Source organism: Leucopleurus acutus (genome assembly GCF_964270905.1).
Source record: "Leucopleurus acutus genome assembly, chromosome: 6".
NCBI classification, from domain to species: domain Eukaryota; kingdom Metazoa; phylum Chordata; class Mammalia; order Artiodactyla; family Delphinidae; genus Leucopleurus; species Leucopleurus acutus.
The window spans coordinates 60499334-60718631 of NC_139149.1; the positions used below are offsets into that span (position 1 = coordinate 60499334).

The 219298-nt window shown below is 39.3% G+C and overlaps 5 protein-coding genes and 1 pseudogene across 10 annotated transcripts; 2 read left to right on the forward strand and 4 right to left on the reverse strand.

Moving 5' to 3' along the window:
• Nucleotides 1–2770: 2770 nt before the first annotated feature.
• Nucleotides 2771–5219, forward strand: SP9 (Sp9 transcription factor; the record flags this gene model as incomplete). The annotated part of the gene is made up of 2 exons (XM_082841044.1): nucleotides 2771–2791; nucleotides 3795–5219. The coding sequence occupies 2 exons, from the start codon at nucleotides 2771–2773 to the stop codon at nucleotides 5217–5219; spliced, it is 1446 nt and encodes a 481-aa protein (XP_082697170.1).
• Nucleotides 5220–15263: 10044 nt separating this feature from the next.
• On the reverse strand, nucleotides 15264–55490 carry CIRSR (corepressor of RBPJ and splicing regulator). The gene is made up of 10 exons (XM_082841553.1): nucleotides 55364–55490; nucleotides 50948–51042; nucleotides 45796–45869; nucleotides 44987–44997; nucleotides 44835–44899; nucleotides 44411–44459; nucleotides 39308–39425; nucleotides 18810–18916; nucleotides 17665–17750; nucleotides 15264–16451 (listed from the first exon to the last, which is right to left on the reverse strand). The coding sequence occupies exons 1-10, from the start codon at nucleotides 55433–55435 to the stop codon at nucleotides 15785–15787; spliced, it is 1344 nt and encodes a 447-aa protein (XP_082697679.1). The 5' UTR covers nucleotides 55436–55490; the 3' UTR covers nucleotides 15264–15784.
• Nucleotides 55491–55560: 70 nt separating this feature from the next.
• On the forward strand, nucleotides 55561–92620 carry SCRN3 (secernin 3). 3 transcript variants are annotated; one of them, XM_082841288.1, is made up of 8 exons: nucleotides 55561–55629; nucleotides 57488–57656; nucleotides 59706–59887; nucleotides 60468–60667; nucleotides 63331–63543; nucleotides 84905–85067; nucleotides 86565–86739; nucleotides 90120–92620. In XM_082841288.1, exons 2-8 carry the CDS (start codon nucleotides 57498–57500, stop codon nucleotides 90288–90290), a joined length of 1263 nt encoding a protein of 420 aa, XP_082697414.1. In that variant the 5' UTR covers nucleotides 55561–55629; nucleotides 57488–57497; the 3' UTR covers nucleotides 90291–92620. The 3 variants fall into 3 exon arrangements, with proteins under 3 accessions (XP_082697414.1, XP_082697415.1, XP_082697413.1); XM_082841287.1 differs by lacking the exon at nucleotides 55561–55629 and having other exon boundaries at nucleotides 57420–57656; XM_082841289.1 differs by lacking the exons at nucleotides 55561–55629; nucleotides 86565–86739 and having other exon boundaries at nucleotides 57417–57656; nucleotides 90120–90251.
• A 10272-nt stretch (nucleotides 92621–102892) lies between these two features.
• GPR155 (G protein-coupled receptor 155) lies at nucleotides 102893–145946 on the reverse strand. Of its 3 annotated transcripts, none has more exons than XM_082841327.1 (16): nucleotides 145805–145946; nucleotides 140677–141173; nucleotides 132326–132725; nucleotides 130140–130305; nucleotides 129085–129240; nucleotides 127643–127726; nucleotides 126597–126714; nucleotides 123198–123282; nucleotides 122993–123083; nucleotides 121495–121705; nucleotides 117180–117284; nucleotides 114428–114564; nucleotides 112600–112695; nucleotides 109997–110061; nucleotides 108677–108814; nucleotides 102893–104804 (listed from the first exon to the last, which is right to left on the reverse strand). In XM_082841327.1, exons 2-16 carry the CDS (start codon nucleotides 141140–141142, stop codon nucleotides 104510–104512), a joined length of 2613 nt encoding a protein of 870 aa, XP_082697453.1. In that variant the 5' UTR covers nucleotides 141143–141173; nucleotides 145805–145946; the 3' UTR covers nucleotides 102893–104509. The 3 variants fall into 3 exon arrangements, with proteins under 3 accessions (XP_082697453.1, XP_082697455.1, XP_082697454.1); XM_082841329.1 differs by having other exon boundaries at nucleotides 104780–104857; XM_082841328.1 differs by lacking the exon at nucleotides 102893–104804 and adding an exon at nucleotides 107463–107571.
• A 47180-nt stretch (nucleotides 145947–193126) lies between these two features.
• On the reverse strand, nucleotides 193127–194013 carry LOC309962934 (MAD2L1-binding protein-like; the record flags this gene model as incomplete). The annotated part of the gene is made up of 1 exon (XM_082841045.1): nucleotides 193127–194013. One exon carries the CDS (start codon nucleotides 194011–194013, stop codon nucleotides 193192–193194), a length of 822 nt encoding a protein of 273 aa, XP_082697171.1. The 3' UTR covers nucleotides 193127–193191.
• A 15603-nt stretch (nucleotides 194014–209616) lies between these two features.
• On the reverse strand, nucleotides 209617–210428 carry LOC309962900 (MARCKS-related protein-like; annotated as a pseudogene). Its single transcript has one exon. The product of its transcript is annotated as an MARCKS-related protein-like (transcript).
• Between the last annotated feature and the right edge of the window lie 8870 nt (nucleotides 210429–219298).

Genomic DNA, 219298 nt, shown 5'->3' on the forward strand with positions numbered 1-219298 from the left:
ACACACACACACACACACACACACACACACACACACACAACTGGACTTCTTCTGAAAGATTTCCATGGGGGCCCCACTTTAGAGTTGAAGTGCCCGGAGCGTCTGCCTGCGATCGTTTGGAAGATTTCCTAACTTTTATTGTGATCCGGTGATGTGTATCTAAAGGAATATCCGAGTGCCCACGTAGAGAGTCTGACAGCTGGAACTACACTGAAAACGGAGGGAGGGGGAGGGGGAGGGGAAAGGAGGAAGAAGAGGAGGAGAAGAGACAGGCAACCAAGGCGCCGGGAGCCCGAGGTGCCAGCGTGAATTGTTTTAAATGGTTGACTTGAAAATGTCACGAGTGCTAAATGGCTTTTCGGATTGTCTTATTTATTACTTTGTCAGGTTTCCTTAAGGAGAGCGTGTGTTGGGGGTGAGGGAGGATGTGGATGGGGGAAACCTCCGCGCTCCTCCTCGGGGCTGCACTGGGTGAGTCGGCAACGCCTGGCTGCCACTTAACAATCCCTCTATTAGTAAATCGACGCGAAGACTCCACGCGAAGCCGAGCACCAGTCTGACCTTCCAGGGCAGAAGTCACCTGTTGGGAAGGGCTCCCGGGTCCCACTGCCGGGCTTTCTGGTTCTTCCGAGCTGCTTGGACTCCCCCTCACCCCTCCACCCCGAGTGTCCCGGGGGCTTTTCACACCTTTCCCCCCCGCTTCCCCCGCCGATTGCTACCACAACCCCCCAGGGCACAGAGTTTCATTATAGCCGCGCCGGTCTTCTCACTCTCTCCCCTTTCTCTGTCATACGTGCCTCGGTGCTTTCGCCACCTTAGATCAAAGTGCGGGGGGAGGCATTTTGAGCAAAGATATTCTAACGACTAGCAAAGAAAGCAACCCAGATAGCCTTCTCCACCTACGGAGTGCTCCGGGATACACGCAGGCTCCATCTCAGGGCCGAGAGAAGAGCCACGGTGGTCGCACTCTTGTGCCAAGAGATATTGCAAAAGAAGGAAGAAAACGCTGGGGGCATAGTTCCATGTCCTCCTCACATGCTCCCCCTCCTCAACAACTCGCCTTTTGCACCCAAGCATCTGAGGTTCGTGGTTTAAAATGTCTTTGAAAGCAGGTTGTGGGCTTTCAGGAGAATGTGGTACATTAAAACCAGTACCCAGGTCTGTCGAGGGCACTGGTATTTCTGGTTCAAAAGCTGCTCCTGGCTGCCCTGAAGAAGAAAGAGAAAGGGAGACCCAGAAAGAAGAAAAACAGCTCAGCGGGTGCCGAGGGGCTCCAGGACGCTCAGTTGTCCGTCTGAGGACGTGTCTCCTCACACCGACAGGATCCGGAGAGGACTTCAGGATGCTTCCAGACTGCAAAATGTGGAGGCGCCCACGTGTGGCCTCGTCCCAGGCACTCGTGGACAGAGGTCCGGGAGAGAAGCTCCCTGAGCACGTCCACGAAAGCAGGGCTAGGGGCGAGCCCACTTCTCAACTCGGCGCCCTTGCCCTGCAAAGCAGCCTCTAGGCCTAGGCGGTCTGGAGTGGGAGTGGGCTGGAGCTGGGGCAAGAAAACTCGCTTCCAGGCTGAAACGTGACATGCAAATTTTCACCGGGTTAAACAAACAGCCTAGCAAGCTTCAGCTTCAGCGGGGGTGGCTATGGGGGCGGACGCGGCTCGCGCGGGTCTGTGTTTCCAAAGTCGTTACATTGTGAAAATAAGCAGCTTCGTGCAGCGTGTTGTATGGGCTGATGCCTCCCACCCCCACGCCAGCCCCCAGCGAAACCCGGCAGACAGCACGTCCCACTGTTTAGTCATATTTGACAACTGGGTTAGCCTGGTATCTAGGCGCTGGCGAAACGGTACAAAGGGTGCCCTTAATTACCACTAGAAGCTTCTGGTGTGAGTGGCACTTGTATTACCCCCCGGGTCAGAGGCCAGAGCGACAATTAGGAAGTCACTTAGGCCGCTAAGGGAAATGGCGGGATGCGGGAGGCTCCAGGCCCTCCCAGCAAGTCTGTGGGTGTAGACCTGGACGGAGAGGCCTATTTCTCTCCTCTCGGAGGAGCTGTCCCTTCGCCCCCTTCTCTTCAATGTGACTCTGAGAGTAAAACTGAATCCAGTGGGAATAAGGAACTAGGTAGATAAATGACAATGATAAAATCGCAAGCGAGAATGATGGATTCCAGCTGAAGTTGTGCTCCGCGGGCGAGAGCCTGGACACACAAAGTGAGCGTTGACATTTCCGTCTCCACTTGGGTCTTGCTGGTGCGGCCTCAGCCTCGGGCCCCCTCCCCTCCTGCCTCCTTTCCCACAAGTGGAGAGTCGAGGACTGTCAGTCTTAACTTGAATCATCTCGGGGAGGTTCGGGGGGCTTGTGGCTCGGTCTCAACGATAGTTAAACCTGGCTTGGGGTGTGTGTGTAAATTTTTAATTGCGCTGTAATTTCTTCAATCTCTAGCCCGCGATCCCCCCTTCCCCCCCCCCCCCCGCCAGCCGCGGTGACTGGCACGCGCCAGGAGCCCGGGCTCGGGCCCCTCGGCGCGTCTGATTGGCTGCGGGGCAGCTCCAGTCTGCTCTGCCTGCGCCCTCATTGGGTGAGAGGCGCCGCCAGCGGCACTTCAAAGCGGGTGCTCCTAGCACTTAGGCTGAGTTTAGCCGGCGGGAGCCCGGAGTCCGCTCGGCGCGAGCGCGGGGACACGGGAGCCGTGCGGTACCCGAACAGTTCTCCCGAGCAGCCGCCAGGTTCAGCCCCGCTCCCGGCCCCGCCGCGCCGCCCAGGGACCTGCTATGGCCACGTCTATACTTGGGGTAAGTCGGAAGTGCGGCATTTGCTTGTTTTAACTGGAGTAATTTTTCGTTATGGCTTCTCCGGGTCCGCGGCTCTGGAGAAACTGTTGCTGCCCGACTGCAGCCTCAGCTTCTTTTAGCACTTTCCACATTTCCAGGACTGATTCTTCCCAAGTTATTGGAACCCAGGAGGTGTCTTTGTAAGAAAATGATTTGTTAAGCAAGTCCTTTTAATATTCGGTTTTAGAGGTTTCTTTTCTGCCCCTCGTGATTTATACCCCATCCCCCCTTGCTTCGGGGATTGTTGCAATTACGCGACATTGGTGTTTCCAGAAAACAGCGTTAATTGTTTTGCAGTCCATGTAGTCACGTTAACAAACATTTACACTTTTGCGGATCCCCAGTTCGTCTGTGACTCTGAAATCCATCGCGGGGGTCGCTTCTACTCGGACTTCTTCTTTTCGTAATTGTGTGTATATGTGTGTGTGTGTGTGTGTGTGTGTAAACATTTAAAATGTTTTCTGTTAAAAAGTCAAGTCCTAGCCACCCTTGGGAAGAGTGCCCCAAGTTTCCCCCACCCCCGGGTCGCTATTTCGGCCGCCTCTGCCCTCACCTGGCGTTTGTTGTCGATGTGTTTACCTCCGTGCTTCACCCCGAAGGGCGATTTGGGGGCTTCTGTGAGAGGAGCGAGCTTATGGCGAACGGAAGGCGAGTGACTCGAGTCCGGTTTGGGGCAGGGTTTGCAGCGACTGAGGCGGGGAGAACCGAGACAGCTTTGATTTGTAGTCCCACTGAAGAACAAATTTCCAGCGCCGGGACCCTCGCCCTTGTGATCGCCTCTGCCCCGCGCGGGGTGCGGCGCATCCTCGGCGAGCGTGCGGGGAGGAGGCGCGAGCCGGGGAGCCACGACCCCCCGGGACCAGCCGCGGGAGGACGAGGCTGCTCACGGGTGCACTCTGTGTCTTCCTCCCACTTGTTCCTGCCCTCCTACTCCTTGCTCCCTCCCCCACCCCACCCACTCTAGGAAGAGCCGCGCTTCGGAACGACCCCGTTGGCCATGCTGGCGGCGACCTGCAACAAGATCGGCAACACGAGCCCGCTGACGACGCTGCCGGAGTCGAGCGCTTTCGCCAAGGGCGGCTTCCATCCCTGGAAGCGATCCTCGTCCAGCTGCAACCTCGGCTCCAGCCTCTCGGGCTTCGCCGTGGCCACCGGCGGCCGCGGCTCAGGCGGCCTGGCGGGTGGCTCTGGCGCAGCCAACAGCGCCTTCTGCTTGGCCTCCACGTCCCCCACGTCGTCCGCTTTCAGCAGCGACTACGGCGGCCTCTTCTCCAACTCGGCGGCGGCCGCGGCGGCGGCGGCCGGGGTGTCCCCGCAAGAGGCGGGTGGCCAGTCGGCCTTCATCTCCAAGGTGCACACGACGGCGGCCGACGGCCTGTACCCGCGCGTGGGCATGGCGCACCCGTACGAGTCGTGGTACAAGTCAGGCTTCCACTCAACGCTGGCGGCGGGCGAGGTGACCAACGGCGCGGCGTCGTCGTGGTGGGACGTGCACAGCAGCCCAGGCTCGTGGCTGGAGGTGCAGAACCCCGCTGGGGGACTCCAGAGCTCGCTGCACTCGGGCGCCCCCCAGGCCTCGCTGCACTCGCAGCTCGGCACCTACAATCCCGACTTCAGCTCGCTCACGCACTCGGCCTTCAGCTCCACGGGCCTCGGCTCCTCGGCCGCCGCCGCCTCGCACTTGCTCTCCACCAGCCAGCACCTGCTGGCCCAGGACGGCTTCAAGCCGGTGCTGCCCTCCTACTCGGACTCCAGCGCCGCCGTGGCGGCCGCCGCAGCCAGCGCCATGATCTCGGGCGCCGCGGCCGCCGCCGCCGGGGGGAGCTCGGCGCGCTCGGCCCGCCGCTACTCCGGCCGCGCCACCTGCGACTGCCCCAATTGCCAGGAGGCGGAGCGGCTGGGCCCGGCCGGGGCGAGTCTGCGGCGCAAGGGCCTGCACAGCTGCCACATCCCGGGCTGCGGCAAGGTGTACGGCAAGACGTCGCACCTGAAGGCGCACCTGCGCTGGCACACGGGCGAGCGGCCCTTCGTGTGCAACTGGCTCTTCTGCGGCAAGCGCTTCACGCGCTCGGACGAGCTGCAGCGGCACCTGCGGACTCACACGGGCGAGAAGCGCTTCGCCTGTCCGGTGTGCAATAAGCGCTTCATGCGCAGCGACCACCTGAGCAAACACATTAAGACGCACAACGGGGGCGGCGGGGGCAAAAAGGGCAGCGACAGTGACACGGACGCCAGCAACCTGGAGACGCCCCGCTCCGAGTCCCCCGACCTCATCCTGCACGACTCCGGCGTCAGTGCCGCCCGGGCGGCGGCGGCGGCGGCTGCAGCGGCGGCGGCGGCGGCCTCGGCAGGAGGCAAGGAAGCCGCGTCTGGCCCCAACGACTCTTAGAGGCCGGGCGAGAGGCGCGAGCGAGCGAGTAGAGACAGCGCGAGCGAGCGAGAGGTTCGGAGGGCGAGCGGGGTATGGACGGGCGGGAGCTCCACGGCCGCCCCCGGGCCGGCGCGAGGTAGAGCGGCATCCGGCTCGGGGGCCGCCGCTTGCCGGCCACGCTAGGAGCTCCCCTCTGCTGCCCGAGCCCAGACGAGAATCAAACGCGTGGTCCAGGAACAAAAGCGAAGCATCTTTCGACACAACACTTTAAAAAGCTGCACGCACAGACACACACACACACCGGAGACCTACAACCACAAGCACGCACACTCGAGCGCGCGCACACACACTTACCACTCGCACAAACTTCTCGAGCGAAGAGCAATACACAGAAACGCTCCCTCCTCCCCCACCGCCCACCCCCTTCCACCACCCTTCTCTGTCCTTTTTTCCAAAAGCAAGTCACCACCCTGCAAAGGACTGTCAGAACATTTGAAAACAAACGGGACCTATAAAAACAGACCCTTTGCGTGGATTATATTATATATAAAATGCTCCAAGTCCTGCTTGATATCTACTTACAATAAGACTTTTTTTTCTTATAAAAGGAAGCATCAAAAAAGGCCGAAGGTGAGAAATTAAACTGGAAGTCTAGTGACAGTTTCTCTGTATTTCATAACATCTGTATAAATAGGGTTCAAAAGGTTGTGTTCTCTTTTATTTTCTTGTAAATGTTCATTCGAATAGAGTTTTTTTGGTGAATTCCTGAAATTCAGGGAGTTTTTTTTTTTTAATTTTCTGATGCACTTTGTGAAAGTCAGTATATATGTAAAAGATATTTAAAATGTTGAGTTATCATTTCACTCACAAACACGTAAGTTAAGGTCATCTAAAGAAATTAAATGCGTTTATCTGTATGAAGAAAATCTTGACATCATATTTTCACTTTGGTATTATTAAAGGACTCTGAACAATACACTTTCTTTTTTTTTTTTTGATCCTGTTACCCCCTCAATAACCTTTAAGTGGGCCGACTTTTTTTTGTTGGGGAAAAAATCCCTTAATGTTAGTTTTAGGTGATGTAAGGTTTATGTGAGTTATAAAAGCGATACGTTTTTGAGAAGTGAGAATTATTTATTTGTATATATACAAATTATTTATTTGTATATTAACAGCGTAAATTAAATTAGGTTATAAGAAGGTGTAGTTGTATTACTAAACGAGAGACCTCTCAAAAGGTGACATTTTAAAACTCTGGAGCCCCTTCAAAAAAGCAAAGGTCCTTGGCAGCTTTAACTGGGGAGGTGCCTACCCCTCCCGGAGGGGTCTGACGAAACTCCAGTGGGTTTGTTTGTAAAGCGGTCTTAAAACAATCTTTGAAAGGAAAAAGCTTTTTAAAAGAAGTCGTAGCTCCCAAGACCCTCTACGTTGGGAGGTGACTCAGGGGAATAAATCGCTAGAGTCAATACCCCGGAAAAGACATTTCATGCCTAAATGAAAATCTTGTTAAATGTTATTAATTTTGACTTAGAGCACACAGCAGCCCCCTGTGCCTTGTATTCCCTTATTAGGGATTCATGTCTTATCAAATATCTAATTAATCTCCTAGACATCATTTGTTCTGGCCAACTTTATCTCAGCTGGTCCACGGGGAAAACTCCAAATATTCTCCGTGACAAAGCTCCCTTGAAGATCTTTTTAATTGTCTAAATTAACTGCACCAAATTTGCATGTCAAACGGTAAAGGGCAACCTGAGATAAAATGTAAACGTTTTAAAAGCCCCCAAACTAAGCACTTGATTTGATAACTAGGCTTTTTAATGTTATGGAAGACAACTGCTCCTTTCCTTTTCAAAGACGGCTGATCTATGCAAATAGTGAATTGGAAATGCCTAGGTCCCCGCGCCGTCAAATGGCCCTCGCAGGTTATTTGAATATCAGTGGCGCTGCTTCTGAAAAGGTTCAAGGATGCTCTCTGACTTCTTTGTGATTACTCAGTGCGGCGTCTTATTCTGAAGAAAAAAAACTCAGGAATAATTAAAGGCTGGGATCAGGCCTGGGAACACATTTGGGACAGGAATCTCATTTAGACAGTCTCTTTCAAAATAAGGCACAGTTAAATTGACCAGAAGGCAATTATTGAAATGAAAATTATTTTCACTCTCTTTGTCTTCTGACCACCAACTTAACAGCCCCAGTTTAAAAAAGAGGGAGAAGAGAGGGAGAGACGAAAAGAAAATTGGTAAATGAGATAATTTCCCAATTCGAAAAAATGTTAGTTTAGAAAATAAAGTACATATTTACAGAATAAAAATATTTCTAAAAAGCTCCCCACACAATAGGAAATGCAAGTAAAGTCAGCCGCAGTGGGGGGGAATTTTTTTTATTATTATGACTGCCTTGGGAACTTGAATGAATGTTTTTATTTTTATGGGGGAAAAATAAATTGTTGTTATTAATAGTCAACAAAATTTTTCTCGCAAACTGCAGTGAAAAGCCAATTAGCAAAGTAGCGATAAAACGTACAGCGAAGGTCCCCAGAGGGGCGTTTGCAGCGTGGCGCTGGGTGGCTTCTTCCCGCTCCTCCTTCTTGCTGTCCCCGCAGCCTCGGCTGCCCCTCTCTTCCTCGAGTGTTTCTTTTCTTTGGCCATTTTCGCTCCCCGCTCAAACAGTTTATCACCGGGCGCCCCAGCCCACACTCCTCGCGCCTCTGGTCCAGGTCTGGCCTGGAGCAGCTGGCCAGGGGGACGTTCACCCTGGGGGCTCGAGGCCGAGGTGCTGGAGGCCGGGAGGGTGCCCGGCGTGTTTGGGGGCTGAGGGCGGGCGGCGCGGAGGTGAGGGTGTGGTGGGGTCTCCCGAGGAATGAGGGCGCCCGGGCGTCTGTCCCAGGCAGCTTTGTTTCTCGTGGATAATAAAAGCAGATCAAAGGGCCTGGCCGTGCAGGTCCCGCTCGCCGCGCGGCTCCCTCCGCAGCCCAGTGATCAAGGCCTCTGCGCGCTGCCTCTGCCCCGCGGGTCAGCCGACGTCCATCACCGCGGCTCCCGGGAACGGCGGGCGGCGGCCGGGCCCGAGCGTCCAGTCGGGGGGTGGGCAGAGCTCGTGGAACCTGCACGCGGAGGGAGCGGGCCCCTGCCCCCAGCCGAAACCAGCAGGCAAGGCAGACCCCCGCGCTCCTACCCAACCCCCAGCCCCAGGGGGCTCTGGGGGGCGCGGGTATACCTTGTCTTGAGCGGGCAGCCACCCGCTGCGGCCGAGCAAATTGGAGAGAGCGTGCGTGGGAGGAGAGTCCACGAACCCGGGAAGAGTTCGGTCTCCACTCGAGGTGGAGCCGCGTCTCCCCTGGGCCACCTGGGGGCTACGGGGCCCGGGCCAATCTGGCTCCTGGGCCCGGGAGAAACGGGAGGCCGCGGCCAGGGGTCGGGGCGCAGACGGGGGCTGCTGCTCGGAGGCCGGTGTGGGGCGAGGGGCGCAGACAGGGGTCCTGAGTCCGCTCAGGCCCGGGTGAGGGGAAATGCGATTTCGTTTCAGCCGGTTTCTCCAAGCGTTTCCTGTGCTGTAGTTTCCTGCGTAGTAGAGGAACGAAGACCAAGTTTTCCTCGGCTCTTCGCCTAGCCAGCGCCGATCCACACCCTCCCCCGGCGATTTCCTTTTCTGGCTTTACATTTTCCCCCGCGGAGTGAATTGGATCCTACCTGATGAAGGGGGGAAAAAAGAAAGAAAAAAGAAAGAAAGATTTTTCTTTCCTCAAGGAGGGAAAACAACATTAGTTTGACACGGTTAGATGGTGCACCTGAGCGGCTTGTCTGGACATTCCGTCAAATCGTTATAAGTCGTGTAAAATTGAATTTCTTTTTATTCAGATGGAAACTTTATTTGTTTTAACTCTAATCTTATTTGCATCTATTATCTGTATTCACCAAGGCTCTCTCCCACTACAAAAATGCAGATGAAGTAAATCTTACATAAATCCCGCCCATTTGTGTAATTGGTATACTAAGTGTTTATTTTAAGTGAGAATAATTTAGCTACAAATTTTCTTAAGGAATAACATTCTTAACACATTAAAAAAACTGAAAACTCTGATTTGCTTTTATGTTTGACAGTCGCTCTTGATTCCCTTAAGAGGAGCTTGGCGAGTGCGGCTCGCTGGCGCCATCTAGAGCTCCGGGGCGGGAAGGCCGCGCTGTCCGCCCTTGCTCGCCGCTTCGAGCGCGGGGAGTCGGCGTTTGCCGCGAGCTGCAGCAACCCAGCGAATCGAGCAAAGAAAAGCGAGTTTTTGTGCTTTGTGGGGGACAAGCCCCGCTACTGGGCGGCACTGCTTAGTAATGGCCGGTATTAAATGCTCCCAGACAAAGGAAGTCTTTTCTGGAACTTGCTAACTGAAAATCCAAACGAAACAATATAACGCCCTGCTTGGCCCTAGTCTTAGAATTGGCGCATTTAGCATTTCCTTCAAGGCAACTTTAGGGTCTTCCAACTTGGAGGTGAGCACGCTGGGCGCTGTTGGCGGCGACGTGAACCCCGGCATGGGGACCCGGCCGTGGCTGCAGCGCCCCTGCGCTCTTCCCCCAACTACCCGGATCTGAAGGCTCCCGGTCGGCGGGACCCACGTGGGTTATCTGGGACCGACCGAACCAAACTGATTAAACCAGGCAAGCAGACCGTCCCAGGTCCCCAGGCCCCCCCTGTGAAGGGGAGGAAGCGAGGGACCCGCAGTTTTCTCCGGCCTGGACCCGGGGATGGCCGAAGCAGCCTCCTGCCTCGCCTCTGTCCTCCAGGCGCCGTCCCGCCCGAGTCGGGTGCTGGGGGCTGCTGGGCAGGCCGGGGCCCTGCGGGGAGCGCAGGGCCCCCTAGGGCTGCCAGAAGTCCCGAAACCCCTGACCCCAGACGCTTGCGAAGGGTCCGCACTCCCTGCTGGCGCAAACTGACCCCTTTGGCCCCCACATTTTCCCTTTGAAACCCAAATCTAAAATCGGGTAACACTTGGGGGCGTTGATCAATTTTCTCTCCACTCTGCCTCGCCCTCCTCCCGCCGCCCCTTTCCCTCCTCTTCCTAGTCCACTACCCAACCCCGCGTCTTCAGACGTCGTGCAGTGGCTTCTTCCCCTCCTTTCTTGTCCCCCACCCTCCCCGCACATTTATTGTATTTTAATCTTGAAAGCTACATCTCCAAATCCCGCGCCAGAGGCCGCAGAGGCGCCGGAGCCCGCAGCAGCTAGAGCCGGCCCAGGCGCTGGGGCGCCGGGCTCCCCGATCTCGCGCCAGGGAAACGCCGTGCATTTCCGGGAACTCGCAGCCACCTTTGCAGCCGGTAACTCGGTTGGGTTTGTATTTGCTGTTTTAATACAAACCCCGCCGCACTGCCTGTTTCAAAAAGATGTGCTAATTACTACTTGGATAGCAGGGCGCAAAGTCCTTGTCCATTTCCCAGTACAAAGTAGGTTGCTAGAAAATTTGAAATTGCCTTTCAGCCTAAAGCTGCCTTACCTGAATGTCATAATTACAGTAATTATGTACATCCAAATTACATGCTAATTAAATTAGAATCAAATCGTTCTAAATCGAAATCAAATGAGGTAGTGAAGAATTAATCAATGACAACATAAATAGAGAGCTTCCTTCAGAGATATTTATTGTAACGATCCAAGGAGGGATTTGATCTGAAAAAGTCACCTGTTTATTTACTTTCAAATTAGTAATCAGTTATTATCCCTTCTCCATAATTTTAACCGTTCGGGGTTATTTACCCCCACCCTTTCCAGATGCTGGAGTTTATAGAAATATGTATGAGGTAAATACATACAGACATGCCTACCCTATATGTTATTGATATAAATATATACAGTGTGTTTGCAACTCCAGTTAAGGGGAAGGTTTCAGTAGGTCCGTGGAAACATGTTCCGTCAGGGCCTGTTCTCAAGGACCCGGGAAAGAAAAACAAGGTTTAAGATTTTCCAAGACCCTTGCACTCATACCAGGGATTTTGCGTTGTTTTGCAAACATCTAACCGTTTCAGGGTGATTCATTTATAAAAGAAATGCAAAGTGATGTGTTGTCCCCCCCGACCCCCTCCTCGGCAACCCCGATTTGTTTTCTGCTTGCAGATTGCTGGCGAGAGTCAACATTTTCACTTTTGCCCCAGGAGCGAGAGATTAGCAGCGGCGCCCTAAAGCGCCCTCTTCACCTGTGGAGCCCGAGAGACGAGAGAAATTCGCTCGCTTTCCTAACTAGTGAAGGCAAGTCCGCCCTCTGACCTGCGTAGGCGAAAGGCGCTGGAGGCCGGGAGAGCTTAGGCTGGAACTGGCAGGCGAGGGCGCGTGGCGGCCCGGGAGTGCTGGTCCCCAGGGCGCAGCTCCCGTGGTCCGCAGCCTGGAATTTCTTCTGAGTGGGCCACTGGCAGGGTCGGGGGGGGGGGACGGAGACCCTTGCCGTGAGCTAGCCCGCATCCTTTCCCGTTACACTTTGTCGGTGGGGAGTCCAGCGGCCTCCTCGTATGGGAGGCGCCTATTCTAGGAGGGAGACGCTCCCCCTAATTCTCAGGCTTTCATCTGGGCTTGAGGTATGTTCAGAAGGTTGCCAGGCACCCGTCTAGAAGGAAAGCACCACCGTACGCAGGGGTGGAGGCGCCTGTGGGGATGGGAAGGGGCACGCCAGCCCGGGACTCACTCCAGCCCCCTTCCGGCCTCCGGTCTAAGGCGAGGTCCTTGGAAGCCTCGGTCCGGTCAGCACCCAAACCGCTGGACCTCCACTTCTGACCGCCCCGTCGGGAGGACCTTCGAACCGAAAGGACTGGGTTTTTTCCGTGCCTACGAGTCGCGGAAAGGCGACTCACGGGCAATGTGGGCCAGAGTGTGCGTTTTCCATGACAAGCCGTTCCTATGTTTCACCCCACACCTCGCTTCATTATTACTGTTACATTCTGAGGGTGATGTTAAGTGTGGCGTGAAGGGAGGAGAAAGGGGGAAGGGCATGAGGATCTGCTTCCTTTTCTGTCAGCAGGAACGGGGTTTGAGGAGCTTCATCAGCTCTCAGTTGCCATGGCATTTCCCAAAACTTGAGAGTTCCCTCGGTCTTATTTGTTCCTCACAACTTTAAAAAAGCATTTCTCCTTTTGGATCCGAAAAACCCGCTCCCAAGGTCTGCAGCTATTGCATACCTTTAGCTCTTTTCAAGAAGTGGTAACTATCAAGGTTTTCTTTTCAGAAAACCGAAATAAGACTTTTTAATACCCCTCAGCTACTGAAGCTAAAATGCAGCCTTCTCCCTGATCTTAAACACAGGGTGTGTAGGACGCGGCCTTGTTGAGCGGCCTCCACCTGCGTCTTGGCCGAGTGGTCGTTAGGTAAGGAGAGTGAAATGGCTCAGGTGGATTTGAAATCTTTGAGATTCAATGCTAAAACACAGTAAATATTTGATTGAAACTGGGAAACGCCGAGCTCCCAACAGCGTGGACGGATGTGATTCACTATCAGCAAGCCATCTCATGGAAGAACAAGGAAGGTCTCTCCAAGCCTTTCAGATAAAAAGCTTTCTTCAGATTAAAACCGTATGATACAAAGTAAGATCTCCATTTCCTACTGCAAGGTAAGCAGACCTGCCGCTGTGCTGCAGCAACCTCTGCCTATTTTGGCACATTTATTAGATGAAATTACGACTAACTTACCACATAGACGTTCAGATAAACAAGTCCTAACCTAGTAACCTGATCGTGCCTGACCATTTGTAAATCGACAGCACCTCCTACAGGAATTAATTTGCTAGTGTTAAATTATGTTAAATGTTAGGCCAGGGAAAAGGGGAGGAGGGGACCCCAATAATGTCTCCCAAGTTGGCCAGTGCAGTGCCAGGCCACTGAACAAATGTCACTAGGCACACCCAGATTTCTTTAAAAGAATTTCTCTATTAAGGGTAAGAAGAAGGACATATCACCAGACTTTTCCTGTGGTTTTTCTAAAAAAAAGTCACTCACTGTTGGGGACTCTTGTTCTTGAATCATATTCATTAAACTTGGAGGATTCTTTTTTGGCGTTAGTACTTAGGGGAACCTCTACACATACAACTAGATCTTTTTTATTATGAGGTTTATCTCTTTGGTTTTTACCTTGTATTTCAAAAGCAAAAGTATAATTAGATGCTTAATATTTTATTTTAAAAATCACTTTCAATTCCTTTTACCCTTATCATTAGAGTGTGCAGAACAAGTCAGGTGAGCCTCTTTAAAGCTATTTATTACCATGTTATGATTGTACGTGAAAATGCCTCCCTTCAGTCTTTAAGTTTGCCAAGTTGGAATGCTAGCCCCTTGGGGCTGTCTAGCATCCTTTAGTGACCGAGTCTGAAAGCCAAACAGCAAACCAACATTTCCTATAATTACATGGGAATTTTTCTCACCATTGGATAGATAAGAATGTTGGGGCTATTGGTACTTTATAGTTTCTCAATCTTAACGGTGAAGGATAAGTAAACCAGAGATTTGAAAAATTCTTGCAGCCACTTATAAAGTTAAAAGGGGACCACACTTTTGTGGAAGTCAAAGTGTTAAGAAATGATAATGTATATAATTCACTTTAATCACAGGATGCTTTTCAACATTTCTCTTCATGAACACTGGTTCAGAAATCCTTTAAGGCAGTAAATATTGCATAGGTTTTGACATTATAAAAATTATAAAGTCTAAAAAGGCATAAGATAGAAAATAATCAGTGCAACACTGATGAACTCAAGGTGTAAATTAGCGGTCTTTATCAATCTCAAATGCATGCTTTTTTTAAATGAAGAGGGAAAGGGATCTTTGAGGTGCACTGTAAGTTATTGAAGAGTACCGTAGAATGAATTCAAGTTCTCCCCTCCCAACTCTCTTAAAAATATAAATAATCAAACGGTTGCTTATGCCTTTAGTTAGCTGCTTGCAAATCAGAGGACATCTCTGTGTGTGCATATACAAGACAAAGATACATATACCAGACTACACAGAGAGGTTTTACTTAATTCTTCTTTCAAACTTCTTTCCTATAAAATTTATGAAATTAGGACTTCCATTCTCAAAACCATCCAAACTAATCAATATTTGTATTGTATTAAGTAAGAGGTGTTTTTAAAATGTGGAACCCTGATAACAATACTTGTGTCCATGATGGTTAGTATATATTTTTTGGAATTGCATGTTACTTGTAATTTGAAATGATTTTTTTCTATAGTTTTCCTTCACCATATGCTTTGAAACACAAGGGGAACCTTGTAGCTAAATTTAAACATACCTTATATACCTATACTTATGAAATATATCTAAACAGTTTACACTGGTTCATTTGTGACGTTATGTAAATGCTTCCCCTTTAGAAGTAAAATCTGTAATAGCTGAATGTCAGTAGTAGAAGGGCCATCAGTCCTAGGTAGAATAATGGTCCCTTAATGACATAGCAATCCCAATACCTGGAACCTGTGAAGATGTTAGGTTACATGGCACAGGGCAATTAAGGTTGCAGATAGAATTAAGGTTGCTGATCAGTTGACTTTGAAATAGGGAGATTCTCCTGGTGGGCCCAATGTAATCACAAGGGTCCCAAAGAGTGGAAAACAATGCAGAATGTGAAAGTGTCAGAGTGATTAGATGTGAGAACTTGACTTTGTTAGCTTTGAAGATGGAAGAAGGGGCCAGGAGCCAAGGAGTGCAGGTGGCCTCTAGAAGCTGCAATGAGCAAACAGATTTTCCATAGAGCCTCCAGAATCAAACCTGCTGACACCCTGATTTTAGCCCAGCGAGACCCATTTCAGATTTCTGATCTCCAGAACTGTATTCGCGTTAAGACTGAGGTTATTTGTTATGGCAGCATAGAAAATACATCATCCAAATGTAAATAGCTTCTGACCCTAGAGCAAAACTGAAGGGAATTTAAAGTCTTAAAGAAATACTGACCAATCCATTACTTAATTCATAGCAGTGAATTTCTACAATGATTACACTTGGCTTCAAGTAAATTCAAATCTTAAGAGTAATAAATTTGAATTAAAAAAAATAAACTGTACCCATTCAATGTACTGTCATTCTTTTAATGATGTTTCAGAACAAAGAAAATATCACGCAGTTACATGGGGTTTTTGTTTTAGTATAGGGCACAAGAAACATTAATGAACAGAATTTTTTTTTTTTTTTTTTGCGGTACGCGGGCCTCTCACTGCTGCGGCCTCTCCCGTTGCGGAGCACAGGCTCCGGACGCGCAGGCCCAGCGGCCATGGCTCACGGGCCCAGCCGCTCCACGGCACGTGGGATCCTCCCGGACCGGGGCACGAACCCGCGTCCCCTGCATCAGCAGGCGGACTCCCAACCACTGCACCACCAGGGAAGCCCAACAGAAAATATTTTTACAGCCCCAAAATAGATCACTTACAAATATTTGCCAAGTTCATTCTTATGGGATTCATGTAGTTTTGTACCTGATATAAGAGTTTACAGAGATGAAAAATTAAAATAGAGTTTTATTAGAAAGACAATAGTACATAATTTAGCCCTTACTAAAGGTATTCAAGAAGAAAGTGGAGATATTTTTATTTCCAGGTAATTGTCACATACAAGTCTCTATTCTCTACTTCTCCATTCTCTTTGTTTGCATCACTCTAGTGTGCCTGTCTCCTGATAATGCTCTGCGCATTTTCCCTCCTCTGTATCTATCTGTGCCATGGCTTCTGGTGTCATTTCTTCTGTCCCACTCTTCACTGGGACTTGGCCGTGGCCGTCTTCTTATTTCTCCTGGCTTGTAACCACCATGACTTCTGCTTCGGCTTCTCCTACTCCTCTCATCCCTGCTCTGGCTCCTGCTGCCTCTCTCATTTCTTCCAGATCCTCTCTCCTCTGGACTCTGGTTATGGCTTCTGGGCTTTCTGTCAGAATCAGAATGCCTCCATTTGCTCTTCTCCCCAGAACTCTCTTGTTTTAAAAACCTAGGCTTTTCCTTGTTACTGTGACTGCTAGAACGTTCTTCATCAAGTTTTCTCTTCTTAGACTTGTCCGTCTCTTCAGAACCACTGTTGTAATTCCCTGAACGCTTGTTTTTCTTTCTTTTCTTCTTCTGTATTTTTTTTTCTTTGTTGTCACTCTCACTGCTGCTTTCTGAAGTGCCACCAGAGGAGGAAGAGGAAGAGGAGGAGGATTTGTTTTTATGTTTTTTGTGTTTACTTCTGCTCTTCTGAAGCTTTTTCTTTTTTCTATCTTTTCTCTTTTTCTTTTTTTTCTTCTCAAGTCGATCCAATTTCCTGTTATTGGGAAAAAACAGTGACAGGCTATGTAAAAACAGTCCTTTCACCGACAAATATAAAATTTTGAATAGACAATATAGTTTCTTAGAAGCTATTAAAAGTGGTATTCAAATACAAATACATTCTTTACTTTTATTAAATGACAAATCATTTTCTTCCCTGTAAATTATTCAAGTCACATATATTATAAGTTTAAATTAAAAAATGCATTAACTGTCTCAGTATACTTTCCTCAATAGTAATAACTATTAAAAAAATTCTTACTGAATCAGAATTTGTAATTATATAGTACCCTAAATAAATGGTCATCCTGGCATAAAGAAAAGTTTGTAACATTAGCTGGACCAACTGCAAACTGAATATAAAGCTCTAATCAGATGAAACATTAATTTTATGTACTATTTTAAATATGGAAATACCCATTAACATTACACTATCAAATTTCAAGGGCATTTTCTCCAGAAAGTCTGAATAAGTATAATACATTTTACATTTTTTTAATATTCTATTTTAGTTACATAAAATTAAATAATCACATATTAGTTTTCAACAATTGTTTAGACTTATAAATAAATAATTAGCACAATTCTATTATGGCATTCTGAATTTCTAAAGAGTATTTCACATTCTCAGAAGAGTAACTTGTTTATATGATATGTTTGAGTTACTCTGAAATAAAAATGTCTTCACTGGATTCTGTCCAGCCATTCTCAAAACTCCACATATTGAAACATCATGAGCTCCCTCTGTTGGACTCAGCAGACATTTCTTGGATTCTTTAATCCAGAGGTAGTCTCTTTAACACGATTCATATTGACTTTAAATTTAAGCATTTTTTGGCATTCCTCATAAAATTGTACAAAATGTAAGAAGAGTAATACATGGCCCACAATTTTCTAAGAACAAACCATATGCAAAGATATATACAAATCTATGAAAACTAAAACCTACAAATAAATCTATTTACAAATTAAAGGTTCTGAAAAGTGCAGTGACTTTGCGGTATAAACTGAGTATATAATCTTACACTCATTTTCATATTACTGAAAGAAAGATAAAATTGTACTACTATAGCTGAAGAATAAATCAATAAATGAATGTGATACACGGTTTAAGTACCTTAAACTTAGGATCAGAGTTGAATATGACACTAAGATGAAACATAAGAAAAAATGTAGTTGAATTCATTAAACAGACACTTTTTAATCACCTGAGAAGTTTCTGTTTTTGTTTGGTTGTTAGTGACTTTAAAAATTCGACTTCTGGATCTTCTTCACCCTCACTTGCAACATATTCCTAAGTCAACAAAGACATCATTAATTTGCTAGATTATAAGACAAGTTAGTTATCAGAAAGGAAAGGAAACATTTACAAATAAGAAATTTTATATTAGGGACACACTGTAAATGAGTATGACATTTTGGATTGGAAAGTGGAATTAAAAAATTTTTGTAGTCTACCTGCCAAGGAGGATCATAATGCCCTAAGAGGTTAAGATGACTGCTTTGCCACCATTAACAACCTTTATCAGGAGAGGACGACAGAGAAGCAAAGACAAAATGTTTATAGCATGGCTTCTACTCTCTCAATTTTCTTTTTAATTTAATGGAACATAAAAACCAGGAAGATCATGAACTTTAGGAGAAGGTCAAAACATCCACAATTTTCGCCTTTACAAGTTCAACAGTACATTATCAAGTATATTAAACAGTACAAATACATGATATATACGTTATACGTACAATCCCTAGCAATGTTTGAGAAGGAATGTGACTCTTTCAGAGCAGTACAAGTTTATGCCAGTGGGAGTCTGGGTTTTAGTCTCAGCTCTGTCTCTAAAAAGCCACATGATCTCAGGGAAATCACTTAACTTCTGAGGGCTCCAGTTTCCTCATTAAATGAAATAAATGGTTTGTATTAGAACATCTGCATTTAACCCTTTAAGCACAACCATTTTCTGGATCTATGTACACTTTAATCGAGTAACTGTTTAAAATATTTTCCATATTTTTTAGGGGTTTGCTTTTATACACTTCTTCCCATTGGTTCTGTTTAATGTCACTTCATGGGTAAGTTAGCAGGAAGGAAAAAGTAACAACCGTATCACCAGATCAGTTAGATAGTTTATCCATATAAACCCAGAGGAGCAGGTTCGTTTATTAAAATATAGGTTTAAAAACATTTCTCATTTAGGTTAAAATAATAAGCAAAATCGAAATACGTTTTAGGCATTTTCTTTGCTCTACCTTGCCTTCCTATGGATATATACATATTGGAAAACATTAAGTAGCAATTCACAAGCAATCACATTTAGATTTATAGACATTTTCAGCTTACTGATAAAAAGATCATTACCTGTGATGGATCATTTGCGGTCAAGTTTCTCCCCAGTACGTTTCGTTTCAATGCAAACCCACTATTTCTCATCTCCGCTATTAGCTCTGAGGGGTGCATCGATGGTCCTGTTCACAAAAATCACAGTTTGAATGTATCATTTATAACTCTCTACCTTTTTCGGACTCCACAGTAGGAATGCAGCTGAAGCTTTGTTAAGTAAAATCACAGCTAAATCAACTCAATAATCTTCTGCTGAGCAAATAATCAGATATGATTTTCTAAAACAGCAGTCTGGAGATTCAGAATAGAAAATAATTGCATTTTTCTTACGTGCTAGGGGATTCTCTTATGTAACTTTGTCATATTGAAAAAGATACACTTAAGTGTTATCTGCTTGGCAGTTTTTAGTATAAAATCAAAGCAAAATGATAAAAGACTGCAATTAAACTTTTAATAGTTATTCTCTCAGTAAGAATTCAATTTGAAAGGAGATACTTACACATATGCTATCAGTAACAATCAAGTACTTTAGTTAATCTTGCATATATACATTTTCAGAGTTTGAAACTTCTAGTCATTAGTTTGGGGTTGGTGACAAGCAATTTTAGGCTAGCTATAGGTGTGTATGTGTTATATTTTCTACAAGCTGTTGTTTCCACTTTTACAAAATCCCCAAACTTTTTGAAAAGTGAGCTTGTTTTTGGTCACATAATATGCTCTAAAGACAAATAATATGGACTAAACATAGATATAATTAAAAATAAAAAATTTTAAACATCTGCACCCTTCCCTCAAACATTATTATGTTTACATAAGGTAGGAAAGATTCTTTCCTCCTTCTTTTGTATATTCCAGTTTCATTTTTTTTCCCCTGCAAGTAGCAAATAATGACAACATTTCATGGAAGCTTTTTCGTTTCTGGCCTAAATCATTACACTGGCTTAAAAGAACTGTACTGGGCAATGTATCTGGAATACAGGTAAGAATACGACAGTTCCTGCCAACAAGGAACTCATAAGGGAGGGTGGGGGATAGAGAAATATTCAGAAACTGATACTCTAGTTTGTTGATTAAATACGTCATCTAATTTCTTTACCTTTTCCCTGATTTATTGGTCTTTTACTACTTATTTTGCATGCTCACTTACATGTTACCATAAAAAAACAAAAGGCAATAGGCAATATAATTCAAATCTGTTCTCTTGCCAATAGCATCTTTGGTAAAAAGTTTGGTCAGACAAGTTCAGGTGTAGGTTAGTAACTTTTATTGGACTCTGGGCTTTACCATTCTACTCATATTACTAAAAACAATTGAAAGTTGGCTATAGGTATTAGGGAGATAATTAGAAAAAACTGCCTATTACTGGTGTATGGGAAGTATTAATAATGGGATGCTTTAATTTACTGCAGGAAAAAGCCTTATTTAATTGAAAACAAAACAAAAACATCATAAATCACCATCTTTATTTCATTGATATTAATATTTCATTTTAAAACAACACTGGATTTTTGGTTTGTTTTTTCTTTTATACAATTAATTAATTTCCTGTGGATTACTTTAATGACTTCTAGAAAAATTCAATTTGGTTGATAATACTGATAATAATATGTTAAGTAAAAAACTGAATTTTATAAATTCACTTATTTTATTTATTTTTGGCTGCAAAAATATTTTTGCTGCACGTGGGCTTTCTCTAGTTGTGGCAAGCGGAGGCTACTCTTCGTTGTGGTGCACGGGCTTCTCATTGCGGTGGCTTCTCATTGCGGTGGGCTCTAGGCGTGCGGGCTTCAGTAGTTGTGGCACGCAGACTCAGTAGTTGTGGCTCGCAGGCTCTAGAGTGCAGGCTCAGTAGTTGTGGCACACGGGCTTCGTCACTCCACAGCATATGGGATCTTCCTGGACCAGGGATCAAACCTGTGTCCCCTGAACTGGCAAGCGGATTCTTAACCACTGCGCCACCAGGGAAGTCCCAAAAATTGAACTTTAAATATTAGTATGGAGTGCCTCTAAATGGCATTGAAGTGCTAATATAATTAATAGCTTTAAATTAATTATAGAGTGTTTCACTTTGGTGGCTTCTCAAACTTCACATGTAGGAACCTAATTTTATAAAGTAGAAAATGTCTTTCTTGAAGTGTCAAAACTACATTTCCTTGTCAACAACTTTTTTAGATGTTCAATGAATTCAGAAAGCAAACATGCTAAGAATTAGGATAAAAACCACTCCAGTAAAGGGCTAAAGAGCTTGGCCATTATGATGAAAGGGTACTGATTTCATCAGTTTTCATCAAAAGATGGGTAATTTTAATAAAATGCTTTAGAAAACATACTTTAAAATTTTTCATTACAGTACTTCCAACTACTTCAAGAAAATGATCTCTCTTTCCCCAGGCTGACAGAGATTATTCAGACTATAAAACAAACATTACTCTTCCATCATTTATATTTCTCCAAAATCTCAACTGAAATTTTGTAGTACATATGCTTAGCATATACTTCCACACTGTAAGACTCTAAACAATGTTTAGTGAAGTACCTAACAAATAGTAACTATTATTTTTGTCAGTAGCTATAAAACTTTTGTGATTATTATATATTTTTCACAAAAAATGCTCTTAATAGTAACATTTTTCAAAATCCAGTCTTATTCACTTCTTTTTGTACTTAAACTTTCTCCTTCTATCATCAAAACTTCTAGAAAGATATGACAAGTCAGGTTTAATTAATATATATTCAGCAAGGTATCTTTATACTTTCATGTTACTGTGGTAGTGGCTATGTAGAGTTAACCTGACAGAAATGACTCCAGCTCTCTGAGAACTCAAAATTTAATTGATATAATATCAATAGATTATATAGGTATGTTGAAGACAGATTTTACAATATGTTCAAATGCAAAATGACTACTTTTTTTGGATGCCTTTATAATTTAAATTACAGATGGAGCTGGGGTTCAGGAAGGTTTGGTTTGCTCTTAAATTTGCTATGGCAGAATGATTCTAGAGAACTCAGAAAAAGGGCATTTGTTTTAAAATGTAGATTTGTGAAGGCTCCTTTCTAGATCACTTCAGTCAGGCTGGGTTAAGCCTCCACAGCTTGAAAACCAGTGTTCCAACTTAGAAAAGTTGGTCCACTGAAGAAACTGTTTTTCAACATTCATTAATTTTGCAAACTTTCTTTGCTGTGATGTGGGTAAGCACCAAAATACTAACTGTGACTATGGTATTCAGTTCTATGCCCTGATTAGACCCAGACTATTTTCTACTAGAAAAACAACATGAAGTCAATGTCACAGAAAAAATAAATTCTCAGAAGGCAAATTATGTCGTACAAAATTATGTTTGTAAAGGGTTTAATCTATTCATTAAGAGCATTCATTTTTATAGAACGAAGCAACAGAAGGTAAAAAATGTTCTGTAGTAAGATAGGTATTTTATCAGAGAATAATATAGGAGTCAAAAGTGCTGGCCGTGAGAAAGGCCCTGTCGCCGACTTCCCAATTAGAGGACAGCAGTCCCACGTGAATCCCACAAATGGCACAGGAGGGAGACTAATGCTGAAGGAAGAGATATTCCTGTGTCTCACTGTTAGCCTGGGCCCATCTGCTCTTCCCAAGGACAGAGCTATCTTCCTTCCAAAGTTCACTGTTCCTTTCAAATGAAGCATCACCTTCTACAGTTTTATGGTATTCAGTGGGAAAAAGGACACTGAGTTACAGGTTAAGTATGGCTGTATTAGAAATACTTTCCCCTCCTTCCCCCAAATTTAATACACTAATTTAATTTATAGGATGCTACTGCTTCCTGAGACTAAAATTCTATTCCTAGAGTGAATATCATTTTGTTTGTGATGACAGTGGTGACTAATTATTTTCCTTCTCATTCTGTGTGTGTATGTTAACTTGATACAATGAAAAAATCTCAAACCTAGGGAGAATAAAGAGTTCTATATATTCATTACACAGCTTCAACAATTATCAATGTTTTGCCATCCTTGTTTTATTTATTACCTCCAGGGTTTTTTGTTTCTTTTTTGATAGAGTATTTTAAATAAAATTTCAGACATCACTTTGGTATATAAATCACTAATATGGGCTATTTCTTAAAAATAAAGCCCTAACACCTTTGTTACACTTATTAATACTGACAGTTATAAAATCCAGTCAACATTCAGATTTCCCCAATTATCTCAAAAAAAATTTTTTTTACAGTTAGCTTGTTCACATTAGGATCCAAACAAGTTCCACACATTGCATTTGGTTTATGTATCTCTTAAGTCTCTCTCTCCCTCTCTACTTTTGAGGTACAAATGACACATATCTTAAATCTCTTTTAATCTAAAAAAAGGTAGCCACTTTTCCTCCACTGCCCCCTTATTGCTATTCATTTGTTGAAGAAACTGGGTCATTTGTACTGTAGAATCTCCCCCATTCTGGGTAGTGATGTCATTTAATATGTTCTTCTGGCCCTTGTATTTACTGTAAATGAGCAGTTAGATCTAGAGGCTTATTATTACATTATTTTGGTATTTTATAACACATACTTTAGGGGAATAATGGAAAGTTTTCTAAAGTTTGGATTCAGGAAAATGAGACCTGAAAAGAAACACATTTTTGCTAATGAACTAGACTAAGGAAAAAAGGCTGAGACTTCAACCTGGTATGTTCTTGCTTTCATCATGTATTTATTGTAGTCACAGTAACAGTGATACAACCTTAAAAATGCGTGGGTTTGAAAATAAACCCCCAAACACATCACAAATGAATTATGATTCTTATTTCCATGAAAAGTATGACATTTATTTCTTCCTTCTTTCTTACAGTTAAACTGACTATATATTGTGAAAAAGCCACTCCCTGTCACTAAATGTAAAACGGACACTTAGAAACACTAGTAATAGTACACGATCAAGAGGGAGAATTATCACAGTTATCTTACATTTGTATTTGAATCCTAATATTACCTAACCTTTTTGCTTTAAAGAAAGCTTATAGAAAGTTACCTTAAAAAAAGACTGAAAAGGGGGCACAGCATGCAGCACAAGTCCCAGGGAAAAAGTGAACAAAGCTATTAATAAAGTGTGTGGGTGATTTTTATTTATATAGATGAGAATGTTTTATGTATGATTTTCTAAAGGTTATGCAAGAACCAATTGTACTGAATTGTAATAAAACTGCTCCATACTGAGAATTTTCCTGACACGTTGCCAGTTCATCTTAGTGGAGGGTGGAAACAATAAGGTTTCTTATTGCCCTTATCCTGAGTTCATACTGAAGAAAGCTAATTTGATCTCTATTAAGACATACAATGTAAAAGAAAAATTAAACATTTCATTTTTGTCTGTGTGTCTGGAAAATACACAAAGGCAGGGAAAGATGAAACTGCCCTTATTGTATGCTAGTGAAAAACACTTTATAAAAAACAACCTTGCCTTACAGAATCAATAATGTTAAAGATATTTGAGGTATATCTGATTATGTCTTCACACTTATATTTTCAACTTAATTTACATGCAGGTATTTTACTGATGATACAACTATCACTAAATACTAAAGTGAATAAAGATAATAAAGTGAATTCATAGTCCTAGAGGACTAAGAAAAATCATTTGTGTTGTGATGAACATTAAGTATTAGAAGTCAGCGCTATGTTCTAAAGAAGTTATGAGAATATGAACGCTCTTGAAAAGTTGTGCATCCATGAACCTCAAAAACAGTATGTTGAGTCAAAGAAGTCAGACACAGAAGAACACATACTGTATGATTCCATTTATATGAACTTCATGAACAGGTAAAAGTAATATATGGGATTAGAAATGAGAGTAGTAGTTGTAGGTGGAGGATGCCAACTGGAAGGGGATAGAAGGGTATTTACCAGGGTGACAGCAATGCTCTATGCTCTGTATTTGTCAGAAACATTGGTTACATGGGTGCATACATTTGTCAAACTCAATCTACACTTAAGACCAGTGCATTTTACTTAAAAATAAATTAAATCAGTCAACAGTAATTACTGAATGACTGAGCTACTATAGACTCTCACTACATTTCTATACTAGATCTCTCTCAAACTATGGAGAGAGCCCTGCATAGGGAATTTCAACTTATTCTTCCCTAGTATATAACGTAGAAAGTGATTTTACAAATCAGTATGTATTATTGAGGGCTTATTATTTTATCTCACTAGGTACTTGAAAATAAAGAATGGAGAACTTGGTTTTTGCCTTCAAGCTTATAATCTTTTTTGGGAAAATTAGTTAATATAAAAGAATAGGAAAAATATAAATTGTAAATTTGTGTTATAAGATATATTCAGAGAATAAGATGATAAACAGTGATGTTTAGTATAGTTAGCAAAGCCTAACTCTTCAGCCACTCACTAAACTATTATTTAGTAAGCATGTGCATTGTGGAAAGCATTGGGAATACAAAGATAAATAAGATACATTACATATTTCAGAAAAGCAATACTTTCTAGGAAAGAACTAGAAACTAAGTTTGACTTTCAAACTCATAGGATTTAGAGAAAGGTAAAAAATATGGCATTATAAATGAGTGGAACATGACGAAGGTTCATGTTAACTTAAGTTTGATTTGGGTAGAATTAATATTTACTAGGTAGACTACATTTCATTCATTCTCCTTTACCCAGGTAATCAGTAGTTAATTTCCTTTACTTGAAGTTGGCAGACCTTGAGTAGATGGAATGATATTAACAGGAAGAGTCATGTAAAAGAGAGTTATGATTGGGATCTGAGAATCATAATACCCCTTTGAGATTAGGGGAGGTGTAGCCTCCACTAGCCCCACATATGCCTTTAACACAGAGCAGAGCCATTTACTGACAGAACAGGATTGCAATTAATTTGTTAATGTCAATGGAATTTCAAGGCATAGCCACTCTAACAACACATTTAATCACTGAATTGTAATAGTGCTTATAAATAGTTCAAAATGAGTAACCATCTGTAGTCACTTAAAATAGCCAAAATTTAAAGTACTAATCAAGAACATCAATTTGACCTTTGAAACACTAGGAATTGACAAGTTTTACTGAATAATCTCTTTAATAGGTCAATATTTCTTTTTAGATAATTAGTTTTCTCATGCATTTAAAAACATGTATGTTCCCGACTTATCAAATTTTTTTTAAACTTATTTTATGTTTTTTTTTAATTTAATTTTTATTTTTGGCTGCATTAGGTCTTCGTTGCTGTGCGCGGGCTTTCTCTGGTTGCAGCGAGTGGGCCTCTCACTGCGGTGGCGTCTCTTGTTGCAGAGCACAGGCTCTACGCATGCGGGCTTCAGTAGTTGCAGCACGCGGGCTCTAGAGCGCGGGCTCAGTAGTTGTGGCGCACAGGCTTAGTTGCTCTGCGGCATGTGGGATCTTCCCGGACCAGGGCTCAAACCCACGTCCCCTGCACTGGCAAGCAGATTCTTATCCACTGCATCACTGGGGGAGTCCCTAAAACTTTTTATTTTATATTGGAGTATAGCCGATTAACAATGCTGTGATAGTTTCAGGTACACCACAGAGCGACTCAGCCATACACATACATGTATCCATTCCCCCCCAAACTCCCCTCCCATCCAGGTTGTCACATAACAGTAAGCAGAGTTCCCTGTGCTATAACAGTAGGTCCTGGTTGGTTATGCGTTTTAAATACAGCAGTGTGTACGTGTCAATCCCAAACTCCCTAACTATCCCTTCCCTCCACCCTTCCTCCCTGGTAACCATATGTTTGTTCTCTCCCTTCCTCCCTTGTAACCATATGTTTGTTCTCTAAGTCTGTAAGTCTGTTTCTGTTTTGTAAATAAGTTCATTTGTATTTCTTTTTAGTTTCTGTGTATAAGCGATATCATATGACATTTCTCTTTCTCTGACTTACTTCACTCAGTATGACAATCTCTAGGTCCATCTATGTTGCTGCAAATGGCATTATTTCATTATTTTTTATGGCTGAGTAACTACTGACAAGGGCTTAATTTTCAAAATATACAAAGAGCTCATACATCTCAATAACAAAAAATCACACAACTACATATTAAAGGAGAGGAGAAGTGGTGCCTGCCTAACTTTCCTTTTTATTTTGAGGTCGATCCTTTATTAGTTTTAATATCCACCTATTTGAAGAGTTTAGCTTTAAAGGGATTCTGGTAACACAAATACTTTTTCTGCAGTAGAATTATGTTGAAGGATTTAAAAAAAATTCTGCCATCAGATGTAGGGCTATCTCAGTAGCTATCCTGGGAGGATTCAACTTCTTCAAGGAGTTACATAAAAGAACTCCGTAACAGATAAGGGCAGGATGTGCCAGAAGGGCAACTGAGTTTATCATCTTTCTTTCTAAACAAAGTCCCTCCAGCATGCTCCTAGGTGTCCTTCTAGTACAAGCTTATGATCAGACAATTATTTTGTTAAATTTCCCAAACATATTCTCAAGCAACAAAAATTCCTCCAACATGATAGGTTGATGGAAAGATGGAGGAGCAGCATGTGGGAGCACTACTGCAGGAAACTGCTATTAGTACTACAGCTTAGTGTAATATTCTTCAACAAAAATTAAATCAAGACTTAGGGGAAATAAGGCAAGGAAAAGAGCACTGATATGTAAACAAATGTTTGCAACAAGTATAAAATAATACTTTCCTCAATTTAAGCTATTATTAATTTTCATATTGTTTAAATGCACTAAAATCTTTGGCGTACACAAGACTGGTTAGAGAAACCTGAAACATTAAGTACCAATCATTTTAGCTGTCAGTGGTGTATGGCTGGATCTCATACTTAAGCGTTATAAAGAAAAAGAGATTTTGTATATGTCAAGAATATCCAGTGATACCATTTTGCATTTAAAATTTACTTTGATTAAAAACGTGAAATTTACCATATTATCATATAGAGTCAGTTCCAAATATTCTTAAAATTAAGTTTAAAAAAATGGCAGGGGGCTTCCCTGGTGGCGCAGTGGTTGAGAGTCCGCCTGCCGATGCAGGGGACATGGGTTCGTGCCCCGGTCCGGGAAGATCCCACATGCCGCGGAGCGGCTGGGCCCGTGAGCCATGGCCGCTGAGCCTGCGTGTCCGGAGCCTGTGCTCTGCGACGGGAGAGGCCACAACAGTGAGAGGCCTGTGTACTGCCCCCCCCCAAAAAATGGCAGGGACTTCCCTGGTGGCACAGTAGTTAAGAATCCTCCTGCCAATGCAGGGGACACAAGTTTGTGCCCTGGTCTGGGAAGATCCCACGTGCTACAGAGCAACTAAGCCCATGCACCACAACTACTGAGCCCGTGCTCTAGAGCCCGTGAGCCACAACTACTGAGCCCATGTGCCACAACTACTGAAGCCTGTGCGCCTAGAGCCCATGATCTGCAACGAGAAGCCAACACAATTAGAAGCTCGCATACTGCAACAAAGAGTAGCCCCTGCTCGCCGCAACTACAGAAAGTCCATGCACAGCAACAAAGACCCAACGCAACCAAAAATAAATAATAAATAAATAAATTTTAAAAATCATTTAAAAAAATGGCAAAGTAACTTTAAATATATAGCAACTTAAACCTAAAAAAACAAAAGTCAAATAATTAGTACAATATGAATCTTATGTTAACAAATTTCGAATCAATGTTTCTTCACTTTTATGTTGCTTTTACAACTTTTAGGCTTCAGTCCAATATATGAAGAGCCTGAAATTCCTCCCATTCTCACAACAAGAAAAAAGCTGAAAAAAGTGAACATCAATAAATCTTATAGATCTATCGGAGAATTGAGATCACAGAGCAAATCACTGCCCCCAAATGGGAGAGACAGGTGATACAGAGACTCAGTTTACCGAGACCAGAAACCAACAGAGCCAGCAACTGGTAGAAATACTTAAAGCATAACTGACTATTCTTGGATACTGAGCAAGGACTAGCTTGAGAGATGAAAACTCCTGGGGGCTCAACCTTAAAGGGGCCCCAACACTTCTGTGAGTTTTACTTCCAGAAGCCCCACTAGGTTCTCACTGTGAACATCAAATAACAATCCCCTTGTACTTCCAACAGTGGGAAGGGAAAAGTAATCATCTTGAAATACGCCCAGAGCATTTTGTTGTCCTGAACAAATGCTTACCCTCAAAGGAAGCTATTTCACCAGAGCCTAACCTATGTGGGTGAAGAAAAAAGGCTGAGAAGTGGGGGAAAAAAAGCTGAGAAACACATGTGAAGGTTACAGCCCAGGGGCAGAAGCTCACTAAAAAACTGAAACCTAGTCATAGGATTATAGAATGCTTCCCCTCCCCTCATATCTTACCACTACAACAGTAGGGCTCCTGTAAAATAACATAAGATTACAACTGAAGCCAGGCTCAGCCTCTATTAACAGATTCTGTAGGGAAACCCAAAGATAACAGAGGAGACCAAAACAATGACACCAGAGGATGTTTATCCTCTAAAATCTACAGCTATAGCAAAGAGTAAATACAACTTAACTCCTAGCCAGATAAACATAAAACCTCACACTAAAGGCCTATTTATCTCAGTTCTGTCTACCTGATACACCATGTCTGGCTTTCAACAAAAAATTACAAGTATGATAAGAGGCAAAAACCACAGTCTGGAAAGACAAAGCAAGCATCAGAATCAAGCTCAGCTATAATGAAGATTCTGGAATTATCATATTGGGAATCTAAAATAACTAAGATTCATATGCTAAGCTCTAATGGAAAAAGTGGACAACATGCAAAACAGATAGGTACTGTAAGCAGAGAAATGGAAACTCTGAGAAAGAATCTAATGGAAATGACAGAAATAAAAAACACTAATAGAAATGAAGAATGCTTTTGATGAGGTCATCAGTAGACTAGGCATAACTGAGGAAAGAATCAGTAAGCTTTAAGATAGGTCAATAGAAACTTCTCAAACTGAACAGAAAATTAAAAAAAAAAAAAGAGAACCCAGAATATCCAAAAACTGTAGGACAATTACAAAAGGTGTAACATATGTACAACAGAAATACCAGAAGGGAAAGAGAGAAGACAGAAAAGAACAGAAAAAAATATTTGAAATAATAATGGCTGAGATTTCTCAAGACTAATGATAGACACCAAACCACAAATCCAGGAAGCTCAGAGAACATGGAGCAGGATAAATACCAAAAATCTGTACCTGTATATGATATTCAAACTGCAGAAAATCAAAGATGAAGAGAAAATCTTGAAAGATGTCAGAGGGGGAAAAAAAACCTTACCAAGAGAGGAACAAGGATAAGAATCATGAGACTTCTCTTAAGAAACCATGCAAGCAAGAGGAGAGTGGAGTGAAATATTTAAAGGTTGAAAGGAAAAACCTACCAACATAGAAATTATCCAGTATCCAGTAAAATTATCCTTCAAAAGTGAAGAAGAAATACTTTCTCAGGCAAACAAAAATTGAGGAACATGTTACTAGTAGACCTGCCTTTCAAGAAATATTAAAAAGAAGTTATTCAGAAAGAAGGAAATGACATAGATCAGAAACTTAGATCTACATAAAGAAAGAGCATTTGAGAAGAAATAAAAGATACAATATTTTATGTTTTTTATTCTTAACTGATCTAACAGATAACATATTATTCAAAATAATAACAGCAAGAATAAACTGGATGCATTATAACTTATGGATAAATGAAATGTATGACAGTAATGTTATAAGAGACAGGAGAAAGGAACTGTGTTATATAACAGATATTGGTTTACTCTGTTATAAGGAACTGGCACTACTCATGAAGTGGTACAGTGTTATTTGTAAGTGGACTTAGATTAGCTGTAAATGTATACTGCAAATTCTAGGGCAACAACTAACATTTTTAAAAAATTAAGCATAATTGATATGCTAAGAGAGGAGAGAAAATGGAATCACATAAAATACTCAATTAAAACCAGAGAAAGCAGAGAGTGGAAGACAAAAACAAAGAACAAGGGGGCTTCCCTGGTGGCGCAGTGGTTGAGAGTCCGCCTGCTGATGCGGGGGACACGGGTTCGTGCCCCGGTCCGGGAAGATCCCACATGCCATGGAGCAGCCGGGCTTGTGAGCCGTGGCCGCTGGGCCTGTGCGTCCGGAGCCTGTGTTCTGTGGCGGGAGACGCTGTGGCAGTGAGAGCCCCGCATACCGCAAAAAAAAAACAAAGAACAAGGGCAACAAATAGAAAACAATTATAAATATGGCAGATTTTAATCCAATTATGTCAATAATAGATAAAAAAGATCTGACTCTGTTGTCTACAGAAACCCAAGTTAAATATAAAGACACAGAGAGAGAGATTAAAGGAAAGATACGGAGAAAGATATACCATGCTAACACTAATAAAATAAAGCTGGAGTATTACATTATTTTCAGATAAAGCAGATTTCAGACCAAGGAAATTTATCAAGGATAAAGAAAGACAATTACATAATGAAAAAGGGGCTCATTCTCCAAGACATAACAATCCCAAATGTATATGCACCTAACAACAGAGCATTAAAATATGTGAGGCCAAAACTAACAGAAGTGTTTTTAGAAAGAGACAAATCCCCAACTACAGTTGGAGACTTCAGTGCTCCTCTCTCAGAAATGGACAGATCCAGCAGGCAGAAAATCAGCAGGATATAGTTGAACAGCACCATCTATCAACCTGATCTAGTTGTTATTTATTGAGTACTTCAGCTAACAACAGCAGAATACACGTACTTAAGCTCATATGGCAGCAGTCCCCAACCTTTCTGGCACCAGGGACCGGTTGCATGGAAGACAATTTTAACACGGACGGGGGGTGGGGGGTGGGATGGTATGGTTCAGGCGGTAATGCGAGTGATGGGGAGCAATGGGGAGCGGCAGATGAAGCTTCGCTTGTTCACCCACCACTCACCTCCTGCCGTGTGGCCCAGTTCCTAACAGGCTGCGGACCAGTACTGGTCCACGGCCCAGGGGTTGGGGACCCCTGTCATATGGAACAGTCACCAAGACCACATGCTGAGCCATAACCTTAGCATATACCTTAATACTAAAAGAATAGAAATCATACAAAGAATGCTCTCAGACCAAAATGGAATTAAACTAGAAACGAATAACAGAATGATAGCCAGAAAATCCCCAAATATTTGGAGATTAAATAAACACACTCCTAAATAACACTCAGATAGAAGAAGTCTCAAGAGAAACTTAATATTTTGAACTAAATGAAAATGAAAATACAACTGTTGTATAATAAAGAACTCTGTCCCCAATTCGTGGAAGGGAGCCTCTAAATATCAGTTTTCTTGAGTGATAGGAGTGTCTTTGTTATTCATGGTGAGCTCCTAGATAGGTTTTGCCAAGGAGATGACTCAGGATGGGGCTGGCCACACCAGAAAGGCTAACCATGTGATTAAAGAGTTGGAGCTTTGAGCCACATATCAGCCTGACCTCTGGGGGAAGGGAGAGGGACGAGAGATTGAGTTCAACCACATGGCCAATTATTCAATGAATCATGCCCATGTAATTAAACCCTAATAAAAACTCTGGACAGCCTGGATGAGTTTCCCTCATTAACAATACTCTGTGCATATTGGTGTACGTCAATAGGTAAGGAAGATGACATGTCCAGACCCGTGGAGAGAGGACACTGAAGCTATGTGTTTGGGGTAGGGAGAGGCAAGGAAATTTTGTGTTAAAGTGTGAAATTTTTCATTGCCTAGGACTGGGGGAGACTGGGGACTGGGGATAACTGAGAGGCGTGGCGTTTCATTTTGAGGAAATGAAAATGTTCTAAAATTGACTGTGGTAATGGACGTACAACTCTGTGAATATACAAATTCAAAGCCATTGAATTGCATACTTCAAATGGATGAACTGTATTGTATGTAAATTATAACTCAATAAAGCTATTAAAAACACTTGCTCAAGGAAATGAAAAGACAAGCCACAGACTTGGAGAAAATATCTGCAGAAGACATATCTGATAAAGGACTGATACCACAAATATATAAAGAATTCTTAAAACTCAACAATAAGAAAGCAAATAGCCCAGTTTAAAAAAATGGGCCAAAGGCCTAACAGATACCTCTCCAAGAAGATATACAGATGGCAAATAAGCATATGAATAGATGTGCTGCATAACATGTCATCAGGGAAATGAAAAATAGAACAATGAGATACCACTACATACCTACCAGAATGACCAAAATTCCTAACACGGACAATGCCAAATGCAGGTGAGGCTGTGGAGCTACAGGAACTCTCATTCATTGTTGGTGGGAACGTAAAATGGTGCAACTACCTTGGATCAATTTGGCAGTTTCTTATAAAACTAAATATACTCTTACCACATGATCCAGCAATCACATTCCAAAAACCTGCACATAGATGTTTATAGCAGCTTTATTCGTAACTGCCAAAACATGGAAGCAACCAAGATGTCCTTCAGCAGGTGAATGGATCAATAAACTGGTACGTCCAGACAATGTGCTATTATTCAGCACTAAAAACAAATACACTATCAAGCCATGAAGAGACATGGAGGAACCTTAAATGCATATTACTAAGTGAAAGAAGCCAATCTGAAAAGGGCACATACTATAGATTCCAACCTTCAGGAAAAGGTGAAACTATGGAGACAGTAAAAAGATCAGTGGTTGTTAGGGGTTAGAGGGGAGCGGGGGATGGATACTCCAAGCACAGATGATTTTTTAGGGCAGTGAAACTACTCTGTATGATACTATAATGGTGGATACATGCCATTATACATTTGTCCAAACCCATGGAATGTACAACACCAAGGGTGAGCCCTAAGGTAAACTGTGGACTTTGGGTGATAATGATGTGTCAATGTAGGTTCATCAACTATAACAAATGTACCACTCTGATGGGGGATGCTGATAATGGGGGAGGCTATGTATTTGTGGAGGCAGGTGGTATATGGGAACTCTCTGTGCTTTTCTCTCAATTTTGCTATGAACCTAAAACTGCTCTTAAAAAAAAGTCTTTTAAGAAAAAACACAAATAAGACTGAAACAAAACAAACAAAAAGATTAAGTAGTAGACATACAGATATCTGTGACCATTAAATCTACTAAAGCCAAACAAAACAAAACAAAACAAAAACACCCACTTGCCTTGTTGAAAACCCCCACTGTGGATTTAAAAAATGATGTTTAATTTCAATATACATTAAAAACATGAGTAAGTAACAGAAGGTAAGAGGCAATGATAAGAGTAAGGGCTGGGCTTCCCTGGTGGTGCAGTGGTTGAGAATCTGCCTGCCAATGCAGGGGACACGGGTTCGAGCCCTGGTCTGGGAGGATCCCACATGCCACGGAGCAGCTAAGCCTGTGCACCACAACTGCTGAGCCTGCGCCCTGGAACCTGCGAGCCACAACTAGAGCCCGTGTGCTGCAACTACTGAAGCCCACGCGCCTAGAGCCCGTGCTTCGCAGTGGAAGAGGCCACCACAATGAGAAGCCTGCACACCACAACAAAGAGTAGCCCCCACTCACCGCAACTGGAGAAGGCCCATGCACAGCGGTGAGGACCCAACGCAGCCAAGGATAAATGAATAAATTTATTTGAAAAAAACAAAAACAAAAAACAATAACCTAATCTTAACCTTAAGAAGCAAACTAAAACCAAAGCAAAAAGAAAGAAAGGAATAATAGATATTGGGGTGAAAATTTATGAAATAGAGAATAAAATACAATAGAGAACATCAACAACAACAACAAAGAGTAAGGGCTACAGAGTATAAACAAAAGGCTGGTGGGTCAGGCATTTAGTTATGTTGTAATATAAAAATATTTTATAAAAATTCAGTCACCACTGAAGCTTATAAGTTTTATATATAATTTTGATATATCTAGAGTGGACAAAAACTTATAAAGTTAAGATGATCTTATCAGTAGAAAAGATATTCTAAACCAGCTTAGCCAAAAGAAGCATTTTGATTGCCTAATTTAACTTTGTAAAGGAGAAGTAAATCTTATAGCTGGTCTCTGTAAACCTCACAGCTGGAATGTTCTAACAGCACCTTGCAGTTTCCAGTGATCAAAGTAAGTTACTTTATGTACTAAACTAAGAATTTCATAATAGAAATAATGTAACAGCAGGGGGTGCAGTTATCATGAAATAATTACACTCCTGGGAGATTACAGGCACAAGGCTGTACCCCAGGGGTGTGATTATCCCATGATAACCGTATCCACTGAAATTGCCTTATTGCAAAAATAATCTCTATTCACTGGTGAGACATTATTCAATAGGTGATTTTTTTAAATGAAAAGTTTTTAGCTTGAATCAGCAAGTGGATTAGGAAATTGGCCAGTTTATTATTCATTGCATTCAAATTTTGAATATAACATCATTATTTGCTTTCCTATTTGATACAGTAGAGTATTTTTGATTTGGTTTTGAGAAACCTTTAGGAGTTTCTAATAATGTTAGTTAAGTGGTATCACTAAATTCAGGTCAAACTTTAGAAGGTATTAAGTGAGCAAAACCATTTAAAATAATTTATTTCTATGTATAAGTTTTAATTCCTCTAATATTCCTTTTAAAACTATAAATGTATAACCACTGTTAATATTTTAGTGTATCTCCTTCCAGGCATTTTTATTTTTCTAAAAGTATCTCTCTATATGTCTACCTAAACATATAAAGAGAAACATGAATGGAATCCATGTAATTACCTTGTTTTATAATGTTTATTTGACCAAATGTTGTAAACAACATCCATTCATTAAGAAATCTTCCTGTCATTTTTAATGGCTGCATAGTATAGTATTCCCCTGTGGCAATATCCCATAATTATTCACTTACATCCTTTTATTAGATATTTAGGTTCTCTACCTGTCTTACTATTATACACAATGCTTTACGACAAAAATCTTGGGATGTATCGATGATTATTTCTGTAGGATAAATTTATGACTGTGTAATATTAGTAAAACATAATTTAAACAAAAAAACAAGGTCCTGTTTCCCAAATCTTCTGTTGTTCTTACATACAGCTGAAGCTGATGGTTCTCAATGCTGACAGTGCATCAGAAATAGATCAGTAACCTTCATCATCTTATGTGGTATCACAGATGGTGAAAGTTACTGATCTATTTTTACCATAATCTTATCATAGAGTTCAGTGCTTTGAGGTATTCTTAGAAAAGTAAGACACAGGATTTAAGAAATTTAAAATGCTGCTTCTTAATTTTTTTTTCTTTACTTGATATATCCTGGTATACCCTCATGTGTCAATAGCTTGTCAATATAGATCAATAGCTTGATTCATATATCTATATCTAATGGCTATATGGTATTCCATTTTGGCTATATTGGTATTCCAATTAATTCCGTAATTAATTTATTTTAAAAATTAGAAAAAATTTTTTGGCCACGCTGCGCATCATGCAGGATCTTAGTTCCCTAACCAGGGATTAAACCTGTGCCCCCTGCAGTGGAAGCATGGAGTCTTAACCACTGGACCGCCAAGGAAGTCCCCATAATTAATTTTTTAAAAATACACCAATAGGGCTTCCCTGGTGGCACAGTGGCTAAGAATCCGCCTGCCAATGCAGGGGACACAGGTTCAGTCCCTGGTCCAGGAAGATCCCACATGCCATAGAGCAACTAAGCCCATGAGCCACAACTACTGAGCCTGTGCTCTAGAGCCCGCGAGCCACAACTACTGAAGCCCACGCACCTAGAGCCCGTGCTCTGCACCAAGAGAAGCCACTGCAATGAGAAGCCTGCACACTGCAACAAAGAGTAGCCCCCGCTTGCCACAACTAGAGAAAGCCCGTGCGCAGCAACGAAGACCCAATGCAGCCAAAAATAAATAAATAAAATAAACTTATATATGTAGAAAAATACATCAATAAAGTGTATGTGCCCGGTGCTATTCTAAGCACTACACGTGTATTAACTCATTTAGTTCTCTTAACAACCTTATGAGGTAGGTACTAGTATAATACCTATTTTACAGACACTGCAAACTGAGGCACAGAGCAGTTAGGCAGCTTGCTTAAACTCACATGGCTACTAAGTAGAGAGCAGGGGTTCCAAATCAGGCATCTACGTACCTCCACACCTCCAGAGTCTGAACTTACGGTTCCTTCTGTGTGGGAGCTTGTTCCTTTTGCCTGAGATACCAAATGCTCTTCTCCCAGATCCTGCATGGTTGCATTTTTCTGTCTTCTAGGTCTCAGCCTAACATCACTTCCTCAGAGGGGCCCTTCCTGACCACCTCATCTAGTTATTCCCCATTTAGTTCTTATCACAGTGTCCAATGTAATTTTAATCACAGAATTTATAAATACCTAGTACTTTCTTATTTATTAGTTTATTTTATGTCATTCCCAATAGAATGAAAGTAAGAACCTCTTCTGTCTTGCTACTGTGTTCCGAGAGCCTAGAAAAATGGCTGGCACAGAGTAAGCACTCCATACGTGTTGTTGAATAAATGAGTGAGTTTATTTTACCAACACCTTATTGACAGACATTTAGGGTTATTTCTAATCTTTACTACTATTAACCTTTGAGCATCTACCTTATCACTTTCTTACTATAAATTCCTGAACATTGAATTTCCAGTAAAACGATATGCATGTTCTTAAGGCTTTTGATACATATCATCAAATAACTCTTCAGAAAGGCTGCTGCAATTTATCAATAGTGGATTAAAATGTTCATTTTATCATACTTGCTCCAACACTGTATGTGTTTTTCTTTTAAACCTTTAGCGCTCGTTCTTTTTGTTGCTGTTAGTAGACTTTCTAATACAGATTCAAGAGAAAGCAGGTCTGTTAGTTACTAAATAAAGGGCTATCCTAGTCTATGTATAGTCTACATCCTAGTCTCCTAGTATCCTGGAGTCTATCCTACTCATTCTCTCCAAGCAGAATCAAAGTAAGACAAGGCTGAGGAACAAAGACGGCAACTGCCACTGCCTGCCCCTAGCCAACACAGGGGTCATGTAGCTGGAAGAACACCACAAGGATGGAGAAAGAATGAAGAAAGATGCAACCCCTTCCAGCAAACAGAATATACCTTTCAAACATAACAACAGATCCCTGTGACTACCAAAATAAGTGGTCAGAGATATTTGCGCCAGTGGGTTCTTCATCCTACTTTGCCCTCATTTTCTTTGGGGCTTTATTTCTTTGGGAGCTTCTCTCCCATCTTTCATCAGCTGAGTGAGGGCACGGGAGAGGGAGCATAGTATGTGGGTTTTAAGAGTACCTGCACTTAGGCATCAACAGGATGTTCTTTTGTCAGAGATTGCCAGACCAAGGTCTGTATGGCTATTTTCTCACTACTGAGCAGTTTTCCCTTTACCTAAGATGTTGGTTTTTAAACTTTTCTAAAGAGCAATAAGGATTTTAAAAAAATCAGTTGCAATATTGTGTCTGTACTTCCTCTAGCCATCCTGACACTCGTAACACCATTAATGAGACAGTGTCAAACCTGATAATGGATCAAATTCCTAAACTCCTAATATGAGAACTGGCATCTTGAATCCTACAGCCTGCATCTGGCTTGCTGGAAGAAGCCCAATGTCTAGCTATAGAAGAGGGCTGAAGGTCATATGCTGATTGAGGGTGAACCCTGGGCTCAGAAGTGGCAGTGGAAGCCTCAGGGAGCCTAAAGAGGTGCATCACAGGCCTAGATTAGCTGAGAGGTTGGGGCTTCACGCCCAGAACGTTTGCTTCAATGCAGCAGCTCTGCCTTCATATGTTCTATACACTGGGATTACGTGTAGGATTTATTTTAAAAAATTAAAAAAAGGTTCTATAGCTGCTTAAAAAATTCTGAAAATCTCAAGTTATATTATCATCCTTATTTTAAAATGAAGAACTGAAACTCATAAAGGTGAAATGACTTAAGGTTACAGGGTTAAGCAGGTTATTGCTATTATGATTCACTATGAGTTACTGTTGGATTAGTGTGGCTGTCTCAACAACATACTAACAAGGCACTGATAAATGTAACTTAAAAGTTCTCAGTTTTAGTATCTTTTTATAAAAAGAACCCAAATGATCCAAACCAAATTAGACCAATTTTTCTTAAGTAGACAATAACATGCAGGAAGGTAAATAACTTTCAAGTAGAAATTAATTTTAATATATCTAACATCTTTTAAAACTCAATTTGATTTTATCTCGGAAACAAAAAATACAATTGTTGAGGCTTTTGTCCAGCCCAGTTCTACAACTCGGAAGGACATGAATATGAGAAATAGCCATTTCATCCTTCTATTTTTAGGTTACCAACCTGATAAACTATGTTTAACACATCTGTTACTTTTCAAATCAATTTCACAGGGCCCTTGGCTAAAAAAATTAAATTCTAATATACAGCATTTCAAATTCAAAACATATGATCAGAGTTTCCTGTTGACCACCACATTTTGGGAATATAACCTAACCCCCAAAAACCAAACCAAACCAAATCAAACCAATACCCAGAGAGACAAAAAAAAAAAAGTTATTTTAGCTTCCCTTGTTTGCCCTCTTATAAATTCTAAAACAAACAAATAAATTATGTCTAGTGCCTACCTGAGCCATCAGTGGGAACTGAACTTGCATTAATTCCAGAAAGACCAAACAAAGGACATTCTCGATCTGTATTGACATGACCCCATTTGTGACATTTAATGCACCTCACATTTCGAACCTGAGAAATAGTAAACGTTAATTATTTTGGTTACTAAAATACTAATAATCTAACCCATGTTCAACTCCCCGCTCCTTAGCAGAGTTTAAGTTAAATTAGTCTTGTTTTTAAAAGATCTCCAGGGAAAGAGACTCTACAACTATATTTGGTAATGTAATTCAAACACTAAAATCTTTTATCATAAATTATGCCTAAAAGCTAAGCTGAATCCTATTTCTTTTTTCTAAAAATATTTATTTACTTATTTGGCTGCATCATGTTTTAGTTGCAGCACATAGGATCTCCCTTGCGGCATGCAGGATCTTTCATTGCGGTGTGTAGGCCCTTCTTTGCAGCACGCTGGCTTCTCTCCAGTTGTGGCGTACGGGCTCAGCAGTTGCGGCATGTGGGCTCTCTAGTTGTGGCACGCGGGCTCTAGAGTGCACGGGCTTACTTGCCCAGCAGCATGTGGGATCTTAGTTCCCCAACCAGGGATCGAACCCCTGTCCCCTGCATTGGAAGGTGGATTCTTTTTTTTTTAACATCTTTACTGGAGTATAATTGCTTTACAATGTTGTGTTAGTTTCTGCTGTATAACAAAGTGAATCAGCAATATGTATACATATATCCCCATATGCCCTCCCTCTTGCATCTCCCTCCCACCGTCCCTATCCCACCCCTCTAGGTGATCACAAAGCACTGAGCTGACATCCCTGTGCTATGTAGCTGCTTCCCACTAGCTATCTATTTTACATTTGGTAGTGTATATATGTCCATGCCACTCTCTCACTTCGTCCCAGTTTACCCTTCCTCCTCCCCATGTCCTCAAGTCAATTCTCTACGTCTGCGTCTTTACTCCAGTCCTGCCCCAGATTCACCAGAACCATTTTTTTTTTTAGATTCCATATATACGTGTTAGCATACGGTATCTGTTTTTCTCTTTCCGCCTTACTTCACTCTGTATGACATACTCTAGGTCCATCCGCCTCACTACAAATAACTCAATTTCGTTTCTTTTTATGGCTGAGTAATATTCCATTGTATATATGTGCCGCATCTTCTTTATCCATTCATCTGTCGATGGACACTTAGGTTGTTTCCATGTCCTGGCTATTGTAAATAGTGCCACCATGAACACTGTGGCACATGGCTCTTTTTAAATTATGGTTTTCTCAGGGTATATGCCCAGTAATGGGATTGCTGGGTCATATGGTAGTTCTAATTTTAGTTAAGGAACCTCCACACTGTTCTTCACAGTGACTGTTATTAATTTACATTCCCACCAACAGTGCAAGAGGGTTCCCTTTTCTCCACACCCTCTCCAGCATTTGTTGTTTGTAGGTTTTCTGATGATGCCCATTCTAACTGGTGTGAGGTGATACCTCATTGTAGTTTTGATTTGCATTTCTCTAATAATTACTGATGTTGAGCAGCTTTTCATGGGCTTCTTGGCCATCTATATGTCTTCTTTGGAGAAATGTCTATTTAGGTCTTCTGCCCATTTTTGGATTGGGTTGTTGGTTTTTTTTGATATTGAGCTGCATGAGCTGCTTGTATATTTTGGAGATTAATCCTTTGTCAGTTGCTTCATTTGCAAATATTTTCTCCCACTCTGAGGGTTGTCTTTTCATCTTGTTTATGGTTTCCTTTGCTGTGCAAAAGTTTGTTTCATTAGGTCCCATTTGTTTATTTTTGTTTTTATTTCCATTTCTCTAGAAGGTGGGTCAAAAAGGATCTTGCTGTGATTTATGTCATAGAGTGTTCTATGTTTTCCTCTACGAGCTTTATAGTGTCTAGCCTTACATTTAGGTCTTTAATCCATTTTGAGCTTATTTTTGTGTATGGTGTTAGGAAGTGTTTTTTTTTTTCTTTTTTAAACATCTTTATTGCAGTATAATTGCTTTACAATGGTGTGTTACTTTCTGCTTTATAACAAAGTGAATCAGTTATACATATACATATGTCCCCATATCTCTTCCCTCTGGCGTCTCCCTCCCTCCCACCCTCCCTATCTCAGCCCTCTAGGTGATCATAAACCACCGAGCTGATCTCCCTGTGCTATGTGGCTGCTTCCTACGAGCTATCTATTTTACGTTTGGTAGTGTATATATGTCCACACCACTCTCTCACTTTGTCCCAGCTTACCCTTCCCCCTCCCAGTATCCTCAAGTCCATTCTCTAGTAGGTCTGCATCTTTATTCCCGCTTACCCCTAGGTTCTTCGTGACATTTTTTTTTTTTTTAGATTCCATATACACGTGTTAACATACGGTATTTGTCTTTCTCTTTCTGACTTACTTCACTCTGTATGACAGACTCTAGGTCTATCCACCTCATTAAAAATAGTTCAATTTCGTTTCTTTTTATGGCTGAGTAATATCCATTGTATATATGTGCCACACCTTCTTTATCCATTTATCTGATGATGGACACTTAGGTTGTTTCCATCTCCGGGCTATTGTACATAGAGCTGCAATAAACATTTTGGTACATGACTCTTTTTGAATTATGGTTTTCTCAGGGTATATGCCCAGTAGTGGGATTGCTGGGTCATATGGTAGTTCTATTTGTAGTTTTTTAAGGAACCTCCATACTTTTCTCCATAGTGGCTGTACCAATTCACATTCCCACCAGCAGTGCAAGAGTGTTTCCTTTTCTCCACACCCTCTCCAGCATTTATTGTTTGTAGATTTTTTGATGATGGCCATTCTGACTGGTGTGAGATGATATCTCATTGTAGTTTTGATTTGCATTTCTCTAATGATTAATGATGTTGAGCATTCTTTCATGTGTTTGTTGGCAATCTAAATATCTTCTTTGGAGAAATGTCTGTTTAGGTCTTCTGCCCATTTTTGGATTGGGTTGTTGGTTTTTCTGATACTGAGCTGCATGACCTGCTTGTAAAGTTTGGAGATTAATCTTTTGTCAGTTGCTTCATTTGCAAATATTTTCTCCCATTCTGAGGGTTATCTTCTCATCTTGTTTATGGTTTCCTTTGCTGTGCAAAAGCTTTTAAGTTTCATTAGGTCCCATTTATTTTTGTTTTTATTTCCATTTCTCTTGGAGGTGGGTCAAAAAGGATCTTGCTGTGATTTATGTCATAGAGTGTCCTGCCTATGTTTTCTTCTAAGAGTTTTATAGTGTCTGGCCTTACATTTAGGTTTTTAATCCATTTCGAGCTTATTTTTGTGTATGGTGTTAGGAAGTGTTCTAATTTCATTCTTTTACATGGAGCAGTCCAGTTTTCCCAGCACCACTTATTGAAGAGGCTGTCTTTTCTCCACTGTATGTTCTTGCCTCCTTTACCAAAGATAAGGTGACTATAGGTGCATGGGTTTATCTCTGGGCTTTCTATCCTGTTCCATTGATCGATATTTCTGTTTTTGTGCCAGTAGCATACTGTCTTGATTACTGTAGCTTTGTCACATAGTCTGAAGTCAGGAAGCCTGATTCCTCCAGCTCCATTTTTCTTTCTCAAGATTGCTTTGGCTATTTGGGGTCTTTTTGTTTCCATACAAATTGTGAAATTTTTTGTTCTATTTCTGTGAAAAACGCCATTGGTAGTTTGATAGGGATTGTACTGAATCTGTAGATTGCTTTGGGTAGTAGATTCATTTTCACAATGTTGATTCTTCCAATCCAAGAACATAGTATATCTGTCCATCTGTTTGTATCATCTTTAATTTCTTTCATCAGTGTCTTATAGTTTTATGCATACAGGTCTTTTGTCTCCTTAGGTAGGTTTATTCCTAGGTATTTTATTCTTTTTATTGCAATGGTAAATGGGAGTGTTCCCTTAATTACTCTTTAAGATTTTTCATCATTAGTGTATAGGAATGCAAGAGATTTCTGTGCATTAATTTTGTATCCTGCTACTTTACCAAATTCATTGATTAGCTCTAGTAGTTTTCTGGTAGCATCTTTAGGATTCTCTATGTATAGTATCATGTCATCTGCAAACAGTGACAGTTTTATTTCTTCTTTTCCGATTTGGATTCCTTTTATTTCTTTTTCTTCTCTGATTTCTTGGCTAAAACTTCCAAAGCTATGTTGAATAACAGTGGTGAGAGTGGGCAACCTTGTCTTGTTCCTGATCTTAGTGGAAATGGTTTCAGTTTTTCACCATTGAGAACAATGTTGGCTGTGGGTTTGTCATATATGGCCTTTATTATGTTGAGGTAGGTTCCCTCTATGCCTACTTTGTAGAGAGTTTTTATCATAAATTGGTGTTAAATTTTGTCTAAAGCTTCTTCTGCATCTATTGAGATTATCATATAGGTTTTATCCTTCAATTTGTTAATATGGTGTATCACACTGATTGATTTGCGTATATTGAAGAATCCTTGCGTGGAAGGCGGATTCTTAACCACTGGACCACCAGGGAAGTCCCTCCTATTTCTTTTTGTGTGTTACTTTGTGGAAATAAAACACTGTCATCCAAAAAGAAATGGTAAAATACCAAAAAAGAATGATTTCATGGCTTAATGTTAAATCCTCTCATTTAAAAAAATTAATCTTTGAGGTTTCAATTTCCTAAACCAGGGGCTGGCATACTTTTTCTGTAAAGGGCCAGATAGCAAATATTATAGGGTTTATGGGCCAAAGGTCTCTGTTGCAACTACTCAGCTCTGCCAATAGAGCAGTAATATATAAATGAATAAGTAAGGCAGTGTTCAAAAAAAATGTTATTTATAACAAGGACCTGGCCCTCTGATGATAGTTTGTTCTGGTTCCAGACAGTTTTATATATTTTTTTGACCTTGAGCTAATTCTCCAAATTCCTTGAAAACCACAGAGACCATTATCATTATAACCCTTACTACAAAACTTTGAATCCTATCTTTTATCAGTTTAGTATATTTAGTATTTTCTCTCCTAGTCCTTCTATTATCTGATACAAATAGAAACCACAGAGCCCCTTTTCAGCTTAAATACCTTTTGGACAACAGTATAAAGAAGTGTTTATAAAAAAAACTTATTCTTACAGTATAAATATGTGTCACTTGCCTGAATACCAAAGGGCTGATCTCTGATGTTCATGTCATCTTTGGCATATCTATTAAGGAGAGAAAATGTACAAACTCAATATTAAGAACAATTTAATAATTAAACTAAAAATAGTTTTATAGTTCTGAGTAAATTATGAAATGTACGACTTCAATAAATAAATAGAACAATAAAATCTATTTAGTATTTGCAAACACCACTTCATTATTAAGTATCCAGTCTGATGATCTGTGATTTAAAAAAATGAAAAAAATAAAAATAGAACTAAAGACTATAATCAACCAAATGAGTTGCATAAGACAAATCATTAAAAATAACTTTTCACATTAGTTGCTTTCTCTAATGAATAAAAAGGCAACATAAGATGGGATATTATCTAAATTTAATGATACACATTTTATCTTAAAAGAAAACCAGCTCTTACTTTTCTCGTGGGGCCCCTTTTTGCCATTCAAATTTGTATTCAGTCTCTCCTTCGGTTTCTTCTTTCTAAAAACATTCATTAAAGTCTTTCAATTTTTCCATAAAATTACAATCTATTGCAAATAAATCCAAACATAGAAAACAGTACTTTACCTCTTTGTTTTCTTGATTGCATATCAAAAACATGGGAGGAAAAAAAGGTAGGTCAAGTTAAAAACTTCAACATAAAAGTCTGCTATCATATACGACACTATGATATCACGGTATTTAATTGTAACTTGTAAGAATGTATTAGTTTGACTTTTTTTCTTTCATAAGATAAAATTCAAATCACTGAAGGATAAAAAACAGTGAATAAGAAATAGTGTTTAATAAGCACATTTATTTCTAGTCTTTAAACTTTTATATTTTTCATTGACAGTGAATATTATGCTTTGTATTTACAAGTATACTCAGTAAGAAGGACTAAATACACAAATTATAAAAGAATAAATGTAATTCTGGTGATGTTGAGATTATTTTCCTCCCCAAAGGACAAGTCATGAAATTATTACTAGATTAGACAAATATTTTTAGTATTTATTCTACTGTATTTTTTTTTTTTTTTTGGCACTACACGGGCCTCTGACTGTTGTGGCCTCTCCCGTTACGGAGCACAGGCTCTGGATGCACAGGCTCAGCGGCCACGGCTCAGGGGCCTAGCCGTTCCGTGGCATGTGGGATCTTCCCGGACCGGGGCACGAACCAGTGTCCCCTGCATCGGCAGGCGGACTCTCAAACACTATGCCACCAGGGAAGCCCTATTCTACTGTATTGATTGCAGTATTTTAAAAAATTATTTTACAAAAATAATAGCAATTTTAAAAGATGAAGAGCAACTTCTAAACAATGTCTGTCATAACAGTTCTCAATCTTTACTTGCAAACACATCAAAGACTTAAAAAAAGGAAATGACCACGTACCTTTTTTAGCCCCTGGTGGAGCCTCATACATGAAATTAAGGCCATTCTTTACACGTTCATCTCCCATAAGCAATCTAAATAAAACAAGACATAAAGTTAGCAGTTTTTTGTAGGAGGAAAATATTACAGAAAAACTGTCCCTCCATACCCCTAAATCCTAAGGGAATTAGGATAAACTATTTTTATTAGAGATAAAGTTCCAGAAGTTTACTCCACTGATTAGATGACATCTGAAATATCTGACTGGAAATTCCAACAGTGCTGCCTCTTTAGTAACTAGTTGTAAATTCTGAGACTTCCTCATTACCTGAGAGATCCCGGCACTCCCAACTGAAATGAGGGAAAAAATGCCATGCTTCCCCTCACATGCTTTTCTGAAACTTTGAAATGCTGTGGAAATAGGGACAACTTTGAAATCCTATACGCCAACACAAATTTGGAATTAAGTTAAATAGTGCCAACATTTTTCATTAATTGTGAGGAATCAAACAGTTCTAGAAAAATGAGTCTCTCTGGAATTTCTTTAGGAAGGCAAATCCAATTAATTCTTAAAAGAGTCAAAGGCAATAAGAGAATCAAATTCTTTAGCGAGGCCAATGAAGAGAGAATAAAGATAATCTACAACAGGTTAATTACTATGATGGACTGCTGCATCTTAAAAATCATTTTCTTTCTTTTTTTTTAATAAATTTATTTTGTTTATTTATTTTGGCTGCATTGGGTCTTCGCTGCTGCGTGCGGGCTTTCTCCAGTTGCAGTGAGTGGGGGCTACTCTTCGTTGCGGTGCGCAGGCTTCTCGCTGCTGTGGCTTCTCTTGTTGAGGAGCACGGGCTCTAGGCACGTGGGCTTCAGCAGTTGTGGCTCACGGGCTCTAGAGTGCAGGCTCAGTAGTTGTGGTGCACGGGCTTAGTTGCTCTGTGGCATGTGGGACCTTCCTAGACCAGGGCTCGAAACCATGTCCCCTGCATTGGCAGGTGGATTCTTAACCACTGCGCCACCAGGGAAGCCCCTCATTTTCTTTTTTATCATTTCTGTTTTAACACCAAAAGTTCCCTGTTTGGGTTCTGTTTAGAGAGATATGCTGTGCTTTTTAGAAAAAAAAGCTCTGCTACAAATTGAATCAACAGTCAAGTTAAAGCTTTAATTCATAAGATCCAAGTAAAGTACTGATTATAAAGAAGAAGGCTAAAGAGTGAACAGAATTTCCTCTTATTTGGAAAAGGCTATCACAAAGGATAGCCTACATGATTATAGTTCCTCACTTCTTATTCCCACTGGTGTTTACAAAGAATTGTAAAAGAAGAAGAGGGCAAAAGGATGACAGGATCTACCTCTATACAGTTGGATATTATTCAGCGATAAAAGGGAATGAACTACTGACACATGCTACAACATGGATGAACTTCAAAAACAGTGAAAAAAATGTTTTTAAAAATACATTTAAAATTTTTTAATTTTAAAATTTTAAATAATTATATTAAATGAAAGAAGCCAATCGCAAAAGACCACATATTGTATGATCCCATTTATATGACATTTCCAGAATAGGTGAATATATAGAGACAAATAAATTAGTGGTTACTTAGAGCTGAGAGGTATTAGGGGGCACAGGGTCTGGAAATGGGGAGTGACTGCTAATGGGTACAAGATTTCTTTTTCGGATGATGAAAATGTTCTGAAATGAATTATGGTGATGGCTCCAAATTCTATAAATACACTTAAAACCAACATATACTTTAAAGTATATAAATTATATTTTATATTAAATTAACACCATTTAAAAAAATGGACCACGTGAAAAGCTCAACATCACTAGTTATTAGGGAAATGTAAATTAAAACCATGAGATATCATGTTGTAGTCATTAGGATGCCTATTATCAAAAGAAAAAAAAAGAAGGAAAATAACAAATGTTGGCAAGGATGTAGAAAAACTGCATTGCTGGTGGGAATGTAAAATGGTACAGTCCCTATGGAAAACTGTTGCGTGGTTCTTCAACAGCCAAACACAGAATTACCAGATGATCCAGCAATTCTACTCCTAGGTAATACCCAAAGGAACTGAAAATAGGGAGCTGAACAATATGTGTATGCCAATGTTTATAGCAACATTATTCAAAACAGCCAAATGGTAGAAGCAATTCAAGTGTCCACTGATGGATGAATGGGTAGACCAACTGTGGTATACACATACAATGGAATGTTATTTGGCCATAAAAAGGAATGAGCTGTGATACATGCTACAATATGGATGAATCTTGAACATGTTATACTAAGTGAAGTACGCCAGACACAAAAGGACAAATACTGTGTAATTCCACTTATATGGTATACCTAGAATAGGCAAATTCATAGAGACAGAAAGAAGAATAGTGTTTACCAGGGGCTGGAGGGAGGGGGAATGGAGTTATTGTTTAATGGGTATAGAGTTTCTATTTGGGGTAATGAAAAAAATTTTGGAAATAGACAGTGGTAATGGTACCAACACTGTGAATGTAATTAACGCCACTGAACTGCACACTTAAAAATGGCAAATTTTGTTTTATATATTCCCACCCCTGAAAAAGCATTTCATTTATATTGAAACAAAAATAACAAAATCAAAACTGGAATATCAATTTCATTTTGTGCAAAACTCAACAGGTATACAAAATAAAAGGAAAAGCTATGATATTGGCATTTCTGTTTTAACTTCAACTAAAAACCTGTACAGATTCTTTTTTTTTTTTTTGCTGTTGACTCTAAGCTGAGTGAAATGTACAGATTTTTGGGCATCCTTTTATTTGTCCAGTCAGAATAATAAATGTGATTGTCATCTTTAAAAAAATGTACATAGGGATCAATATCCACAAACATTAAGAAACATCTAGGACAGTTAAAAACTTAAAAGGGAAAAAAACAGAGTACTAAGGAACAGAACTGGCTATCAAGGACAATACTTTTGAATGAGAAAAAAAAGAAAAATGTAGCAAATCACTCCAAATACTCATAAATTTGCTTTTATATACTCATAAATTCAAACAAACAAACCTAAAAGCAATGAACACACCTAGTGTCCAGATCCTGGTATGTAAATATCTTTCTTCAGTAAAAAGAACCAATAAAACTGCTCCAATGCTGGAGCAGGGAAAAATAAAAGACAAATTTTTGATGATCCTGTAGTGCCAGGAAGAACTTTTTTTTTTTTTTTTAAAAAGGATGGGGCATGTTAAATGGACATAGGAGTCAAGCTGACAGAGCAGGCAAAGGCCAACTGGAACAATTTGAGCAAAAAAATAAATAAGAGTATTAGATTATAACCGATTAAATAAACATCTGAGTCCAGGCTGATAGGAATAAATGATTAAATAAATAAGTGAGGGAAAAGGAAAAAATCCTCTTTCCAGAAGAATTCAAATTAAACAATGTATAGGGACTGAAATAGAAAATCACTATTAGAATACCACAGTAATAACTGATGCAGGCAAGATCTATCAATGAATACTGACATCAGTGGGCAAAGTTAAGGATATGTGCATAGCTTCAAATATTTCCACCTCCACTATCTCTTCATTGGTGTAACTCAACTATATTGGCTGTCTCCTGAACATCCTCTCCATCTTCCCACCGTGATCATCTTTAATAAGCTTTTACTATATGTTAATCACAGTCTCTCAACGGTAGTGCTACTGACATTTTGGACTTGATCATTCTTTGAGTGCACTGTAGGCTGTTTTACAGCATCCCTAGAATCTACCCACTAGGTGCTGTTATCACCCAACCCCTGAGTTGTGACAATCAAAAAATGTGTCCAGGGACTTCCCTGGAGGTCCAGTAATTAAGAATACGCCTTCCAAAGCAGGGGACACAGGTTCTATCCCTGGTCAGGGAACTAAGATCCCACATGCCACAGGGCAACTAAACCTGTGTGCTCTAAACCCCGCGCGCCACAACTAGAGAGCTGGCGAGCTGCAACTACTGAGTCTGCATGCTCTAGAGCCCACACGCCGGAACAAAAGATTCCACATGCTACAGTGAAGATCCTGCATGCCACAACTAAGACCTGATGTGGCCAAAATAAATATTTTTTTTTAATTAAAAAAAAATGTGTCCAAACATTGCCACATGTCTCCTAGGGGCAATAATGGCCCTCAGTTGAGAACCAAAGATCTAAATCCTTACCATTCTTCACAGTTCAGCTTAAATGTCACCTCTTTTATGAAGTCTTGTTATACCAAATGGAATTATTTTCTTATGCTAGCATGCCACAGTTTTTATAAAGTGTGTTTTCAATCAGTTATTACCTTCAGCCTTGAACTGTATGTATGTACATATCCCTTATTAAATTTTCTTGGGGGTAGAGAGAAACTATGCATCACAATTTTATAGGCCACTACAATACCATTTGTTGTCATACATGAAGTAGGCACTCAATAAAAGTTAATAAGATTAAATAAATTAGTGAGAAAAGTACTTAATTAAACTAAACATTTTATTTCTTTAATTTTGCTCTTGATATACTATATTTTAAAGAGAGTATTTAGTAATAGTTTAGTATTACTTCACTTAAGTTCCATGTTTTGATGAAATATACGACTGAGTGGAAGAGAAAATATGACCTATCTAACTAAAGCACCACTATTCATTTGCTTGATTAACCAAGAGAAATCAGCTTCAGTGTCAGACCTGCAAATACAAACATAAATGACAATAGCTAAAGGGCAGGTACTGTACCGTAGTAAACCAATGAAGAACTCTAGCTCTGATCCTGCCATTAACAGAACAATGACATGCAGGTCAAGTAGAGACACTTCAATTTACTTCTTGAAGCTGTCCTGTGCACCTTTTCATTTCACTGTATGTTGAGGAAATATCTTTGTAAGAGGCCTCAGTAGTTCAAGTATAGACATTTATTTTTCTTCTAAGTTTTGTATAAGTTGGGACTTCTCTATAAACTGTATGTGGAGTCACATCAATCAATATTTTATGTGAATTATGGGTAAGGTTGGAAAAAGTGCCCATCTATCAATATAAGAGTAAAGACAGTTCACAGGGAATACAATCCTATCATTGGGGCATTCAATTCAATAAAGCTAATTTAATATATGATTCAGTAAAGGATATTCTCATGCAATTGACTATTCTAAAAACACCAGCATAGTGGAATTTCTTACCTATTATCATATGATTCTTGTTCTTTAAGATATTGTTGCATTAATTCTTCTTGTTTCTTCTTATCATATGATATTTTCTGTTCTGCCATCCATACCTAAATTAGTAAAGTACAAAACTTAAGTAGGAAGTTTGCTCTCTTTTATAATAAAATATAAAATGCTATTGTATATAGTTTACAACATCATCTATTTTGGTCATAATGTCATTATCACAAAACAACAGTTGAAAATCTGGTTTGTGCTTTTATATAAGTCCTTAAATATAATCATTCAAAACAGCTAAACTTTCAGGCAAAAATGTCAAACTTGATAACCACGCTGAGCACTTGGGGTACAAATGCTTCTTGCATTCAATCCCTCTGTTGTTGTTTCAGAGATGAGAACAACCATCTCTCTACATGGAATATGTCTAGTCCAAAAAACATACAGGGCACAACCAGTAAGGTTAAATGGTGCCCATGGATGCCAGTGGGTGTCACTGACACCCCAAGAGAGGAGAAATGGAAGACAAATAGGAGAAAAAAAGGAAAGGAGATGAAAGGTAGTTGTAGAAAAAAGGGAAGAGACAAGAGAGGAATCAAAGAGATGCATCTGACGTCCTGCAGTTGCTCAAGGGCACCACCACCACAGGCTGAATGTGTCCCTGTGTGAAATTCTCAGAATCGTAGAAGTGGTGACGGTAAAAAGCCCACACAACTTATGCAGGATATTTAATCATGTTACTTCCAGGTTTAAAAGGTATCAGTGACTTCCCACCTCCTATAAAGTAAAGGACAAAATGTTTGATAACCATTCAACATAAACAGCAAGGCAAAACTTTCTCTCCCAACAAGCTAAGTTTTAGAAGGTAAATTCAAGGAAAAATATTTACACTGATAAAATTATAATTATTAAATGTAGGTGGGGGCAGGTAAGTGCGGGGAGAAGGATGGGGGACAAGACTGCCATTATTCAATTTTAGATGCAAAACAGTAGTTATCAGTATTTAATAGTGCTCAGATAGGAAGCTTCTATGGGCACCACAATCTGAGATTAATATGGAGATAAAAGCAAAAATAGCAATGAAAAGAGAACCCTTCAGGGACAGATATGCCAGAAATTTCTTTTGGTATAAGTTTCTGAAAGTTTCTTCCACTGCCTTCATAACATAATATACATGCCATAACCAACATAACATTACCAATGTAATGTTATAGTAGAAGAAAAGTCTACACTTGGGATGGGCAGTAAAAGGCACATGTTTGGAATTTTCACTGTAGCTCAAAATGCAAACAGTTGCAATAGAAAAATGCAAGGTGTCATTGCCTGGTCAAATAATACATTAATAATAACATTCTAATGATTAACATATTCTAACAATAACTACCATTTATTTAAAGCTTTAGATTTTACAAAGTTATTTTACTAGTCTCAATTGCTCAAGAGCTTAAATACATGAATATTTATGATGAACTAGAATAAAAAGTAGTAAAACATATTCTTGCTTACAAAATGCTCAGAATCTGCTAATAGAAAATCATACTAACTTTTCTGTATGTTTAAGATATTTCATAATAAAAAAGACAGGAATTGTGTAAATAAACAGTAACAATATTTGGGCCTGGGCTGAGGGCAGGGGAGGGGGGTATATGGTGACTGTGTTTTTCATAACTTATGTTTTTATATGGTTGCATTTACGCCAATAAATCCTCAGCTGGGAAAAAAAATAGTAACAATAAAAATTGATATTTGGAACAGAGTATGTTCAACATGAAGAAATAGAACAAGACAGTGTTCTAGGGGGCAAGGAAGAAGGCTGGTATAATGGAATGCTTTATAGCCAAGTTTTGGTTTTTAGAAGTTCTTTATTTTTTAAATGAAGTAACTATATTCACAGGTAGCCAATATTATTCCTGTTTTGTATATCTTTCCAAAGATGTTCACATGGACATACACATAATATACATAATATAATATACACACATGCATTTTTGGTCACTCTTTTCATAAATGGTAACATATACAGCATATATATACAATATGCTGTACACAGAGAATATGTATAAAATAAAATTCTATACCATGAAGATCATTCCCAGATCAGTAAACAAAATGCTTTCTTGTTTCCTGGGGGATGGGGTGCTGAAGAATATCATTCTTTTGTGGGGCTACACCACCATTCATTTAACCAATCTCCTGCTGTACTGATGGGCATTAAGAAATTTCCAATCTTTTACTATTACAAACTCAGCTGCAATAAATAACCCTGTTACACAAGTAGCTTCATACATGTTAAACAGGATTTTGAAGCGGATCAAAATTTTGCCAAGGGAAAAACAGGGTAAGATATTACCAGCAGAGGGAACAACTCAGACAAAGATCCAGAAGTGTAAAACAGGAATTAAGTAGCTTGATTTTACCGGAGTATAAAATCTATGGTGGGAGAATAGCAGTAAGGCATGAAGAAGGAAAAATAAACTGGAGCCTGGTTACCTGGACTTAATCCTGTAGTATTTTAATAAGGAGCTAGAAGAAATCAGAGTTGTGCTCTAAAATGACTACTCTATGGAAACACCCAAATATTCATCAAATGATGGATAAATAAAATGTGCTATATCCATATAATGGAATTATTCAGCAATAAAAAGGAATGTAATACTGATACATTCTACAACATGAACTCTGAAACATTATGCTAAGTGAAAGAAGGCAGTCACAAAAAAATAACATATTGCATGATTCCATTTATATGAAATGTCGAGAATAGGCAAATCCACAGAAACAGAAAGCAGATTAGTGGTTGGCTAGGGCTGGGGAGGGGGAAGGATTAAGGACAAATGGGGAGTGACTGTTAATAGATATGGGTTTGGGGGGGCGTGATGAAAATCTTTTAGAACTTTTGTGGTGATGATAAAATTCATAAATATACTGAAAACTACTGAATTGTACACTTTAAATGGGTGATTGTATGGTATGTGAATTATACCTCAATAAAACTGCTAAATAAAAAAATAATTATTCTGATGGCTAGATGGGTAGAGAATGGATTTGAGAGGGGTCAAGACTGGCAGCAGAAAAACCAGTTAGGAAATATAACTGTCTAGGTGAAAGATGATGAGGGTCTAAGCTAAGATACAGGCAGTAGTGACAAGGAGGAGAGATGGATTCAACAGATATCTGAGAGGTAAGACCAATAGAATTTATTAGCTGACAAGATAAAGGAGTGATGGGAAAGGACGAATCCTGAGTCTCTGGTCTGGGTGACTGGATGAAGGGTTGTGTTACTACCTGTATTTCCTACTGATATGAGAACAGGAAGTATAAAAAGAAGAGCAGATTTAGGATAAAAGGTAAGTTCCATTTCAAATATGCTGAGTTTGAGATGCCTGTAGGATATCAAGATTAAACTGTCTAGTATATAGCTGTCTTCAGGTGCCTCCAGCTAAGGGGAAAGATCTCGCACTGTAGATTTGAGAGTCAGGAGTAAATAAGGGGCGGTTAAAACTATAAAATTGGCTGTGATTGTTTGGGAAAGCATACAGAGTAAGCAAGACATGGGCCAGGGATGAAACTCTTGTTACCACCTGTATTTTAGGAGCAGGCTAAGGATAAGGGTGTGTGTAGGGGCAATTAACATTTTATTGAGCACTCACTCTATGTGTTGGGCAGAGTGCTAGGTGGTGGTACTTATTTCAAAGTCTTTATCTACACCATCTTATTTAGTCCTCATAAAAATTTTCACAAGTCAAGGCAACTGATACTAATTATTCTTAACTTATAGATTAGGACACTGAGGATCAGGGACATTAAATATTTTGTGTAAGGTCTCAGGGCTAAAAGTGACTGTGCTGGAAAAACAGAATCTAGGTCTGGTTTCAATGCTCATACTCCTCCTACCTCACCATTCTGCTTTCCACTACTATAATACTCAACTCAGTTTTTCTGTACTGGACATAGTAGACCTGTAAGTGGTTATTTAAAAAGCCAAAGTTCAATGAGGCCACCAGACAGACGGTACATGATCAAGTGGGATAAAAAGAGTAAGCAAGGTGTGGCTTTATTTCCCTTTTAAGATCTATCTTAAATAGACAGGGAGTCTTCTTTGTACAGGACAGCAGAGCTCAGAAGCCATGATCTCTGGGATTTGAAAAGTCAACATCAGAATCTGCTGCGGGAAGTTATGAGGAAGCCGGTTATCGGTCTTCATATCTTAAAGATTTACATTCTAGCTGACAAAACCGAAAGAGCACACAGAGCCGCCCGTCTCCTGGCTGATGTACAACAGAATAAACGAGGGCCAGCGGAGAAGGGACGAGAACGCCAGGGCTTTAGGCATGGAGAAGAGGCGACTGTCCCAGGGATCCCAGAGACTCCACCACTCTCACCTCCAGGAACCCCTGGGAACCCAGGCGCCAAGGGCCTGCTCCCCGTACTCACTTTCTTGATGTTGGATTTGGAGGCAGGATGAAAGTCCTTCTTGCACATGAAATTGGCGAAGGATTTTCCCATTTTGGCGCCTGAGCTGGGGAAGGCAGCCGCTAGAGCTGAGAGCAGCGTAAACAAACTCGGCTGCCTAACCGGAACTGCGCCTCCCGTGGCAGAGGGAACTTCCGGGGTCAAAAGGGACAGCTTCCGGCAATTAGCGCCTGCGGTGCTCCCTCTTCGCCCCTTCCTCCTTTCACTTTGGGCCCCTCGGAGGCCAGGTGAGGGGCGTGCACGGGGGTGGGGCGAGCATAGTAGTTGTTGGAAGCGGGAAGTCGGGAACTGCGGCGCGACGGCGCCGAGGGGCTCCTGGGAGCGGCTGCTGGGAGGGTCTCCTGGGGGGGGGGGGCTGCAGGGAGGGGCTCCTGGGAGGGGTCCGGGCCGCGGCGCGGGCTGCAGTTTGGGTGCAGCCAGTTTGGGTGAGGAGTGCGGGCTGGGTGGCGGCTTTTCTGCAAGGAGGTGCTTGAAGTCCGAGCCCTTTACTCTGTGAACTCCATTTCGAGTTGCATAAACTTTTCTAAACCAACTTTTTCCATCTGTGTTACTAAAGTAGTAATTCTTGCCCTAACTGTAGCACGTTTGTGAGGATCAAACGATGTGATGTTTCTGAAACCGCTTGGTGAACTAAAACACATAAAGTAGAATGTCAACTCCAAAGGAGCGAGGACTCTATTTTGTTACCAGTACGGTGCCTGGTGCAGAAAGATATTTATGAACATTTGTTAAATGACGAATACATTTTAGGAGTTAGTAAAGGCTCTCAAGGCTTCCCCTCCTAAATGGACTAGGTGTCTAACTAGGTGGCATGTTTCCTTAGCTTTCCTTATTACCGCAGTTAGCTTAGATCACCTAGTGAAGCTTGATGGCTCTTCACGGTTTTGAGTGGACGTGGCTGTAGGGGATCCACCAACCAAATCCTCTCGCGGGAGGGGGTGAGCGTGATGTCAAGAATAAGCCTTTTGTAAGAAATTGACTCTTCTGATGAATAATAATAAGAGCTTTAAGTGGTATGTTCTAAGAACTGAAAAACGGTTTACACACTGTCTTATTAAATTCTCCTAACAGCCCCCAAGATATTTACCGATGAGGCAGGAGACTTAGAGATTAAATAGCCTGCCAAAGTTAGGTAGTGGTGGAATTAGTTTTGGAACACAAATAGAAGGCGATCTAGGATATAAAGGTTGAAATTCACACGGAAAAGAACAGAAGCAATGGTGACCGCTCTGTTTCCATCATTGAGGAAAATAGAAAAACCCTTAGGTGTTTCAGGCTGAAGTTGTTTCTTTCTTACTTGAGTCATTTTGTTTTCTTTTGAATGAATCATTTATTACATTTAAATCTGAAACTAAAACAATGTGCCATTCTGGAAGCAAACAAATTCAACTAAATTGAGGATTTAAGATTTTCCAAATTACAAATGAAGACATGATCTTGATATTAAATTATACAATCAGGATTCACAAGTTGAATGTGAACGTCTTCCTGGAAATAACAACAATTTGGAATTTTATTGACATGTGTTTGTATTTGTCTGATTCAGTGAGTCTGTTTCAAAATTTCAGTCTTATTAGTATTGTAACCAGTTCAAAAGAGACCCCGTCTTCCCATCTTTGAGGAAACACTGGGTATATAATACTGTGACTTTTCCATAAGTGCCAGTGATGAGAATACAAAGATTAATAAGACATACTCTCAGCTCTCAAGGATCTCACTGTCCACTAAGAAGACATATATATACAAATATAGTCTTTAAAACAGTAGAGCTAGGTACAGGTGTTCCCAAATATGGAAATAGTGAAAGGAGATTCAAGGAAGACTTCAGGAGAGAAAGAGCTTAGAGACTAAATTTGACCTATAGACTAGAAGAAGGTACTTGTCATTCCTATTTTCTTACTAAATCTTGTAGTACTAGATTCATTCCCAAGTCATTTTCTTACTGATACGAAATTTGAAACTTTAATGAATATCCTATGTTAGATATGGCAGTAATATCCCCTGGTCATCAAGTAAAACTCTTTGTTTTGTATATACTAAAAATGCTTTTCTCTTTTTATTTTGAATCTTCCATATGATTTTTAGTTTTAAAAAAATGGAACCTTGTTCCTGTGACACTTTTGTGGCACTACCTCCAGCAACAGTTAATAACAGGATTATTTTTGGAAAAAATTCAGATAGACCCTGTGATGAAGTACAGGAGGTAGTTTATTTTCCTGCTGCAGTTCATGACAATCTGAAGGAACATCTTAAGGTAGGTGAAATGCATGTTTTGTTAGCAATATTTTTCTTTAAAAATATCATAAACAGGTTTTTAAAAATCATTAGCCATTTGGCAGAGGCTATAGAAGTTAAAAATTTAAATTTGAAAAATAATTTGAATTAGAACTAGACTTCTGGTCTTTAATTTCAATGATTTTGAGGAAGCTGAAATAACAATAATAAGAATTGTTAATTCTTTGATCAGATATTTGAATGCTTACCATATGCAAGCACATCGAATAGGGCAAAGCCTGCTGTCAAGACTAGTTCTGTCTTCCAGGAGCTTAGAGTCTAGTAGAGGAATAGGATGTGTATGTAACTAACTGCATTGTAAAAAAGGATGGTTTAAATGCTAAATTTAAGTAAGGGCAACAAGTTGTGACATCAGTGGAGAAGCAAGTAATTCAGACTAGGAATTAAGGAAGGCTTCACCAGGAGTTGGGGTTTCAGCTGGAGTTTGATGGGCAAAAAGGATTCTGATTGGTGTAGAATAGGAAAAATCATTCCAGACTCTGGAAGTAACAGTTTTATCTTCGAAAAAGGTTTTTGGATCCAGTGGTAACACTATCAACACTATACACTTTATGCAGTCACTTGATAGTATACAGGTCAATTAAAGGACCCTTTAAATTTTTTATTTAAAAAATCCATTTAGCATGGAACTTAAAGTAAAAATTTCATACTATGCTTTTATTCCTAAGTTATATAGTTTTTAGATTCCATTTTATTGATATTCTAATACAAAAATATATTAAATATTAGACATTTTATGTATACAGTTGTTTCTCCACATCCGTGGGGGATTGGTTCCAGGAGCCCCTAGGATATCAAAATCCTTTGATGCTTAAGTCCCTTATATAAAATAGCATATAAATGCATATAACCTATGCACATCCTCCCATAAACTTTAAATTATCTCTAGATTATTTATAGTACAATGTGAATGGTATGTAAATAGTTGTAAATACAATGTAAATGCTGTCTAAATAGTTGCCAGCAAATGTCAAATTCAAGTTTTGCTTTTTGGAACTTTCTGGAATGTTTTTTCTTTTCCTGAATAGTTTCAATCTGTGTTTGGTTGAATCTGTGGATGTGGAACCTGTGTGTGTGGAGGGCTGACTTTACTAGGCCAGTTTTTTTCTTTTGCTGAGATTATTTATTCATCTTGGGTCCATTTCTTTTTTTTATTATTTTTTATTTATTTGGTTGCACCAGGTCTTAGTTGCGGTAGGTAGGCTCCTTAGTTGCAGCTCATCAGCTCCTTAGTTGAGGCACGTGGGCGCCTTAGTTGTGGCGTGTGAACTCTTAGTTGCGGCATGCATGTGGGATCTAGTTCCCTGACCAGGGATCAAACCCAGGCCCCCTGCACTGGGAGCATGGAGTCTTATACACTGCGCCACCAGGAAAGTCCCTTGGATCCATTTGTATTTTATCTCTTCATATTTAAGTCTCACCTATCCTCTAAGCCAGTGGTTCTTATTCTTTTCACCGCTGTGGATATACTCGGTGATTCCCACATGTGACATGGGCATCTATATATTTAAGGGCTACCATATGGAACTTACATCACCAATCAAGAAACACTGGACATTGAGTTTGAGATCTGTTTCCTTACACTTCAACTCAGATACATCTTTCTCTACAAAATGTTTCAAGATTCCACAGCTAGAAACTATCCCTTTCCTGAGCTTCCATTAGCACCCCATCTTCACTTTTCTTCATAGTCTTTATACTTTATATTTCATTGTATCTTAGGTAATGTAGAAGTCTTAGTTTCTTGACAGCAAGATCTGCATCTGATTCATCTTTGAAACCAATATATCTCTTAGCAGTGTTTTATCGTAGGAGATGCTTAGCAAATATCTGAATGAATAAATGCTCTAGGGACAATGTTTTAAGTGTAATGCCTCTATTATTGAAATTTTCAATTTAGTTATAATCTCTTTCATAATCGTCATGTCTTCTGATGGATTTTAAGATTCTAGACTTTGATAACTTTTCTTTTTTGGTTTTATTGTTATTGTTATGACTTTCTCTACAGTGTACTTACATAGAAATTGATCAAGTTCCTGAAACATATGCTATTGTCCTTAGTCGCCCAGCTTGGTTATGGGGGGCAGAAATGGGAGCCAATGAGCATGGAGTTTGCATTGGGAATGAAGCTGTATGGGGAAGAGAAGAAGTTTGTGATGAAGAGGCACTACTGGGCATGGACCTTGTCAGGTTATTTTTTTGTTATATTTTTGCACTGTAGAACTTGTCTAAATTTAAAATTTGTTGTTAACTCTTAACATGTTTTTATCTTCCCTTTTTTTTCATTTTTTGGACTTTGATACTTTAGTTTGTGTTAAAAATGCTTCAGAATACAGGCATTCAATTTCAAGACTCTCAAATATCATTAATTAGGAGAAGGGAAGGAGTTGAAAATTATGATTCATTGGAAGTACCTAACTTACTTTGTCAGACTGTAACTAATTCTCACAGTCACCTTGTGGGGTATTATTATTATTATCCTAATTTTACAGATGAGATACTTAAGGTTCAGAGATAAAGTGATTTGCCATTAAACTACCAAGTTGGAATTTAAACGATGATCTTTTTGACTCCAGATCTTTGTTTTCATGATTCCAAACTGACTTCACTACTTCACAAGGAATAGTTTAGAAGTTGGATTTCAGTGTATCTGTTAACTTGAAAGGATTTTTACTTGGAATATAAACACAAAATCTCATGTGCATGAAATTATTTAAGAAACATAATGGAAATTTATTTTAATCTGAGAACTTTAATGTTTTTATTTTAGACTTGGTCTGGAAAGAGCTGATACAGCTGAAAAAGCCCTCAATGTCATTGTTGATTTATTAGAAAAGTATGGCCAGGGTGGAAATTGTTCAGAGGGCAAGATGGTATTTAGCTATCACAACAGTTTCCTGATAGCTGATAGGAATGAGGCCTGGGTTCTGGAGACTGCAGGGAAGTACTGGGCAGCAGAAAAAGTACAAGGTATGGACAACTTTTCATGATTTAATTTGTTTTACAATTAATAAAAAACCTCTTAGTTGCATTTAATTGTTTTTCAAGATTTATACTCCAGTGCAATGAAGTCGAAAACTGAAGGGGAAATGAAAAAATTTGAAAGAACATACATTGAAAGAGCACTATAAAGGGCTTTCTTGAAAAAGAGGAAAAGGTGGTGTTATCTCTTTTTAATATATATGATATTAATTTCATATAACCTGTATACATTTTCTGTGCAGTAGCTCTTGGCTGTTTTATTGTACTTTTTCACTTTTTTTAAACCCCTCCCCTTTTTCACTTTTTTATGAAGTGAAACCATTTCTTTACCATTTTTTCCTGTTTTAACTTTGGGCTGAACTCCAAAATTTTATCATGTGTGGATATGGAGGTGAGGACAGGGTAGTGTTATTGGGGATTGGTGACTGTGGGTTTAGTCGTTAGAAAGAATATATTGATACAATAGTAAAGTATAAAAATTTGATGTCATTGAGTAAATAACACAGTTGATTGTTTTAGAATGCTTTGCTTTTTTTCCCCTTGATTTCTTTGTAACCATATATTCCTCTCATTTTTCAAGTGAGGAGATCCAGAGATATGAAGTGATTTACTCAAGGCAGTGAATGAGAGACTTAGAATTTAAATCTTTCTATCCTGACTCTCAGTTCAGTATTCTTTCACTAGAGTACAACCTTGTGCTTAAGCATGATCATGTACTTCTTGTGTAATTACCTCCTGCATGTCATAGTTTTACAGGGGGGATAAGATACACATGTGAAAATATTAAATGGCAAGTGAATAACACACACACACATATGCAATGAACCTTTAGAGAAAGGAAAAGTCATCGTGAGCTGGAGAAATTTGGGAAGTCTTCATGAAGATAGCCTTGAGCTTTGGAGGATTTGGATGTTATTTTTCAAAACAGGTCATTGACAGTTGTTTTGATGGACATTTTATTTTATATTTTGCATGTATGTTTATTAATACACAAAACTGAATTTAGACTCTTTTTATTATTGTGATAATTGGCCTGATTATACCATTAATTACTTTTTATTTTGTCAAGTGTGCTACATCCAAGAGAAAAACAAATTCTGTTGAAAAAGATAGCCCCACCGAGCCATCCAAAACAAACACCTTCACTGAGTCTGATTATCCAATTGTAGATTAACTTTGCCAACTTGTTTCTCTTCCTATTACTAAATTAGCCCAAGAACTAAGTAGTTTAACTATAGGGAATTATCTGCTCATGGAAAATTCCTCTTCTCTTTGATTCTATCATGACTTAAGTCTATTTTTGTAGTGAGAATATCCCAAGTATGATTTCATTAGAGTAATTAAATTGATTTCTACTTGGCAGACTATCATTCTAAATCTGTTTTAAAATGTTATTAATTTTCATTTATCATGATCTACTTCATTTATTCTGATCTGTTTAGAACAGACTTTTATTGTTTCTTCTGTTTTGTATTTTAGTTGAAAATTTTGTTATAACTTAGTGCCATGATATTTTTAGAAGCCTTATATTTCTGTTCTAAACTTACTTATGACTATTTTTTAAACAGTAATTCATATAAAAGACTAATATCTAGAATATATAAAGAACTGTCAAAACTCAACAGTAAAAAGACAAATGACACGAAGAGACATTTCCCCTAAAAGGATATACAGATGTCACAAAAGCACATGAAATGATGTTCACCGTCATTAGCCATTAGGGAAATGCAAACTAAAACCACAATGAGATACCACTCTACCTCTATCAGAATGGCTAAAAATTTTTTAATGACATTCCCAAATGCTAGTGAGAATCTGTAGGATGGTACATTGCTAATAAGAATGTACAGTCACTCTGGAAAACAGTTTGGCAGTTAAAAAAAACCTTAATATGCAACTATTATACAGTGTAGCAATTGCAATCTTATGCATTTATCCCAGAGAAATAAAACTTAAATGCACACAAAAACCTGTACATGAATTTTTAGAGCAGCTTTTCCCATGATACCAAAAACTGGAAACAACCTAGCTGTCCTTTAACTTGTGAATGTTTAAACAAACCATAGAATGTCTATAACATGGAATACTAGTCAGCAATAAAAAGGAATGAATTGTTGATACATACAATAACCTGGAATAATCTTTAGGGAATTAAACTGAGTAAAAAAAGCCTGAAGATTGTATATTGTATGATTCCATTTATATGATTTTCTTGAAATGACAGTTATAGAAATGGATAACAGATGGTTGCCGGGGTTAATGAAGGGGTGGGCATGGGAGATAAGTGGGTGTGGCTATAAAAGGGCAACACGAGTGATCCTTGTGATATTCTGTACCTTGACAGTATAAATACCAGTATTTTGCTTGTGATATTATGCAAGATGTTACCATTTGGGGAGATGGTGTAAAGGTGCATAGCTCTCTCTTTAATTGTTACAACTACATGTGAATCCATAATTACCTCAAAATAAAAAGTTTAATTTTAAAAAGTAATTTATTTATTTGAGTATGTAATAAATAGATGCACATGGTACAACATTTAGAAGCCTATATTTACATTGAAATAATGATTAAAGATCATAATGTACAGAGATAGATATATTACATTAAATATGACTTTTCTTCTCCCTTCCTCTCTTCTTTGAAAATAGAGGGAGTTCGTAATATTTCTAATCAGCTTTCTATAACAACCAAGATTGATCGGGAACACCCAGACATGAGAAGCTATGCTAAGCAGAAAGGTTGGTGGGATGGTAAAAAGGAGTTTGATTTTGCTGCAACATACTCTTATCTTGACACAACCAAGATGATGACTTCTCCAGGCAGATACTGTGAAGGCTACAAACTTCTGAATAAACATAAAGGTAATTTTAAATAATATTAGAATGAAAATGGTATTTTGTGTAAATATAATGTGGGTATAATAAAGTTTGTTTTTTGAAAAAATATTCTAAGTAAGATATAGTTTTATTAAAACTGAAAACGGGGAATTCCCTGGTGGTCCAGTGGTTGGGACTCCGTGCTTCCACTACAGGGGGCACAGGTTCGATTCTTGGTCGGTGAACTAGGATCCCACAGGCCGTGTGGCACAGCCAAAGGGAAAAAAAAAGAAAAAAAAACTGAAAACATTGTGATACTGTAAGCTGTTTTTTTTTGTGGTACGCGGGCCTCTCACTGTTGTGGCCTCTCCCGTTGCGGAGCACAGGCTCCGGACGCGCAGGCTCAGCGGCCATGGCTCACAGGCCTAGCCGCTCCATGGCATGTGGGATCTTCCCAGATCGGGGCACGAACCTGCGTCCCCTGCATCGGCAGGCGGACTCTCAACCACTGCGCCACCAGGGAAGCCCCTGTAAGCTGTTTTTTGAGATGAGTGAAGTGCTATATAATTGTGAGATGGTAATAATTCTTTCTGAAAGACAAGTTCAGATTTGCTATCCTCAAACCCTTTTTTCAGTTCTTAGTAATATTCTTAAAGCCAAATTTGGATTACTTTTCTTCTCAGAGTTCATTGGAACATGGAGATGGTTTTCTTTGACTATTGCTGCTGCTTCTTTCATTTATCTTTTGATAGTACCCTTATTGGTTATTTTCTAATTTCAAAAGTTATATCTATAACTTGTCAAGAAGACAAACTGAGCAGATATAAGAATTCTCCCTTTCCACTCTTAAACTCTAGAAATGTTGAATAACATATTTAAACATTAACGACATATATAGATAGGTTTAAAGACAAGAAGAGGAAATCACTAGGTACCAAAAATGAAGAGAGAACCCATAGTGTCAGCAAGATTTGAGGTGTCTCTTCTCCATACAGTCCTCCTTCTCTCTGTGTCAAAGGGGAGATTGTGGACCACATATCATTCTTAGAGGCTAGTTTTAACATCCATGAGAATGTAGGTGCCTAGCTGAAAGACCTATTTGGGGAGCAGGAAATGGACTAGTTACTAAGATTAGTACTCTGCTCCATGCCCAGAGTCCCAGCCTGGAATTGAGCTGTCTGCTGTCCCAGGCTCTGGGTCAGTACATTCTCTTGTGAGTGACTGAACTCTGAGCAACATGTATTTTGTAGACTCAGCTAAGGCTACCTGTGCTGTGTTGAGAAACAAAGTGGTTTGTAACCTGCGAACCACAGGTATGCAGAATTCCAGCATACCTGTGTCTCTATGAATATATGACAAATATTCAGATTTTACTCAAATTTCCCATCCAGATGAGAAATCTGCTATAATGAATCTTCATGTAACTGCTATTAAAAACATGGACATGCGGGCTTCCCTGGTGGCGCAGTGGTTGAGAGTCTGCCTGCCGATGCAGGGGACACGGGTTCATGCCCCGGTCCGGGAAGATCCCACATGCCGCGGAGTGGCTGGGGGCCCGTGAGCCATGACTGCTGAGCCTGCGCGTCCGGAGCCTGTGCTCCACAACGGGAGAGGCAACAGTGAGAGGCCCGCATACTGCAAAAAAAAATCCTGATGCTACACCACATACCAGATCAAGTAAAAGCATGGACATTCAGATAAAAGGATGTAGTTTCTACATTTATTATGGATAGTTTCTATTATTATGTCCTCAAGTTCATTGATCTTTTCTTCTGCATTATCTAATATGCTGTTAATCTCAGTAATATTTTCATTTCAGTTATTATATTTTTCATCTCTACATGTTCTAGTTGGTTGTTTTTGTATATCTCTCATTTCTCTATTCATTACCTTCATGTTTTTCTTTAAATCCTTGAGCATATTTAGCAGACAGCTGTTTTATAATAGTTGTTTTAACATCCTTGTCTTCTAACTCCATTATCTCTGTAATTTCTGAGTCTGTTTCTGTTGATTTGATTTTCTTCTGGTTTTGGGTCACATTTTCCTGCTTATTTGTATGTTTAATAATTTTTGATTAGATGATGGACATTGCAGATTTTAATCATTGAGTTCTGGATTTTGTTTTATTCCTTTAATGAGTGTTGGACTTTGTTTTATCAGTTAATTTCATTATTTAGGGAACAGTTTCATCTCTTTTAGGCCTATTTGCTTTTCTAGGGTAGCTCTAGACTTGCTATTATACCAGGGCTAGTTTAGTCCCACTAAAGGCATGTGATCCTTCTGGGATCTCTGCTGAATGCCTTGTGTATTAAATGAGATCTTGTTACTCCAGCTAGTGGGAACTCAAAAGATTCCCAGCCCTGTGTTAGCTTTATGGATTTTTTTAAAAACTCATAGTTTCCAATAATTGCTCTTTCCTTATAATTTGTTCTTTGTTTGGTCTTGTGGAGTTTCACCCTATGTGTGTGTGCAAATTGGTATTCAGCCAGAGGCTCAATGGACCCTCTGTACAGGTTGCTAGAAAGTTTTTGAGAGGTAGCTCATTCCTCTTTGGTGCTCTGCTTTGCAAATTCTACCACCCTGACCTCCCTGAACTTCCACCTCTGTTTCTTCAACTTAGAGTGATCTTTGGGCTATGTCTGGGTCCCCCTCCCTGCACTGTTGTCTGAAAATTGCCTCCAACAACACTGAGCTCCTGGAGTCAACACAATGGTAGGGCTTACCTTATTTGTTTCCTTTCTCTCAGGGATCATAATCCTACATTACCTGTTGTCCAATATCCAAAAACAGTTTTATATATTTTGTCCAGTTTTCTGTTTGTCTACAGTAGGAGGGTAATTCTAGACCCTACTGTTCCTTCATGGTTGGAAGCAGAAGTTCTATTTACATTATACTGAGTGTTTTTTGCAGTATAGAAGAGAAATGCAATTCATATCCAGTAAGATATGTTATTATTTTGAACTGCACACAAGCACAATTATTGGGCATTCATTGAGAGTTAAATAAATAGATGATTAGTGTTTACACACTTCCCATTATGCAGAAGTTCTTGGTTGATTGTTACATAGGTTTTACAAGTATTTAGTAATATTTGGGGAAATTGATTGAGTTTTTAAATGTGGGCTAAGAATACATTATTATTTCTTCCATTTAAAATAATGGGTTGTAGGCTCTTGCTATTCAGTGTTTATAACAGTTTAGATTCAGGTAAGGAGGCTGTATGTATTTTATTAACCACCCATATGGAAGCCTTCATTATCCATGGTCTGCCAGGACTCTCCCAGAAATTCCCTTTGAAGATGATTTCACAGGAAAAAAATTATAAACACATGAGCAAATACAGTACTAAAAGCGAAACAATTCATAGACCCAACAAATACGGGAAATTCACACCCAAGAACAAATTAGCTGATTTAAAGTTAGCTAATGATTAAAACTATCAAAGGTATTTGTTAATATTAAGGAATTATTATTTTAAAATTCAGATGTGGTCATTGTATTTTAGCTATATTTATAAAAAAATTCCTTTTGTATAGATAAGTACTGAAATATCATGGATGAGATGATGTGACTGGTATTTTCTTCAAAATAATTTGATGGGAGGGATTTGATAACTGTTGAAACAGTAATGAATATTTGAGGATTCATTATATAATTTTTCTGAACTTTTATATATTTGAAATTTTTTGTAATAAAAAATAAAGTTAAAATGTTCGAAGATATAAAGGAAGGAATAAAATCCATAAAGCAAGAGTAGGAGATTATGAAAAATAAACAGATAAATTTGCAAACTCTAAAATGTGCAGAAATTCTAAAAATGAAAATTATAGTCACTGAAACAAAACCAAAATTGAACGTTGTAACAAATGTTCAAAGTTAAGCATTTGGAAAATGCAGGTAAACAAAGAGGAACAAAAATTACTCATAATAAGTACTCAGCACTCACTTAACATTTAAATATTTTTAATTGCAAAAGTAAAATGTATCATTGCTAGCAGATATTCTTTGTAGCCATATTTCCCTGTATACATATACAGCTTATTTTTAAAAATAAAAATAGGTCAATACTGAATATATTCTACTTTAGTCCACTTTTTAGTTGATGTTATATTTGGAATATCATTCCACATCTTTAGTTATCATTCATTTGAAATGTTTTAAAATTTCCCTCGTGATTTCTGACTTGTGGATTATTTAGAAGTGTGTTAACAAATTTCCAAATATTTGGGCATTTCCTAGATATCTTATTGTTGTTGATTTCTAATTTAATTCCACTGAACTCAGAGAACATACTCTATATGACTTCAGTCCTTTAAAATTTACTGAGACTTATTTTATGGCCTGGCATATGATCTATTTTGGTGTACAAAATATGCACCTTGCACTTGTTAGGTATAGAGTTTTATAAATATCAATTAGGTCAGTTAGGTCAAGATGGTTACTGTGATCATGTACATCTTTAATGATTTTTTTTTCTTGTTGTATATATTACTAAGAGAGGAGTGTGAAAATCTCCAATTATGTTTATGGAATTGTCTGTTTCTCCCTTTAATTCTGTCAGTTTTTGCTTAATATATATTAAACGTCTGTTATTAGGTACATACACATTTATAATTGTTTTGTCTTTCTGGTGAATTGGCCCTTTTTTTTTTTTTTTTTTTGTGGTACGCGGACCTCTCACTGTTGTGGCCTCTCCCGTTGCGGAGCACAGGCTCTGGACGTGCAGGCTCAGCGGCCATGGCTCACGGGCCTAGCCGCTCTGTGGCATGTGGGATCTTCCCGGACCAGGGCACAAACCCGCGTCCCCTGCATCGGCAGGCAGACTCTCAACCACTGCGCCACCAGGGAAGCCCAGGCCCTTTTCTTCATGAAATATTATTTCTCACTGTTAATACTGTCTGTCTTGAAGTCAACTTTAGCCCAGTTTTCTGTTTACTGTTTTTTTTGTTTTGTTTGGCGGTACGCGGGCCTCTCACTGTTGTGGCCTCTCCCGTTGCGGAGCACAGGCTCCGGATGCGCAGGCTCAGCAGCCATGGCTCACGGGCCCAGCCGCTCCGTGGCATGTGGGACCTTCCCGGACCAGGGCACAAACCCGTGTCCCGTGCATCGGCAGGCGGACTCTCAACCACTGCGCCAACAGGGAAGCCCCTGTTTACTGCTTATATGACATATACTCACCTATCCATTTGCTTTCAAACTATCTGTATCTTTATATTTAAAGCACATTTCTTGTTAAAAAAAATGCGGTTTAATCTTTTTTTTTAAACCATTCTGATAAGTTTTGCCTTTTAATTAGAAACTATAGTTCATTAACATTTAATGTAGGCTGGTTCAGGTTCCAGATAAGATGCTGTAAGTAAACTCTATTCTATCTCTTTTTCTGAATATAAACAAAAGCCTGGAAATATTGTATGGAACAGTTATCTGAGGGCCTTTAAATGTAAAAAGGAACAGGCAATAGGAGAAAGAAACCAGAACCCAAAGTATGAATTCATCCAGCAGTGAGTTTCATGGTTTTTTTCCTTCCATATCACCTGGCCTGGTTTCAAACAGTATGATTGCTGGAACTATGCACTGGGTGTGGACAGAAAGTGGGCCCAAAATGTCATAACATAATGTTATAATCTAAATGATACAATCCAAAATTACCCAATATATGAAAACCAGGAAAATCTCAACAACTTGGAAGGGAAAAGACAATAGATACCAACCACAAGATGATCTAGATGTTGGGATTATCAAATGAAGACTTTATTCAGTTATTTTTTTGATTGAAGTATAGTTGATTTACAATGTTGTGTTAATTTCTGCTGTACAGCAAAGTGATTCAGTTAAACGTATATATATCTCAATATATATATATTCTTTTTAATATTCTTTTCCATTATGGGTTATCATAGGATATTGAATATAGTTCTCTGTGCTACATAGTAGGACCTAGTTGTTTATCCATTCTATGTTTAATAGCTTACATCTGCTAACCCCAACCTGCTATTCCATCTCTCCCCCAACCTTCTCCCCCTTGACAACCACAAGTCTGTTCTCTATGTCCATGAGTCTGTTTCTGTTTTGTAGATAGGTTCATTTGTGCCATTCAAATGAAGACTTTAAAGCAGCTATTTTAAGTGTGAACACTCCCAATATGAATGGGAAAGTAGAGCATCTCAGCAGAGAAGTAGAAGCTATAACAATGAACTGAATGGAAATTTTATAATTGAAAAACACAGTAACCAAAGTAAAAAATTCCTCTGATGGGCTCAATAGCAGAATGGATATGACAGAGGAAAGTGTCAGTGAATTTGAAGATAGATCAGTAGAAATTATCTAATATGAACACAGAGAGAAAAAAATTGAAACAAAGAAACAGAACAGAGCCTTAGGGACTGTGGGATAATATCTAAACATCTAGAGTCATTAGAGTCTCAGAAGGAGAGAAGAGTGTGATGCAGAAAAGTTTTTAAATAAATAATGGTTGAAAACTTCTCAAAATGGCAAAAGACTTAAATTTACAGATTCAGGAAAGTTAGCAAACCTCAAACAAGATAAATGAAAAGAAATCCATGCCTAAATGCACAAACTGCTGAAAACCAAAGACAAAAAGCCTTAAAAGCAGCTAAAGAAAAGTAACACATTATATATAGGTAAAAAATGATTCCTGTGTGTTTTTCATTATAAGCCATAGATGCCTAAAGGCAGTGAAACAACATTTTTAAAGCTCTGAAAGAAAAGAATTCTGTATCTAGACAAAATATTCTTCAGGAATGAAGGTGAAATAAAAACATCCTGACATGTGGGAAAAGTAAGAGACTTTGTTGCCAGTATTCCTGCTATAAAAGAAATGCTAAAGGAATTTTTTTAGATAGAAGGGAAGTGATAGCACAGTGAAACATGGAACTTCAGAGATGAAGGAAGAGCCACAGAAATGGTAAATATTGGGGTAAATATAATACCATGTTTCTCCTCCTAAGACCTTAATAATATGTCTAACAGTTATAAGCCAAAATTACATTTCCTATAATACACATGATAATCACAGTATAAAGAGGGGAGTACATATGGTGTTAAGGTTTGTACATTGTACTTAAAGCTGTAAAATATTGATTCTAGTAAACAGATAATTGAATTTTGTATATTATAGCCTTAGAGCAACTATTTAAAAAGCTGTGTAATAAGATACAGTAAAAAAAAACCCCAACACATGAATTAAAATGGAATACTAAGAAAATATTCAAAAAGAAGGCAGGAAAGGGGAAATGGAAGAATAAAAATAGAAGCATCGAACATAAAACAATATAATGTAGATCTAAAGTTCAACATATCTATAATTACATTAATTGTTAAGTGGTCTAAACATACCAATTAAAAGATGAAGTGTCAGACTGAAGTTAAAAAAACAAACCATGACTCAGCTATATGCTGTGTATGAGTGACTCACTTTAAGTAGACGAAGAGTAGAAGAATGGGAGAAGTTATAGCATGTAAACACTGATCAAAAGACAGCTGGGTTGGCTATATAAATATTAGATGAAGTAGACTTTCGAGCAAGGTACATTACCAGGGAGAGACATATCACATAATCAAAAAGGGTCATTTCAGGGTTATTATTTTCTCCATGGTAAATGTATATGAACCTAACAACAAATCTTCAAAGTATATGAAGTAAGAACTAACAGAACTGAAAGGAGAAGTAGACAGTTCCACAATTATAGGTGGAGACTGCAATGCTTCTCTCTCAGTAATGGGAAGAACCAGTGGACAGAAAATCAGCAAGGATATGAAAGAATTGAACAGTATATCAACCACTGGATCTAACTGATGTTTATAGAATTCTCCACCCAACAACAGTGGAATGCACATTCTTTTCAAGTGCACATGGAACATACACTAAGTTGACCATATCCTGGATCATAAAACAAATCTTAAAAAGAGACATAACAAAGTCCAGTCTTTGACAATAATAAAATTATGTTTGAAATCAGTTACATAAGGATATCTGGAAAATCCCTAATACTTGGAAATCACACAACACACTTTATTATTTTTTTATTTTTATTTTTTGCGGTACGCGGGCCTCTCATTGCCGTGGCCTCTCCCACCGCCGAGCACAGGCTCTGGACGCGCAGGCCCAGCGGCCATGGCCCACGGGCCCAGCCGCTCCGCGGCACGTGGGATCCTCCCGGACCGGGGCATGAACCCGCGTCCACTGCATCGGCAGGCAGACCCTCAACCACTGCGCCACCAGGGAAGCCCACACTTTATTTTTTTTTTAATTAATTTATTTTTTTTGGATGCATTGGGTCTTCGTTGCTGCGCACGGGCTTTCTCTAGTTGCGGCGAGCGGGGTCTACTCTTGGTTGCGGTGCACGGGCTTCTCATTGAGGTGGCTTCTCTTGTTGTGGAGCACGGGCTCTAGGCGCGCGGGCTTCAGTAGTTGTGGCTCGCAGGCTCTAGAGCACAGGCTCAGTAGTTGTGGCGCACAGGCTTAGTTGCTCCGCGGCATGTGGGATCTTCCCAGACCAGGGCTCGAACCCGTGTCCCCTGCATTGGCAGGCAGATTCTTAACCACTGCACCACCAGGGAAGTCCACACAACACACTTTAAATGTATGGGTCAAAAAAGAAGTCTCCAGGGAAATTAGAAAATATTTTGAGTGGAATGAAATGAAAATCAATATACCAAAATTTATAGCATGCAGCAAAAGTAGTGTTTACAAGAAAATTTAAAGCATTAAGTGCTTATATTAGAGAATAAGAAAGGTCTCAAATCAACAATGTAAACTTTCACCTTAATAAACTAAAGAAAAAAAAATCCCAAGGAAAGAAAAGAAAGAAATAATAAAGTGCAGAAATCAATAAAATTGAAAACAACAGAACAGTGGAGAAAATGGATCAAACTAAAAGCTGGTTCTTTGAAAAGATTAATAAATTGAAACACTCAGCTCCACGAAGAAAAAAAAAAAAGGAAGAAAACACAAGTTACATGTCAGGAAAACAGATATTATTATAGACCCCATAGACATTAGGAGGATAATAGGGAAACGCTATAAACAGCTCTAAGTGTGTTCAGTAACTTAGAGGAAATGAACCAATTCCTTGAAAGCCACCAATCACCAAAACTCACCTAGAAAGAAATATCAATAACTTTTGATTTAGCAATTGAATTGGTTGTGTTCTGTCTGCAAAGTCTGTCTCCTGGTCAGCAGCTCAAATTCCAGTTTCGTTCTTTTATCTTTAGCTGAGCTGCTATCATTCTCCCCCACATATGCTGATTCATGAAACAGATGGAGATTTGGGCACAGTTTTTTTTTTTTTACAAAGAATTTGGGGGTTCCTCTCTATAACTCTCTCCTTTCTGCGATTCTCCCTTCACCTTCTAGTACCGGTAGTTGGCCTCTGGTTCTTCAGGCCAGAAAGACCAAGGTTTTCTATAACTACCTGTGCCACATTGCACAGCATTGACCGTGGCCTTCCCTCAGGCTAAAGCCGTAACAAAAATGGGAAATTTATTCTGTGCTTCATCCCATCTTCCAAGTGTCATCTCTCCTCCAGAATTTTCCTGCTTTTGCTCACAGTAAAGAGCCTTAGTGTATTTTGTCCCAAGTTTATAGTTATCTGAGGGAGGGTTAGTATGATGGAAGCTTACTCAGCCTAAATGAAAGCAGAACTCCTTCCCATGTCATTTAATATTCTATGACATTCTTTTACTTATAAAAATAAATATATTCACATGATTCAAAATTCAGAGGTATACAAGAGTATACAGGGAAGCCTCTCCCTTCTAACATGCCCCTGTTCAGTCCTTTTTCCTACAGGCATTTCCTTGTATATGCCTTCAGAGATGATGTATGCTTAATGAAACAAATATGTATAGATATTATTCTCCTTTTTATAGAAATGGTAGCATGCCATACACACTCTTCTGCACATAAGTTTTCTCTAGTTACCAATGTATAATGTAGATCATTCTATTTTAATATATATAGAACTTTCTCATTTTTAACAGATGCATGGTATTCTATTATTTTGGTATATTATTTATTTCCATGTGGTTGTATTTTATCATTATATAGTAAAGATTGATTGTATGAATCATACTTTAATTAACAAATTCTCTGTTATTTAGTTTGTTTTTAGTTTTCTACCACTTAAAATTATACAATATGCTTATAGCTTCTTTATTTTCACATCCATGTTTATTTTCCTAGAATAATTTCCTACAAGTAGAATGTGGGGTCAAAGCATGTGCATGTTTTAAGGCTTTTGAAACTCATTGCCAAAATGACCACCAGAAAAGTTGCATCAATTTAAATTTCCACCAGTAATATTTGAGTGCCCATTTTCTAATATATTTACCAATATAGGATATTGTTTTTATGCCATCTTGTTAAATTTTTAGGCAAAATTGGCATGTTATTACTTTAAAATATATTTCTCCTATTAGTGAGGTTAACCATATTCTTATGTTAATTTATAATTTTTAAATAACTTTCCTGTTCTTAATATATGTTTTCCCCATTTTTATATTTGGTTACTACTAACTCTTAAAAAATTACTAGTAATGTACCTTTGTCTATTCACCTCCAAATAATTCCAGAAAAATAACTTTTATTTAGAAGATTGTTGGGTGGCAGATAAATGCTAAAAGGGTCTTTCCACTAATAAAAATCTGTGACTGATTTATCTTCCTTCACTTGAAGGATAAAATGGTTCTATAAATCAATCAGAAAGCAACTACTCAGAGATAGATAAGTCAGTGATTGATACTTGCTTCTCAGGTATTCATTAAACAAATTAATTATATGTATAGCAGAAAAAAGTTTGTGACAGAATGTTTTTAGAATGCCTTAACATCATTGTTTTCAAAGTATTTAATATCTTATATTTTAATTTCCAGAAGAATGTCATCATTTGAAAAGTTTCCTATAAAGTTTCTTAATATTAGTTTGCCATTTTATAAGTAGGTTGTTTAAACTATCTTTTTTCATATATATACATATGTAGAAAATGCTAAAATATGTTATTCTAAGGATTTTGATTTTAGGCTTACCGTTGTTGTAAAAGTAGAGACAGAGTACTGGTTGCAGCAACACCTACTCCTATTTATTAAAAAAGTGTATCAGGGCTTCCCTGGTGGTGCAGTGGTTGAGAGTCTGCCTGCCGATGCAGGGGACCTGGGTTCGTGCCCTGGTCCGGGAGGATCCCACATGCCGCGGAGCGGCTGGGCCCGTGGGCCATGGCCGCTGAGCCTGCGCGTCGGGAGCCTGTGCTCCGCAGCGGGAGAGGCCACAGCAGTGAGAGGCCCGCGTACCACAAAAAAAAAAAAAAAAAAAAAAAGTGTATCAAAGGCTAGACACTGTGCTAAGTGATTACATTATTTTCTTTAAGCAACCATGTGAAGCAGGTATTATCTTCATTTTACAAAAGAGGAAGTTGTGTTTGTGCTCTTCATTTGTCTCCTGTATGAAACTGAAAAAAAATGGACTCTCATTTGTCCTTATATTCCTCTCAGCACCTAGTTCAGTGTCTTGCACTAGTGTGTGTGTGCTTAATAAGTTTCTTTTTTTTGTTAAATTAACAAAGGATTATTAGTTGAATTGAATTAAATTGTAATTTGCAGGTAGTTTAACAAAGATCATTGTTGTATCCTTTTTTTCTGGCAATAAACCTAAAGGCTTAAGACATAAAATTAGCAGGTATTCTTAAAAAATGAAGAATAACAACACATAATTAAGGCAGAGAGGAAAATGTCAAGAATCATAAGGTTTAGGGTGATCGAACGAAAGGAAGAAAAAATAGGTAGAAATAATTATAAATTAATTAGCCACTGTATCATAATAATTAATTCTGTTATATTTAACTACAAAATAACTGAATTATAGATTTGAAATGCATAAAATATTATAGTAATAGATGCATCTGACATGAAACTTATTTTTCCCCTAAGTATGAAGTATAGTTCATCCCACTTTCTGTGCTTTGCCAAAAGAATAAATGTCTTTCCAGTACTTTTATAGAAAATTGTCTACTAGTACATTACGGCTAATTCTTCCTATGAGTCTTCTAGATGGAAGAGCCTACCTCTGTTCTTTACAACTATTCCTACCTGATAGCTATTAACTGTGCTGCATGTATATCCAAATTGTATCTATATTCACTCTTGTATTTTAAATAACTAGTTTAAATTGCAGTGAAATTGTACCCTGTGTTTTGCATTCATTGTAGTGAACCCTGCCATTGCAGTCTGAGTACTTATTCAGTGCTTACAAGTGGATTACATATAGTTATCCTACTCAAGTGATCATGTAAATCCTTCTTTCATTTTGAGAATTGTAGGTTTTGACTACAGAAAACATTTTCATAATACCTGTGTTACTGCAGTGTTATGGTTCTGACACTGTTTTTGTTAAAACTTGCCATTTACAGGAATTTATGTTTGAATCATTCTAAAATCTCACTAGGTGCAGCAGCTATGTGTGTGATAGATAGATGTGGATGGCTTTTGCTTTATTGTTTAGTTTTAATATTAAGGGTTGTTTTCAGGTGTATCCTTTTTTTTTCTTCCTGCGTTTTTTCAAAACTAACAAAGATATTGCTCCTGTAACAAGTTATCTATACATTATTTTTCTTGAATTTGAAGTCATAGCTATATTATGTAGAAAGTGAAAATTTGCTATTAACATAAAACGGAAGTTTGCGTGATTAACTGAGGGTGGAACATTAGACTGTTTTATATGGAAATCAATTTTATTTTAATTTGAAATGTCACAAAAATCACAATTTGGGTGCAGACTTGATGTAAGCTTTTGTTCTTTTAATTATTCCCATATATCATGGGGATGGGGGGAAATTCTTGCTCTTCATGCTTTCTTTGTCTTTGTGAGTAATTTTATTTTTTATTCCTTTGCTGTCATTCCTTCCTCCTTTGCTGTCATTTTATTCCTTTGTAGGGTTTGGGGAGAGAGGAAAAACATACCTGTGGTCAACCAACTATGTTAAATGAGAGTTATTTGTTTCTTTAGAACTAATTTTAATGAAGTAATTAAACATTTCCATACAAAGTATCTGAAAATATCTTATCCGCTGACAGGAACTATATGTTTTGTGTTATTTTTTTAAACTGTACTTGTTACAGTATGGGTCTACCACATTCATTACTGGTATTCAGAAATTGATACTACTTGAGGGTAAAAAGAGACTGATGTATTTAATAAATGGGAGGCATAAAATTGGAGTGGTTAAAAGCACAAAGCTGGACATTTGCTTCTGGTTAACAGGGAGTAGCTAGTATGAGACTAACCTCTCCCCAAGAATAACTAAAAGCTGGGAAAATAAAACCCACTGCTTGAAGGCATGGTGAACACCCAAAACAGTTAGGATATGAGGGGCCTAGATCCAGGAGCTTGGGAAAAGACTATGTGCACTCTGAGAAGAGTCTGACCTTCTATGTCACAATTTCTCCTTAAAGCAGTTGCTGACTTCTAAGCCGTGCATATGTAGGATGAGACTCTGTAGGATGAGTAGTTACCAAGAGCTTAAAACGTTAAGTAGAGATTTTGGCAGTCTCACAAGGCCTTAGGGACAAAAATTGGATTGATGAACAACCAAGAAGAAGGGGCCTGGGAAATACCCCAGGCTTTCAGTTAAAACCCCAGAAAGGCTACACTTTAGGAATAAGAACAAACAGAATAGACCAGTCTCAGCTGGATCAATAGGTAATCTACCTATATTACATCTGTTTGCCAGAAGAAAATTAAATACTCTGTGGAGGAAAATATCATGCAGTGCCTCTACAGATTTTAATCTATAGTGTCCAACATTCAATAAAAAATTATCAGACATGCCAAGAAATAGGACCAAGTGATTGAAAATCAAGAGAAAGCAGACAGTAGAAACTGACCCACTGGTTATCCCCAAATTAGTTTTATCAGATATAGACTTTAAAAGTAATATGTTTTATATGTTCAAGAAAATTAGACAAAAAAATGGAGAATTTCATCAGAGAACTGAAATCTATAAAAGAGAACCAAATGGAAATAATAGAACTGTAAATTTCTAATAACAGAAATTAAGAATTCAATAGATTAGGGGCTTCCCTGGTGGCGCAGTGGTTGAGAGTCTGCCTGCTGATGCAGGGGACGTGGGTTCGTGCCCCGGTCCGGGAAGATCCCACATGCCACAGAGCGGCTAGGCCTGTGAGCCATGGCTGCTGAGCCTGCGCGTCCGGAGCCTGTGCTCCGCAACAGGAGAGGCCACAACAGTGAGAGGCCCGCGTACTGCAAAAAAAAAAAAAAAAAGAATTCAATAGATTAGTTTAACAACAGATTAGACATAGCAGAAGAAAAAAATTAGTGAACTGGAAGATCAGTAGAAAGTTCCCTGATTGAAACAGAGGTGAGAGTTTGGAAAATATCGACAAGAGTGTGAGAGCCATATAGGACTCACTGAAAAGGTCTCATATATATGTAGTTGGAGTCCCAGCAGGAAAGGAGAGAGAGAATATGGAGGGGCAAAAGCAAGATTTGAAGAGATACTGGCCAAGAATTTTTCCAAACTAATAAAAGTCATCAAGCCACAGCTTCAAGAAGCTCTGCAAATCCCAAGAATAAATAAAAGGAAACCACACCTGGGCACATCGTAGTGAGATTGCTAAAGGGGGAAAATAAACAGAAAATCTTAAATGCAGTCAGAGAGAAAATATATATTATCTTCAAAGGAACAACTATAAGACTGACAGGTAACTTTTCAAAAGAGAAAGAATCTGGAAGACTATAAAATGACATCTGTAAAGTGATGGAGAAAGATAATAACTACCAATTTAGAATTCTATACCCACTGAAAATATCCTCCGAAAGTAAAGTTGAAATAAAATTGAGAAAATTTGTCACTAGCCAACTGGCATTAAAAGGAATACTAAGGGCCATTCTTCAGGCAGGAAAAATGATCTTTGATAGAGGCAAGGTAAGCAGGAGTGAATGAAGAGCAACAGAAACAGTAAATACGTGCGTGAAACTAAATGAATATTGTGTGTTTAAAATAATAATAATTTTATGACCAATGGCCATAGCTGCAGTGCTCAAATTCTGTTGTGCATTGAATTCATGTAGTACCAAGGCTGCCTTCCCACAGGCTGCTCCTGGCCAATGACTGAAAGCAGCAGGGAGACTAAGGTAGGCCCATTCCTGGGGTCATTGGACTCCTCTGATGGCCGACTCTGGGTCAAAGACTCCCTAAGGGCCTTGCAAAGCTTTCCTTAGGTGGCGTTGCAGTCTAGGTCACTTTCACCCAATCTTTCTTCCCTCTCTAGTAAAGCCAGGCTCGGACTTCTGTTGCAGTCCAACTTCCTCCCCATTTTCTCTCATAGGCATTTTCCCTCATAAAATCCTTGTACATTTAATCTCATGTTGTGGCATCTGCTTCTCAGAGGACCCAGATGAACACAGCAGAATTAATGTATGAGAATAGCACTAAAAACAGGAGGCAATAATTGGAGTTAAAGTGTTACAAGGTCCTTGCGTTAACTAAGTGGTGAAGAACTAATTTAAGGCAGACTGTAATAAGTCAAGAGAAACTAATAAAATAATAAAAGAATATATAAGTAATAAGCTAACGGGGAGAAATAGAATAATAAATACTTGTTAAATTCAAAAGAGGGCAAGAAAGGATAAAAAGGGAAAAACAATAGCTGGCATAAATAGAAAAGTAATAATAAAATGGTTGATTCTGTCCCCTGTGGAATTGCTCTTATATGGTTTCTAGCATTGATGTCATGCTTTTAGAATGGCCATTTCACTGTACCAGAAATGGTTATCTACATCTTATATTTATAGTTTTATTTTTAAAATTTATAATTCTTCTGAAATTATACTAAAATAAAATATGAATTAGGATTACTGTTTTTTCCCTCACTTCTCAAATGATTACCCAGTGATCTCAACACCACATTTTAAATGAATTATCTTTTCTGTTGATTTGAAATGCCAACCAACTTTATCAAATATTAAATTCCTAAGTAAACCCAAGTGTAAATTAGATTACTGTATTTGTCCAGTTTCATTTAGAACCGTGTAAGTATACATAATAAGTGCTCAATACTTGCTTTATGAGCCAAAGGACGATATGAATGAATTTACAGGGGTTTTTTTTTAATGTGGTAAGACAAATACTTCCTCATTATTCTGCTTTTTCAGAATTTTCCTGACAATCCTTGACTGTTCATTTTTCAAGGTTAATTTTACAATCATTTTTCCAGCTTCTCCCCAAAGAATCTTTTTGAGGTTTGATTGGATTTGAATTAAAACTATAGATTATTTTAGGGGAGAATTCACATCTAATAATATTGCCTTCCTAGTCAAGAACAAGATATAGTTGTCCATTTATTGAATTTTTCTTTTCTGTTCTAAGTAGACTTTTGTAATTTTATTTGTCTAGGTTTTCCATATTGACATTTTTTGTTGTTGTTAAAGAAATCTTTTATAAACACTTGCTCTGTGCTAGGCATGGGGCCACATAGTGGCAGACATGATACAGTCTATGACCTTCTGGAACATAGTAACTGGTGGAGGGGAGGACACAAATGGTATTGTTCACTATTTGGTTGTTTCCCTTTTACCACTGTAAATCATGTGAACATCTTATTTATTAAGTTTGTCTGCATTTCAAAATTACTTCTTTAGAATAGATTCTATAAGTGAAGTTGGACCTACAAAATTTGCAGTTTCAACCTAAATGAGAAAACAGTGTCTCTAGTTCTCTTCTATAGAGCCTAAACAAATTGTTTCTTAATAAGAACTTCTTTTCAAAATTTCAGATTGTTTTAATTACTTTTTTGTATGTTGATCTTGTATTCTGTGACTTTGTTAAATGAATTTACTGGTTCTAGGAGGTTTGTTTTTTGGGGTTTTTTTTTTTGGTTAGACTCCTTGGGATTTTTATGTATAGACTATCATGCCACCTGCAAATAGGGACAGTTTAGTTCTTCCTTTCCAATCTGTATGCTTTTTATTTCCTTTCCTTGCCTTATTGTGCTGGCTAGGACTTCAAGTGTTATACTGAATAAGAATGGTGAGCGCAGACATCCTTGCCTTGTTCCCAGTCTTAGGGGGAAAGCATTTAGTCATTTACCATTAAGTATAGTATTAGCTGTAGCTTTTTGTAGCTGTACTTTGTCAACTTAATCAAGTTAAGGTAGTTTTCCACTATTCCTTGTTTGCTGAGAGTTTTTATCATGAATAGATACTGAGGTTTGTCATATGCGTTTTCTGTGTCAGTTGATATGATTCTCTTTTTTCTTTAGCCTGTTGATATGATAGATTACATTGATTTTCTAATATTGAACAAGCCTTGTATCCTGGGAATAAACCCAGCTTGGTCATGGTATATAATTCTTTTTATATATTGTTGGGTTCTCTTTGCTAATATTTTGTTGAGGGTTTTTGCATCTGTATTCATGAGAGATATTGGTCTGTGTTGGTTTGTTTGTACTGTCTTTGTTTGGTTTTGGTATAAGGGTAATATTTGCCCCATTAAATGAGTCAGGACGTGTTCCCTCCTTTTTTATTTTCTGGAAGAGGTTGTGTAGATTTGGAGTTAATTCTTCCTCAAATGTTTGGTAGAATTCTCCAGTGAAACATCTGGGCCTGGAGATTTCTGGAAGTTTTAAAGTCAATTTCTTTAAGAGATATAGGGCTAGTCAAATTATTTCATATTGAGTGAGTTTTAGTAATATGTGCTTTTCAAATAATTGGTCCATTTCTTCTAAGTTGTTAATTTATGGGTATAGAGTTGTTCATAGTATTCCTTTATCATGCTTTTAATGTCTGCAGGGTCTGTCATGATACCCCTGTTTCATTTCTGATATTGGTAATTTTGTAATTTGTGTTTTCTCTTTTTCTGTCAGTCTAGCTAGAGGTTTGTCAATTTTATTGATCTTTTCAAAGAACCACTTTTTGTTTCATTGACTTTTCTGCTTTCAATTTCATTGATTTCTGCTTTTATCTGTATTATTTCTTCCTTCTGCTTGCCTTGAGCTTATTTTGCTCTTCTTTTTCTAGTTTATTAAAGTGGTAGCTTAGATTACTGATTTCCACTTGACTTTTAAGTTTTTTTCTGGATATTTAATATTTTTTTACTGGTAATATGAATGGAATATTTTTCTATTATGTTTGTTAATTGGTTGGTTTTTTTTTTTAACATCTTTATTGGAGTATAATTGCTTTACAATGGTATGTTAGTTTCAGCTTCACAACAAAATGAATCAGTTATTTATATACATATGTTCCCATATCCCTTCCCGCTTGCGTCTCCCTCCCTCCCACCCTCCCTATCCCAATTGGTTGGTTTTGATCTATAAGAAAGCTGTTGAGTGTTTTTACTTATTTAATGGGACACTTCATTGATAGTCTATTTTTTTCATAGTTTTAAAATCTATTCTCTTTGGTTTTTCAGGTAAGTAATTATATGTTAGTGATCCTATTTTAATTTTCTTGTCGAATTATACTTTGGGGAATATAAACTTTGTACAAGCATGAAAAATTAGGAGGTCATATAAGAAAATTGGGGAGATGTAGATACTTTAAAAAAATGACCTCATTTTAGTCATATAGCAGCTGGCTAATGAAGCAAAGATTGCAGCAAGTTGTGATGGATGGTAGGAGGGATGTCCATTTTATCTGAATTTTCAGTCTGATGCCCCAAAGTTACAGGGGTTGCATAAGGAAGCAAAGGTAGTCTTAAACATAAAGATTATCACTGATGAACCATCTATTTATAAAATTAGTCCTCATTCAAATATCTTTCCCAATTTAACACTATCCTTCCTCTTCTTTGCATCAATATTTTTGTTAATGTCTCTTAATGATTATTAACACAATACAAATAAATTACAAACTGAAAGTCTTACAAAAGATGCAAGATTTCCAGAAGCCCATGAAATTAACATTAGATACTGATTAGGTCACATACAAAGCCATTGGCAAATAAAAAATGAACAGAGAGTTAGACCTATTGACAACTGAAGAAAAACTGAGAGCAGTAACACAACAAAGTGCTTCAAAAGAAAATGATTTGAATGTTAAATAATTAAGAATAGATAACTAATAACAACCTGCTGTATACACAGGGATCTCGACTCAATACTCTGTAATGGCTTACATGGGAAAAGAATCTAAAAAAAAAAAAAAAGTAGGTATATGTATAACTGATTCACTTTGCTGTACACCTGAAACTAACACAACATTGTAAATCAACTATACTCCAAAAAAATTTTTAAAAAGGAAAAAAATAAAATTATTATACAATAAAAAAAGAATTAAGAGAGGGACTTGAGAAACTTGATGAAGTCCTCATATATTTTTGCAATCATTATCTGTATGATCATTCTGCAATAGTCAAAGTCGAATTCTCTTACCATTTTGTTGTAAAAATTACACTTGTTTCATTCTTTGTTCTAAGAATTAGCATATTAAAATTTTAACCTAAATTTTGTTAACTATAAGCTTATGTAAACTTATTTTTGTATTTTAATTTCATTTTAAAGATCCAGTCAATCCTTTTCCTCCACTACATAGCATGAAGTTTTGATTCTTATTTTAAATATGTTGCTTTAAGTGGCTATTTTCTGGTACCAATTTTCTTCTGATAATGAGAATTTCTTGCATTTATTCAAAGAAAAATTTTCAGACCTGTTCTGAAACTCTTCAGGAGAAATCTTTTTTTAAAAAAAAATTATTTATTTATTATTTATTTATTTATTTAGGCTGCAGCAGGTCCTAGTTGTGGCATGTGGGATCTTTTGTTTTTAGTTGCAGCATGTGGACTCTTAGTTGTGGCATGCATGTGGGATCTAGTTGCCCAACCAGGGATCGAACCTGGGCCCCCTGCATTGGGAGCGTGGAGTCTTAGCAGGGAAGTCCCAGGAGAAATCCTTTTTGAATTGTTAACTGTGGTTACCTTAATTGAAATTGGATCAGGGGACTTTCATTTCTTTATATTCACAGAGCTGTATATCCATGTCTAAATCTATCAATATCTGTCTTTCTGTCTGTCTGTGTCTATCTATCTATCCATTGCCTAGGACAGTGCCTGGCATTTAATAGGTGTTCAATAAATATTTGTTGAGTGAATGAGAACTAAACAGAGAAAATCTCATTCTTGTCTTGAGAGAATTTGTAATCTAATGGCAGAGATATGACCAATACAGACAAAAGATCAGGAATTTATAATCTGATGGCAGAGATAGGATCAAGATAAAAAAAGATAGGACCAATAACAGACAAAAGACAGATGGAGAGAAAAAGTTTATTTAAGTTAAGCTTAGTAGTAAGTTTTAATTTGAAGGAGTCCTAATGTGATTCAGGGAGAATTGAGTCATAAATTTTGGAGAAGAGAATTATTATCATGTGAGAAGAAGATATTTTGGCTACTTTTGGAGGACTGCATTGTGGAAGGGTAAGATTATTCATCTTGTCATGAGATAGATCCTAAATCACATCTTTGACTATGGATATATATAGAAAGAAACAGAGCTGTCTGAGGGCATGATTGGCTTTTAAAATTTTTTGGTGGAAATGCCTTCCAAATATGGGATTCTGAGGTTCTCTGTAACCATGGACATGTTGTGTTTGCTAAAGAGATAGATTTTCTTCTATTTTTCTCAAAAAAATCTCCTTAAAATATCAAACTTTACCTATGAAAGCAGAAAACAGAATATAATGCCATTTATTTTCATTACACATGATGGACATTTAAATTTTTAAAGTAGTCCAGTGGAACTATGTACATACAAATTTGTACATACAAATTTGTACATACAAATTTCATTGTACATACAAATTTGTACATACAAATTTCATTAGCCAATAATGTCTTTTGCCTCCTTCATTCCCACTCAGATTACAGTTCACACTTTCATACAAGAGTATTAATGTCAGGCATAGCAATTATATTACAGGAAAAATAATTTGTTATTTTGTAAAGAACATCTGGTATAATATTGGAAACTAAGCACAATATTCTCTTAATATTTGGTTCCCAGAATGGATAGACTCAGATAATAGTTATTATTGTCATTAGTTAATTGTTAACTACATACCTCTTGAAAATTTTTGGAAGGGCAGTGAGATTGAGTGTATTTTGCATTATTGATTTCATCTTCTTAGGAAATAACAGATTTAACCTGTTATAATGTTTTGAGATTTTGTATATTTTATATTAGAAAAAAATCTTCCTTGGGACTGTGCAGTGAGTCTAACAGTTATGGTACAAGATTTGCTTATAGTCAGTCTTACTTAATTTATACCTAGACCAGTGTCTCATATTATGTATTATCAATAGAGAAAGCAGTTCATAATTGCAGGATGCCAACCTGCAAATGCATATGTATTTGATCGTCTTAAAATTCATTTCCCTAGGAAACATAACCTTTGAAACAATGATGGAAATTCTCCGAGATAAACCAAGTGGCATTAATATGGAGGGAGAATTCCTGACCACTGCAAGCATGGTTTCTGTTTTATCTCAAGACTCCAACGTTCCTTGCATCCACTTCCTTACAGGGACTCCTGATCCTGAGAGGTAAAGTCACAAAATACTATAAACCAGGCAGGGGGTCAGGGGTAGGGTAGAGTCATTAGTTTGGTGATGATTTTGTCAGGCTAAATTTTTATTGCACAAATACCACAATAATTTTTTAATGCATTTTCTTTTTTTTTTAAATTAATTAATTATTGGCTGCGTTGGGTCTTCATTGCTGCACGTAGGCTTTCTCTGGTTGCAGTGAGCGGGGGTTACTCTTCATTGCGGTGCGCGGGCTTCTCGCTGCGGTGGCTTCTCTTGTTGCGGAGCTTGGGCTCTAGGTTTCAGTAGTTGCAGCACATGGGCTCAGTAGTGCTGGCTCTAGAACGCGGGATTAGTTGCTCCGTGGCATGTGAGATCTTTCCAGACGAGGGCTCGAACCCCTGTATCCTGCATTGGCAGGCAGATTCTTAACCACTGCGCCGCCAGAGAAGTCTTTTAAATGCATTTTCTATTCAGGTTTTAGTCTGCCATTTTCCTATGTGTATCATTGCCATAACTATTCTCATTCATATGGGACGAAAATGTTTATAGTTTCTGGTACGCAGTTATCCCTACTCCCTCTTTCCCTAACTATATTTAAAATTGTCAAGAAAAACAAGTAGATTGGGGCTTCCCTGATGGCGCAGTGGTTGAGAGTCCACCTGCCGATGCAGGGGACGGGGGTTCGTGCCCCAGTCTGGGAAGATCCCACATGCCGCGGAGCGGCTGGGCCCGTGAGCCACGGCTGCTGAGCCTGCCCGTCCGGAGCCTGTGCTCCGCAACGGGGAGAGGCCACAACAGTGAGAGGCCCACGTACCAAAAAGAAAAAAAAAAAAAAAAAAGTAGATTGGTTTTCTAATGCAGATTTCAGTATTAAATATTAGATGATGAGTAAGAGTTAAAAGGTTAAATGATCTAGAAAATACATACATGTAAAACAAAATATCAATAGTTAAAGTTATATCTTAAGTAGGATATATACAGACTACCTTGATTTAAATCATTGGTGTCTCATAAAACTTAATGCACATTACATTTAGAAGTGATCTTATATTCACTACCTCTTAGTATTATAATCTTTCATATTATTAAAGATATCTTCCAGAAAAAGGAATAAAACTTGTGAATCCCTTATTAACACTGCTGCTTATTTTCATCCCAAATCCTAATGCTCAATCTGTTACATTGAGGATTGTTCTTACCCTCCAACTGTGGAATTTGCAGTAGAAAATGATGAACTATAATTTTACTTGACACTGTTTATATGCCAGGCCCTTTGTTAGGTTCGTGGGAATATAAGGCTAAATAAAGGATGATCCCTTGCCCCAAAAGGAGATCCCAGTGTACCAGGGAAGACAGGCATGGGTATAAGTAGTATGACGGGAACAATTAGTATGTTATAAATTAGTAGAAATTAAAGGGAATCTTAGAAGATTTAGAATAATGCTGAATATTTTTTTTTCAGCTGAATATTTTTATATCCCCAGATACCAAACTTAATACTTTTTCTTCTAGATCTGTTTTTAAGCCTTTCATATTTATACCAAATATTTCACAACTATTGGACACCAGTTCGCCCACATTTGAAGATTCGGTTAAAAAGAAGCCACAGTTTAACATTAAGCCTGACAGAAGACACCTACTCTACCAAAAACATCAACAGGCCTTGGAAATACTAGATAATAAGGAGGTATGATTAGATTATATTCTCTGTTTTATCATTAAGAATAACTTAAAATATGATTCAATCCATATTTTGAACTTTGAAATTTCAGCTTTCTTTCCTTTATATAAAAATAGGTTTAAAAATAGTTTAGATGCTTAGACTATAATAGAGCTATATTATTTTTGAACTTTGGTTAAAAAAATGGTTAAGAATATGTTGCGAATTTAGAGAAATTTAGTATATTAAACATAATAACAATAGCTAACATTTGTTGAACACTTATTATACACCAAGCACCATGGTACTGTTACATGGGATATTTCATTTAATCTTCACAACCACTTTATCAGGTAGGCACTATTTTTTTTTTAATAAATTTATTTATTTTATTTATTTATTTTTGGCTGCGCTGGTTGTTCATTGCTGCGTGCGGGCTTTCTCTAGTTGTGGTGAGCGGGGGCTACTCTTCGTTGCAGTGCGTGGGCTTCTCATTTCAGTGGCTTCTCTTGTTGTGGAGCACAGGCTCTAGGCATGTGGGCTTCAGTAGTCGTGGCACGTGGGCTCAGTAGTTGCAGCTCCCGGGCTCTAGAGGGCAGGCTCAGTAGTTGTGGTGCACGGGCTTAGTTGCTCCGTGGCATGTGGGATCTTTCTGGACCAGGGCTCGAACTCGTGTCCCCTGCATTGGCAGGCAGATTCTTAAACACTGTGCCACCAGGGAAGTCCCAGGTAGGTACTATTATCGTTTCCATTTTACTTATAAGAAATCTGAGACTTGGAGAGTTTAAGTAGCTTTTTTAGTGTATCTCACACCAAAAATTACAAAACTTCTAGAGGGGAGTTAACCTGGTCTCTAAAATAATGTTCTTAATCATATACCCTCAGATTAATTTTAATTGAAAGTGACGTGACACCCCATAGACTTAAAATAATAATTATTATAATGAGTTGAAGTTTTAATAAAAGATAAATGCTTATTATTTTTAAATGTAAGCATAATAAAAGATTAAACACATCACCCACAATCTCATCTCTAGAAACAAGTAGATATATAATTTGGGGGGACAGATAGATTGATGGGTAGACAAATAATTTTATAATGTTCATACCTCTTCAGCCTTCCTGCCCTCTTCTGTCTCTGCCCCAGAGATTAAAAAAATAGATTAGAAGGAAATGGAAGGGCTACCTAAAGGCCTTTCTCAGAACTCTCAACTTATTCCTTGCAATGAAGGAAAAGATTGGTCATCTTATACCTTTTCTCACCTGCTTCTACCAGCTTCGCTTCTGATTTTTATTGCCTATAATAACTTTTACTTTGTGAAGGTATATACACTTACATTCTTTCTACATTAAATGAATTAGATGAATTTTCCTCCCCGGCAATTATTTACTTATTTCCTTTTTCTGTAGTATGTTTACATAGTTGCCATGCTTTTCTCTCTCCCACCCCCCCGGCCCACCCCTGTGCTTATGCTTAAAGCAGAGAGCTCTGTACAGATCCTCTATTTGCTATAGATTCTTGACACTACTGCTTTTTTCTGAGACCAGTTTGTTTTACTTCTGACCTACAGTGTAAACACCTTTTTGTAGCCTAGTGGCATGGAGTGAGAGGCAAGTGTTTTGTTCTAGGAGCCTATTAAGTGCACCGGGCCAGAAGTGTCATTCCCTCCATGGGCTTGGCCCATCCTCCAGACTCAGGACAGTGCTGTGAAAAATGATGAGCCCCTGGTTCTTCTTGCCTTTGCTCAAGTTCTTCAGTGATATGTTTCATGAATGTCTGCTCTGGAGGGACTTCCCCTCCTTTCTGAGCAGCCTCTGCACTGCTCTCATTGCTCATGATAGTTCTCAAGAGTTGTTAGCTCCCTTTTCCCCTTAAATACTGCTTCTGGGAGGTGGGTTTTGTAGACTTATTACTAAATGCCCGTTAAACTAAATTAAATTGCTGATTGACATTTTTCTAAGTAATAATGAAATAAAATTTAAAAGCAGTTACTATTTTAGGCTGTATTTAATAGGTATTAAATGTTGATTGACAACATGAAGTAGTGGAAAGACAATGGGATTTGAGGGAAGAAGTGTCAAAGACCTGGGTTCTAGTCCTGGCTCTGTAAATAACTACTTTTATGTTTTAGGGAGAGTCAGTCCTACTGGTAGTTTAGTTAACATTTCTTGATTACTAATGAGGTTGAAAATTTCATATGTTTATTGGCCTTTGTGTTTCCTCTTAAATGACTTGCCTATTATTTTCCTTAGTCTGTTTTTCAATTGATTCTTGGTTGTTTTTGTCTTTTGACTTAAAGAGGCAAAAATATGTGAATAACTTTGTTGTGTAGCAAATTTTTAATCTCAGTTTGTTTATTTAACTTCTTTTGTCAGACAAGTTTAAAATTTAATCAGTTGCATTTGTTAGTCTTTTCCTTTAAGGCATCTTGATTTCATGCTTCAAAAGGGCTGCCTCACCTCAAAATAAATATAACTTCTGTATTTTCTTTCAAATACATATATGCGTATTTGAAAAAAAATTAGTTCTTTATCTGGAATTTATTTTTATGGGTGTTATGAAGTAGGGTTCTAACTTCGTTTTCCAAAGAGATGACCAATTATTCTAATACCATTTATTGATAAAATACATTTTTTGCACTGATACGAAGCGCAGTGTTTCTTCAGAAAAAATTGCATACAATTTCATACTGAAGTATAGGTCAAAGTTAAGAATCCTTGTTTTGTGGAGTTCTGCCCCATTATGGTTCAAATTTTAAAAATTATGCTCACTTTCTAGTAACTCTCTTCTTATACACTTTTTCTGTCAGTACCTACCCTCTAACTGATGATGGTAATTCATTAATAACTTAAAAATTGCTCCTTTCTAAAAGAATCATGACCTTTCCCCCCCTTGTTGATACAAGGAGGAATCATAGAGAAAATGACTTTTCTTTTAGTTGCTCTTTCCCTTGAACGTCACTGTTCTATTTCCTTTGTTTAATCTGATAATGCTGGTTTTAAATGTAGAAGATCCAAATTCATGAAAATATTTCAGCTTCAGTTTTCAGCAACCTTCCCCATCCACAATTAATATCAAATTTTCAACTGACCTGTTATTTGTCTTTTAAGTTTCTTGCTTATAGACTAATACTACATAATTGTTATTGTATTTTCTACTAAAAATAACTATAGTTTGTGGTTAATAGATTAACTGAATCTAGAACAATGATTTTTCCCAAAGAATTTCATTCTTTCTTTATCTAAAGAATAGGAGAAGGGGAACCGAACCAGAAGTTGAAACCAGAATGAACAAACCTTGTCTGTAGAGGTGGTTTGGAATTTTGTTAGACTCGTGTGTGTGCATGTGTGCTCATGCACACATGTGTATCTGTGTATTTATTTATTTTTATTTTTTAATTGTTCAGGAAAAAGCCAAAACAATGTTGGACAACATGAGCAAACTGGAGAAGGAACTATTCAAAGAGATGGAATCAATCCTTCAAAACAAGCATCTTGATGTGGATAAAATTGTTAATCTTTTTCCTCAGTGTACAAAAGATGAAATTAGAATTTATAAGCCAAATATTAGTTCTTAGTGATCGCATAAATGGTCAGCAATCTTCCTCAAAATTAGAATCTGTTACCTTGGTAAATAATATAAATTAAGTTTGAGCAGATATGATTATTCTTTAATAGCATTCAGGTGATAGCTTGGCTATTAAAACTACATGTAGCCTTGATGAAATATTGAGAAAGAAAATAACATTGGAATTGGACACATATATCATGGATAGCCAGGTATCACTTTAGGTACCGACTTGTATTTTTTTTTCTAGCCACAATACCTTTTTAAAAATCACAGTAACTAAATATCCAATTCTGCATAAAGCATGAAACATTAAAATAATGTATACATTTATTATAATTATATATTGTCCTCAATTTTCTGTTACAACAGAAAGCAGATTTTTCTTTAGTAATGGAAAATATTGTCTCAACTAATAAGTTTTTTGTGCTTTAGGCAAGTATTAGCCAGCTCTAGCAAAATTTTCTAGATTTACACATTGTCTTATTCCAGTCTTTTAATTATGCAAATGTTTTATTAAACTCAGACTTGCTCTTTGTCAAGACTTAGCTGACCAGTGAGCTTTTAGCTCTAATTGTCTAGCATTTTGTCGCCCATACCCCTTAACAGACTTTTATGTTAATATTTTTAGAAGAGCTTTCCTGGGAGATTAGGAAATGGAATAAGCCAAGACCTTAGGAGATATTATTTTGGTGTCTCAAATCTCTCTCATCTTTTACTTCTGTTCATTCAGTGAAAACAGGAACAGGAATGAGACAGTGGTGATGAAATAGAAATATTAGCATATTATGAACATTAAGAACGTTATAATATATATTATGAACATTATATATGAATAATAATACCTGTCCAAAGATTATAAAACTCTGTTAAAGGGCTTCCCTGGTGGCGCAGTAGTTGAGAGTCCGCCTGCCGATGCAAGGGACACGGGTTCATGCCCCGGTCCGGGAAGATCCCACATGCTGCGGAGCGGCTAGGCCCGTGAGTCATGGTCGCTGAGCCTGCGCGTCCGGAGCCTGGGCTCCGCAACGGGAGAGGCCACAGCAGTGAGGGGCCCCCGTACCGCAAAAAACAAACAAAAAAAACTCTGTTAAAGTTACACAGGGATTACCAAGTAAGACTCAAAGTTGGAAATATAAACAAAAGAAAAATCCAACTCAAAATAACACTATGTTTTTATTGGTTTCTAGGAATTTCCATTTTAGGTGTTTGATTGCATTATGATATTTATTGGTCACTATCACTGCAATTAGGATTATTACTAAAATAATGGATCATTATATTTAAAGAGTCCTCAGAAATTATTTTTTAAATTCTCTCATAAAAATCATAATCTGCCTGATGGCTCTTGTCTAATGCAGGGCTGCCATTACAAAAGAAAACTGTATCAAATGCTCAGTTAATTCTGGTTTGCCTTACATATAATTCAGTCATAGGTTCTTCCTAAATCATGAAGCCCCTTGGGCAACCCCCAAATGCCCCCCTCTCTTTTTTAATATGTGAGGAAACTAAGGGTAAGCAGTTCATTGATTTATTCAGGCACAGAAACGTGCCTCTCTCTAGGGCCCGCATGTTTTCACTTTCTCCTTTGACACCATGCTAGACCAAACTAGTACCAGGCTCTCACCTGGACCACTGCAGTTAAGTTCTTCTGCACTGATTTTTGCTCTTTATCTTCATCCACATGGGTCACTGCAGCTAGAGTGATCTATTAAAATTTTAAATATGTTCATGAATTTCCCTCCTAAAACTTTTTTAAAAAAATAGACTTTATTTTTAGAGCAGTTTTATGCTTAAAGCAAAATTGAGAAGAAAGTACAGAGTTCCCACGTACCCCTGTTCCTCTATCCTCCCCTCCACCATCAACATCCCCCACCAGAGTGGTACATTTGTCATAACTGATGAACCTACACTGACACATCATTATCACCCAAAATCCAGAGTCTACATTAGGTTTCACTCATTGTACATTCTATGGGTTTGGATAAATGTATAATGACGTGTATCTACAATTATAGTATCATACAGAACAGTTTTACTGCTCTGACTATCCTTTGTGCTCCACCTATTCATCTCTCCCTTCCCCTAACCCCTGGCAATCATCTTTTTACTGTCTCCACAGTTTTGGCTTTTCCAGAATATTGTATAGGTGGAATCATACAGTATGTAGCCTCCTTTTCAGATTGGCTCCTTAACTTAGTAATATGCATTTAAGTTTCCTCTATGTCTTTTCATGGCTTGATAACTCATTTCTTTTTAGTGATGAATAATATTCCACTGTCTGGATACCCTGGCTGCTGATATCCACTACTGAAGGACATCTGGTTGCTTCTGTGTTTTGGCAATTATGAATAAAGCTGCTATAAATATCCATGTGCAGGTTTTTGTGTAGACATGGTTTGAACTCATTTGGGTAAATACCCAGGAACATGAGTGTTGGATGGTGTGGGAAGGGTATGTTTAGTTTTATAAGAAACTGCCAAACTGTCTTCTAAAGTGACTACCGTACCATTTTGCTTTCCTACCAGCAGTCAATGAGAGTTCCTATTGTTCCACATCCTCGCCAACATTTGTTGTTGTCAGTGTTCTGGATTTGGGCCATTCTAATAGGTATGTAGTAGTATCTCATTGTTTTAATTTGCATTTCCCTAATGACATGATGCAAAGCACCTCTTAATATGCTTATTTGCCATCTATATTATCTTCTTTGGTGAGGAATCTGTTCAGATCTTCTCCTCATTTTAAAAAATCAAGTTGTTAATTTTCCTATTGTGTCTAAAACTGTAAAGAGTCAATGAGATAAGTCCCAATCCTTAACAACTATCAACAAGATCCTGCCAATCTCCCCCATCTATATCTTATTATGCTTTTTTTTTTTTTTTTTTTGCGGTATGCGGGCCTCTCACTGTTGTGGCCTCTCCCGTTGCGGAGCACAGGCTCCGGACGCGCAGGCTCAGCGGCCATGGCTCACGGACCCAGCCACTCCACAGCATGTGGGATCTTCCTGGACCGGGCACGAACCCGCGTTTCCTGCATCGGCAGGCGGACTCTCAACCACTGCTCCACCAGGGGAGCCCTATACTTTGTTTTTTTAAAGTTTCTATTCTGCTCTTTCAGTTCCTTGAATGTGCCCAGTTCCTTCATCATGACTGTACCCTCTGCTTGCACCATTCATTTCATGTGCTTTTAATATAAGTAGTTCTTTCCATCCTTTAGAGTTTTGCTGAAACATGACTTCCTCAGGGAAAATTTCCCCACTCAAGATCAAGCCTCTTGATACATACTCTGAGAGCCACATGTGATCCTGATCACAAGTGTAATTAAATGTTTAACATCTGTCTCTCACAGCAGAAGAAGCTTTATGAGGATAAGAACCATATTTTTTCCCACTGTTGTGTGCTTAATGTTCAACATTATGTCTGGCACAAGCTAGATGCTCAATAAACATTTAAATTAACATTCAAGGACTGATGGAGAGAATTTACACAGTCCTCTTCTGGGCTTGTAAAGTTGAGAAAATTAGCTAGACAATCTATCCGTACAACTTGATAGCCTTTTATAAGGCTGAGGTCAACCTATTCCCTTTTTCCATATTCAAAATAGGAATAATAACTCCCCAGATAAAGATAAGGATTATTATATTTATAAACAGCCAATTAATTTATAAAACATTTTGGGAGACTTTCACTCTATAAATCCAATATGGTATTGGGCTTTGGTACTTCAGTGAGTAATTAATACCTTGTGGTATATTTTAGAAAATTTAAGGTTTTCTTAAATTTCATGTGTTTCTTAAGAGTAAAAAACATAGTAGCTGGGGGGACCTTCAAGATGGTGGAGGAGTAAGATGTGGAGATCACCTTCCTCCCCACAAATACAGCAGAAATACATCTACATGTGGAACAACTGCTACAGAACACCTACTGAACGCTGGCAGAAGACCTCAGACTTCCCAAAAGGCAAGAAACTACCCACGTACCTGGGTAGGGCAAAAGAAAAAAGAAAAGACAGAGACAAAAGAATGGGGACGGGACCTGCACCTCTGGGAGGGAGCTGTGAAGGAGGAAAAGTTTCCATACACTAGGAAGCCCCTTCACTGGTGGAGACTGGGGGTGGGGGTGGGGGTGGAAGCTTCGGAGCCATGGAGGAGAGTGCAGCAACAGGGGTGCAGAGGGCAAAGCGGAGAGATTCCCGCACAGAGGATCGGTGCTGACCAGCACTCATGAGCCTGAGAGGCTTGTCTGCTCACCCGCCGGGGCGGGTGGGGGCTGGGAGCTGATGTTCCAGCTTCGGAGGTCGGATCCCAGAGAGAGGACTGGAGTTGGCTGCGTGAACACAGCCTTAAGAGGGCTAGTGCGCCACAGCTAGCTGGGAGGGAGTCGGGGAAAAAGTCTGGAACTGCCTAAGAGGCAAGAGACCATTGTTTCGTGGTGCGCGAGGAAAGGGGATTCAGAGCACCACCTAAACGAGCTCCAGAGACTGGCGCGAGCTGCGGCTATCAGCGTGGACATCAGAGACGGACATGAAATGCTAAGGCTGCTGCTGCAGCTACCAAGAAGCCTGTGTGCAAGCACAGGTCACTATCCACACCTACCCTCCCGGGAGCCTGTGAAGCCCGCCACTGCCAGGGTCCCGTGATCCAGGGACAACTTCCCCAGGAGAACAGTGTGCCTCAGGCTGTTGCAACGTCATGCCGGCCTCTGCCGCTGCAGGCTCGCCCCGCATTCCGTACCCCTCCCTCCCCCTGGCCTTAGTGAGCCAGAGCCCCCTAATCAGCTGCTACTTTAACCCTGTCCTGTCTGGGTGGGAACAGATGCCCTCAGGCGACCTACATGCAGCGGCAGGGCCAAATCCAAAGCTGAACCCCAGGAGCTGTGCAAACAAAGAAGAGGAAGGGAAATCTCTCCCCACAGCCTCAGGAGCAGTGGATTAAATCTCCCCAATCAACTTGATGTACCCTGCATCTGTGGAATACCTGAATAGACAACGAATCATCCCAAAATTGAGGAGGTGGACTTTGGGAGCAACTGAAGACTTGAGGTTTGGTTTCTGCATCTAATTTATTTCTGGTTTTATGTTTATCTTAGTTTAGTATTTACCTTATTATCATTGGTAGATTTATTGATTTGGATACTCTCTTCCTTTTTAAAAAAATATATATATTTTTCCTTTTTCTCTTTTTGTGAGTGTGTATGTGTATGCTTTTTTGTGTGATTTTGTTTGTATACCTTTGCTTTTACCATTTGTGCTAGAGTTCTGTCCTTTTTTTTTTTGATATAGTTTTTAGCACTTTATCATTAGTGGATTTGTTTTTAGGTTTGCTTGCTCTCTTTATTACTTTTTAATTTTAATACTTTTTTATTTTAATAACTTGATTTTTATTTTACTTTTTTCCTTCTTTCTCTCTCTCTCTCTCTCTCTCTCTCTTTCTTTTTTCTCCCTTTTCTTCTGAGCTGTGTGGCTGACAGGGTTTTGGTGCTCCAGCCAGGTGTCAGGCCTGAGCCTCTGAGTTGGGAGAGAGACCTCCTGGCTCCAAGTAATATCAAACGGCGAAAGCTCTCCCAGAGATCTCCATCTCAACACTAAGACCCAGCTCCACTCAATGACCAGCCAAACAACTAGCAAGACAGGAACACAACCCCACTCATTAGCAGAGAGGCTGCCTAAAACCATAATAAGGTCACAGATACCCCCAAACACACCACCGGATGTGGTCCTGCCCACGAGAAAGACAAGTCCAGCCTCATCCACCACAACACAGGCACCAGTCCCCTCCACCAGAGAGCCTACACAACCCACTGAACCAACCTTACCCACTGGGGGCAGACACCAAAAACAATGGGAACTATGAACCTGCAGCCTGCGAAAAGGAGACCCCAAACACAGTAAGTTAAGCAAAATGAGAAGACAGAAGTACACAGCAGATGAAGGAGCAAGGTAAAAACCCACCAGACCAAACAAATGAAGAGGAGATAGGCAGTCTACCTGAAAAAGAATTCAGAGTAATGACAGTAAAGATGATCCAAAATCTTGGAAATAGAATGGAGAAAATATGAGAAACGTTTAACAAGGACCTAGAAGAATTAAGAGCAAACAAACAATGAACAACACAATAAATGAAATTAAAAATTCTCTAGAACGGGCTTCCCTGGTGGCACAGTGGTTGGCAGTCCACCTGCCGATGCAGGGGACGCGGGTTCGTGCCCTGGTCCGGGAGGATCCCGCGTGCAGTGGAGCAGCTGGGCCTGTGAGCTGTGGCCGCTGAGGCTGCGTGTCCAGAGCCTGTGCTCTGCAACGGGAAAAGCCACAGCGGTGAGAGGCCCGCGTACCGCAAAAAAAAAAAAAAAAAAAATTGTCTAGAAGGAAGCAGTAGCAGAATCACTGAGGCAGAATAACGGATAAGTGACCTAGAAGATAAAATAGTGGAAATAGCTCCCACAGAGCACAATAAAGAAAAAAGAATGAAAAGAATAGAGGACAGTCTCAGAGACCTCTGGGACAACATTAAATGCACCAACATTCAAATTGTAGGGGTCCCAGAAGAAGAAGCGAAAAAAAAAGGGACTGAGAAAATATTTGAGATTATAATTGAAAACTTCCCTAATATAGGGAAGGAAATAGTCAATCAACTCCAGGAAGTGCAGAGAGTCCCACATAGGATAAATCCAAGGAGAAACACACCAAGACACATATTAAACTATCAAAAATTAAATACAAGAAAAAATATTAAAAGCAATAAGGGAAAAGCAACAAATAACATACAAGGGAATCCCCATAAGGTTAACAACTGATGGTTCAGCAGAAACTCTGCAAGCCAGAAGAGAGTGGCAGGACATATTGAAAGTGATGAAAGGGAAAAACCTACAACCAAGATTACTCTGCCTAGCAAGAATGTCATTCAGATTTGACGGAGAAATTAAAACCTTTACAGACAAACAAAAGCTAAGGGAATTCAGCACCACCAACCAGCTTTACAACAAATGCTAAAGGAACTTCTTTAGGCAGGAAACACAAGAGAAGGAAAAGACCTACAATAACAAAACCAAAACAATTAAGAAAATGGTAATAGGAACATATATGTCAATAATTACCTTAAATGTAAATGGATTAAATGCTCCAACCAAAAGCATAGACTGGCTGAATGGATACAAAAACAAGACGTGTATATATGCTGTCTACAAGTGACCCACTTCAGACTTAGGGACACATACAGACTGAAAGTGAGGGGATGGAAAAAGATATTCCATGCAAATGGAAATCAAAAGAAAGCTGGAGTAGCAATTCTCGTATCAGACAAATTAGACTTTAAAATAAAGACTATTACAAGAGACAAAGAAGGACACTACATAATAATCAAAGGATGAATCCAAGAAGAAGATATAACAATTGTAAATATTTATGCACCCAACATAGGAGCACCTCAGTACCTAAGGCAAATGCTAACAGCCATAAAAGGGAAAACTGACAGTAACACAATCATAGTAGGGGACTTTAACAACCCACTTTCACCAATGGACAGATCATCCAAAATGAAAATAAATAAGGAAACAGAAGCTTTAAATGATACATTAAACAAAATGGACATAACATATTTACAGGACATTCCATCCAAAAACAACAGAATACACTTCCTTTTCAAGTGCTCATGGAACATTCTCCAGGACAGATAATATCTTGGGTCACAAATCAAGCCTTGGTAAATTTAAGAAAATTGAAATTGTATCAAGCATCTTTTCCAACCACAGTGCTATGAGACTGGATGTCAATTACAGGAAAAAAATCTGTAAAAAATACAAACACATGCAGGCTAAACAATACAGTACGAAATAACCAAGAGATCAATGAAGAAATCAAAGAGGAAATCAAAAAATACCTAGAAACAAATCACAATGAAAACATGAAAACCCAAAACCTGTGGGGTGCAGCAAAAGCAGTTCTAAGAAGGAAGTTTATAGCAATACAGCCCTACCTCAAGAAACAAGAAACACCTCAAGTAAACAACCTAACCTTACACCTAGAGCAATTAGAGAAAGAAGAACAAAAAACCCCCAAAGTTAGCAGAAGGAAAGAAATCATAAAGATTAGATCAGAAATAAAAAGAAATGAAGGAAACGATAGCAAAGATCAATAAAACTAAAAGCTGGTTCTTTCAGAAGATAAACAAAATTGATAAACCATTAGCCAGACTCATCAAGAAAAAAAGGGAGAAGACTCAATAGAATTAGAAATGAAAAAGGAGTAACAACTGACAGTGCAGAAATACAAAGGATCATGAGAGATTACTACAAGCAACCATATGACAATAAAATGGATAACCTGGAAGAAATGGACAAATTCTTAGAAAAGCACAACCTTCCAAGACTGAACCAGGAAGATACAGAAAATATAAACAGACAGATCACAAGCACTATTGAAACTGTGATTAAACATCTTCCAACAAACAAAAGCCCAGGACCAGATGGCTTCACAGGTGAATTCTATCAAACATTTAGAGAAGAGATAACACCTATCCTCCTCAAACTCTTCCAAAATATAGCAGAGGGAGGAACACTCCCAAACTCATTCTATGAGGCCACAATCACCCTGATACCAACACCAGACAAAGATGTCACAAAAAAAGAAAACTACAGGCCAATATCACTGATGAACATAGATGCAAAAATACTCAACAACTAGCAAAGAGAATCCAACAGCACATTAAAAGGATCATACACCATGATCAAGTGGGGTTTATCCCAGGGATGCAAGGATTCTTCAGTATAATGCAAATCGATTAATATGTGTGATATACCATATTAGCAAATTGAAGGAGAAAAACCATATGATAATCTCAACAGATGCAGAAAAAGCTTTTGACAAAATTCAACACTGATTTATGATAAAAACCCTCCAGAAAGTAGGCATAGAGGGAACTAAACTCAACATAATAAAGGCCGTATATGACAAAACCACAGCCAACATTGTTCTCAATGGTGAAAAACTGAAACCATTTCCTCTAAGATCAGGAACAAGACAAGGTTGCCCACTCCCACCACTATTGTTCAACATAGTTTTGGAAGTTTTAGCCACAGCAATCAGAGAATAAAAAGAAATAAAAGGAATCCAAATCGGAAAAGAAGGAGTGAAACTGTCACTGTTTGCAGATGACATGATCTATACATAGAGAATCCTAAAGACGCTACCAGAAAACTACTAGAGCTAATCAGTGAATTTGGTAAAGTAGCAAGATACAAAATTAATGTACAGAAATCTCTTGCATTCCTATACATTAATGATGAAAAATCTTAAAGAGAAATTAAGGAAACACTCCCATTTACCATTGCAACAAAAAGAATAAAATACCTAGGAATAAACCTACCTAAGGAGACAAAAGACCTGTATGCAGAAGACTATAAGACACTGATGAAAGAAATTAAAGATGATACAAAAAGATGGAGAGATATACCATGTTCTTGGATTGTTAGAATCAACACTGTGAAAATGACTATAATACCCAATGTAATCTACAGATTCAATGCAATTCCTATCAAATTACCAATGGCATTTTTCACAGAACTAGAACAAAAAATTGCACAATTTGTATGGAAACACAAAAGACCCCGAATAGCCAAAGCAATCTTGAGAAAGAAAAATGGAACTGGAGGAATCAGGCTCCCACACTTCAGACTATACTACAAAGCTACAGTAATCAAGACAGTATGGTACTGGCACAAAAACAGAAATATAGATCAATGGAGCAGGATAGAAAGCCCAGAGATAAACCCATGCACATATGGTCACCTTATCTTTGATAAAATTGGCAAGAATATACAATGAAGAAAAGACAGCCTCTTCAATAAGTTGTGCTGGGAAAACTGGACAGCTACATGTAAAAGAATGAAATTAGAACACTTCCTAACACCATACACAAAAAGAAACTCAAAATGGATTCAAGACCTAAATGTAAGGCCAGACAATACGGAACTCTTAGAGGAAAACATAGGCAGGACACTCTATGACATAAATCACAGCAAGATCCTTTTTGACCCACCTCCTAGAGAAATGGAAATAGAAACAAAAATAAACAAACGGGACCTGATGAAACTTAAAAGCTTTTGCACAGCAAAGGAAACCATAAACAAGACGAAAAGACAACCCTCAGAATGGGAGAAAATATTTGCAAATGAAGCAACTGACAATGGATTAATCTCCAAAATTTACAAGCAGCTAATGCAGCTCAATATCAAAAAAACAAACAACCCAATCCAAAAATGGGCAGGACATCTAAATAGACATTTCTCTAAAGAAGATATACAGATTGCCAACCAACACATGAAAGGATACTCAACAACACTAATCATTAGAGAAATGCAAATCAAAACTACAATGAGTTATCACCTCACACTAGTCAGAATGGCCATCATCGAAAAATCTACAAACAATAAATGCTGGAGAGGGTGTGGAGAAAAGGGAACCCTCCTGCACTGTTGGTGGGAATGTAAATTGATACAGCCACTATGGAGAAGAGTATGGAGGTTCCTTAAAAAACTAAAAATAGAACTACCATACGATCCAGCAACCCCACTACTGGGCACATACCCTGAGAAAACCATAATTCTAAAAGAGTCATGTACCACAATGTTCATTGCAGCTCTATTTACAATAGCCAGGACATGGAAGCAACCTAAGTGCCCATTGACAGATGAATGGATAAAGAAGATGTGGCACATATATACAATGGAATATTACTCAGCCATAAAAAGAAACAAAATTGAGTTATTTGTAGTGAAGTGGATGGACCTAGAGACTGTCATACAGAGTGAAATAAGTAAGAAAGAGAAAAAAAAAATATATATATATAAATACTGTATGCTAACACATATATATGGAATCTAAAAAAAAAAAAAGTTCTGAAGAACCTAGGAGGAGGAGAGGAATAAAGACGCAGATGTAGAGAATGGACTTGACACGGGGAGAGGGAAGGGTAAGCTGGGATGAAGTGAGAGAGTGGCATGGACATATATACATTACCAAATGTAAAATAGATAGCTAGTGGGAAGGAGCTGCATAGCACAGAGAGTTCAGCTCGGTGCTTTGTGTCCACTTAGAAGGGTGGGATAGGGAGGGTGGGAGGGAGATGCAAGAGGGAGGAGATATGGGGATATATGTATATGTACAGCTGATTCACTTTGTTGTAAAGCAGAAACTAACACACCATTGTAGAGCAATTATACTCCAATAAAGATGTTAAAAGAAATAATAACAGTTGATAAAAGAGTAACAGGAAAAGAGAGGTTTAGTCATAAAATGAGGTTAGCTAATATTTAATAAGCTCATGATTCCCTAAGGTGTGCCAGGCTCTTTATGAAAGTTATTAGATTTAGGGCTTCCCTGGTGGCGCAGTGGTTGAGAGTCCACCTGCCGACGCAGGGGACATGGGTTCGTGCCCCGGTCCGGGAAGATCCCCATGCCGTGGAGTGGCTGGGCCCGTGAGCCATGGCCACTGAGCCTGTGCGTCCGGAGCCTGTGCTCCGCAATGGGAGAGGCCACAACAGTGAGAGGCCCACGTACCGCAAAAAAAAAAAAAAAAGAAAGTTATTAGATTTAATAAAGGTGTTAAAACTATGGAAAAAAAATATAGTAGCTGAAATTTAAGGTTTTTTTTTAGTCAATCCTTAGATGATGTGGTTTATTATTTACCATTACATAATAAACCAAGGGAATAATCTAATAAACTGAGTATTTTAAAGAAAGCTAATTTGATCTTTGATGACAACATCCATTTACATATTAATTTTCAATAAAAAAATTTGCCCTAGAAATAATTTTGCAGTCTAGAATTTTGGAAATCTAGTTCCTATTTGTAAAATTTGCTGCCAAATAGGTTCAACAGGGTTAGTGTTTTCTCTTTTTAATTGATTTTAGGCTTTTATCATAACAACTGTAGAAATTTATCATCCCATCTTTTCCTGAAAAATGGTGGTAACATTTCTCATCTGAACTGTTTCCAACCATAACTCATTACTTCATTACCTAGTTTAGTGATCTAAAGTAATTTAATATTTTACATGATATGAGGTATGATGGGGCAAAAACCAAGCTGTATTCTACTGCATAGCAAATGTAACATAATAGTTTTACATTATTTTTTGCTTTTAGAAGCTGACTGATCATTAATCGTTATTCCTAAAATGCCAAGCACAGTTTACCTTATTCTAAAAATACTGAAATTTAAATACAAGTTAGGCATGGAATTACTCATTGAGAACAAAGAAAAAGAACAATTGACCATGCTGAAGACTGGTATAAAAGGGGTAGATTTTAATCAAAACAGTATTGGATAATTTTCTCATCTGTGACCCTGCATATTAAAAATTATGAAATATGTGAGGACTCTAATGTCATATTGACTCATGAATAAAATGTGTTTACTGAGTGCATAATTGCGCAAGGCCTTGTGCACAGATCCCATAGGGTCATGAAGAATAGAACAATCTCAGGAGACCCATTTAAGGAAACATTGAAAACGTATAGAAAAGATCTCTCTGATGGCTTCTGCATTATTCAGATTACTCAAAGAAAAGACGTTGGCACTGCAAGTTAAAATAGATATTTTATTGAGAAACTTGCTTTGTCAGTGAGTGAGTAAAAGTTACAAATATTTTTATTTAATAAAATTAGCTTATCCTTAATTCTAAAAACATCTCTTAAAAGCTTTCATTATCTGAAACTGCAGATCATTCTGAGTCAGGGTTTTCTTTTAGTGTCTTCCATGGAAAAAGATGCTGCCAATTCCTGTCATGCAAATAACAGAACATGTGTAGTATGACTTGTTCACAAGCAAAACAAATTCCCCACTTGAGTCTGAGTTTCTTGCATGCATATGAATTAATATCTTTATTGCTGTAACTATAAAATTCTCTTGGTACAGCAATGAGGCTTTATGCTTACTCCTGAGGATTCTAAGAGTTATAATAATGTGGTCATATATATTTTTTTAAGTTATGTAGCAGACAGTTCTGCTGAAAAACCCCATTCCCCAGTTATAACTTAAAATTGGTATAGGTTAATACTACACACTAATGTGTAATTTACTTGTTAAGTACACTAGGCTTCCATGCAGGTTTTTTTTTTTTAATTACATTTTTGTTGCATTAAAAGGGCAATGATTTAACCCTATAAATTATTTTCTAAATGGTTTTTACATATAAGACACTAAAAGTATGAGACAAATAAATATTTGAAACGGTTTTAAATAAGTTAAACCAGTACTAACAGCTAATAATTAAGTAGAGGGCAACATTTAGTAATTTTAAAATTTATAAATTTTTATACATGGACACTTAAAAAAACTAAATTGTAAATGTAAAAATAGGATGTTAGGCATAGAATTTTAAAATCTTGGCTTGAATTACATAGTTTTTTCTTCTCTTTAACTGCAGGGAATAAGGTAATAGGTAATAAGGTAATCTCTGTCCTTCTGCCCAGAGATGCTTTGTGCAAACACCAGAAATGATATATCACACAGCAATAATTTTGCTGATAAATTTAAATGGATCTGCTCAAATTATTACTTTTAGTACAAAAGCTAAAGGTTAGACTATACTTCTGTTGATGAATTTTAGAGATAATAATATTTATGGAGGTTCTTATTTCCCTCCTAATGGCACAGATTAGTACGTTGGATAGAAAAGCAAGAGGAGATGAAGCACTTGTTTTTTAAAAAAGTGCTTCTAGTTTTTAATGAGTACTCTTTTTCAAGGGAATGGAAAAATAGAATAAGAAGGCCTCTCATAAGAATCAATGAAATCTTTTTTAGTGCTATCAATACGTGCAAACTGGTGCTATCAATACGTGCAAACTGGTCATAATTTAAGGTCCATATCCTCCCAACAGCTGCCAAATTTGGCAATTTGAAAGAATAGTAAATTGGATATTGATTTTGAAATTACAGCACGCAACTGCAGGGAACAATGTTTTAAAATATTGGCATAGTTTATAGTAATTATTATATTCATTATCAGAACTTTAAATTTGTTTCTCTTTTTTCTAAGTCAATTTCCTGTGTGTTTTACATACACATGAAATCACAGAATATTAGCACGGGGGGTGGGAACATGTCTTGTCAAATTTTACAGAAGAGGCAACTGAGGCTCAGAGAGGTTGTGATTTGCCCAAGGTCCCCTAACTAATAAGTAACAGATCTGGGGCTAGAATATGACTCCATGTGGGCTTGTCTCCATTTATAACTTAGGTCTTAAGGGATGGGGATGAATGCTCAATTTCTTTGTATCTTTGTATCTGTTGGGGAATGTTTGCATTAATAGCAGGAGGACTCTGTTCAGGACTCTTTTGAAGAAATCTGTAAAACAAGTACTCATCCCGAAATTCATAATTGTTGGTGATATGTTGGATGACTCCCCCTTGCACCAGTTTATCTCCGTATATCACAGCTTCACCACGGTCGGAGGCAAGGCCAACTTCAATTAGCCAGCTCACCAGGTCACAGCCACAGAAGGTCCCGACAGAAGTCTTTGCACCACACCTGTATGTCAAAGGAATGATTCACCCATATGTTCTGTAAATCTGGTATCAGCACTGCATGATGGAGGACAAGCAAGGAAAAATAGAAGGAGACGGGGAAAGACAGCATGACAGTTAAAAGGTGGCAGGGATGAAACTATTCTGAATGTAAAGGGTTTATTAAATTACCTGAACCTAGAAAGACCCACCAGAGAAAAACAAAATAGGCCAATAATGCTTGTGAAAACAGAAACACTTAAAACAAATGACTTAGATAATGTAAGTGCATCAACAAATAAATATTCTTTATAGAGTAGATGGTCTTTTATGGTCAGATGCATTCTATAGATAGCAATTATATATTTTATAAGTTATACTCAGTTAAAATAAATAATTTAATTGTCTCAGGAGCATTAAATAATATTTTTGCAAGCTCTTAAGAAGTGACAATTTTTATTAAATTACTGAAATCAAACTTTTTATTTTCTGCTTATCACAATACCTTTCTTCATGCCCTGAGCAAGATAATCTTACTGATATGTTAGGAATTTGCTCCATTAAGAAGCAGGCAGGGCTTCCCTGGTGGCACAGTGGTTAAGAATCTGCCTGACAATGCAGGGGACATGGGTTCCAGCCCTGGTCCAGGAAGATCCCACATGCCGCGGAGCACCTAAGCCCATGAGCCACAACTACTGAGCCTGTGCTCTAGAGCCCATGAGCCACAACTACTGAAGCTGCATGCCACAGCTACTGAAGCCCGTGCACCTAGAGCCCGTGCTCCACAACAAGAGGAGCCACCGCAGTGAGAAGCCTGAACACTGCAACGAAGAGTAGCCCCTGCTCGCCGCAACTAGAGAAAACCCACGCTCAACAACGAAGACCCAACGCAGCCAAAAATAAAAAAAATAAAAAAAGAATGAATATTAAAAAAAAAGAAGCAGGCAAAGGGTAAGTGAGATCTGTCTTGCTATAAATCTAAGATTTGTTTTTCATAGTTGTTGACTATATTCCCCACACTGTACATTTCACCCCTGTGATTCATCTATTTTACAACTGGAAGTCTGTACCTCTTAATCTCCATCACCTATTTCTTTCTTCCCCCCAACCTCCTCCCCTCTGGCAACCACTTGTTTGTTCTCTGTATCTATGACTCTGTTTCTGTTTTGTTATGTCTGTTCATTTGTTTTGTTTTTTTAGATTCCACATATAAGCGAAATCATACAGTGTTTGTCATTCTCTGTCTGACTTATTTCACTTAGTATATTGCCCTCTAGGTCCATCCACCTTGTCGCAGATGGCAGGATTTCATTCTTTTTTTGTGGCTGGGTGATATTCCCTTCTATATATATACCCCATCTTCTTTATCCATTCATCTACTGAGGGACACTTAGGTTTCTTCTATATGTTGCCTATTGTAAATAATACTGCAATGAACAAAGGGGAGCACATATCTTTTCTAATCAGTGTTTTTTATTTTCTTTGGGTCAATACTCAGCAGTGGAATTGCTGGATCATATGGTACTATTTTTAATATTTTGAGGAATTTCCATAAGATTCCTCAGATTTTTTTTTTTTTTTTTTTTTTTTGGGCATGCTGCATGGCTTGTGGGATCTTAGTTCCCAGACCAGGGATTAAACCCACACCCCCTGCACTGGAAGTACGGAGACTTTTTTTTTAAAATAAATGTATTTATTTTACTTATTTATTTTTGACTGCGTTGCGTCTTCGTTGCTGCAGGCGGGCTTTCTCTAGTTGCGGCGAGTGGGGGCTACTCTTCATTGTGGTGCGCGGGCCTCTCATTGCAGGGGCTTCTCTTGTTGCGGAGCACAGGCTCTGGGCACGTGGGCTTCAGTAGTTGTGGCGTGTGGGCTCAGTAGTTGTGGCTCGCGGGCTCTAGAGTGCAGGCTCAGTAGTTGTGTCACGTGGGCTTAGTTGCTCTGTGGCATGTGGGATCTTCCCGGACCAGGGCTCAAATACGTGTCCCCTGCATTGGCAGGTGGATTCTTAACCATTGCGCCACCAGGGAAGCCCCAGTGCGGAGTCTTAATCACTGGACTGCCAGGGAAATCCCAGATTCCTCAGATTTAAAAAGTTTTTGATAATAAATCTGCTTCTTAATTATTTAAAATTTGTCTTCCTAATGCAAATGTGAGGGTGCCTCAGGTATGAATAAAAAGACAAGGGAAAAAGAAATGTAAAAAAACAAATTAAGTAGATTCTGTTCATTTTTATACAAGTATGCAATAGATAACATGAATCTGTCCACAAGCATTAGTTAAGCTGCAAAACCTAAAGTGCTTGATAATAGGAAACAGTGGATGAATATCAAGATGAAATGAGAAATAGGTGACAAAAATTTTAAAGCATTTAACCACAAATGAATGTACATTAGCGTTTCATATAAAAATTAGAAAAGAGGTTAATATACATGAAAAAATTTCTCAAGTACACAAAATCACAATATTGTAATATCAGTATTTTACTTAGTAATAGGATATCTTAATTTATGCTTTGCAACTACAAACATCACTTTAAACAAAAGCCTGAATGTTACACCCGGAGCCTGAGCCTTTTTCCTCCTCATTGATTTTAAATTTATAGCCCTACACCTTCTAATCCAGATACCAAGTGATTAATATTTGCTTCCTGATGACTGATCAGGCAGCTACAACCACAGCCCACGGAGTTGTGCCGAGTGGCAGAGGATTAGCCACTATGCAGGATGCAGAGCAGTCCCATCACCAGCCTGTGCCCATTTGCCATCTGGGATGGAGGCAGCCTGACAGCCCTGCAAATGGCAAAGGGCTATGCCAGTCGGCAATCACAGTGGGCCTGGTGGAGGTAACACAGAGTTCCTTTTTTTAAATTTTAAAAAGCAATTTTAAATAGTTGAAACTATCCATAGATGGTACTTTGAAATAATTGTGTTTGGGCCTTTAAGGGTGGGAAACTAATATTTTTTCATAGCTTACCATTTCCAGAAACTGGGCTAGGCGCATCATATAGATTTTGTTATCTAATGCAAACAACCCCAAGAGCCAGGTATTTTAAAGAAGAGGAAAACTAAGGTTTAGAGACTTAAACTTGCCCAATGTCACAGAGCTAATAAGTGGCAGATCCAGTAATTGAGTTCTAGTATTAGTCCCCACCCAGTGAGTCCCCTTTCCACGAGCTATACCAGGATACCTCAGTTATAATGAAATATAGTGGCATAATATTTGTACATATTCTGAATGGTAATTTTCATAAATTTTCAATTTTTCAGTTATAGACATAAAAGTATTCTTAATATCATGTTTTGGTTTTTTCTCTTTTTTTGACAACCAAAAATATTGGCACTAAAACATTTGTTTATTCTTTTCCTGCTGTATACTCCATACAGGATTAGAAGAATAAATATGCTGTCACAGACTGAAGATTAGGACTTGAGGTGAAAAATAAGCAGCAGAATTAATTAAGAGATAGAAATTTCATTTCATTTTCTTAACAATATCATTAGTAATATGAAATAGCATATGACTAGCATACTCCTAGGAGATGGGGAATATAAAATCACTTCTAAATACAATGTATCTCAAAGGTTTTTGAGAGGTACTAATGGCCAACATGAAGTGAATGTTCATATTCTGCTACATTTTGGTTCATTCTAAAGTTTTCATGTTTTACATGGAAATCAGAAGTTATATGGCATTTAAAAATGTAAAGATCAAAGTGTTATGGCTCCTAAATATGCTGTTTCTTAAACTATAAACTGACCCATAGCTATTTTAACTTTTATGTGTATATGTGTTATTGAAAATAACAATAATAAAGTTAGTCACAAGCACATTACTTAGCTGATTACAAGCCAAAATTAATCATCTAAAATATAATTATCTAGAACCTGTACTTACCTTCTTTCCTTCACAATGTTTTGGATACAGAGGTCACGGTGATAATGGATAAACTGTTGACAGGTCATTTTTATTTCCTCAGGAACAGAAGAATCCCTATTTTCTGCTGTTTCTTTATTGTTCCATAGGAATTCAAGTCTAAAAACCAAAATTTAAGGATGCAATTTTTAAGGAAAGAAAAGCCCTGAGAGAGAGCCCCTTCTTGCTTATCACCCCATCAACATGGCTGTTCCAAAACTGTCACTCACCACAGCTGTCATCTACAACACCCAGACATCCTTAGTCTCTGAAGCAGAAACATATTTAACCTGCATTTGGTGGCTGGGGTGGGGGACTTGAACATTTTATAAACCCTCCAGACATGCTGGACACATTTCAGTAACTACCAAAAAATGAAGTTTCTCATTCTACATTCTACTGTTTTAAAACGCAAAAAATAACATATAGAGATCAAGTATATTATTTAATCATTTTCCAATTTTGGTACCAGAGAGACAAATAGCGGGACCTGGAGTACAAAACAATTCTGTTTTGCCAGCCCAGACAATAGATCTGTTGACTCTTTTAACCAATCAACATTATGAAGCTAATAACTAAGTGCAGTGACTTTCCTATTGTGCTTTTCTTCTTTTATGAAAGGACTGTGACCCTAGCAACTATATTTTAGTTGCTAAATGCCCAGGGACCATTTACTGGGCACTTTTTATATAGGCAATAGGATAAATTCCACTAGCACTTCTAGTTTCTACTAATTTTGACTTTGAAAACAAATGAGGAAGTACGGATTCACCCCTCTACCTCCACCACTTCCTCCCACCCCCAAGGTGAAGTGTTCTCATTTCATTATTTTTCATAAAGAAATTCCTGATCTGAATTCAAAGAAACTCTTCACCAAGTTAATTTTAAAAAATTGAAATTTTGAAAGAAGAAAACTTGAGTTTTCTATAAATTGTCGGTTTGACAGAAAGAGAAATCCTGTTGTCAAACAAGAAAGACAACCAAATATAGACCTTTGGGGGCACATCACCTACTATTTCCATTTCTAAATACATTTTCAAGTTTCATTTTACTTTATGTAGTTAATGGCATAGATAGAAGTCAGTGTCCATCAATTCTTGTTAAAATACAAATTAAAATGTTGGATTAATGACAGCTCTTCTGTCATTTTCTCTGCAATTATTTACAACAAATATGTGAATCAGCAGATAACCTTTCTGTGGTTTCCTAGTAGTTTCTAAAGGTTTAAAAATATAAGTATCTTAATAGAATGGCTTTGTCATCACCTTTACAGTTACAGCTTTATTTCAAAACTAAAAGTACCTTCTTTTGAAGGGTAGGATGATTAAATGTTTGTCCAATCCAAAGATGCCAAAGGAAATAAATCCCTATGGAAGAAAAAAAAGTTATATTTTATGAGTTCTAAAATAAATTTTAAGACAGAGAAATGATGGAAGCCAAAATATTAGTGCTTGGGGAAGTAAACCTCTAGTGATTAGAGCAACATTTTAAATAGAACACACAGGCAGTACCTCTAAAGTTCAGTGCCTGATGGCAGGTACAGTCAATCTCTGTATCCACAGATTCCATATCCATGGATTTAACCTACCGTGGATTGAAAATATTTGGGAAAAAAATTCCAGAAAGTTCCAAAAAGCAAAACTTGAATTTGCCGCATACTGGCAAGTGTTTACCTAGCAATTAAGGTGATGTAACTAACCTAGAGATGATTTAAAATATACAGGAGGACATGCATAGGTCATATGCAAATACTGTGCCATTTTATATGAAGGACTTGAGCATCCATGGATTTTAGTACCTGAGGGGTGTCCTGGAACCAGTCCCCCTCAGATACTGAGGGATGATTGTATGGTCCTTGGCTACCTCTTCCCAATCATCTTTCCTACTAATTATGACGGGTGAAAAAAGTGAGTGCTGAACAACCACACTGGCAAGCTAGCTTACTGGAGAAAAATGAAAACATTTAAGGGCTATATGACTTTTTTCCCCTTTCTAAAAAGAAAATAAAATATCTCCCATTATGCTTAAGTACTTCTTTATTATTTTTCTGTTAAAACTTCAGAAACTATAGAATTAACAAGCGCTATAGGTTCTGATTATAATGAAGTAACTGAAAAAAATTTATGTGAAATGAAATTGGCTAGTGTTTAGGGAAAGGGTTTGAAGAATTTGGGAGTGATGAGGCAAACTAGCACCAGATATTAGCCACGTATCAGGACAATCAGGACTGCCTTGGGGAGATGGGAGGCTGGGAACTGCCATCTGTCAGGCACAGTGGGGTAAGGATTTTAGAGCAGGTTGGTGTGGGTGGGATGGAAAATGCAATGACATGAAGGACCTACCTGTCTTCACCTCAAATTATAAACCACCTAAAGGGAATGATCTTACTACCACAACTCCCCAAGAGAAAAATGGAATGGGAGCAGGTTTTGTATCTGTCTCCCTCCTTTGAAGCACTTCAGCCATAAGCTGTGGGGACAATATTTCAAATGCAACATTCCTGGCATTAGTTTGCGGAGCTTTGTCCGTCCCAGTCCTGGGATGGCTCAGCTTGGAGTGGGCTTTCTGAATGCAAAATGCTGAGTAAGACTAAGATTTTCAACCTAGTATTTTATAGTTCTTGGGTACAAAATCAAATCTTGGACAGTATCACAGAGTGAGGTGGGCATCAAGTAGCCCTGGGATGCCCGTGTCTGTCTATAATAAACTGATAGGTCACTTGTCTGTCTAAATATAGCCATTTTTGCTCCCATAATAAAGGCAAAGCAAACTGGAAATATTTCAAGAAATTAACGTTAGGGAAAAACTTGCAAGAGCGTCTACTTATAAATGTTAACTAACTCATATGGCCAATTATTTCAGGTTTAATAGGCAAGCGTAATGATTTCAAGTACTGTAGTTTTTTCAACCTGATAATTAATCTTGGGACTAATATTCTTTAATTAAAAAGTAAGGGATGTGGTTAAGACTTCGCCTTCCAATGTAGGGAGTGCAGGCTTGATCCCTGGTCGGGGAGCTAGGATCCCACATGCCTTGTGGCCAAGGGACCAAGACATGGAACAGAAGCAATATTGTAACAAATTCAATAAAGACTTAAAAAAAAGTGGTGCACATCCAAAAAAAAAAATCTTAAAAAAAAAAAAGTAAGGGACTGAAGACAATTAAATTTTTACATCAAAATATTTTCCCAATATCTAAAATATTATTTACCCTTAAATATCCATTTTAATAGTGACATAAACAAAGACAACAGCACCTATCATATTAGTTCTTCATGGAATTTTAATTTCTAATTTTTAAACTGGGGGTGACAAGTCTACTTTGCAGATATTCTTGTGATGTTTAAGTGAAATAATTAATGTAAAGAGCTTAAAAATGTTTGGCATATAGTAAACTCTCAAGGAATGGTATCTACTATCCCTGGTCAAATTTTATTTATATACCACATGATTTTTTTTAAAGGATTTAAGTACCTGTAGTTCAAGAAACATCAAAATGTAAATGAAATGATGTGCATTAAAATAAGTTGCTAAACTAAAGGCTCAGAGAAGTTAAGTCATTTTGCCAAAGTAACTTCTTAAGGCCACAGCAAAGTTTAAAAAGAACTTGGAACATCTTGTCCCTGCTAAATTATCATTCTTTATCTCAAAACCAAAGCAAAAAACTATTTGGTATTTCTGATTGAAACACTCAGTGTGCATTCTGATGACTTTAACCAATATAATAATTCATCTCTACTAGGAGATAGGCAGCAGCTGTCAGCTGTCACGCATACCAGCAGCTGGCAAACAAACTAAACCCTTTTGATTTAAAAGAAAACAACAACATCCGTACCATCCCCCCACCCCCACCATCAAACCATCCAGGACAACAAAAACCCCTCAAAGTTCTCAGTAAATAAATACCTGGCCAAAGTTAAACACAGCACAGAAAAACTGTAACTCAACATATAGTCTCCCAGGCTCTTGGTTGAATAGCCACCATAAACAACTGGAAAGATTCTGTAAAGGAAGGAGAAAATAGTACTTTAAAATGAAGCAAGCTAATCATTTCTCTCTATCCAGAACATAGTACAATAACTTATGTACTTAACAATTAGGAAGAAAAGAACTAAAGGGAAAAACACCAAGAGAATATAGAGGCTTTGTCTTTCAAACAAGAGGTTTCAACCTCTCTTCTTGACAGATGTCATTCAAGCAGCATCTATTCTGATCAGATTTGAAGCAAGAAGACATGAGCCATAATACAGAAGCTTACATAATACATCAGGACTTCGACTAGCCGAAGACAGGTCTGATTTTAAAATTAGTTTTACACAGTGAAAACAATCACATCACCGAGCAGCAGTTCTTGGCTGCATTTCTTACTTCTTGATTTTTGTTCTTAAACAGCAGTTAAAATGGTGCTGGCTGATATGATTCTATGTAATGAGCATCCCAGTTTGGAAAGGGTAAGGGGGTTTCTTCATGGGTTATATGGTCCATCTCCCATCGCTAGGCAAGTTACACTTGAACTATCACAAAGAAGTATACAATAACTGGTAATTCACTAAAGAGGACATAGAACTAATTTTAAAAAACCCTTTAGTAGGGCTTCCCTGGTGGCGCAGTGGTTGAGAGTCCGCCTGCCATGCAGGGGACCCAGGTTCGTGCCCCGGTCCAGGAAGATCCCACATGCCGCGGAGCGGCTGGGCCCGTGAGCCATGGCTGCTGAGCCTGCGCGTCCGGAGCCTGTGCTCCGCAACGGGAGAGGCCGCAACAGTGAGAGGCCCGCGTACAGAAAAAAAAAAAAAAAAAAACCTTTAGTAATCAAAGAAATGCATTTAAAAAATGAAGTGCTATATTTCACTTATAAAATTATCAAATAAAAAATTTATAATATTCAATGTTGGTGAGAGTACTTTACAAACCTATACTACTTCTTTGGAAAACAACTTAGTAGAATGCATCCAAAGGCACAAAAATATTTATATTCTTTGATCCAGGTTTCCCAACTTTGAGAATCTATCATAAGGAAATATATTTCACGGAGATGTTTATTAGAGCATTCTGAAAAACTAGGAACGATCCATAGATCCATAAGGAAGTGGTTGAGTGAATTATAATGCTTCTCCTCTATGGTTTATTGAGGAGCCATTTAAAGTAACGGTTATGAACACTTTGCAGCAATATGAAAATGCTTGACATAAGTCACAAAGCAAGACATAAATCTGAATGTATTATTAGAACCATGAAAAATGTATTGAAAAAGAGAAGGCAGTAGTATGATGGATATTTTTCCTCTTTTCTCTATTTTGTAAGTATCCATTGTATGAAGTGGTTATGTTATTTTCATAATATAAAATTATTTCTAAAAGTTTATTTATCTGAGGACTATCTTCTGAGAGACCATGTAGTCATTTATCCACAGAAGTCAGTCAAGGAATATGTTAGGAGTAAGTGGTCCTGTACACATCATGGAGATGCCTGGTTTTACCCCAAATTCTAGGTTCAAGGCATAGGATGAGTAAGTATTCTAAGCAAAATAAGCCATTGAAGCACTTAGGCAACAGAGTAATGTGAATTATTCATTCTTCCCCCCCCCCCATAAACATTTAGCTCAAGATTAGGATTCAGATGGTTGAACTGCCACCCCCCTGTGAAGGAGCAACTAAGTTTCTCCAGATGCCTGAAAAAAACCTTTGCCAAACATTTAAAGAAATGGCCCCAAAACAAAATCAGAAGAAACATTTACAGCAAACAGGCCAATGATGAGAAGTAAACACAAAAACACATGTCGAGTCAGTTGCTGGTCTCCACTCTGTAGATACTGCTCCTCTTCCTGGGCTAATATGCAGCTCTGGGAGTTACAGCGACTCACACAATGTTCATCTATAAAACAGTAAGTACAATAATTTGTAATCAGAGCTTTTTATCTGAATGCATTTTAAATTCATAATGACTTCCTAAACAAACCACCACATATGCACATTCAGCTCAGAATCAGTATTTTATTTTAGTTGAAATCCAAGGAAGTCTCCTTCATGTTGTTTTAGGAGAGTTCTACTTGTAGAATGTTTTTATCCCCCCAAAATACAAGTAGTACGCAATAGTTCTCTTCTACATTATTTAACAATGTAACACACACACACACACACACACACACACACACACTTTTTTAAGGCTAAATTAATAACTCAAGTTTCACCTGTGATAAATTTACACCTTGGGGTAATTTTGTAGAAATGTAAAAATCTACACCTTGGTGTAAATAGGTCACGAATACCCTATTTTGGCTAAGAGCAAAACAAATTTACTACTACCACTTGCCTTTCATTAAAGAGTTTAAAATTTGCCTTAGAAAAGATCTTTAAGGAACCAAATAAAAAATATTATACACTTTGTTCTGTTCGCATATGGAACTAAGTCCAAATCACAACATGACTCTTCTCTGGCCTAAAAGAGAAGTGAGGGGCCTTTCGCAAGAAACCTTTATTCTCCCACCTCAGCTCCACTATATCTAAGGCATCAAATGCAGGGGAAAACATTTTTACAAAATAGATGCTAGTCTAACATACAGTCTTATTACAAAAAGTCAGAGATTAAAAAACACAACTTTACAGCTCTTACCTTTAAGCGAACAAAAATTTATACTTCCTAAAGGCTCTTCTTAGAAAAGAACATACACAACCATTAAACATGGTCTGGCACAATAGCTAATGGCATAGGTGAATGTTCACAATAAAAGTAGGTTAAAAGTAAAAAGAAACCAGGCTGCCAAACAGTTTCTGTAGTATGATCCCATTTTATAACAATTATTTGGGTACATACTGGTGTAGAAAAATTCTAGCAGTATATATAATAAACCTGGTCTTAAAACATTATGTAGAAGTATTATAAAAATGGATAAAAATAAATTTTACTATCTTTTATTTGCCTTTTTTACACATTGCGATATTTATTTTGCCTTTGTGGCGTGTCACTGTTTTGGCGACAAGGAATTAATCACATTGTTAAACTCTAAAAATTCTCATTTGTCCATGGTTTGATTTCCTTTAGACTTTCTTTATTTCAGGCTTAGGAATGGTACTAAATTATGTGGGCAGATGAAGTCCTTATATGATGGCTCTCATTCTATATAATTTTTGTAAAATATGATCAGAAAATCTAAGAAGCCCCTATAATTAAAAAAATTTTTCAGGAATCAGCATTATTAATGGAGAAATGATAGATAAGCAAATTGTAAGGGGATTTTGGGGGGGTAAAAAAAGTTGTTGAATCAAATCACATGTTGAGTTTGCTAATGGACTTTACTATTAGGTATACTGTATAGGGAAGAAAAAGCAAGGCAAACCCTTGGGAATTCTGATGTAAAGAAATATTAGCTTTAGAAAAGAGGCACACAAAACTTGAAACACATGTATCTGAGTGCCAGGAGGGGTTTCCTATTGAAAGTCAGTGAAGGCTCAACATCTGATGTATTTTTACTTCTTTCTATGGAAATAGGAATTCTACTATTTAAGATTCATTCCTAGCCAGCAGAAAGCAGTCAAGTACAAATCCCGCCTGAATAATAACAACAACTACTGCTGCTGCTACTATGTTTAATAAGCATTTAGTTTGTATACCACTCACTGTGCTAAGTGATTTGCACACATCATTTCTTGTAATCCTCACAACATTTCTTATATAAAAACATAATGACAGCAAAACAGTTGACGTATGCTCCATCATAAAGAGGACTTTTTAGGGTTTCCCTTTCTACTTTGATTAAAAATAAGGATGATCAACTGAAGGTACACTGCGATTTCACATAAATGTATTCGGTTGTCTTAAATAATTTGGAATTCAGACCATAAATGTGGTTTAGTCTCTTAGTCTATATGCCAAAAGGTTATTACTTGTAAAGATTTTTCTTATTTTATAAGAAAGGGCATATTTTAAAGCATATGGATTCCAAATGTAATTAAGCACTAACTAATTAGTCCTGGCCCTGGGGGAATGGAGTAGGGGAAAAGTCTCAGCTTCGAAAACAAGAGCCCCCAAAAAATAATGGTCCTTAGGGCAAACTTCTTGGAATTATCACTTGGGTTAAATTTATTGGAAAATTTCCACACAAATTAAAAATCAGTACCCTATGTATGCACAATTATTATACTATTTGTACTTTCTTTGAGAATATTCTCAAACAGTAGCTTCTATAGAAATTCTATATAGAGTTCTTTTAAGGCATAAGAATAAGGAATCTTTTGTTCCTTAGGCCCATCCTCATAGCCCAGATGCACTTACTTTTCTTTCTTTCTTTTTTTAAATATATATTTATATTATTTTTTTACTGGAGTATAATTGCTTTACAATGATGTGTTAGTCTCTGCTGTACAATGAAGTGAATCAGCTATATGTATATATACGTCCCCTCCCTCTTGGACCTCCCTCCTACCCACCCCATCCCACCCGTCTAGGTCATCACAGAGCACGGAGCTGAACTCCCTGCCAGAGGCACTTACTTTCCTCAAACGAGGGAGTCACAGAGCCACTGGTGCTTATGTTTGCTACTGGTTCTGTGGATGAGCAGCATAATTCACCATTTCCCATGGAGCAGGAGCAGCAACCTACATAGACAAAATACCATGTGAGGGAAGAGAGTCCAAGCACAACAGGAATGGACAGCATGAAGAGATGCCAAGTAAAGCAAACCAAACCCCCCAAAACAAAAAAAAACCCCTAACTCATTCATACACACACACAAATTTTCCATACAGCCACATTGTATGGGTATCTATCAAAAAGTATTCAGGGGCTTCCCTGGAGGCGCAGTGCTTGAGTCCGCCTGCCGATGCAGGGGACACAGGTTCGTGCCCGGTCCGGGAAGATCCCACATGCCGCGGAGCGGCTGGGCCCGTGAGCCATGGCCGCTGAGTCTGTGCGTCCGGAGCCTGTGCTCCGCAACGGGAGAGGCCACAGCAGTGCGAGGCCCGCATACCGCAAAAAAAAAAAAAAAGTATTCAAATTCAAATGTCCTTATACAGAAGCTAACATTTAAAGAGTGGCAGACAAAGGATCAGTCTTTTACATATTCCTTTGTGTGAGACAAGGAAAATAAGGAAACTGTTTTTGTTTGTTTGTTCTCCAGCTGATATCTTTTTTGGACCCTCAGGGAATTCCCATAATTAATTAATTTTTTTTTAAGGAAAATGTTTTTATCCATGCTGTTTTATTAGTTTCCACTGTGCTTTGGGAAATAAGAATTTGACCACTTTCCTAAAATACAGCTTTGATTTCATCTCTCCTTGAAAACATGCACTAATGCTCTATTGCTAACTGCAGCTAATTCAAACTCCTTAGCCTGAATTTGAAAGCTCTCTAGGACTCGGCCCCTCTCCCCCTATCCAACCACTCCCATTATTCAACAAAGGCCCTTCCCTTCTTTCAGGACAATTCTCTAGTTGTCCTCCACAAACTTCATGTTTGAGTCTCCTGGCCTAATTTGACATAGATTTCATCCAAACCCTCTCCTCCTCTAAGTTTAGCTCAAAACTCACTTCTTTCAAGAACATGTTTCCTACTAGTTTAGAAGATGCAGTAAAAGCAGTTGTATTCTTTTTTTATTTTTAGATATATACTGCTGAAAGCCTCTTGCTGGTTTATAGGTAAACTGGTTTACACAAGTCATACTGAGACATCTGCTATAGAGCTGTAATTTTACCTCTATATAGTCAGAGAACTGCAAGCAGTGTCCTTTAAAACATCTCATATATGTGGACACGGTGCTCCTTGACATGGATTATAATAGGATAACTTCAGTGATAAACTGTATTAAAACTTAATGTACTAAAAAGGAACAATTCATAGGCTGAAACTTTCATTGATAATGTGCTTTAATTTTTCAGTAGTGTTCTTAAAAACAAAACAAAAAAAGATTTCAAAGTATAAAGACTATAATCTATAATAAGCTATGACAAATGTCTCTCTAAATTTAAGATAACGATGCCACAGAATAATCGAAAAGAAAATACAGAAATCAGCTGGCCCTGCCCTCTGACCTTCATAAATTTGAAGGCTTAAATTCACTAAGATAAAATTGTTAAGAAAACAGATATAAAGCCAGCCCATTCCAATGACATATGTATAGGGAACACACACACATGGCAGTTTTTCCCTTCAAATGTAAGAAGGATGTGTAAGTGCCCCATTAGCCTTCTCATTTATGTATGTATGTTTGCATGTTGCTTAGTAATACACCATACTTATTTATTACTTTTTTATTTTACCCTTTGACCCCCTTCACCCATTTTTCCTACCCTCTACTCCCTGCCTCTGGCAACCACGAATCTTGTTTTCAGAATCTATGAGCTGGTTTTTTTTTTTAAGATTCCATATATAAGAGAGATGATATGGCCTTCTCTTTTATTAACTGAACCTTTGCTCTCATATTAAAATAGGTTAATTTTCCTTTCGATTATAATTCCACACTTAAGAGTGTAAGCAAATCATGTGTCTCTGACAAATGTGTAGCGAGGGGCAGAAGGGAGTGAACTACTTTGGATTACTGAGATTTGGGGAGGCCAGGCTGGACAGCTAATGTGTTATGTGTTAATACTACTAGCAAAGCAGAAGAGAGCAGGCTTTAGGGAAGGAAAATAACCAGACAGGTTTAAAAACCTTTTTCCTAGGAACATGGGTGAATAGGCAAATAAACAAGTGCTTTGCCACAGGAGTTTTCAGGGTAGCTTCAGAAAATCATGGCACATCTTATCGACCCATGCATCTATCCATTCATTTAACAAATATTACTAAACATGTATAGGAAGCCTGATACCATGCTAGGTGCTGAGGCTATAATGATGGGCAAGTCAGTCACAGCACTTACACTCTAGTGGGTTATACTGAAAATTTATAAAGCAATTATAAAGCAGTGAGATAAGAGGAGAGGGAAGTATAAACACTGCAGAAGGTTTTCTACTGAGATAAGCCATAGCTGTCTTCTGGCTCTCCATTTACTTACACAAAATGTGCAAGCCAGTTTTCCTGCTAGAGATGACGATGACAGGATTTAAAGAACATCTATGGTCCTGTTTATTTGCTATTTTTAAAGGACAGTAGAGACGTAGCAGAAGTCTCCGGGCTTAAGACACTTAGTTTAGGACTCCCCACACATGTTCACAGGCCTTTGGTGGCCAGTTCTAAAACCCTCGCAGGAGAAGAAGATGTAGAGAGTGGTGGTCTTTACGCCCTGTCTGAAAACATAAAGTAGATGGATTTATAGGATAAATGTGAGAGTACACAAAGAAAGCGAGGAAGGAAAGGATGCTGGGCATGATCAGAAAAGTACTCGAGACTTCAGAAAATTGGCTTTTAAAATCTTAGTGAAAGCATACACATAATCCTTGAAATTCTGTTTTAAAAGGGAAAATAGTCAAGAGGACTCAAAAGAATGAAATTATGATGATATAATCACAAAGGATCTGACAAAGAAATTAGTGAGCACCACCAATAAAATGAACTAAAGGAGGCCTGATTGAAGCAAGGTTAATGTAAATCACTAGTTGGCAAACTACAGTCCTATGTAGTGGGAACCTGCAGTCCTATGTAGTTGGTATTAGCAGCATTAAATATGGAAACCAAGGCACAGAGAACTTGCCTAAGACCAAATAATAGTAAATTGTAGAGTCAGATTTGAACCCAGGCAGACTGGCTGCAGATCCGTGTTTCTAACCCCCATGCCATCTACTTCCAGTTTGGGAGGAAGGACAGAAGAGAGGAAGGAAGGCAATGTAAGACAGTAAGATTTGTGGGATCTTCTTCCTTTTAAGTTAGTTAAAATGCTTTTTAAAATCTCTTTTTAAACAGAGATTTATTTCTGCTCTTTCTTTACTTATTGCTATTTACAACTAATAGTTTTAAGATTAGTCATCTCTCTACTCCACACACTCTCCAAACAAAATAGGTACCATCATTTACACTTCCTAGCACAGTGGTCTATGTCTATGAAATCTCCACATGCACCAATGAATCTAAAATGCATACTCTATTGCTGAGTTCCCGTCACGAATTGAAGCAAACCCGATAACCGTTAACACATTAACAAAGTCACTGGTTAGGGTCATATTTTCACTTATACCAAGGATTGCCGAATATTTTCTATAAAGGGCCAGATAATAAATATTTTAGGCTTTGCAGTCCATTGAATCTCTGTTGAACGACTCAACTCTACCAATATAGCGTGAAAGCATCCATAGGCAATATATAAATAAATAAGCGTGGCTATGTTCCAATAACATGTGATGGACACTGAAATTTAAATTTCATATAACTTTCAAGTGTCATAAAATATTTGTCTTTTAAAATTTTTCTTCAACTCTTTAAAAATGTACAAGCTATTCTTAGCTCTTGAAACATGCAGAAACAGATGGCCCACTGCAGTTTGCCAACTCCCAACTTTCACCATTATCAATCCTGCTTCAATCAATCCTCTTTAGTTCATTTTATTGATGGTGCTTACCCGATACAATGTTGTTAAATTAACAGACACAGGTGCTTAGTTTCCTAGAAAGGGCCTTCCTTCAGTTGTTACTCTTCTCTGAACTCTCAGGACCAAGGAAGTCTTAGGATTTAAAAAAAGATTATCCTCACAAAAGATTTATAAACAAGAATCTAATAAATGAACTTGCAAGCTCTTTCTATTATTGACTATGATTCAAATTCCTCATTTCATAAATACCTGTGATTTTCAAGATAGTTCAAGGAAGTTTCCTTAAACAAAACATTTAGGATACAGGCTATACAGGCATGTAAGAGTTTCTTTATAATTAAGGATCATACTTGTTTCTGGGATAGAACTTGTAAAAGGTTCATGTTCATTTATCGGCACTGGACTGTCCTCGAAAGCAGTGCTTCCAGGCTCTGCTGCTTTGTGGTCTTGAGACTGGTCGAAAACTTCATAGCGTCCTGCTTGGGAGGTGCGGTACATACACATGAGTGATACGCTGGCTATCACAATGCTGCAGAACAGGGTGACTGCCGTGATGATCATCTGTCAACGTTGCAAAGAGACGTTAGGCCACTTTTCACAATTCCAGCTTGAAATCTTAATATACGAGGTTAAGGGCACTTTTTTGGTTGAAAATGCGTTATCTCCATAGCTATAAATGCTCTACAATAGTAGTTCTTAAAAAAGAGGAAGAGTATGGAAGGAATGTAAGTTACTTGAAGAGAAATTAGGGTTTGCTTGTAATCAAATGAGATTTCTAGATGCTTCTTTCACTATGCATCATGTCCTTGGTTTCCTCTACAAGTAATCTAAATGATTACTTAGAGACTTTTTCTTTACTTCAAAGATTTTGCTTGCTTTAGTACACAGTTCAAGTGTATTTCAACTAGAAACTTTGTTATGGTGATAATACTAAAAATAAGTGACTATAGCTAATACTTATTGTGTACTAACTACATGCCAGCACTAGTCTAAGTCATTTATATGGATAATCTTATTTATTCTCACAACAATCCAATAAAATTCAAAATTACAAAACAGAAAAAAAGGGTAAGAAATCAAAATCATTTTAGGAAGTTCTTAAAAAACACATCTTTGGGAGGGGCAAGGTAGGGATGTGGAATGAAGAGATACAAACTACTGCATATAAATAGATAAGCAACAAGAGTGTATTGTACAGCACAGGGAAATAGAGCCATTATTTTGCAATAACTTTAAATGGAGTATAATCTATAAAAATATTGAATCACTATGTTATACACTTGAAACTAAGGTAATATTGTAGACCAAACTATACTTCAATTAAAAAAAAAAACAAAAACCACACAAATCCTTGGGAATTTCTGATTCAGCAGGTCTCAGAAGCCTCCTACTCAATAGCTTTTCAAGCACATTTTTTCCCCAAATACTTTTTGTTCTGAAATTTATATGTATGATACAATTGAAAGTCAAGAACTTGGCTTTTATTATTACTGCTAACTTATTAAATGGCTTTAAATTAATCACCCTTTCCTCCAATAAAGGGAACATAATTCATAAGTATGCTTAAGAAGACCCAGTTAAGTTTCAAATATTTGGAAATCCTCAGCTACAAACAGACTTAAACATGTGAAATCTTTTTTTTCAATTTCATTTTCCTTTTTATAGACATGTAAAATCTTTACTGCATTTTGAGGTGTGAGTTAACAAAGTGACATAGGATCACCAGTGTGATAGGCAATAAACTGGAATAGACTTTCAAAATTAATTTAAATTTAAGTATAGCAAAACACATTAAGAAGCTAAAGAGAGACATTCTCAAGAACAGAACTGTCAATAAACTCTTCTCACCTGCTCTTTTCCATAAAAGAAGGCTGAGTCAATGCTGTCTCCATTATGTTTTCCAGCTATCAAAAGAATACCAACAAGGAGAGCAGGAATCCTATAATAACAAGAGTTTAGAGGGAGAGAAAAAAAGAGCGAGAGAAAAAAAGAGAGGATGAATAGTAACTGTGTATGTGGGAACATGTAAGCAAACAGAAAACTACCAACTTACCCCCAGCCAGATATTATGAGGATTCCAACAGGAATTTGTACCCTTTCTCTCTTTTTCAAAAGAAGCAAAGAAATCGCTAGAAGGCCTAAGAATAAAAAATAGAGATTGAAAGATAGGTGATTACTCTTGATGTTGATCAGACTTCATGGAACTTTAACCAAACTTATTTCAATAGTAGTCTGTAGTTCTTGCCCTAGAATTCGCTCCTTTTAAATAAATGCTTTTCCCAATATTTTGAAGCAAGTTTTCTTAATTCAGAATCATTCATGTTTTCCCTCCTACATTGCTTCTTTACTGAAATCTTCTTGTTTAATACATGAAGATTTTTTTCAAAAAGCCCAAATCATTTTGTTCTTTTGACTGATGTGTTTGGAATCGAAGTATATTTGGAAAAAAATTTTTTTAACTGGATACAGAACGATTCTAAAAATAAAAACACCCCCACTTTGCTGGTGCTAAGAAAGTACAGGCAATTCTTATACAGGTTTTGTTTTGGGAAAATTCACCAAGTCTAAATGATGGACCTTAATACGAATATAATATAAAGTTAATACAAAAACAAATGTTTTAAACATTTAAACAAATGTTTTAAAACAAATATTTCAAGAGCTTTCCTTATATCTTATACCCAATTATTTATAGAAGTAACATCTTATTTAATAAATTCTACATAGCTATAGAAGCTTAGAACTTTAGGGTTGGAAGGGACCACTGTTCTAAATTAATGCCTTCATTTTTTTTTTTTTTAATGCCTTCATTTTATAGATATGTAAACAAGGGTTTGCCCAAGCTACACAGCCAGCAGAGGGCACAGCAAGACTAGAAACCCAGCCTTCTGCCAGAAGGTTAAGTCCTTCAACTCTGTCAGTGTTTCTAAAACTCAGATCTGTGGACCCATAGGGATCTGGAAATTTCTGTGAGAAATGTTAAGTCTTTTTGGTTTATTTGCAATGATAATCATCTGGATGATCATCTTACAACCAAAGTACAGTCTCGTTATTTCAGGGCTTACATCTGGTTTTATCTGAAGTGTGAGCCAAGTGAAGGCCAAATAATATCACAACACATAGTCCAGATGAACATTCTGTGGTAGTTTGAAGAAGAGAAAAGCAGCAAGATAACCAGGTCATAAACCCACACATCAAAGTAGAGCCAGGCCAAACCAAAAAAAAACCCTACCCAGAGAAAAATGAGTTGCATTTTACATTTCAAGCTGTGATTCAGATTAGCAAAATAAGATCCTTTGTCATGTCAATTAATTTTGCTAATTAGAGTTACTGAGCTTGTAGTTTTGTTTAAATCTAATCTGTGAATTTGCTTTGGTTTTAAAATTGTATACTAGCTGTATATAAGGAATTCATACCTAGATTTAAGATTATACAGATTAAGTAACACTGTGCTAGAAATAATACAAATCAACACTGAGATCCTTGAGAATTGTTTTTCTTTATAGAGGACCCACACAGTACTCAAGTTCAAGAGACACTGTAATACCAGTGCTCCTCCCAATGCATTTGCACACTCTGTTTCAGGTTTTTAAAGTGCCAGGGAAGCAAGTAACCAATCACAAAAGAGTGCCAACTGTGTTATAGTAGTGAGGGCACTCTTTAAAATTCCAACGTTTATCATTTCATTCCTGCCTTGTGAAAATATTGACATATGAAGAACAGGCTTAGTCTAGGCCTGGATGTCTCACTGAGGAAGCTGTGAGAGTTCTTGCCTGAATCAGTTAAACTCTTTGGGCCTTATTTTCCTCCATTGGCAAAATGAAAGATTTAAACTAGACCCGTGTTTCCGAAAGTGCGGTGACTGTAGGTGGCATGGGGGGAACATTTTTTGACTAATTATGTGTTTATTTTAACATGTGCTTGAAAAATTTTTAACTAACACATGAAACCTGGGATTTTACTGAGATAAGGCTAAATTTATTAAAGTAAAAAAAGTGAGTTAATTTTAAGGTGGAAAGAAAGGACAGGTGGTACGCAGATATGGCAAAATTCATGAGGATGGTTTACAAATGAGTAAAACTGAAAATGGCTGAACAGGATGATTTAAAATGACCTTTTAGGTCTAAAGTTCTGTTATATCACAATAATCTCAAGGTTATTCTTCATCGAGGTCAAGGAATTCAGAACAGCTTCTTTGGAGAGATTTTGGTATGCCTGCTTGAAGAGGATATCAGAGAAACTTGGGGCTTTTTGACAGATTGATCTATATACTGCTCTCTTATTCTCATTATAAATTTAACCTTAATAAACCTAAGTATTAGAGATCAAGTTGGTTCATCTGTATTTGGAAATAAAGTATTCAGGCTCTTTTCACTTGACAGCTCGTGAAAACTCTTATGCCTTGCAAGGTGTACTTGCCTTTAAAAAGCACAAACCTTCTCCTGTTTGCACTGAATTCATTTTGTAATTCCTCGCCACATTGTTGCTTCACTTCAAAAGGCTGTTGACTGAGATGGGTCCTGCTTTGATCCTGAAGGCAGGAAATCAAAGGCCTGTCCGCCCCCCCCACCCCGCCCCCAGCCACTTCCCGACATCTGCCTCCTAACAGGGTCTATAACCAGTGCTACCATTCTACAGTTTCCTTTTATGTGCCATTTTATAGGTTTGCATTTGTGGTATGAATACAAATCAGCCAGACGGAATGTTTCACAAACATACCAGAATGTACACACCCAAATAAATGTTATACTTCACAAGAGCAATGTGCTAAAACATTTTGAATATCCTTTATGGGGCCAGTTGAAATGAAAAATAGTTTTTCTTCCTGGGTATTCTTCTCTTTCCATACCCTTTTGTTCACTTGTTTTTCTCGTTCTCATATTACTGCTCTTCCCTCTATTTAATAATATAGTTACATTTGTTGAGTGCCTACCATGTACCAGGCATAAACATCCATATTTCACTTGATTCTCAAAATAACTCTGTAAGGTGTGATAATCCAGGCTTACAGATAAGAAACTGAGACCGCAAAAGTTAAGTCATTTGCTTAAGGCAGAGCCAGGATTTTTCATTCAGTTCAGTTGGATTCTAATAGTGAGCTCTGCGACACACCTCACATGCCCCATCCCTCTCTGCCCATTCTTTCCTTTCCCTACCTGCTTCTAGTGCCTTTCCCCCTTGATGGCTCCAAAGGGGAGCTGTGCTGACTGTGGCCTAGAACCCAAGACCCGGAAGAAAAAGGACATGTGACTGGAAACCACCTGAGCCCAGGCAGAAACAGAGTGATTGGGGAAGAGAACTCAGCTTTGCAGACTGTCTGTGTTAGTGGGTGTAACTGCCCAAGTGAATGCCCTAATCCTGTACTACTAGACTTCAACTAGATAACTAGAAACTGAGACCTCAAGTGATGGAGGAGAGGGGGACCTAAATATCTCTTCATGATCCAACTTACCTGTCCACAGGTAGGTGCTGTAGAGGGAGCTGTACAATAAAACAAACACCAGAATTTGTGCAACAAAATTTTTTTCTTTAACAAAATGCCATATCATCATTCCAGCACAGACAACAGACTGGAGAAAAAATTATTAAAAAACAGTCAGTCATACTCATATGACTCATACTCATGAGTTTTATTCACAGCAACTATAATTATTCACTTAAAATTATTACTGAGTAATTAACTATTTTATTCTAGTTATACTAAAACTTCGAGTTTTATGATTAAAAAACTTTTTATACCGAGCCTTTAACAAGCCTTCTATTTAATTGAAGTAGATAATGACAACATTCTAAATACTAACCTTATATTTAGAAAAGGTTTACATAGAAAATGTAAACTTTCCTTTATGATTTGAGACATGCAAAGATTTAACTAGAAAAGTAAGATTATGAGAGAGTTTAAGTTGTAATCATTCAATTATTTCTATTAAAAAATGCAAAATTATCACTAAATGTCATTACAGTTGTCTTTCTGTATCCATGGAGGATTGGTTCTAGGACACCTCCTCGCCCCCCCAACAGATACCAAAATCCAAGGATGCTCAAGTTCCTTATATAAAATTCTGTAGTATTTGCTTATAACCTATGCATATATTCCTGTATACTTTAAATCATCTCCAGATTACTTATAATACCAAAAACACTGTTAATGCTATGTAAATAGCTGTCGGCATATGGCAAATTCAAGTTTTGCTTTTTGGAACTTTCCGGAATTTTTTTTCTGAATATTTTCGATCCATTTTTGTTGAATCTGAGGATATGGAACCCATGGATATGGAGGGCCAACTGCATTAGCCTCAACTTTGTATAGTTTAAGACACACTGCAGTATTTAATAAATTCGGCATAAATTAGTTGTAACCAAATTGTAATTGATTGTATTTGGTAAAAAAATACTTTTGACTTTATACCTGGAAAAACCCAACAAAGTGATTTTTTCCTCTATAGTAATATAACCAATGAGAAAAACACAGCTTTAATTATCTGTAGGTTTACTAACCTGAGCGATGAGTAAATTAGTTGTAAGCATATGAGGAAGCTGTTTATACTTCTTGCTCAAAAGGAGAATAGCCAAAGACCAGATCTTAAACACAGAGGTTCAAAAGTTACTCAGGTTTCTTAATCTTTATAATCACTTATTAATTACTAACTTTTATTTTATAATTACTTTACTAATTACTTATTAGCCTCTTTAAAGAATTCTCTTATCCTGGTTCAAAAAGGAATTGCAATATTTTATTTACTTTAACTTGTGTAGCTCCCAAAAGGGCATTAAGGTAAACTAATAGTAAAAGTAAAGTAAAATAGAAAGCATGGAGAGATCCTATGGTAAATTAACTCCAAAAATGGCAGAGTCTTTAAGAACTAGTCCTTGAACAGGGAGGGCCACGTTCCAACTATCCCTACCTTTGGTGGCTGGGGTGGGACACAGGCTCACAGACAACTCTTCAGGAAAGGCGCTTTAGTGGGAGACACAGCTACTATCTTGAATTTTCCCTTTTTGATTCCACCACATTGGCTCGTGAGGTATCTACATTCCAGGCTGTCTTACTTCAAACAACACACGTCATCCACCTTAAGATTAATTTTCCTGCATTCTTTATATTTAAAAGGATACCCAGTAGTCAGCTACGTATGCTGGTTTGATTTCCTTCTTCCTTCTCACCTCATTGTCCATCAAAATTTATATTGTCTCTCCCCCTACGAAACTGCCCTCTTATCAACGGGCATCATTTTTAAGAAAATGTAACAGAAGCAAAATTTCTTAAAAGTTACATTAATCACACATTTATTTGTTGCCAGTATACATATTCATCCTTATCTCCTTTCCTTTAACAGCAAAAGTTGTCTTTTTATTTTCAGCCAGAATACTGTTTGAATTCAACAGGCAACTCAATCTACAAGATACTCTAGTTGCCAAGTGCGTAAGTATTTAATTTGAGCTAGATATATCCAAAAGTTTCATTAACATTAAATGGATGTTTGGTCTTAATCCCAAAGATCCCTTCCTACAACATGATTCTACAATAGCTAGTATTTATATAGCAATTCACCATTTTCAGAATGCCTTTTACATATATTGTCTCATGTAATCCTTAAAACAAACCATGGAAATACGTTAAATTATTATCTGTATTTTATAGTTGAGAAAATTGAAGCTTAGAGAGGCTTAGGTAACTCCACAGAGAAATAACAGCTCGTTTGTCACAGGGCCAGGAGTCAAATCCAAGTATGACTAAATCTCATGGCTTGTCTGTTATATAACTCTAACTCCCAACTGGAAAGACAAAACTCAGAAGGCTGATACTATATTTTATGGGTAGGCTTTAGCTTTCTGTATTGCATAAGAAATTATATTTTTACTCCCTAACTTTCTGTTACCAAGCTATTCTCAAATTCATTCTGTGATTCTCATTCATTTTTACACTGAAACATACTTACCAAGGAGACCAGACTGATAATACTTATATCAAAACTAACATTCTGGATGGCATATGCCAATGGCTTCGGGTCCATGGTGGGAAAAGTCAGTAACCAGGCAGAGACGTACATGATTGGCGCAGACACAAATGTGCTTATTACCATCCCTGAGGTTATCTGCAAAAAATGAAGTCAAATTGAGGAAGTCACAGACTCACTTAAACAATTCTCGTAAACTTTAGCCACAGCACATTAAGACATTCTAAAATAAAAGCAGGAGTCAGTAAAGAGACATCACAGAATCCAGCATGTTATCTAATATCATATTCCCCTTTTCTTAGAGTTCTTAAAAGAAAACACAGTTAAGTTCCCTTGGCTTCTCTTCCAGTCTATGCTCAATTGATATTTGCATATAACAATGCTAGAAATCCCACATCTGATGTTTATCTCCTAGATTCTAGAAAGTAAACCATATCAATGATCTACTTAAACTGATGACCAGTTTCCTTCCATACTATTTCATAAAATATAGGGCAATAAAAGCAATTTCAAAAAGAGAAAAATTACCATGCAAACATTCTACCGATTAAATAATGGAACTAAGCTTTGGTCAACAATTTAGTTCCTTCATGTTATATTTCAAAAACATCTGCTCTAATGCTGTAGATAACATGTATTAGTATGCTTAGACACTAATTGATGTTAACTGATTTAGCTATTTATTGCAGTTGATTATGTGGTATTTTGCATCTGGTGGTTGGATTATCAATGAATAAATCAGATTTTTTCCCCTCAAATTTTGAAAGTTACCCTTCTGTAAATAACCTTTAGGCTTAACTAAAATTACAGCATTAAAATACTTGAAACTAAAAAAGACTACTGAAAAAAGTCATGGCTGAATAAAGACCCCAGATTAAATAACTCACTTGTTACACGATGTTACATAATGTCTCTTTATTTATAATGAGGCAATTCACAGATATCAAATTCTCATAAAAGAATGTAGATTTCTGTGTTTTAAAAATTCATTTTTCTACTAACCAAACAATCAAACTTAGAAAGTAATATATACATACAATCTCTACTTCCATGTTGAACTGTGTTGCAAAGATAGCCACTCCTGGAGCTACAGGAAAGACACCATACAAAAATGCATAATTCGATACACTTGCATGGTTCACTACACTGTTGCCCTTGTCCAAGAGTTCTACCATTTCTCGGCACAGAAGTGGCAGCACCAGGCTGAAGAAACAAGAAAGGCATCATTTGCTTGGTATCAAAGTATGCTGGTCCCCAAATAGTAAATTGCTCTGGTGAACTTGGCATTAGGTTATTCTTCTCCTGCCCGGAAGGTATCATTTTATTGAAAGAATAAAAAATTCAACTTGGAGCTACTTAAAGTAAAACAATATTCTAGAAATACTTCAAACATCAGGAATTAGGAGGAAAAAAACTAATTTTTTTTGTTCTATGAATAATTTTCTTGCAAAAAATCTGTAAAATTTGTAATTATAACTGCTGTTTCTTGCTTTCCCTATTAGTTCATTGAAATGTTAAAAGAAAAAAAGAAGACTGACAATCTGAGTAAACTTTTTCAAGAAAATTACTAAACTCATTCTTGGAAAAAAAAAAAGTGGACCTTTATTATGATTAGAGGTTTAAATGGTTCAGGTAACGATAACAATGCTACTCAGTTAGATTTCAAAAACCAGTACAGAAACAGGTATCTTACAATTAGCTCTTTATCTTAATAAAGAAAAAACGTTTAGCAAAGGGAACTGAAATAACTGAGGTAGAGCAGAAAACTAATGAAATCCAGATCTGGTGAAGAGTTAATTATTGAACAAATCCTCCAGGATTCCACAGAAAGACCATATCAACAGTAGCAAGTTAATGGAGCTTTCCTTTAGAAAGAACAAAACCAAGGTTAATATTGTCACAGCAGCACCTACAGACATGCTCTCAGATGGAGTAAAGAACTACTCTTATGTGTTTTTTTTTTAATTAAAAGAAGAAGAAATTATGTAATAGGGATCAAAGAACCAGAAAAAAGATTTTTAAAATGAGAATATTTAAATACTTATAAGTAATAGTTGGTATTACTATTATTGTTAGAACCATATTTATTGCTGTGAAAAACTAAATAAGGGACTTCCCTGGTGGTCCAGTGGTTAAGACTCCACACTTCCACTGCAGGGGGCGTGGGTTCAATCCCTGGTCGGGGAACTAAGATTCTACATGCCATGCAGTGCAGCCAAAAATTAAACAAAAAAACTAAATAACACTTTATTTCCAACAGCATAACACCACTATTAATAATCTTCAGAATTTATATTCATTTTTATTATTTTGAAAATATAGATACTATTTCATATTGCACTGGTCTCATGAATTTAATTGTCTATACAAGAGCTAAATTCAATAGTTAAATATGCCCCAAGTGCCTTGGGATAATCTTGTAGTAAAATTATGTCACCTTTACCAGGAAGTATAACTCCACGTCTAAAGAGCTAAGGAGGCTGAAGGAACTATCAACTAAGGAGCTAAGAACTTTTCATTTACAGGCTAGGATCAGATGGTTAATAATAATCATTCCTACTGACTTACCTATATTCAGCCACCCTCAGAATTTTAGAATATTTCCCTCAAATTCATGAAATAGAAGTTTATATTCAAAATTATTGTTTTCATCATGGCCAATAGGATTTTAATAAATTTAGAAAACTCAGAAATCCTGCAAAATTCCTTTAAAAATATGATCAAACTAGGACACTGGAAGATATTAAGTAAAATTATATAAAAGCTGAAAGGAGGGCTTCCCTGGTGGCACAGTGGTTGAGAGTCTGCCTGCCGATGGATGCAAAGGACACAGGTTCGTGCCCCGGTCCGGGAGGATCCCACATGCCGTGGAGCGGCTGGGCCTGTGAGCCATGGCCACTGAGCCTACGCGTCCGGAGCTCCGCAATGGGAGAGGCCACAACAGTGAGAGGCCCGCGTACCACAAAATAAAAAAAAAAAAAAAAAGCTGAAGGTAAACCAATAGTCTTTATCCTCTGACAGTAAAATGTAAAGAGTAACCTACATGGAAATGACTTTCCACAATATACCAACATCACATTTTCCTTTAAATTGTAACTACTCAATTAGGAGGGATTAATACTATCAAACTATTTAATGGAGAAAATAGAGACATATCCCAACGAACGGGCTAAATAAGGCTTTCACAAAGTTCAAATCCCCAAGTTAAATAAGTGAAACTTACAGTTTAGCTGTGATGAGAAGAATTAGTACAACAAATGCTGACTTCTTCAGTTTCTTTATTTTTCCTACCATTGTAAGACCAAGATAAAATAGAGCTGATCCAGAAAAAGAATTCGCAAGTCCATCAAGAAAATTTTCCATATATACGGGCACTTTTTGATCAAGAATAAAATTGAAAGCAATGCCAATGAAAACCATAAATACTATTGGGTTCTGTAACACATGCAGAAGTCCAAGTCCCACAATTTTCACTTTGTTTTGAGAAGCATTTGGAGTGTCTTTCCATCTCTGCATTTCACAGAAGATAAACCCTATAGGGTTTAACATCATAAGAGATATTGGCGCCACTAAGTAAATGTACTGGAGATACTCTGGGTATGTCGTTTGATATAAAGCTTCAACTGCAAAATACAAATTAAAATTGATTTTTAAATGGTTACCACAGAAATATATTAATAAATTATGAATATAATGTTTTCCATGCTTAATTATAACATATTGTAAATTAACCTAAATAGTGTAGAATGACCTCATTACCCTAGTTTTGGAAAAGTATGTTTTAGTAATAAAGCTGAAAAGAAAAAAAACCCCACTATATTAAATGACATTTAGCTTATAAAATGATAATCAACTTTTAAAAAGTATTTTTAGTAAAACCCACTAATTGTTACTACTTAGAGGCTAAGACTAGTCTCAATAAAGGGGCAGAATTGTAGAATTCTTAAAACAATTCAAAGTAAAAATCTACTAACAAAATGTTTAAGTAGTCATAGCAATAAGGTGGTTGTTGGTTCTCTTGAGAGAGAAGTTTCATTGGTGTGGTGAGGCAGAAATCAGAGCACAGAGAACGCAGGAGAGAGGAGGAGATAACAGACTAAAAATGAGCACTGAGGGACTTCACTGCTGGCACAGTGGTTGAGAATCCGCCTGCCAATGCAGGGGACACAGGTTCGAGCCCTGGTCCAGGAAGAGCCCACATGCTGTGGAGCAACTAAGCCCAGCTACTGAGCCTGCACTCTAGAGTCCGTGAGCCACAACTACCGAGCCCACGTGCCACAACTACTGAAGCCCGCGCACCTAGAGCCCGTGCTCCACAAGATAGGCCACCGCAATAAGAAGCCTGTGCATTGCAACAAAGAGGAGCCCCCGCTCGCAGCAACTGGAGAAAGCCCGTGTGCAGCAACGAAGACCCAACGCAGCCAAAAATAAATAAAATTAAATAAATTTATTTTAAAAATGTTTTAAAAAAAAAGAGCACTGAGGTGATGGAGTCCAAGCTATATAGGAAAAGAAGTGAAGATGGGAGATGGCTAACAGATAGATAGCAGAGCGGTTAGAGACTGGAGGTCCCTATGAAGTTCAAGAAGTAGGCGTAGCTGGAAGTTTAGGAGTTCACAGTAAGTCAGATATTGAGCTATTGGATTTAATATTTCCCAGATGACTGGGTCCAGGATGTGGCCATGGGAGTTGGTGGCTGAAGTGGAGTACAGGAAAACATCATTGGAGGTGAGGAGGTCAAGGAACTGAGAGAGCAGAGAATTTGGTGGGTACTTCACATGGATGCTAAAGTTAAACAAGATAACAAGCAAAACTTGGGAGTAGAGAAGATGACAGTGGGCCAGATATTGGTCTTCAATGAATGAGGAGGAATGACGCGTGAGGTCAGCAGATGACAGCAACGAGGATGAGCAGTTTAGCCAGGCAGCAGGAACCTCAAAGAAGCAGTTTTTACAGAAGAGAGAGAGTAATGGCCTAGCAGTGGTACACAGTGGCTATGAGGATGCCAATCCTGCCTACCCATGGCTCACATGGTATGCAGGCGATGAGAAAATGAGCAGCCTCCATTGGAGAGGAATGAATGCCTTCAGGAAGGAAGACCAGTGAAGATGCTGAAGAATTAGAGATGGAAAGGTGGATCTAAGAAATGTCTGGGAGGAGAATACAGTAAATTCATGTTAATGCACATTTAATGCAAATTCAACTACACTTTCTTAGGAAAACATAGGCTTCATTTTTCTTTTTCATAAAACATGTTCCCAAGTGCAAACTAATTACTTGTTCATTGAAGAAGAGCAATGCCTGCAGAAGAATCTGGCTATTAGACTTATGAGAAATGGTACAATATACACAAAGTACGTGTGCTGCATCTTGTGGGTGATTTGAGGGATTTTTCAAAGGTTCAACTGTATATGATGACTTTAGAACCTAACCATTGCATGAGATGAGTCTCCTTGGAAGGGGATGGGTTGGATCAGACTTCTAGCAGTTTCTTGGTTCATGTGAGGGTTGGTGGCCTGGTCTTGGCTTGATCAGGGCAACTTAGAGCCTTGCAGCATCAAATTGGTCTCAAGGCACATTTTTGGCAATGAATTCTGAAATTATTCAACCTAATATATGCAAAGCCTGATTCATAAATGATTTCAAGTTGAGAAAGACAGATAAAATAAGAACAGCCACAATCACTCACAATCACTTGCTTCACAAGAGAGGCAATCATGTGAAAAAATGAAAAAGATTAGGTTTCTCAATTTACATTAAGATAAAGTGACACAGGTAGGAAAATATGTTTGTTTGCTTACTCAGGATACATAAGTTCAATTAATGTCAAGCACATGTCCCGTTAGTTATGAAACTAGATTATATAACCTTTAGAATGCCTTGTTCTCATTAGCTAAAAGCCACTTTTTATAAGATTCAATTCCCTTTTTTTCAACTAAGCACATACAGAGGTCTCTAATATCTTTGAAATGTTAAACAAAATATATCTGATTACATAAAATTTCACCAATTCTTTCCACTGATTTCCAAATTAGATATATAGCTCTGTAACTCTGTGGTTCTCTTTCATGTTTCATAAGGTTTCATCCTTTAAGTAAAAAAAAAAAAGCAGCACTTTTGATAACTATTTCTAGTTAGCTACACTTCTTCTGACTAGATATTTTAGCTCAAAGAGAAAGGTGTCTATACCCACCCCTCAATTTTTAAAATAGAGAGTATATTTTAGAAAAGCCTTGTGTTTTCAGTCTGAGCCTAAGAATTTTCCCGAGTAGCCAAAGTAAAATGCATAAGGCATTTCCTTTGACAACTTACAGCACACGAAGCTTCTTAAGTTAATGCCTTTTTACCAGAAATGTACTTTCCTGGTACAGTAGCACTTAATCACCATTACATAATGGACTTCGGGTTGTTTTAAATGCTCAATGCAAATTTGAACAAAAGTCTATATTTAGGCCTAGCCAATCACCAAGTCCTTTCTTCTTTTGCATGATCTTTTGCATTTGATTCCTACTTGGAATCTTGATTCCTGCTACTCCCACTAGTCAAAAATCTCAAAAGTGGGTTACCTACTCTGTTTACCAACGTATACTCTTCTGGTTTTTCTTGACCATCCCCTTTATCCATTTTACTTGCTACCAACAATATCACCTAAATCTTAACTTTCAAAAATTAAGATTTTCCCACAGCTCTCCCTGCCCACAAGACCACATATAAAATCTTTCTTTTGACATTCACAATCTAGTCGCCACAATTTGTTCCTTATTTATCCAGCTCACCTCTCACTATACCTTAGTGCAAAGCCTCTATCAGCCAGTTTATATCACTGTAATGCTGGATAAACACCAGGTTCATAATTTCTAGTTCTACATGCTGATCATCATTCCCCAACTTCATCATCCCCCAACTTCTTGAAATCTCTCATTTCTTATCCAAATCTTGCCTACTATTTAAGGCCTGTCTCAGGTACCACTTCTTCCACCGAGTCTTCAGTCTACATCATGGATCTCTCCTTCCCTGGATGGCTCTGGTACTTTGTGAACTTTTTGTATCAGTGCCATCTTAACAAATTCTAAGTTCCTTGAAGGTATCATTTTATAACCCCCAGTCCCAGCTGAGTGCTAAGCAAAATCTGAAAATACTTGCTGAATGGAATTAACACATCAATGAATGTCAAAGGTTTCAGACAGACTAAAAATGTGTTTTGTAACATAGACTAAAAATGTGTTTTGTAACATAGCAATTTATAACTAATTGTTATCCATGAACCCATTTCTTTTTATATCCAATTTTTTTTCTTTTTTCATCTTCTGAATATTTATAAAGCAGGCTACTATTGGGGTATTTTAAGTCAGTTGAACAGGTATACAAAGGCAAAAGAAGTATAGTCTAGTGGGAAAGCAAAAAGTTGGGAATAAATACTTGTTTAATTACTAGAATAGGGTTCATATGGGAATTTCAGTTCATTCTGCCATTCATTTGCATAATTACTTAACATTCCATCTTTATAAATAGGCAGCACTATTTTTAAAATTTAATTTATGTATTTTTTATACAGCAGGTTCTTATTAGTTATCTATTTTATACATATTAGTGTATATATGTCAATCCCAATCTCCCAGTTCATCCCACCACCCTCCCTCCCCCGCAGCACTATTCTTTTGTTATCTATCTGAGTATAGTTTTTCAAATCTGAAAAATAATTGAAAGCAGTGACCCATATTAACAAATTAGATTTATAATCATTGTATCAACTATTAAGTTCTAATTAATACTTATAAATAAGGCTCTTGGGGGGAGGGGAGAATCCCACTCTGAGGAATTATTATATAGCTTTGAAGAACTAAGAGACAAAATTAGCCACCCACTGTGGCTCCTATTTTGATTACTGCAGGGTTTCAATCCCTAGCAAATAACACAAAGACCCAGACAAGACCATTCTATTATTTAATGGCATATAGTTAAATGCTTCATTTCCTTTCTGTTTACAGCTCAAGCACTAGAGCATAATTATGATTAGTCAGGGTGCTTATGCTATCAGCATTGTTTAAGAATGAATTATAGCACTTAACTATGCCCTATTGTATCTTTTAATGACAGAGGCAGGGAACCATTCTAATTTGCTAAAATCCACATTTCACCTCAGTGGAGTCTTGGTTTCTTCTCATACTCGGATTTCTTAAAGTACCTCTGAAAAGAATTGTTTTTAAAAATAGCAAAAATGGGTTTCCCTGGTGGCGCAGTGGTTGAGAGTCTGCCTGCCAATGCAGGGGACGCGGGTTCGTGCCCTGATCGGGAGGATCCCACATGCTGCAGAGTGGCTGGGCCCATGAGCCATGGCCACTGAGCCCGCGCGGGAGAGGCCACAACAGTGAGAAGCCCGCGTACTGCTATTTTTTTAGTCTGCAATAATGCAATGTAGTATTATGTCACTTGAGTATAGATAAATCATTTTAATGCAATATCATAGACCATTATAATTATAGTATAGAGGAAAAGTAAACAAAGACTGTCCTTTTTCTTTAATCACTAACATCTCTTCTGAGTCACCTGTAAATTGGACCAAAGTTGTAGAACAAATGCAGTCGTAAAAAGGACATTTCCTTTAAGCTACCATGCTTATCTGTGAACTAGAGAGTAGGAATTCTTGGGAGAGGCCACATAACAAACAGAAAGAATGGTCTTCTCTCTAGAGACATAGTCTTCTCTGTTCACCCTGAGCATAGCCAGAAGGCAGATGGCTATGAACAGCAGTAATAAATAAACTCATTGGAGCAGATACATGGCCCTAGTTCTGTACCACCGCTTCCAATCTGCAGATATATGAAAAAGCACTTCTGTGTATACTGTTGGTTTCTGGTAAAGTTATTGTCTACAACCTAATGTCACAAGAGCTCTTACATAATCTGTGATTTAAAAACAAACAAACAATTACAACTCAAAATCTGCAAGCCTAATCATCAGGGGAACTGGGCTAGCATACTGCTGGGAACATGATTATTACCAGATTTAATGTGGGACATGAGAAAAGCAGCAATGAAAATGGCTGACTGTATTTTTTATTTGGAGATTCTGCCTTAATATGAAAATGGATAAACTCATCTAACAGGTCTTTTACCACTGCTACTCATTTTATGAATATATATATATATATATATATATATATATATATATTTTTTTTTTTTTTTTTTGCGGTACGCGGGCCTCTCACTGTTGTGGCCTCTGCCGTTGCGGAGCACAGGCTCAGGATGCGCAAGCCCAGCGGCCATGGCTCACGGGCCTAGCCGCTCCGCGGCATGTGGGATCTTCCCGGACCGGGGCACGAACCCGTGTCCTCTGCATTGGCAGGCGGACTCTCAACCACTGCGCCACCAGGGAAGCCCTATGAATATTTTTGAATAATGTAAAGATTATGAAAAACTTTGATTCTCTGTGAAAATAATGTATTATAAGGGCTAGCTGGGTCTTCTGATGATCAAATGGGCATGTTATATAACTGTGTGGCATAAGAGAATGCCTAGGATTTAAATCTAGGTTTGGGTCTTAGTCACCTGTTAGCTGTGTGACCTGGGGTAAGACAATTAAATCTCTGTAAGTCTGCCTTCTTATTTGAAAACGAGGATAATAATATCTGCCCTACCTCAAGTGAGATAAGTATATAAGAAAATACACTTATAAAGTTACAAATGTTAGTTCTATTTAGTTATGGGCTTACTACTCTATGACAGCATGAAACTTACAGTTCATGTCCAAATTAAGATATAGCACTATTGATTAAATATTTAACACTATGATACTTAGCCACTTCTACGGTCCTTATACCATCAATACCTTGACAAATGTACATTATTAATGCTCCTGAAGAGAGGGACAACACATTAACTCCTTGCTCTTTTATTTCCAAAGTCTTTATTTAAATGCTTGGCTCATCCTTTAATTTTAAAATTGATTAACCTTAAAGGAACACCTATCTACTTTCTGACTATTCACAGCTCAGTTATCTAAGAGCCTGGTTTTTCCTCTCTCACAAACCTCCTATTCATAGTTATATAATTTCTTAGGTATATTTCTATTTCTGGTAAGCAATATGGAGGAAGAGAATGTTGAAAAGTATAGTCCACTAGAATCCTTTTCGTGCCAGAGGTATAATAATTTTTTGGGGGGAGTGGGTAGTTAAAAGAGAAGAAATTTGAAAGTTAATGGCAGATTTCAATTGTCCATTTCATTAAGTTTCATTCAGTCTCTGCTCAGAAGTTATATCACCAGAGAGGCCTTCACTGACCCTGCTCCCCACCTCAAATGCCATCTCCTTGTAAAATAACACTACTTTGTTTTTATGGCCCTTGTCATTACCTGATATTATTTTTGTTTTTATTTTATTTTCCCATTAAAATGTAAATTCAGTATGTACAAGAACTTTGTTCACAATTGTATTCCCAGCAGCTGGCACAGTCACTGGTACTAACAGGTTCCTATGAATGAATGAAGGAATAAATGAATGACTATATCCATAATATTCAGATCCCTACATTATGATACATGATCAAAGCAAAACATAAACTTTAAAAATATTAAAAATTCATAGAAAGTACGCTGGTAGATGCCAGGGGCTGGGGGCTTGTGGGGGAGCAGGGAGGGGGAATGGGGAGTTAGTGTTTAAAGGGGACAGAGTTTCAGTTTAGGAAAGTGAAAAATTTGGGAGATGGATGATGGTGAGAGTTGCACAATGTGAATGTACTTAGTGCCACTGAACTGTACACTTAAGTATGGTTAAAATAGTATGTTTTATATTATGTGACTTTTACCACAATAAAAAAACATTAAAAAACAAGTAGTTACTAAGTATACATTTTCTTGGTGGCAGAGAGTTCTGGAAAATAGAATATATTTCTAAGATATCTCAACATCCCCAACTAGTATGTTTACTATTTCATCAGGAAAACATATACACATAGAAACATAAAATTAGGCTGCTTAAAGGGTTGGAAAGTTAAAGAAGGAAAAGTTGGAAAGGTAAAAAAAGTCCTCATTTTGTCCTTAATTAAACAAGAAATTAACTTCGACCAAAGTACACTGATATTTTGAATAAAAAACTCAATAACAAGCATTAATGTAAAATAATATACATTCTAGATGGAAAGAAGAATAAGGAAGGGAAAAAGTCACTCATAAATTTCCACTGCTAACATTTAATAATGACAGTTTTTAAACAGGTGTATGCCTATGCTTTTTACATAATTTAAATCAGAATCTGATCTCTTCTGGAAATTATATTTCTTTCATATGTGATTATTGAGAAGAAAAAAAATACTATTAGAAAGATGACTCACAAAATTTATTTGGATATGCCCATTTATTTCAGGTAGGTGTTTGAAGGTGCCTCAAACTCTGAAAAAATATAATTCATCTAACTTAAGACATATTTAAGAAAAAAATACAAAAGATTTCTTAGATATAAGAATAAGTATAAATCACTAACAAATGCTTAGTTAAAAGATTCAAATTAAAGCCTTACATTTTGTTACCTTCTAAAAGACCTGAAATTTTTTAAAACTTAAAAAATAAAAAGTAACTTACCTATAGGATATCCCAATGCAAAGTCGTTACTTTGTGTAGCAAAAATAGGGAATAGTCCAGCTTTGCCAAATCGACTATCGGGACTGGCAACCAATAAGGTTAATACACATACAATGAAAAATACAGCAGCTTTGGCAATTAAGATACTATATAGAAAAGACCAATCCACATTGGAAAAATTAAGTACAACCATGTTTTTGAATAATAAAGCTGGAAGTGCAAACCTGGAGACAAAATTTCCCAGTCCTTTTGCCTGTGTTGATGTTATAACATTGGCCCTTCCTGCTATGTAGCCACAAAGGACTATGCCAAAGCATTCTAGTAAGGCTGGAAAAAGCCTTGTTATTGACATTGAAGGTGGGTCATTAGTGGAATTAAATCCATGTGTTACCGGTGAGGACAAAGTCTTGGTCATATTGACAGCAATGGTCAAGTTCTTGGCAGGTATATCAGAAAAAGAATTCATTTTCTTTCACCCTCCAACTGCAACCTGATCTCTGGAAAGAAAGAAGAAAGATTCAGTGTGAAATCAATGAGAAGAATTCTAGTTGAAAGGATATACTGGCAAACATAGATTTATTAAATGGCCAAATAAATATACAAACTTTTTTCAACAACCATCAGAGAAAAATACAATGAAAAATAAAATGGGTGGAAGTGTCTGCTAACAACAGCCTCTTGACTCTCAAAGGTGGGTCAGCTCAAAATATTTATGTTGCTTTCCGATATCCAGTATCAGATATGAGTAAAATAAGATCCACAGATTTTACAGCTGTAATATGATGCCCTGTGGTCCTCTCCAGTGCTCCACAGTCAAGCTCTGCCTAGTGGATAAGAGCATGGCACCCACAGAGTCTACTGAATGTCCACCTGCAGCCAAATTTTCCAGAAATTTCAGAAGTTCTCAGGGCTACATCTAAGAGTCACAATGGACAGGAAGGTCCTTTCCAGCCCGCGGAAGGACTTGACTATAGGATAGGAAGAAGAGTAAAATAGAATATCACTGATCAACTTTGAACCAGTAACTTACTTTTCTGTACCTCATTTCCTCATCTGTGAAATGGCAATAATAGTACGTACCTCATAGGAACTTGATATTATTCAATATCAAGTCCTTATAAACACATCTGGCACAAATAAATCACTTAACAAAAGTTAAATATAACTTCTGGTGGCATATAAGAGAATGAAAGAAAAAATGATGGCATCCCAACCAGCCTACTCTTAGTTCCTTTTACACCAGCCAGACATATTGGCTGTCTTGAATTCCCCATAGTCTTTGTGCCACAGGGGCTTTGCCCATGCAGTTCACACTAAAATAATCTCTTCCCTGCCCACCCACATAACAACTACCCATCCTCCGAATCATATCCAAATCAATTCAGGAGTCGTTGTATCAGGTAAGGCTCCTCTAACACCATAGCCAGGCCAGGAGTCTTTCTCAAATAGAATCATGTTCCTTAACTTTAGGCCACTCTTCTCAGTTTATAATTATACTATGTATTAGAGTGACTGTGTGATTTATGTCTATCTCCTTGACTAGACTTTAAGTGCCATAGAAGCAGGGACTATGCATGTTTTTGCTCACTTTTGTGTCCCTAATGCCTAGCACCGTGCCTGGAGCACACAGGAGATTTAGGAGACTAAAATAATTACCTGCTCTTAAATAAACCTTTCACCCTTTAGTGGATCAATGTTCTTTCTTAGGAACTATCTACTTCATGGACAGAATTTTGTTTTTTTTGTTTTTTCCTGAATGTTAAGTATTCTAAGTTTTTCACCAAGACCACAAAATGTGTTCCGAAATGTTCCAAAGCTGTTCATAAAATGTTAAAGAACACAAAATGTCTTGTAAAATGTTCTAAAGATGTTCAGAAAATGAAGCAAGGAAAACTTTACATTAATATGACAATACTTACCAGACTTTCCTCTTGCTGCCAGGGACACAATGAACATTAGGTTTGAACAACTCTGCAACTAACCAGCTTTTATTAGTAACTTGAAATTGACATAGTGACAATTGCCAATTCCTAAGTGATTATTCTGGGTTAACCATCTAAAGTAGCCTCATATAAGGTAGAAAGTAAAAAAGCTTACGCTTCCTGAAATGTATAATGCCCAGGTTAAGTTCTCAAACACCCACATCACATTAAGGACTCAGATGGCAGGCCAAAGACCAACAACTGATACAACTGGGGGTGTGGATGAGATAATTTTCTCTGTGCTACCCTGGTATAAACTGAACCATTTAAAAACATTACATTTAATCTGGATCAGGACAAATATTTTCCTCCTAGGATTAGATAGGAGTGGTCAATATACACAAAACCTGTAATACTCACATACTTGAAGTTTACCAAATAAGCATCAAATTATATCCTGAAAAGGCTACTGATTGGTATAGGTACCCATAATTGAAGTAAGGAGCTGGTAAACAAGTGAACAAAGGTGTTTAACATTTGGAGCCCCTGAGAGATGTGGACTTGAAAAGGCAGTGCTAAAGATTAAGGTGATAAACTACTCCAGTCTTCTGTTATTTTTTAAAAGTTCCCTATATTTCTTTGCCTGGAGCATTATAACTTACACTGCTCCCTACCCCTTATTTGTACCACACTTGCATATCAATGTATTCCAATAATTTTTAAACCAACAGTTTTAACTAAACTTGCAGTTGTTCAGTGAAAAGAGTCAAATGGCCTGAACCCAATTTGGGGCCTATCACTTATCAACTCTTCGGGTAACTCAGCCTCTCTGCACCATAGCTTCTTCAACTGTAAAATGAGAGTAAAGACCTCCTTAGAGGGCTACTGTGAGGATTGGAGCTTTTTTTTTTTTTTTTGCGGTACGCAGGCCTCTCACTGCCGTGGCCTCTCCCGTTGCGGAGCACAAGCACCAGACGCACAGGCTCAGCAGCCATGGCTCACGGGCCCAGCCGCTCCGCGGCATGTGGGATCTTCCTGGACCGGGGCACAAACCCACGTCCCCTGCATCGGCAGGTGGACTCTCAACCACTGCGCCACCAAGGAAGCCCCAGGATTGGAGCTTTTATACACAGCTTATCACAAAGTAGGCCTTCAAGAAGTGGTAGCAGTTGCTATTAGGAGTTGTGTGTCCTAATAATAATAAGAATGGTAGTAAATTAAATATAATTCATTGTTCTATGCAGTTCTTCAAACATACTTGGTATTAAAGAGCCTCCAACTAAAACAGAGGGATGGGATGGGTTTTAAGGTTATCAGTTTTCATTTTATACCAAACAATTAAGGAGTTCAGTTTAATTTAGTTTGATCTTAGTTGTTAGCAGGGAAGGGAGAGCTCTTTATTTCCCTCAAGGTGATGGTCAAATAGCTGTAGCAAGGCCCAGGTTTAACTTTCAGTTAGTCAAAAATTAAGAGAAAAACTTTGGAAAGTAATCTTCCCCTTCCCATGAAGCTTCTTTTAATGTTCCTTGATATTTTAAAAGCAATATCTGCTAATTGAGGGGCAGTCAAAATAACCAAAAAGGACTTACAAATACAAAGTTTTATCTCATCTTAAATTTTTTTCCAACAGGAAGAGAATATACTTCTTTTTTTAAAATAAATTTATTTATTTTATTTTGGCTACGTTGCTGCACGCGGGCTTTCTCTGGTTTCGGCGAGCGGGGGCTACTCTTCGTTGCGGTGCACGGGCTTCTCCTTGTGGTGGCTTCTCTTGTTGAGGAGCAGGGGCTCTAGGCGCGAGGACTTCAGTAGTTGTGGCTCGTGGGCTCTAGAGCGCAGGCTCAGTAGTTGTGGCGCACGGGCTTAGTTGCTCCGCGGCATGTATATCTTCCCGGACCAAGGCTCGAACCTGTGCCCCCTGCATTGACAGGTGGATTCATAACCACCGCGCCACCAGGGAGGCCCCGAGAATATACTTCTTAAAGCATTCTTTTAAAATAAATAGGAGCAGGCTTCCCTCGTGGCGCAGTGGTCGAGAGCCCGCCTGCCGATGCAGGGGACACGGGTTCGTGGCCGGTCTGGGAAGATCCCACAATGCCGCGGAGCGGCTGGGCCCGTGAGTCATGGCCGCTGAGCCTGCGCGTCTGGAGCCTGTGCTCCGCAACGGGAGAGGCCACAGCTGTGAGAGGCCCGCATACCGCAAAAAAAAAAATAAATAAATAAAGTTGCCTTGTCACAGTTAAAGACCACTCACTGGGGCGGGAGCAGAGAAATGCTATACACCAGCCACTTCTGGCCACTCATATTTGGTTTAGATAACATGGAGGAACCACTAACATTGTAAACAACTGCTATTAAGTGAAAATGGAGAGGAGGGTTCTGACGGGTTTCAAAGAGAAAGCTTTAAACTCTTAAGCTATTTCTCAAACACCCAATAACATTTAGCCGGTGGGAAAAGCATAATACAGTGTGGTCCTATTCAAGCACCCTTCAACACCAGGAGTCACACCATCCACCCACTCCCACCTACTTGCAGGGGACCAAACGTCTTCCCTAAAGACCCAGAGTGGGGAGGGAGTGCTGAGCACTGCCTCTTCTCTTGTCGGCAGGGACAGACTTTGGCCCTCTAAGATAAGGATGTAGAGAATCTGTAACCAAATAGGCCGCCTAAAGAACAGCTGCCACCCAATGCCTGGGCAGGCAGCAGTGGAAGTGTAAAGGCAGCCTGGGTTCTGTGCCTGGGATACAAAGTTGGTCGCTCAGCTTCCCCAGGGCATGGCAGTCACAAAGCATGGTAAGTGAAATGCTCCAAAAAGGGCTAAGGGAGAAAATTTGGCGGAACGCTCCAGGTACCTGGGCAGAAGCTCCCACGATGGCATTCACTGAGGCCACCCCCCCGGAATAAAGGGAAGAGTCTGAGAATGGTAGGGTGGACGCACGTACAATGATGTGCTCCTCAAACTGAGGGATGGCAGCTCTGTCACCAAAGGGGACAAGCCGCCCCTTCCCCTACGTAAGTCTTCCCGGGTGGCCCCGCACGTCCTAAAGGCGGGCGCTACGGGGCAGAGGCGGGCAGGCGCAGGCAGCGGATTGCGGGCCTCGGCGCTGCCCACCTGCTCAGACTCGAGGGGCGAGAGCGGGGTCACCAAGGGCCCGCAAAGCCGAGCCGGGACCGCGCAGGTCGGCGTCCCGGGGGCCCATCTCACCTGCTACGGCTGCATCCCGGGGCCGCGGGAGAAGGGAGTCGATGTTCGAGGTGGGCCAAGCAGAGAGGAAATCACCGTCACCTCCCACCCCAGCCCTCCTAGCCGAGAGCTGCCGGCTGCCAGCTGCCCGCTATAGCAGCTCATTCACAATCCGAAAAAGTGAGGCGCTCATAAACTGGGACCGGGTCAGCTCCTCCCTGAGCCACCGCCCCGCCTCCTGGCCCCGCCCCTGGCCGGGGGACCCACAGAGCCGCGCCGTCCAAGGCCCCGCCTTCAGGCTCCGCCTCCCTCCGCGAGACTCTACGCCGCGCGGCCCCGGCCCCGCCCGTGGCTCCGCCCCCGACCGCTGAGACGCAGAGGCCCAAGGTGCTCCGCTACGCCAGCCTCCAGCCGCAGGCTGCGAGCTTCCCAGCCGCTAGACGCCGGCGGCGGGACTTCCGGCCGTTCGGCTCCCGCAAAATGGCGGCCGCCGTGAGGGCTCTGCCGTTTCGTTTTCCTCTCCGTAAATTCAGGTGTAGAAGCCTCTTGCCTTTCCGCCTAACCCCAGCCTCGTGTGGTCTGTCAAGTCCTCTCTTGATTAGCCTAGTCGTTTTTATAGCACAGTTTAAAGCAAGGTCTTTAATCGTGGGTCAGACACCTGCCTTTCACCTTTCTCAAGGCAGTGTGACCTTGACCTTCCTAAATCAGAGACTAAAATGTCTGTAAAGCTTTAGCCCTGTGCTTGGTTTAGAATAAGCATCCAGACCCTGACTGCTTGTGTTTTCTATTGTCGGGGGAACGACATCCATATCCCCTCAGTGTACTGAGCGGAATCTGTATTGGTGGAAAACTTACAGAGCAGAACTGAATATATAGAACATGAATTCTGCTCCTGTTCTCCTCACTTCACCCTTGTTCTCTATCTTCTTAACTTTTAACAGCTTCCCTGTTTCCCTTGAACCTGGATGCTATTTTTTTTTTAATCTCCTGATTATATCACAAAGCTAAAAGGATTTGTGTTTAGAAAGTATGGAGATTAATTCAATTAAATAAATATTTATTCAGCTTTGACTTTTAGCGGAATACTGGAAGATAGACCTGGAAAGATAAGTTAGGGTGAACCTCTAGGAAGTTCCTTAGGTTAGCCTTACAGTTTGGACCTATCCTCTGACCACAGTAAAACCATCAAATTCTTTTTTCATGAAAACATGTCTTAGTGATCACACTATTTTCGGATATGCAATCTGGAAGCTTTCCCAGGATTAGCTGAAAGACTGAAAGCAGGAAAAACATGACTGGGAAAAACCAAGCCACGAGGAAATAAAGATGTACTCTGGGGTGGTGGTAATGAAAAGAATGAAAGAGGCTTGAGAGACATTACAAAAGGAGAACTGATGGGACTGGATTACTGATAGGGCAAGAAAAGGAAGGAGATAATGAAGGTATGTATTTGTTCATCATACTAAAGAAAAGGAATTGAGCTAGGGAGACTCTAACATCCTTATTAGTTCTAAAGTTCTACTGTTTCCTATCGTTCTGTTATCTGAAGATGAAAGGAAGAAATGTTTCAAGTGAGGGAAGTGGTTACAAGAAGATAATGAATTTGGTTTTAGGCCTAAAATCTAAAACCTCAAGAAACTTAGTTTAGTCTCCTCTCTTGAAGAAGTTATCGTCATCTTCTTTATTTGAGGTCCTGGAGATTAAGTCATTGATCTAAGAACAGCCAGCAAGTGAATGAGAGTCTAAGTGCTCACTGTCCTGTGAACTAACTGCTCATGAAGGTATCAGCACATGTAAGCAGAGATTTCTAGTAGACACCTAAAGAGAAAACAGAAGCTCAAGAGAGAGAAAAAACAGAGCCAAAGGTGTGGTTTGGAGACATCTGTATGGAGTGGACAAGTAAGAGCAGCTGGCAGGGGGGACAGTGACTCTAGGAACAAAGTGTTTACGGAATTGAAGGACTTCATTAAAAAGTCATTCTTAGGTAAGCAATTACTGATGAATGCCATAAGGTACTAATTTAATTCCACTATCATGTCTGCCAGTCATTCTGTGAGATGCTGACCTATATATACTGTTAACTGAAAATAGGAAGTGAAAAGCACAACACCTAAGATAACTTCTGTTAACGTTTTACTACATATGTATCACTTTTTCCTGTGCATATATAAATCAGTGAAGAAAAATAGGGTCATGCAATACACATTATTTTTCATATAGATGATTTTTAGTAACCTTTTTCATTTAATATATAACCTTTTTATTCAGAAATATAGATGTGTCATAATTTTCAATACCTATTTAATATTCTGTATCAAAATTTTGAGGATGATCTCCCTTGAAAAATTTGGACTCTGGGCCATCCATAGAGTCTAATCAAAGATGAGTAAAGAAGAGGAAGATAAAATAGTACAAGTGTTTAGAGTGACTTAAAATGTGTTGTTTGAATATGTCTAAAATGATTTCTAGTTTCTTTAAAACTGCCTGTCCCCTTCCTGTCAGTACCAATTTCTCCTTAGAGATTCATATGATTCCAGAGAAGCTAATCTCACTCCGCCTTCAAAGGTGATGTAACTAACCTATGCTAACCAATCAGTATGTTCTGTTCGTTGGACTCAATCATTGAGTCAGGATGGGCATTGGCACCAAGGTGTTTTGATAGAATGGCTCTTAGAACATTTGCTGAGAATGCTGACGTTCTTTTCTACTGCCAGGAAGATACTGGCAGCCATCTAGGGACCATGAGAGGAACCAGTCTTAGAATGATGCAGACACCAAGGAAAGCACAGCAGAGGGAAGGAAATAAACGGGTCCTTGATGACATATTGAGTTGTAGGATCAAGTTTCACCTGAAGCCAGTCAACCTGTGGACTTCTCACTCATGTGAGCCAATCAATTTTCTTTATTGTTTAAACAAGTTTGAGTTGGGTTTTCTGTTACTTAAAATCAAATGTATAAAAAAAATTCTAGAAGAAAATGCCAATAGTAATTATCTTTGAGTGATAAAAATACACTTTTTTTTTTCTGTGTAGAAAAGTTCCCAAAATTTATACCAAAAAATGTGTATGTATTTTATCAGGAAAAAGTCTGAAATAAGTCATAAAGTGTATATTTTGGCTATATGGAAATGTTGAACCACAATAGTAAATATGTTTCTAAAATTCACTGCTAAGTATTAAACCAGATAGGTGTACAAAATCCACCTATAAAATAGAACAAGTTAAGAGCACTGATACAGTGCAATATATGAACTTACACAAGGCTGAGGCCTTGTTTTTGTTAATCTGTGTATCCCTAGCGTTTATAATAGTGCTTTCCATGACATACAGCAGCTGTTCCGTAAATGGTTTTTGAATGACTGAATAAAACATAACTGCCTGCCAGCTATCCAAGATACCTTCTTTGTATTCAATGGGAATGATGGGGCTTGGGGCAGGCCGTTCCCAAATAATGCCAAGGTGGCATATTGATTATTTTGATTTAAAGTTACTCGAGAAACAGCTTGTATAAGAACACTCTGACCCTCCTTTTTTCCCCTGAAAGCAGAAAACAAAGCTCCCATAGGAAGGTATCCTCCGTATGCCCTGAGGATGAAAGGCATTGAGATAGGGAATTTGAGTCCGGGAAAGGTGTATAAACAAACTTTGTTACTCCTTCATTAATTTGCTACCCCAAGCAAAAACCCCTTTGTTTTGTCAAATCTTCACAAATGTTTGATTCTTTTTCTAAAAAGGTATGTAAACAGCCTACTTTGTTCTCTTCTTAGGTAGGTATGAAGTTAAATTTGTTTGTTTTTCTCTTGTTAATCTTCCTTATGTTAATTTGATTGTTAGACCAGTGGAAGGAACCTAGAAGGGAAAGGAAAATTTTTCTTCCCCCACAAGAAGCTGTTTGATACAAGCAACTGTGGTATAGCTCTTTTATAGTGGCTGGATTTCTTATTTTTTCCAGCTTTTCACTTGGCCCAGGTTTATATCTTCATATAAACATTCTCTGAAACTATGGCTTCTGTTTGTTATTTTTTTAATTTTTTTTTTCGGTACCTCTCCCGTTGCGGAGCACAGGCTCCGGACACACAGGCTCAGCGGCCATGGCTCACTGGCCCAGCCGCTCCGCGGCATGTGGGATCTTCCCGGACCGGGGCACGAACCCGTGTCCCCTGCATCGGCAGGCGGACTCTCAACCACTGCGCCACCAGGGAAGCCCTGTTTGTTATTTTAAATGCTATAATTATTTTAATTTCTGATCTGTCAAGATAAAACCCTGAAAATTATCTTTTAATTTAATATTGTGTTTTTGTAAATACATAATAACTTTTTCCCCTTTTCAATTTGCTATTAAAATATTCTTACAGGGTTTCTGGGTTGGTGGGCACATGGAGGTACCTGGAGAGTGGCTCATCCAGAGAGGGCATGGAAGCTCCATACTGTGCCCTATGCATCTCTTCCATCTGGATGTTCCTTCATCATATCCTTTTATAATAAACTGGTAAAAATAAATATATATAGATTTTATATACACATGTAATATGTGTATTATATATATATTCTTACAAAAGCAGTGAGGGAAAATAGAATCTAAACATCTCACCTTGTTATTGATCTTATTGACTTCAGGTAAGGCTCAAATGTAGTTACGTAGGCAAGGGCTTTTGTCTGGGCCAGCACTTAACAAGTTTTAAGCAGAAAAACAATGAAACCGGAATTAGATTATGAAACTGAAAGTTAAATCAGTGACTTAGATAAGAAAGGGTGGAGAAACCATGCAATAGCAAGATGATGACTTTGGAGCCCATCCCGTTGGTCTCAGGATTTAGCTGCTTGATACTTGTGGTTTTGTTTTGATCTTTTTTTTTTTTGTAAAGGGGTTAGAGATCAGGTAAATGGGAATGAAAAACAAACAAACAAAAAATACTCCTGTTTTTACTGCTACTCTGTTCAGTTAAAAATGTGCTCACAAATTTATGTAATAGGCAGTCACTCAACAAAGAATCTTATAACTGTGCAGAACATTTTGTAATTTGAATTATGTCTTAGATGAAACACCATAGAACTAACAAATTTTGTATGATATAAAGAGGAAGTGGCAAAACCCTCAGATTTAGTTTCGACTTTGGAGTAAGAAGTTCTTTAGCTGATTCTAGTTAAAACCTGGGTGGAACTTTTGAGTAAATAGCTAATTCAAAAAAAGGTTATCTATCATATCCTCAGCATAACAATTAAGCACAGACCTCAGAAGCACTCTTCCAGTAGAGTATGTGTTTCAGTTCAACTGTCCTTCCCTCCTTGAAGGGGCAGGCACTCTATCTGTGTTGATTTCCGTAGTATCCTCAGTACCTGGAACAGTGCTTGGCACATAGTAGGCACTTGGTAAATGTTAACCTACCAACTCTTGGAATGCCAGCTAAACAAGTTTATGAAATTTCTGTATTTAGAGAACTTAGAACGGAAACACCTGCTCTTTCTTGTGCTGCGTCTTTCAACTATTAACAAAAATAACTGAAGGGGCTTCCCTGGTGGTGCAGTGGTTGAGAGTCCACCTGCCGATGCAGGGGACGCGGGTTCGTGCCCCGGTCCGGGAGGATCCCAAATGCCACGGAGCAGCTGGGCCCGTGAGCCATGGCCACTGAGCCTTTGCGTCCAGAGCCTGTGTTCCGCAACGGGAGAGGCCACAACAGTGAGAGGCCTGAGTGCCGCAAAAAAAAAAAAAAAAAAAAAAAGGTAACTGAAGGAGAAGTATCAGAACTCAAGTCTCTGTGTAGCAGCAGAGGAACCAGATGGTTTTGTGACTGACAGTGTCTGGAAAAGCCAAATCATGAGGAATTATCATTGGTTGTGACATAGCATAAATGTGATAATGTCCCAAGAATCAATTCTACAAATATTTAAATGTCCTCAGAATTCCAAAAATTATTTAGACTTTCCTTTTACCTTAACTTCTATGCAAGCTTTCCCTAAGCCATTCCAAAGTTGAAACAGGAAAGAGAACTTAAGACTTCTGAACTACAAGAACATTACCCAGACTAGGTCAGAAAGAGGCCTGGGCACTAGGTTTGGAGACAGTTGTTCTTGGAGAATAAAACTGATAAAAGTAAGTTTCTCAGTGCAGTATTAATTGGCACCTAGGCTTCTATAGCCTATAGCTAATATCACTATTAACTATATCCTCAAGTCTGGCTTATTAGTTCTAACGGCCTAACTCAAGCCCTCTCCCATGGGTGTACATCAACATTTTGGAGACAAGATGTTTATAGTAATGCTAACATTTGATAAAATTCTTAGAAATTTAATTTCATATGTTGCCTCAGTAACTGGTCAAGGATTTTGTATTTTAACATCATAGTTTTTGTCAAACAAAGAGCTACTATTAAAAGTTTAAGCCCAAAACCCGTATTTTTTTTTTTAAGATTCTGCAGATGATTCTAATGCAAATTTCTAAGTGAGAGCTACTCATTTAGAGAATAAACTAGAAATTAGAAATCTGTTTCAAGGGCAGGCAGGAATATTTGTCTCAGAGGAGGGCAGAAAAAATTTCCAGAGTCTCGGTACTCTATGGGGAGAAATGTGTTCTTACTATACGAAAAAGGGCACATTGAGTCTGGTAACTTCCTTTGGAAATCCATGTCAATAGCGGTTTTCCTATCAGGACATATTTCTCACATGAGACCCATTTCTTTTTGGTTTGTGGACAAAAGCAAAACAAAATAAAACTGACCACCGTCTTCGTTTCTCGTATATGTACACCATGTCCTCGCTGTAGTGCCGTTAGCAAATTCCAGTCAGAAAGTTCATGTTGGGGGTAAAACTGGGTCAAGTAATTTTCTGGCACATTCAGTAACTAAACCAATATATTTATTGTATCGTGGATTATGTAGCAAAACCCCAGTGCAGTCATTTCATCATCTCTTAAAGCTTCAGTTTTTGAGAAACAATCATAATTCCTCTTATCTTTCTTCAGAGATGTTATTTTCTCAAATACGGCTTTTTAATAATCTTTTCTTTTATAGTTTGTGCATTTGGTGTCTTATTTAAGAAATCCTCACCGGCATCAAGGTCATAATGATATTCACCTACATTTTCTTCTAAAAGTTAAATGTCTTTCAAAATTGTTATTCTTTGTACCATTTTCCGAATGCTATTAGAGCCCCACTGTAGGTTCAAAGTGTAGAAAGTTCCTGCCCAGCACAGAGAAGAATGCTTCTATAGCTCCTGCTACAGTCTAGATCCAAAAATCCTCAATGCAGGGTAAAATAAAGTAGGAATGTACAGAGATAAAAATCTATCAAATGTGGTAAAAAGAAGATAGAGTAGTATCAGCTAACGGAAATATAAATTATCTTAAAGTCAATGTATATTTCCCCTAGAGATACTGAAGAGATGAGACCTTAAGCCTTGAGAAGAGCGAGCAAATGCAGGACGTGTGGACTAATGACTGGTAATCATGCTGTGGTTACACTTATTGCATGTTTGTCAGATGTCTAGCAGGGGGATACTTATGTGTTTGCCAAATGTCTAGCAGGGATATACTTATGTTTGTGAAATGTCTAGCAGGGATATACTCATGTTTGTCAAATGTCTAGCAGGGCCTTTAAGATGTCCTTGAGTTAAAAGTCACTGTACAGCTCCACGTCAGCTCTAATGAAAAACCAACTACTTCGAAGAAAGTGATCTTTTGATAAAATTCCTAGAAGATAACCCATATCTGAACCCCTGCTCTGGCATTCCGTACCCAACTACTCCCTCAGGTTCTTGGCTCAGTTTTGGAACTGGCTGTTGGATTTGGGGCTCCAGCTCTTGCACTGCTTTATAAACGTCTGTTGTCTACTGTCTTCCACCTGCCTCCGTGATTGTGTCAGATATCCAGTTGGGCCTACCTGTGATTGACTTGGCTCAGTTGTATACTCTGCTCTATCTAATCAGAGTCATAGGGCCTCTGTGCAGGATCCTTAATGTCATCTCAAGCTGATGAGAATAAGCTTCTGGCCCCTACTTTCCAACTGTTACATAGTGGGGACTAAGATTTGCATTAACAAAGCCAAGCCTTTAGGATACTCTCCATATACTCAAGTGATCTAATTGACAATTGTCCCAACAAAGGAGGCATCTCTACTGATAAATAAAATAGTCCATTTTCAAAGGTGTGACTTGTGTTAGGTTACCCTGTGCAGGATAGGGTAAACCCTTTGTGGGAGGGCCTGTTTCCCTCTCATCAAGTGAGTCTGCTAGTTGGGTGGGCCCAAGGGGTGATTCTGCTGCTCACCAATAGCAGCTTTCCCTACTCTCCACGGTAAGAAGTGTTACTGCTGTCCCTGCAGCCTTGCCTAGGATTGGATGGGCCTCTGGATGTGAGGGGGAACTGACAGGGTTGATTCAGTTGCCTTGGCGGGCTAGGCAGATGGCCCCTTCCTTCCTCACTGCTTTGTGTGCCTTCCCCTAGTCTGCCTCTCAGTAAAAAGGCACAGCCTGATATTTTTTCATTTCTGCCACTTCCAAATGCCCTCTGCCCTGGTGAGTCCAAAAATCTGAGGCCCTGTCATCTTGGATCCCCCCAAATACCCTTCTCTCCTACAGTCATTGCCTTTGGGCTCTTATCTGTGCCATGATGTGGAGTCCTGGTTAGCATTCGACACTGAAGCAGGCCACAAGGACCCTGTGTGTCTCCAAAGTCCCTGTAGCAGCCTAGGGCCCTGCTTAGCTTCCCTTCAAGAATCGTAGGCCTGGGTTCCCTTGCACTTTCTTCACAGTCCCAGGTACGCTATGATAATTCCCAGTGTCCCCTCCCTGCTGATAAACCTCAACCTGACCAACCCTTGAGTTACAGCATTTCTGTCAGCTCCACAAAGAATTCCGGTCAATTAGAGTTTACAGCTCTGTCCTGGGCATGCGGACTAGATCACTTAGGAGTGGCACCATCACGCCCTGGGTACATCCTCAGTAGTGTTCCCTGTCCTGTGCCAGGAGTCAGCATGTGCCCATGGCCCAGGGGAAGCTTAGTGTGAGTGGACCTTCTGCCTCCCTTGCAGTCCCCAACTCTAGTAGAGAGGCATTCAGTGAGGCTTCCTTGCTGATGTTCCTATTGTGAGGAAGCTGGCCTTTGCGTAGCCCTTAATGTGCGCTTCAGGACCACTGAACCTTTGTAGGCTTTTCGGGTCCTATTCCACCTGGGAAAATGTGCGTATTATGCATGTTGTATAAGTTTCCTATTGTTGCTGTAACAAATTAACCACAAACACAGTAGCTTAAAACAACACAGACTTCTTATAGTTCTGGAGATTAGAAGTCCAGAATCCTCCTCACAGGGCTAAAGTCAAGGTTTCTTCCGGAGGCTCTAGGGAAGAATCTGTGTCCTTGCCTTTCCCAGCTCCTAGAGGCCACCTCGGCTTGGGAACCCCTTGCTCCATACGCAAAACCAGCAATGTTGCATCTCCCTGACCCTCCTTCTGTAGTCACATCTCCCTCTGACCACAGTTTTAAGGACTCATATGATTAGATTGAGTCCACCTGGGTAATCCAGAATAATCTCCCCTTCTCAAGGTCCTTTACTTAAACACACATTTGCTTTGTGTAATTTTTCCAAGTCCCTTTGGTCGTGTAAGATAGCATGTTCACATGTTCACAGGGTCTGGGAATTAGCACAGGGACATCTCTGGAGGGCCACTTTCGGCTACCACACATATTTTCATAGGAACACCAACAAACCAGATTATTCACAAACTAAATTAATTCTATCCTGTAAGAGCCTAATTGCCCCTAGTGTATGTCTTCCTGACAGATTATAAACCCCTGTTTTTGGTTCCTAGCATTTAGCTCAGTTCCCTGAATACTGTAAGTACTCAATGGAGCTCCGTTTATAAGAATAAGGATGCCCAGTCTTGGGGGAGGGGGCACAAGTCTGTCTCTGTGTGTGTTGGGGACAGTGGAGGTTCATGGTAGCAGACATGATAATATGGGCTGCAGTCAGTTGTCAGAGTTATCATTGGACAAACTGGTCTGATTGGGCGTGACGTCTGGTAGAGGATACAATGAACCAATGTGCCAAAATGCTGAGTGAGAGCAATTGTGCTGCTAAAGCCAACTTGTAGAGTGAGACTGCCACACTGGTCAAACTTCTAGTCATAGGGAGCCATTCTTTTCCTCAACGCAGTTTTCCTTCCCTAGCCACAATCATTGGTATTGTCATCTGAGGAAAAAACCAAGCTCTCCTGCTGGAGCAGGACGTCAGCCTGTGTGCACGGGGCCTGGGTCCCTCCTCCCCTTGATCACGCACCTGGGGTTGGACTACATGTCAAGATGTGCTTGCATTTTTGTCTTATTTCCCCTCCCTCAACCATGCTTTTCTTTGTTTGCTTTTAGTGATGTTGAAGGCTATAAGTATTTCTAGTAACACAGAGAATCCTGATCCACAAAGAATGTTTCATATAAACTGCTATTTGAGGTCAATAGGGACAAAATATCCAAAAATAGTGGAATGGCCAGACAGAGCAAAACATGACATTTTCTTTTTTCTTTTCCCCCCAAATCACAACCTTTTCTTTTTCTTTTCTGATTATAATAACGGACAGTATGTGTGCACACTTTTAAAAATGTACCAACATTTATGTAGTAGAAAACAAAAAGTATTCAGTAATGACAACAGAAACAATCTCAGTTAACATATGCAGAAACATGTATACATATATATGTATATACACACACTCAAAAGCACATATATGTTTATTAAAATGCAAACATTTTATAACCTCTTTTTTTTTACTCAATATATTGAGAATATTTTTCCATTTCAACTCACACATCCTTTTTTTAAACTGGGTTATATTATTCTATATATGTGTGTCATAGTTCATTTACTTAATTCTCTAATGGGAATTTCAGTAAATTTCATGAATATTTTCTTTATTTTTTTAGTAGTCACCATTAAATTATTAACACATGTATTTAAAGTTAACAAACAACCAAAAAAAAAAAAAAACCCAAGGTCTGAAATTAATCTCTGGCTCCTTCCTAGACAAGAAAAGAAATTTAAAACACTTCACTATTGAACACAGCTCGCCTCCCCTATCACCCTACAATCTTCCTTATTAGTATTGCTCAGAATTTTAGTTTTGCCTCTTTGAAAAACCACAGAATAATTCAATTCATTAAAGTTTAGAAAACATATCACCCATTCATTATTACTAATTTCTGTGCTCACTAGTCTTTCCTGAATCTGACTCCTCCCCACCTGGGCTCTGGAAGTGGCAGCGATGTGCAGAAGCTCCAAAGCCAGACTGCTTCCATCAGACTGTTAGTTCTGCCACTTGAAAGCTGCGTGGCTTTGAATAAGTGACTTAACTTTTCCGTGCTTCAGTTTTCTTGTCTATAAAATCAGGGTAATTATAGTAACTACCTCATCAAATTGCTGTGAGAATTAAATAAATTAATGCCTTTGAACAGTACCTTTGCACTAGTAAGTTGTCAATAAATATTTGCTACAATTATTATATTCTTATAGTAGGTTCTTTCCACTGAGGGTCTTTCAGTTACATACATATGTTTTCATGTTACTAATTAGCATCCTTTCATTTCAGCTTGAGTAACTCCTTTCAGCATATCTTATAACACAGGTCTAATGGTGATGAACTCCCTCAGCTTTTGTTTGTTTGGGAAAGTCTATCTCTCCTTTGTTCCTGAAAGACAACTTTGCTGGGTAAAGTATTCTTGGTTGGCAGATTTTCTAGTTCTTATACTCTGAATATATCATCCCACTCTCTCCTGGCCTGCAAGTTTTCTGCTGAGAAATCTGTTGGTTATGGCCTTTTGCAGGTACCCTTTATATGCGAAGAAGTTTTTTCTCTTGCTGCTTTTAAAATTCTCTCTTTGTCTTTGATTTTATATAGTTTTATTATAATGTACCTTGGAGAAAATCATTTGGGGTTGAAATTTTGGGATGACCTATTAGCTTCATGAATTTGGATGTCCAGACATCTCCTCAGATTTGGGAAGTTCTCAGTCACTGTTTCTTTTTTTCCTTTTTAATTTTTAAAAAAATTTTGGGTGCATTGGGTCTTCGTTGCTTCGCGCAGGCTTTCTTCTAGATGCGGTGAGCAGGGGCTACTCTTTGTTGTGGTGCGTGGGCTTCTCATTGCAGGGGCTTCTCTTGTTGTGGAGCATGGGCTCTAGGCACGCGGGCTTCAGTGGTTGTGGTGTGTGGGCTCAGTAGTTGTGGCTCATGGGCTCTAGAGCACAGGCTCAGTAGTTGTGGCGCACGGGCCTAGTTGCTCCACGGCATGTGGGATCTTCCTGGACCAGGGCTCAAACCCGTGTCCCCTGCATTGGCAGGCAGATTCTTAACCCCTGCACCACCATGGATGCCCAGTCACTATTTCTTTAAATAAGCTTTCTGCTCCTTCCTCCCTTTCTCCTCATTCTGGGACTCCAATTATGTGTAGATTGTTTCTTTTAATGGTATCTCATAATTCACATAAACTGTCTTCCTTCTTTTCATTCTTTTTTCTTTTTGCTCTTCTGACTGGATGATTTCAGATGACCTGCCCTTTAGTTAACCAATTCTTTCTTTTGCTTGATTGAGTCTATTTCAACTCAGTTGAAACTGTTGAATTCTTCAGGCAGTGTGTTCTTCAACTCTAAGATTTCTGTCTTTCTTTTCTTTATGGTTTCTGTTTCTTTGTTGAACTCATTTTCTTCATGCATTATATTCCTAAATTCATTTAATTGTCTGTTTTCTTTTAGTTCACTAAATTTCTTTAAGAGGATTATTCTGAATTATTTGTCAGACAGTTCATAGATCTCCATTTCTTTAGGGTCAGTCATTGGAGTTTTAATAGCTTCCTTTGGTGGAGTTGTGTTTCTTTGATTATTCATGATCCCTCTGGCCTTGCGTTGGTACCTGTGATTTTGAGGAAGTAGTCACCTCTTCCAGTCTTTACAGGCTGACTTTGACAGGCAGAGCCTGTCAGCCTATCCAGAGATTCTGGGTGGATCATCTGGTGTGTCTATGGGCAGGCTTGCTGCTGGATTCCTTGGGCAGGCAGGTCTGGTGCCTGGGTCAGTAGGTAGAAAGGCTTGGTGTTTGGGTAAATGGGGATCAGCTTGGTGTCTGGGTCCATGATGGCTCACTGGGGCAGGTCTGGTGCTTGAGTCTTGCACTGATGGGCCTGGGACCTGGGTCTGTATGGGCAGACCTGGATCTTGGGTCCACAGGAGCCAACCAGGTGCCAAGGACCAGTGGGTGGGCCCATCATCTGAATCTGTATGGGGCTTATCTGGTACTGGGATGGACTGGGAGCCTGATTTCATAGGAACTGGCCTGGAGGCTGGAGCCACAGGGCCAGCCTGGCACTAGGGCAAGCCTGCAGTCTGGGGCTATAGGAGGCATCCTGTCACCTGGGGCCTCAAGGGCCAGCCTAGAGGTTGTGTCTGTGGGTCCAGACTGGTTCTGGTGCAGACTGCAAGCCTGGGTCCATGGGAGCCAGCCTTGAGGGTAGGGCCTCAGGGGCTGGCCTAGTGATGGGGTGGGCTAGGAGCCTGGGTCTGTAGCAGCCTATCTGGAGTCTGTATCCATGGGGCCCAGCACGGCACTGAGGTGGGATGGGGGCGTGGGGTTATAGGAGCTGGCCTGGTGCTGGGTTGGGTCAAAAGCCTGGTCTTTGGTAGTCGGCCTGGTGCTGGGCCCAGCCAGGAGCCTAGGTTGGTGGGAGCCCACTTGGATCCTGGGTTTGTGGGTGGGTGGGGGAAGAAGGGAGGTGTCTTATAGTTCTATGATTAAGTCTCAGTCTTTTAGTGAGACTGTGCCTCTGGACTGTGAACTTCACATGTGCTTCTCAGTCCCCCCACCGATACGCTGAGATGGGACAGGATGGCTAGAGGGGGATTGAACTGGGTATTTCCCCTCCCTAGGCCATTTAGGCTCTGATAAAACTCCACCAGGTTAGGCTCTGGTTAAATAGTTTCTCCTGAAGGCAGACCTTGTTAGGAACTGAATGTTCTGGTTTATTCCAAAATAGTTCCTGCAGAATAGTTCTGCCAGAAGCATGGTGGGGAAGCAGGTTGTGGTGGGATTTTTCTTCAGTGTTTACTGTGAGAACCTGGTGGAGATCCAGAAGGTAAAACTCACAAATATGTGGAAGCCCCCAATGACTGGGGCCCCCTTGAGTTTTCAGAGTTCTCCACACTGAGCCTCCAGCAATTTGTAAATCATAGTTCAGGTTTCCCTACCTCGGTGCTGGTTCCCACAGAGGTTGCTGCTCCAGTGAGCTGTGATTCTCAGTATTTGCCTGTTGGTCTCTCCAATTTTGGGAGCAGCATTTTGCCCTGTGACTTCACTTCTCTTTTGGGTCTAAGAAGATGTGTTGATTTTTGCCTTTTACTTATTGTTAGGTTGGAGCAGCAACTTCTAAGCTTCTTATGTGCTGGACTAGAAACCAAAAGTCTCTTTTTACCTTTTCATCACTGAAATATGAAAAGGCTTAGTGATTTTGTATGAATCATTGCTAGGCCTCTTTCTTCCAGCAGTTCTTATCTGTTTCCCTTGTTTACCCTATTATTTTACTGAGGCTCCCAGAAGTTATATGTCAGTGGACTTCATGTTCTATTGACAGAATGTCCCCTGGCCAAAATAGATGAAAAAGTGAATAACTAGAATGGCTTGATCAGTCCTACCCTTTCTAATAAGATTTTCCCAATCTGTCATTCAGTAAGCCTACCCACTTCCTTTTGGTTCTTAATGACCCCTCTTACATTCCAAAAAATAACCCAACAGTTCTCACTAGTTTATCTTATTTTCACAGATGTTTATTATTTTTTTCTTTTTACTATACTTAATGGTTTTACACACTGCTTTATGGAACCTGGTTGTACGTTTTGTGATGAGTGAGTACTTTATATATTTTAAATACTTATGGCTTTACATCTTTTGTTGCTAGCGGATATCATCTGTTGGACTGTGATTGGGCTGAATCTTCAAATAAATGTCTCTTTCATCTTCAACCTTCCAGTTCTCTTATGTTTTACATCTGTTTCCTTGGGTGTGGGCTCAAACTTTCACTCACTATATTCCTTAAATTTTTCCCCTTAGCCTTTTATTGAGTGTAAGAATTCTGGTTGTATTGATACAGATTTGCCTCACACATCAATTCTCTCTTTCCAATGACTCTTCTTCTCACTGCTGCCTTGTGCCTTATCACTGCAGACCTAGTCTCCCACCTGGTCTAACTCTTTTCAGTGTCTCCCCATTCCATATTATTTTTCTAAGACAGTGGAATACTTTTAATCTCAAGTACCTAAAAACTCAACTCAGACAATTTTTAGGCAATGAGTGTAGTTTACTGGCTAATAGAACTAAAAAGTCCAAGGTAGTATAGGCTTCAGGGTTGGTTTGATTTAATAGTTCAACCATGTCCTCAAAGACCTGGATTCTTTACCTTTCTCTGCTCTGCCTTCAGTCTCGTCAGCCTCGTTCCAAAACTGGCTTCTCTCCGAGTGGCAAAATGAATCCAGAAATTCAAATTTCATATCTATATATCACTCTGCCCAGAAAGGGAAGAAGTATCCCTTATGGTGGCTCTTCCAGAGAACTGAAAAAGCTTCTTTCCTAGAAGCCCATTACTGTAAAGGATACATTATGTGTTACTGGACAAAATTAGCCCAGATGCTCTTCCTGTACTGACATGTGTGCCTGAGAAATGGCATGCATGGTGTGGCTTAGCTGCAGCTTATATGATCCAGTCATTGTAGAAAGAGGAATGGTATGACCTAATGAATTTAGACCAATCTGAGACCACTCCTCTAGTGCTGGGAGTTCAGTCAGCTTCTTGATAAACATGAGAGAGAAGTTGACATCTGACTGAAAGTCTGGAAATTCTGAGGAAGGCGGAATAGGGAAATGAATGTTGAGTAAGAAATGCCCGGAACCTTTACATGGTTACTTTAAAAATTGATAAAACACCAGTTTTATTTTATTGTTCTGCTGCTCTAGTCCGAGAACAAAATCTGTCCTGCCACCTGTTTTTGTAAGATTTTACTAAAACACAGCTGCACTCATTTAAAAAGTATTGTCTATGACTGCTTTCACACCACAGTGGAGAGTTGAGTAGTTGTGACACAGACCCTATGACCTGCAAAACCTAAAGCATTTATTATTTGGCCCTTCCAGAAAGTTTGCTGAGCCTTGGCCTGAGAGATTAAATCTAAACTCATCCTGCGTTTCAAAGTGTTCTATCATCTATTTTCACTCTACTGATCTTATTTAATTGGCATTATCCACTGTATACAACCTCTCTAATCCAATCAGATTAGTTTATTCACCTACCCCAAATAGTGCATGTTCATTCTTCACTTTCCTCTTTTGTTCCCGGCTTATCCAACTTGGAATGTTCTCCTTCAGTCTTAATGTATCATTGAAGGCCCATCTCAAGTTCATGAAGTTTTCTTTCTTAACTTTACACACACTGGAGCCTTCTTTCCTACATTTATTGCCTCTATCACACTCTGAAGCATTTTGAGTCTGTATATGTTTTATAAATATATCAGATAAATACACATCTGTCCAATTAAAAGCAAAACTCCTAGATATTAGAGTCTTGGTAAAATAATATTTTTTTGTGTCTTTTATAGAAATTCAAGCAATACTGGACCAAGAGAAGGCACTTAACTAATACATACTAGTCCTGTCAAACTCCGCCTCACACATACCCAGAATTAGTCCACTTCTCAGCATCCCTCTCCCACCCTAATCTGAGCTCCACCTCCTCTCATCTGGCCTAATTCTACAGTCTCCCAAGTGACCCCTGCTCCTTCTAGCCCATACAGTCTTCTCCCCACATAGCAAACGGACTGACTGTAAATATTTAAATCAGATGATGTCATTCTCCTACTTAAAATCCTCCACTTCCGTGACATATCTAGAAGAGAAGTTGTGATCTGTTTCTGCCTAGATCTGCCCTTTCATCTCCTTTCGCTTGTCGGTGGTCACTCAGCTCTAGGTTCTCTCAGTCCCTTCTGCCTGGAATACTTCCCTCTGGGTCATGAACATCTGGCTTTTCATAATTGAGGTCTCAGCTCTCTCCTCCTTGCCTGATCACCCAGTCTGTACTGACTCCTCACTTCCTGTATATCACTCTATATCACAGCATCCAGCTTCACTTTCTTCATTGTCCTGATCTTGACAAAGTTTGTCTTGTTTACTTGTTTAACTGTTTCCCCTATAAATGCAGCTCCATGAGCTTACCTAATTTGTTCACTGCTAATTTGTTCATGGCTATATTTCCAACCCCTAGAACAGTGCCTGGTGCATAAGAGGTATTCAGTAGCTCTTTGTGGTCGTAGATTTATTTTCTTTTGAAATAGGAAAAAAAGACTTTTGTTCACTCTCATTAAAATGCATTTACTAAGCACCTACTTTCCTGGTGCTTAGTAAATGCATTTTACCACTTAGGGTTTTGCCAAAACTGTTCTTAGGGGCTATGTTAGTTTCCTAGGGATGCCGTAACAAATTACCACAAACTGAATGGCTTAAATAACTTTATTCTCTCGCCATTCAGGAGGCCAGAAGTGTTGGCAGGGTTCATTCCTTCTGGAGGCTCTGAGGGAGAATCCTTCCCATGCCTCTTTCCTAGCTTCTGGTGGTTGCAGCAATCATTGGCATCCTGTGACTGATAGGCACATCACTCCAATCTCTCCTTCCATCTTCGCATCACATTTTCTCTGTGTGTCTCTCTGTGTCCTCTTCTGTCTCTTATAAGGACACTCTCATTGGATTTAGGGCTCACTCTAATACAGTAAGATCTAATCTTGATCCTTAACTAATTACATCTGCAGTTGCCCTATTTCCAAGTAAGATCACATTCTGAAGTCCTTCCTGAACATGAATTTGGAGGGGGGGACACTACTCAACCCATTACAGGGGTCTACAATATGACACAGAAATTAACAATCTACTCTTCCTGTAGTTTAGTGCACCTAGGTTGTTTTTTGAGTGGCCAGCAATCATCTCCCTTCCCAGGAACACCCCAATTTCTTATTGGGGAATTACTTCTCCCCTTTTGTGGACAATCTTGGTAGGGATGTAAATCAATATTTCTCATCCCAGTGTAACCAAGGAGCCACATGTGACCCGAGGGAAGGCAACTGGACTCCTGGGATTTTTATTTTTCCAAATTTATGTTTCTTTGTACTTTGGCAGCCTTTCACAACAGAGCCTTTACTCCATACTAAATTTCCCATGATTGTAGCACTAGAAATCTGTGAATTCACAGAACACATTAAACAATCTAGACTCTTAGAACTTTTAACCTTGAGTTAGGGACATACAAGGATGGGAGATAAAGTGTGAGTATACATTGGAGCAGCAGCACCTTGACAAGATCTGTAAGTTGTTTTTGCTGCCTGGACCCCAGGAGCCTGTCCTCATTCCTGTCTGTGTCCAGGTCTGGCCCTCTAGCCCCCTGTCCATCCCATGAGTTCCTGGCTAGTACTCTGTTAAAGTCCGTTTTTGCTTGTTAGCCAGAATCCATTCCTATCATTTGCAACCAAAGAAACTCAACTGTTACACTGAAATCCAGATTTGTTCAGTACTGGTGCAGTTTTGCATATTTAGCTCTGAATTCTGACATGCTGAGTTTACTACTACATGAGATACTACCTTCAAAATGTCAATTTCATCTCAAACCTACAAATTAGTGCAATTACAAGACAGCATATTAGCATTATTATTAATTTATTTATAACCCGTCTTGTTCCAAAAGGATTGCATTGTGTTAAATTATCCTACAAAGCAAGGAAAAGTACATTTAAAATAAGAAATGAAAATGAGGCAAGGGAAGAATAGGATAGAAAAGTGAGATGGGGCCATGAGTGAACCTAATCCATAAAATGGTTACTGAGAAGACCTAGACAATAGGTAGAGAAAAGATGCAATAACATGAGAGGGTCCACAGGCTACTGTTTTTGCTATGGTATTGAGCAACAGTATTTTCTACTTGAAATAATACCTTCTCAACCTACATTTCTGTTAAAAAAACTTGAAATCTCTTTATAGTAAAGTGGGACCATGAGATAATTAAGCAACTTGCCAAATAGGAACTGCCAAATACCAGAAAAGACAGTGAATTTGCTTAAAGTCATTATGTTATCAGTTTAAAGATGAGAAAAAAAGTCCTAAAACATCAGCTTTAAATTTATTTATTTTTTTGGTTAATATTACTCAAAAAACCTTTAATCTATAGTGCCTTATTTTAAATTGGTGATAATTTATTTTGCTTTACATAATAGATGGATCTTGGAAAACTTAATTTTATAATCTTTTGTTCCAGATTAAAATATTTTAAATACAATAGAGAAACTGACTGTTTCAAAGAACACCTGTAGTCAGTTTTTTTGCAAATCAAATATTACCCCCTTGTTTATTATTTTAGTGACTTGGGGTTTTCACATACTATAGAAATGCTGGTTCCCCTCTTGCAGTTTTTATAAAGGAAGCAAAGCCCAGATTTTAAATGCAAATGCTGCATAAAGATATTGCTCATACACAGTAACACAGTAAACATAATCATAAGGTACTGATTTTCATTATTATAATGAAGATTTTCCCATTTTAATATTTATTGCATTTTTTTTCCCTACCAAACCTTTTCCAAAAAGGATCTGAGGCAACTATTGAATACATCACAAGTGCCACCTAGTGCTTTCTGTGAGAGTAACATTTTTATTTTATTTATTTATTTTAAAAATATTTATTTACTTATTTATTTGGTTGCACCAGGTCTTGGTTGTGGCAGGCAGGGTCCTTAGTTGTAGCATTCGAACTCTTAGTTGCGGCATGCATGTGGGACCTAGTTCCCTGACCAGGGAGCGAACCCGGGCCCCCTGCGTTGGGAGCACAGAGTCTTAACCACTGTGCCACCAGGGAAGTCCCAACATTTTAATTTTTAAATAAATTTATTTGTTTATTTTTGTCTGTGTTGGGTCTTTGTTGCTGTTCACGGGCTCTCTCTAGTTGCAGCGAGCGGGGGCTACTCTTCCTTGCTGTACACGGGCTTCTCATTGTCGTGGCTTCTCTTGTTGCAGAGCATGGGCTCTAGGCTCATGGACTTCAGTAGTTGTGGCATGCGGGCTCAGTAGTTGTGGCTTGCAGGCTCAGTAGTTGTGGTGCACGGGCTTAGTTGCTCCACGGCATGTGGGATCTTCCCTGGCCAGGGATCAAACCTGTGTCTCCTGCATTGGCAGGCAGATTCTTAACCACTGTGCCACCAGGGAAGCCCAGAAAGTAACATTTTTTTTAATTTTCAGAAAGAAGAATGAAACAAGATATGAAAGACCCTTACTCCCAGGGCACAGCCTGTTTAAATAGCTCTGCTTCCTAAAAAAGAGTCTGTTTTCAGTCAAAAAAGGATATGAAAGAAGAATACGGAAGTAAGTTTGACTGTAGTTAGATCTTCCAATACTGGTTGGTTTTATTTCTACATAAGTACAGGTTTCCCCTCTCTCTGAAAGTAGAGTGTTCCTGTGAAACCTTTTATAAGCCAAAATGACGTAAAGCAAAGAAGCAGTTACCTTAGGACACTTCTTGCTAAAGGATGCACAGAATAAATTGAGATAAAGCACGAGTGCTCATAGACACAGCTCAAAGCCATGGAGGCTTGATGCTGAGATGCTGAGTGTATGTAGTTACCGGGGAAGGAGGTTGGCAGTGCTACTCTACTGCTTAGGGTGCGCGCTGCCTCTATAATGGCTCGCTGCAAAACAAGCACTGAACACTATTTTTGCCTTGTTTTGTAGAAGCGAAAATCTTTTCCAGATTTCTTTTAATAAGTGAAAACAGGTACTAATGTAGGTCTTTCGTAAAAGCGAAGTGGCATAGAGCAAAGTTTGGAAAAGCAGGGGATCCTTGTATAGATGGAGTTAAGTAAAGGGTACTAAAGAAAGGAAAAATGAAGGTATTTCACTACAGAGGTAACAGCAATATTTTCAAAAGTACTTTCTTTGAACTTCCAATAGGAGCTGATATCTCTCAGAAGCTCTAATTCTACCATCATTATTTTATGCCCCAAGTCACTCCTCCTCCCCGCTGTCTTTAAGACACTGAAACATCATTGTTATCACCATCACCACCACCACCACCACCTACAGTCACACAATCACAAGCACCAGTGGAGTGACTCTTGTTGTAGGACCCAGTGCTGCCGTCAAGGAAACAAACACAGGCTTTAGTCTCTACAGTCAAAGGAGCTTAATGTCAGCTTGGAGAGAGGAATAGAAGGAGGAGGAGGAGGAGAAGAATGAGCATAATAGTAAAACAGCAACACTAGATAACAGCCATCACCGCTTTCCCAGTTCACAGACCAGAAATCACTGGAACTATACCCACTCCTGATACCAGAGTCCTGTAGTCCTTGTTGGAAATGACTTTCTGGTTGTTCTCTTTTCCTCCTCTATTGTCCATTTATTCCTCCACCTCATGCCTGGAAAATTGCAACAGGCTTATCCTTTGACTCCCTGCTTCTCCTCCTGCCAGCTAACATCACTGCAGTGCTGCCTTTATCTTTTCATTCTCCTCCTCAAGAACCAGTATGGCTCTCTGTGCTTATCAGACCGTGGGCACAAATATCTGAGTCCAGCTTTGAAGGCCTTCTGTAATTTACATGGACTTTGTCCATTCAATTTGATGGGCCACTACGCTCCCAACACGAAATTTTTATCCCCAAGGGGTAGTTCTGTCTTTACTTTGAAACCAAGGGCCACACTATGCTTTCATTTCCTTTTTTAAATTGTGTAGGGTTTTTTTTTTTTTCTGGTATTTCTACTCTTTTTTTGGTCTTTTGTGCCCTTTGCTTAGTTTCAGCTTTTCCCAATTATTTCATTATATTGTTATTCTATCACTTATTACCATTCTCCTCCCCACCCCTTTTTTTCCTACTGACCTCCCTCCTGGGCATCACATTCTCCTCCAATCTCTCCTGGTTGCTCTTTCATCTTGCTCCACGGCAAATCATATTGGGAACTTCCCTTTCCTGCTCTTTTGATTTATTTTGCCGTTTCCTGGGTCACTGGTCTTCCCCTTTTTTTCCTCCTTGTTGTGCTGCAAAATATTTTCAAGCAACTTCCCCAAAATGAGCATGTTAAGAAATAAATGTTCCAAGTTCTTGCATGTCTGAAAATGTCTTCATTCTACTTTTGCACTTAATTGTGTTTGTCTGGATACAATATTCTAGTTTATAATCATGTTACCAAAGAGCTTGGTATCTGTTTCCTCACCGTGTGTTAGTACCTGAGTTTCTGATAAGAAGTTTCATGTCAGTCTGACTCTCGTTCTTCTGTAATGTGGAAGATGAATTCCTACTATTTCACTACTGTCAAGTCAAATCCTAACAATCCATTTTTCCATTTTAAACCTGAGCCCCACAGGTCTGTGTTCTGCTTTTAATGCTAACTTATGATATTTCAGAGATGGACTTTGAAAATACAGAAAAAAAGTCTAGTAAAGAGATGAAGAAAATGTTTCTTCTCTACTGCAGCTACAAAGGGAGAGGCATTCTTCCTCATCTTAAAACTTGGTCAAGGGATCTGATGAGGAAGGTGGTAAATGTGTACTCTCACAAGGACACCACTCTTGTTTCCTATGTGGTATGAAGTCTTGTACAAATATTCATAACTGTTACCAGCTCATTCTCTTCTCTCTAATATAAATCTATCATTGGATTTATTATTTGAGCAAAGGAGTCTTGTAGATGCTAGAGATTTTAAAAATTATTGCCATGTCATGTGAACATAACCTTCAGTGATACCTGTTTTACTTGTTATGGTTTGTTAGGATAGTCTTATTTGTTGTCCTGGTGATAATGTTGTAGTTGACACCTGTGTTCCCAAGTGGTGTAAACATTATCAGAAGAGGATTCTTGGCTCTCTCCTCTTCCTATTTGCATAATGGACAAATAAGTCTACTTTGCTAGAGTCCTTAGCATGACGAAGAGTTTGAGTCTTGTCCATTTACATTTCCACATGGTTGTATATTCAGTTGCTTCAGCACCATGGAACACAGCGACAATTTCTCAAACCAAGAGTTAGTTTTTTTTTTTAATTTAATTTAATTTTATTAATTAATTAATTTATTTGTTTTTGGCTGTGTTGGGTCTTTGTTGCTGTGCACGGGCTTTCTCTAGTTGCAGTGAGCTGGGGCTGCTTTTCGTTGTGCTGCATGGGCTTCTCATTGCAGTGGCTTCTCTTATTGCAGAGCACGGGCTCTAGGCACCTGGGCTTCAGGAGTTGCGGCTTGCAGCCTCTAGAGCACAGGCTCAGTAGTTGTGGCGCACGGGCTTAGTTGCTCCGTGGCATGTGGAATCTTCCCAGACCACGGCTCGAACCTGTGTCCCCTGCATTGGCAGGCGGATTCTTAACCACTGTGCCACCAGGGAAGCCCCAAAAGTTAGTTTTATAAGATATTTTGCTTCTAATACCTGAGTACTATTCAAAACGTGTCACCTACAGCAGAAACTAACACACCATTGTAAAGCAATTATACTCCAATAAAGATGTTAATAAAAAAAAGTCACCTTTTCAGTGTTCCTTGCAACATATTTGTATCATTTCAGTGTCCTTCAGGAACTTTGGGAGGGGAGAGGAATATTGAACAACAATATAAAAATGCAAAGTGGGGCTTCCCTGGTGGCGCAGTGGTTGAGAGTCCGCCTGCCGATGTGGGGGACGTGGGTTCGTGCCCCAGTCTGGGAGGATCCCACATGCCGCGGAGCTGCTGGGCCCGTGAGCCATGGCCGCTGGGCCTGTGCGTCCTGAGCCTGTGCTCCGCGATGGGAGGGGCCACAACGGTGAGAGGCCCGCGTACCGCAAAAAAAAAAAAAAAAAAAAAAAGAAAAGTGGCAGTACCTTTAATTTAAAAAAATGTTACCCCCTGCCTCCAGACACACACATATTCTAGAATATTCTTCTAAATATGGTAAAAATCTTCCTACCAAAACCAAAATTATTCTCTGTATTACCATAACATTAAATCTTTACTAAATCTATTATTCTATAGAGTAATCAGTTCTAGGACATAGAACAATAGAAAAAATTATATTGTGGAAAAGGAACTTTCCTTAGATCCATATGAAGCTCCATATCATAATTGAAAGTGCTCAAATAGAGAATAGATAAGCAGAACAGAATAGAGTCCAGAAATAGGCCCGCATATAGAAGATCACTTGATTTATCACAAAGGTGCCAATGAAATTCATGGGGGAAGGAGAGACTTTTTAATATATGGTACTGGTTCAAAGGGTATTTGCATTTTAAAATTGGATAGATATTATCAAATTAGTCACCAGAAAACTAACACTAATTTATACTCACCAACATGGCTGAAGAGCACTTCATGGCCTAATCATATAAATATTCAAGGATGTTTGCAAAGAATGGATATTCTGTGTATTGAGCACAAAGTACTCTTTCTGTATAATGCAGTTCCTTCATTATTCAAGTGACAGGTATTTCCTAGATGCCTCCTATATTCTAGGTACTGCTTTAGGCCCTGGGGACTTGGCTGAAGGCAAAGTACCTGCTTTTTTGGAGCTTACATTCTTGGTGGGGTGGGAGGGGGGTGCGGAGAGATAATAAACAGATACAAAAAATATAATTTTATAGGGTTCTAAGTTGTATGAGGGAAAAACCCAACAGGGCAAGGGGTTAGAGAGACTAGGGGTGAGGGCTCTAGTTCAGATAGGAGAGTCAGGGAAGACCTCTCTGCAGAGGTAAGAAGGAGGCGGCCAAGCAAAGTTAAAGGGGAAGGTGTGTGTCCAGGCAGAAACTCAGCAAGTAGAAAGGCCCCAGGTCAGGAAAGTGCTTGGTGTGGGAGAGACTCCAAGAGAGACTAATGTGGCTGGAGAGTGTAGGAGAGATGCTCACAGAGGTAGGCAGGGGCTGGTTCGTGCTGACCTTGTTGGCCATAGCAAGACGTTTAGATTTTATTCCAGTATAATAGGAAGCTGTTGAAGCTGTGGGATCCTCCCAGACCCTTCAGCACTGATGTGGCATGATCTGATTAATACTTATAGAAGATAATTTTGATTGCTCTGGGAAAATGAATTGGAGGGGAAAGAAATGGGGCAAAAAGACCTTTAGTTGTGGCCAGAGGGACAGTAGTTTGGACTAGGTGGTAGCTGGGGAAGTGTTGAAATGTGACCAAAATTGGGACATACCTGGATGTTATAACAGTTAGGACTTGCTGATGGTTTGGCTATCAGGGGTTGGGTGGGGCCGGGGGAAGAAGGGAGTCAAGGATGACTCCTAGATTTGGGGCCTAAACAACTGGGTCAGTGGCAGTGCTGCCAACTGAGACAGAGATGATTGAGGGAGACAGTGGGGGGCACTGGAAGAAAAACCTTGGTGTGTATGAGTGGAACAACCCAATGCCCATCAATAGATGAAAGGATAAATAAAATGTAGTATATCCATACAATGAAATATTATTCAGCTGCGAAAAGAAATGACATACTGATACCTGTTACAACATGGCTGAACCTTGAAAACATTATACTAAGTGAAAAGGAACCAGACAAAAAAGCCCACATACTGTATGACTCCATGTCTATGAAATATCCAGAATAAGCAAATCTATAGAGTCAGAAAATAGATTAGTGTTTGCCAGGGACTCAGTGTGGGAGGAGGAACTGGAGAGTGACTGCTTAATGGAGGTTTCCATTTGGGGTGATGAGAAAGTTCTGAAGCTAGACAATAGAGGTGGCTGCACAACATTGTGAATATACTAAATGCTATGGAATTTTATACTTTAAAATGGCGACAGTGGTAACTGTTACTTGTATTTTACCACGGTAAAAAAATCTGAGACAACAACAAAAATTTTAGGATGTATGTAGGGAAACTCAAGAGTTTAGTTTGGGACATGTTAAATGTGAAATGCCTATTAGATATTCAAGTAGAGCTAGATAAAGGAATCTGGAGCTCAGGGGAAAGTTCAGGACTGGAGAAATAAATCTGGGAGTCATTAGCATAGGGATGATATTTAAAGACTGAGAATTGGGTGAGAACTGCCATCTAGGCAGTGTAGGGAGAGAAGAAAGGAAAGACTGAGCCTGGACTGCCTTGATACTGGTCAGGAATAGGAGGAGGAGCCAGCAAAACAGGGTGGGCACACTGCTCCACAAAGGGTGGGAAAGTAGGAGAACGTGGCATCTCTGGGGCTCGGGTAGAGAGCATTTTGGGGAGAGGCGCACCAAGTGTCAACTACCGTTGAGAGATGGAGTAAAATGAAGACCGTTGGATTTTGTGCGTTGGAAATCCCTGTGATCTTTACAAAGTTGTTTGTAGTTCTAAGTGGTTTTATGCATTACTCAAATATACTAGCTTAAAATATTTTTTTGGTCTATTAATTTCTCCAATAGATATATTAAAATTTTCCACCATCAATATAGATTGATCGGTTTTTATTTCTCCTTGTTGAATTTTAAAATTCTGTATTAAGAGAATTTGTTCTTGACTCTCATGTCTTGTTAGTGAATTGTGATTTTTATCACTTGAAAATAGCCTTCTTTCCTTTTAATTGTAATGGCATATGTAGCTGGACTTTTTTTTTACTCCAAATTAAAACTTGGTTTTTTAATATGGGAACTTAACTCATTCACATTTTGTATTGTTAATATGTTTAAATGCACTCATGTTTTCTTGGCTTATGTTTTCTATTCAGGTGTTTTTGTTTTTTTCTGTTTCTTCTTGCTGTCTTTTGTTTGAGCAAGTTTTCTTTATTCCATTTTCTTCAGGGATTGGCAAAGTTATGAGCTCAGTTTTGGTTATTTAGATAGTTAACTTAAAATTTGAACTCGCATGGTTCTACATGTTTTTTATCAGCATCTAGAATTAATCCATCTTCATGTCTTCCCATTAAACAAGAAATTTTTACTGACTTCCTCCTTTTGCCTCTATAGGTGTAAGCAATTTACCAAATTAGTTTTATTCTAGTTAAGTTTTACTTTTTGTTTTGACTCAGTTTTTTCCTTTTACTCCATATTATCTTTTTCTTTGGGTTACCTTTTGTCATTGTTCTTTTGTTCGAGTGCATTTTTGAGAGCCATAATTATTTTAGAGATAGTGTGATTGTGGCAAAACTCCTGAATCCTTGTATGTTAAAAATGTCTCCAATTTGCTCTCACAGTTGATTGTGCATTTCCCTTGGTATAGATTTCTAGGTACAAAATCATTTTTCTTTCAGAATTCGGAATGTATTACACAGGTGTCTTTAGCACCCAACATTGCTGATGAGAAGTCTGATGCTAATCTGCTTCTTCTCTGATCATAAGTAACAGAAACTGGCTCTGGCTAATTTGTGCAGAAAAATAATTTGTTAGCAGGCTATTGGGTAGCTCACAGAATTACCTAGAAGGCTGAAAATCAGGCTTGGAAAGCCAGCAGGAACCAAGGGGGCAACAACCAAGGATACTTTGTAGGAACAGTCTGGTTAGGTCATTGCCACCAGTCTTTGTGGGTATCACTCCAGATTCAGGTCCTGGGTGGAACAGCTAACACTCAAATTGCCAAACCTGAAAGCGGGGTTATTTGCCAGGCGCCCAATAACCACATGTGGTAGGCAGAAAAATGGTCCCAAAGATGTCCATGGCCTAACGCTTGGAACCTGTGAACGTTCCCTTAAATGGCAAAGGGACTACGCAGATGTGATTAAGTTAGTTTGATTAGCCTGGATTATCCAGGTGGGCCCAATTACATGATTCCTTAAAAGTAGAGAAGCTCTCCCACCTGTGATCAGAGGGAGCTGTGACTCATACAGAAGGGTCAGAGAGTTGCTGTCTCTGAGGATGGAGGAAGGGGGCCATGAGCTAAGATATATGATGGCTGTTGGTAGCTGGAAAATGCAAAACACAAATTCTCCCCTAGTCTCCAGAAAGGAGTGCTGACACCTTGAGCTTAGCCCTGGACTTCTGATCTACAGAACGGTAAAGTAATAAATTTGTGCTGTTTTAAGCCACCGTTTGTGGAAAATCGTTATGGCAGCAATAGAAAACCAATACACCACACATTTGTAGTATTTCTTTGTCTTGATACTAAAGCCAGGAAGGCCTCACTCTGGCGGCAACCTGTGAGCATTTTGTTCCTTGCAGAGCTACCTTGTCATCTAACACTTCCTCTTGGGTGCTCGCTTCCTATCCCCCTCTGTCCTTGTGAAAACACTCCTGATGGCTTCTTTCTGCTAGTTCAGGGGCAGGGGAAGGCTATTGGGCCCCATGTTCTGAATACAGTGCTTTTTTGTTCATATATAAATTTATTTGTTTTTGGCTGCATTGGGTCTTCATTACTGTGCACGGACTTTTCTCTAGTTGTGGCGAGCGGGGGCTACTCTTCGTGGTGGTGCGCTGGCTTCTCATTGCGGTGGCTTCTCTTGTTGCGGAGCACGGGCTCTAGGTGCTCGGGCTTCAGTAGTTGTGGCTTGCGGGCTCAATAGTGCATGGGCTTAGCTGCTCCACGGCATGTGGGATCTTCCCGGACCAGGGATCGAACCCGTGTGCCCTGCATTGGCAGGAGGATTCTTAACCACTGTGCCACCAGGGAAGCCCCTGAATACGGTTTTTTTTTTTTTTTTTTTTTTTTTTTTTGCGGTACGCGGGCCTCTCACTGTTGTGGCCTCTCCCGCTGCGGAGCACAGGCTCCGGACGCGCAGGCTCAGTGGCCACGGCTCACGGGCCTAGCCGCTCCGCGGCACGCGGGATCCCCCCGGACCAGGGCACGAACCCGCGTCCCCTGCATCGGCAGGCGGACTCTCAACCACTGCGCCACCAGGGAAGTTCTTTAATATATCATCCTGCTGGTTGATTCAGAGCCTTCTGTATTATTGTAAATGTCTCTCTGAGTAGAAACTCTGGATTTGCTCTTTCCATTATTTTAATCATTTATTTGGTTTGTTTTCTGCAGCCAGTTTGGGGATGTGATTTTTCCTCACTCTTGTAAATGTTGATTAACTTTTATCTTTTAAGTATTTCAGAACTTTCTGATAATAGTGCCTTTTCCTGTTTATCAGTACCATGTGAATTTCTTTGGGGCTTCCCTGGTGGTGCAGTGGTTAAGAACCCGCCTGCTAATGCAGGGGATATGGGTTCGAGCCCTAGTCAGGGAAGATCCCACATGCCATGGAGTGACTAAGCCTGTGCGCCACAACTACTGAAGCCCGCATGCCTAGAGGCTGTGCTCTGCAACAAGAGAAGCCACGGCAATGAGAAGCCCGTGCATCACAACAAAGAGTAGCCCCCGCTCACTGCAGCTAGAGAAAGCCCGCGCGCAGCAACGAGGATCCAAAGCAGCCAAAAATAAATAAATTTAAAAAAATAAAAAAAAAAGAAAACAGTAAATAAATTAATCCTTTAAAAACAAACAAAAAAACAACATTTTGCACCTGTCATTGTAAGAAAATTTGGGTGGAAGGGGACATGATCTTATGAGCTCATTTCACCATCTTGATCCAATTGTTGCCTATTACTTAGGCTGATTATTCTGAACCCGGGGCTCAGACAGAATCTGAAGGACTAGAAAGTTCCCTGAAGAGTGGGCTGTGTGGTCTAGTCTCAGCAGCATGGAGGCCCAGGAGGAAGCCAATGGAACACAGGGGTTGGGAGGGCCCAGGTGGGGGTTGGGGAAGCCCTTTGACAGGAAAAGACAAAACAGACCTGAGTTCAAACCCTGATTTTGCCCCTTTCCAACTATGTAAGCTTAAGCAAATTTAGCCTCTGTGAACTTCAGTTTCTTCACTTTAAAATGGTGATAACACCAGCTATCAGACAAGGTTGCTCTAAGAATTAAATGAGACAATATTGGTAAAGTGCTTTTCATAGGCTTGGCATTTAATAATAATGGGTATTTACTGAGTGCTTTTACCTGGATTAATCTTGTTTAAGCCTGATTTTTAAACCTGTTACACAGATCAGGAAACTGAGGTGTAGAGAATTAAGTAAGCTGCTTAAGGCTGTAATCAAAAAGTGGCAGAGGAGGGATTTGGACCTGGGCAGTCTGGCTGACATCTCTGCACACACACATCATGCTACAGGTTACCCCCATGGGTGAGGGCTATTGGGCTGAGTGCTCTCCTCTGGTGTTTAAAATTTCCTGTGTGGTTTTGGTGGAGGGAGCCAGATTAATTTTAGGAATTAGGAAGGGATTGAGTCAGCAAGAGAGGATTAAGTGGCCCCAGTAATAGGCAAGCTGGAGCTGGTAGGTCATTGTAGGTTACTGTTTAGTATACAAGTTTGTTGGCTTATTTGCTTTTATTATGTACTTATTTTGTGGAGGTAACACATAATACGTAACAGTAATGTGCAGATATCTTAAAGGCACAGCTCAATGAATTTTCACACGTGTTTACACCTGTGTAATCACCATCCAGATCAAGCTATAGAATATTTCTAGCCCCCTAGAATATTTCTAGCCCCCTAGAAGGCTCCCTTGTGCTCCCTCCCAGTCAATACCTGACCAAAGGTTAGTAGTACTAACCTCTGTCATTATGGGTCAGTTTAGTCTGTTTTGGACTTCATATAATCGAACATATGGTTTCTGTTCTCTCATATCTGGCTTCTTTCACTCAGTCTGTTTATTTTGATAAAGAACCAGATGCTTTGAATCTGTGAGCAGATGACTACATTCCATGAGCAGGTAGCTAAGCTCCGAGCGTTACCCCAAGGGCTCTGTACACAAGTACAGCCTTTTGTGCATCTCAGTAGCCAGCTGTGGGAGATGGGAAAGAGAAGGAAAACTTGCCCAGGCAGGGCTGCCACTGGCTCCACACCTGAAGGCTCTCAGGACGCCCTGGGCTCAAGGGTAAACGTTCTAGGTATGCTATGGCTATGAAGTGAATGTTAGTTCCTTTCCTCTTTCTGGGATTCCCCATGAGTCAGGTTTTGGGATGGGACAGCTGCCTGAGTTTGGTTCAGGGTGGCACGTTCTTTGCCCTTTTGCAGCTATAGTGGTGCATTGGAAAACTCTGAATTGTTCTACACACTTGGATGCAAGTAATGTCCACACCTCTCTCCAGCCTCTGGGAAACCATCTTCTCAGGGTAGGGGCATAGCTGTCTTCCCTGTGAAACATTGCCTTCCATCTCCTCCCTTTTTAGGGTAATTCCAGCTTCTTTTCTTGAAAAGACAATAATTCTCCAAGTCTGTAAATTAAAAAAAAAAGACTTCCCTGGTGGTGCAGTGATTAAGACCCTGTGCTCCCAATGCAGGGGGCCTGGGTTCCATCCCTGGTTGGGGAACTAGATCCCACATGCATGCTGCAACTAAGAGTTCGAATGCCACGACTAAGGAGCCCTCAAGCCGCAACTAAGACCTGGTGCAATCAAATAAATAAAAATAAATAAAGTAAGTCTGGCTTTTTCCAGTTCTTAACCACAAAGAAGCTCTTAAAGCTCTTACAACTGAGCATAAAAGGGTCCTGTGCCTCAGAACAAAAAGCCAGGTTTCCTTCCAGAGAGGAAAGGAAGGGGGAAATCACCTTTCCCTCTACCAAGTAAGTCTCCAATAGAAGTAAGAACAAGGCACAAATGACTACATCAGTAATGTCTCCGGTCCCACAGCACTGGGTTCCAAATCTGCCCTCTGAGACTAACCATGGGGAAAACCTGGCAAAATCGCACTCTAATCATCTCAGCCCCAGTTTTTTCTGCTACAAAATGGTGGCGATACCAACCTTGCAAAGTTGTTGTCATTGGTAAATTAGCTATTTGTAAAGCTCCATACTTAGGGTCCTAATGAGTGTATTTTCTTTTTTTCTACAGGAGGAATCACCTGCTTGTATGGAAGTGGGAACAGCTGAACTGGGTGGCCTGGATTACAGGGCTCCAAGAACAGAGAAGCGATGCACTTTGCCAGGTAGTTGGGAAGCAGGCTGGAGCTCAGAAAGGCTTTTCTCCCTTTTCTTTATGGTTCCAAGCAGGTAAGTGATATGACTTAGGAGGTACTGTGAGGTGGCCCTGTACTCTCAACATAGTGCCCGAACCTTACTGATCATTAGAATTTCATGGAGAGTTTAAAAACATTCCTACCCAGCCACTTACTTTCTCCCACTCTGGCTGAGAATCTGATTCAGGAAAAAAAAATCCCCAGGTGATTCTGCTGACTAGTAAGGTTTAGAGACCTGTTCTAAAATATATTCTTGCCTGAAAGTCCAATAGTTTATTTATTTTTTCAGCTTTGAGGAAAGTCTTTAATATCATTGCCCCACACAGTGAATTTGGGTAAAAGAGGAAACAGATGAAACTTTAACAGGCAAGTCTGGAGCCTGAAGGTTCATGGGAGCCCCTGGCACCAAATAGAAGTGTAACAGGTCACCTGCACCCTTTCATGGCATTAAGAACAGAAACGCAGTGTGTGGGTCTTAAGTTTTAGGAAAGTCCAATAGTTTAAAACATTTCAGTATTATCTCAGTGGGGGGCATAAAAAATAGGACTGGGGGAGTCATGAGTCACCTTGACTACCCCGAAGGAAAAAACTTTTGTGGAACTGTCTAGATTACATGAACCTTTATCACATACATTGTAAAGCCTACGTCTTGATTTCTGTGACAAAATTTTCATCAGGGTAGAAGAACAAAGCTTACCAGTACCTTGTTCAAGTAATTGGTACGACCCTCATTTCCAAACACTAACTAAACTGTACCTTTAATTGGGAATTTTTATTACATTAAAGTAAATTAGAATGATCAGGCATATTTTTCTCTGTAGCCCCTCCTTAGCTTGTTATTGAAGGCATATTAATAACTACCTCTCTAGGATGCAGCTGCTGAGCATTCTGATGAGAGAGAACGTAAGGATGATAGGTCCTTAGGACTGTGAGCTGGTAGCTGAGAATGTCCATTAGAAGTAGTTAGAATCCTAACTGCTAGATTAGGTCAGCACACGGAGAGAACGGGAATTAGAATTCTGATGGAAGATGGCTTTGGGGGATCAAACAAATCTAAAATTCTAGTAGTGTTTTATTACATATTGCTGCGATTGAAACCTTAATTTCAGAATTTATAATTGAATTTGGGAGCATTGAAAATTTTAAGGAGAGGGCAGAAATGAGAAAGGCTCAGGGAAGCCAGAGGACATGGGCACAATACAAGCTCAGGTGGGAGATGAAGAGGGAGGGAGTCAGAAAGTAAGAAGATTATAGAAGGGAGAACAACACCAAAAATAACGATTATTTCCTTCAACACTTTATGGTCCTTGCTGGGCAATTCCCATTCCAATTTTTCCCTACCTCTTGTTATTATTTCATCCTGGTAAAAGGGAGAACCAAACTAGTTTCTTGAGGTAGTCTCAAGATCATTTAAGTAGAAGTCTAGGAGATGCTTAGGTATAGCCAGGAAAATACCTACATGTAGCAGATCACAGCTTTGCCCTGTATTGTTTAGATGCCTTACTGGGGGCGGTGCTCATGGAACTTTTGCAAACCATCTGGAGTTTGGAGGGTGTCTTCATCACTCATAGTTTTGAGAATTTGAATCCTGTCTGTACTGTTCAGTGTATGTGTGTGTTGCATTTGTTTTTTTGAATTTGAATTCCTATTGGAACAAAACTGGCTTATTGCTGTGAAGAGGTTTGATTTTTGGTTTTGCTGTACTTATAGAAAGCAAATGAAGTCTAAAAATTAAGTTTCTTGGCTCTAAGTGCACCAGATTTATACCTTCTCAAAATGAAGAGGCTTTATTGATAGTGAGTAAATGACTATAAATCTTCATAGCATGTCATTCCTCCTACTTTAACTTCCACCTATGCTCCCACTGGGTAATTTATTTTTTTTTGGCTGCGTCAGGTCTTAGTTGTGGCACACAGGCTCCAGGGCACGTGGACTCTAGTTGAGGCTCTTGAGCTCAGTAGTTGTGGCAAACAGGCTTAGTTGCCCCATGGCATGTGGGATCTTAGTTCCCTCACCAGGGATGGAACCCGCGTCCCCTACATTGCAAGGCGGATTCTTTATCACTGGACCACCAGGGAAGTCCCCCCACTGGGTTATTTTGAGGCATCTGAAGTAAATCTCAGATGTCATTTCGTTTCTGCTGTAAGCATTTCAGCATGTGTCTCTAAAAGATATGGACTCTTTTTAAAAACATAACTGCATATTTGGATTAAGTGACTAGCAAAATAAAGAGGTGTGCTTGCAAAACAAAATATAACCACAATACCTTTATAACTCCCCAAAATATTGATAAAATTTCCTTAGTATCAAATATCTAATCAGATTTAAATTTCCTGCATCATTTTTGGATTTTGCTGATTATTTCACTGAGATGTTGCTTAACAAATTCCTCTGTTTCCTGTACATCCTATAAGCTGAGTGTTAGATCTGGAAGTTTAATCTGACTTGGCTTGGTTTTTCTGGCAAGAACACTTCATATGTGGCATTATATAATTCCGTAGGAAACATGATGGTAACAGGCATTAATTATCATTGTCTAGAAGATTGTACATTTTTGACCGCCCTCAACTCAACCATCAAGCTATACATACCCTTAGACACACCTCACATATACCCTCTCCTTTTTACTGTTTTTTTTTTTTTCTCATCTCTAAAAACACCATTGTCTATTAACCATCACTGCAGATCCCTGCAGGTCAGGGTGTTCTGCCTGATACTCCGCACTCGCTGTTAATTATGATAATTATGTATACTTTGCATCTGATGCTTACGTGTTGCCACTGGCATCTGTTATCCTGAAATCTTACTCTTCCCATTGCCACTAGGAAGATTAATTTTGTAAAAGCACCTATGATTGTTTTTTGTTTATTTGTTTTGTTTTTATTTTATTGCAGTATAGTTTTTTAATTTATACATCTTTATTGGAGTATAATTGCTTCACAATGCTGTTATTTCTATTGTACAACAAAGTAAATCAGCCATGTGTATAGTTGGTTTAAATGTTGTATTTTTTTCTCATTAGTTACCTATTTTATACATAGTATCAATAGTGTACTGTTTTAACTGATTAGAAAATCGTTACTTGATTGTAAACTCATCTCACAGACATAATCTCCTTGGAAAATAATCAGAAGGTTCCATTAACTTTCAATATATGTAAATAAACATTCTCTCAGTTCCCACCTATGGTGATATTTTTGGTTGTCTATTCAACTGCCATCCCTCTCACCCTTTTCATGTGCTGACAGAGAGCCCACTTCCCATTAAAGAGGCTGACCACTTTCCAAAGTGCCTGGTTTCTGGGAAACTCTTTCTTTCCCTCTTTATGAGGATACTGTCATCTTTGGTTCTTTACATGAGGTGTGAGGTTGTTATTTGGTGCTGCAATGACCGTCCTCTGACCATAGGGAGCAGGCTAAAGGATTAACACCAATGTGCCCAGGATGATGGGATGGAAATGTGGGAAGAATCCAGATGCTCAGTAAGTCACTGAGCCCCTGAAATAGCCAACCTTGCAAATGCCATACCTCCAGACTTCTTATGTGAGATTATAAAAAAGGGGTATTTCACCCACTTTTCATTGATCATTTGCAGCTATAAACAACACATCAGGTATATTCAGATACACTTCTTTTGTGTTTCTGCTTACTATTTAAAGCCCTGATGTAGGGAAAAAAACCCTATAGACTTTGACCTTGAGTTTCCTATAAAATCAGAGTCTCTCTTAACCACTCTAATAGAGCTAAAATGGTGATACACATAGCATAAATCATTGAATCATCAAAATAAACTTGTTTTGATGTCATTTTTAAAAAATAAAATCAGTTTTTTGATAAGATACAAGTTGAAAAAGCATACAGTAACTTAAAAGTGGAGCTAGAGGCCTAAATGTTCTATGTCGGTGATAGGAATTAGAGTTGAAATATTTTCCAAGGCTCATTCTCAAAGCACATAACTAAGAGTTGACTTTGAGTGTTGGCAACAAAGGGAGACTTTTCTCCTATTACATTATGCTGGACATAATACTTGTATTAAGTAGGAGAACTGGAATTTCTGAATCTCCTCCTTTGCAGCAAAACAATTCCCAAGTTTCAAATTGAATGCACAAGATTAGCAGGCAGAGTGATGAGGATTTAATTTTTAAAAATAGTATGATGTTTGAAATCTGTCTAAGCAGCAGCTATAGAACCAAACACGTAAAGGATAGCTATGAGCTGTCTGTGCTTGCTGCTGCTTCTGTTTTTTTAAATTGAGATATAATTGACATATAACAGTATGCTCCTGCCTGTATTTTGCATTCCCAGACTGTTATTTGGAAGCAAAGCTTCATTGATTTTTGGTCAGTAGATTGCACCTTTGTCCTTGCAGACAAGGTGATGACAGCAAGTAGTTCCATGAAACCCTTGGTAACAGACCTTCTTTGTGCTGTGTGAGGAAGCCCTGGCTCATAAGTGGATGACATCAGCAGGCTTCCACCCACTCCTCTGGATCCCTCAGTGTACAGACTCATCGGTAATGACTTGCACTCTGAACAGCTGCCGGTCTCACTGGCTTCATTCACTGTGAAGATGGTGATCATACATCCCAGATTTCAAATAATCTGTCCTGTTTTCAGACCATGTGTCAGGCTATCTGCCCTTGTGTCTGATTAGGAAAATATGATCACCTTAATTATGGCACAACCCCTTCCAACTTCTCTGCCTGCTTGGAGGTTTTCCCAACATGTCTCGTTGTTTGGGATACCTCTCAGGCGGTGTCCCTTCTCCTTCGCTAAATAAGCAGAATTACCCATGTGTTCAATGGAAATACCCTCCTTTAGGGATCCTGTCTAGAAGGGATTTCAACATAACCAGTACTTAAACATAGTAAGGCAGAGCCTACCTGCTTATGAAAAGCTACCTGATCAGAATTCTGAGTGAATTAAATGTCCATTAGCACAATAAAATTCAAAGCCTTTGAAAATGCATAAGGTAATACATTTAAGCAGGTGAGCATAGCTTATCTTGGAAAAGTCACTGAAAGGAAGAGGGCAGGGTTAGAATTCAGCTTTGGAGATGAGATAGGAGCAAAGGGTAACTTCAGAGCCCACTGGGGGCAGCCTTGCTGTCTATAGGTTGTGGGTCAGGCAGCAGGCTCACTGTTTACTCTGACACTGTGGCTTGGAGAACATACCAGAATCTCTGCTATCTTTGGTGTCCTTAATTCAGTGAGCCAGGTACACGAAAGGTGCTCAGGAGACACTTGTTGAACTGCATTGACAAGTAACTTTTTCTTTCATCACTGTGTTTGATACACGAGATACACTTGCAGCCATCTTTCTGGTTCAGAGTATCAAAGCTGGTCTGAAATGCCATAAAGAGTGTTTGTACTTAAGGATAGTTATGGGGGTAGGACTTTGATTTTCTGAAAAAAAAAATTTTTTTTACCTATGTAGCCAGAATATTAGAAGTGAAATTTAGGAGGGGACAGACAATCCTTGGGTGTAAGGAGATTGGTAATGGCTTGGGACAGCTGAATAAATATATTTATTTTGTTCCGTGCGTGGGCCTTACCCCTTTTCACAACTACCAGGTGTTTTATAGACACGTTTTTCTATGAAGTAGTCAAGCTGTAAACACATTGAATCCTGACTGATAGTCATGTCTTTAAAAAAAAAAAAAAAGAAAGGAAAGGGAAAAGAGAAGCACTACTGTCATTCTCCTAATGGAAATATCTTTTGTCTCTGGAAGCACAGGACCAAGGGTGTGGACCATCACAGGGCCTTCACTCTACTTTCAACCCATCCTGATTATGGGCTTCCTGTAGGTCTGTCCCTCATATGTAACTGTGGTGCTCTGAGAGGAAACTCTGTACCCGCTGCACCCCAAGCCCAATCTCACGTTTCTGTACAAAGAATGGTGGGTGCTCAGTAAATGTTTGTTGAGTAAAAAACATCAAGTATTTAGCAGTATTGGTGAACAGTGTAGCTTCTCCTTCATGTTCACAAGTTAAATCACAGGGTTAAATCTTTCACATCCAGGTGTCTTAGTATACAGATGTACACAGTAAGCGTTTATGTCTGAGTCAGCAGAGCAAGGGCCACATTCATGAATACCATGGGAGCCTGTGGTGTTAACCTTCCCCCCATATCACCAGCGCTGCCTGCTGAGCAACAGAGATGTTTTCCCTCTTCCTTTTTTTAAAAAAATAAATTTTATTTATTTATTTTTGGCTGTGTTGGGTCTTCGTTGCTGCGCGCGGGTTTTCTCTAGTTGCGGCAAGCGGAGGCTACTCTCATTGCGGTGGCTTCTCTTGTTGTGGAGCATGGGCTCTAGGCGCGAGGGCTTCAGTAGTTGTGGCACATGGGCTCAGTAGTTGTTGCTCTAGAGTGCAGGCTCAGTAGTTGTGGCTCACGGGCTTAGTTGTTCTGCGGCATGTGGGATCTTCCCGGACCAGGGCTCGAACCCGTGTCCCCTGCATTGGCAGGAGGATTCTTAACCACTGTGCCACCAGGAAAGTCCTCTCCCACTTCCTTTCAAGGTCTCACAGCTTCATTGTAATACGTGGGAAAGGACCAGAGAGATTTTTAAGCCAAACTCTTCATTTTATAAGTGAAAAAACTTAGGTCTGGAGAGATGGAGCGACTTACCCAAGATCATATATAGCTCATCTTTGGCAAAACCAAGAAAGAATCTGAGTCTCCTTGAAAGTCATTTTTCTTCCCGAAATACTTTAAAGTTTTATGTAAAAGATCTTCATTTCATGGCTATATATATACCATCAAGTAGTTGTTATCAGTTACTCCTCAAGGAAACCCTAAAAACTTTTAGCTAATTATTTCCCATTTGACACATTTCAGGATGTCAAATAAGAAGTTCTTACTGAGACATCAAGATAAAATACGTGACAAGCCAAACAGGAGAGCCATAAAAAGATAGATCATGGTCTTTCCATGATCTCTTTCTTTTCAAAGCACTCTCCCAGCAAATAGCACGCTAGTTAAACCTGTTGGTGAGTAAACTTAAGGAAATATGTTAAAGGACTCCATCCAGTCCTGCCCAAAGCCAGGCAGAGGAGGCCAACTTGAGTTCTCACCACCATCCCCCAACACCCTTTGTTGTTTGCTCAGAATAGTTTCCCCCGTAAGACATTAGTGATTCCTAGGGCTTCTTTAAGAAGTTTCTTTATTATGTGTGAAGTGATTGAAAACTGCCAATCATGAATCTGGCAATCCCCTCTCATGAGCTTCAAGACTGTTCTGATTACAATAATTACATTTTTATGAATATCCTACCTAGAGAGTAACAATTTTACTATGTCAGACTACACCACACAAAGATGCATCAGTTTCATCTGCAATGAAAAATAGAGCCTAATAGCTCAGTTGTGTATTTATGATAGTCAGACATCAAGATGCAACGTAAATACTTCAGCTGAAAGAATTCTGATCATTATTTAACCTTGAGATGATAAGGGTGAAGGCTTGTCAGCTTTCATGAATTATTTTTTTCATGATTTTTGCTATTTTGATTTGATTTTTAAAACTCCATAACTTAACATTTATTAACATTTGGATTCCACCCCACCCCTCATGATATGTAGACAAGGCACACCAACAAAAGATTAATAGATATGATTGATAGTCAAAGGGAGAGGATTAGGTAGTTGTAAGACATAATTATGTTTCAGGTACAATAGTGCCTGTCCAACGAGTTTTCTTCTTGCCTAAGTTTCTTCACCCATGATGCAAATAATGGACACAGTGTTTAGGTTTGATGAATACGTATTAGTTTAATGCAAAGAAAAAACTGTTGCATTATTACAAATAGTGGTCAGTGCCAGTCGAAGTGTGCTCTGAGAACCCGTAGCATCAGGCATCACCTAGAAGCCTGTTAAAGATGTAAATTCTCAGGTCCCCACCCCAGACTTGCTGAGTCAGAATCTTTGGCCATGGAGCGCAGGACTCTGTCTTAACAAGCCCTCCAGGTGATCCTCTGAGGTTTGAGAACCACTGCTGTAGCATCTTGTAGCTATTCCCATTGGCTGCAGTGAAACGTTGCCAGGTGTGGACGCGGCAGTCCCAGCAACACTGTAGGTGTTCCCTGTTAACTGCAGTAGTGTGTGTTCCAGGGCAGCTTAAGTGAACAGGCTCTTTTGGTCAAATTCCTGAGTGCAGAGGTTCCTCTTAAGTGGATTTTTTTCTTCTCTTTAAATCCCCAGATGTCGCAAGCCATAGTTTCTTCCCATTCCACTCGTAATTGTTAGTTTATCCTCCCTGGTAGAGGGATGTTATGATATCCTTTCTAATGACAAGATTTCCACCACCCTGAACCTCTGCTGATCCTTTCCCTTTGTTACAGCCATTTCCCTAAAGTCATCTTGAGTTCTTTAAAAAATTTTAACATCCAACATGATGCCCTTTATATTTCTTATGGCAGTACCATAAGAAATGCACTCTATCTTTTGATAGCACTGTGAGTGAAAATTATTTACCGTAACTCACCAGAAAATGGTATAGGGAGTTGTCACACATTGCAAGCACACTTAATTCAAGAAAACATGGTAGAACATACTTAGTACAAATGCTGATGCTCACTAACCAGGACTGTGCAGTGCTGTCAGTGACACAGTTTTTCTTTGAGAGGTTAAAATAGCTCTCGGTGTAAAGGAAATGTATCACAGAATTTGGTAATAGATTAAAAAGGGGGAGGGAGGGGAAGAAGGGAGTGAGGGAGGGAAAGAGGGAGATTGAGAGAGAATATTTTAATGAAAATATTTTAGAGAGAAGTAGCATTTTAATGAATCAGCATGCGTGGGGCAGTGTTAAATGGAGTAGAAGAGTATGACAAAAAGTGAATTGCCATCTTATGATTTAATCTTCATATTACTTTATACATTCTCTATATAAAAATATATTCTTATATATATATATGAATATATTCTTTTAAAGACCCAAATGCAAGGGTAAACAGTGATTCTAAATCCTGAATGTGTATCAGAATGACCTTGAAGCTTGTTAAAAATACAAATTCCCGTGGTCATGGTTGCTTTGGCAACACATATACTGAAATTCAAGCGATACAGAGAAAATTAGCACGGTCCCTGTGCAAGGATAACATGAAAACTCATGAAGCGTTCCATATTATTTTTTGAATTTTATTTTATTTAGTTTTTTTTATATAGTAGGTTCTTATTATCTATTTTATACATATTGGTGTATATATGTCAATCCCAATCTCCCAGTTCATCCCACCCCCCCTCACTTTCCCACCTTGGTGTCCATACATTTCTTCTCTACATCTGTGTCTCTCTTTCTGCCTTGCAAACCAGTTCATCTGCACCATTTTTCTAGATTCCACATATATGCGTTAATATATGATATTTGTTTTTCTCTTTTGACTTACTTCACTCTGTATGACAGTCTCTAGTTCCATTCACGTCTCTACAAATGACCCAATTTCATTCTTTTTTATGGCTGAGTAATATTCCACTGTATATATATGTACCATATCTTCTTTATCCATTCATCTGTTGATGGGCATTTAGGTTGCTTCCATGTCCTGGTAATTGTAAATAGTGCTGCAATGAACATTGGGGTGCATGTGTCTTTTTGAATCATGGTTTTCTCTGGGTATATGCCCAGTAGTGGGATTGCTGGGTCATATGGTAGTTCTGTTTTTAGTTTTTTAAGGAACCTCCATACTGTTCTCCATAGTGGCTGTATCAATTTACATTCCCACCAACAGTGCAAGAGGGTTCCCTTTTCTCCCCACACTCTCCAGCATTTATTTGTAGATTTTCTGATAATGCCCATTTTAACTGGTGTGAGATGATACCTCATTGTAGTTTTGATTTGCATTTCTCTAATAATTAGTGATGTTGAGCAGCTTTTCATGTGTCTCTTTGCCATCAGTATGTCTTCTTTGGAGAGATGTGTATTTAGGTCTTCTGCCCATTTTTTGATTTGGTTGTTTGTTTTTTTAATATAGAGCTGCATGAGCTGTTTATATATTTTGGAGATTAATCCTTTGTCCGTTGATTTGTTTGCAAATGTTTTCTCCCATTCTGAAGCTTGTCTTTTCATCTTGCTTATAGTTTCCTTTGCTGTGCAAAAGGTTTTAAGTTTCATTAGGTCCCATTTGTTTATTTTAGTTTTTATTTCCATTACTCTAGGAGGTGGGTCAAAAAAAGATCTTGCTGTGGTTTATGTTGAAAAGTGTTCTTCCTGTGTTTTCCTCTAAGAGTTTTATAGTGTCCAGTCTTACATTTAGATCTTGAATCCATTTTGAGTTTATTTTTGTGTATGCTGTTAGGCAGTGTTCTAATTTCATTCTTTTACATGGAGCTGTCCAGTTTTCCCAGCACCACTTATTGAAGAGACTGTCTTTTCTCCATTATATATCCTTGCCTCCTTTGTCATAGATTAGTTGAGCATAGGTGCGTGGGTTTGTCTCTGGGCTTTCTATCCTGTTCCATTGATACATATTTCTGTTTTTGTGGCAGTACAATATTGTCTTGATTACTGTAGCTTTGTAGTATAGTCTGAAGTTAGGAAGTCTGATTCCTCCAGCTCCCTTTTTTCCCTCAAAATTGCTTTGGCTATTCTGGGTCTTTTGTGGCTCCATACAAATTTAAGATTTTTTGTTCTAGTTCTGTAAAAAAAAATGCCACTGGTAATTTGATAGGGATTGCATTGAATCTGTAGATTGCTTTGGGTAGTATAGTTATTTTCACAATATTGATTCTTCCAATCCAAGAACATGGTATATCTCTCCACCTGTTTGTGTCATCTTTGATTTCTTTCACCAGTGTCTTATAGTTTTCTGAATACAGGTCTTTACCTCCTTAGGTAGGTTTATTCCTAGGTATTATATTCTTTTTGTTGCAGTGGTAAATGGGATTGTTTCCTTAATTCCTCTTTCTGATCTTTTGTTGTTAGTGTACAGGAATGCAAGAGATTTCTGTGCATTAATTTTATATCATGCAACTTTACCAGTTTCATTGATGAGCTCTAGTAGTTTTCTGGTGGCATCTTTAGGATTCTCTATGTATAGTATGATGTCATCTGCACACAGTGACAGTTCTACTTCTCCTTTTACAGTTTGTCTTCCTTTTATTTCTTTTTCTTCTCTGATTGCTGTGGCTGGGACTTCCAAAACTATGTTGAATAATAGTGGCGAGAGTGGACATCCTTGTCTTGTTCCCAATCTTAGAGGAAATACTTTCAGTTTTTCACCATTGAGAATGATGTTTGCTGTGGGTTTGTCATATATGGCCTTTATTACGTTGAGGTAGGTTCCCTCTATGCCAACTTTCTGGAAAGTTTTCATCATAAATGGGCATTGAATTTTGTCAAAAGCTTTTTCTGCATCTATTGAGATGATCATATGGTTTTTATTCTTCAATTTGTTAATATGGTTTTCCCCATTGATTAATTTGCGTATATTGAAGAATCGTTGCATCCCTGGGATACATCCCACTTGACCATGGTGTATGATCCTTTTAATGTGCTGTTGGATTCTGTTTGCTAATATTATTTTGAGGATTTTTGCATCTATATACATCAGTGATATTGGTCTGTAATTTTCTTTTTTTGTAGTATCTCTCTCTGGTTTTGGTATCAGGGTGATGGTGGCCTCGTAGAATGAGTTTGGGAGTGTTCCTTGCTCTGCAGTTTTTGGGAAGAGTTTGAGAAGGATGGATGTTAGCTCTTCTCTAAATGTTTGATAGAATTCACCTGTGAAGCCATCTGGTCCTGGACTTTTGTTTGTTGGAGGATTTTTCATCGTGGTTTCAATTTCATTTCTTGTGATTGGTCTCTTCATATTTTCTAATTTTCCTGTTCAGTCTTGAAAGGTTCTACCTTTCCAAGAATTTGTCCATTTCTTCCCAGTTGTCCATTTTATTGGCAGAGTGTTGCTTTTAGTAGTCTCTTATGATCCTTCGTATTTCTGCGGTGTCTGTTGTAACTTCTCCTTTTTCATTTCTAATTTTATTGATTTGAGTCCTCTCCCTCTTTTTCTTGGTGAGTCTGGCTAAAAGTTTATCAATTTTGTTTATCTTCTCAAAGACCCAGCTTTTAGTTTTATTGATCTTTGCTATTGTTTTCTTTCTTTCTATTTCATTTATTTCTGCTCTGATCTTTATATTTCTTTCCTTCTACTAACTTTGAGTTTTTTTGTTCTTCATTCTCTCGTTCCTTTAAGTGTAAGGTTAGATTGTTTATTTGAGATTTTTCTTGTTTCTTGAGGTAGGATTGTATTGCTATAAACTTCCCTCTTAGAACTGCTTTTGGTGCATCCCATAGTTTTGGATTGTCGTGTTTTTTCTGTCATTTGTGTCTAGGTATTTTTTGATTTCCTCTTTGATTTCTTCAGTGATCTCTTGGTTATTTAGTAACGTATTGTTTAGCCTCCATGTGTTTGTGTCTTTTACGTTTTTTTTCCCTGTAATTCATTTTTAGTCCCATAGTGTTGGGGTCAGAAAAGGTGCTTGATATGTTTTCAGTTTTCTCAAATTCACTGAGGCTTGATTTGTGGCCAAAGATGTGATCTGTCCTGGAGAATGTTCCGTGTGCACTTGAGAAGAAAGTGTAATCTGCTGTTTTTGTATGGAATGTCCTATAAATATCCATTAAATCTCTCTGGTGTATTGTGTCATTTAAAGCTTGTGTTTCCTTGTTAATTTTCTGTCTGGATGATCTGTCCATTGGTGTATGTGACATGTTAAAGCCCCACACCATTATTGTGTGACTGCTGATTTCCTCTTTTATAGCTGTTGGCATTTGCCTTATGGATTGAGGTGCTCCTATGTTGGGTGCATATATATTTATAATTGTTATATCTTCTTCTTGGGTTGATCCCTTGACCATTATGTAGTGTCCTCCCTTGTCTCTTGTAACATTCTTTATTTTAAAGTCTATTTTATCTGATATGAGTATTGCTACTCCAGGTTTCTTTTGATTTCCATTTTCATGGAATATCTTTTTCCATCCCCTCTCTTTCAGTCTGTATGTGTCCCTAGGTCTGAAGTGGGTCTCTTGTAGACAGCCTATATATGGGTCTTGTTTTTGTATCCATTCAGTGAGCCTGTGTCTTTTGGTTGGAGCATTTAATCCATTCACATTTAAGGTGATTATCAATATGTATGTTCCTATTACCGTCGTCTTAATTGTTATGGGTTTGTTTTCATTGGTCCTTGTTTTCTCTTGTGTTTCCCACTTAAGTTCCTTAGCATTTGTTGTAGAGCTGGTTTGGTGGTGGTGAATTCTCTTAGCTTTTGCTTGTCTGTAAAGCTTTTGATTTCTCTGTCGAATCTAAATGAGATCCTTGCCGGGTAGAGTAATCTTGGTTGTACGTGTTTCCCTTTGATCACTTTAAATATATTGTGCCACTCCCTTCTGGCTTGTAGAGTTTCTGTTGAGAAATAGCTGTTAACCTTATGGGAGTTCCCTTGTATGTTATTTGTCATTTTCCCCTGTTGCTTTCAATAATTTTTCTTTGTCTTTAATTTTTGTCAATTTGCTTACTTTGTGTCTCGGCATGTTTCTCCTTGGGTTTATCCTGCATGGGACTCTCTGTGCTTCCTGGACTTGGGTGGCTCTTTCCTTTCCCATGTTAGGGAAATTTTTGCCTATAATTTCTTCACATATTTTCTCGGGTCCTTTCTCTCTCTCTTCTCCTTCTGAGACCTCTATAATGTGAATGTGTTTAGAGGTGCCTTTAATATTGTCCCAGAGGTCTCTTAGGCTGTTTTCATTTCTTTTCATTCTTTTTTCTTTACTCTGTTCTGTGGCAGTGAATTCCACCATCCTGTCTTCCAGGTTACTTATCTGATCTTCTACCTCAGTTATTCTGCTATTGATTCCTTCTAGTGTATTTTTCATTTCAGTTATGAGATGAACAATAGTTCATCTCTGTTTGTTTGTTCTTTAATTCTTCTAGGTGTTTGTTCTTTAATTCTTCTAGGTCTTTGTTAAACATTTCTTGCATCTTCTTAGTCTTTGCCTCCATTCTTTTTTTTTTTTTTTCTGCTGCTTTCCAATTCTACCACCTTCGGTAGGGCAAACCCTGTTTAATTAGCTCAGAGTAAAATCACACAGGGTGTACAGCAGTGTAAAGCAGTGAGCCTCGAGCCAGCTGGACTGGGTTTGAATCCAGGTTTTGACACTTATGCAAGATATTCAATCTCATGAATCCAGGTTTCGACACTTATCTTATGCAAGTTATTCAACCTCCCCAATCTCCCCAAGCATCATCTATAAAACGGGGACTATAATATGAACTTTTCAAGGTTATTAGATTAGATAATGTATGTAAAGTGCTTAAAATCTACTATAAAATATAAACTATTTTCTTAAAACATAAAACATTCTTCTTAAAACGTAAAAAATAGTATATATTGCCCCCATTTACACATACATAAACACACACACACTCTCAAACACACACCCCTATCTCCAACACCAGCAGGATGAGGATTCTGTCTTCAACTTGCTTCCAAGAAATAAGCAGGTGTTCGCAGGGACAAAGGGCCTCAGTGCTTAGTGGACAGGACAGCATCAGGCTGGAGAGGACAACAGTAAGGCTCAGGATGGCCAAGCCAGAAATGTAGCCGAGGAAGGACAGCCACAGGCAGGAGAGCAGGGTTTGCCTGAGGACAATACTGCCAACAGTAACTGCCGGCAGCCACCATGCAACTGCAATGGAGAGAGGCAGGGCAGAATTCCAGAAGGGACATCTGGCCTCAGGGAAGTGAGCCTGCAGGGCAGCCTTGGTGCCTTAGCCTACGGTTCAATCAGGCTTTGCAAAGACTCTCTCGGTTTTCTTTTCTCAGCTCCCTTCCCCCATGTGACCTCTGCTCTGGGTACACATACTCACGTGGCAAGCAAAGAACATCGGGCTAGGAGTTAGCTGATGAGAACTCTTGCCCCAGCTCTGATATCGAACTGTTATAGAACCTTGGCCAAGTCACTTAACTTCCCAGATTGGCCTGGGGCTGATGAAGAGAAAGAATCATTAGTAAAAAAAAAATCATGGAAGCCCAAAGCATAAGAGGCCAAGGGGGAAGATAAAATACTCTAACCTCAAGCCTGGAAAGTCTCTTTAAGCTAAAAGAGTTTCAGGAAAATGTAACATTAATCCATACATTTTATATTTAAGTTCATGAGTCATATCCACATTATGTCCCTGGTAAAAATTCTGAAAGGCCACAGCAAAAAGCAGAAAAGGGTCACCTCCATAGGGGTGTCCGTCTATGGGCCCATGTTTGCTTTCCAACCCCCAAAAGAAACACCTGACCCAGAACCCTCTGGGAAAATCAGCCTTTGATTCAAAGAGATGCTTGTTCAGTGATGATTATTACCGCCCTAACCATACCATCAGCCCCCCGGGAAGTCTAAGGGAGGCAGGCAGCCAGAAGGAGAGAACCTTCCTATCGCCAGGAATTAACTAGCTCCAAGCAAGAGATGGGTGACTTGGTGCCACAGGGGGAAAGATAATTTAGCCATTGTGTTCACGATGAGCATTCCCATTCACTCGTGGAAGCCCTTCAGTGTCACTGGTGCCTGGAACCAAATGTAATCCTCCCAGGCTGTAGCTGGGATGGCGGGTCGGCCACAGGACAGGGTCACAGTCAATTTGTGGCCCCGGCTGGGCACTCTATAGTTGAGCTTGGGTCGAAACCAGTCTTCTCCACAGTCGCGGTGACCCTGTGCCATGACAATGGTGCCCATGAGTGGAGGAACCTGCAGCTCACTGAAGGCATCAGCCATGAAAATGGCTCGGAAGAGGCGGCGCAAACAAGCTGCTGTGCTCAGGCTCGGGTCCATGCTGTTGGGGACCAAGCGGGACAAGTCAAGTTCATAGAACTCCTTGGGACTGAGGGCATTGCCCCCAAGGAGGATTAGCACTCGTGGTACTAGTGTCCTGGCAAAGAGACCCTCCAGGTGGCTGAGGACGCTCTCCAGTTCTGCCAGGGTTTGTTGGCATTTCCTGCTGCTCACCTCGGCAGTGGCCCGAGGTTTCTTCTTCACCACTTCCTCTGCCTGGGGAGGTTTTCGGTAGAAGTGCTTAAGCTGTTCGTAGGGCAGAGGGAGTTGCTGGCGTTGGTACATGATATGCTTCAGAAGTTCACAAGTAAACCGACAGCACCCTTCCTGGCTGACAGGCCCGGGAAACACCACTGGCACCACGCAGACTCTGGGGCGAAGGGGCTCCGAAGGGTTGGGAGGTTCCTGGGGGGAGGTGGTCTCAAGTTCTATCTGGGGGTCGTGGGTTTCCTCCGACTTCTCACACCACTCCAAATCAGAGACTGCGGCCGGGGCCTGCACTTCCGGCTCTGGGGCCGCCATCATGACCCTGCCTCCATTCTTTTTCCGAGGTCCTGGGTCATCTTTGCTGTCATTATTCTGAATTCTTTTTCTGGAAGGTTGCCTATCTCCACTTCATTTAATTGTTTTTCTGGGGTTTTATCTTGTTCCTTCTTCTGGTACATAGTCCTCTGCCTTTTCATTTTGTCTATCTTTCTGTGATTGTGGTTTTAATTCCACAGGCTGCAGAATTGTAATTCTTGTTGCTTCTGCTTTCTACTGTCTGATGGGTGAGTTACTTGTGCAAGCTTCCTGATGGGAGGGACTGGTGATGGGTAGAGCTGGGTGTTGCTCAGGTGGGCAGAGCTCAGTAGAAGCTTAATCAGCTTGTCTGCTGATGGGGTGGGGCTGGGTTCCCTCCCTGTTGGTTGTTTGCCTGAAGTGACCCAGCACTGGAGCCTACCTGGCTCTTTGGTGGGGCTAAAGGCAGATTCCGGGAGTGCTCACGCCAGTGTCCTTGCCCCGCAGTGAGCCACAGCCACCCCCTGCCTCTGCAGGAGACCCTCCAACACTAGCAGGTAGGTCTGGTTCAGTCTCCTGTGGGATCACTGCTCCTTCCCCTGGGTCCTGATGCACACACTACTTTGTGTGTGCCCTCCAAGAGTGGAGTCCCTGTATCCCCCAGTCCTGTCAGAGTCGTGCAATCAAATCCCACTAGCCTTCAAAGTCTCATTCTCTGGGAATTCCTCCTCCTGTTGCCAGACCCTCAGCTTGGGAAGTCTGATATGGGGCTCAGAACCTTCACTCCAGTGGGTGGACTTCTGTGGTATAATTGTTCTCCAGTTTGTGCGTCACCCACCCGGCAGTTACGAGATTTGATTTTATTGTGATTGCACCCCTCCTACCATCTCATTGTGGCTTCTCCTTTGTCTTTGGATGTGGGGTATCTTTTTTGGTGAGTTCCAGTGTCTTCCTGTTGATGATTGTTCAGCAGTTAGTTGTGATTCTGGTGCTCTCGCAAGAGGGAATGAGTGCACGTCCTTCTACTCTGCCATCTTGAACCAATCTCTGAAGCATTCCATATTTTAAAAAAATTCCTGGGTTCCAAGACATATTTATTTTGGTAGGTCTGAGGTGGAGCCCAGGAATCTGTATGTAATAACCACTCCAGGTGATTCTGGTGCAGGTGATCCTTATCTTTCATTGTGAGAAACACTGCAAATCTCACTCAGAAAAAGCAGAGAAACACATGAGTGTGAGGCAGTAAGCCTGAACCGATTGCACATGAGTTGCACCTTCTTTGCATCCCAGTGGTTCAATAAATAAAGCTTTTGAACAGCATGTATATTCTGCCTAGTTCTAAACTTATTTGTACACTTGCCTCCACCCCCAAAAGACTGTAAGCTCCCTGAAACACAGGAATTATGTGGTATACTGACATTTGTATCTTCAGCTCGACTCACCCCCTGCCTTCTTATTGAGAAGATACTCAGTAATATTTGTTAAATGAATGAAGACAATAAGGAGTATAAATATAATTGAAAGAGTGTGATTGAAACAGAGAGGGGTTTAGTCTTGGCCTTCTTTCACCCACCAGCTAGCTATGAGACCTTAGAGTCACTTTATCTCCTGATGTCTCAGCCCTGCATTTGTTACATGAGAGATCAGTTTCTTCCTCCTTCATAGGGCTTCTGCGGGGTAAAAATGATATAATGTATGTTAAAATTTCCTTGAAATTGCAGAGCCACTTGTTTCAATTTTTTAGAGTGTGACTGTCTATTTTTCTAACCTTTTTTCCTGTGAATGAGTGCAAGGTTATATGACTGGGGCAAAGTACACAACATTCACTTCTGGCCATTATGGGGAAGCAAATTCTATTATTTGGAATTTAAAAGAACTACATGACTTTTCCAACTTCAAGGAGAGTAAAAAATAAATTCGATACTAAAAATTTATAATGTAAATGGAATAACTGCCCCACAAATAATGGGCAGTACAAAGGAAGGGAGGTACACAGGAGCAAATTAACTATTCACATTGGTGTTTGATTCTGAGATGGGGACTTTCAGATACCTGTGTTTAATGAAATGATCTCTGAATTTTAGTGGCTCCCCTAAGATCACCATAAAAGGTAACAATTATCTGATAAGATGAGCTGAAAAGTACAAGTATATAACATCCCTTTCAAAACCTCAAGGTAGAGATTATGATTACCCCTCAAGCTGTAAAGAACCAAAGAACTGAAAGAAACTAGGTCACTTACAAGAGGTGATGTGCCCTGGGTAGTAAATGCTGGTCCAGGACTGGAGCCAGTTTATATCCCGATGAGGAAAATAAGGGCAATATAGTGAGTTTTCCATGAAGCTATATTTTTTCAGTTGAGCCTACTGTCTTTAATGTGTGTATGTATTTATTATTTTAGTAACTTTAAAAAATTAAAGTATAGTTGATTTACAATATTTTATTAGTTTCAGGTGTACAGCATAGTGATCCAGTATTTTTGCAGATTATAGTCCATTATAGGTTATTACAAGATAATGGCTATAAATCCCTGTGTTATAGAGTAAATTCTTATTACCTATTTTATACATAGTAGTTTGTGTCTGTTAACCCATACCCCTAATTTGTCCTTCTCCCCTTACCTCTCCCCTTTGGTAACCACAAGTTTGTTTTCTATATCTGTGAGTCTGTTTCTGTTTTGCATATATATTCATTTGTATTAGGTTTTAGATTCCACATGTAAATGATATCAGACAGTATTTGTCTTTCTCTGACTTATTTCACTAAGCACAGTATTCTCTAGGTCCATCCACATTTCCACAAATGGCAAAATTTCATTCTTTTTTATGGCTGAGTAGTATTCCAGTGTGTGTGTGTGTGTGTGTGTGTGTGTGTGTGTGTGTGTGTGTGTGTGTGTGTGTATAGCACATCTTCTCAATCCAGTCATCTGTTGATGGGCTCTTGGGTTGCTTCTATGTCTTGGCTATTGTAAATAGTATTGTTATGAACATTAGGGTGCATATATCTTTTTGAATTAGCATTTTTGTTTTTTTCTGGGTAAATGCCCAGGAGTGAAATTGCTGGATCATATGGTAGTTCCATTTTTAGTTTTTAAAATTTTTTCAATAGGTCTTTATTGGAGTATAATTGCTTCACAATACTGTGTTACTTTCTGTTGCCCAACAAAGCAAATCAACCATATGCATACACATGTCCCCATATCCCCTCCCTCTTGAGCCTCCCTCCCATCCTCCCTATCGCACCCCTCTAGGTCATCACAAAGCACTGAACCCATCTCCCTGTGCCATGCTGCTGCTTCCCACCAGCCAACTATTTTACATTCAGTAGTGTATATATGTCGATGCTACTCTCACTTCACCTCAGCTTCGCCCTCCTACCCCATGTCCTCAAGTCCATTCTCTGTGTCTGCCTCTTTATTCCTACCCTGCAGCTAGGTTCATCAGACCATTTTTTATTTTAGATTCCATGTATATGTGTTAGCATACGATATTTGTTTTTTCTTTCTTACTTCACACTATATGACAGACTGTAGGTACATCCACCTCACTACAAATAACTCAATTTTGTTTCTTTTTTTTTTTTTTTTGCAGTATGCGGGCCTTTCACTGTTGTGGCCTCTCCCGTTGCAGAGCACAGGCTCCGGACGCGCAGGCTCAGCGGCCATGGCTCACAGGCCCAGCCGCTCCGCGGCATGTGGGATCTTCCTGCACGAATCCGTGTCCCCTGCATCGGCAGGTGGACTCTCAACCACTGCACCACCAGGAAAGCCCTAAATTTTGTTTCTTTTTATGGCTGAGTAATATTCCATTGTATATATGTGCCACATCTTATTTATCCATTCATCTGTCAATGGACATTTAGGTTGCTTCCATGTCCTGGCTATTGTAAATAGAGCTACAATGAGCATTGTGGTACATGTCTCTTTTTGAATTATGGTTTTCTCAGGATATATGCCCAGTAGTGGGATTGCTGGGTCATATGGTAGTTCTATTTTTAGTTTTTTAAGGAACCTTCATACTGTTCTCCATAGTGGTTATATCAATTTACATTCCCACCAACAGTGCAGGAGGGTTCCCTTTTCACCACACCCTTTCCAGCATTTATTGTTTCTAGATTTTTTGATAATGGCCATTCTGACTGGCGTGCGGTCATCGCAGTTTTGATTTGTATTTCTCTAATAATTAGTGATACTGAGCAACTTTTCATGTGCCTCTTGGCCATCTGTATGTCTTCTTGAAGAGATGTCTATTTAGGTCTTCTGCCCATGTTTTAACTGGATTGTTTGTTTTTTTTGATATTGAGCTCCATGAGCTTTTTGTGTATTTTAGAGATTAACCTTTTGTTTGTTGTTTCATTTGCAAATATTTTCTCCCATTCTGAGGGTTGTCTTTTTGTCTTGTCTTTGGTTTCCTTTGCTGTGCAAAAGCTTTCAAGTTTAATTAAGTCCCATTTGTTTATTTTTGTTTATATTTCTGTTACTCTAGGAGGTGGGTCAAAAAAGGTCTTGCTGTGGTTTATGTCAAAGAGTGTTTATCCTATGTTTTCCTCTAAGAGTTTTATAGTGTCTGATCTTACATTTAAGTCTTTATTCCATTTGGAGTTTATTTTTGTGTATGGTGTTCGGTAGTGTTCTCATTTCATTCTTTTACATGGAACTGTCCAGTTTTCCCAGCACCACTTATCGAAGAGGCTGTCTTTCTCCATTGTATGTTCTTGCCTCCTTTGTCATAAATTAGGTGCCCACATGTGTGTGGGTTTATCTCTGGGCATTCTATCCTGTTCCATTGATCTATATTTCTGTTTTTGTGCCAGTACCATACTTTCTTGATTACTGTAGCTTTGTGGTATAGTTTGAAGTAGGCGAGCCTGATTCCTCCAGCTCCGTTTTTCTTTCTCAAGATTGCTTTGGCTATTCGGGGTCTTTTGTGTTTCCATATGAATTGTAAGATTTTTTTTTCTAATTCTGTGAAGAATGCCATTGGTAATTTGATAAGGATTGCATTGAATCTGTAGATTGCTTTGGGTAGTATAGTCATTTTCACAGTATTGATTCTTCCAATCCAAGAACATGGTATATTTCTCCATCTGTTTATGTCATCTTTGATTTCTTTCACCAGTGTTTTATAGTTTTCTGAGTACAAGTCTTTTCCCTCCTTAGGCAGGTTTATTCCTAGGTATTTTATTCTTTTTGTTGTAGTGGTAAATGCGAGTGTTTCCTTACTTTCTCTTTCTGATTTTTCATTGTTGGTGTATAGGAATGCCAGAGATTTCTGTGCATTAATTTTATATCTGCAACCTTAACCAAATTCATTTAGTTCTAGTAGTTTTCTGGTGGCATCCTTAGGATTTTCTATGTATAGTATCATGTCATCTGCAAACAGTTTTACTCCTTTTCCAATTTGTATTCCTTTTATTTCTTTTTGTTCTCTCATTGCTGTGGCCTGGACTTCCAAAATTATGTTGAATAAGAGTGGTAATAATCTTTTTCCTGATCTTAGTGGAAATGCTTTCAGTTTTTCACCATTGAGTGTGATGCTTGCTGTGGGTTTGTCATACATGGCCTTTATTATGTTGAGGTAGGTTCCCCCTATGCCCGTTTTCTGGAGAGTTTTTATCGTAAATGGGTGTTGAATTTTGTCAAAAGATTTTTCTGCATCTATTGAGATGATCATACGGTTTTTATTCTTCAGTTTGTTAATATGGTCTGTCACATTGATCGATTTGCGTGTATTGAAGAATCCTTGCATCCCTGGGATACATCCCACTTGATCATGGTGTATGATCCTTTTAATGTGCTGTTGGAATTTGTTTGCTAGTATTTTGTTGAGGATTTTTGCATCTATATACATCAGTGATATTGGTCTATACTTTTCTTTTTTTAGGATATCTTTTTCTGGTTTTGGTATCAGGGTGATGGTAGCTTCGTAGAATGAATTTGGCAGTGTTCCTTCCTCTGCAATTTTTTGGAAGAGTTTGAGAAAGATTGGTGTTATCTCTTCTCTAAATGTTTGATAGAATTCGCCTGTGAAGCCATCTGGTCCTGGACTTTTGTTTGTTGGAAGATTTTTAATGACACTTTCAATTTCATTACTTGTGATAGGTCTGCTTATATTTTCTAATTCTTCCTGGTTCAATCTTGGAAAATTGTACCTTTCCAAGAGTTTGTCCATTTCTTTGTGGTTGTCCATTTTATTGGCATATAATTGTGCGTAGTAGTCTCTTAAAATCCTTTGTATTTCTGCAGTGTCATTTGTGATTTCTCCTTTTTCATTTCTAATTTTATTGATTTGAGTCCTCTCCCTTTTTTCTTGATGAGTCTGGCTAAGGGTTTATCAATTTTGTTTATCTTCTCAAAGAACCAGCTTTTAGTTTTATTGATCTTTGCTTTTGTAGTCTTCGTTTCTGTTTTGTTTATTTCTGATCTTTATGATTTGTTTCCTTCTACTGACTTTGGGTTTTCTTTGTTCTTCTTTCTCTAGTTGTTTTAAGTGTAGGGTTAGATTGTTTATTTGAGATTTTTCTTGTTTCTTGAGGTGAGATTGAATTGCTATAAACTTCCCTCTTAGAACTGCTTTTGCTATGTCCCACAGGTTTTGGGTTGTCGTGTTTTCATCATCATTTGTTTCTGTGTATTTTTTAATTTCCTCTTTGATTTCTTCAGTGATCTCTTGGTTATTTAGTAGCACACTGTTTAGCCTCCATGTATTTGTGTTTTTTACAGTTTTTTTCATGTAATTGATTTCCAGTCTCATAGCGTTGTGGTCAGAGAAGATGCTTGATACGATTTCAGTTTTCTTAAATTTTCTGAGGCTTGACTTGTGACCCAAGATGTGATCTATCTTGGAGAATGTTCCATGTGCATGTGAGAAGAGAGTGTATTCTGCCACTTTTGAGTGGAATGTTCTATAAATATCAATTAGATCTATCTGGTCTATTGTGTCATTTAAAGCTTGTGTTTCCTTATTTATTTTCTGTTTGGATGATCTGTCTGTTGGTGTAGGTGGGGTGTTAAAGTCCCCTACTATTATTGTGTTATTGTTGATTTCTCATTTCTTGGTCGTTAGCATTTGCCTTACGTATTGAGGTGCTTCTATGTTGGGTGCATGAACATTTATTAATGTTACATCTTATTCTTGGACTGATCCTTCGATCATTATGTAGTGTCCCTCCTTATCTCTTGTAACAGGCTTTATTTTAAAGTCTATTTTATCTGATATGAGTATTGCTACTCCAGCTTTCTTTTTTAAAAATATTTATTTATTTATTTATTTATGGCTGTGTTGGGTCTTCGTTTCTGTGCGAGGGCTTTCTCTAGTTGTGGCAAGCGGGGGTCACTCTTCATTGCGGTGCACAGGCCTCTCACTATCGTGGCCTCTCTTGTTGCAAAGCACAGGCTCCAGGTGTGCAGGCTCAGTAGTTGTGGCTCACGGGCCCAGCTGCTCTGCGGCATGTGGGATCTTCCCAGACCAGGGCTCGAACCCGTGTCCCCTGCATTGGCAGGCAGATTCTCAACCACTGTGCCACCAGGGAAAGCCTCCAGCTTTCTTTTGATTTCCATTTGCATGGAATATCTTTTTCCATCCCTTCACTTTCAGTCTGTATGTGTCCCTAGGTCTGAAGTGGGTCTCTTGTAGACAACATGTATAAGGGTCTTGTTTTTGTATCCATTCAGTGAGCCTGTGTCTTTTGGTGGGACATTTAATCCATTTACATTCAGGTTATTATCGATATGTATGTTCCTATTACCATTTTCTTAGTTTTGGGGGGTTTGTTTTTGTGGGTCTTTTTCTTCTCTTGTGTTTCCCACTTAGAGAAGTTTTTTTAGCATTGTTGTAGAGCTGGTTTGGTGGTGCTGAATTCTCTTAGCTTTTGTTTGTCTGAAAAGCTTGACTTCTCCATTGAATCTGAATGAGATCCTTGCTGGGTAATCTTGGTTGTAGGTTTTTCTCTTTCATCAGTTTAAGTATATCCTGCCACTCCCTTCTGGCCTGCAGAGTTTCCGCTGGAAACTCAGCTGATAACCTTATGGGAATTCCTTTGTGTGTTATTTTTTGTTTTTCCCTTGCTGCTTTTAATATTTTTTCTTTGAATTTAATTTTTGTTAGTTTGATTAATATGTGTGTTGGTGTGTTTTTCCTAGGTTTATCCTGTATGAGACTCTCTGTGCTTCCTGGACTTGGGTGACTATTTCCTTTCCCGTGTCAGGGAAGTTTTCAACTACAATCTCTTCAAATATTTTCTCAGACTGTTTCTTTTTCTCTTCTTCTTCTGGGACCCCTATAATTCGAATGTTGGTGCAATTAGTGTTGTCTCAGAAGTCTCTGAGACTATCTTCAATTCATTTCATTCTTTTTTCTTTATTCTGCTCCTCAGCAGTTATTTCCATCATTTTGTGTTCCAGCTCAGTTATTTGTTCTTCTGCCTCAGTTTTTCTGTTATTGAATCCTTCTAGTGTATTTTTCATTTCAGTTATTGTGTTGTTCACCTGTGTTTGTTTGTTCTTTATTTCTTCTACATCTTTGTTAAACATTTCTTGTATTTTCTCAATCTGTGCTTCCATTCTATTTCCTAGATTCTGGATCATCTTTACTATCATTACTCTGAATCCTTTTTCAGGTAGACTGCCTATTTCCTCTTCATTTATTTGGTCTTGGAGGTTTTTACCTGCTCCTTAATCTGTGACATTTTTTTGCCGTCTAATTTTTTTTTTTTAATGAGTGGGATTGTGTTCCTGTCTTACTGGTTGTTTAGCCTGAGGCTTCCAACACTGGAGTTTGTAGGCTATTGGGTAGAGCTGGGTCTTGGTGCTGGGATGAGGAGCTCCAAACTCCAGGAGACCTCACTCTGATGAGTATTCCCTTGGGTCTGAGGTTCTCTGTTAGTCCAGTGGTTTGGACTCGGAGCTCCCACTGCCGGAGCTTTGGCCCAACCGTGGGCTCGATAACCAAGATCCTGCAAGCTGCGTGGGGTGGCAAAAAAAGAAACAATATCAAAGTAAAAAATAAAATTAGACTAGGAAACTATCAGATATGTTAGAAAGAATGTAAAAATAAAAGTATAGACGAATCAACAACTGGAAGGTACATCAGTACCACAATAGGAAAAAAGAGGAGGAGGGAAAAGAAAAGAAAAAAAAAACAAGGGGAAAAGGCCTTGGCTGTGGAGGGCGGGGCCTAAGCAAGGTCGAGTTTTGGGCTGTGGGCAGGGCCAATGCTCAGGACCCACATGGCTGCAAAAGGCCCTGGGGGCTGTGGGGGTTTGGGCTTAAGCTCAAGGAACAGAAGGTGCCCAGGCGTGACCCCCAGCCCTGGTCTCAGAGAGCAGGGGACCTCACTTGGGGCCCAGTAGGCTTCCTGGGCTTGAGTGGGCAGGGCATATGCCCTCCTCTCCTGCTCCTCTGGTCTGGGAGGGCCCCTCCCGGCTCCCTCTGCTGATCTCCCAGGCCTCCCTCCTATGCCCCCAGGACCAGTGCGGCCAGGGGGGAGGGGGAGGGCTTGGAGGGCAGGGGACTGGCCTGGGATCTCAGCAGGCTCCCTGTGCCCAAGTGGGCAGGGCAGTTTCCCTCCCTCCTCTCCTGTTCCTCAGGGTGGCTCTTCCTGCCTGCCTCTCCTGATCACCCTGACCTCCATCCTATGCCCTCAAGTACCCACACGGCCTGGAGGGGGCCTTGGAGGGCCGGGGATCGACCTGGGAACTCCGCAGGCTCCCCGGGCCCGAATGGGTGGGGCAATTGCCTTCGCTTCTCTCCCACTCTTCCCGGAGAGTTCCTTCCGCCTGCCTCTTCTAATCTCCCCAGCCTCAGGGACGCCAATCCTGTCTGGCCTCCACTTTTCCTCCCCCCTCAGTCCCCCTACATCCTACTTGTTCACTTTGGGGTTCCTCCCACCTCCTTGGGCATCAGAGTCCCTCACCAGCGGCCGGCAGGCACCCTAGTTGTGGGGAGACGCTAACTCTGTGTCTTCCCACACTGCCATCTTGACTCTGCCTCCATTTTTAGTTTTTTGAGGAACCTTAATACTGTTTTCCATAGTGGCTGCACCAATTTACATTCCTACCAACAGTGTACAAGGGTTCCCTTCTCTCCACATACTCTCCAACATTTGTTGTTTGTAGACTTTTTGATGATAGCCATTCTGACAGGTGTGAGGTGATACCTCATTGTGGTTTTGATTTGCATTTCTCTAGTAATTAGTGGTGTTGAACATCTTTTCTTGTGCCGGTTAGCCATCTGTATGTCTGTTTTGGAAAAATATTCAGATCTTTCTGTTTTTTGATTGGGTGTTTGTTTTTCTGATATTGAATTGTATTCTCTGTTTACATATTTTGGATATTAATCCCTTGTCAGTCACATCATTTGCAAATATTTTCTCCCATTCCATAGGTTGTTTTTTTGTTGTGTCCTTTGCTGTGCAAAAGCTTTTAAATTTAATTAGGTCTCATTTGTTTTTGCTATAATTTATATGGCAAAGAGTGTTCTGCCTCTGTTCTCTTCTAGGATTTTTTTGGTTTTCATTCTTACATTTAGGTTTTTAAACCATTTTGAGTTTATTGTTTTATTTGGTGTGAGGGGATACTCTAATCTCATTGGTGGCTGTCCAGTTTTCCCAGCACCACTTGTTGAAGAGGTTGTCTTTCCTCCACTGTATATTCTTGCCTTCTTTGTTGTAGATTAATTGACTATAGGTGCATGGGTTTATTTCTGGGCTTTATACTGTTCCATTGATTCACGGGTCTGTTTTTGTGCCAGTACCATACTTTTTTGATTACTGTAGCTATGTGGTATAGTCTGAAATCTGGGAGGGTTATGCCTCCAGCTTTGTTCTTTTTCCTCAAGATTATTTTCAGGGTCTTTTGTGGTTTCATATGAATTTTAGGATTATTTGTTCTTCTTCTGTGAAAAATGTCATGGGTATTTTGATAGGGATTCCATTAAATCTGTAGATTGCTTTGGGCAGAATGGCCATTTTAACAGTATTCTTCCAATCCAAGAGCATGGGATATCTTTCCTCTTTATATCATCTTCAATTTCCTTCATCAAAACTTTTCAGAGTATAGGTCTTTCACCTCCTTGGTTAAGTTTATTCCTAGGTATTTTATTCTCTTTGGTGAGATTTTAAATGAGATTTTTTTTTTAACTTTCTGATATTTTGTTATTAGTGTATAGAAATGTAACAGATTTTTATACATTAATCTTGTATCCTGTGACCTTGCTGAATTCATTTATTAGTTCTAATGGTTTTTGGGTGGAAGCTTTAGGGTTTTCTATACAGAGTATCATGTCATCTGCAAATAGTGACAGCTTTACTTTTTTCCCTTCCAATTTGGATACCTTTTATTTCTTTTTCATGTCTTATTGTTGTGGCTAGGACTTCCAATTCTATGTTAAAAAGAAGTGGTGAGAGTGGGCATCCTTGTCTTGTTCCTGAGTTTAGTGGGAAGTTTAGTTTTCATCATTATGTATGATGTTGGTTGTGGCTTTGTTATAAATAGCCTTTATTATTTTGAGATATGCTCCTGTTATACCCACTTTGATGAGAGTTTTTCTCATGAATGGATGTTGGGTTTTATCAAATGCTTTTTCTTGTCTATTGAGATGATCATGTGATTTTTATCCTTCCTTTTGTTATTGTGGTATATCATGTTGATTGATTTGGGAATATTGACCCTGGAATAAATCTAACTTGATCATGGTGTATGATCCTTTTTATGTATTGTTTGATTCAGTTTGCTAACATTTAGTTGAGGATTTTTGCATCTATATTCATCAAAGATATTAGCCAGTAATTTTCTTTTTTTGTAGTGTGTTTGGTTTTGGTATCAGGGTAATAGTGGTCTCATGGAATGAATTTGGGTGTGTTCCATACTCTTCAATTGTTTTGGAATAGTTTGAGAAGGATATGTATTAGTTCTTCTTTATATTTTGGTGGAATTATCTGTGATGCTGTCCCATCCTGGAATTTTGTTTGCTGGGAGTTTTTGAATTAAAAATTCAATTTCACTTCTAGTGATCAGTATTTTCAAATTGTCTGTTTCCTCTTGATTCAGTCTTGGCAAGCCATATGTTTCTAGAAATTTGTCCATTTCTTCTAGGTTGTCCCATTTGTTGGCATGTAACTGTTTGTAGTATTCTGTTATGATTTTTTATATCTCTGTAGTATTGGTTGTAATTTCTCTTCTTATTCTGTTTGAGTCCTCTTTTCTTCCTGGTGAGCCTGGCTAAAGGTTTTTCAATTCTGTTTATCTTTTCAAAAACCCAGCTCTTGGTTTCACTGATATTTTCTGTTGTTTTCTATCTCTGTTTATTTATTTCCTCTCTGATCTTTATTATTTCCTTCCTTTTGCTGACTTTGGGCTTTGTTTTTTATTTTTCTAATTCTTTTAGGTGGTAGTTTAGGTTGATTATTTGAGATTTTTCTTGTTTATTTAGGACGGCCTGTATTGCTATAAACTTTCCTCTTAGAACTGCTTTTGCTACATCCCATAGATTTTGGAAAGCTGTGTTTCCATTTTCATTTGTCTTGGGGTATTTTCTGATTTCCTCTTTGATTTCACTGACCCATTGTTTTTTTAGTAGCATGTAGTTTAGTCCCCACATGTTTGTTCTTTTTCCATTTTTCTTTATGTAGTTGATTTCTAGTTTCATACCATTATAGTCAGAAAAAATGCTTGATATAATTTCTATCCTCTTAAATTTGTTGAGGCTTGTTTCGTGCCCTAGTATCCCAGTATGTTCTTCAGGATAGTATGTGGTCTATCTTGGAGAACATTGCATGTGCAGTTGAAAAGATTGTGTATTCTGCTGTTTGGGGATGAAATGTCTTGTAGATAAATCTATTCAATCCAACTGGTCTATTTTTTTTTTTTTTTTTTTTGTCGAATGGTTTTTATTTTGCTTAAGTACCCCTCCATTTTTTTTTAACATCTTTATTGGAGTGTAATTGCTTTACAGTGGTGTGTTAGTTTCTGCTTTATAACAAAGTGATACAGTCACACATATACATATATCCCCATATCTCTTCCCTCTTGCGTCTCCCTCCCTCCCACCCTCCCTATCCCACCCCTCTAGGTGGTCACAAAGCACCAAGCTGATCTCCCTGCCAACTGGTCTGTTGTGTCATTTAAGTGCTGTTGCCTTATTGATGTTCTGTCTGGATGACCTGTCCATTGATCTAAGTGGAGTGTTAAAGTCCCCTACTATTATTGTATTATTGTCAGTTTCTCCCTTTATGTCTGTTAATATTTGCTTTAGGTGCTCCTATATTGGGTGCATATATGTTAAGAAGTGTAATGTCCTCTTCTTGTATTGATCCCTTTATCATTATATAATGCTCTTCTTTGTCTTTTGTTATAGCCTTTGTTTTAAAGTCCATTTTGTCTGACATGAGTATTGCTACCCCTGCTTTCTTGTCATTTCCATTCATGTGAAATATCTTTTTCCATCCCCTCACTTTCAGTCTATGTGTGTCTTTAACCCTGAAGTAAGTCTCTTGTAGGCAACATGTTGAAGGGTCTTTTTTTTTTTAATCTAGTCAGCCACCATATGTCTTTTTTTTTTTTTTTTTCGGTACACAGGCCTCACACTGTTGTGGCCTCTCCCATTGCGGAGCACAGGCTCTGGATGCACAGGCTCAGTGGCCATGGCTCACGGGCCTAGCTGCTCTGTGGCATGTGGGATCTGCCCGGACCGGGGCACGAACTCGTGTCCCCTGCATCGGCAGGTGGACTCTCAACCACTGTGCCACCAGGGAAGCCCACCATATGTCTTTTGATTGGAGCATTTAGTCTGTTGATATTTAAAGTAATTGTTGATAGGAATGTACTTATTGCCATTTTATTATTTGTTTTCCACTTGTTTTTGTAGTCCTTTTCTGTTCATTTCTTCTTTTTGTTTTTTCCCATGTGGTTTGATAAATTTCTTTAGTAGTATGCTTCTGTTCCTTTCTTTTTGTTTTTTTTGTGTATCCATTGTAGGTTTTCCATTTGTGGTTACCATGGGGTTCATATATGTTGACCCATAATTATATCTACTTAATTTAAACTTATGGTCATTTAAGTTCAAACACATTCTAAAACATCTACATTTTTTACTCTCCTTCCCCACATTTTGTTTTTTTAAATGTCATCTTCATGCTTATCCCTTTAACAGTTTGTTGTAGTTATAGTTGCTTTTACAATTTTTTGTGTTATAATCTACATACTGGCTTATTCAAGTAATCTTCAATTCTTGCTATATATCTGCCTTTCCTAATGAGATTTACCCTTTCCTCTAGATTCTTCTTTTCCATTTAGAGAAGATCCTTCAAGGTTTCTTTTAGGGTAGGTTTAGTATTGCTGAATTCTTTTAGTTTTTGCTTGTCTGAGAAGTTCTTTATCTCTCCTTCTATTCTAAAGGATAATCTTGCTGGGTAGAGTATGCTAGGTTGCAGGTTTTTCCCTTTCAGGAGTTTGAATATATCATGCCACTCCCTTCTGGCCTGCAAAGTGTCTGCAGAGAAATCAGCTGATAACCTTATGGAAATTCCCTTGTACATGACTCTTTGATTTTCTCTTGCTCCCTTTAGAATTCTCTTTATCTTTAATTTTTGCCATTTTAATTATGGTATGTCTTGATGTGGGTCTATTTGGTATCATCTTGTTTGGGACCCTCTGTGCCTCCTGTAACTAGATATATGTTTCCTTCTTTAGTTTTAGGAAGTTTTCAGCCATAATGTCTTCAAATACATTTTCTATACCCTTCTCTCTCTTATTCTGGAACCCCTATAGTGTGAATGTTGGTGGGTTTAATATTATTCCAGAGATCTCATATGTTACTTTCGTTTTTTTTCTCCTTCATTTGTTTTTCTGTCTGCTATTCTGATTGGGTGATTTTCATTATTTTATCTTCCAAATCACTTATGTGTTTTTCTGTGTCATTTAGTCTGATATTCATAGCTTCTAGAGTGTTTTTTTATTTCATATATTGAATTATCTATTTTTGATTGGGTCTTTTATATTTTCTAGTTCCTTGTTAAAATGATTTATGTTTAGATCAATTCTCTTCCCTAATTTGATTAGCATTTTTATTACTAATGTTTTGAACTTTTTTTTGTAAAGGGATGACATATATTCCTTTTCCAGATGTTATAGTAAAACCAGGTGGAAGAAAATGGTTTTAGCAGTTAGGAAAAAAAAAGTACACATCTGGAGTTTGGCCATTAAAAGTAATTTACAACACTGAGAGGGGAAAAAAAAAGACAAGAAGTTGTTTCCCATTACAGACCTCCCCACCACCCCAAAGCTTAATACTTGCTTACCAAGTCAAAAAAGTGACAGTTGATTCACAAGCTGGAGGTTTGAACTTGAGTAAGGCATTTATAAAAACCCAGACAGGGGCAGTGTCCTCCCCAGCCCAGGGGCCACTAGGCACAGCACAAGAGATTACAAACTCAGCAGGGGAAGGCTGGACACTCAGGGTTTGGGAGTGTAGGCACCCCCACCTCTGGCTCAAGGATTTGGGGAGTAAACAAAACCTGCCTGGAAAAGAATTGGGGACGAAAACCAGCAATTGCCTTCTGCATGGATGGGGACAGGGAAGGAGGTAGGGCCAGGGGCAGGAGCATTTCACATCACTAACCTAACTTAGGAAACTGCAAGGGACCATCTTCAACTGCCTTAAGAGGAAGACCAGATGGATGATGGGAGAATCCACAAGAGGGAGAGGAGGAGAGGGAACGTGGCTAGGGGGCAACAGCCCCTTCCCTTCTGGGCACAGGAAGGCAACCAGGGCACCAGGTCCAGGCAGTGACCACAAGGACAGCAAGGACAACTTAGAGATCACCCATCTGCCCCCACCCAGCTACTCATTCTGCCTGCCCGCTAGTGTAGGGCCACTCTCCGGCCCGAGCAGTGGATGGCTCTGTGCCTGGGGCCCTGCCTCTTCTGTGTCTCCTCCCTTGGAGGCAGCACCAGCCTCTGCTCCTTTGGCCTGGGGCTCCTGGCTCTCGGGTAGCGGCAACCTTCCCTCCCTGGGCAGTGCCTTCCTCGCTGCAGGCACCGACTCCCCCCGCTCCTGCCCTTCCTCTGTGGGTGGCGAGGCAGACAGATCATCCCCCCCTCGCCCCCCGGCTTCCAATTTCTCCTGAAGGCCAGGCCACTCAATTTGGAAGGCTTCTTGAAAGAGAATGTCTTCTTCTTCTTGGGGGTCTCCTCCCCCTTGGCCTCAGCGCCCTGGCTAGGGGGTGCTGGCTTGATGGCAATGCCAGTGGCCCCAGCTGCCTCCTCTGTTCCATTCATGGGGGAGGGGGCGACTCCCCTTCACCTTTGGGGGATAAGTCTCCGCTGCTTTTCACGCAGCCGTTCTTGTGGCCGTTCTCCTGTCCATTGACCTTTGCAGGGGAAGTGCCTGCTGCCTCCTTGGCAGTTACATTGCCCTGGGGAGCCTTGGAGCTCTGGCTGCCCATGGTGGGGTTCTGATGGAGGGGCGCCTGGAGCCACCCTGGGCTTGTGCCACAGGAGATAGTTTGGTCAGGTGGGCCTCACCGGCGGGGGGGGGGGATGGGGTGGGACTCGTGGCTGAGGGAAGGGGCCCCACTCCATGCCCCCCTCCCACTAGCTGTGCCGGCCCCACTCTGTGCCAGAATACCACCCTGTTTTGAATTTTTTATCTGGTAAATTGTTTATTTCTGTTTCATTATTTTTTCAGGGTTTTCTCTTGTTCTTTCAATTGAGGGTAGTTCCTTTTCCTTTTCATTTTACTTAACTTTCTCTGTCTATGAATTTAGGTAAACCGTTACCTATTGTGGTCTTAAAGAGGTGTTCTCATGTGGAAGCCTCCCTATGCAGAGCGCGTGTGCCCAGTGCCTTTGGTGGGAAGGCTGGAAGTTATATGGATGCCAGTCATGTCTTTCGTCAGGTTGTGCTGGTTGCTGTCACCTTGGTAGGCAGTGTGGCTGGTGATGGAGGAGCTAGAGCCTCACAGTTTGAGGTGAGACTTCCTCTCTGCTCGCTGGCTGTCATCGTCCTGTCAGGGGCGGGGTCTGATCCCTAGTTGCTGGAGCAGAAGCCCTGAGGGTCAGGCTTGCATTGGCTCTGTTCTGTTTAAGTGTGTATTTTTCCTTCTCCCGCACTGGGACCTTTGCCCCGAAGGAGGGGAGTGCTGAAGCAAGTGGGGCTTGTGCTGTTATAGAGGACCAGTGTGTTGCCTGTGTAGAAGTCTGCAGCTCTGCTCGATGCAGCCCATGGTTGCATCTTTTCCCTGGTCTTGGCTGCCCCAGATCTAGTGCTGTGCTGCCATGGAGTGAGTGGGACTGGAGCGGGGCCAGAGCATTGGCTCAGCTTGGGCTGGGGCATGCAGTGAGGCAGCTGTGGAAAATCTGGACAGCCACGTTGCTGTCAGAAGTTTGAGCTGCTTCTGGAGTGCTGCTTTGAGTGAGCACCAACAGTGGCTGCCACCGCCCCACCTGGACTATGTCCTGGGCTGCCTCTAAGTCCTTAGCTCAAGTCTTTACCCAGGTCCTGACCACCCTAGATCCAGTGCCACACTGTGGAGTGGAGTGAGGAGGGTCGAGGTGTTTGCTTGAGTCTGTCTTTTTTTCTAAGATCAGGTCTTCCCTTGCTTTGGCTTATTAAAATGTCCTTGCTTCTATGAAATATAAGTATTTTTTAAAACTGGCAAAGAAAAAGTGGACAATGATATTATGTCTCCTCATTCAAATGTATTTACTCAGCCTTGAGTTTGACTTCTGGATCCATTCAAGATAAGTGGCTTCAGGTAAATTTCTAATTTTGATTTCACCACATGTAAAGTCACAGAGGTTCATAATAACACATGTAATATTTGCAAATAACATATTTGCAAAGACCTTGGCACACTTTGTAGTATATAGTAGATGATCAATAATTTGTGGTAGTTATATGAAAAATAAAGACAATAGATAAGTGTCATCATCCAGATAAGTAAATTAAGAGGAGTGTATTGATGGTATAAACTTACCATGTTTACACCACTGTGTTAGCTAAGTTTTTCCATTTTTCCACGGTGGCTTCATTTGGGACCTATCCATTCTTTTGGCTCCAAGAGTACGTCTAAGCAGTAAGCATCAAGGGGGAATTTTCCTTTCATGCACACAGCCAACCAAACAGACCTGTGTTAGCTGTGAGGAGCATTCCAGAACCAGTGGTAGAATGAGGTTGTGCCTACTGGCTGAAGTTCTTGTTGGATCTAGAATTTAAACTCACCTCTTTGGTTCTAGGACTAGTATTTCCTATTGTACAATGCAGATCTTTGTATTTCCAACGCTTAATAAATCATAGTTTTTTAAAATTAATTATTTGTTTTTGGCCACGTTGGATCTTCATTGCTGTGCGTGGGCTTTCTCTAGTTGAGGTGAGCGGGGCCTATTCTTCGTTGCGGCGCGCGGGCTTCTCATTGCGGTGGCTTCTCTTGTTGCAGAGCATGGGCTCCAGGCATGCGGGTTTCAGTAGTTGCAGCACACAGGCTTCAGTAGTTGCAGCTCGCGGGCTCAGTAGTTGTGGTTCACGGGCTGTAGAGCACAGGCTCAATAGTTTTGGTGCACGTGGCATGTGGGATCTTCCCGGACCAGGGCTCAAACCCGTGTCCCCTGCATTGGCAGGCAGATTCTTAACCACTGCGCCACCAGGGAAGTCCAATAAATCATAGTTTATCAGTGTTTGTTGATGATTTAAATGAATAAATGTGAAAATGCACCTAGGGGAATACAGTAGGTCCATAAAGCATTAGGGTTTTCTCAATTATCTGCTATTTGTTTCAGGGACCTATCTGAAATAGATAGCATTTTCACAGGTGACCTTTAACTTACTAACTTAAGAAAACAGAAAACAGGAAAAGGGTGGGAATTACTCTTGACTAAGACACATTTGTGTTAAGTCCATGATGGGTATTACAGGTATTCTGACAGGCATCTTCCTGGTCAAGATTTAAGTTAAATTTGAGCTCGATGTCTAATAACATCCAGACTTGTTTCCCAGGCACCTCAAAAGTCGAACATGGGGGCCTCCCTGGTGGCGCAGTGGTTGGGAGTCTGCCTGCCGATGCAGGGGACACGGGTTCGTGCCCCAGTCCGGGAGGATCCCACATGCCGCGGAGCGGCTGGGCCCATGAGCCATGGTCACTGGGCCTGCGCGTCCGGAGCCTGTGCTCCACAACGGGAGAGACCACAACAGTAAGAGGCCCACGTACCGCAAAAAAAAAAAAAAAAAAAAAGTCGAACATGTTTTCCTAGATAGGTGACATTGTGGGACCTTTAACTGACAATAATGCAATGTGGGCAGTGCAATGACTGAATGATTTTAGAAATATTGATATCTATAGGCCACTCTATGAGTAGAGAGGAGGCAAACACTTTTGCTGTCTCATATTTATCTGGGATTCTCATGTCACTCTTACGGAAAGCTGGTGGCTTAAAGTTTTTAAGACATCCACTTTGTTCAGGTTCTGCATCAGAAGCTAGGGAGGGCCATAATGCAAGGACAGATCCAGGTTTTGTGAGGCCTGAAGCTTTAGACAATTTAGGGTGCTCTATTGTTAAAAAAAACCCCATACAATCATAAATTTAAATATTTGATATAAAAGTGAGTAATTAGAAGGGATCAGTCCTTGCAAGTAGAGGTCACAAAGCTGGTTTCATTAGCTTCCTGTAAATGTGCCTCTGTAATACTGGAAGCAACATTTTAAGACAAAGGGATTTGTGATAGAATGTTGATGGGTGGGGCATTTCCAAACATTTACCAGTAAGAGACACATGTATATGCTAAATGTAGCTCCAGAGATAGACATTAAGTGCCAAGTGCTCAGAGTGGAGGGAAGCCGGGTTGTAGGGAAGACAGCAGAGAAGGGGCCACTGTCAATTATGCATTCAGGAAGGCTTCAGTTAATTGGAATGCTTAGGGAGCTGGGAATCCTTGAGTTGACTTTTCAAATTAATCAAAAACAACAACAAAACCCTATCATTTATTGGCCATCAAAACTTTTTAAAAATACAGTCCTTTTCTTTTTTCCAATTTTCCTGTAGGTTTAAGAATTAAAAGAAAAAAATCAATCAATGTAATTTACCCACTGAGTTTAAGGAGAAAAGAAACCAAATAATTACTTAGAGGGGGAAAATAAAGTATTCACTTCCCGCCTTAATAGAAAGTCCTCTGTTGCTTGGGTGACTGAAGTAGCACCCGTGCCTGGTGGGAACAGGAATGCTGGCCTCCTTAACTGCCTCTCAGAGATCATTTGACCGGTAGAATTATGGTGGGGACATTGGTTTGATTGTGGTGTAGCTGTAAGTGCTCAATAAAAATTCCTTGAATGGATGAATGAACCAAATGAATGGTTCCAGTTTGAACAGATAAGGACAGTTTTGAAAGCATTTTTTATTCCTAAGAATTCCGTAATTAAATTTTATCAGACTCTTTTGAATGCACTGAAAATTCCTTCCTGAATATGGCCTAGGTTTGACAGCGAAAGGATTAGGAAATGGAACTTTCACTGAGCGCCTGACATATGCCAGATATTTTGCTGATGTCTGTATATTTATTTAAGCCTTGTAACTATTTTGCAGTGGAGGAAAACTAGATCTCAGGACTAAAATAACTTGTCGGTGGCCTTCCAGGGAGCAAGTGGCAGAGCTAGGATTCAGATCCAAGTTTGTGTGTCCAGGGTTCATTCTCTGACTCTAACTTGTCATTTGACCTTTCTTTCCAGCAAATGTGAAAGACACATGAAACAGAGACTTTAGCTAGAGGGAGGAAAGATTATAAAGAAGGGAGTGTGGTGTGGTGCAGAGTTATGCTGCTTAGCCATCGGTAGTATGTGACTTGGGGTCTTAAATTACACATCTGTAAGATCAGGGGACTAGAGTTGATGACCTCTGAGTGGGGTGACCACATGGCCCAGTTTGCCAAGGCAGCCCTGATTTATACCAGTTGTACCAAGGTGACTATGATTAGCATTCCCTTCCACTTTCAAAAGTGTTCCACTGTGGATCGTAAAGTCTAAGGCTGCCCTATATATGAGATTCATTCCAGGTCTTAATTTCTATGATTTCATATTGAATCTAATAGTTTCTTTGATTACTGAAGCAATAGGAATTTTCATTTCCCAGGCCCGTGAGGTGTGAGGGACTGATAGCACATCAAGTGACCTCTGTCTAGAGTTTGCTTTACATTTCTGATACAGATATTTTTTCTGATATTGCCCCTTTCCTTTAAAAGTACACTAGTTAGGGACTTCCTTGGTGGTGCAGTCGTTAAGAATCCGCCTGCCAATGCAGGGGACATGGGTTCGATCTCTGGTCCAGGAAGATCATCCCACATGCCGTGGAGCAACCAAGCCCGTGTGCCACAATGACTGAGCCCACGTGCCACAACTACTGAAACCTGTGTACCTAGAGCCCTGCTCCGCAACAAGAGAAGCCACTGCAATGAGAAGCCTGTGCTCTCCAACGAAGAGTAGCCCCTGCTCGCCGCAACTAGAGAAAGCCTGCACACAGCAACGAAGACCCAACTCAGCCAAAAATAAATAGTACACTAGTTCATCCCCTTCTGGTCAGTTTGGTTCCAGTTAATTTGGGATCATTATATAAATATTTATTTCTACTAATAGTGGCCATCACTTACTGAGTGCTTAGAATAAATCATTATTCTAAGCACTGATTACATTATCTCATTTAATGCACTTATTAATATAAGATAGTTTCTCACTTTCTAGATAAGGAAATTGAGGCTTAGAGCAATTAAGTGACTTGAAGGAAGAGGTGAAAGCAGGTATTCCTAATCTCTTAACCATTATACTATAGTAAGGTATGTATACAAACACAGAGCAGATAATTTAAAAAACTATCAGAGTTGGAGACACAATGGTGGGTGGAAGGACTTGAGCTCACCTTCTCTCATGAAAACACCAAAATCACAACTGACTGCTGAACAACCATTAACAAAAAAGATTCAAACCTACCAAAAAAGATATTCTTTTCAAAGACAAAGAAGAAGCCACAAGGAGACAGTAGGAGGGGTGCTTTTGCAATATAATCAAAACCCATACCTGCTGGGTGGGTGACCCACAAACTGTAAAATAATGATATCACAGAGGTTCTCCCACAGGCATGAGAGTTCTGAGCCCCATGTCAAGCTCCCTAGCCTGGGGGTCTGGCATCAGGAGGAGGAGCCCCTAGAGCATTAGGCTTTGAAGGCTGGCTTGGTTTGAGTGCAGGAGATCCACAGGACAGGGGGAAACAGATTCCACTCTTGGAGAGCACACACAAGATTTCATGTGCACTGGGACCCAAGGCAAAGCTGTGATACCATAGGAGCCTGGGGCAGACCTACCTGCAAGTCTTGGAGGGTCTCCCGGGGAGGTGGGGGTCAACTGTAGCTCACTGGCGGGGGGCAAGGACACTGGTGGCGGACGCCCCAGGGAATACTCATTGGCGTGAGCTCTCCCAGAGGTTGCCATTTTAGCACTGAGACCTGGCTCCACCCAACAGCCTGCAGCCTCCAGTGCTGAGACACCTCAGGCCAAACAACCAGCAGGGTGGGAACACAGCCCCACCCATCAGCAGATAGACTGCCTAAAGTCATCCTGAGTGAACAGCTGCCTGACATGGCTCTGCCCACCAGAGCGACAAGACCCACCTCCACCCACCAGTGGGCAGGCACCAGTCCCTCCCACCAGCAAGCCTGCACAAGCCCCTGGACCAACTTCACCCATCAGGGGACAGACACCAGAACCAAGAAGAATTACAATCCTGCAGCCTGAGGAAGAGAGACCACAAACACAGAAAGTTAGACAAAATGAGAGAGCAGAGAAATATGTTCCAGATGAAGGAACAAGATAAAACCCCAGAAGAACAACTAAGTGAAGTGGAGATAAGCAATCTACCTGAAAAAGAATTCAGAGTAATGATAGTAGATATGATCCAAGGTCTCAGAAAAAGAATGGAGGCACCAACTGAGAAGATACAAGACATGTTTCATAAAGAGCTAGAAGCTTTAAAGAATGAGCAACAGAGATGAGCAATACAGTAACTGAAATGAAAAACACACTAGAAGGAATCAAAGCAGAATAAATGAGGCAGAACAACGAATAAGTGAGTTGGAAGACAGATTGGTAGAAATCACTGCTGTGGAACAGAATAAAGAAAAAAAGAATGAAAAGAAGTGAGAACAGTCCAAGAGAACTCTGGGACAACATTAAATGTACCAACATTCGCATTAGAGGGGTCCCAGAAGAAGAAGACAGAGAGAGAGGGCCTGAGAAAATATTGAAGAGATAATAGCCGAAAACTTCACTAATATGGGAAAGGAAACACTCACGCAAATCCAGGAAGCACAGAGGGGCCCATACAGAATAAACCCAAGGAGGAACACACTGAGACACATATTAATCAAATTGACAAAAATTAAAGACAGAGAAAATATTAAAAGCAACAAGGGGAAAGCAACAAATAACATACAAGGGAATCCCTGTAAGGCTATCAGCTGATTTTTCAGCAGAAACTCCACAGGCCAGAAGGGAGTAGAACAATATATTTAAAGTGATGAAAGGGAAAAACCTGCAACCAAGAATACTCTACCCAGCGAGGCTCTCATTCAGATTTTATGGAGAAAATCAAAAGCTTTACAGACTAGCAAAAGCTAAGAGAATTCAGCACCACCAAACCAGCTTTACAAGAAATGCTAAAGAGGGACTTTCCTGGTGGCACAGTGGTTAAGAATCTGCCTGCCAATGCAGGGGACACGGGTTCAAGCCCTGGTCCGGGAAGATCCCACATGCCACAGAGCAACTAAGCCTGTGCGCCACAAGTGCTGAGCCCGCGTGCCACAACTACTAGAGCCCACGCTCCCCAACAAGAGAAGCCACTGCAATGAGAAGCCCACGCACCACAACGAGGAGTAGGCCCTGCTCACCACAACTAGAGAAAGCCCGCGTGCAGCAGTGAAGACCTGACACAGCCAAAAATAAAAATAAATAAATAAATTTATAAAAAAAAGAGAAATGCTAAAGAAACTTCTCTAAAAACCTTGCCGATTATCGAGTGTTCATAAAGACATGGAGCAAGAGGATGTCACATATGCTGCAGCACGGTAGAAATCAGTGCATCACCTATTAAAGTTGACCCGTCAATTCCATTCCTACACACTTATAGACACTAGCAAAATTCTTGCACATGTACACCAGGAGACAAGTATACAATTATTTATAACAGCATTATTTGTAATAAATAAAAAGACTGAAAACAACCTGAAATTTCCATCAACAGTGAAATGAATAAATGTGATATAGTCATAGCATGGACTAACAAATAGCCGTGGACAGCAGCATGAAGAAGTCTCAGTAATTTTTTTTTCTTTTTTAAATTTACTTTTGGCTGCGTTGGGTCTTTGTTGCTGCGTGTGGGCTTTCTCTAGTTGCGGCAAGCGGGGGCTACTCTTTGTTGCGGTGCGTGGGCTTCTCATTGCGGTGGCTTCCCTTGTTGCAGAGCATAGGCTCTAGGCATGTGGGCTTTGGTAGCTGTGGGGCATGGGCTCAGTAATTGTGGCTTGTGGGCTCTAGAGCGCAGGCTCAGTAGTTGTGGCACACGGGCTTATTTGCTCCGTGGCATGTGGGATCTTCCTGGACCAGGGATTGAACCTGTGTCCCCTGCATTGGCAGGTGGATTCTTTTTTTTTTTTTTTTTTTTGCCGTACGTGGGCCTCTCACTGTTGTGGCCTCTCCCGTTGCGGAGCACAGGCTCTGGATGTGCAGGCTTAGTGGCCATGGCTCAGAGGCCTAGCCGCTCCGTGGCATGTGGGATCTTCCCGGACCAGGGCACGAACCCGTGTCCCCTGCATTGGCAGGCGGACTCTCAACCACTGCGCCACCAGGGAAGCCCAGCAGGTGGATTTTTAACCACTGCACCACCAGGGAAGTCCCTCAGTAATGTTGAGGCAGGTAAAGTATGTCCCTGAAAAATATATTCAAGCAGTCAGCAAAAGATGAGATTTTGAAAACTGAGGAGTAACCTAGACCAAGAGAAGAGAGGACATCGTAGTCATAGAGACAAGGAACAGCAGATGCATACCACCTCCCCCACTGCATGTGTCCCTAATGCAGAATTCTGGTATACCTGAATTCACTTCTGGATACCTTTTTTTGGACCCTGAGAAATTCTCTAAGTGAACTAATTGCTTGTTGGGAATAGTTGCAGGAGAAGAGTGAGGTTGGAAAGCCAACAAAAGAGATAAAGTTAGGAAAGGAATAGAGATGTTTACAATTAATTCCTGTCTAGGAAGCCAGGTGGGGGAAATTATATCTTGTGCTTCT

What these genes read in the sequence shown, in the direction of transcription:
- CIRSR (XM_082841553.1), bottom strand. Translation starts at nt 55,435, where the DNA reads ATGGGAAAATCCTTCGCCAATTTCATGTGCAAGAAGGACTTTCATCCT. An exon ending in CCAAATCCAACATCAAGAAA is followed by an intron (nt 51,043 to 55,363) that starts GTGAGTACGGGG and finishes TTACTAATTTAG; the next exon opens with GTATGGATGGCAGAACAGAA. An exon ending in CCGCAAATGATCCATCACAG is followed by an intron (nt 17,751 to 18,809) that starts GTAATGATCTTT and finishes TTGTTGACTTAG; the next exon opens with GAATATGTTGCAAGTGAGGG.
- SCRN3 (XM_082841287.1), top strand. Translation starts at nt 57,477, where the DNA reads ATGATTTTTAGTTTTAAAAAAATGGAACCTTGTTCCTGTGACACTTTT. An exon ending in GGCAGCAGAAAAAGTACAAG is followed by an intron (nt 60,668 to 63,330) that starts GTATGGACAACT and finishes CTTTGAAAATAG; the next exon opens with AGGGAGTTCGTAATATTTCT. An exon ending in AAATACTAGATAATAAGGAG is followed by an intron (nt 86,740 to 90,119) that starts GTATGATTAGAT and finishes TTAATTGTTCAG; the next exon opens with GAAAAAGCCAAAACAATGTT.
- GPR155 (XM_082841327.1), bottom strand. Translation starts at nt 141,142, where the DNA reads ATGAATTCTTTTTCTGATATACCTGCCAAGAACTTGACCATTGCTGTC. An exon ending in CAGCACCTACCTGTGGACAG is followed by an intron (nt 123,283 to 126,596) that starts GTAAGTTGGATC and finishes TTTTATTCTTAG; the next exon opens with GCCTTCTAGCGATTTCTTTG. An exon ending in TCATCATTGGCCTGTTTGCT is followed by an intron (nt 112,696 to 114,427) that starts GTAAATGTTTCT and finishes CTTCCTTTACAG; the next exon opens with AATCTTTCCAGTTGTTTATG.